The 288,358-nt window shown below is 38.0% G+C and overlaps 1 protein-coding gene across 1 annotated transcript; it reads right to left on the reverse strand.

The window, feature by feature from the left end:
• Window positions 1-91,306: 91,306 nt before the first annotated feature.
• On the reverse strand, window positions 91,307-223,858 carry KLHL4 (kelch like family member 4). The gene is made up of 11 exons (XM_049872709.1): window positions 223,283-223,858; window positions 126,037-126,204; window positions 125,453-125,589; window positions 113,868-114,064; window positions 109,691-109,903; window positions 106,609-106,795; window positions 101,282-101,506; window positions 99,556-99,718; window positions 96,169-96,381; window positions 93,973-94,144; window positions 91,307-92,474 (listed from the first exon to the last, which is right to left on the reverse strand). The coding sequence occupies exons 1-11, from the start codon at window positions 223,702-223,704 to the stop codon at window positions 92,415-92,417; spliced, it is 2,157 nt and encodes a 718-aa protein (XP_049728666.1). The 5' UTR covers window positions 223,705-223,858; the 3' UTR covers window positions 91,307-92,414.
• Window positions 223,859-288,358: the final 64,500 nt, after the last annotated feature.

Raw genomic sequence — 288,358 nt, forward strand, 5'->3', positions numbered from 1 at the left:
AACATGTCAAGTCTACTCTTGAGATGGTCTCTAAATTCAGGTGGGATATACTCACGATCGTACTTTGGCTCTCTTGAACTTGTTCTAATTTTCTTCAGTTTCAATTTGAACTTGTATATGAGTAATTGATGGTCTGATCTGCAGTTGGCCCCAAGCCTCGTTCTGACTGATGACATTGAGCTTTTCCATCCTCTTATTCCATAGATGTAGTCAATTTGATTCCTGTGTATTCCATCTGGTGAGGTCCATGTGTATAGTCACCATTTAAGTTGTTGAAAAAAGGTATTTGCAATGAAGAAGTTGTTGTTCTTGCAAAATTCAGTCATGCAATCTCTGGCATTGTTTCTATTACCAAGGCCATATTTTCCAACAACTGATCCTTCTTCTTTGTTTTGAACTTTCTCATTCCAATCACCTGTAATTATCAGTGCATCCTGATTGTATGTTCAGTCAATTTTAGACTGCAGAAGTTGGTAGAAATCTTCAATTTCTTCATCTTTGGCCTTAGAGTTTGGTGCATAAATTTGAAAAATAGTCATATTAATTGGCAACATTGTACTTCAGGATAGATTTTGAAAAGTTCTTTTTGACAATGAATGCAATGCCATTCCTCTTCAAGTTGTCATTCCCGGCATAGTAGACCATACTATTGTCCTTTTCAAAATAACCAATACCAGTCCATTTCAGCTCACTAATGCCTAGGATATTGATGTTAACGCAATCCATTCATTTCATTTTTGATGACTTCCAATTTTCCTGATTCATACTTCATACATTCCATGTTCAGATTATTAATGATGTTTGCAGCTATTTCTTCTCATTTTGAGTCATGCCACATCAGCAAATGAAGGTCCCGAAAGCTTGACTCCTTCCATAGCATTAAGTTCGACTCTACTTTGAGGAGGCAGCTCTTCCCCAGCTGTATTTTGAGTGCCTTCCAACCTGAGGGGTTTATCTTCCGGTACTATATCAGTAAAAAAAAAAAAAAAAAAAATTCTTTTTTTTTTTTTTTACTATATCAGACAATGCTCTGCTGCTATTCATAAGTTTTTCCCTGGCTAATTCTTTTCAGAAGTAGACTGCCGGGTCCTTCTTCCTAGTCTGTCTTAGTCTGGAAGCTTGGCTGAAACCTGTCCTTCATGCATGGCCCTGGTGATATTTGAGTACCAGTGGAGTAGCTCCCAGCATCACAGCAACAAACAAGCCCCCACAGTATGACAAACCAATAGATGCATCAGGGGCACATACTATTTAGTGGTATTGATTACATTCTTTGGGTTATGCAACCATTGTTACCCTCCTTTTCTGAGTTGTTCCTTCCCCATTAACATAAATTCCCTGCCCCTTAAGGTTCCTATCTAACATATTGAGTTGCTGTTATCAATTTGATGTCATATATATAACTCTTAAAAAAGCATAATGCTCAAGACAGACATTTTTGACTAGTTGAGCTAAACTATTGTTTAGTTTTAAGAAGACTTTGGGAGTTTTTTTGGTTTAAGGTTTAGATTATCTCAGGCAATAGTTTCAGAGGTTCATCCAACCTTCCTTGCTCAAGGAAGTCTGGATTCCAAGAAAATTTGAAATTCTATTTGCATTTTCTCCCTTTTGATCAGGATTCTCCTATAGGATCTTTGATTAAAATATTCAGTAATTGTAGCCAGGCATCATCCATTCTTTTGATCTCATGGCAAAGGAGGTGGTTGTTATGGAGACAATTAGCCGCACATTCCATATTCTCCTCTATTCCTGTCTCTACTTCTCCCTCTGTTACTCCAGGTGAATAGAGACCCATTGTTGTGCCTTGTATTGATTAAGGGTAGGTTTGCACTGCTGATTATTGTAGTTGCTGTCAGTAAGTCGTACACCTGTAAAAAGTTGAATTCGCAAAAATTGTGTGATAGATATATTTACAACTGTGACAAAGGAAACAAAAACAGTAGCTGCTGAGGTTGCTTATCTATAACCAAAAACCTCATGGTATTTGGTTTCTTTTTTGGAGGCTTAGGTCATGATAGGAGCCCTTGTAGTGCAACGGTTAAGAGTTATGGCTGCTTACCAAAAGGTGGGCAGCTCGAATCCACCAGCTGCTCAATGGAAGCACTATGGGGCAGTTCTACTCTGTCCTATAGGGTCGCTATGAGTTGGAATTGACTCAGCAACAACAGGTTTGGTGTTTTCTTTGTTGTTGCTGTTTATTTGTTTGTTTTAAGGTCATGGTTTCATGGGACATTCCAGTTAATTGACCTAATAACATATTTAGTGCTTCTGTTCTACCTCCTAGTTTGTTGCATAGTGCTTGGGGTCTTAAAATTGCATTTTTTTAATTGTTGTAAAAATGTAGATAACAGAATATTTGCCATTTCAACATGTAGCATATATATAGTTCAGAAAGACCAATTATATCAATCATGTTTTTCAACCATCACCAGTATCTATTGCCAAACCTTTCATCCCCATTAAAAATATATATGTATCTCAATGATACCTAAAAAATGACTTCCCCATCCCTCACACCCCTGGTAACCACCATTAAACTCTGATCTCTATACCCATTGCCATCAAGTCGATTCCAACTCATAACAACCCTATAGGACAAAGCAGAACTGCCCCATATGGTTTCCAAGGAGCAGCTTGTGTATTCAAACTGCCGACTTTTTGGTTAGCAGCCATAGCTCTTAACCACTGTGCCACCAGGGCTCCTTTGCCTGTTCTAGGTATTTCATGTCAGTGAGATCATACAATATTTGTTCTTTTGTGATTGATAAACAGTAATGTGTTTTTTCATTTTTAGTGACGTACATCCAACAAAACTTACAGTAATTCATCAATTTCTACATGTAAAATTCAGTGACATGATTACATTCTTCAGCTTCTACAACTATTCTTATCTTTTTTCAAATTTTCCTTTCAACATTTGCATATTATTAAATGCACTACAAGCAAATATTCCCTTTCCCCCTCCCTCCCACCCCTTATAACCACTAATTATTTTTGGTTTCTATATATTTGCTTATTTAATATAAGTGATATACAGTATTTGTCCTTTCGTGTCTGAATTATTTCACTCAGCATGTTTTCAAGGTTCATGCATGCTGTGACATGAATCAAGGCTTCATTTATCTTTACGGCTGAGTAATATTTCATTGTACGTATGAACCACATTTTGTTTATCCATTCATCAGCTGAAAGACATTTGGGTTGTTTCCACCTTTTGGCTATTGCGACTAGTACTGAAATGAACATTGGTGTACATATGTCTGTTCATGTTGTTGCTTTTAGACCTGTTGGGTGTATACCTAAGAGTGGAATTGCTAGGTCCCTGGGTAATGCAAACAGTTAGTGCATGACTAGTAACCAAAAGTTTGGCGGTTCAGAAGACAGACCTGGCAATCTGCTTCCAAAATGTCAAAGCCTTGAAAACCCTTTTAAGCACTTCTACTCTGCACACATGGGGCTGCCATTAGTTGGAATCAACTTGACAGCAAGTAACAACATCAGCAGTGGTAGTTATATGTTCAACTTTTTGAGGTCCTCCAAACCGTTTTACACAGTGGCTATACCAAACAGTTCCTGTTTCTCTACAGCCATAACTACACCTAATGTTTACTATATTTTTTTTTTATCCTTGTCATTCATTCTAATGGGAGTGAGTTGGTATCTCATTGTGGTTTTGATTTACACCTCCCTATAATGTCCACTATGGGTGACCCTGCTTCCAGACTATGACAGACTAGAAGAAGGACCTGGCAGTCTATTTCTGAAAAAAATTAGCCAGTAAAAACTTATGAATAGCAGTGGAACACTGTCTGATATACTGCCAGAATATGAGCTCCTCAGGTTGGAAGGCATTCAAAATAGACTGGGAAAGAGCTGCCTTCTCAAAGTAGAGTCGACCTTGATGACATGGATGCAGTCAGGCTTTCGGGACCTTCATTTGCTGACGTGGCACGACTCAAAATGAGAAGAAATAGTTGCAAATATTAATTGATAATAACCCATTAACCCATGGCTGTTGAGTCAATTCTGACTCATAGCTACCCTACAGGACAGAGTAGAACTGTCCCACAGAGTTTCCAAGGAATGCATGGTGCTTAGCTGCTGACCTTTTGGTTAGCAACCGTAGCACTTAACCACTACACCACCAAGGTTTCTTAACTGATAATAGGAACATGGGATGTACAAAATATGAATCTAGGCAAATTGGAAATTGTCAAAACTGAAAAAGAAGGCATAAAGATTGATATCCTAGGCATTACTGATCTGAAATGGACTGGTATTGGCCATTTTGAATTGGACAATCATATGGTCTATTATGCTGGGAATGACAAATTGAAGAGGAGTGGTGTTGCTTCTGTCATCAAAAAGAACATTTCAAGATCTGGCTTGAAGTACAATGCTATCAGTGATAGGATAATATCTATATGCCTACAAGGACGAAAAGTTAATAAGACTTATTCAAATTTACACACTAACCACTAAGGCCAAAGATAAAGGACTTGAAGATTTTACCAACTTCTACACTCTGAAATTGATCAAACACGGAGTCAAAATGCATTGATAACTACTGGCAATTGGAATGAGAAAGTTGGAAATGAAGAAGAAGGATTGGTAGGTGGAAAATATGACCTTGGTGATAGAACCTATGCCGGAGATCACATGTTAGAATTTTGCAAGACCAAGAACTTCTTTATTGCAAATACCTTTTTTCAACAACATGAACAGCAACTATACACTTGGACCTCACCAGACGGAATACACAGGAATCAAATAGACTACATTTGTGGAAAGAGACAATGGAAAAGATCGATATCATCAGTCTCAACATAGTCAGGAGCTGATTGCTCATACGGGAGTTCAAGTTGAAGCTGAAGAAAATTAGAATAAGTCACAAAAGCCAAAGTATGACCTTGAGTATATATATCCCACTTGAATTTAGAGACCATCTCAGTAATAGATTTGACATATTGAACACTAATGACCAAAGACCAGACAAGTTGGTTAATGACATCAAGGGTATCATACATGAAGAAAGCAAGAGGTCATTAAAAAGACAGGAAAGAAAGACAAGACCAAAATGGAAGTCAGAAGAGATTCTGAAACTTGCTCTTGAATGTTGAGTAGCTTAAAGCCAGTGAAAGAAATGATTAAGTAAAATAGCTGAACAGAAGATTTCAAAGAGCACCTTAATACGGCAAAGTATTATAATGGCACGTGCAAAGATCTGGAGTTAGAATTTCTAAAGCTGAAAAACTAAAGAAAAAGATTCAAGGATCGAGTTGCAATATTGAAGAATTCTATGGGAAAAATATTGACCAATGCAAGAAGCATCAAAAGCAGATGGAAGGAATACACAGAGCCACTGTACCAAAAATAATTGGTTGATGTTTAACCATTTCACAAGGTAGCACAGAAACAAGAACAGATGGCATTGAAAGAAGAAGTTGAAGGTGCACCGAAGGCATTGATGTAAAACAAGGCTCCAGGAATTGACAGAATACCAGTTGAGATGTTTCAACAAATGGATGCAGTGCTGGACGTGCTCGCTCATCTATGCCAAGAAATCTGGAAGAGAGCAACCTGGCCAACTAACTGGAAGAGATCCATATCTGCACCCATTCCAAAGAAAGTTGATGTCACAGAATGTGGGAATTACAGAACAATACCATTAATATCACACACAAATAAAATTTTGCAGAAGATCTTTTAAAAGCAGTTGCAGCAGTACATCGACAGGGAACACCAGAAATTCAAGCCAGATTCAGAAGAAGCCATGGAACCAGGGATATCATTGTTGATGTCACATGGATTCTGGCTGAAAGCAGAAAATACCAGAAAGATGTTTACCTGTGTTTTATTGACTATGCAAAGCATTCGACTGTGTGAATCATAATAAATCATGGATAACATTGTGGAGAATGGGAATTACAGGACACTTAATTGTGCTCATGTGGAATCTGTACATGGGTCAAAAGGCAGTAGTTCAAACAGAGCAAGGGGATACTGCATGGTGTAAAATCAAGAAAGGTGTGTGTCAGGGTTGTATCCTTTCACCATACTTATTCAATCTGTATGCTGAGCAAATAATCCGAGAAGCAGGACTATATGAAGAAGAATGCGGGATCAGGATTGGTGGAAGACTAATTAGCAACCTTCAATATGCATATGACACAACCTTAACTTGCTGAAAGTTAAGAGGACTTGAAGCACTTACTGATGAAGATCAAAGACTACAGCCTTCAGTACGGATTGCACCTCAACACAAAGAAAACAAAAATCCTCACAACTGGGCCAATAAGCAACATCATGACAAATAGAGAAAAGATTTATGTTGTCAAAGATTTCATTTTACTTGGGTCCACAATCAATGCCCATGGAAGCAGCAGTCAGGAAATCAAAGAACATATTGCATTGGGCAAATCTGGTGCAAAAGACTTCTTTAAAGTGTTAAAAAGCAAAGATGTCACTTTGAGGACTAAAGTGCACCTGACCCAAGCCATGATGTTTTCAATCACCTAATACGTATGAGAAAGCTGGACAATGAACAAGGAAGATGGAGGAATAACTGACACCTTTGAATTATGGTGTTGGCAAAGAATATTGATAATACCATGGACTGCCAGAAGAACGCACAAATCTGTCTTGGAAGAAGTACAGCCAGAATGCTCCTTGGAAGCAAGGATAGTGATACTTTATCTCATATTCTTTGGACATGTTATCAGGCTGGACCAGTCTCTGGAGAAGGATATCATGCTTGGTAGCTGTAGAGGGTCAGCGAAACAGATGAAGACCCTCAATGAGATGAATTGAAACAGTGGCTGCAACAATGGGCTCAACCATAACAATGATTGTGAGGATGGTGCAAGACTGGGCAGTGTTTCATTCTGTTGTACATAGGGTTGCTATGAGTTGAAACAGACTTGAAGGCACCTAGTACCAATGGCTACTTACTTTGAGCATCTTTTCATGGTCTTGTTGCCCATTTGAGTACTCTCTTGGGTGAAATGCATGTTCAAATCCTTTGCCCATTTTTTGATTGAGTTGTTTGTCTCTTTGCTGTTAAGTTGTAGAAGTATTTTATAAATCTTGGGTTTAAAAAAAAAAGTTGTTACTGAGTTGATTCTGACTCATAGCATATTAAACCCTTATGAGAAATATGGTTCCAAAAAGTTTCTCAAGCTCTGTAGGCTGTCTTTTCTCTTTTTTGATAAAGGTCTTTGATGCACAGAAGTATTTAATTTTTGTGAGGTCCCATTTGTCTGTTTTTTTCTTTTGTTGCTCATGTTTTTGTTGACTTACCTGATAGCCCATCACAGAAACCTAGGTCCCAAGGATTCTTCTCTACATTTTCCTTCTAAGAATTTTATTGTTTAATTTTTCACATTTAGGTTCCAGATCTTTTTATTTTTTTCTTCTTTTTTTTAATTGTGCTTTAAGTGAAAGTTTACAAATCAAATCAGTCTCTCATACAAAAACTTATAAAATACACCTTGCTATGCACTCGTAGCTGCTCTCCCCATAATGAGACAGCACACTCCTAGTCTCCACCCTGTATTCCCCAAGACCATTCAGCCAGCTACTCTCCCCCTCTGCCTTCTCCTTTCACCTCCTGACAGGAGCTGCCCACATAGTCTCATGTGTCTACTTGAGACAAGAAGCTCACTCCTCACCAGTATCATTTTCTGTCTTATAGTCCAGTCCAACTGCTATTTGAAGAGTTGGCTTCAGGAACGGTTTTACTTTTGGGCTAACAGAGAGTATGGGGGCCATGACCTCTGGGGTCCCTGTAGTCTCAGCCAGACCTTTAAGTCCAGTCTTTTTACAAGAATTTGAGGTCTGCATCCCACTGTTCTCCTCCTCCATCACGGATTCTCAGTTGTGTTCCCTATCAGGGCAGTCATTGGTGGTAGCCGGGTACCATGTAGTTCTTCTGGTCACAGTCTGATGTAGTCTCTGGTTTATGTGGCCTTTTCTGTCTCTTGGGCTCATATTTACCTTGTGTCTTTGGTGTTCTTTATTCTCCTTTGTTCCAGGTGTTTTGAGAACAATTGATGCATCTTAGATGGCTGCTTGCTAGCATTTAAGACCCATTTTGAACTGGTTTTTGTGTATGGCGTAAAAGTTGGATCCTGTTTCATTCTTCTGCATGTGGAAATTCAATTTTCCTTGCACCATTTATTGAAGAGACCCTTCCTTCACCATTGGATGGATTTAGCACTCTTGTCAAAAATCAGTTGACCATAGGTGTATGAATTTATTTCTGTGCTTTCAATTCTATTCCATTTGTCCATATATGTCTATTATCATACCAGCATCAGACTATTTTAATTACTGTACTTTATGGTATGTGTTTAAGTCAGAAAATCCAACTACTTTATTCTTCTTTTTTAAGATTGCTTTAAATATTCAGGGCCCCTCACCCTTTCATATAAATTTCAGGATTGGCTTTTCCATTTCTGTCAAGAAGGCTGTTGGAATTTTGATGGAGATTGCATTGAACTTATAAATTACTCTAGTATTGCCATCTTAATTTTATTAAGCAATTCAATACATGAACATGAAATGCCCTTCCGTTTATCTAGGCCTTCTTAGTTTTAGCAATGTTTTGTATTCTGTATATAGATCTTTCACCTTCTGATTAAATTTATTCCTGGGTATTTTATTATTTTAGATGTTATTGTAAATGATAATGTTTCCTTGATTTACTTTTCCTCTTGCACATTGCCAATGTAAAGAAACCCTACTGATTTTGGTGTGTTGACCTTGTACCCTGCCACTTTGTTGAATTAATTTATTATGTTTTTATCTTTTGTTCAATACATATGTTGCTCCATCATTTAACATTATTTTCCTCTCCTGTTTGCTTCAAGAAGAGTATGCCAGTAACTACAAGTTAGCAGAATAATCTGACAGGTGGAAATTTCCATGATGCCAGACTACTCAGAAAATTTTCCAAGAGCTAATGACACCATGCTTCTTCAAAAATGACTGTTCACTTACAAATGGTCACCATCCTTCCTGAGAGACTGAAGCAGTAGTTTGCTTCTCAGCATACTTGACCTTATCTAAGTGTAGTCTTCCCTTCCAAGTCATGCTGTAAAAACAACATGGGGTGAGAAATCAAAGGCCACTAAAAACGTGGAGTTTGTCCTTTCAGGCTTAATAATTTTATCATTAACCAAAGTGTGTGTATTTTTACTCTTAAACTAATTGTTCTTAATCTAAACTACCTTATTTTGTGCATCAAAGTAAAAGGAGAAAAAGAACTTTTATAATTTAAAAGAGCATCTGTGACTGGTCTCACTACTTGTTAATAAGTGAAAAACTTAACTCATTTTGTCTACATAATGACAATCTTTCCCTCATTCTTTGCATACTTGTCAACTACTCATCTTTCAGATCTCAGCTCATCATTGCTTTAAGGGAAGACTTCCCTTTAACCAGATCAGATCACACACTTTAGTTATACATTTTCATAACATTTAATTCCTTCATAGCATTTCTTTATATTTTACAATTATGCATATAATTATACATTTATTTCTGTGCTTTTTGATTAATGTACATCTCCTTCAGTAGGCCGTAAGGTTCATAACATATATGGGTTACTAAGATGTCCCAGCACATAGCACTGTGCTTGGGGCTTTGTAGACTCTAAATGATCTGGGGCCTCAGGAACTCTGACTTCATCTTGCACCACACTCATCCTTGCTTGCTATACTCTAGTCACACTGTCTTATTCTTCTGTTTCTTGGTTCCACTTATTGCCGCTGCTTGAAATGACTTTCCTGTAGATATTTTACATCATTTCAGGTCTCAGGTCAAATTCCACCTCCTTAAAGAGGCTTTCACTGACCACTCTATCCAAAGAAGCCTCCTTCCATTATAAGTCATATTATCCTGTTTTGTTTTGCTTTTCTTTGTAATTACAGGTTGTTGAAATTATTTTATTATTTTATTTAATTTTAGTTTTTCTTCTCCAGCTAGAATGCAAGTTCCATGGGTTCAAAGACCTTCCTTTGTCTTGTCACTGCTATATTCTCATTTCTAAGGACACTACCTAGCACATACTAGCTGGTAATGAGAACATTTTCCACCACTCATTCCATATTCCCATTATCCTCAACAAGCACCTCAGGTGATCATGGTACTTTGCCTGGTGGGGTAACCCAAATCTTCATTCCTGAAGGGTCTGGGCCATTAGCAGTCATGTCGGAATTGGGTTGTTGTAGTTTTCCATTGACTTTAATCAGAGGGCATAGTAGTACTAAGAGACACCCAAAGGAATACTCTTTTTTTTACCTCCATTTTGAAACATCAATACAATGTCTCCTTGGTATTCAGGGTCAATCTCACCAGCCAATATGGTAACTCCTTCTTTGCCTGTTGATCCAGAGGCATGAGGAGCCCAAGGTGGCTGGGTGACATTCTTAACTTCCAGATCAATGGAATCTGTGTTGTGTCTCATTGTGGGAGTATTCCTCCCTTTGGAACTAAAACATCTAGACCCTCAGAGAATAGGGTCACAGGGGCAGGAAGCAAAATTTTTTTGAGTGAGTCGCTAGAGGTAATAATGAGTGATGACACTCCCATCTCCAACCGTTGAATCCTGGAACCATGCATCCTGGCTACGTGAGAAACATCACCATATATTAGATGTTGGTTAAGAGCATATACAGCCTTCTGGAGAACATTGCAGCCTTGCAAAATGTTGCCACCTAGTGGGCGTGGTAATTGTGTCTTTAGGAGGCCATTCCATCATTCTGTCAAGCCAGCTGCTTCAGAGTGATGGGGAACATGGTAAGAACAGTGAATTCCATGAGCATGGGCCCATTCCTGCACTTCATTTACTGTGAAGTGAGTCCCTTGATCTGAGGTGCCTGCATATCACACAGAACCATCGGTAAACCAGGCACAAATTTTTCATTCTTTAGTCAATTGATTATAAGAAACTTCCCATGAGGTCATAGGTGAAGACTGGGAGATGGAAGGTAATGTGACAAGGGTGGAAACCATGGACATTTGGGTGAATTCCTCATGCAACTTACTTATGCCTTCAGGTCCTGCTCGGGCCTGATCTTGTATATACCACTTCCATTTAATGATGTAGTGCTGCTGTGTATGTTTGTCTTTATGGTTCCGTGGGTCAGACAACACTCAGTTCATGATTGGTATCTCAGGCCACATGGTGACATACCAGCCCATGGTTAAGTGTTTGGTCTCTACTAAGGCCCAGTAACAAGCCAAGAGCTGTATCTCAAAATGAGAGTAGTAATTTGCAGAGGACGACAGGGATCCGCTCCAAAATCCTAAGGGTCTGAGCTCTGATTCACTAATATGGGCCTGCCAAAGACTACAAACAGCATCTCTATCAGCCTCTGAGAATTCAAGCATCATTGCATCAGCCAGATCATATGGCCCAAGTGGCAGAGTGGATTGCATGGCAGCCTGAATCTGTTGTAGAGCCTTCTCTTATTCTGGCCCACACAAAAACTAGCAGCTTTTCAAGTCACTTGATAAATAGGCAAGAGTAGCACACCCCAATGAGGGTTATGTGGCCTTCAAAATCCAAAGCAGCTCTTCGCGGGTTGTCCCTTTTTTTTAGTTGCAGCAAGTGCCTGATGTAACAACTTATGTTTCATTTTAGAACAAATATCACAACATGCCATACACCACTGGACTCCTAGAAATTTTACTGAGGTTGAAGGTGCCTTAATTTTTGTGGGATTAATTTCCCACTCTCTAGCACACAGAAGCCTGGGTGCCATGGTGGTTAAGAGCTATAGCTACTAACCAAAAGGTCGAATTCACCAGTTGCTCCTTGGAAACCCTATGGGGCAGTTCTAGTCTGTCCTATAGGGTTGCTATGAGTTTGAATTGACTTGATGGTAAAGGGGTTTGGTTTTTTTTTTTCAGTTAGCACACGAATGTTTTAGCAATAAGCCGAGTCATTTAAACTTCTTCCTTACTAGGTCCAATTAGCAAAATGTCATCAATGTAATTGGCCAATGTGATGCCCTGTGGAAGAGAAAAATAATCAAGGTCCCTGGGGACTAAATTATGACATAGGGCTGGAGAGTTGATATTGCTCTGAGGTAGGACCTTGAAGGTGTATTCTGGCCTTGAGAGCTGAAGGCAAACCACTTCTGGTATTCCCTCGAAATGGAAATCAGTTAGGGTAGTTCCCACTGTCAAATATGACTTACATAAAATAGCAATCACTGAAGATTTCAAGGAAGCTGGGGGTCCCTTCATAAATTTGTTCCTCACTGTTTTGGTGAAAGTTGTGTCCTCTGGGCACTCCATGTGTGGGTCTGTAGGTCTAATCTGATAAATCCACTGTAACATGCCTATTTCCCTAAGCCTTTGGTTACCTTCTTCTACAGTATTCCAAGACAGGTCTTGAACTTTCACTTGATTTAGTGTAGGCCACTGAGTAATCCATGTTTCAGTGAACCAACTAAATAAACTATTAGATCCTTCCCTAACATCTTAAGATAAAACACTGAATGAAGAATCTGGGCTTAGTGGGCCCATATCAATTAACTAAGACGGATCCAACTTTATCTTCCTTACACCATTATCCCATACCCTTAATAGCAAGCCCTACACATATTCCCCAGGTTTCTGTTAGCACATATCAGAAAAGTCAAGCAGTTCTTTTGGAATGTAGCATACCTCCTTGTGGGTCACACTTTGCACTTCACCTTTTGAGTCTCACTGGGACTTAAATCTAGTTATAGGTCTAGAAGCAAAAATGGATGGTGGTAGCAAGTCCTGGGAACATTCAACAATGTCTTGTAAGGTATCTACCCCAGGCAACAGCAGGTACTGCCTCATGAAATATCTTAGACAAAGACTCTGCAGGCATAGCAGAGCTGGGGTAATTTCATCAGATGGAGGTGGAAGGGATAATGGTTTTACTGGAGAGAGTGGCTTAGCAGACAATGATGGAGTGATCTCTTCAGATAGAAGTCGAAGAGCTGGTTCTGTTGGCAGGAGTGATTCAATGGAATTTAGGGACTCAGTGTCCCCAGATTCTTGATTATATGCCCATATGTTCCCATCCCAAGTTTCAGGAGCCCATTTCTTTCCAATCAGTGCCTGAACTTTAACTTCAGACACCATTCAGGTTTAGTAGTTCAATTGGCATTGTTATTCAGTCACTTTTACAATAGGACCCTGTGTTTGGTTTTCAGCAATATCAGCTGTGTTACTACAAGAAAGAAGGCTTTCTTTAAGGGCAAAAGTGGCAACTCTGAGGTCTTTTATGTCACACTTGAGCTATGACTCTGAAGCCCTGAGCTCATCTCTCTTTCACCACTTTGTCTAGCGAAAGAAGGACCAACAAATCAGCTTCCCTGTACTTCTCATTATGACAAAATTGTAGAAAAGTATCAAACACGCGATCACCCAGAGCCTTTCTTCTCATCAATACTTGATCTCTTGGTGGTAATATTTTTTGTGTTAATATTGCCACCTGACACCATGGATTAGCAGCACGCTCTTTACTACTGGAGGCAGAGTAATCACTGCTTTTAAGATTAGCTAGACTTGAGAACCAATTTAGAAAACTCATCCTTACAATTCTGTTTCTCTAGAACTACTTGCAGTACCAGATGTCTTAGGCTGGGCTCTCGATAGAAGTAAAACCCGTGAAGCATGTATACACACACACACACACATATATATATTTCATAGCAGAGAGAGAGAGAGATTTATTTCAAGAAAACGTCTCATGCAGTTATAGAGCCTGGCAAGTCCCAAGTCTGTGGGTCAGGCGTTAGGTTGGAGGCTTCTCCTGACTGATGCAGCTGCAGGGGCTGACAAACTCAAGATCGACAGGAAAGGCAGCAGGCTTCTGGTTCACAGGTTGCAGGGTCTGATGAATCCCAAGAGCAGCAGGTAAGACAGCAGACTCCTTGCTCAAGGCCCAAGAACCAGAGGTCAGATGATAATAAGCCAGGTGCAGGGTCCAGAGCAAGCAAGCAAGCAAGCAAGCTTTGCCAGAAATTCTATACACATATTGGATGCAGGTCACACCCCTGAGGGAATGAATGCCCTTTACAACAGATTAGCTGATCACATCAGATCGCTTCATGGAGGATAACTAAATCATTATATAACTGCCAAATGACATCATTACATAACTGCCAAGCTACATCATTACATAACAGCCAAATCACTGAGAATTATGGCCCAGGCAAACCGACACATAACCTTAACTATCACAACCTACATCTAAGGATTGTTATGAAGTTGAAATGAAGTGATGTGTTGGTGTTGAGAGCATCTAGAAAAGCACTTAAACCATAACAGCCGTTATTTACTGGCTGTTTTCTGTATTTCCAGCACTATTCTGAGCTCTTTTCACAAATGAACTCATTTAATCCTCACAATAATCTTATGAGGGCTTTACTATTATTATTCCCATTTTTTCCAGGTGATGAAACTAAGGGTTGGAGAGGTTCACAAAGACTCAATTTCCCAAGCCAGTATTTGTTCCCGGACTGCCTGGTATCAGAACCCAAGCTCGTAAGTACTGTATCTTTCATCTGAACAAATGCAAGTTTCTGTATCAGGGGTGGGCATATCCATCCTGCCACTTGTTTTTTGAATTTTTAAATGGTTGAAAGACAACCAAAAGAAGAATAATATTTTGTGACACAGGAAAATTACTTAAAATTCTAATGTCAATTTCCATAAATAAAATTTCATTGGAGTTCAGCCACATGCATCCATTTGATATTATCTACGGCTGCCTTCATGCTACAACAGCAGAGGTGGATAGTAGAGACTGTATGGCTAGCAAAGTCTAAAATATTTACTACCTGGCCTGTTATAGAAAAAGTTTGCTGACCAATGATGTAGTTTAGTTGCCTATTTTCCTAACTTTGATTACATCTCTGTTTTATAGGTTTTATGTGTGTGTGTGAGAGAGTAAGAAAATGGCATGTGTGAGACTAAGAAAAGATAAATCTATTAAACATTGAAAATAGTGTGAAGAGATAGAATTTGCCACCTCTTTTGATGCTGATAGCAAACTGTTAATAAGGTGACGAAACAGAGAAAAATAATTAGATAGCACCATCTGCTGAGAAAATTTGAGATTACAAACTATGTATAAAAACGTTTTTCTCAACGTGTGTATCTAAATCACCTAGGGCCTTTGTTTGAAATGCAGATTTCTGGATCACACTCTTCACAGATTTTGATTCAGTAGAACTAGAGTGAGGCCCAGGAATACGTACTTTAAACAATTAGCCCTGGTGATTCTGATGCAGTGATCCTGATGCAGTGATCCTTGAACTCTCCTAGAGAAACATCAGTTTAAAACAAAGTTCATACTTAGGAGAACCAAAAAGAAAAAACATTATGCCCATTTATTATATTTTCTCACCTTAATGTATTTAACACACAAAGGTCAATATCATTGCCTCTTCAGCAATGGAATTGGTGGAGAAATAGTCGAGTGATGTGCAGTCTGAAATCACGGAAACCTCAGTCATCTTTACCCCAGTCACTTTGATCCCAGTAAAAGAGGTCATTGTGCAACAGTTACCTACAGTGCAAGATTTGATGACTACTACCCAAGCTTGCAAGTTAAAAGCCTGAAGCACGGGAGCTGTGTTAAATCAGGAACTAGAGGGCAGGGTCAAAGCATGACTCTGAGGAGAGGAAACAGGGTGAATTTCATTAATAATCAGTTGAATATCCCTGCTGTGATTTTGTCAGATTTTATTGGCTCGGGAATATAAAAGTTGTGATCTGAAGGCATGATCAATACTCCATGAAGTTCCTGATAAGAATCGTCCACTGCAACAACTTGTTCTTCAACTTCCAGGTTACTGTCAGGGAGTTATACAGCTGAGTGTACATACACATGCGTGTACCCGTGTGCACATGTATGTCTGTGCATTCCTCCCATGGCAATCCTGGGACAGGAAATAGGGGGAAAAAGCTATTTGCCACCCTCTTAGGAAAGGTAACAGAAGGTAGTAATAGCAAAACTATTTGGGCAATAGCAGCAGTGGAGCTGCTAACTTTTCTTCCCAATGATGATGACACTTTGAGGTGAACACTACTAAGTATTATTAATGACATACATTACTGGTGAAGAAACTGAAGACTGTTGTTGTTGCTGGATGCCATTGAGTCAGTTCTGACTCATAGCTACACTATGTACAACAGAACAAAATATTGCCCCTCCCTGCGCCATCCTCACAATTGTTTTTATGCTTGAGCCCATTATTGCAGCCACTGTGTCCATCTATCTCATTAAAGATCTTCCTCTTTTTTGCTGACGCTCTACTTTACCAAGCATGATGTCCTTCTCCAGGGACTGATCCCTCTTGATAACATGTCCAAAATATGTGAGATGATGACTCACCATCCTTGTGTTCAAGGAGCATTCTGGCTGTACTTCTTCCAAGACAGATTTGTTTTTTTTTTTTTTGGCAGACCATGGTGTATTCAATATTCTTTACTAATACTGTAATTCAAATGCATCAATTCTTCTTAGGTCTTCCTTATTCGTTGTCCAGCTTTCTCATGCATATGAGTCGATTGAAACTACCATGGCTTGGGTCAGACTCATCTTAGTCCTCAAAGCAACACCTTTGCTTTTTAACACCTTAAAGAGGTCTTTTGCAGTAGATATGCCCATATCATTTGATTTCTTGACCGCTGCTTCCATAGGCATTGATTGTGGACCCAAGTGAAAGGAAATCCTTGACAACTTCAATATTTTCTCCGTTTATCATGATGTTGCTTATTGGTCCAGTTGTGAGGATTTTCGTTATTTTTATGTTGAGGTGTAATCCATACTGGAGGCTCTAGTCTTTGATCTTCACCAGAAAGTGCTTCAAGTCCTCTTACGTTCAGAAAACAAGGCAGTGTCATTGCGTATCACAGGTTGTTCATGAGTCTTTCTCCGATACTGATGTCAAAGATGTTCTTCTTCTTATAGACCAGCTTCTTAGATTATTTGCTCAGCATACAGATTGAACAAACACGGTGAAAGGATAAAACACTGATGCACACCTTTCCTTATCTTAAACCATGCAATGTCTCCTTGTTGTGTTTGAATGACTGCATCTTGATCTATGTACAGGTTCTCCATGAGCACAATTAAGTGTTCTGGAATTCCCATTCTTCACAATGTTATCCATGATTTGTTATGGTCCACAGAGTTCAATGCCTTTGCATAGTCAACAAAACGCAGGTAAATATCTTCCTGGTGTTCTCTGCTTTCAGCCAAGATCCATCTGACATCAGCAATGATATCTCTCATTCCATGTCCTCTTTTGAATCTGGCTTGAATTTCTGGAAGTTCCCTGTCAAAGTACTGTTGCATCTCTTTTTGAATTATCTTCAGCAAAATTTTCCTTGTGTGTGGTATTAATGATAAAAAGCCATTCCTGTCAAGTTGATTCTGACTCGTATCAACCCTATAGGACAGAGTAGAACTGCCCCATAGGGTTTCCAAGGCTGTAAATCTTTATGTAGGAAGACTGCTACATCTTTTCTCCCACAGAGCAGCTGCTGGCTTCAAAGGGCCAACCTTTTGGTTAGTAGCCTAGCACTTAACCACTGAGCCACCAGGGCTCCTGATATTAATGATATCGTTAGAAAATTTCCTCATTCTGTTGGATCGCCTCTCTTTGGTATGGGCAGGAAACACATGAGATAAGTATTTTCCCCATTGTATTGATGCAGAAATAAATGACTTTCTCAAGTCCCTCAGCTAGTATGTGGCAGAGTCTATGCTTGAACTGAGGTCAGTTTGACTGTACATCTTTGCACTATATCGAGATATATTCATGAATTTCTATAGCCTCCCTACACCATAACCTTCCTTGTCAAGGCTTATCTAAAGTATAGGGCTGTTTTTCCTATGGAGAGTAATATCAGGAACTATAATTAGCATAAAATACCAGGCATTGTATATGTCTAACATAAAGTGCATGTAATAAGAATGAACACAGATAAATCCTGGGGTATTTTAATCTTTAAATTCCTGTTGATCTCACAATAATTGATACTATCTCCATTCTCCGGGTGCTCTTTACAACCTCAGAATCAGTTTACACTTCTTCCCAGGCCGTGTAGTCTTCCAGCTTCCACAGATCCCCACTCAAAGGATTGACTTCATTCTCCTCCACTGAAGGGCACATCTTAAATAAGGAACTATTGCTCCTTTTCCAAGCTAGTATTCACATCCTGAGCATGCAATGACTTTTAGATGCACAAGGGAAAAAAAAAAAAAAAAAGTCTTTTCGTCACTCTAAATAGCAAAGCTACTAGGTCTGTTGACCATGATCTGCTTTAGTTCCATTTTTCACCTTTCTGAATTCACAGGACAAACAGTAGTTTCTCTCTCCAAACCAAAAACCCATTGCCATCGAGTTGATTCTGACTCATAGTGATTCTGTAAGACAGACTAGAACTGCCCTACAGAGTTTCAAAGGCTGTAATCTTTACAGAAGCAGACTGCTACATCTTTCTCCCATGGAGCAGCTGGTGGGTTCTAACCACCAAGCACTTAACCACTGTGCCACCAGGGCTCCTTTTTCTCTCTCCACCCTACTCTTAACCTGCAACTCACTTTTACCCTCACCTCGGATGGGAGTATGGGAGACTTATAATTTAATTGGCAGTTATGTATTTTCTCTCTCATTCCTCTTAAATGTCCTGAAGCCCCTCTCTCTACTTTCAGATAGAAGCATCTATTCCAACCTCTGCGTACCTTTTATATCCAGCCAGTCTGCAAACTCCTTTTCCTATGGCACGTCCCAAGATGCATAGCTGTGGGGCTTTTCATCGCTAATTGTTATCATAATACAAATATATTGCTGAAGACAGTTGGGATGTTTTAAAGTTCAAAGTTATTAGGAGGTATCTTCAAGACCTTATCATAACTAAATATTTATAAACTAAAAAAACTAAATACACATATTAAAAAAACATATAATTCAATACTTTATTCTTATTTGAAGGACTAAGGACCCAAAACAGGATGTATATTTAAGACTCAGTGATGTGTATGGAGCCTAGAAAAAAGGAAGCTAACTAGTAAGAATTTGCCATTGTATAAGTGGAAGTTTCAGGAAAAATAGCCCAGTTATTTAAAATGTCCTTATTTATGGATCAATAATTATTAATCAGTCTAGTGCACAGCTGGAGTGGCCTATCCCTCACTGCTATAGATATTTTTTGCTCTGATAATTAATTTAGCTTCTCAAGTACCTTGGTTAAAGAATTGATGCCCGAGATAATTTTGACCACTGCAAATATGTATTCCATGTTGGTATTAAATCTAATGACGTTCTGACTTTTTTATGTTGTAAGAATGATATGTATGTTTCAGAAACCCTTAAATTGGTTCACACAAGCACCCTACAGAGTCAAGCCCCCAAGCCTGCAAATTAAGGACCAAATAATAGGCTGTGATGATTGTAAGCAATGGATGTATTTTGAAGGCCTGAGTAGTCAGAAGGCCTCTCTCTTTTTATATTTTCCTTTAACTTTGGGCGGCAAAGTGCCAATGAAGATCAAATCTGACTACAAACTTGTTTTGTTTTGTTTACAAACATTTTCTTTTGAATTGAATTTAAATAACTTCAGAAGAACTTAAATTCTCAGTCCTTATGTTTCCCTTTTGTGTTACACATGGCCCCATTCACAATTTATATTACCTGCTTGGCCCCTGAAAACTAAGTTTTCTGACTCCTAACCTACATAATCCCTTATTTTCTAATTGCTTAATGTTAGTTTGGACTGCTGAACAAAAGCACGACCGTTATAGGTTACTGCCTTCTGCATCTCAAGCTTGGTTTATTGATTTCATTTTGATACTCCTGAACATAGTAACAATGGCACCACAGGTTGTAGATGGTAAAGATAACACAATTATAGGCACTTAAGTACTCTAATTTTTTTATTTATTAAATAAGTGTGCCACTGGTCAACTGAGGGGAAAAAACTGAAATCACAAGCCTATGATTGTGGGTCAACAGTGCCATCTTTCTCATCAAGAAATATTAACTTTAAGGAATAAAACAATTTGACTTTTGTTTTTATTCTCTTCAAAACTTGAAGAAATGACTTCAATGTATGTACATGTATTATTTGACTAGGTTGTTCACTCTTCTCCCTCACCTTTGAACTCTAGGTCTATAAAGTATGTTTTATAAACAGCAGAAGAATGCTGTTTGTTTGTTTCTTTGTCCATAGACAATGGCTGTGCAGTGTACAAAGTGCCTAGGAAACTGGCTAGTACACATACTGTTTTTTTCTCCTTAATTTCCCAACCCTGTCTCCCAAAGCTTGGAGAGATAAAATGGAGACCCCAAAACAGTGACTTTACCCTCTTTCTTTTCCTTTGCACTGTTCCCGGCAACTAGAAAAAGAATGGAATTTTTTTTCCCTACTTTCCCTGAATTGTGTCCCGCTTCTCCCTTTGAACAGCAAGCCTCATGATTACACTGTCCTAGATGAAATTGTATCTTTTGCAGTGCAGGAAACCTTTAAGAGTGAATTCTTCCAGGATCATCCTATTATATGTTAATGGTGGATAGAGGGAACTAGAAAATATTTCTTTCAAGACAATAGACTTAGTGTCAATGAATTTTTTTTTGGTAAAGATCCAGACAGTAAATATTTTGGATTTTGTGAGCCACATGCAGTCTCTATCACAACTACTCGGTTCTACCTTTGAAGTACACAAATGAGTGAATGTGTCTGTTTCAATAAATCTTTATTTAGAAATACAGGCTATTGGAAGCTAAGTCCAAAAGACTGTTTCACTATATAACTTCGGACGGTCTCATTTAATGCACGTGACTTTGAAAGGGGTTCATTTCATTAAAATTTTTTGACCACAATTACAGAGGTTCACATATATATGCGTATATACATAATAAACTTGTGCTATTAAAATTTTTATTTAAATTCCTAGATACAAATTATGTGCCACAATCTGTTTTATTTTTTTAATTTGTGTCATCACTGAAGCTTCTGAAAATCTCTTAATTTAGAAGAATAGCTTTTTGCCCTGAGAGTACATTTTGATTCCTGTTATTATACAACTGTAACACAAAATCTTGTGTTTCATTAATCACTGGAGATGACGACCAATAAAATTTAATGAGACTCACATTGGAGTGACTCATCTGACCCAGAAATGACAAAAAAGAAAAAAGAGTGGAATTTTTTTAAAATTTGAAGAAAATTATTACTACTATACACAACTAAGTAGCAGTGGAGCCATTTAGTACATGTTTTTGTCAATGATTTCTGTATATCTTTGAATAGGAGAAATTCCTAAACACCAGTTGTTAATTTCTATAGTCAAGAAGTCCTGGAAGTTCAGGATTCTGGAAGTTATAAATCCTGAGGTCATTGAAGCCCATATGATTTTTCTTTCAAATCCTTTTAGATGTTGTTTTTGTTATTGTTAGGTCCCAACAAGTTGGTTCTAACACACAGTAACCCTATGAAGCACAGAGGAAACACTGCCCCATCCTGTACCATCTTCACAATTGATGCTATGTTTGAGCCCATTGTTGCAGCCACTGTGTCAATCGATCTTGTTAAGGGTCTTCCTCTTTTTCTTGATCCTTCACCTTACCAATCATGATGTCCTTTTCCAGGGACTGGTCCCTCCTGATAGCATATCCAAAATATGCTAGATGAAGTCTTGCCGTCCTAGCTTCTAAGGAGCTTTCTGACTGTACTTCTTCCAAGAAAGATTTGTTTCTCCTTCCATGATGCAAACAATATTCTTGCCAACACCATCATTCAAAGGCATCAATTCTTCTTCAGTCTTCCTTATTCATTCTCCAACTTTTGTGTACACGTGAGTCGATTGGAAATACCATGGCTTGTCCCCTAAAAAATAGAATATTTGGGAATAAATCTAACCAGGGATGTAAAAGGACCTGTACAAAGAAAACTACAAAAGACTATTGCAAGAAACCAAAAGAGATGTACATAAATGGAAAAACATACCATGCTCATGGATAGGTAGACTCACCATTGTGAAAATGACAATTCTACCCAAAGTTATTTACAAATACAATGCAAGCCCAATCCAAATACCAACAGCATTCTTTAAAGAGATGGAAAAACTTATCATTAACTTCATATGGAAAGGGAAGAAGCCCCAGATAAGTAAAGCACTATTGAAGAAGAAGAACAAATCAGAAGGACTCACACTGACCTCAGAAACTACTATACGGCTATGGTAGTCAAAACAGCCTGGTACTGGTACAATGACAGATACATCGCCCAATGGAACAGAATTGAGAACCCAGATATAAATCTATCCACCTATGGTCACCTGATCTTCAACAAAGGCCCAAAATCCATCAAATGGGGAAAAGACAGTCTTTTAATAAATGGTGCTGGCAAAACTGGATGTCCATCTGCAAAAAAAAAAAAAAAACAGAACCCATACCTCACATCATACACAAAAACTAACTCAAAATGCATCGAAGAACTAAATATAAAGCCAAAAACCACGAAGTTCATAGAAGAAAAATAGGATCAATGCTAGAGGCCCTAATACACAGCATTCACAGGATACAAACCACAACCAACAACACACAAGCTCCAGAGGATAAACTAGATAACTGGGATCTTCTAAAAATTAAACACTTATGCTCATCAAAAGATTTCACCAAAAGAGTAAAAAGAGAACCTACAGACTGGGAAAAAAAAATTGGCTATTACAAATCAGAGGTCTAATCTCAAAAATCTATAGGAAAATCCAACCCCTCTACAACAAAAAGGCAAATAAGCCAATTAAAAAATGGGCAAAAGAAATGAACAGATACTTCACCAAAGAAGACATTCAAGTGGTCAACAGACACATGAGAAAATACTCACCATCTCTAGCCATTAAAAAAAAAATTAGAGAAACGCAAATCAAAACCACAATGAGACACCATCTCATCCCAGCCTTACTGGCACGAATCAACAAAACAGGAAATAACGGATGTTCGAGAGGCTGCAGAGAGATCAGAACTCTTATGCTCTACTGGTGGCAGTGCAAAATGATACAACACTTTGGAAAACGATATGGCACTTCCTTAGAAAGCCAGAAATAGAAATACCATATGATCCAGCAATCCCACTGCTAGGAATATATCCTAGAGAAACAAGAGTCATCACACAGACAGACATAAGCACACCCATGTTCATTGCAGCATTGTTCACAATAGCAAAAAGATGGAAACAACCTAAATGCCCATCAACAGATGAATGGATAAACAAACTGTGGTACATACACACAATGTAGTATTAACCAATGATAAAGAACAGCAATGAACCTGTGAAACATCTCACAACATGGATGAATCTGGAGGTCATTATGCTGAGTGAAATAAGTCAATCACAATAGGACAAATATTGTATGAGACCACTACTGAAAAAACTCATGAAAAGGTTTACATACAAAAAGAAACAATCTTTGATGGTTACGAGGGAGGGGAGGGGTGGGGATGGAAAATCACTAAATAGACGATAGATAAGTGGAAACTTTGGTGAAGGATAAGACAGTACACAATACTGGGGGAGCCAGCATAACCTGTACAAGGCAAGGTCATGGTAGCTCCACAGACACATCCAAACTCCCGGAGGGGCCGAATTGCTGGGCTGAAGGCTGTGGGGGCCGTGATCTCAGGGAATATCTAGCTCAATTGGCATAACATAGTTTATAAAGAAAATGTTCTACATTCTACTTTGGTGAGTAGTGTCTGGGTTCTTAAAAGCCTGTGAGGGGACATCTAAGATACTCCACTGGTCTTGCCCCTTCGGGAGCAAGCAAAAATGAAGAAAACTAAAGATGCAAGAGAAAGATTAGTCCAAAAGACTAATGGACCATATCTACCATGGCCTCCACCAGACTGAGTCCAGAACAGCGAGATGGTGCCCGGCTACCACCACTGACTGCTCTGACAGGAATCACAGTAGAGGATCCTGGTCAGAGCTGAAGAAAAATGTAGAGCAAAATTCTAACTTAAAAAGAAAGACCAGACTTGCTGGCCTGACAGAGGCTGGAGAAACTTGGGAGTATAGCCCCCAGACACTCTTTCAGCTCAATAATGAAGTCACTCCTGAGGTTCACCCTTCAACCAAAGATTGAACAGGCCCAAGGAACAAAACAAGACTAAAGGGGCACACCAGCTCTGGGGCAGGGACTGGAAGGCAGGAGGGAACACAAAAGGTGGTAATAGGGAACCCAGGGTAGAGAAGGGAGAGTGTTGATATGTCGTACGGTTGTTAACCAATGTCATAGAACAATGTACTATTTGATGAGAACCTAGTTTGTTCTGTAAACCTTCATCTACAGTACAATTAAAAAAAGAAAATACCATGGCTTGAGTCAGGTGCACCTTAGTCCTCAAAGTGACATCTTTGCTTTTTAATACTTTAAAGAGGTAAAGACCTCTTTCAAGTGTCAAAAAAACCTCTTTAAAGTGTTAAAAAGTAAAGTTGTCACTTTAAGGACTAAGGTTCTGCTTCCACAGGCATTGATCGTGGGTCCAAGTAAAATGAAATCTTAACCTTAACAACTTCAATATTTTCTCCATGTATCATGATGTTACTTATTGGTCCAGTTGTGAGGATTTTGTTTTCTTTATGTTTAGTTGTAATCCATACTGAAGGCTCTAGTCTTTGATCTTCATCGGTAAGTGCTTCAAGTCCTCCTCACTTTCAGCAAGCAAGGTTGTGTCATCTGCATAATGCAAGTTGTTAATAAGTCTTCCTCCAATCCTGATGCCCCACTCTTCTTCATATAGTCCAGCTTCTTGGATTATTTGCTCAGCATACAGATTGAAAAAGTATGGTGAAATAATACAACTCTGACACTCACCTTTTCTAATTTTAAACCATGCAGTACCCCCTTGTCATGTTCAAATGACTGCCTCTTGGTCTATGTACAGGTTCCCCATGAGCACAATTAAGAGCTCTAGAATTCCCATTCTTCACAATGTTTTCCATAATTGGGTATGATCCACACAGTCAAATGCCTTTGTATAGTCAGTAAAAAAAAAAAAAAAAATCAGTAAAACACAGGTAAATATTCTTCCGATAAACTCTGCTTTCAGCCATGATCCATCTGACATCAGCAATGATATTCCTCATTCCATGTCCTCTTCTGAATCCATCTTGAATTTCTGGCATTTCCCTGTGGATGTATTGCTGCAACAATTTTTGAATTATCTTCAACAAAATTCTACTTGCTTGTGATATTAATGATATTGTTTGACAATTTCCACATTCTGTTGATCATCTTTCTTTGAAATCAGCATAAATATGGATCTCTTCCAGCCAGTTGTCCACTTAGCTGCCCTCCAAATTTCTGGCATAGATGAGTGAGCACTTCCAGTGCTGCATTCATTTATTGAAACATCTCAGTTGGTATTCTGTCAATTCCTGGAGCCTTGTTTTTCTCCAATGTCTTCAGTGCAGCTTCGACTTCTTCCTTCAATATCATCTGGATCATATGCTACCTCCTGAAATGGTTTGAACATTGACTAACTTTTTTTGGTACTGTGACTCTGCATTCCTTCCATCATCTTTTGATACTTCCTTCATCATTCAATATTTTGCCCATAGAATCCTTCAATAAAGATGAATAAATTGACGTTTTTACCAACTCTGCTGCCTGAAATAGATCAAATATGCAATCAAGATGCAGTGGTTGGAATTTGAAAGTTGGAAACAAAGAAGAAATATCAGTATTTGAAAAATATGGTTTTTGTGAAAGAAACGACAGTGGAGATCTCATGAAAGAATTTTGCAAGACCAGCAACCTATATATTGGAAATATGTTTTTTCAACAACATAAATGGCGACTATATATATTTGCTTTCCAAATTCCATATTCCTTCCATCTTCTTTTGATGCTTCCTGTGTCATTACATATTTTGCCCATAGAATCCTTCAATATTGCAACTCAAGGCTTGAATTTTATTTTCAGTTCTTTCTGTTTGAGAAATACTGAGCATGTTCTTCCCTTTTGATTTTCTAACTCCAAGTCTTTGCACCTGTCATTATAATACTTTGTCCTCTCGAGCTGCCCTTTGAAATCTTCTGTTCAGTTGTTTAACTTCATCATTTCTTCTGTTCACTTTAGCTACTCAACTTCAAGAGCAAGTTTCAGAGCCTCTTCTGACAAACATTTTGGTGTTTTCTTTCTTTCCTTTCTTTTTATTGACATTTTTTTTTCTTCATGTATGATGTCCTTGATGTCATTCCACAACTTGTCTGGTCTTCACTTATTAGTGTTCAATGCATCATATCTATTCTTGAGATGGTCTCTAAATTCAGGTGTGATATACTCTAGGTCACACTTTGGCTCTTGTGGACTTGTTCTAATTTTCTTCAGTTTCAATTGCAACTTGCATGTGAGCAGCTGAAGCTGAAGAAAAGTATAGCAAGCCCATGAGAACCAAGTACAACCTTGAGTATATTCCACCTGAATTTAGAGACCATCTCAAGAATAGGCTTGATGTTTTGAACACTTATGACTAGACAAGCTGTAGGATGACAGAATACACAAAGAAAGCAAAATGTCATTAAAAAGATGGGAAAGAAAAGAAAGATCATAATGAATGTCTGAAGAGACTCTGAAACTTCCTCATGAATGCAGGGTAGCTAAAGCAAATGGAAGAAATAATGAAGGAAAGAGCTGAACAAAAGATTTCAAACAGCAGCTCGAGAAGACAAGGTAAATTATAACAATTAAATGTGCAAAGACTTGGAGTTAGAAAACCAAAAGAGAAGAATATATTTGGCATTTCTCAAGCTGAAAGATCTGAAGAAAATTCCTTCTCAATAATCCCCCCAAAATGTTATTGACTCCAGTCCTGTCTTTTCCCTCTTTTCTTGAAATTTGGGATGTGTTTCATCAGTTGGCCTTGACTTCAGGCCTTTTCTTCTTGGTAAAAAAATGGTACTCCCCATAAATTCACATCAGATCTTAGAAAATAAAATTCTTCAAGTTAGGTAACTTTGTAAGTTTTTTTGGAATCTCTCCATAGACAATGGCTCTGAAGGGGACAAGGTGCCTAGGAGACTAGCAACGAGTTGTGTTTCTGTTTCGTGTTCTACCTTAGTCCTAAGATGTCAGGGGATGGGTGAAATGATAATGCCCTCTTTACGAACACTGGCTGGAAGCTTGTAAGGAAGGGACTGAAGAAGGATGGTTGTGAAGTTTTGTCTGTCTGTCCTTTGAGGCTATAGTTAGAACTGCCAGATTAAAAATCTAGTTAGGTTTTTAGTGTAATTATATCCCAAATACTGCTTGAGACATATTTATACTAAAACATGATTTGTTACTTATCTGAAATTCAAATTTAACTTGTTTTCCTGTGTCTTTCTTTGCTAAATCAGTTACCTCTAGCTAGATCGTGAACATCCCCAGTGGCATCTATACAGCAGTGGAAGGATTTCAGAACCTAAGAGATGAACAGATTTAAGCCAGGATCAGAGACATATTTGAGAGTCATGTAACTGGTGGATTTATGGTCATTTCTATGTGTATCTTGCTTCTCTTCTTTAGTGTTTGGTAAACTTTTGTGAAGTGTATGCCAGTGAGCAGGTTATTTCAGAAAGGATATAGATACAATGCTTAAAACAGCGCATTTAAGTGAAGCATGATCCTGCCCTTGGGGGCCAGACTCATGGTGAGAGAAGGCCAAAGGAAAGGCATAACCTGGGGAGAGGGTGACAGATTGGAGGTTGCTAGGTCATGCCTTTCCTTCTAACCTGAGAGTTCTGCTTCCAGAGGTAGTCGTGGCATGGTCTTTGTATTGCTGGGTTGAGAGAGGCTATTTTCTTCACAAGGCTGTGGGGACTGGCTGGGTAGCCTCAGTGTCTCATTCTGAGGATTCTATTGCTTCTTCACATACACCAGGAACGACAACGTTGGCTCCAAACATTAAGTGTAATAACAACATATAGACCCTTGTGTAGTCAAGGGTACATAGAGCTAGAGATCACAAAGCGTGGCACCTAGAGAGTGGGGTCTTCACCAGAGGGAGATCCAGGAGGTCTAATTGGTTTTAATTACTGTTATCAGTAAGTAGTTACAGGGCAAGGAGTTTCTCTTTCTATATGGCCTTTCTGGTCCTGGGTTTAGAGTTCTGCCAAGATGATTTGCTAGGTCACAATCTTGAAAAGGGATTGGACAGTTTACTATGTACATAAGGTACATAAAATCTTTTCAAGAATTGGCTAATTTATTATGTAAATAGGGTGCCTGTGGTTTACCAAGAGAACTGATCAGTTTGTGGTCTTGGTGGGAGGAGTAGGCTTGTAAAAGAGTCAATCTCACAGATATTCAGGGGGACCTCACTATCATCAAGAAGACCCTGGAGTGGAGCGTGTCTTCTGGACCTGGAGTCCAAGCACTAAGAACCTCCTAGACCTAGCAAACAGAGATAGCCATAACATTGGAGATGGTGCTGGATAATATGAGATAGTTCAAGGCACTATGAGTAGTGAGAACCAGGAGACTGGTGCAAAACAAGCTGGACTACAAAGCAAGGTGGCTGCAGTGGGCTTGCCAATCCATGGTGGGATAGCTGAGAGCCTTCAGGTAGAAGGCTTGCTGATAGAGTGGGGTACCACTGGATGCTTGACAGTAGAACCAAAAGAACTGCAACACTTGCCCAAGTGCGGGCCAGCAGCAGAGCCCAGACCTGAGGGAGGTCCAGCGGAGGAGGCACAAGAAGGAGCTGAGAGCTGTCTTGGTTGGAAACCGTCCTGATTGACAAATTGTATCCAGTCTCCTGAGTTGTTCCTGTTACTTCCAAGTTGATCCTTATCTTGAATTGTAACCTGTTACTTCCCCAAGAAACCACTTACCTGTAAGTATAATTAGTGAGTTTGTGACACATTGCAATGAATTATCAAATCCAGCAGAGAAGCAGAGAGTGCTGTGGGAGGGATGACTGATGTCATAATTGGTAAAAATATTGGAGAGTGAAAGTATATCTGACCTCCACTTCATAGGAATCAGCTTTGTGCTGATGGTGATTCCACTCCCCCTCTTGAAGTCAGAGGACCTCTGTCACTACTAGTACATTACAGTAGCCAATAGACAGCAGTCAGTATTAAGCTCACCTTTTCCTATCTAACAGATGGCAACATGGAAAGACAAGTACTGTGTCTAACTCTGCTCATTACAAAGTTTCCATCCTTTTCCTTAGCCAGGGGCTCCAGAAATATAAATCTGTCTCCACTTTGGTAGCGTCATAATGTTAAAATGGGCATGTACCGAGGCGGGGCCAAGATGGCCGAATAGACAGATGCTTCCAGCGAGCCCTCTGACAACAAAGACCATAAAAAAAAAACTGAAACAAGTATATTTATGACAAGCTGGGAGCCCTGAACATCAAAGGCAAGGTTAGAAAACAAACTGAGGGGCAGGAGGATGAGGAGACAGTTCAGAAGTGGACAAGAGTTAATGGACCTGAATCACCAGAAAGCCTCAGGCACCATTCCCGGGAGCAGCTGCAGCAGGCTGGTACTAGCATCCGGCTGCAGTTTCCTCACGGAGAAGCAGCCAGCCAAACAGCCTATTCACACCACTGGAACCAGAGAAGAATAGCGCTCTCAGCAAAAACTAAATACTTGTGCATGTATTACCACCCCCCCTTCCCGCTCCCCAGCCAGCTGCAGCAGCTGACTACCCTGGGCCTGGAATAGGCCCTGTTGAGTGCCTAGAGCCATCCTTCTGGCCTTGGAAAAGGAATAAATTTGCAACTGGGGGGGAAAGATAATTTACCAGCTCCACTAACCGGGAGAGCTCAGGATAGAAGCGGCTCCTGTCCAGGCATAAACAGTCTATGGACTCTGAGTACCTTTCCCTTCTTCATGGACCTGTGTAGGCCTATTTCAGGAGAATAGGCCCATGTTGCCAGACTACAATAGTTTCAGCTATGTGGCAGAGAGGTGGGTATTTGATGTTTGACATTGCTTTGCCTATTAAACAGGGTCCTCACCTGTCCACATCAGGGGCCTAAGGACTGGTAGCTCCACTCAGGTGTCCACGGATGACTGGTACCTCCAGTCCTTATAACAAAAACCATTGGGTGCCCATGGTCCATCTGCAGAACCCACCCACATGTACGCTCTAGGGAACAGGGACACATTTTCCTAAGAAACATTAGGGGGATGATTCTCAGCCTCCTGCCTTGTTCAGAGAGTGACACCATGCTGCAACCAGATACCAGTAACTACACCAATCACCCCAGCCACTCTAAGACTGTAGCACACAGCCTGTACCACACACATGATGATCAGCTACCTGGACTGCTCAGATGAATTCGTACAAGAAAAGTGAGTGAACTCCTAGGCTGATATACCTGATAACAGCTCTAGCCATCAGGGGAAATGATGTCAGAGCACCAAAGGCAAAAATAATCTAGCTAGCTCACTCAAGCAACCCATTTGGGCTTATCAAAACAAAACAAAGCAAGAAGCTACGATACAGTAAGCAAACATAAAATAAACTAATACAATAACTTATAGATGGCTTGAAGACAACAGTCAATATCAAGTCACATAAAGAAACAGATCATAATCACCCCAACAAGTTCTCAAAACAAAGAGTCAAGGGATCTTCTAGATGAAAGTGCCTTTCTGGAATTACCAGAGGCAGAATAGAAAAGATTAATATACAGAACCCTTCAAGACATCAGGAAGGAAATGAGGCAATACGCAGAACAAGCCAAGGAACACACAGATAAAGCAGTTGAAAAAATTAAAAAGATTATTCAGGGACATAATGAAAAATTTAATAAAAGTAAAAGTCCATACACAGACAGCAATCAGAAACTCAGAAGGTTAACAATAAAATTACAGAATTAGACAACTCAATAGAAAGTCAGAGAAGCAGAATTGAGGAACTATAAGGCAGAATTTCTGAAAGTGAAGGTAATGCATTTGGAACCAATATATTTGAAGAAAAATCAGATAAAAAAATTTTTTAAAAGGAAGAAACATTAAGAATCTTGTGGGACTCTATCAAGAGAAATAACCTACGAGTGACTGGAATACCAAAACAGGGAGGGATAACAGAAAATACAGAGACAATTGTTGAAGATTTGTTGGCAGAAAACTTCCCTGATATCGTGAAAGATGAGAAGATATCTATCCAAGATGCTCATGGAACTCCACATAAGGTAGATTTTAAAAGAAAGTCACCCAGACATATTATAATCAAACTTGCCAAAACCAAAGATAAAGAGAGAATTTTAAGAACACCTAAGGATAGACGAAAAGTCACCTAAAAAGGAGAGTCAATAAGAATAAGCTCGGACTACTCGGCAGAAACCATGCAGGCAAGAAGGCAATGGGATGACTTATATAAAAAATTGAAGGAAAAAAGATTGCCAACCAAGAATCATATATCCAGCAAAACTGTCTCTCAATTATGAAAGCGAAATTAGGATATTTCCAGATAAACAGAAGTTTAAGGAATTCGTAAAAACCAAACCAAAACTACAATACTAAATGGAGGTCTTTGGTTAGAAAATCAATAATATCAAGTATCAACCCAAAACAAGAACACTAGGCAGAGCAATCAGAAGTCAACCCAGAAAGCAAAAGCATAATAATAAATCAAGATAAAAAAACACTCAAAACATGGAAACAGCAGTGTTATTATTTAAAATAAGACGACATTATAACAATAAACAGGGACTAAGAACTGTAGTCATAGATCTTTCATATGGAGTGGAAGACAAGGTGATACAAAGTAATAAAAGTTAGGTTTCAATTTAGAAAGGAGACAAACTATCCTACACATCAAAATAAAATACATGAAAAAATACTCAGTAGAAACAAAATCAACAACAACGAATATGAGGAAAGGACAATATATAATCTACTCAGCACATACAATTAACTGGGAAAAAGAAACTGTCAACAATACACAAAAACAGACATGAAAATGATACCACTAAATTCATACCTCTCCATAATTACGCTAAATGTAAATGCACTAAATGCACTGATAAAGAGACAGAGAGTGGCAGAATGGATTAAAAAACATGACCCATCTATATGCTGCCTACAAGAGACACACCTTAGGCTTAGAGACACAAACAAACAAAAACTCAAACGATGAAAAAAATGTATCAAGCAAACAACAATCAAAAAACAGCAGGAGTGGCAATATTAATTTCTGACAAAATAGACTTTAAGTTAAATCCATTATAAAGGATAAGGAAGGACACTATAGAATGATTAAAGGGACAATATACCAAGAGAATACAACCATATTAAATATTTAAGCACCCAATGACAGGGCTGCAAGACACATAAAACAAACTCTATCAGCCCTGAAAAGTGAGACGGACAGCTTCGCAATAATAGTAAGAGAATTCAACACACTACTTTCGGTGAAGGACAGGACATTCAGAAAGAAGCTCAATGAAGGCTCGGAAGATCTAAATGTTACAATCAACCAACTTGATCTCATAAACATATACAGAACACTGCACCCAACACCAGCCAAGTATTCTTTCTTTTCTAACGCACATGGAACGTTCTCTAGAATAGATCACATATTAGGTCATAAAGAAAGCTTTAGCAGAATCCAAAACATTGAAATATTACAAAGCATCCTCTCTGACCATACAGCCATAAAAGTAGAAATCAATAACTGAAAAAGCAAGGAAAAGAAATCAAACACTTGGAAAGTGAAAAATACCCTGCTCAAAAAAGATTGGATTATACAAGACATTAAGGATGGAATAAGGAAATTCATAGAATCCAATGAGAATGAAAACACTTGCTATCACAACCTTTGGGAAACTGAGAAAGCAGTGCTCAGAGGCCAATTTATATCAATAAATGCACACATACAAAAAGAAGAAAGGGCCAAAATCAAAGAATTATCTCTACAACTTGAACAAATAGAAAGAGACCAACAAAAGAAACCCTCAGGCATAGAAAAAAGCAAATAATAAAAATTAGACCAAAACTAAATGAAATAGAAAACAGAAAAACAATTGAAAGAATTAACAAGACCAAAAGCTGGTTCTTTGAAAAAATTAACAAAATTGATAACCCATTGTCTAAACTGACAAAAGAAAAAGAGGAGAGGAAGCAAATAACCCAGAATAAGGAATGAGATGGGCAATATTACAACCGACCCAACTGAAATTAAAAAGATTTATATCAGATTACTATGAAAAAAATTGTACTCTAACAAATTTGAAAACCTAGAAAAAATGGATGAATTCCTAGAAACACACTACCTTTCTAAACGAACACAAACAGAGGTAGGATAATTAAATAGACCCACAGCAAAAAAAGAGATTGAAAAGGTAACCAAAAAACTCCCAACAAAAAAAGCCCTGGCCTGGATGGCTTCGCTGCAGAGTTCTACCAAACTGTCAGAGAAGAGTTAACACCACTACTACTACAGGTATTTCAGCGCATATAAAAGGACAGAATACTTCCAAACTCATTCTATAAAGCCACCATATCCCTGATACCCAAACCAGGTAAAGACACCACAAAAAAAGAAAATTACAAACCTATATCCCTCATGAACTTAGATGCTAACATCCTCAACAAAATTCTAGCCAATAGAATTCAACAACATATCAAAAAAAAAGTTCACCATGACCACATGGGATTCATACCAGGTATGCAAGGATGGTTCAACATTAGAAAAACAATTAATGCAATCCATCATAAAAATAAAACAAAAGACAAGAATCACATGATTTTATCAATAGATGCAGAAAAGGCATTTGACAAAGTCCAACACCCACTCATGATAAAAACTCTCAGCAAAATAGGAATAGAAGGAAAATTCCTCAGCATAACAAAGGGCATTTATACAAAGCCAACAGCCAACATCACCTTAAATGGAGAGAGCCTGAAAGCATTCCCCTTGAGATCGGGAACCAGACAAAGATTCCCTTTATCACCACTCTTATTCAACATTGTGCTGGAGGTCCTAGCCAGATAAAAAAATTAAGGGCATCCAGATTGGCAAGGAAGAAGTAAAAGTATCTCTATTTGCAGGTGACATGATCTTATACACAGAAAACCCTAAGGAATCCTTAAGAAAACTATGGAAACTAATAGAAGAGTTCAGCAGAGTATAGGGATACAAGATAAACGTACAAAAATCAGTGGGATTCCTCTACACCAACAAAAAGAACGTCAAAGAGGAAATCACCAAATCAATACCATTTACAGTAGCCCTCAAGAAGATAAAATACTTAAGAATAAGTCTTACCAGAGATGTAAAAGACTTATAGAAAGAAAACTACAAAACACTTCTGCAAGAAACCAAAAGAGACCTGCATAAGTCGAACAGCATACCTTGCTTATGGATAGGAAGATTTCACATTATAAAAACGTCTATTCTTTCAAAAGCAATCTATAGATTTAACACAATTCCAATCCAAATTCCAATGACATTTTTTAATGAGATGGAGAAACAAATCACCAACTTCATATGGAAGGGAAAGAGGCCCCGGATAAATAAACCATTACTGAAAAAGAAGAACAAAGTGGGAGGCCTCACTCTACCTGATTTAGAACCTATTATACCACCCACCGTAGTCAAAACAGCCTGGTACTGGTACAACAACAGGTACATAGACCAATGGAAAAAAATTGGGAATCCAGACATAAATCCATCCACATTTGAGTAGTTGGTATTTGACAAAGGCCCCAGAACCATTAAATGGGGGAAAAGGCAGTCTTTTTAACAAATGATGTTGGCATAAGTGGATATCCATCTGCAATAAAATGAAACAACACCCATACCTCACACCGTGCACAAAAACTAACTCAAAATGGATCAAAGACCTAAATATAAAATCTAAAATGATAAAGATCATGGAAGAAAAAATAGGGACAATGCTAGGAGCCCCAATACATGGCATAAACAGTATGCATAGTATTACTAACAAGGCAGAAGAGAAACCAGATAACTGGGAGCTCCTAAAAATTAAACACCTATGCTCCTCCAAAGCGTTCACCAAAAGAGTAAAAACATTACATACAGACTGGGAAAAAATTTTTAGCTATGACATTTCTGATCAGTGCCTGATCTCTGAAATCTACGTGATACTGCAAAAACTCAACTACAAAAAGACAAATAACTCTATTCAAAAATGGGCAAAAGATATGAACAGACACTTCACTAAAGAAGACATTCAGGTAGACAACAGATAATGAGGAAATGCTCAGGATCATTAGCCATTAGAGAAATGCAAATCAAAACTACAATGAGATTCCATCTCACTCCAACAAGGCTGGCATTAATCCAAAAAACACAAAATAATAAATGTTGGAGATGTTGTGGAGAGACTGGAACACTTATGCACTGCTGGAGGGAAAGTAAAATTGCACAACCACTTTGGAAATCAATTTGGGACTTCCTTAAAAAGCTAGAAATAGAACTACCATACGATCCAGCAATCCCACTCCTTGGAATATATCCTAGAGAAATAAGAGCCTTTACACGAACAGATATATGCACACCCGTGTTCACTGCAGCACTGTTTACAATAGCAAAAAAGATGGAAGCAACCAAGGTGCTCATCAATGGATAAATGGATAAATAAATTACGGTATATTCACACAGTGGAATACTACGCACTGATAAAGAACACTGATTAAGCTGTGAAACATTTCATAACATGGGGGAATCTGGAAGGCATCATGCTGAGTGAAATTAGTCAGTTGCAAAAGGACAAATATTGTATAAGACCACTATTATAAGAACTTGAGAAATAGTTTAAACAGAGAAGAAAATATTCTTTGATGATTAAGAGGGGGAGAGGGTGGTTAGGAGAGGAGAGGGGTATTCATTAATTAAATAGATAAGAACTACTTTAGGTGAAGGGAAAGACAACACACAATACAGGCAAGGTCAGCACAACTGAATTAAACCAAAAGCAACGAAGTGTCTTGAATAAACTGAATGCTTCAAAGACCAGCGTAACAGGGGTGGGGGTTTGGGGACCATAGTTTCAGGGGACCTCTAAGTCAATTGGCATAATAAAATCTATTAAGAAAACATTCTGCATCCCACTTTGGAGAGTTGTGTCTGGGGTCTTAAACGCTAGCAACCAGCCATCTAAGATGCATCAATGAGTCTCAACCCACCTGGACCAAAGGAGAATGAAGAACACCAAGGACACAAGGTAATTACGAGCCCAAGAGACAGAATGGGCTACATAAACCAGACACCATATCAGCCTGAGACCAGTAGAACTAGATGGTGCCTGGCTACAACTGATGACTGCCCTGACAGGGAACACAACAGCGAACCCCTGAGGGAGCAGGAGAGCAGTGGGATGCAGACCCCAAATTCTCATAAAAAGACCAGACTTAATGGTCTGACTGACTAGAAGGACCCCGGTGGTCATGGCCCCCAGCCCTTCTGTTGGCCCAGGACAGGAACCATTTCCAAAGCCAACTCTTCAGACAGGGATTGGACTGGACAATGTGTTGGAGAGGGATGCTGGTGAGGAGTGAGCTTCTTGGATCAGGTGGACACTTGACACTATGTTCGTATCTCCTGCCTGGAGGGGAGATGAGAGGGTAGAGTGGGTTAGAAGCTGGAGGAATGGACAGGAAAAGAGAGAGTAGAGGGAGGGAGTGGACTGTCTCATTAGGGGTAGAGCAATTGGGAGCATTTGCAAGGTATATATAAGTTTTTGTGTGAGAGACTGACTTGAATTGTAAACTTCACTTAATGCACAATAAAAATTTTAAAAAAAGAAGTACGTTGGACTTCTCTTCAGAAACTATACAAGCAAGAAGAGAGTTGAGCAAAATATTTAAACTGTTGAAAGAAAATAAAACAGCAACCTAGAACTCTTTATTCAGTAAATTTATCCCTCAAAAGTGAAAAAGATACACTTTTTCAGGGGAAAAAATGAGGGAATCTTTTGTCGCTAGACATGACTTGCTGTAAATGTTAAAAGATGCTCTTCAGAGAGAAGGAAAATGAAATAGGCCAGAAACTCAGAATTGCATAAAGAAAGGAAGGGAAGTCAAGAAGTAATAAAAGACAAAATACAATATTTTATTTTCCTTATTCTTAACAGATCTAACAAGTAGCAGGTTGTTTAAAAATAATAACAACATATTGAATGATCATAAACCAAAAAAACCAAACTCATTGCTGTTGAGTTGATGCCAAATCATAGCAAGCCTGTAGAACAGAGTAGAACTGTCCCCATAGGATTTCCAAGGAGCAGCTGGTAGATTTGAACTGCTGACCTCCTGGTTATCAGCCACTTAACCACTGTTCCACCAGGGCTCCTGAATGATTACAGCTTATGGGTAAGTGAAATATATGACATCGATGTTTTAAGGGGCAGGAGAGAGGAATCGGGAATACTCTGCTATAAGGCATCTGTACTACTGTGAAGCAATATAGGTATTTTGCAAACATTAGGGCAACCACTAAAAAGTTTTAAAAGGAAGTATAATTGATATGCTAAATGAGGAGGAGAGATAATTCAATCATACAAAATGGCCATTCAAACCAGAGAAGGCAAAAAAAAAAAAAAAAGTGGAAGACAAAAAAAGTTCAAGGGAAATAATAGAAAATAGTTATAGATGTAATAGCTATCAACCCAACTGTAACAATAGCCATATTAATATGAATGATATAAATATACCAATTAAAAGACAGATTTTTTTTAAAAGTTCCAACTATATTTGGTCTTCAAGAAACCCACTTTAAATATAAAAACACAGATAGATTAAAAGTAAAGGAATGAAGAAATACACATGCTAACATCAATAAACAAAGAAAGGCTAGAGTAGCTATGTTAATCTCAGACCAAGCATGTTGTAGGGTGAGAAAAACGATCAAGAATAAAGAGGGCTATTACATGATGATAAAGGGGTTAATTCTCCAAGAAGACATAATGATCCTAAATACGTATTTGCCTAACACCAGAGCATCAAAATATGTGAGGCAAAAACTGACAGAAGTACAGGAAGAAATAGAAAAATCCACTGCTATAGTTGATGACTTCAACAGTCCTCTCTCGGTAGTTGACAGATCCAGCATGCAGAAAATCATTAAAGGTATAGCTAAACTGAACAGCACCATCAATCAACTGGATCTAATTGACATTTACTGAATACTTCATCCAACAACAGCAGAATATACATTTTTTTCAAGCTCACATGAAACATTCACCAAGATCCACGTTTTAGGGCATAATACACACCTTAACAAATTTAAACAAATAGAAATCCTATAACATATGATCTCAGACCACAATGGTATTAAACTAAATATTGATAACAGAAGATACCAATAAGATCCACAAATATTTAGAGATAAAACAACACATTCCTAAATAACAGATGGATCAAAGAAGTCTCAAGATAAATTTTAAAATACTATGAACTGAATAAAAATGAAAATATAGCTTATTAAAATTTGTGTGATGCACTTGTCCAAGGCAAGGTCATGAAGCTCCATAAATGCATCCAAACTCTCTGAGGGGCCAAATTACTGGACTGAGGGCTGTGGGGAACATGATCTCAGGGAACATCTAGCTCAACTGGCATAACATAGTTTATAAAGAAAATGCTCTACATTTTACTTTGGTGAGTAGTATCTGGGGTCTTAAAAGCTTGTGAGTGGCCATATAAAATACTCCACTTGTCTCACCCCTTCTGGAGCAAAGAGGAATGAAGAAAACCAAAGACACAAGGGAAAGATTAGCCCAAAGGACTAATGGACCACAACTACTACAGCCTTCACCAGAGTGAGTCCAGCACAACTAGATGGTACCTGGCTATCACCTCCAACTGCTCTGGCAGGGATCCCAATAGAGGGTCACAGATATGGCAGGAGAAAAATGTACAACACAATTCAAATTTACACACACAAAAAAAACCAGACTTACTGGCCTGACAAAGACTGGAGAAACCCTGAGACTATGGCCCCCAGACCCCCTTATAGCTCAGTACTGAAGTCACTCCTGAGGTTCACCCTTCAGCCAAAGATTAGATAGGCCCATAAAAAAAAATAAGACTAAATGGGCACACCAGCTCAGGGGCAAGGACGAGAAGGCAGGAGGGGACAGGAAAGCTGGTAATGGGGAACCCAAGGTCGAGAAGGGGAGAGTGTTGACATGTCATGGGGTTGGCAATCAATGTCACAAAACAATATGTGTATTAATTGTTTAATGAGAAACTAGTTTGCTCTATAAACCTTCATCTAAAGTACAATAAAAAAAAATGTGTGATGCAATGAAAGGTTTATAGCATTGGTTGATTATATTAGGAAGGAAGAAAGACCCAAAATCAATAATTTAAGCTTCCATCATAAGAAACACGTACAAAAAAAAAAGAAAAGAAAATTAAACCCAAAGTAATCAGACAAAAAGAAATTTAAAAATTAGAGCAGAAAAAAAAATTTTTGAAAGAGAAAATCAACAAAACCAAAAGCTGCTTCTTTGGAAAGATCAATGAAATTGATAAACCTCTAGCCAGCGTAACCAAGAAAAAAAGACAGAAGACACAAATTGCTAATATTAAAAACAAAAAAAGAAGCAGAGCCAACATAGCACCATAGACACACCATGTTGTCCCTCTGCAGCAAAGACCCCCAAAAATTAAGTAAAATAAATACCAATGTCAATCCTAGAACCCTGAACATCAAATGAAGGGATAAAGAACTAGACCAAACAGCAAATGGAAGAAGAAACTGACAGCAGAGAATGAGAGATAGAGTAGACGTCCCCTGACAACTAACATGGCATAGAATCACCATCTTGGAACACAGCCAGCAACGACCCTGGACAGGGAGTATGGGAAGGCAACTTCAAGGAGCTCTCAACAGGAGACAGAGCACCTGGTAACCACAGAAACACACTCTACTACTCTTCAGCATTCTGCCCCATACACTACCTCCACCTCTTCCCAATGGTCCACGTCACACCACACGGCTAGAGAGCCACCGGACTGCTGCCACCCTGGATCTACCCCACCCCCACCCACCAGCTTTCGCTGTGCCATTTTTTCCCTTTCTTTGTTTTCTTTCTCCCTCTCACCTAGCTCCTTACTCCTCCCCCCTTCCTAATGGGCCACACCACGCCACCACGGCTACAGAGAGACTGGCCTGCTGCTACCCGTGTCCACCCCAACTGGCCTGCTGCTACCCGTGTCCACCCCAACTCCACTTGCCAGCTCCTGCAACTCCATTTTTTTTTTCCTTATTTTTCTTTCTCCCTTCCACCTAGCCCTGTATACTATCCCCACCCCTTCCTGCCAGGCCATGTCGTGCTTTCTCGGCTAGAAAGTCACTGGCCTGCTACCGCCCTAGGTGTGCCCTACCCAGCCTGCCCCCACACGGGCTCCTGCAGTGCCATTTTTCCCTCCTTCCTTCTCTTTCGCCCTTTCACCTAGCCCCTTAACCCACTCCACTCTTTCCCAGAGTGCCATCAGCCTGCCACCTCCCCAGATCTGCCCCACCCCCACCCGCTGCCTTCTGCCATGCCATCATTATTTTTTTGGTTTTTTTCTTCTTTCTTTTCTTTCTCCCTCCCATCTAACCCCATACATCATCTCCCCTCCCTTCCAACCAGCTGTTGGATCTGCCCAGCCCCCACTTGCCAGCTGCCATTGTGCCACTAGATTATTTATTTTTAATTTAATTTTATTTTTACTTCTTTTCTTTTTCTTTCTCCATCCCACCTACCCCATATTCCACCTCCCTCCTGACCACTGGACCCTGCTGTGCCACCATGTCTAGAGAGCCACTGGCCCACTGCTGCTCCATGACAGCCCCACACCCAAATGCCAGCTACCTCTGTGCCATCATTTTTTTTCCTTTCTTTTCTTCCTACTGTCCATTTAGCCCAGTACATCATCTCCCCTCCTATCCCACTGACCCCTGGGTCCACTAGCCAGCCCCCAGTGCACCAACATTTTTTTATTTTTCATTTCTCTTTCTTCCTTTACTTTGTCCCTCTCACCTAGCACCATACAATTACCCCTCCACCTTACCACCGGCCTCTGCTGTGCCATTGTGGCTAGAGAGCCACTGGCCCATGACTGCCCCAGGTACACCCCACCCCTACCTGCTGGCTCCCACCAAACTGCCATTTTTTTCTCTTTATTTTCTTCTTTTCTTTCCCCTTTCACTGGGTCTGCGCAGCCCCCACTTGCTAACACCCACTGTGTCATTTTTTCCTTTCTCACTTTTCTTTCTATCTGTAACCTAGCCCCATAGGCCACCTCCACCCTTTCCTTCAAGGCCCCACCATGCCACCACAGATAGTGTGCCACCAGCACACTGGCCCACTGCTGCCCTGGGCCTACCTCCTCCACGACTGGCCCATATTGCACTGCCATTTATTTTATTCTTTTTTCCTTTTATTTCTTTCTACCTCCCATCTATCCCAAACACAACCTCCCCCAACCTCCCACTGGCCCTCCGTTCTACCCTGCTGCCAACTGCTGGCTATTTTTTTTCTTCTCGCCTTTTCTCTTCTTTTTTCCCCCCACCTAGCCCCATACATCACCTCCCTATTCCCAATGGCCCTCACTGTGCTGCCACGGCTAGATCGTATTCGGTATTGAGGTTCGCTTCCACACTGGGCTTGCACCACTGTTCCTCTCCTGCCACTAGGCCAGCTGCTGAATGAAAGGAAGTGAACCCATACCACTTCCCATTTGGCAAGGGGCTGTGAATGCTCCCTCACCAGTAGAACAACATCAGGAGGCAGGCAGTGCCCACCCAGTCAGCCCTCAACTACCTTGCCAAACCAGTGTACAGTGAAGAAGGCTCACCCTGACTGTTGCTTCCTTGCCCACTCAGACAAGTTGGCGAGAGCTATTGCGCTCACAGATGAGCAAGTAGCAAAGAAAGCCAGGCCCACTCACCCTGACAAATCAAAACAAAACCAAGAAGCAGGACAAAACAAATGAACATAAAAAACCAAAATCCAAACCCAGTGCCATCGAGTTGATTCTGACTCATAGCGACCCTGTAGGACAGAGTAGAACTGCCCCAGAGTTTCTAAGGAGTGCCTGGTGGATTCAAACTGCCAACCCTTTGGTTAGCAGCCGTAGCACTTAACCACTACACCACCAAGGTTTCCGCAAATGAACATACAAGAATAAAAAATTTATTTTTATTTTTTACTATCAATAAATAAAGAAAATAATACCTTAATGTCTTGGAGACAGCAGACAATATCAAAAAAAAAAAAAAAAAAGTTGGACAAGATGGCTCCATAAAGTGACCAAACTAAAGAATCAGATGAGTTACTGGCAAAAGAAAAGGCAGTGGGACTACTGGATATAGAATTTAAAAGATTAATATTTAGGGCTCTTCAAGAGACTAGGAAAGAGATCAAGGGAAACACAGACAAAAATCATGGAAAACACAGACAAAACCACAATAAAAATATACCCAAAATTAAGGAAAACACAGACAAAGCAATAGAAGTATTCAGGTAAGTAATACAAGGACAAAACATCAAAATACATAATTAGAAATCATACTAGAAATCCAAAAGATAAACAACAAAATTTCAGAAATGCACAACTCAATAGAAGGTATTAGGAACAAATTTAAAATGATGAAAGACACAATCAGCAAGACTGAAGTCAAGTCCATGGACACCAATTTCTTTGAGGAAAAATCAGAGATAAGAATGGAGAAAAATGAGAACACCTAAGAATTTTGTGGGACACAATCTAGAGCAAAAATTTGCTTGGGATCAGAATTCCAGAAGAGGAGGAGATAATGGAAAACACAAATAAAATTGTTGAAGATATACCGACAGAAAACTTCCCAAGTATCATGGAAGACAAAAACTTGACCATCCAAGAAGTGCAATGAACCCCTTATAGGATAGACCCTAAAGAAAGTCACCAAGACATATCAAAATCACACTTGCCAAAACCAAAGAAAAAGAAAGAATCCTGAGAGCAGCTCAAGAAAAACAAAAAGTCACTTACAAATTCAAAACAATGAGATGAAGCTCTAATTACTTAGGAGAAACTACACAGGCGGGAAGACTATTCAAAAGCCTGAAAGAAAAACACTGCCAAATAAGAATAATATATCATGCAAAACTCTCTCTCCAATAGAATGGCGAAATTAGGATGTTTCCAGAAAAACAGAAATTAAGTGAATTTGTAAAAACCAAACCAAATTTACAAGAAATATTAAAGGGAGTCCTTTCATTAGAGAATCAACAACATCATACAACAACCAGAGTCTAGGACACAGGACAATATCAGCCAGGTACCAACCTAGGTGAAGTACCTTCAATAATAAACAAAGCTCAAACACATAAAACAGTGAAACAGAAACATCAACCTGTAAATGAGGCCAAAGCCAAAACAATAAAAAGGGAAATAAACGGTGTAGGTATAGAACTTTCAAATGAAGAGGAAGTCAAGGAGATACCAAGTAATAAAAGACTAGTTCAAGCTTAGGAAGATAAGGGTAAATTTAAAGGCAACTGTAAAGAAAGTTAACAAACCTACTCATCAGAATAAAAAAAGAAGGAAAACAAAACCTCAGTAAACACAAAATCTGTAATAACAAAAGAATTGAAAAGAAAATCCCTAAACAAAAATAACTCAACACAGGAGAGTAGGAGGAACAAACAAAATGTCAGCAAAACAACAACAAAAGCACAACAATATGACAGCAATAAACTCATAAAAAAATCATACCTATTGATAATCACACTGAATATAAGTGGCTTCAAAATATCTGTAAAGAGACAGAGTGGAAGAATGGATAAAACAGCACGACCCATCAATATGCTGTCTACAAGAGACACACCTTAGAAACAAAGACAAAAATATTAAAAATCAAATGATGGAAAAAAATATATCGAGCAAACCGTAACAAAAAAAAAGGCAGAAGTGTCAATATTAATCTCAGATAAAAAAGACTTTAAGGGTAAATCAACCATAAAGGACAAGGAAGGACATTACATAATGTTTACAGGGACAATCCACCAAAAAGACATAACCTTAATAAATTTTTACACACTCAATAACAGGGCTCCAAAATAAATAAGCCAAACTCTAACAGTACTGAAAAGAGAAATAGTTCCACAATAATAGAAGGAGACTTCAACACACCACTCTCAGTAAAGGACAGAACATCTAGAAAGAAAATAAACAAAGACAAAGAAGATTTAAAGGCCACAATTTACAAATTTGACCCCATAGACATATATAGAACACTCCAACAGCTGCAAAGTATACATTATTTTCCAAAGCACATGGAACATTCTCCAGAATAGACCACATTTTAAGCCACAAAGCAATCCTCAATGAAATCCAAGATACTGAAATAATACGAAGCATTCTTTCTGGTCACAACACCACAAAAGAAGAAATCAATAACAGGCAGAGCAAGAAAAAAAAAATCAAACACAAGAAACTGAATAACACCTTCCTTAAAAACAATTGGGTAATAGAAGAAATCAAAGAGGGAATAAAAAAAATTCTTAGAGTCAAATGAGAACAAAAACACATTGTAACAAAACCTTTGGAGCACAGTAAAAGCAATGCTCAGATGTAAATTTACAGCAATAAATGCACTAAAAAAAAGAATTGTCCAAAATCAAAATGTTAGCCCTACACCTCCAACAAATAGAAAGGCAATAGCAAAAGAAGGCATGAGAAGAAAGGAAATAATAAAGATTAGAGCAGAAAAAAAAGAAATAGAGAACAGAAAAACAGTAGAATCAACAAGATCAAAAGTTGATTTTTGAAAAGATAAACAAAATCAGCAAGCCATAGGCCAAACTGACAAAAGAAGGACAGGAGACAAAGCAAATAACTCAAATAAGAAATGAGATGGGGGACATTACAACTGACCCAACTAAAGTAAAAGGATCATAACAGAATACTAAGAAAAACTGTACTCCAACAAATTTGAGAACTTAGAGGAAATGGGCAAATTTCTAGAAACACACCACCTACCTAAACTAACACAAACTGAGATATAAGGTCTGAACAGACCCATAAGAAGAGATTGAAAGCATTAAAAAAAAAAAAAAACTCCCAACATAAAAAAAGACCTGGCCCAGATGACTTTTCTGGAGAATTCAACCAAACATTCAGAGAAGCGCTTACACCAGTACTACTCAAACTATTTCATAGCATAGAAAAGGAAGGAATACTCTGAATTCATTCCATGAAGCCAGCATAACCCTGATACCAAAGCCAGGCAAAGACACCACAAAAAAAGAAAATTACAGACAAATATCTCTCATGAATGTAGATGCAAAAATTCTCAACAAAATTCTAGCCCATATAATAGAGCATCATATAAAAAATTACACCACAACAAAATATGATTCATAAGCACATATGCAAGGATGGTTCAACATTAGAAAATCAGTCAAGGTAATCCACCACATAAATAGAACAGAAGAAAATCACATGATCATCTCAATCAACACAGAAAAGGCATTTGATAAAGTCGAACGGACCCACTCTTGATAATAACTCTCAATAAAACAGATATAGAAAGGAAATTCCTCAACATAATAAAGGGCATATATACAAAACCAACAGCCAGCATCATTCTTAACAGAGAAAGGCTGAAAGCATTCCTTCTGAGAACAAGAAACACACACACACACACAAAAAAGAAAAACACAAGGATGCCCTTTATCACCACTCTTATTTAACATTGCACTGGAAGTCCTAGCTAGAGCAATAAGACAAGAAAAATAAAGAAATGTCATTCAAATTGGAAAGGAAGAAGAAGAACTATCCCTATTCCCAGATGATATGATTCTATACATTAAAAAAAAAAAAAAAATTTTTTTTTTTTTTTTTACATAAAGAACCCCAAATATTCCACAAGAAAACTACTGGAACTAATAGATTCAGCAGAGAAGCAGGATACAAGATCAACATAAAAAATTACTTGGATTCCTATACACCAACAAAGGGAACTTTGAAAAAAGGAAATCAGGAAAACAATGCCATTTATATTAGCCCCTACAAAGACAAAATACTTAGGAATAAATCTAACCAGGGAAGTAAAAGACCTATACAAAGAAAATGATAAAACTCTATTGCAAGAAACTAAAAGTCGTTGTCCTTAGGTGCCGTTGAGTCGGTTCCAACTCATAGCGACCTTTTGTACAACAGAATGAAACACTGCTTGGTTCTGCATCATCCTCACAATTGTTGTTATGCTTGAGCCCATTGTTTCACCCACTGTGTCAATCCATTTCATTGAGGGTCTTCCTCTTTTTCCCTGACCCTCTACCTTACCAAGCGTGATGTCCTTCTACAGGGACTGGTCCCTCCTGATAACACTTGCAAAGTACATGAGAAGAAGTCTCCCCATCCTCCCTTCTAAGGAGCATCTGGCTGTACTTTCAAGACAGATTTGTTTGTTCTTCTGGCAAAAAAACAAAACAAAAAAAAACAAACCCAGTGCCATCGAGTCAACTCGGACTCATAGCGACCCTATAGGACAGAGTAGAACTGCCCCATAGAGTTTCCAAGGAGCGCCTGGCGGATTCGAACTGCCGACCCTTTGGTTAGCAGCCATAGCACTTAACCACTATACCACCAGGGTTTCCAGTCTACAGTATTCTTCACCAACACCATTTAAAGGCATCAATTCTTCTTCCCTCTTCCTTATTCACTGTCCAACTTTCACATGCATATAAAGTGATTGAAAACACCATGGCTTGGATAAGGCACATCTTAGTCCTTAAAGCGATGTCTTTGCTTTTTAACACTTTAAAGAGGTTTTTTGCAGCAGATTTGTCTAATGCAATACATCGTTTTGATTTCTTGACTGCTGTTTCCATGGGTGTTGATTGTGGATCTTTTCTGAGTTTATCATGTTGTTTATTGGTCCAGTTGTGAGGATTTTTGTTTTCTTTATGTTGAGGTGTAATCCATACTGAGGGCTGTAGTCTTTGATCTTCATCAGCAAGTGCTTCGAGTCCTCTTCACTTTCAGCAAACAAGGTTGTGTCATCTGCATAATGCAGGTTGTTAATGAGTCTTCCTCCAATCCTGATGCCACCTTCTTCTTCACATAGTTCAGCTTCTCAGATTATTTGCTCAGCACACAGATTGAATAAGTGTGGTGGAAGTATTCAACCCTGATACACACCTTTCTTAACTTTAAACCTTGTTTTCCCTTGTTCTGTTTGAACAACTGCCTTTTGGTCTGTGTACAGGTTCCTCAGGAGCACAACTAAGTGTTCTGGAATTCCCATTCTTCACAATGTTATCCATAATTTGTTACAATCCACACAGTCGGATGCCTTTGCATAGTCAATAAAATACTGGTAAACATATTTCTGGTATTCTCTGCTTTCAGCCATGATCTGTCTGACATTGGCAATAATATCCCTTGTTCCAAATCCTCCTCTGAATCTTGCTTGAGTTTCTGGCAGTTCCCTGTCAATATACTGATTTAACTGCTTTTGAATGATTTTCAGCAAAATTTCACTTGTGTGTGACATTAATGATATTGTTCGATAATTTCCGTATTCTGTTGTATTGCCTTTCTTTGGAATAGGCATAAATATGGATCTCTTTCAGTCTATTGGCCAGGTAGCTGTCTGCCAAATTTCTTGACACAGATAAGTGAGCTCTTCCAGTGCTTCATCCGTTTGTTGAAACATCTCAACTGGTACTCCATCAATTCCTGGAGTCTTTTTTTTTTTTTTTTTTGCCAATGCCTTCAGTGCAGCTTGGACATCTTCCTTCAGTACCATCGGTTCTTGATCTTATGCTACTTCCTGAAATGGTTGACCATCAACCAATATTTCTTCATCTTTGGCCTTAGTGGTTGGTGCATAAATTTGAATAATGGTCGTATTAACTGGTCTTTCTTATAGGCGTACGGATATTATCCTATCACTGACAGCTTTGTACTTCAGGATAGATCTTGAAATGTTCTTTTTGATGATGAATGCAACACCCTTCCTCTTCCAGTTGTCATTCCCGGTATAGTAGACTATAAGGTTGTCCAATTCAAAATGACTAATGTTAGTCCATTTCAGCTCAATAATGGTTAGGGTATCAATATTTATGTGTTCCATTTCATTTTTGATGATTTCCAATTTTTCTAGATTTATACTTCGTACATTCCAAGTTCCGATTATTAATGGATGTTTGCAGCTGTTTCTTCTCATTTTGAGTTGTGCCACATCAGCAGATGAAGGTCCCGAAAGCTTTACTCTGTCCACATCACTAAGGTTGACTTCACTTCGAGGAGGCAGCTCTTCCCCAGTCATCTTTTGAGTGCCTTCCAACCTGGGGGCTCATCTTCCGGCACTATATCAGACAGTGTTCCACTGCTATTCATAAGGTTTTCACTGGCTAATTCTTTTCAGAAGTAGACTGCCAGGTCCTTTTCCCTAGTCTGCCTTAGTCTGGAAGCTCAGCTGAAACCTGTCTTCCATGGGCGACCCTGCTGGTATTTGAATACCGGTGGCATAGCTTCCAGTATCACAGCAACATGCAAGCCCCCACAGTATGACAAAGTGACAGACATGTCATCATAGCAGGTATGAAAAAAATTTCACTGTGGTCTTGATTTGCATTTCCCTAATGACTGCTGGAAACCCCAGTAGCTTAGTGGTTAAGTGCTATGGCTGCTAACCAAAAGGTTGGCAGTTCAAATTCACCAGGTGCTCCTTGGAAACTCTATGGGACAGTTCTACTCTGTCCTACAGGGTCACCATGAGTCAGAATCAACTTGACGGCAATGGGTTTGGTTTGGTTTGGTTTAATGACTGATGATGTTGAGCATCTTTTCCTGTGGTTGTTGACAATTTGTATATTTTGCTTGGAGAAATGCCTGTTCAAGTCTTTTGCCCATTTATTATTTGGGTTGTTTGTCTTTTCATTATTGAATTTTAAGTGTTCTTTATATATTCTGGAGACTAGAACTTTACCAAATATATGATTTGCAAATATTTTCTTCCCTTCTGTATGCTGTACTTTCATTCTCTTGATAATGTGCTTTGATGCACAGAAGTTTTTAATTTTGATGAAAGCCTATAGCTTTTGCCAGCATAAAATAACTAAAATTTTGTGTTTTGAATTAGAAAACCACAAATAAGTAATTGTATATGTGTAGTAGTTGTAGCTCTTGTTGACCCTGCTCACGGCACCAGACTGTCAAACCAAGGTCCAGGGTCTCCAGTGAAAGCAAGACTTACACACAGGCAGTGGATGGGACAGTGCTTTACTCAGAGAAGAGACAGATCAAAATAAGCTTCAATAGTGGCACCAGTCCCCCAGGCCAGCAGGATACTTCCTGCAGCCTACTTATGGCTGGTGTTCTGCACATACCCCTGTCACGTCCCAGATGAGGGACCTCATTCGCTCTCTGCTAGGAACAGATATACAATTGGGGTTGGCCAGGTACCACATAATGAAAACACTTAGCTAAACAGTTCCTGCAAATGTTGACATGCACTCAGGATAAGAGAGGAGGGATGTGCTGATAGTCCACCAGCTACTATGGGATGTATTTTGGGTCAAGATGCCCTAGGAAAGGGAATCAGCCCATACTTTCATCTTGTCCAAGAAGCCAGGCCAAGACATCTGTCCCTCAGCACATGGTTCATTCATAGGCCACAGGGAAAAGTAGTAGACTGTGCTTGGACTGCCCTCTTCCACTGTATAGCCTCAGACTTTATATGGGGCTGCAAAAGACAGAGAAGCAAAGTGACTAAGATTTTTGGTATGTCCATTTTCTGTTTCAGAGAATAAGCTACATGTCTGTAGCATGGCTCATGACTCTGATAGATGTCACTTGTGTACACCATTCAGGGGCCTGAGTCCTCACTGACTCCCTTCAGAGACTATAGTGTATTGGCTGTGCACCCAGTCTAGTTGAGGAGAGCAGCTTTCCCACTGAAGCTTGCCAGGTAAAGCCTTTGTAATTACCTATAGTCAGACCTGAAAAATCACACACAGAATTTTAGCCAGGAGCTGGGCCCCTCAGCTCCATTCCTTGATTTTTTAGGATCCAAGTGAGAAACATAGGCTACCTCATCATGGAGCTGAATGGGTATGACTTTGGAGAGCCAATAGGTTCCTCTTTAAGTTTCTGTATGAATCTGTTTTCTTTATCTGACCTGAGACATCAATTCAGGCACAGCACAACTCTGACCAGTAAATTGAAGTTGACCTAAAAGTCTTCAGGGCAGAGGAAGTACAATCTCTAAGGTCACAGGTGTACCCTCTCCTCTCCCTCCCTCTCCCCCCAGAATGAAGAATTTACAACGTTTTGGCACCTCAAGCAGAACATATATTAATTAAGCAGTCAGGTTAATAAGGCCCTTAATGTATCTTTCCAATGTGAGGCTTCCGGCCTTGGGGTTCCCTGTCCAGTTCAAATAATTTAGTCCTTGCTTTCAGAGGGACTGCATGAGGCAGTCAGTTTCATTCACTTTTATTTTTCTGTCCATGATATCAGTTTATCAGTCTCGTAAGTGTGGACAATATATGGAGGTGCTCTGCATGGAAACTGCAGGAGCTGAGGTCAGCCTTTGTTGTCTCATAGACAGTGCTGTCAGGTGCTAAGGCTAGCTTAACAGTCAGTCTAAATCCAAGTACTCACAGTAGCTTGGAAAGGCAGCGCTGGGAGTGTTTCTTTAGGAGGAGGAGAAAGCTTTCAGGAATAATTCTGAAAAACAAAGATTATTAGTGTTCTCTTCCCCCCCCCCCCCGCACCCCATGCTTCCCCAGATGCCAGGCTTTTGGTTTAGTTTTCTTATTAGCCATGAGTCTCATTCAATAATCAAAATTTTACATCATTTTTTCCAATCATCTCTTATTCTCATCCAGATCTTTTATCTGGGATGGTTGGATGCAAAAGGGAAACAAGTATTTTTATAGAAAAAAAAATATTCTTATATAATAAACAGCCTGATCAAACATATGGCACAAATGAAAATTGTCATTTCAGGGAACTTATGCATTGAGACCCCAAACTGCTTGCCTTAGATTCGTGTAGTCCAAGCTGAGGTTATCTTGTCCTCTTCCACAGCCACTTAAGTCTATCCTTTAATTGTCCATTAAAGGGCTGAATCACCTCAACAACTTGGAGGTGATATGGAGCATAAAGATCACACCGGGATGCTAGTGCGAATTCAGAGGAAAGTGTTAACTGTAGTCAGGATTCAGTGGAAACCTCTGCATAAGATGAGAGGCCCAATGTGATTGACCTGCCAAGAATATCCTGGCCCATTGGCTCAGGAATCTGTCCTTCGGCAGTGTTTTTATCCTTGGATAAGTTCTGGTAGACATGACAGATTTCCATGCTGTTCATGCCTTCCAATGACAATGTCAGTCCATGCGTGTAGGCCCAGTCTAGGATGGTGTCTGAATTCCCATGGGTTGTCCTCTCCTGGACCCAGAAGGCGAGCTGTTGCAAATCTGCTTGCTTTGGGGCAGAGAATATTTTGGACTCTGCATTTAGTTGACAAGTATATCTGCTCATTGGTTATGTTCCCCCTTGTCAGCATAAGGGCCTATCTGCTAAACATCCCCATGGGTAGCAAAAGTTTATCTGACTCAGAACAGATTTTTATTCAAATATTTCATCCCCACAGGGAGGCATATGCCAGCCCAAGTCTTGTCAGTGGCCAGATCAAATGGCCAGGTTATTAACTATAGCTTATGAGTCAGGTAAGTTCATGGTTTTCATGCCCCACAAAAATAGCCCTAACTGCAGCAATTCATATCAGGGCATGGGGCAAAATGCTAGCAGAGATGTACATAGACATACATCAATATCAATAGTGCATTCAGTAGTGGGGCCATACAATGGAGATCTGTAGGGGCCCCAAAGAAACCCATTTATAGTCAGACTTGGGAAGGGTTCTGATAATGGTAGCCTCAGACCCAAAAGCCATAAAACATTTTCTGTTTTTTCTCATCTTGTTGCCAGGGGTTTCAGAGATCACATTCATCTATGCTCCAGTACCTAAAAACTAAGAAAGCAATTTTTCTCATTTCTCTATTGAATTTTACTTTTGGCATAGAGTCTTCAGTTCTCCCTGATGACAGATGGACATCAGCTTAACCCCTACCCATTGCCATTGAGTCAATTCTGACTTCTAGTGACCCTATGGGACAGAATAGAACTGCTCCATAAGTTTTCCGAGGCTGTAATCTTTACAGTAGACTGCCACATCTTTCTTCCATGGAGCAGCTGGTTCGTTGTAACTGCCTACCTTTTGGTTAGCAACTGAGCACTTAACCGCTGTACCACAACCACTCCTTATTGGCTTAACCCCTTAAAAAAAACTTTCAAGTCAATTTCGACTCATAGTATCCCTATAGGACAGAGTAGAACTGCCCCATAGAGTTTCCAAGTACTGCCTGGTGGTTTTGAACTGCTGACCTTTTGGTGAGCAGACATAGCACTTAACCATTATGCTACCAGGGTTTCCAGCTTACCTCCTAGTCCTGTTTATTTCTGAAAGCCAAGAGATCTGGGCAAAAGTTGACAGGAACTTTCATTTATCCCCAGGCTCATTGTGAGAGACTGAGGAAACAAAAACTATGCCAATCACAGGGGCCAACATTATGCATACTCCAGGAAAGGAGAGAAGTAGGGCCTGTATGATGCAACCTGGCTACAAGATTTCTAGGGTGGAGACAGGGGACAGAGAGCCATATAGGGAGACTGGTCGGTCCTGGACTCAGGTCACCTTAGAGAGAGCCGGTTTGCTGGTTTGAACAGAATCCAGGTGAAGGGGCCTGTGCCAAGAGGCTGCAAGTGCACCTGCAAACATCCCTCCCACCCTATGTTGCACCCAGCTTCAGCAGACTTGGGAAGAACAGAGCATCCCAGTGGCCACCACTATATCACTCCTCTTCTGGTCAATCTTTGAGACTGGAAGCCATCATCCCTTTGTGCATTCAGCCATTCACAGAGTCACGCCTCCTCTATGCCAAGTGCATGCAGCACTAGTTCCATTGGTTGCTGGGCAACAAAGAGCAAGCCCCATCTCCATTCTCTCCACCCTTCTCACTACTGGAGTCGCTGCTGTTGCTGCTGCTGGTGATGTTATATTGGCTGGGGCTGCTATCACAGCATTCCAGAGAGGACTTAATTAACTCTCTAAGTCCTCTTCAAGGCCACTAGGCCAAGTGGACTCAAATGACTTCATACTCTTTTTTTTTTTTTCCTTAAGTTTCAACTTGCTGCAGCACAGGGTGTTTACCAGTGCCAGGGAACTGCTCGAAGCTACTCAGCTCATTGGAGACCATCCAGCCATCTCTGGTTCCATTGTTAGAGGGTTCTGAGCAGTGGCTAGGGAGTTGCGCCCCTAGTCTCTGAATCCCCCATTTGCATTTCTAATCTGATTCAACTGGTGAGCTTAGCCAGGGAGTCAGGGGCTAAAGACCAGGACCAAAAAAAAAAAAACTTAACCAAACAATCTGCTAGCATTCTGCATGAATACACCATGACTTCTGCTAGCACTTCTCCAGGTCCACTGGTATGGCTGATGACATGCCCTGTGGGTTCTGTTAGCAGCCTTCAAGAATGCTACATAGTTTGGAGCTTGCAAGCAGTGACCTTTCCGCATGGAGCCCCAGATCCCGTTGGGGGCAGTCTGTACCCTTGGGACACTGTGGTGGTCTGTATCCCATATGTCCCCACCCAGCCAAAGGGAGGCTGGCATTTTAGTCCATTTCCTTATCCCCTGGAGTGGCACAATCTTGGGATGATTCGACTAACAAGCACCTGCTTCTCCACCACACTATAATGTACTTTGTTGGCTATTCTACCAACTATGCTAAACTGTCACTCCTATTCACTACATCAAACTGTCAACATTGCTCACTGTGCCAAACTGGCAACCCTGCTCTCTGTTCAAACTGTCAAGCCAAGTTCCAGGGTTGCTAACAAAAGCGTGACTCACTCATAGGTAGTAGATGGAAAAACACTTTACTAACATAGAAAAGAAACAGAGTAATGTCAGCTTCAATGGCAGAGCTGGTCTCCCATGAGCAGTGGGTCACTTTGTGCAGCCAACAGAGGGACAGTGTTCTGTGCACTCTCCTCTCTTCCAGGAACAGGTATAGAAAGGGAACTGGCCAGTTGCCATATAATGCACATGCTTAGCTAAGGAGATCCTGGGAATATTGATATGTGTTCAGGACAAGAGGGAAGAGGTATGCTGATAGTTCACCAGCTGCTATGGGAGGTGTTTTGGGTCAAGATGCCCTGGGAAAGTGAGTCAGATCACACACTCATTTCATTCAAGAAGCCAGACCAACACATCTGGTCCTAAGCACAAGGTTCATTCATGTGTCTTAAGGAAAGGGAGCAGGCTGTGCTCTAATTGCCCCCTTCCACAGATCTAATTCCAAAAAAATCAGATGTCATTTTTCTCTATTTTTAAATGACTGAATAAAATCTTACTCTGAGGTGGCAGATGTTTCTAGCCTCCCTATCTTCAACTCTCACCCATCCCTCTGAGGTGTTACCACCTCTGTCTTTTCTCCTCCATGGAACTAAATGCGACAGCACCCTCTCTGTCTCCTTTCCAGTTTGGGAAAATCTCTTTCTCTCTTCAACCTCTCAGCCACCTTCCTTCTATGAAACTCAGACCTTTGGAAAACAAAGGCCATGTGATTTTTATTCTCCAGTTGTCCCCCCATATATACTTCCAACCTCCACTCTATTCCCTGAGAGACTTACTAATAAGGATTTTATCAGTTTCCCTTGTTATCAGACTTCTGTTTGGGAAACTAGTCAACTAGAGGCATTGGAAGGAGATCAGAGGTTAAGAGAAGAGTGATAGGTTGGGCTATTTTTCCTCTGTCTCTCTTCCTCTAGGCCACAGTTTGGCAGTGACTGTTTTCAGATAGAAAGCCACCGCTTCTGTTAGGAATCCCTCTTTTATAACTACAAATCTCTCTGGGTTTTAGTAATTACTCCCTCCCCTTGCCCTTCAGACATGGTACTGGTTGTGGTTCCCCATTGTTGATAGTTCTGAGATCCTTCACTATCCATCACTCTCAGATATGATATCTGGCCTTAGTTGGTTCTGCCGTCTAGGAAAAGTAGGCATGGGCTTCAGGTCATCTTCACACACCCCTATGCTTTTGGGCCTCACAAACTTCCCTAATATCTGCTCTCATCTTTCCACCATGAAGAATAATTGTCCTATCTGATAGAATATTCTTTTCTTCTTTCTTCAATACACTTTCTCTGCCTGCAAATCCCCTTCCCCTAAGGATTTAAGATTTGAGGATCAAAAGATCAAAAAGAATCGCAAGGTATATGTTTTCCTATCTGCCACTTGTTTCCCCTAAGGCAGTGAAAGCGAACCTCTTATCACTTTGTTGGAAGCAGATGTTTGAACAGGTCAGGGTTGGGGCCCAGACCAAAAGCATTTTCAGTTCTTGAAATGCTGCTGCCACAGTCAGTGGTCTAGACAATTTTCTTCTATACTGAGATGTTAGCTAAATTATAGTATGCACATACTGTCTGTTAGATACTACAGTAAGGGATTTACTTATATTATCCCATTATATCCTCACAGTATCCCTAGTGATAATTGTGTTATTCCTATTTGACAGATAACTCAGATTCAGCGAGGTTAGTTGGCTTGTCCTAGGCTGCACGGATACAAAGGAGCTGGACCAGATCTGGTTGACTCCAAAGCACGTGCAAGCAGATACCACTTGCCTGAAAGAGATCATCTGCCAGTGATGGTGGAGAAGCAGTGAGCGAAGCACGTGTTTACTTAGCAAAGATCAGGATTGGTCGCATATCATTTATGACCCTGGAAGCTCTAATTTATTATCTAGATGCTCTGGACAAAAAGAGTGGTAAGAATTTGCAGAATTTGGCTTATCGGCCACAGGGGGATGAAATGTAATAATATTTATAATCATCAGGATAGGCTAAACTAGCTTGTACTAATAAAGAATCTCAAAATCTTGTTGGCTTTTGTTGTTGTTGTTGTTGTTAGGTGTCGTGGAGTCAGTTTCGACTCATGGTGACCCTAGGCACAATAGAACAAAACACTGCCTGGTCCTGAGCCATCCTCACAATTGTTGCTATGCCTGAGTCCATTGTTGCAGCCACTGTGTTAATCCATTTCATTGAGGGTCTTCCTCTTTTTCACTGACCCTCTATTTTACCAAGCATAATGTCCTTCTCCAGGGACTGACCCCTTCTGATAATATGTCCAAAGTATGTGAGACGTAGTCTCGCCATCCTTGCTTTTAAGGAGCATTCTGGCTGCACTTCTTCCGATACAGATTATTTCTTTTGGAAGTCCATGGTGTGTTCAATAGTCTTCACCGTTCTTCCTTATTCATTGTCCAGGTTTTGCATGCATCTTACTGACTTAGCATATCAGAATTTGATTTTTCACTTGTGCAAGGTCTGATACAGATTGTGTGGGGTGGGGTGGTAGCGGGGGTTGAGGGGGAGAGTGGGCTTTCCTTTTCTGGAGAAGCAGGGACTCCAGTTATCTCCATCTTATGGCACCAACATTTCAACCTGTGACCTCCAAGACCACCAAGACAAAAGACGAGAGAGTGAGAAGTAAGACACTGGCTTTTAAATTCCCCAGTCCTTAAGAAAAACACACTCACATCTCTTTAAATAGAACTGGCCACAGGGCACCCACTAACTGCAAAGAGGCTAGGAAGAATGGTCTTATTTGTCCATGAAGGAGAAGGGATCTGATACGGGTGAGTGTTTGCAATTTATACAGTTTTCCAATGGTCTGTATATCAACTGAAATTAAAGTATTATAATTAGTTTTCTTCTGTGAAGCCTTAATGATCCAGGCATAGCCAGGACCGTATTACAAAAATAAAGGAAAATTAAACAAGTAAAAGAGATTCCTTTACAATATCCTTGACCTGGTATAGACCCTCTTATCTAGAGTGGGTAGGCCTACGTATAGTGAGTCAAGTTGTGAGTAGGGACTCATAATGTACTCATGTTATTTCTATATCCCTATAAAGGAGAATGTCTATGCACCAACAATTTCATAAGTTTCTTGCTTGTCTTCTCTAGATAAGTCACCCCACTGGGAATACTTCCTGTTATTAACACTTGTCCTAAGTCACATAGATCTTATTTGTTAATGTATATAAATCTTAGTCAGCAAACTAACTCAGATTTTCAAGGATTGCCTTCTTCACTTGCTATAACTCAATGAATTTCTAACTCCAAATCTCCATTCTACCGGGCTGTCCAAAATCCAAAACAAAAATTTAACTCTTTTCTCTCCCTTCCTGCTGAAGAATCCACTGTGCCCACCTGCATGGTTTCTTCACTCTCAGGTCTTATGCTACCTCTGTTTCATACTCGATGCTCCAGAATCTTCACTAAAACTTCAAATTGCCCAGTTGTCCTAGATGCACCACTCAGCTATTCCTCTCTCAAATCTTAACATTGCCCTGGTGTCACTGCCAAGGGAACAGACCCCCTCTGCTTTTGGACCTTACACACTTCTCTAATAACTGCCCTGTTTTCCACCGTGGAGAATAATTTGTCCTATCTGATAGAACATTCTCTCTTCCTCTTTCTTCAATATACTCTTTCTCTGGCTGCAAATCCCCTTCCCCTAAGGATTTAAGATTTGAGAATCTAAAGATAAGAAATAATTGCAAGCTATATATTTTCCTACCTGTCTCTTGTTTCCCTTAAGGCAATGAAAGCAAAGCTTTTATGTATTAGGGGAAGAGAAAGAGGAAAATGGAGGGAAAAAAAAAACATAAGTTAATAACTCAAAATATTACCAAGACTCACTAATATCTGCTGTCATTTGGGACAGTAGAATCTATTTTGATTGTATCAGGGCATTTTTGAAGACTGGCCTGGACACAGGCAGAGTTCATTTAAAATAGATAACTAACCTAAATTCCACCAGTACATGAGGTACTCCACTGGTATGCAAAAGAAGTTTTGTAACTGGGAGTACAGAGAGATTTTTTTTGCTTGGAGGGTGTGGGCTAGGAAATAAAGAGGGGAATCAATAAGTCCAAAAGGTGAGTATTCCAAATACAGATATTTGGACTGAGTTTGAGACACCATGGTTAAAGGAATGAAGGCCAAAAACTGACAGAATTCAGAAGTGATTTTGGGAGACTCTGGAGAAAAGCAGAGCTGCCTGTGATCCAGAGATCGAGAACGATTGAGCTGCAGGGATGCAGAGAGAGGGAAGAAACTATTTTCCCTGACTTCACCCTAGCAGAAGAAACTAGGAGTTTTGAGATATCTATCCTTGGCCAACAATGATGAGAATTATCAGAAATGGCAGCAATGAAGTTCTAAAAAGGATTCAGAGACCAGCGGAAACTACAGAAGGAGAGGAGTTACAGGGTTAATGCCATGTGATTTCTGTAACTAAGAGATTTTTTTGAAGGCACACATGAGATCACTTTGAGGACTCAGAAATAAATTGATATAGGACAGTGAGATGGTGGGAGGTTAAGGTCCTGTTACCATGTGGGTGGGCCCTCAGCCATTGTAATGGGGGCATTAAAAGTTAATGTGATTAAAGTACTGACACTACTGACTTTAATACTTATTATAAAGGTACAGTGTGGTATTGTCCAAAGAACAGAAAAATAGACCAATGGGAATGGAATAGACAGCCCTGAAGCAGATCCACACACATATAGTCAACTGATCTTTGACAAAGAAGGAAGGCAATTCAATGGAAAAATTATAGTCCTTTTTAAAAAATAGCCTAGAACAAGTACATATCAACATGTTAAAAAAAGACAAAAAAAGAAAGAAACTAGACACAGACCTTACCCCTTTCACAAAAATTAACTCAAAATAGATCATACACCTCAATGTAAGATTCAAAATTATTATATAGGAGAAAATCTAGTGACCTTCAGTTCGGTGATAGCTTTCTAGATAAAATACCTGTTATATAAATGAGTCAAAAATGGCCTCTGTGTATTGACCCTAGGGTGTTTACTTTTTCATAGCAAGCTGATGTCTCTTGGCCCAAAAGAGCCCTCCAGTGACAAACTCAAGTTTGTACACAGCCAGTTGTTTAAAAAGTAGCCCAAATAAGCAGGTATTTTAGCCACTTGAATCCTAGCTGCTTTACATACTTAATGAAACTGCACTCAACATGTGCTAACCATGTTAGTTGCCATTGAGTCAGTTCCAATTCATAGCAATCGTATGTGCAACAGAACAAAATGTTGCCCAATCCTGCACTGACTTCATGATCGTTGGCATGCTGGAGTCCATTGTTGAGGCCACTGTGTTTTTTGAATACCATTCAACCTAGGGGCTCATCTTCCAGCACTGTATTGGACAATATTCTTCTGTGACCCAAAGGGTTTTCATTGGATAATTTTCAGAAGTAGATCACTTCCTAGATGGTTTTCGTCTGGAAGCTCCATTGAAACCTGCCCACCATGAGTGATCCTGCTGGTATTTGAAATACTGACTGCATAGCTTCCAGGATCATAGCAATACACAAGCCAACACAGTACAAACAACTGACAGATGGGTAGTGGCCTGCTAGTCATTTATAAGATAAAACCCTGTAGTTATAATGACCCTAGGATACTGCTGTCTTTTGGAGTTCTATGACCCAGAAACTCCCCACTTTGTTACAGAAGGACATTCCACAGAGCGTTCTCACCCACCAGACCCTCTTTTGCTCTTCTCTGGCAGTTTCCATGCCCTCTTTCTCTTCTGGTGGCTCTCTTCACCCCTTCCCTCTGGAAGACATACTTCCATGGGGGACTAACCCCAGCATAAGGCTATCAATGCATTGGCCCTAATAAATAGCTTGTTGTATAACCCTATCTCATGGTCATATCTTTTTCCTTCATAAGTCTAAACTCCCTCGGACTCACTTCAACACCAAAACCATAATCCATGAAAAACAAACTGATACATTGCAATTCACTAAAAATTAAAACTTCTGCTCTGAGAAAGATACTACTAAGAGAATAAAAAGTCAAGCTACGGACTGGGAAAATATTTGCAAACTGTATATCTGTTAAAGGAGTTGTGTCCAATGTATATAAAGAACTCTTAAAACTCATCATTAAGAAACCAACTCATTTACAAAATGGGCAAAACATCTGAGCAGATATCTCACCAAAGTTATACAGATGGCAAATAATCATTTGAAAAGATGTTCAACATATGTGAATAGTAAACTACAAATTAAAACAAGAATGAGATGCCACTATACATCTATTAAAGTGACTAAATCCAAAACACTGACAACACCAGATGCTGGCATGGATGTGGAGAAAGAGAAACTCTCATTCATTGCTGGCGGGAACGAAAAAATGGTACAGCCACTTTGAAGACAGTCTGGCAGTTTCTTACAAAGCTAAACTTAAGCTTAATATAAGATCCAGTAATCATGCTCTTAAGTATTTACCCAAATAAACTGAAACATTATTTCCACAAAAAAAAAAAACTTGTACACAAATGTTCATAACAGCTGTATTCATAGTTATCAAAAATTGGAAGCAATCAAGATGTACTTCAAAAGGTGAATGGATCAACAAACTGTGATACACCCATAACCCACCCAGTGCCATACAATGGAATATTATTCAGTGATTAAAAAAGAAATGAGCTATACAGCTATGAAAAGACATGGAGAAACCTTAAATGCATGCTGCTAAGTGAAAGAAGCCAATCTGAAAAGGCTACATACTATATGATTTCACCTATATGATATTCTGGAAAAAGAAAAACAATAGAGACAGTAAATAATCAGTGGTTGTTAGGGGTTCAGGGAGAGAGGGGAAGGATGAACATGTGGAATGAAGGGCATTTTTAGGTCAGTGAGTCTATTCTTAAACATATTCTCAAGGTGGCATCACGACAGTATGCATTTGTCAAAACTCGAAGGCCTGTAAAAGGCAAAGAGTGAACCTTAATGCAAACTATGGACTTTAGTTAATAATAATGTATCAGTATTGGTTTATCAATCGTAACAAATGCACCACACCAAAGCAAGATATTATTAACAGGGGAAACTAGAAGTAAGGGTCGGGGATGGGGAGGAGGCATATGGAGTCTGTCCTTTCTCCATATATATATACATTTTAACCTAAAACTTATCTATGAAATAATGCCTATTATTACCATGGGGGAAAAAAAGTTAATGTGAGCATTTTCCCTGGTGCTTCAGAAGATTTGTGATGGGCCAATCTGATTGCAATTGTAATTTTCTTGGCCTGGGTAGATGCACAGTCCTCTGTCTATCTGGATGCCCAAAGTCTTCTGGAATATCACCATATCAATACCAATAACTACGGGCAGTAAAACGTAATAGATTAGCATGTGGACCTTGGAACCAGAATGCCTGGGTTTGATTTCTGGTTCCAGCATCCAGGCTTCTATCTGTATGTAACTGTATGCTTCAGTTTCAACTGAAAATATGTCTGTGTGAGGCAAATCCCCGTATGCATATATAACAAAGTAAATGTATAAAAATCTGTCTTATGACTCTTGAACCTCCCCCTCCACCCTGAGAATATAAAAAGGGATTAGAGTGGAAGAAGATTGATGAAGAATTTCTTTGAAAAATAGGGGAAGCTTGACTATAGGACATCTTTGAAAGATACTTGCTGCAGCTGGTGGAATCGACTCCATGACAAGGTTTTTTTTTGTTGCTTTTTTTTAAGAGGGGAATACAGGGACTAGAGCCTGACTTACACCTGAGGAATATAAAGTGACCTGTGACAGCAAAATAAAAGTGATTACTTTGCTTTAGGCCTGCATTCTCAGGGTTTGTTGAGGCAAGAGACTCATGCTTTATGTAAGAGAGAAATCCTGCTTCTTTAAGTCCTTTCCAATAGGGTCAACTAAAGGGGCATAGAATACCCAGAAGCAAGAAACTGAAAGGTAAACATCAGAGGGCTGTGGGAGCACCAAAAGCAACTTTATCGATACAGGTTCATACACCTGGGTCAAAGAAGCTGAAACCGGAGGGGACAGAAAAGAAGTACCAAGGAACCCACAAAGTTGTCCCACATGACAGAGTGATCTCTATCTTCTAGACCTAGAGAGCACAAAGTCGACTTATGGTTCTACCAAGTCAAGTAATACCTTTCCTATCCCTGACCATTACTTGTTGTTAGGAGCCAACTCATAGTGACACAGAGCCCATTGTTGCAGCCACTGTGGCAATTCACCTTGTTGAGGATCTTCTTCTTTTTTGCTGACCCTCTACTTTACCAACCAAGATGTCTTTCTCCAGGGACAGGTCCCTCCTGATAACATGTCCAAAGTATGTGAGACGAAGTCTAGCCATCCTTGCTTCTAAGGAGCATTCCTTCCCACCAACTCTCTCTTCCATCTTTTGACTTGGAGGAGTCAGAAACAGGCTAGCAACTTCTAGTGGGAGAGTAAAAGAAAAGCAAGGCAGAAGAATCAAGAGAGCATCACCTGTGATTCCCCTTTCCACTGCAGGCTGCCAGTCTAAAACAGGCAAATTGAAGGAGCAGAGATTTATTGGTGAATCAGGTTTTCAATGTTCATTGAATCAATTTTTCTAACTTATGAATTGATATTATGTTTTGTGATTTCACATCACTGTGAGACTATCGTTGTCTTTGAATTAGCAAAAAGTTATAGGGACTGCTGAGTTTTAATCCAGTGGTAGAATGAAATCATTTGCCTCTAAGTTAAAAGGGATGGTGGAAAACAGAGGATGTAAATTTGCATTTTGATCACATCCCTCGAGAAATGCTATCAACATACAGGTTATAAATCTTTATTACAAAAGGACGTGCTTAGGTTAGCCAAAACTGATACTAGATGAATTTATGAATAAAGTAGTTTATTGCCTCTTTGAAATTTGCTTCTACCCACCTGCTCAACTCTAAAGTGTGCAAATGTATCCATACTAATATACTCCCATTGCCACCCGTATACCTTCTATCACATAGACCCTTTCCTGAAGTTGGCAATATTGTGTACCAGGCCTGAGACTCTTATCTGAGGACTTGGCTTAGGTCCACACTGAAGGAACTTTCTGTATAAAGAGCCTGATTCTTTAAAGCTACTAGGCCTCATCACTTCCATCCCTCATTGCTCCAAAGCTGTTAAGTCCCTCTGGTCATCTGTCTTTTCTCGTATTCTCATAGACCTCTAGAATAGAAGCAGCTCATTCTCTCCCACTCAACATGCCTCAGGATCATGAAACAATGTAGTGTTTCTCCTTGTTCCACCATGCTATTCCCAGACAATTGCTCTCCCACCTTTTGGTAAAATCCTTTTCTTCTTTAAGTTAGGTGAGCATATGATTTATTGTTTAATCATGATACTTCTGAGAATGAAAAGGAGAATATTAATAAGTATGAAAGGACAACAGATATAAATTGGGACTATCCTGGACAAACTGGGATGAATTATAATCGATTATGGATTGAATTGTGTCAATAAAATTGTGTGAAAAAATATGTTAAAGTCCTAACTCCTCCATCTGTGAATGTGACCTTGTTTGAGAAAATAGGTTTTTCTTTGAAGATATTACCTGTTAAGTCATACAGGAGTAGGGTGGGATCTAATCCTAATCCCTTCTGTGTGTTGTCTTATAAAAGGGAAGAAGCGACAGTCAAACACACAGGCAGAAGACAGCATGTGAGGCTCTGTCTAAAATCCAATGAGCACTAAGAAATGCCTGGAGCTAAATTAAAAAAAAGAAGCTGAAAAATATAAGGAAGGATCTTCTTCTAGAGTCTACAGAGAGAAAGCATGGCACTGTTGGTGCTCTGAATAAGGACAGGTAACCTCAAACTGTGAGAAAATAAATTTCTCTTCTTTAAAGTCACCCACATTGTGGTACAGTCATGAACTGTGTAACATTCGCTCGAGCAATGTCTGACCACATATATGGCCGTAGTCCCGTAAGGTTATAATAGAGTTCAGAAATCCTGACCGGAGAATGGGACATGTTGGATGTCACAGGACATAGGGAACACAACATGTATACAAAGCAATTGTGCTGTCAGGCGTATAAATGGTACAGTACATATATACTATACATCTTGATAGTCATAATAAAAACCTGTTACTGGCTTATATATGTACTGTACTGTATTGTCTATCATAATATTAAGGTGAACTTTCCTTACTTTACCATATAGCAGTGTCCGTTTCAATTTGTAAGCAGCATACAATCTTGTGTATCACATGTCTCTTGAGTGTTGTAGGGTTATCTGTGTGTTTACTTTTCTTTCGAAAATAATACTGTGAAGTGCATCATGGCTCCCAAATGCAACAAAATCAGTGCTAGTGATAGCAGCAGCAAGAGGCAAAGGAGAAGTATCGATTCGGAAGTGAAACAAAAGGTTGTTAAACAATGTGAAGGTGGAAAATCAGTGAATACTATTGCTCGTGATTTAGGCATGTTCGTACAACATCCAAATCATGTAACATCCTACTTCACAGAAAATGTCGTGGACTTTAAGCGACACACGACTGTACTTTGTTATGGCAGTCTTGTGAAACTAAGACATCATCCTGCCTTTGAGGTTCCTGAAAAAACTCTGTTGTTGTTAGTTGCTGTCAAGTCTCTCTGCCTCATGGTGGCCTTAAGTAAGAAATGTCCGTTTCTGTGCCATCTTCATGATCACTGGTATGTTCGAGTCTATTGTTGTGGCTATTGAGTATTTCTTTCATTTTCATTCACCCCCTACATTACAAACATGATGTCTTTTTCTAGAGATTGGTCCTATCTGATGACGTGTCCAAAATAAGCAAGACAATGTCTCTCCATCCTCCATTTTAAGGAGCATTTTGGTTGTATTTCTTCTAAGACTGATTTGTTCATTTTTCAGGCAGTCCATGGTATTTTCAATATTCCTCACCAACATGACAATTCAAATGCATAATTTCTTCTTCTGTATTCCTTTTTCATTATTCAGCTTTTGCATGCACATGAAGCAAGTGAAAAGGTCATGGCTTAGGTCAGGAGCAACGTAGTCATCGCTAAAAACCTCTACTACTCCCTAATTCTGTAATCTCCCAAATTGCTATGTACTTCACCAAATTTCCTGAAGACTTTGACACCTGGTTTACAATCTTTCTCATCATCTGAGTTTGGACAATATATTGAAGGCTTTAAGTACATGTGTGGATAACCTATCTAACACATTATCTTCCCAGGTCCATGACCTACTCAGTTCCAATTGACATCACCTTCTGTCCCCATATCACATGGTCACGTTCCGATGTTGTCCTCACTTCAACCTGTTTCTCCTCAGAAAATTTAAGGTCAAATATATGAATATCTGAGGGCATAAAGCAAATAGATTCTCTACTGGCTTGGAGATAATACATTCTACTTCAATCCTTTTAGTGGTTAATCTTAAATTTGTTACTTGGGTATTTATATAAAACATAAAGCTTTGATTATAACTTACATGCCATAAAATTCACCATGCTAAAGTGTACAGTTTTAGTATATGTAAGATTTTGTGCAACCATCACCACATTTTCACCACCCCCCAAAAAACCCCATGTTCATTAGCACTCACTCCGCCTTTCTCCCTCCATCACCCAAGCCCTGGAAACAACGACTCTACTTTCTGTCCCTAGTTTTTAGATACGATTGTTTTTTAATTTTTATTGTTCTTTAAGTGAAAATTTACAAATCAAGTCAGCCTCTCACACAAAAACTTATATACACCTTGCTACATACTCCCAATTATTCTCCCCCTAATGAGACAGCCCACTCCCTCCCTCCACTCTCTCTTTTCGTGTCCATTTCACCAGCTTCTAACCCCCTCCACCCTCTCATCTCCCCTCCAGGCAGGAGACAGCAACATAGTCTCAAGTGTCCACCTGATCCAAGAAGCTCACTCCTCACCAGCATCCCTCTCCAACCCATTCTCCAGTCCAATCCACGTCTGAAGAGTTGGCTTCAGGAATGGTTTCTGTCCTGGGCCAACAGAAGGTCTGGGGGCCATGACCACCGGGGTCCTTCTAGTCTCAGTCAGACCATTAAGTCTGGTCTTTTTATGAGAATTTAGGGTCCGCATCCCACTGTTCTGCTCCCTCAGGGGTTCTCTGTTGTGCTCCCTGTCAGAGCACTCATCAGTTGTAGCTGGGCACCATCTAGTTCTTTTGGTCTCAGGATGATGTAGTTTCTGGTTCATGTGGCCCTTTCTGTCTCTTGGGCTCATAATTACCTTGTGTCCTTGGTGTTCTTCATTCTCCTTTGATCCAGGTGAGTTGAGACCTATTGATGCATCTTAGATGGCTGCTTGCTAGCGCTTAAGACCCCAGATGCCACTCTTCAAAGTGGGATGCAGAATGTTTTCTTAATTGATTTTATTATGCCAATTGACTTAGATGTCCCCTGAACCCATAGTCCCCAAACCCCCTCCCCTGCTATATGGGCCTTCAAAGCATTCAGTTTATTCAGGAAACTTCTTTGCTTTTGGTTTAGTCCAGTTGTGCTAACCTCCCCTGTATTGTGTGCTGCCCTTCCCTTCACCTAAAGTAGTTCTTATCTACTATCTAATTAGTGAATACCCCTCTCCCACCCTCTCTCCCTCCCTCCTCTCATAACCACAAAAGAATGTTTTCTTCTCATTTTAAACTATTTCTCAAGTTCTTATAATAGAGCTCTTATACAATATTTGTCCTTTTGCAACTAATTTCACTCAGCATAATGCCTTCCAGGTTCCTCCATGTTATGAAATGTTTCACAGATTCGTCACTGTTCTTTATCGATGCGTAGTATTCCATTGTGTGAATATACCATAATTTATTTATCCATTCATCCGTTGATGGGCACCTTGGTTACTTCCTTCTTTTAGCTATTGTAAACGGTGCTGCAACGAACATGGGTGTGCATATATCTGTTTGTGTAAAGGATCTTATTTCTCCAGGATATATTCCAAGCAGTGGGATTGCTGGATCCTATGGTGTTCTATTTCTAGCTTTTTAAGGAAGTCCCAAATCGATTTCCAAAGTGGTTGTACCATTTTACATTCCCACCAGCAGTGTAGAAGTGTTCCAATCTCTCCACAGCCTTTCCAACATTTATTATTGGGTGTTTTTTGTATTAATGCTAACCTTGTTGGAGGGAGATGAAATCTCATTGTAGTTTTCATTTGCATTTTTTTTTAATGGCTAATGATCTTGAGCATTTCCTCATGTCTCTGTTAGCTACCTGAAGGTCTTCTTTAGTGAAGTGTCTGTTCATATCTTTTGTCCATTTTTTAATTGGGTTATTTGTCTTTTTGCAGTTGAGGTTTTGCAGTATCATGTAGATTTGGGGGATCAGGTGCTGATTAGAAATGTCATAGCTGAAAACTTTTTCCCAGTCTGTAGGTAATCTTTTTACTATTTTGGTGAAGCCTTTGGAAAAGCATAGGTGATTGATTTTTAGGAGCTCCCAGTTATCTAGTTCTTCATCTGCATTGTTAGTAATGTTTTGTATACTGTTTATGCCATGTATTAGGGCTCCTAATGTTGTCCCTATTTTTTCTTCCATGATCTTTATCATTTTAGATTTTATATTTACATCTTTGATCCATTTTGAGCTCATTTTTCTGCATGGAGTGAGGTATAGGTCTTGATTCATTTTTTTTGCAGATGGATATCCAGTTATGCCAGCACCATTTTTTAAAAAGACATTTTCCCCATTTAACTGATTTGGGGCCTTCATCAAATATCAACTGCTCATGTAGGGATGGATTTATGTCTGGATTCGCAATTCTGTTCCATTGGTCTATGTATCTATTGTTGTACTAGTACCAGGCTTTTTAGACTACTGTGGTGGTATAATAGGTTCTAAAATCAGGTAGAGTGAGGCCTCCCTCTTTGTTCTTCTCTTTCAGTAATGCTTTACTTATCCGGGGCCTCTTTCCCTTCCATATGAAATTGGTGATTTTTTTCTCCATCTCATTAAAGGATGTCGTGGGAATTTGGATGAGAATTGCATTAAATGTATAGATCTATTTTGGTAGAATAGACATTTTTATAATGTTAAGTCTTCCTATCCATGAGCAAGGTATGTTTTTCCATTTATGTAGGTCTTTTTTGGTTTCTTGCAGAAGCATATTGTAGTTTTCTTTGTATAAGTCTCTTACATCTCTGGTAAGATTTATTCCTAAGTATTTTATCTTCTTGGGGGCTACTGTAAACGGTATTGACTTGGTTATTTCTTCGTCGATGTTCTTTTTGTTGGTGTAGAGGAATCCAACGGATTTTTTTTTTAATTTTTATTAAGCTTCAAGTGAACATTTACCATTCCAATCAGTCTGTCACATGTAGGTTTACATACATCTTACTCCCTTCTCCCACTTGTTCTCCCCCTATTGAGTCAGCCCTTACAGTCTCTCATTTCGTGCCAATTTTGCCATCTTCCCTCTCTCTCTATCTTCCCATTCCCCCTCCAGTCAAGAGTTGCCAACACACTCTCTAGTGTCCACCTGAGTTAATTAGCTCACTCTTCATCAGCATCTCTCTCCCCCCAACTGACCAGTCCTTTTCATGCCTGATGATTTGTCTTCGGGGATGGTTCCTGTCCTGTGTCATCAGAAGTTCTGGGGAGCATTGTCTCTGGGATTCCTCTAGTCGCAATCATACCATTAGGTACGGTCTTTTCATGAGAATTTGGGGTCTGTATCCCATTGGTCTCCTGCTCCCTCAGGAGTTGTCTGTTGTGTTCCCTGACAGGGCAGACATCGATTGTGGCTGGGCACCAACTAGTTCTTCTGGTCTCAGGATAATGTAGGTCTCTGGTTCATGTGGCCCTTTCTGTCTCTTGGGTTCTTAGTTGTCGTGTGACCTTGGTGTTCTTCCTTTGCCTTTGCTCCAGGTGGGTTGAGACCAATTGATGTATCTTAGATGGCCGCTTGTTGGCATTTAGGACCCCAGGCGCCACAATTCAAAGTGGGATGCAGAATGTTTTCATAATAGAATTATTTTGCCCATTGACTTAGAAGTCCCCTCAAACCAAGTTCCTCAGACCCCAGCCCCTGCTCCGCTGACCTTTGAAGCTCTCATTTTATCCCGGAAACCTCTTTGCTTTTAATCCAGTCCAATTAGGCTGACCTTCCTTGTATTGAGTGTTGTCTTTCCCTTCACCCAAAGCAGTTCTTATCTACAGATTGATCAATAAAAAGCCCTCTCCCTCCCTCCCTCCCTCCCCCCTTTGTAACCACATAAGTATGTGTTGTTCTCCGTTTTCTCTATTTCTCAAGATCTTATAATAGTGGTCTTATACAATATTTGTCCTTTTGCAACTGACTCATTTCGCTCAGCATAATGCCTTCCAGATTCCTCCATGTTATGAAATGTTTCAGAGATTCGTCACTGTTCTTTATCGATGCGTAGTATTCCATTGTGTGAATATACCACAATTTATTTACCCATTCATCCGTTGACCGACATCTTGGTTGCTTCCAGCTTTTTGCTATTGTAAACAGAGCTGCAATAAACATGGGTGTGCATATATCTGTTTGTGTGAAGGCTCTTGTATCTTTAGGGTATATTCCGAGGAGTGGGATTTCTGGGTTGTATGGTAGTTCTATTTCTAACTGTTTAAGATAACGCCAGATGGATTTCCAAAGTGGTTGTACCATTTTACAATCCCACCAGCAGTGTATGAGAGTTCCAATCTCTCCGCAGCCTCTCCAACATTTATTATTTTGTATTTTTTGGATTAATGCCAGTCTAGTTGGTGTGAGATGGAATCTCATCGTAGTTTTAATTTGCATTTCTCTAATGGCTAATGATCGGGAGCATTTTCTCATGTATCTGTTGGCTGCCTGAATATCTTCTTCAGTGAAATGTGTGTTCATATCCTTTGCCCACTTCTTGATTGGGTTGTTTGTCTTTTTGTGGTTGAGTTTTGACAGAATCATGTAGATTTTAGAGATCAGGCGCTGGTCTGAGATGTCATAGCTGAATATTCTTTCCCAGTCCGTAGGTGGTCTTTTTACTCTTTTGGTGAAGTCTTTAGATGAGCATAGGTGTTTGATTTTTAGGAGCTCCCAGTTATCTGGTTTCTCTTCATCATTTTTGGTAATGTTTTTTATTCTGTTTATGCCCTGTATTAGGGCTCCTAGGGTAGATCCTATTTTTTCTTCCATGATTTTTATCGTTTTAGTCTTTATGTTTAGGTCTTTGATCCACTTGGAGTTAGTTTTTGTGCATGGTGTGAGGTATGGGTCCTGTTTCATTCTTTTGCAAATGGATATCCAGGTATGCCAGCACCATTTGTTAAAAAGACTATTATTTCCCCCAATTGACTGACACTGGTCCTTTGTCAAATATCAGCTGCTCATACGTGGATGGATTTATATCTGGGTTCTCAATTCTGTTCCATTGGTCTATGTGCCTGTTGTTGTACCAGTACCGGGCTATTTTGACTACTGTAGCTATATAATAGGTTCTGAAATCAGGTAGAGTGAGGCCTCCCACTTTCTTCTTCTTTTTCAGTAATGTTTTGCTTATCCGGGGGTTCTTTCCCTTCCATATGAAATTAGTGATTTGTTTCTCTATCCCCTTAAAGTATGACATTGGTATTTGGATTGGAAGTGCGTTATATGTATAAATGGCTTTTGGTAGAATAGACATTTTTACTATGTTAAGTCTTCCTATCCATGAGCAGGGTATGTTTTTCCACTTAAGTATGTCCTTTTGAATTTCTTGTAGCAGAGTTTTATAGTTTTCTTTGTATAGGTCTTTTACATCCTTGGTAAGATTTATTCCTAAGTATTTTATCTTCTTGGGGGCTACTGTGAACGGTATTGATTTGGTTATTTCCTCTTCGGTGTTCTTTTTGTTGATGTAGAGGAATCCAAGTGATTTTTGTATGTTTATTTTACAACCTGAGACTCTTCCAAAGTCTTCTATTAGTTTCAGTAGTTTTCTGGAGGATTCCTTAGGGTTTTCCATGTATACGATCATGTCATCTGCAAATAGTGACAGCTTTACTTCCTCCTTACCTATCTGGATACCCTTTATTTCTTTGTCTAGCCTAATTGCCCTGGCTAGAACTTCAAGTACGATGTTGAATAAGAGCGGTGATAAAGGGCATCCTTGTCTGGTTCCCGTTCTCAAGGGAAATGCTTTCAGGTTCTCTCCATTTAGAGTGATATTGGCTGTTGGCTTTGCATAGATGCCCTTTATTATGTTGAGGAATTTTCCTTCAATTCCTATTTTGGTAAGAGTTTTTATCATAAATGGGTGTTGAACTTTGTCAAATGCCTTTTCTGCATCTCTTGATAAGATCATGTGGTTTTTATCTTTTGTTTTATTTATGTGATGGATTACATTAATGGTTTTTCTGATATTAAACCAGGCTTGCATACCTGGTATAAATCCCACTTGATCAGGGTGAATTATTTTTTTGCTGTGTTGTTGGATTCTATTGGCTGGAATTTTAAGGATTTTTGCATCTATGTTCATGAGGGATATAGGTCTAAAATTTTCTTTTTCTGTAATGTCTTTACCTGGTTTTGGTATCAGGGAGATGGTAGCTTCATAGAATGAGTTGGGTAGTATTTCGTCATTTTCTATGCTTTGAAATACCTTCAATAGTAATGGTGTTAAGTCTTCTCTGAAGGTTTGGTAGAACTCTGCAGTAAAGCCGTCTGGGCCAGGACTTTTTTTTGTTGGAAGTTTTTTGATTACCATTTCAATCTCTTTTTTTGTTATGGGTCTATTTAGTTGTTCTACTTCTGAATGTGTTAGTTTAGGTAGTATTGTTCCAAGAATTTATCCATTTCTTCTAGGTTTTCAAATTTGTTAGAGTACAATTTTTTGTAGTAATCTGAAATGATTCTTTTAATTTCTTTTGGTTCTGTTGTGATGTGGTCCTTCTCGTTTCTTATTCGGGTTATTTGTTTCCTTTCCTGTTTTTCTTTAGTCAGTCTAGCCAATGCTTTATCAATTTTGTTAATTTTTTCAAAGAACCAGCTTTTGGCTTTGTTAATTCTTTCAATTGTTTTTCTGTTCTCTAATTCATTTAGTTCAGCTCTAATTTTTATTATTTGTTTTCTTCTGGTGCCTGATGAATTCTTTTGTTGCTCACTTTCTATTTGTTCAAGTTGTTGGGACAGTTCTCTGATTTTGGCTCTTTCTTCTTTTTGTATGTGTGCATTTATCGATATAAATTGGCCTCTGAGCACTGCTTTTGCTGTGTCCCAGAGGTTTTGATAGGAAGTATTTTCATTCTCGTTGCTTTCTAAGAATTTCCTTATTCCCTCCTTGATGTCTTCTATAACCCAGTCTTTTTTCAGGAGGGTATTGTTCATTTTCCAAGTATTTGATTTCTTTTCCCTAGTTTTTCTGTTATTGATTTCTAGCTTCATTGCCTTGTGGTCTGAGAAGATGCTTTGGAATATTTCGATGTTTTGGATTCTGCAAAGATTTGTTTTATGACCTAATATGTGGTCTATTCTAGAGAATGTTCCTTGTGCACTAGAAAAAAAAGTATATTTTGCAGCAGTTGGGTGGAGAGTTCTGTATAAGTCAATGAGGTCAAGTTGGTTGATTGTTGTAAGTAGGTCTTCCGTGTCTCTATTGAGCTTCTTACTGGATGTCCTGTCCTTCTCCGAAAGTGGTGTGTTGAAGTCTCCTACTATAATTGTGGAGGTGTCTATCTCACTTTTCAATTCTGTTAAAATTTGATTTATGTATCTTGCAGCCCTGTCATTGGGTGCATAAGTATTTAATATGGTTATGTCTTCCTGATCAATTGTCCCTTTTATCATTAAATAGTGTCCTTCTTTATCCTTTGTGGCAGATTTAAGTCTAAAGTCTATTTTGTCAGAAATTAATATTGCTACTCCTCTTCTTTTTTGCTTATTGTTTGCTTGATATATTTTTTTCCATCCTTTGAGTTTTAGTTTGTTTGTGTCTCTAAGTCTAAGGTGTGTCTCTTGTAGGCAGCATATAGACGGATCGTGTTTCTTTATCCAGTCTGAGACTCTTTGTCTCTTTATTGGTGCATTTAGTCCATTTACATTCAGCGTAATTATAGATAAATAAGTTTTTAGTGCTGTCATTTTGATGCCTTTTCATGTGTGTTGTTGGCCATTTCATTTTTCCACATGCTTTTTTGTGCTGAGACGTTTTTCTTAGTAGCTTGTGAGATCCTCATTTTCATAATGTTTAACTTTGTGTTTGTTGAGTCCTTACTTTTTTCTTGGCTTTTTCTTGAGTTATGGAATTGATATTCCTTTTTGTGGTTACCTTATTATTTACCCCTATTTTTCTAAGTAAAAACCTAACTTGTATCCTTCTATATCGCCTTGTATCACTCTCCATCTGGCAGTTCAATGCCTCCTATATTTAGTCCCTCTTTTTGATTATTGTGATCGTTTATCTATTGATTTCCATGATTTCCTGTTATGTGTATTATTTTGTTTATTTATTTATTTATTAGAATTAGTCTTAATTTGTTTGTTTTTGTGCTTTCCCTACTTGAGTTGCGTTGATATCAGGACGTTCTGTTTTGTGACCTTGTATTGTGCTGGTACCTGATATTATTGGTCATCCGGCCAAACAATCTCCTTTAGCATTTCTTGCAGTCTTGGTTTAGTTTTTGCAAATTCTCTAAACTTGTGTTTATCTGTAAATGTCTTAATTTCTCCTTCATATTTCAGAGAGAGTTTTGCTGGATATAGGATCCTTGGTTGGCAGTTTTTCCCGTTCAGTGCTCTGTATATGTCGTCCCATTCCCTTCTTGCCTGCATGGTTTCTGCTGAGTAGTCTGAACTTATTCTTATTGATTCTCCCTTGAAGGAAACCTTTCTTTTCTCCCTGGCTGCTTTTAAAATTTTCTGTTTATCTTTGGTTTTGGCAAGTTTGATGATAATATGTCTTGGTGTTTTTCTTTTTGGATCAATCTTAAATGGGGTTCGATGAGCATCTTGGATAGATATCCTTTCGTCTTTCATGATGTCAGGGAAGTTTTGTGTCAGGAGTTCTTCAACTATTTTCTCTGTGTTTTCTGTCCCCCCTACCTGTTCTGGGACTCCAATCACTCGCAAGTTATCCTTCTTGATAGAGTGCCACATGATTCTTAGGGTTTCTTCATTTTTTTTAATTCTTTTATCTGATTTTTTTCAGCTATGTTGGTGTTGATTCCCTGGTCCTCCAGAAGTCCCAGTCTACATTCTAATTGCTCGAGTCTGCTCCTCTGACTTTCTATTGCGTTGTCAAATTCTGTAATTTTATTGTTAATCTTTTGGATTTCTACATGCTGTCTCTCTATGGATTCTTGCAACTTATTAATTTTTCCACTATGTTCTTGAATAATCTTTTTGAGTTCTTCAACAGTTTTATCAGTGTGTTCCTTGGCTTTTTCTGCAGTTATCCTAATTTCATTTGTGATATCTTTAAGCATTCTGTAAATTAGTTTTTTATATTCTGTATCTGATAATTCCAGGATTGTATCTTCATTTGGGAAAGATTTTGATTCTTTTGTTTGGGGGGTTGGAGAAGCTGTCATGGTATGTTTCTTTATGTGGTTTGATATGGACTGCTGTCTCCGAGCCATCACTGGGAAACTAGATTTTCCAGGTAATCAGCTAAAAAAGATGCAGTCAGATTCCTATCTGAATTCTCCCTCTGGCTCTGGGTATTCGGATGTTAATGGAGCCGCCTGGGGAGGGTGGGGGAGGGATCAGAGAGCTAGGAGTGTAGCACCACAGAATATAGAGCTGAACACCGTGTTCACGCTCAGCCCCCGTCTTCCAAAATCCAGGGGGGACTGGTCCCTGGCTGGGACGCTGCTTTCCCTGCTCCGAGACCAGTCACTTCCTCCCGGGGACTTCTCCCTCCGGTGCGCGGCACTGCTCGCATGAACTGGGTGGGCGTTTCCCGCACGAATGGGTGGGCCCGCCCCCAGGGTCTATTCAGGAGAATATAATTGGGCCCCGCGTTCATGCCCCGCCCGCGCGCGTGCCCAAATCCGAGCGGGATGACTTCCTGGCTGAGGCGCTGCTTTCCCCGCTCCGGGACCAGTCACTTCCTCCCGGGGACTTCCCCTTCTGGAGCGCCGCACTGCACGCGCGAATTGGGAGGGCGTCACCCGCACGACCAGGTGGCCCCGCCCCCTGGGTCAATTCAGAGGAATATAATTGGACCGTGCACTCACGCCCCGCCCACGCACACGCCCAAATCCCAGCGGGACGGCTCCCCTGCTGGGGCGCTGCTTTCCGCGCTCCGAGACCAGTCACTTCCTCCCAGGGACTTCTCCTTCCGGTGCGCCACCCCTCTCGCGCGAACTGGGTGGGCGTCACCCGCACGACCAGGTGGGCCCACCCCCTGGGTCAATTCAGGGTAATAAAATTGTACCCCACGCTAACGCCCTGCCCGCCCGCGCGCGCGCCCAAATCCCAGCGGGATGGCACCCCAGCTGGGACGCTGCTTTCCGCGCTCCGAGACCAGTCACTTCCTCCCGGGGACTTCTCCCTCCGGTGCACTGTGCCACATGCGCGGACTGGGTATGTGTCCCCCCGCACGAACATGTGGGCCCCGCCCCAGGGTCACTTTAGGGAAATATAGCTGACCCCCCCCCCGCTCGCGCCCCGCCGGCTTCTCGCCAAACTCCCGGCGGGATGGCTTCCCGGCTGGGACGCTGTTCTCCCCACTCCCAGATCAGTCACTGCCTCCCGGGTGCTTCTCCCTCTGGCTGCGCCGCTACGCCGCCCGCGCCAACCAGCTAGACTTCCTCCCGGGATGGGTTCGGGGGGGAAGGGCTGGGCCCGCCTTCTGTGCCGTCTGCCCCCCTGGTCTCTGCCCCAGATCGGGCTCCGAAGGTCACCTGCCTGGTACGCTGGCTCCTAGTTCTGAAAACGGTCGCTGTCTGCCCGTATTTGTTCGTTTTCTGTCTCTAAGTCTGTGCTTGTTGTTCAGAGTTCGTAGATTGTTATGTATGTGATCGATTCCCTTGTTTTTCCGAGTCTTTGTTGCAAGAGGGATCCGCGGTAGCATCCACCTAGTCCGCCATCTTGGCCCCGCCTCCCTCCAATTGATTTTTGTATGTTTATCTTGTATCCTGATACTCTGCTGAACTCCTATTAGTTTCAGTAGTTTTCTTGAGGATTCCTTAGAGTTTTCTGTGTATAAGATCATGTCATCTGCTAACAGAGATACTTTTACTTCTTCCTTGCCCATCTGGATGCTTGTCATTTCTTGATTTAGCATAATTGCTCTGGCTAGGACCTCCAGCACAAGATTGAATAAGAGCAGGGATAAAGGGCAGCCTTGTCTGGTTCCCAGTCTCAAGGGGAATGCTTTCAGGCTCTCTCCATTTAGGGTGATGTTGGCTTTGTATAAATACCCTTTATTATGTTGAGGCATTTCTCTTTTATTCCTATTTTGCTGAGAGTTTTTAATCATCAATAGGTGTTGAACTTTGTCAAATGCCTTTTCTGAATCAGTTGATAAAATCATGTGATTCTTGTCTTTTGTATTATTTATGTGATGCATTATATTAATTGTTTTTGTAATGTTGAACCATCCCTGCGTACCTGGTATGAATCCCACTTGGTCATGGTGAATTTTTTTTTTTTTTGATATGTTGTTGAATTCTATTGGCTAGAATTTTGTTGAGGATGTTTGCGTCTAAGTTCATGAGGGATAGAGGTTTGCAATTTTTTTGTGGTGTCTACCTTGTTTTGGTATCAGGGATATGCTGGCTTCATAAAATGAGTTTGGTGGTATTCTGTCCTTTTCTATGCTCTGAAATACCTTTAGTAGTAGTGGTGTTAACTCTTCTCTGAACGTTTGGTAGAACTCTGCGGGCCACGGCTTTTTTTGTTGTTGTTGTTGGGGGATTTTGGATTACCGTTTCAATCTCTTCTTTTGTTATGGGTCTATTTAGCTGTTCTACCTCTGTTTGTGTTAGTTTAGGTAGATAATGTGTTTCTAGGAAGTCATCTGTTTCTTCTTGGTTTTCAAATTTGTTAGAGTACAATTTTTCATAGTAATCTGATGTAATTCTTTTAATTTCAGTGGGGTCTGTTATAATATTGCCCATCTCATTTCTTATTCGGGTTATTTGCTTCCTCTCCTGTTTTTCTTTTGTCAGTTTGGCCAATGGTTTATCAATTTTCTTGATTTTTTCAAAAAACCAGCTTTTGGTCTTGTTAATTCTTTCAATTGATTTTCTGTTTTCTATTTCATTTAATTCTGCTCTAATTTTTATATTTGCTTTCCTCTGGTGCCTTAGGGTTTCATTTCTTGCTCCCTTTCTATTTGTTCAAGTTGTAGAGATAATTCTTTGATTTTGGCCCTTTCTTTTTTTTGAATGTGTGCATTTTTTGATATAAATTGGCCTCTGGGCACGGCTTTCTCTGTGTCCCAAAGGTTCTGATAGGAAGTGTTTTCATTCTCACTGGGGTCTATGAATTTCTTTATTCCATCCTTAATGTCTTCTATAATCTAGCCTTTTTTGAGCAGGGTATTGTTCAGTTTCCAGGTGTTTGATTTCTTTTCCCTACTTTTTCTGTTATTGATTTCCACTTTTATGGGCTTATGGTCAGAGAAGATGCTTTGCAATATTTCAGTGTTTTGGATTCTGCTAAGGCTTGCTTTATGACCTAATATGTGGTCTATTCTAGAGAATGTTCCATGTGCACTAGAAAAGTAAGTATACTTGGTCGCTGTTGGGTGGAGTGTTCTGTATGTCTATGAGGTCAAGTTGGTTGATTGTGGCATTTAGATCTTCCGTGTCTTTATTGAGCTTCTTTCTGGATGTCCTGTCCTTCACTGAAAGTGGTGTGTTAAAGTCTCCTACTATCATTGTGGAGCTGTCTATCTCACTTTTCAGGGCTGATAGAGTTTGTTTTATGTATCCTGCAGCCCTGTCATTGGGTGTTTAAATATTTAATTTGGTTATATCTTCTTGGTATAACCCAACCCAGTTGGGTTTTATATTGTCCCTTTAATCATTATATAGTGTCCTTCCTTATCCTTTGTGATAGATTTAACTTTAAAGTCTATTTTCTCCGAAGTTAATATTGCCACTCCTGATCTTTTTTGATTGTTATTTGCTTGATAGATTTTTTCCAACCTTAGATTTTTAGTTTGTTTGTGTCTCTAAGTGTAAGGTGTGTCTCTTGCAGGCAGCATATAGATGGATCATGTTTTTTAATCCATTCTGCCACTCTCTGTCTCTTTATTGGTGCATATAGTCAGTCTATTAGTCCATTCTATTTCCTTGTATGAATTCAGCTCAGGTGTCGAGGTAGCTGATCATCATGTGTGTGGTACAGGCTCTGCCCTACAGTCTTAGAGGGGCAGGGGTGATGGGTGTATGTACCAGCATCTGATTGAAGCAGGCGGTCACACTCTGAACAGGGCAGGGGACTGAGAACCGACCCCCAAGTGTCTCTGGGGAAAGCACATCCCTATTCCCTAGAGCATGCAGGTAGGTAGGTTCTGCAGACGGACCATGGGTCCCAATATTTTTGGTTGTAAGGACTAGGAGGTATCAGTTATCCTTGGACCCCTGTTGTGGGTGGCTGGGTGAGCTGAGTGGAGCTACCAGTCCTTAGGCCCCTGATTTGGGTAGGCAAGGACCCTGTTTAATAGGCAAAACAATGTCAAACTTCAAACACCCACCTCTCCACCACACAGCTGAAATGGTTGGAGTCTGCCAGCAAGGGTCTATTCTCCTGAAATAGGCCCACACAGGTCCATGCAGAAGGGAAAGGTGCTTAAAGTCCACAGACCATTTATGCCTGGACAGTTGCCACCTCTGTTGTGAGCTCCCCCAGTTAGTGGAGCTGGCAAATTATCTTTTCCCCCAGTTGCAAGTTTTTTTCCTTCTCCAAGGCCAGGAGGATGGCTCTAGGTGCTCAACAGGGCCTATCTCAGGCCCAGGGAATTCTACCACTGAAACTGGCTTGGAGGTGGGGTGGTGCAGTAAAATATACGCAAGTACTTAGCTTTTGCCAAGAGCACTGTTCTTCTCTGGTTCCGGAGGTGTAAGTGGCTTTTGCCAAGAGCACTGTTCTTCTCTGGTTCCGGAGGTGTAAGTAGGCTGTGTGGCTGGCTGCTTCTCCCTGAGGAAACTGCGGTTGAATGCTAGCACCAGCCCACTGCCACCGCTCCAGGAATCGTGCCTGAGGGCTGCCCGCAATTCAGGTGCAGTAACTCCTCTCTGCTTCCGAACCGTCTCTTCCTCCCCCAACCCTCAGTTCATTTTCTAAGCTTACCTTTGATTCTCGGGGCTCCTAGCTTGTCATAAATACACTCATTTCACTTGTTTTTTCAGGTCTTTGTTGTAAAGAGGGCTTGTCAAAAGCATCTGTCTATTCCACCATCTTGGCTCCTCCTATCTACATATGAATTTTAAGATCGACATGTAAATTTATGCAAAGATGTCAGCTGGCGTTTTGACAGGGATTGTGTTAAATCTGGATATCAATTTCAGGAGTATTGCAATCTTAACATTAACTCTTCCAAACCATAAACATGGATATGTTCCCATTTATTTATGTCTTCTTTAATTTATTCCATTATTATTTGTAGTTTTCCTAGTTTGGCACTTATTTTGTTTAAACTATTCCTAAGTATTTTAAATGTTTTGATGCTATTGTAAATTGAATTGCATTCTTAATTGCATTTTTGTAATGCTCATTGCTGCTGTACAAAAATACAATTGCATTTTTGTATATTGATCTTGTATCGTACAACCTTGCCAAACTCCTTTATTATTTCTTATAGATTTTTAGTGGATTTCTTAGGATTTTCTGTATACAAGATCATGTCACCTACAAATGTAGTTTTATTTCTTTTCAATGTGGTTGCTCTTTTTGTAGTTGAGGAAGGGGAGAGTAATTTAATTGCCTTTTCAGATAATTGTGGATTTTTTTTTTATATTACACCAAACTTGTTAGGTAGTAGTTTCTTTTTTAAAAATAATATTTTATTGTGTTTTTGGTGAAAGCTTACACAGCAGTTTAGGTTACCATTCAATAATCTCTACACAGTTTGTTCAGGGACATTGGTTATATTCTTCACAATGCATTAACATTCTCATTTCCATTGTGGTTGTTCTGTTTCCATGAATCTAGTGTCTCTGCCCCCTTACATTCTCATCTTTGTTTTACAGCAGTTGTTGATCATTTGGCCTCTTATAGGTGATTTTTTAAAGGAACACAGTACATATGGGTGATATTTATTATTTTTTGAGCCATTTGTTATTTAGCTACAAGGTGACTTCAGGGATTGTTTTTGGTTTAAGGTTTGAAGAATATCTTAGGGCAATAGTCTGGAGGAATCCTCCAGTCTCAACCAGTCCAGTAGGCCTTTTTTTTTTTTTTTAAGGAATTTGAAGTTCTGTTTCTTGTTTTTCTCCCATTCTATCAGGGTCCTTCTACTGTGGCCCTGATTTTTGTCGGTAGTGATAGCCAGGCACTATCAAGTTCTAATGGTCTCAGGGTAGATGAGGCTGTGTTTGGTGCAGACTATTTGTCCTGTAGACTAGTTTCTTCTTTGAATCTTTGGTTTCCTTCTTTCTCTTTTGCTCTGGATGAATAGAGACTAATACTTGTATCTTAGCTGGCCACTCAAGAGATTTTAAGACCCCAGATACTACTCACTAAACTAAGATGTAGATCATAACTTTATGAATTATACCAATTGACCAAGATATCCCACGAGACTATAGTCTAAAGAATCTGGATGCCTTTTATTGCATTTTCTTTTCTAATTACCTTGGCTAGAACCTCCAGTACCATGTGGAACAGAAGTGGCAAGAGCCAATGAATATCTTTGTCTTATTCCTGATCTCAGGGAGAAATAATTCAATCTTTCATAATTATGATGTTAGCTGTGTGTTTTATGGATGCCTCTTATGAGGTTGGGAAACCGTGGTGGTGTAGTGGTTAAGTGCTACAGCTGCTAAGCAAAAGGTCGGCAGTTCAAATCCACCAGGCTCTCCTTGGAAACTCTATGGGGCAGTTCTACTCTGTCCTATGGGGTTGCTATGAGTTGTAATCGACTCGAAGGCACTGGTTTTTTTTTTGTTGTTGTTGTTTTTTTTTAGTTTAGGTTTGCCCCTATTTTTTCTTCAATGATCTTTATAGTTTTAGGTTTTACATTTAGGTGTTTGATCCATCTTGAGTTAGTTTTTGTGGATGATGTGAGATATGGATTCTGTTTCGTTTTTCTGCAAATGGATATCTAGTTTTGCCTGCATCACTTGTTAAAGGGACTCTTCCTCATTTAATATGGGTTTTGGTACTTTGTCGAATATCAGCTGTCCATAGGTGGATGTATTTACTTCTGGGTTCTCAATTCTGTTACATTGGTCTATGTGTCTGTCATTGTACCAGAACAAGGCTGTTTTGACTACAGTGGCTATATAGTAGGTTCTTCGATTGGGAAGTGTGAGGTCTCCTACTTTGTTCTTCTTATTCAGTAGTGCTTTGCTTATTAGGGGCCTCTTTCCTTTCCATATAAAGTTGCTGTAGTTTTTCCATCTTGTTAAAGAATGTTGATGGAATCTGAATCAGGATTGCATTATATCTGTACATTGCTTTGGAGAGCAGTGACATTTTCAGAATGTTAAGTCTTCCAATCCATGAGGATGGTATATTTTTCCGTTTATATATAGGTCTCTTTGTTTTGCAGTTTTCCTTGTATAAGCCTTTTACATTCTTAGTTAGATTTATTCCTAAGTTTTTTAACTTTTGTAGGGCTATTGTAAATGATATTATTTTCCTGGTTTCCTTTTCAGAGTTCTCTTTGTTAGTTTAGAGGAATTTGACTGAGTTTTGTATGTTGATCTTCACCCTGCCACTTTGCTGAATCCTCCTACTAGTTCCTATGTATAGGATATATCATCTGCATATAAGGAGTTTTACTTCTTCCTTACCAATTTGGATGCCTTTTATTTTCCTTTCTTACCTTATTGCTTTGGCTAGTACTTCCAGTACAATGCTGAATAGGAGTGGTGATAAAGGGCATCATTGTCTGGCTCCTGTTTTTAAGTGGAATGATTTCAGTTTCTCTTCATTGAGAATAATGTTGGCTGTTTGTTTTGTACAAACCCAAAAACCAAACCCAGTGCCGTGGAGTCGATTCTGACTCATAGCGACCCACAAAAACCCAGTGCCGTCGAGTCAATTCCGACTCATAGCCACCCTATAGGACAGAGTAGAACTGCCCCATAGAGTTTCCAAGGAGCGCCTGGCGGATTCGAACTGCCGACCCTTTGGTGACATACGCCCTTAATTATGTTGAGGAATTTCCCTTCTATTCCTATTTTGCTGAGAGTTTTTATCAGGAGCGGGTGTTGGATTTTATCAAATGCCTTTTCTGAACTAATTGACATGATCATGTGGTTCTTTTCCTTTGTTTTATTTATGTAGTGGATTACGTCAATTGATTTTCTAATGTGGAACCATCCTTGTTTACCTGGTATGAATCCTGCTTGGTCATGATGGATTATTTTTTTGATACGTTGTTTGATTCATTGGCTAGGATTTTGTCGAGAATTTTTTCATCTATATTCACGAGGGATATTGGTCTATAATTTTCTTTTTAGTGATGTGTTTACCTGGCTTTGGCATCAGCATTTTGCTTGCTCCATAGAATGAATTCAGTATTACATCCTAGTCTATGTTCTGTAATAGTTTGAGTAGGAAGTTTGGTAGAATTCTCCAGTAAAGCTTACTGGGCCAGGGCTTTTTGTTGCTGTTGGGAGTTTTTTTTAAATGACCACTTCAATTTTTTATTTTGTTATGAGTCTGTTCAAATTTTCTACCTCGGTTTGTGTTAGTTTAGGTAGATAGTGTGTTTTTAGAAATTTGTTCATTTCTTGTACGTTTTCAAATTTGAGTACTGTTCTTCAGGGTATTCTGTTATGATTCTTTTTATTTCAGTTGATTGGTTTAAACATCACTCATCTCATTTCTTTTTTGTGTAATTTGCATCTTCTCCTTTTCCTTTGTCAATTTGGCCAGTGGTTGGTCAATTTTACTAATCTTTTCAGATAACCAAATTCTAGTCTTGTTGATTCTTTCTATTGGTTTTCTGTTCTCTTATTTATTTCAGCTTTAATCTTTATTTCCTTTCTTCTGGTGACTGAGGGCTGTTTTTTGCTGCTTTTTTTCTGTTTGTTGGAGTTGCAGTGTTCAGGTGGTGATTTTGGTTCTTTATTCTTTTTTGATGTGTGTGTTTATTGCTATAAATTGATCTCTGAGACTGCTTTTGTTGTGTCCCATGTGTTTTGGTATGTTGTGTTTTCATTCTCTTTTGATTCTAGGAGTGTTTTACTTTTCTTTTTTCTTCTATTACCCAGTGGTTTTTAAGCAGGGTGTTATTCAGTTTCCATGCACTTGATTTTCTATCCTTGTTCTTCCTGTTATTGATCTCTAATTTTATAGTGTTGTGATCCAAGAAGATGCTTCGTATTATTTTTTTATTGAGGCTTGCTTTGTGGCCTAACATATGGTCTATTCTGGAGAACGATCCTTGTTCACTGGAAAAGGATGTGTACTATGGTGTCATTGGGTAGAGTGTTCTGTATATGTCTATGATCAAATTGGTTGATTGTGTTGTTTACGCCTTCTGTATCTTTTTTGAATTTTTTCTAGTTGTTTTGTCCTTCATCAAAAGTGGTGTTTTAAAGTCTCCTACTATTATTGTGGAGTTGCCTATTTCTTTTTTCAATTCTGGTGAAGTTTATTTTATGTACTTTGGAGCTCTTTCACTGAGTGCATAGATATTTATTATGGTTATGTCCTCTTGCTGGATCAACTCTTCAATCATTATATAATGCCCTTCCTTGTCACTCAGGCTGGTGTTTGCCTTAAAGTCTGTTTAATCAGAGATTAATATTGCCACTCCTGCTCTTTTTTGATCGCCATTTGCTTGATACATTTTTTTCAATCTTTTTATTTCTGGCTTATTTTTATCTTCGTGTCTAAGGTGTGTCTCCTGTAGGCAGCATATTGATGGGTCTGTATAGTATTTTTAAAACAGTCCTGGATTCACTTTGCTAATATTTTTTTGAGAATGTTTATGTCTATTCATGAAAGATACTGGTCTGCATTTTTCTTTTCTTGTGATATCTTTATCTGGTTTTAGTATCAGGGCAAAATAGGCTTCATGGAATGAGTTGTGAAGTGTCCTCTACTCTCGTAACTTTTATTTTTGAAACACTGGGTAGAACTCAGCAGTGCAGCCATCCAGTCCTGGGCTTTTCTTTGTGGAAAATGTTTGGATTATTAGTTCATTTTTTTTTTACTTGTTATAAGCCTATTCATATTTTCTGTTTTTTCTTGAATTAAGTTTGGTATTTTGTGTCTTTCCAAGAATTTATCCAATTCATCTGCTATTTAATTTGTTAGTATATAATCGTTCAATGTATTCCATTATAAGAAATTTTATTTCTGGAAGGTCAAAAATGCTGTACCCTCTTTCATTTGTGAATCCAGTAATTTGATTCCTCTCCATTTTTGGTCTGGCTGGCTCAAGTTTTTTTTTTTTTTAACTTAATTTTGTTTGTCTTTTTAAAGCATCAATTTTGGTTTTATTTTCTCTATTGTTCTTATATTCTCTATTTCATTAATTTCCACTCTAGTCATTATTTTCTTCCTTCTATTTGCTTTTTGTTTAGTTGACTTTTTTTTTTTAATTTTTTAACAGTGTCTTAAGGTTTAAGATCAAGTGGTAATTTAAGATTTTCTTTTCTTTCTTTTTTAACTGTAGGCATCTACAGCTATAAATTCCCTTTTAAGCATTTTAAGCATTGCTTTTGCTGCATCCCATAAGTTTTCATGCTACATCTTCTTTCACACATCTCAAAGAATTTTCCAATTTCCCTTGTGATTTATTCTTCGATCCATTGTTTATGTAGTAGTGTGTTGTTGAATTTCTACATATTTGAGGATTTCCCAAATTTCTTTCTGTTATTAATTTGCAATTTTTCTCCATTGTGAGTTGTATAATTTCAACCCTCAAATTTACTGAGGCCTATTTTAGGCCTAGCATATGATCTATCCTGGAGAATTTTTTTTTTTTGAATAATTTTTATTGTGCTTTAAGTGAAAGTTTACAAATCAAGTCCGTCTGTCACATATAAGCTTATATACTCCTTACTCCATACTCCCACTTACTCTCCCCTTAATGAGTCAGCCTGCTCCCTCCTTCCAGTCTCTCCTTTCGTGACGGTTTTGCCAGATTCTAGCCCTCTCTACCTCCCATCTCCCCTCCAGACAGGAGATGCCAACACAGTCTCAAGTGGCCACCTGATACAAATAGCTCACTGTTCATCAGCATCTCTCTCCAACCCATTGTCCAGTCCCTTCCATGTCTGATGAGTTGTCTTCGGGAATGGTTCCTGTCCTGGGCCAACAGAAGGTTTGGGGACCATGACCGCGGGATTCCTCTAGTCTCAGTCAGACCATTAAGTCTGGTCTTTTTATGAGAATTTGGGGTCTGCATCCTACTGTTCTCCGGCTCCCTCAGAGGTTCTCTGTTGTGCTCCCTGTCAGGGCAGTCATCAGTTGTGGCGGGGCACCATCTAGTTCTTCTGGTCTCAGGATGATGTAAGTCTCTAGTTCATGTGGCCCTTTCTGTCTCTTGGGCTCACAGTTATCGTGTGACCTCGGTGTTCTTCATTCTCCTTTGATCCAGGTGGGTTGAGACCAATTGATGCATCTTAGATGGCCGCTTGTTAGCATTTAAGACCCCAGACGCCACACTTCAAAGTGAGGTGCAGAATGTTTTCATAGTAGAATTATTTTGCCAATTGACTTAGAAGTCCCCTTAAGCCATAGTCCCCAAACACCCACCCTTGCTCTGCTGACCTTCGAAGCATTCAGTTTATCCCGGAAACTTCTTTGCTTTTGGTCCAGTCCAATTGAGCTGACCTTCCATGTATTGAGTATTGTCCTTCCCTTCACCTAAAGTAGTTCTTATCTACTAACTAATCAGTAAATAACCCTCTCCCACCCTCCATCCCTCCCCCCTCATAACCACAAGAGTATGTGTTCTTCTCAATTTATATTATTTCTCAAGATCTTATGCAATATTTGTCCTTTTGCAACTAATTTCACTCAGCATAATGCCTTCCAGGTTCCTTCATGTTATGAAATGTTTCACAGATTCGTCACTGTTCTTTATCGATGCGTAGTATTCCATTGTGTGAATATACCACAATTTATTTAACCATTCATCCGTTGATGGACGCCTTGGTTGCTTCCAGCTTTTTGCTATTGTAAACAGTGCTGCAATAAACATGGGTGTGCATATATCTGTTCGTGTAAAGGCTCTTATTTCTCTAGGGTATATTCCAAGGAGTGGGATTTCTGGGTTGTATGGTAGTTCTATTCTAACTTTTTAAGAAAACGCCAGATAGATTTCCAAAGTGGTTGTACCATTTGACATTCCCACCAGCAGTGTATTAAGAGTTCCAGTCTCTCCACAGCCTCTCCAACATTTATTCTTTTGTGTTTTTTGGATTAATGCCAGCCTTGTTGGAGTGAGATGGAATCTCATTGTAGTTTTAATTTGCATTTCTCTAATGGCTAATGATCGAGAGCATTTTCTCATGTATCTGTTAGCTGCCTGAATATCTTCTTTAGTGAAGTGCGTGTTCATATCCTTTGCCCACGTTTTGATTGGGTTGTTTGTCTTTTTGTGGTTGAGTTTTAATAGAATCAAATAGATTTTAGAGATCAGGCGCTGGTCAGAGATGTCATAGCTGAAAATTCTTTCCCAATCTGTAGGTGGTCTTTCTACTCTTTTGGTGAAGTCTTTAGGTGAGCATAGGTGTTTGATTTTTAGGAGCTCCCAGTTATCTGGTTTCTCTTCATCATTTTTGGTAATGTTTTGTATTCTGTTTATGCCTTGTATTAGGGCTCCTAACGTTGTCCCTATTTTTTCTTCCATGATCTTTATCATTTGTCTTTAAGTTTAGGTCTTTGATCCACTTGGAGTTAGTTTTTGTGCGTGGTGTGAGGTATCGGTCCTGTTTCATTTTTTTTGCAAATGGATATCCAGTTATGCCAGCACCATTTGTTAAAAAGACTATCTTTTCCCCAATTAACTGACACTGGGCCTTTGTCAAATATCAGCTGCTCGTATGTGGATGGATTTATATCTGGGTTCTCAATTCTGTCTGGAGAATGTTTTATGTGCCTTTGAGAAGGTGTAATCTGCTGTTGTTGGGTAGAATGTTCTACAGATGTCTGTTAGGTCTAGTTGGTTTATAGTGTTGTTCATGTTTTCTATTTCCTTGTTGAGCTCCCGCCCGTATATTCTAGCCATTATTTAAAGTCAAGTATTAAGGTCTCCAACTCTTATTGTTGATTTGTTAATTTTTCCTCTCAAATCTTCCTGCCACTTTGTCCCTCCTCTTCTGGTATTCCTTTTATCCATATGTTTGTGTACCTAATGGTGTTTCACAGGTCTTTGAGGCTCTGTTCATTTTTCTTTTATTTATTTTTAATCTCTCTTCCTCAGACTGTGTAATTTCAATTGACCTATTTTCAAGTTTACTGATTTTTCCTTTTATCTGCTCAAATTGGCTGTTGAGCCCTAGTAGTAGATTTTTCATTTTGGTTATTGTACTTTTAAACTTCAGTATTTCTATTTGGTTACTTCTTATAATTTCTATCTCTTTATTGATAATCGGTATTTGACAAGACATTGTTCTCTTACTTTCCTTTAATTCTTTAGACATGTTTTTTCTTCAGCTTTTTGGACATATTTTTAAAAAATGCTGAATTCAAATCTTTTTCTATTAATTCCAATGTCTGGGCTTCCCCAAGTTTTTTTTTTTTTTTTTTGCTTGTTTTTTCTTGTACATAAGTCATACTTTCTCTGCATATAATTTTTTTGTGGTTGAAAACTGAACATTTTAAATAATATATGTTTTAACTCAGGGAATCAGATTCTCTCTCCCTCCCTACCCAGCCCCTAGAGTTGGTTGTTGTTGATGCTTGTTGTAGTAGTTGTTTAGTGCCTTTTCTGAACTAATTCGGCAAAGTGATTATTCTTTTTCACATGTGGCCACTGAGGTCTCTGCTGTATTAGCTTAGTGGTCACTCTTGTACGGAGTTTTCCTTAAGCTCCTGGAACCAGTAAGTCTTCCAGTGTTTTCCAAGGGTTTCTGTGTGCATTTTGGTGCACACCTTCAACACTCAAGAAGTTTATAACTCTGCCTTATCCTTCTCTTCCTGCTTTCACAGAGCCTCGAGGTCAGCCACAGGTAGCAACTTAGGACCTCCTAAGCATAGCTGTATGAAAATGTGTAGCTTTCTAGATCCTCAGGAATATGTCAGAGTTTTTCAAAGCCCTATGAACATCTCATTTCTTAGCTTTTTTTTTGGTAAGCATTTTGGTTAGTCTATAATTTGCCTGGAATCCTACCAATTGTCTCAGGCAACTATGATGTTAAAACACTTGCCTGTAAATGTTTTTGACAAACCTCCCTGGGAGAGGCTTTCAGAGATGGGTGAACTCTGAACCAGAACAAATAAAGACAAGTTTTTCAAGTAAAGTTCTTCTGGGCAACCACCAGACAAGCTAAGTGATATAAACTATTTGGAATGAGGCTTTGAAAGAGCTCCAGATCCACTCTGCTCTCTCTGTACTGGGAATATGGACTGCTATTTTTCAAGGCTACAGCTGATTTGGAGAGTGAGAAATGAGTGAGAGATGGGACTACACTAAATATCACAAAGCTCACTGTTATTACTAGGTTTAACCTTTTATTTATGTTTTCTTAAATATATTTTTCCTGGGCTGCTGCAAGCCTTTGATTAACTTTCAAAACTCTGAAAAAGTTGATTCTGACAAAATTTGCCAGTTTTTCTCATTGCTTTTATAAAGGAAAATTTTTCTGGAGGTCTATACTTAGCAATTTTCACTGATGTCAATCAGTTTATAAATACTTCACTTAACAAAGTATAAACCTTTAATGTGCTATGTGAATATTGGACATGAAGAGTACAAAATTAGTATACGTACTCACATTCAAAATAATGCAATAAAATTAGAATAGTAAGTCCAATCTTCAGGTCTCATCTTCCACTACATTCTTTTTAGTTTCACTATATTCTTTTTTTTTTAATTTCTCTAAATTAGTCATGAATGATTGTTACGTTTTCACATATAGTTTAGATTTACCCACATTTACCAGTCACTTTGCTTACCATTCTTTCATGTATTCCTCTCTTTCTTCCCAGGTATAATTTCCTTCTTATTGAAGTAGATACTTCAGTATTTCTTTCAGAAACCATTGATGAGTGGTAAACTCAGTCCTTGTCTGAAAATGGCCTCATTCTTGAACATTAATTTAGCTAGGTATATAATTTTAGGTTGATGCTTAATTTTCCTCAGCCTTCTGAAGATATTATTTCATTTTATATAGTCCCTATTTTTGATTAGGTTTGTTTCCACTGTAACTGGTGTCCTTTACTCAGCTTTCTCTCTCTGCTTTAATACTTTTTTTTGTATTTTCTTTTGCCATTATGAGTGGTGTCTATATGTGGAATTTGTTTAGTGTTTGCCATTCAGTGTGATTCTTTAATATAAAGAATCCCATCTTTGTCAGTTTTGAAAAATTCTCTTTAAATACTGTCTTCCTCTAATTATCCCAAATAGCTCCTTCTAAAATTCCTGGTAGAGATAAGTGGAACTTTTTCCTTCTATCAGCTCCTGTGTGGTATAGAAGATATTTAGAAATCCCTGCAATCCCTGTTGAAATACAGGGAAGGTAGTTAATGTTTTAGTCTGGAGAGTTTACTGGGAGGGTCATTATGATGCAGGCTGAGGGCTTCAGGGTCAGAGATTCTGAGCAAGGTCACAGCAGATATAAATAAGCAACATTTTCTTTCCACATCTGAATATAGTGTCTAAATGTGCAAGCCTTTACACTTATTGAAAGAATATATAAATAACTCTCCCTTCTTATCCTTGTTTATTTAAATCAGCCCTGATTGGTCATCTCCACTGAACTAACTGTACCAAGGGGCATGACCATATCCCTCCTTTTCACAACTAGGGTTGACTGAGGCAGGCACTATTCTGTTACTGCCCTCAGCCTCTGTAGCTCATCATGCTGACTGCTCAGATCTGTTCGGATTTTGTCAGCCCAGTTAGGCCATAGATCCTCCGGCATGATTTCTCAAATGCAGCCGTGCAGTGGTAACCCTGGACAATATACATGTCCTTCCTACTAGTAAGAACTTGATCAAACTGGAGTAGGCCTTCTTGACCATCAAGGAGATGGTATTCGATATCCACCTGCTTGACCAGACAGGGAAACCCTGGTGCCACAGTGGTTCAGTGCTATGGCTGCTAACCAAAAGGTCAGCAGTTCAAATCTACCAGGCGCTCCTTGTAAACCCTATGGGGCAGTTCTGCTCTGTCTATAGGGTCGATATGAGTCGATATCAACAGCCATGGCAACAGGTGGACAACGCATGACTCAACAGTTTCCCCATTGGTGCCTTCTAGCTGTGATGGGAGCATTCACAAGCTGGGCTGTGACAGTCTTTTGATCTTTGCCTTGGCCACTGGCTCATACCTTTTTTGAACTTGACAGGCCAAGCTGTGGTCTGGGGAAAAAGGTTTAGGTAATTCTACTTCTACATTTATTTGGATAATGTATGAATTTAAAAGATCCAAACGGCTGTGTATGTTGTTTTACAGCCTCTCTATGTCTCCATTTTCACCTTTAGAACTGGAGAACTCTATAGCCCTCTATTTAGAAGTAGGGACAATGGCAGGGGTAAGAAGCAAAGCAGGGAACATTTTTCTTTCGTATTTAAATATTTTTGCTATTAGGGCAACATAATACAAAGAAGTCAATTCGGGTTTCACTTGACATATTCTAAAATCACATTTTTTATAACCAGAGGAAATATATTTTATTTGAGTTCAATTTGTCAAATTACAAATATCTTTGTACAACTTATTCTGCAGTTTTAAATGTAAAACACAATGCATTTTATAAGCATCTCTCTGAATTTTACAGGTTGATGTCATTCTACCTTACAAAGTTTAAAAGAACATATTGCAGAAATTTGAAAAATGTACATTTACTTGAAAAGTTACTTTCATAAAGAGTTTTTTTTTCAACATTTTGTTGTGAAGTGGAAGAAATGGAAGTAAGACTTTAAAGCTAAAATACAACCGAACTATGTGTTTCGTTATTTTTTTAACTTAAAAATTTTTGTAATGCCTATGTCCTTAACATGTTGTATTGGATAAATATAACATAGACAGAAAAGCACGTATTGGTACATAAAAAATAACTACAGAATTGACCATGTATAATGAACATTTTGGTGTTTCCATGTGTTTACATCGTGTAACATATTCTTCAATTTGGATACATTCAAAAAATTGTTTTGCATTTGTAAACTTAACTAATGGTAAGTAATTACAGAGTTCACACATATTTGAGAAGAATATTACTATACATTTGAGGCCCTGACACTCTAAGGCTGAGCTCACAGTTTGTATCAATGACATTCAATATTTTATGGTATAGCTGTGCATATTATATTGCAATAATATTTTACTGGTGAAAAACCTAACAAGACAACATGTTAAGGAATACCAAATTTATACATATGTTTTGGAAGATGGTTACTGTGAAAGAGGAAGTCTGTGAAAATTTGACATACTGTAGTCAGCATGGAAACCCTGGTGCCATAGTGGTTAAGAGCTATGGCTGCTAACCAAAAGGCTGGCAGTTTGAATCCACCAGGTGCTCCTTGGAAACTATGGGGCAATTCTAATCTGTCCTCTAGGGTCACCTGTGAGTCGGAATCAACTTGACGGCAATGGATTTTCTTTCTTTTTGTGATCAGCATAACAAATAATGCCAGTGAAGCAGCTTTTCAGCTTTGATGCAGTAAAAACTTTCCTTTTGGAAAATGTGAGGTACTATTTAGCTATCTAGGATGTTGTTTGAATTAAGAGAATGATGCCTTATTGAAAATTAGACTATAAATTAGGCTTTAGATGTTTTCTTTTACAGTAAGTTATTATAAGTTATATTCAGAGAACAAAGTACTTTTTATTGGAAATAAAAACACGTTTTTAACTTCTCAGATTCTTAACTTGAAAACTGCTAATGCTTTATAACCCTTCACACTTTGCGAATATCAATTTTCACCAAACATTTTGACATTTTAAGGTAATAAGGCTAAACCTAGACTACTGGATTGCTCTATATATTATCAGCTATGATAACACATACATTTGACACTTACATGTAATTCGTGTTTGGAAACTTGTTTTGGCTTCACAAACAAGAGAAATTACAACTACATATTAAAACAACAAAAAGATTTTTGTGTTTGATTATGAACTGCAAAAAATAACATGTTTCTTCTCCCTCCTTTCTCCTACTCCATTTCTTGAAATTATCCAGTGTTACTTGGTAAAAAATAGATTTATGGCAGTTTCATCGCAACAACACATGCACCAGCTCTTCCAATGTTAACAGGAACTTCCTACAACAAAAACAAAAATAAAAAAAGAAACAGTGTTTCAACTCTGCCTTTAGCATAATATAGATTCATAATATGGCTATTGTGCTCCACCTTTCACCTTGTATAAAGATAAGGGAAGCTGCAGCCCAAAAAAGAACACATTCTTTAGAATTAGGTAAACCTGAATTTGAGGACCAGGTGATCTTGGGGAAGTTTCACTTCTCTGATAATCACATTCCTCATTTGAAAAATTACAAATGATACTAATCATATGTCAAGTTTTTTATGAGGATTAAGCAAAATAATGAAAGAAAAGAATTGGCATACAGTATTTATAGTCCCATTACCTGTTATTTCTCTTTCTCTTTCCAAGGTTACACAATGAAACAGAGACAGCCAGGAATAGGATCCTGGTGTCCTGAAGCTCCTGGTCTACAATCTTCAGAAAAATAACTGACAATTTTATTCAAACACTTTGATTCTTGTTATTTGACCTAAACCCTTGTTTGCTAGAATTTATTTCTTCCATTTCTGTCTGGTTCTAAGCATTCATAAGTAGGGAGCTATCTACATGGCAGAATTTGAGGGTTTCTGAGAGTCCTAACGGATCTGATACATGGTAGAATTTGAGGGTTTCTGAGAGTCCTAATGGATCTGATTGTTAGAAAAGAGAAACACTCATTTTCAGATGTCATTACATTAACACCTATTGATTGAGAACAGCAGCCAACTGTAACCTGTAGAGTTCAGAGCTGTAGAAAGTCATTAAAAGGGAAGGTGAAGTTAGGCACCAAAACAAGAGGTTCTGCCTGTTTGCGGAGATGGTGAAGAGTTAATTAAACTTCATTTTTTAATCAACAAAATACCATTCAACATTTTGGACTAAAACTAGGGCCATCTCTGGTAAAACTGACAAAAGCATAAAGTTTGCTTTTAGCATGGCCAAGATGTCCTTTCAGTGCCCCTTCTGGTACCCTCTTCTTTTAGATGCCCAGCACTCTTGAGAGAGGCTAATTTTGGTCTCTTACTGTGCACTAAATTTCCTGAGTGACTGATGAAGTTAGTATTTGCAGTTTACACAGTCTCCTTATGGAGCGAATTGAATGAAGGCTTTTCTTCTAGGCATTGGCCAATAAGAAAGTGAGACATATTGCAGAAGAAGACATTGTTCTTTGGTTCTCAGGTTGTAATACATACATAGAATGTTGGGCAGGCTAAAGTTTTTAAATTACTGAACTTGAGTCCCTTCCTTTCTGTGAAGGGAAGCTTTCCATGAGGTGAAGAGAATGTTCTGTCTTCTTTCATGTAAGTGTTGATGGATCCTGGTAATGATCAACTAAGAATTCTCTATAACATCAATGAAACATGTTTTATATATATGTATATATATATAATATATATAAAACACATACATTTCCCTAGAAAAATCTGGCTAGGCCCTAGAAGAGAAAGAGAATGGAACTAATTCCAAAGATACATTTTAAAATCTTTACTAATTTGAATGCTTTTATAAGAGTACCTCTTTCCACTCATTTTTCTGTGCATCATATGACTCAACATTGTTCAAATAAGTACGTCCATTATATCCTCCAACTGCATACAGTCTGTCTCCAAGGGAGCAGACAGCAATAGCATCTCGAGGAATGCTCAGAGGCGCCACTGTGGACCATGAATCAGCTTTTGGATCATACCTTAAGAGATTTAGGAAGAAAATTGAGAGAGGTAAATACAATAGTGTTATAATTGAAAATAAAAGGCATTAATAAAATGTATATTTATTTCAAATAAGGAATTAAAACACATAAATATCAAGTGTAGGTTAGCTAATAAATGGTAAGGATATGTACACAGCAAAATTCTGTTCAGCCACCAGAGGTCACTCAAAGCATATCAAAAATGTATTTCCCGTCCAAAACATCTTGCTTTTCTTTAATCAGTACTCAGACTCTCTGAAGAAATTTCATATTGTCTGGTAGGATTCTAGCACCATGTGAAAAATGCCCCCTCTCTCAATTAGTAGGCTTGTTAGAGAGCTTTTGTTTTTGTCATATTCTTTGTTCATCAAAGTTATATATGAGAAGCTTGATCCTCATTACAGGAGGGCTGACATTTTAAGTAAACCTGAATATAATGGCCTTTTTATTTTTTGCTTTATTTTGGATAAAGAAGTGCCCTGTTTTTAACACAATTTGGAGTTTGAATGACCACAGTTTTATCCTGTCTTTTTCCCTTGTGAGAGTTCTCTTTATATTTATAGGGGCCTAGGATTTTTCCCCCCTTTTTAATCTTAACTCCTTATAGCCAAATCTTTTCAGTAAAAAAAAAAGCAGAATTAAAGAGAATTCAGTCACTAATATTCGTTAAAATCATCTCCAGAAATTGTTTCCTAAAGCTTGAAGCCTATTTTTAAACTAAGACATAATACTAAAATCTAAAAAGGGTGAGCAATAAAAGAAAATTCATATAATTAATTCATGTAATTATGCATTATATGCAGAAGCATTCCAGATATATATTGAGTAGCAAGTAGCTAATACTATTAAAATTAAAATATATATTACGAATCAGAATATCCCTTGTTAAAAACCAAGTATTAGCTTTAATTATCACTTATGACTCAGTGGTATGCTTCTCAGAAGAAAAATAATAACACTTATGTTCCTTCCTTTAGTCTCTTCTTCCTCTATTCTATCCTATATATCATCATAAGATACACTGCTTCTAAATTGCTTTTTTCATAATATTCTAATTCCCCCAAATTTATTTATCTCTGTACCTACAAGATAAAATATAAAATCTTCTACTTTTGCATTTCGGCTCATCAAACAATCTTGTTCTCATTTGTGTTTTCAACTGCCCTGCCAAACTACAATTCAACTGAAAGTCTCTGTTCTTATCTACAAATTTTTTTCCTTCTTTACCTTCATGATTTTGGTTGTGCTTTTTCCTAGGCCTGACATTTTCTCCTTTATATTTTATGCCTAAAAGTACAAATTCTACCTATTCCAAGAATTTCCCTTGAGAGTAGCAGTCATAATCATCTTTCTTTTCTGAATTCCCATAACCTTACTGACTGTAAATGTCACTTAGTCTTACACTGATATTTATTTCCTGTGAATACATATAAATTTTTTTTCTATCTTGAAATGGAATATGAAGGTTATAACTACATAAATACATGACAAACTTAACAACTGACTTCTTTTAACAAACATATCACAATTTATTCATCCAAAGGAATGTCTTCCATTCCAAGATGTTACCTTGGGAAACTAATACTTATTCCAATATAGACATTTGTTGAAACGTTATTAAAATCTCTTTGGACATTCTTTCTGTATATTTTGCAGTGCTAAGTCTTCATCTTTTTGAGGATTGATTTGACTTTAGAAACAGTAATGCTATTTTTGGTGAACAGGATGAGTGATATAGGTTGGAATAACATTTTCTTATTCTTATATCCCATTTCGTTTTACTATTTTATAGTGTGGCTATAAAGCATTAAGATATATTATTTTTATATATTTCTTGTGCTGGATCTGAAATACCTAAAGAGGATTTTTCCAAAATATACTGAACCAGGAGTAAGCATGCAATTTTATAAAGGATTAATCCTTCGAAAGGATTAACCCTTATATGGAAGACTACATTCCAGTAGTTTAAAAACTCTTTTCTGAAAAAATAAAACATACACACATAAATAGACATATTTTACCGTTCCACACAGTCAGAAAGCCTGGAGCAATGATTAGAAGCAGGGACATCATGACCCCCTACAACATATAAAAATCCATTGTACGCTGCAACCCCCACGCCTCCACGCCTTTTGGACATTGGGGCACACAGACTCCATTTATTAGTGTGAGGATCAAAGCACTCCATCGATTTGAGGCAGGAGCTTCCATCACGTCCACCAATAGCATATAACCTAGAGGACAGAAAAATATATATATATATATATATAGGATAAATAAATACATATATAGGAGTCCTGGTGGTGCAGTGGTTAGCTTGGCCGTTAACCAAGAGGTCAGCAGTTCAAATCTACCAGCTGCTCCTTTGAAACCCTATATAGGGAAGTTCTACTCTGTCCTACAAGGTCACAATGAGTGGGAATTGATTTGATGGCAAGAGGTCAATGGTATATATATATACACACACACATATACATATATACACACATATATATGCATCCATTAATAATTGGAACGTGGAACATATGAAGTATGAATCTAGGAAAATTGGAAGTTGTCAAAAATGAAAAAGAACGCTTGAGATTGATATCCTATTAGTGAGCTGAAATGGAGTGGTATTGGTCATTTTGAATCGAACAATCATATGGTCTACTATGCCAGGAATGACAAATTGAAAAGGAATGGCATCGCAGTAATTGTTGAAAACAACATGTCAAGATCTATCCTGAAGTACAACATGTTAGTGATAGGATAGTATCCATACGCCTAAAAGGAAGACCAGTTAATAAAAATATTTTTCAAATTTATGCACCAACCACTAATGCCAAAGATGAAGATACTGAAGATTTTTACCAACTTCTGCAGTCTGAAATTGATCAAACATGCAATCAAGATGTGTTGATAATTACTGGTGATTGGAATACAAAAGTTGGAAACAAAGAAGGATCCGTAGTCAGAAAATATGGCCTTGGTGATAGAAACAATGCTGGAGATTGAATAATAGAATTTTGCAAGACCAATGACTGATTCATTGGAAATACCTTTTTCCAACAACATAATGGTGACTATACACACAGACCTTGCCAGATGGAATACACAGGAATCAAATCAACTATATCAATCGACATATTACATTGGGCAAATCTCCTGCAAAGGAACTCTTTAAAGTGTTAGGAAGCAAAGATGTCACTTTAAGGACTAAAGTACAAAGCCATGGCATTTTCAACCGCCTTAATGCATGTGTGGAAACCCTGGTGGCGTAGTGGTTAAGAGCTATGGTTACTAACCAAAAGGTCAGCAATTCGAATCCACCAGGCACTCCTTGGAAACTCTATGGGGCAGTTCTACTCTGTCCTATACTGTCGCTATGTCGAGATTGACTCGATGGGTTTGGTTTTGGGATTTTTTCATATGCACGTGGAAGTTGGACAATGAATAAGGAAGAACAAAGAATAGATGCCTTTGAATTATGGACTGCCAGAAGAACGAATAAATCTGTCTTGGAAGAAGTACAGCCAGAATGCTCCTTTGAAGAGAGGATGGCGAGACTTTGGCTCATGTACTTTGGAACTATTATCAGGAGGGACCACTCCCTAGAGAAAGACATCATGCTTGCTAAAGTAGAGGGTCAGCGAAGAATGAGAATGGCACAGTGGCTGCAACAATGGGATCAAACATAGCAAGGACTGTGAGGATGGCCCAGGACTGGGCAGTGCTTCATTCTGTTGTACATAAGGTCGCTATGAGTTGGAATTGACTTGGTACCTAACAACAACATATATACACACACACAGTAAAAACATTTCCAATTTGTACACAGGATGAAAGTGAGAGAGCCATGCACAAATGACTCCAACTTTCTAACTATATATTCTATACACTCACTATTTTGTAGCAGTCAGACTGTTTGTGAATGGATAGTTACCTCAGGGCAACTGTTAAGGTCTCCCCTACTCCTCAAACTTCCCCTCATCATTTTTTGTCAAAGTAACTTTGATCCCATGAGAAATTAATTACAGGGAAAGGAGAAAGACATCAAAGGCGTTGGTAGGATGGTTCCAAAGACCAACTTTACCATTCTTACAATTTTAGCTAGGACCACTTGCCTAGTCTTAGGGTCCCTGTTGTTTTTATGAAATACTTTATTTAGCAAAAAATGTTTATCACTAAGAAGATATTAATATACTAATAAATAAATAGGAGAGAACCTAGAAAACAGATTTTTCCTAAGAAGAAATATTGGCTAAAGCACTTCTCCCATAAACTTTAAAATGCGTATTCTTTTGATGAGCAGAACTTTTAATTTAAATTTAATCCTGGATTAATAAATACTAAACTACATGTCTATAACTGGCCTTCACACTGAGTTGTGAACAAGAGCAACTCAGCAAAACAAATTTAAATGAGTCAAATTTGATGATTTCAACATGTTCAGTAAGGTACTGAACCACCTGACACCCTCAGGTCAGGCGAGTGATTGTCAGATTTAGAAGTACTTTAAGCTCTAAGACACTGTAAGACCAGGTCTTCTCTTAACATTTCCTATTTCTTCCTTGACAAGGTGCTAAAAACTGTGTTGACATCTGTACTGAGCCCATTTACATGATGAGGTATTGGCTTTATATATAATCAGGACAGACACATAAGTTTGTCTCCTGCCACTGACCCATGATGATCTCTGAAATTCTCATCACTGAAGCCCTCCTATATGCTGGTCATTGTCTCCAAAGGTCTCCTGTCCGAATGCACATAATTTTCTGTGAGAAGTAACAATTCAAGCTTGTGGCATACTCTAACATCATCGGGTTTTAGTATATTAGCTTGCTCTCATAGGCAAGTAATCAGGAAGGGGGAAAGATTCAGCAAGGGCAGGTCTAGTTAGGATTTTGTATTTGGGAACCTTGAACACCCAAGAGAGGGAGTACTGAAGAATAGAATGACTAGTCCTAATACAAACACGCAAAGACCAAAATTTTGATAAGTCAAGAATAAGTTATAACATAACAAAGTAGTAGCTTCTTGAGGGTAAGAATGGAAGTGGTTTGCTCACAGAAGTGCTCCCCGGCTTTAGTGTGTACACAAGTCACTTGAGGATCTGGTCAAAATGAAGATTCTAATTCAGGAGGAACAGGGTGCCATTACGATTCTGCCTTTCTACATAGCTCTCAGGTGATGTCAATGCTGCTGGTCCCAGAGCCACACTTTGAGTAGAAACAGCCTATAAAATGTTTTATCAAATGTTTATTTTAGACAAGCATATTCCATCATAATGAGGGGAGGTTCCATGAAAAGCCTTTTATTACTGATAATTACAATGTCCTGGCCTTTATTGATTGATAGATCACATCACTGAAGTGCTGTACTACATACCCTGGGAGCAAAGAACACACACGCTCCTGTTTACTCACTTGTTATTTAATGCAGCTACACCAACTGTGCTTCTAGGAGTTGACATACTGGCCACATAATTCCACTGACGTCCCTCAGGATCCCATCTTTCTACAGTATTTAGATAACTCCATCCATCGTGACCACCAACAGCATACATTGGTCCTTCAAGTGTGGCTACTCCTAAAAGATGAAAACAGTATGAGGGTTAAACTAGGTATGCCACACAAAATGGATACTGTTTCATTTTGTAAGCTATTGACTGCTTGGAATTTGTTTCATTTCTTAAACAGTTCTGTGTACATATGAATAATTTACTGATCCTGATTTAAAGCTAAAATGGTCTTCTAACACTAGGGAACTTTTAGGCATGAATATAGTATCATGAAAGAGTATCACTATTGCAACCCTGAAGACAAAGGAGGTAGTGAAATGTACCTTCTCTAGAAATGTAATAGAAAAGGGGAGGCGATTTTTTTTTCTGGATGATTTTGATGCCATTTTTGGAAAGTAAGAAGTAAATGATATAATACTGAATCTTAGATAAATCTTAGAATTATAGGCTAACTATGGTAGGTCTTTCTCATCCCTGTTTTTTTAATATCCCAACAAAAAATCCAGTGCTGTCGAGTCGATTCCATATTTTTTTAATATAGGGATAAAGAAAAAGATTTCCTAGAAATACCTAACCAGACTGGGCTTTTTGGAGATTTAGTTAGAAGTTTGCTCTGTTAGATATTATGAATAGCTCCTTTCTAACTGGTTTTCATCAGATCTGGGAATCTGCATAATTGTTTTTTTCCCCCACCTTCTTCACCACTTCAATCAGCATCTCAGAGGTATATCCCCTCATCACCCCTCCTACTTAGCCGTAACAATTAAAAACAAAAACAAAAAAGTGCTCTGGTTTCCCCCTAATACATGCTTTCTAAGCCATGTCTAGGATTCAGGCTGACACAACGGAGCTGAATAATTATATATTGTATCATCTGACATGGACAATGTATCAGGCTACTTAGAGGCAAACAATACCAGTCCTGGCTCTGCCTCTTTTTGGCTGTATAAAAGGAAATTCTTAAAAAAAAGTCAATTCTTCTGTTTTTAATGAACTCCATGAAACTGAAAACTTACGGGGTCTAGCACAAATAAGAATGTACCTGCAAATATTCAGGAATATCAAAGTCTCCTACTTCTCTAGGAGGCCTCATTTCATCTTTCTAAAACTTCTTGGGGAGCTCTGGCTTAATTATAACATAGCTGCTCTCAACCAAAGCAGTTTTCCTAAATATCTCTGCTTTGGACCTGCATCCAAAGGCTTTTGCTAAAATGTAGACTTACTTCTTGTGGGAAGGGATAAGAGTCATCTAACTAGACCACAGTGCCTCACTATCATCAAGTGCTCTCTTCTCTAAGGTGAGCTTTAAAGAAAACCCCCTGATTGCAGTTCTATGATCCTTAATAATGCATCTCTTCTTAAACTTGCTAAAAAAAAAAAAAAAAAAACGCTCCTAAAACAAAAACCCTTTAAAATACTGGTAGAAGGGAGGCAGGACTTAACAAGTTTGCTTTCTGCAACATGAAGAAAGTTTCACAGCCTTTCATCATTTGTTTAAGGTTTTTAAGCATTTTGAAGACATTTTAACAAGGGTTTGGCTAAATCCCAACAGTAAGGATGTGGACTTAATTTTTTACAAAAACTCTACTAACTACACATTCTTTAGAAGCTATAAAACATTAAGCTCTTACCTAAGCCGTGTCTATGTGTTGACATGGGTGGCATTACTGACCAGACTTTGCCAACTGGATTAAAACATTCTACAGAATTCAACGTTTTTAAACCATCTCTTCCTCCCACAACATAGAGCTTATTATCAATAACTGCAACACCAAACTGAAGTCTACGGCCATTCATGGTGCCAATATGTAGCCAGCTGTTGGTCCTGAGGTCATATTTTTCAATTGTAGTGGTACCTGTTAAAGGGACATTGAACAATGGTAAAACCTGCTTCCTATTAAAATTCTGAATTGGCATAATTTGCATATTTATGTACCCACAACTTACAGCACAGCATCAGTGAGTCCAACTTAAACTAAAGTAGCCTAGATGATTCTCCAACCCCTGAGACAAGGCAAAGGGTAATGTTTCACCACTCCTGGATCCACACAGAAGAGCCAGAATAAAATAATTTATTTAATATATATGGTTTATACCTGCATAAAGCCTTCTTTGGCTAGACTATGCTACTGGTAGTACTAACGCACATTTTAAACAGCATATTTTACAACAACACAATATATTGGGATCTATTAAGAGCTGAGGATGCTAACCAAAAGGTTGGCAGTTCGAATCCACCAGCTCTTTGGAAACCATATGGAGAAGGTCTACTCCATCTAACAGGGTTGCTATGAATTGGAATTCACTCAACAGCAACAGGTTTTTTTTTTTTTGCTTTTATTACTGAATGTTTATACATCTATTACAGTTTTGTCTATGATAATTCAATGTGTTAATTTATGTCCCTTTATATTTTCCATTTTATTCTATTTGTGTGTGTGTGTGTGTGTGTGTGTGTGTGTGTGATTAAAAGACATATAACTAAAGGGCCAGAAGTGAAAATTCCTTTTAAAGGGTCTTTGGTGTTGCTTCACACAATGTTCCATGATGGTAGCACAAAGGATTATAATCATGAGTCTAGAATTCTGAGGCATTTCATCCTGTATACGTTACCAAGTGTTCACTTACTGCTTATTTACTGAAATACCAAGTTTACTGCCATAGGATATTGTCAGTACCACCATATTAAATTGTAAATTTTGTAGGCAATGCTTCTTACTAGTCATTCAAAACAGCTGTTGCTATTTTTTAGTAAAAGCTGATTTTGCACAGCAGGGAGACTTCTGAGCAATAACCAAGGTGGGAAATGAAAGAATTATTATTGACACTTTTTTTTATAGTGTACCTAAGACAGCTTGTGACAGGTTTAGGGAATGTCATTCAAACTGTACAAAGTCAACCATAAGATTAAGCAAAAACAAATTTCAGTTTTTCTGATCCTGGGAGATTTGTGGGAAAAACATAATCCATTAATTATGATAAAAATCCAGATAACATCTGAAGTATATCCATTGACAGTTATAAGGCCATGGTATAAAAAAAACAAAAAAAAATGGTATAGGATCATATCAACTCAAAATTTAAACTGAATGTATATTATATATTACATCTATAGCTGCTTCTGAAAGCTGTTCTAAGCATATTGTTTTAGTGGAAACAGTGTTTCTTTTCTCTAATTTTAAATCTTTGGGTAAGTAACGCACTATAAGTATTTATGTCTCATGATTTTGAACTTTCATAATGAAAACTCGTGAATATAGAGGTACTCATTTACTCTCTTTTTAATCTCTGCATCTTTCACTCATAATTTGAGTTAACATTGAATTCAGATGATCAGTGATGGCCGAAGGACAAATAATAGCACTTAATAGGGTATTTTTTTTACCCTAGATGATCAATAAATTATCTTCAGATGATAGTGTTAAAACTGAAATATCCATAAACAAACTCACTTCTACTTTTACTCTGTTTTCAACCAGTAACTTCTTTCTGAATGTGTTTGTTGTTTTTCATTTCCTCATTTCAATCTTCCCAAATCTGTCTTCCTATCTGCTTCTTCCTATTTTCACTTTTTACTTCTCTTTTCATTAGTGGGGTCTATCAAAGAACCAATTAAAATAGAAAATGAAGACTAGGCTGCACTAATTATTAAGATTATGAAGATATTAATAGTGAGATATTTAGGAAACTGTACAAAGCTATGTTAATCAGCTGTATATAGAAGATCTGCACTGAAAAATGTAGACATCTGATTTCTTCCAGGTTAATTTTTTTTCAGGCATTAGATTAAATATAGGAGATAAAATTGCCCCACGCCTCTTTATTGCAGCCACAAACACTTATGACTAAATAGTTTTATGTCTTGGGCTCTGAAAATTTCTTCAGGCTCTCTGCCCACCACCACTGCTCCAACTAATCAAAATGTAAATCTGCTAGCTGACTTACTGTGGCAGCCCTATTTTTGATGGGGAAAGACATAATATCGATTTTTGGTAGTTCTCTCTCTTTAGGACTCACTTTAAATTTTTTCTGTGTAAATCAACATTCCACTCTTACGTTGCAAGTGCTGTTTTCCAATTTATTTCTAACCCTCACTTATGATCTATTCAGTAGTGAACAGAATCAACCAAACTTTGTAGTATTACTTGGGAACATTATGGCTCCTGCATTTGGAAATTTATATGATTTAGTGATTTCTCCCATCTATTTTTTAAAAAAGGTCTAAAAGTGACTATATTAGCCTTTACCTTATCCCCTGTAATATTATCCCTTAGAACTCACTGTTTTTAATAAAATTACTAAAGACCTTATATGTACAAGACATCCAAAGTTTATCATTTGACCATATTTTATTTTGACACTGTAATCATACTTACAATTTCCTGACGGTTCCTTCAATGTACATGGTAGGAGTTGTAGTTAACCCCAGCCGTCTGTGTGATATCTACATTTAACAACTAATTCCAAGTTACTCATATGAGTCAAGAGAGGAAATTAAAGACTGAGGAAGTACTGTGCTTCCTAGCCAACAAAAGGTGAAAGTTCAGAAATTATCGTTAAACAAAAAGATAAGTGAAATGATATTCTAAAAAAAAAAAAAAAAAAAAGGCAAGTGTGTAGGAATTTTTTTATAGTTTTGTGAAAGAATATAAATTGGTACTTTTTTAAAGTAATACTGATTTATAGATAAATGCTACACCTATGCCTTTAGTGTTTTTGCTGTAATGTTTAGTTTTTTTTTCCTTTTCCTTCTTTCCTTTATTTTTGTTGTTGTTCCTAAGATTTCTTCATTAGATTTTAAAATCCTCAAATAGAGGGAGAAGTTTTATTGTTGTTGCTGTTTCTTCTAAAACAGTGGAAGTGCAGCAAAAAGAACAGAGAATTTGAGTAAGAATTCCAGATTCAGTCTTTCTAGATTTTTGCCCTCGAGATGGTTTTCTAACCTTCAGAGCCTTCGTTTACTCATCTGGAAAGTGGAGGTAATAGCATCTTTTAGCATTACTGTGAAAATTAGAAAATATGTTTGCAAAATGCCTATCCAGGAGCGGGTACTCAAAATGCTAGTTTTTACTATTCTAATAGTCTACAATGTCTCACAGAAACTGTATAGCGTCTCTAACACTAGATGCTCAAAGGATCTCAAAATGACGGTCTCACCCCCTTCCTTACCAAAATGTGGTAACAGACTCTAGTAATTACAGGTTTATATTATACTCATTTTTATGAAACTAATAAAGAGTTGTATATACTGATAACCACTTTTTAGTAACACATTCCTTTCTGTAACTATAACTTAAGCAAGAGGAGTCGAAAAAAATAACAGAAAAAAAAAAAAACACAAAAGCAAATAACAAAATTTCCTGTTCCTCAATTTGCAGTTTAGGCTTTTTAAAAACTATTAATTCAGAAACTAAAAATAACTACATTTGGATTTTTTACGTGTGTGTTGTTGTGTTAGTAGGTGTCAAATCGATTCCGACTCATGGAAACCCATGTGTGTCAGAATAGAACTGAACTACACAAGGTTCTCAAGGCTGTGAGCTTTTGGAAGCAAATCACCACGCCTGTCTCCCAAGAAGTCTCTGAGTTGGTTCAAACTGCCAGCCTTCAGGCTAGTAGTCCAGAGCTTAACCACTTACACTACCCAGGAAGCCTATTTTGTATTTAGTACCCTTTTTTTTTTTACCCTTTTAATTTAAATACCAGGAGTCCCTGGGTGTCTCAAACAGTTAAGTGACTGACTATTAACTGAAAGGTTAGCAGTTCAAACCCATCCAGAGATGCCTTGGAAGAAAGGCCTGGCAATCTGCTTCCAAAAGGTCACAGCCATGAAAACCCTATGGAGTCCAGTTCTACTCTGCAACACCTGGGGTTGCCATGAGTTGGAATCAACTTGAGGGCAGCTTTTTTTTTTTTTTAATTTAAATACCAAAAAAGAAACTTCCTAAAATTCTATTAATATTCATTCTAGTCAACAAAATGTAATAAAACAGAAAGTTGATAGGCTTAAATTAATTATAGCATCCCATATTATTTTCTAAAAAATGCTAATTCTGTGAAGTAATCCTACAGGTTTGCAAATAACTACATTCCCAAACTCTTGTTCTGTAGGTATATGATTAGTTGGCCTATTTCCTATGTACCTGATTTCCAGTTATACATATCAAATGAAGAATAGATTTTCAGTAGCACAAAACTTTGACCTTTACATCATTTTCTACAAGGTGTTAAATGAAATATCTATATAAGATATGCCAAACTTTAAGTTGGTGGATTTTATTTCCTATATAGCCAACTCTTGATTAAAAAAGTATTTTCTCATTTTTTTTTAGCAACATGGGTCCACAGACTGAGAAATCAGTGATCGAGAGGCAGGGCTACAGAAAACTGGATTCAAAGAGAGATCCAGGCTAACGATGATGGCTCCAGAAACTTTTCCCTATTCTCTCTGATGACATTCTTATTTAAAGTCATTATTTTGTTCCAAGTTTGAATTATGGATCTCAAGATCAACCCTTTAAGATTCTTTGTAATTGGCCTTTGAGCATCTAAGGAAACTGACAGCAAGATGCTGCAGGACATTTTACTGTTCCTGTCAAAAAACAAATTTGGAGTAATCCGTTCCTTCCATTTATAATAAACCTTTAGTAAGTTTTCTCTGAAAATATTTAATACTGCAAATCTAATAGCCAAAATAAAAAACTGCTTCCATAAAATAAAAGTGCTTGTTAAGAGTTTAGGCAACAATAATGAAAGGGTTAAATTCCATAATGTAAGAAATGAGGTCACAAAATTACAGAGTACCCTATTTGTGAAAATTAGTTTTAGATGCACTTATTTAAACATGCCTTTATTACACCCTCATAATTTGGAGAATGTTGTTAATTTTTTTTTCTTAATATACTTCCTTTTTCTGAAAGAAGACACTTTCTAAAATTAATTAATTTGTTCCTATTACCTTTCATAGCATCCATTCCTCCCACAGCATAGAGCGCCCCCACAGTTGATTTTCTAGGTTTGGTCCGAGGGCTTTGCATCATAGGTCTTCTTTCAGGTAAGAGATGATACTTCATAGCTTCCATCAGAAGCTTTTGACATTCAAGATCACCAGCAAACATGGAGCTGTTTTCAAGATCGGCCAGTAACTGCAAAATAATGATGCATGTCTACCAGTCCACCATTAGAAAGAACCTACATTTGTTTATATAGCTTTTAAGAAAACTGGAACTAATTCAAATGCAGAAGTTTTATTATTTAATATTTTAAATTACTTAGTAAGAGACCTTTATTTTCACTTCACATTTTTAAAGGGCTAAAAGCCTCATAGTCATAGTTAATGATGTGTGCAGATCTATTTTACTGATATATAATTTGTCTTTTGAATATGTACACATACAATCTGAAAGAATGAGGATGAAAAAGAACTCATGAAAAGTGTTACTGAAAGCGGTCAAAGAGAATGGCTAAGTCTGCATAAAGCGAGAATCTCCCAGTCTACTGCATGTAGCTATCCACCTTCTTTGTGAATTTTTTTCTTTGCAGTGGTCCAAACATGCCCAGTTAAAATAATATCACCCATAGGACTGCATCTTTTATCATTAAATTACGCATGTAGGGTATCCTGAAAGCAAGTGGTTTTTAATTGGGTTAAGGTACATGCACAAGTAACTAGCTAACACATGTGCAAAAACAGATGATCAATCAACTCATAGCGACTCCATCATTACCTGGCAGACGATAAAACCTTAACTGAATAGGATAAAAAGCTAGGTAAGGTATTTTTTCCTGAGAGGATTTGGAAGGAAGTCAGCGTTTCTTTCAGAATGTTTTTAAGGGTCAGATTAGATTGGTTTCTTAGATTTTTAGGTCCTCTGTATCACAGGACACAGGGGAGGTATAGCAAGTAGGTCAGTGGCATGGAGATGCTAATCAATCTGTAAAACTTACCTAAAGTTTCTTGCTCTGCACTAGTTAACCCCAACTTTGTTATCACCCCACCTGTAATCTACGGTGGATCACTGCTTTGACTTAGCTGATGAGACCCTAGGAATATCCTGAATGTATGTGCTGCTGGAAAAAGGTTTGAGAACCGGGCTATGTAATGTCCTTCCCCTCCCCTCCCACCCCCCGCCCCGGCCCCAAACGTTTTCTTCAGAGATTCATAACTATCTTCTACATATAGTTTAATTATAAAATATACTTTTACGGTCACTTTTGTATTTTATCAGAAAGTCTATATATTCTACATGCTATTCCCCACCACTACCATCTCCACGAAAGGTTCACACAGTCCACATTCTGAGCATAAGGCATACTCAGTAGTGGGATGTGAAGGCATCACTGGCTCTGTTTCTGCGCTGGATAAAGTAAGAGGAATTCAAACTAAGCACTTTGCTGAAGGAATGTCATACAGACTTAAGGTACTGTAAATTTAAGGATCTCTGATCCCTTAGGCCAATGCATCTCAAACTTTAGCATATATAAGAAACATGTGGATAACTCGTTAAAACACAGATTCATTGACCTAAGAAATCACATTTGTAACAAGCTCCCAGGTGATGGCGATGTTGCTGGTCCAGGGATATTCTGAATAGCTCTGCCTTAGAGAATCTGATAAGTGAATGATACAGATCTTCTCTCCAGAAGAGCACACATAAATGTACATACATACAAACATACAATTTTCTACAGATTCTGAAGCTCATCCATCAATTCCAGGTTTAGAACTGCAGATATAAAGTTACACATTCATGTTAACATTTTTCTTTTTGGTGCTACTACTGCCTTGACCTTTGGATCAATTTACTATACTCAGGATGACACTCAATGTTCTTTTGTTGCATATAGATTATTAACAGCAAATATTTAACTCCATCTGATTTAATTAACAGCTAAAATGAAAAATATGGGAAAAACTGTTAGCACATTAACAATCTATTTTTTCAATGTTAATTTTTAATTAGTAATGCTGTTGAAAAATCATTAATTTTAATGTCTATGAAACTACTGATCCATTAAGGTCAGACATGGCCCTTCTGTCCTGATGTGACAATGTCTGATGACTTTAGCTACATCATCATCATCATCCCGTTGCCGCAGAGTTGATTCCGACTCATAGTGACCCTATAGGACAGAGTAGAACTTCCCTGTAGAGTTTCCGAGGAGCATGTGGTAGATTTGAACTGCCAGCCTTTTGGTTAGCAGACATAGCTCTTAACCACTACGCCATGAGGGTTTCCCCTTTAGTAGCCACAGGCTCAGTAAATATAAAATGCGTATGTGCAACATATTTATATAGTAGTGGGACTATACTCCAGCTTTACGAACCTACACATACTATAAAATTCAGTATAAACCTGTTGCTGTTGAGTCGATTCTGACTCACAGTGACCCTACAGAACAGTGCAGAAGTGCCCCACAGGGTTTCCAAGGAGTGACTGGTGGATTCGAACTGCCAACCTTTTGATTAGCAGCCGAGTTCTTAACCACTGTACCACCACGGCTTCAAAACTGAGTATGAGGAGGGTCAATCATGAATTTTGTACATGAGTGTCTGTATATAATCATCTTTACCGTAATCCTCAGCATGAGCAATGAAGATGTCATTATAGTGATGCACTAGTGTATGTGAAATGATTATAGTATGCTACTTAGTAGGTATTATCCTGGAACTGACTCCTTCCTAGGGTCTCCTCTAGGAGGCTTACTGATTATGAGAGCCCACCTAGAAGGTGGGAAGGGGAAGAAAAAGGGTTAGTCATTTTTTCTGCTTGTTATAAAATGCTATTTGGTGAGAAAGGAAACAAACTAACACTAATGAGTATTCTGAAGTTTAGCAATTATATGTATTATTTTTTTTTTAATCCGCGTTTCCTCTTTCTCTGTTAATTACCACTAATTGAAAGCTGGATATATCCTTCTGGGAAACAAACCCTGTTTACTCCAATTACAACTAATCCTCTGAATAAAATAAGGATTTAGATTAGTGCCTAGTGGTAGTTTAGAACTATGATTTACTTTACCTGAGTAAATTTCCATACCTGTGGTGAAAGTAATGGCAGCCTGATGTAAGAAAGCAGCATCGCCAGGTCTTTTTGCCTAGCCTGCACATCATGTCCCACCCACTGCATTAGAGCATCGAAAATGGTTTCTTCATTGGGTACATTAATGTCATCACTGCACAGAAGCTTTGAAATTTCATTAGCTGGAAGCAGAAGGAATTCTTGGTTCTTTATTACCTCGATGAAGTGTTCCTAGAAAAGAAAGGTCTTCTACTGAGACTTGGTACTTCAGAAATGTCTTAACAAAATAAACTCATCAAAGTATTTTACTAGATAAACTTCAGAAAAGGCCAGAGAGGCAGATATATCCATTTATTACAAATAGATGCTATTGCTACCCGTAACAGCAGGAGGTGAGGAGCCCTCTGAAACTAAGTCAAATGAGTCCACTGGGAATTATTTATTGAACACAAAGAAAGCCCCTAACTGCTTCACATGAGGGGAGAAGCTTCAGCTTATTATAGCAGTGTTTTCCCTCCCTGCCATTGAATGTGACAACAACAGCTCATGATTCCAGTGCTGGCTAATGTTAACTTGGTCTTCAGCCAAAAACCCTCAGAGCAAGACTGAAAGTTTTCAAGGTAGAGGCTATTTTGAAGGCCTGGGAGTGTTAGCTAGGGCTGTGCATTCAAGGCAACAGACAGAACCCCTTCGAGATGAGAGTGGTGCTCATCTGGTTCCCAGATACCTAAATATTGGAAGAGATTAATGAAAAAATATTTCCTTTTTTGGAAAAACATGATCTATTGAGTGAGGAGGGCAAAGTATCCTTTTACAATGGATAAAAATCTACAGATTCAGTATAATATAAAAAGGACTCCTATGAAGTTTGTCTTTTTTGTTTGTTTTTGGGAGAGTGAGAAGCTGTCTTTCAACTTTTATATAGTATACCTCATATTTGGTCAATTACGAAATTTTAAGGAGCTCTGTTTTTTCTTCAAAACACTACTGTATTTCTCCATTTTATACATAGTATATATTCTTTCTTTGACAACACAATTACCTTTTTCAACATTTTTCATAGTGAGGACCTACACAATAAAATATACTTCTGAAATGGAAATAAACATATCTACGTGGCAACTTATGTTTGCACAATAAACATATTCTAGAAGCAGCTTAAGACAGCCTCTGAATAAATTGGGGGAGGTCTAGAGAAATCACATAACTCCTCACCTCTACTTTGAGATTAGTCATTATAGAACTGAATAATCCTAAAATAAAAATAATTTATATGATAATCATCAAGGCTGATTGACCTACCAGATCATCAGGAAGCTGTGATGACATAAGTTCCAAACCAACTTGCCTATTTAGGCAAAGAACATTCTCGTGACTAAGACAAGCAATCGGGAGAGAAATGTTCTTAATGTAGCAGGTGCCCCTGGTTGAAAACCTTCTCACTTGTAGCAAAAAATGATGACAGTACTACTACTAATATATTACACTTGTACAGCACTTCACACATTACAGAATTCTGTCACAAGTATTAAGCCATCACCACCTTTACCTTGTGAGGAGGTGGAATTATTATGATTATAAAACAGGCTATATGAATTGTCTAGTCTATTAGGTAGTAAGTGGCAATGTGTGAACTCAAACCTAAGTCTTCTGACATAATGTCTACTGAGATTTGTGCAATACTGCAACTGCCTCTCACAAATGACATAATTTTTAATGAAATTTATAGTTACTATTACTTGTATTATATGTAAACTCTGAAGCTGTGGTAATATTATGAAAAGTCCCATATCCAGATCACACATACTGTCCTTTCTATCCACTCCTCAATGAAAGAACAGAAAACAAAAAATAAAGTGAGAGAGAGAGAGAAAAGAAAGAAGGAAGAAAGAAAGAGACTGACTCAGTGTACAATACTCAAAGGCTAATGTGGATCAGAACATAGTCCATGAAATTGATTATGCATTTGAAAGAGTTAAGAAATGACTAAAAATATTTGATATTGTGGTCATATCTAGATATACCCAGAATTTACAGTGCTGATTGAGTTTGTTATGGTTGCAGAGTTGCCACCTGATGAGACCCACCAAAAAAACCCAGTGCCGTCGCTACCTGATGAGACTATTGAAAATTACTGGACAATGCAGTACATTACTTTAAATAAAAAATAAATTTATTGGCTCAAAGTACATGTGGCACTGCAGTATCCAGTACTGTAGATAAATAACTAGTTATGCTTAAAACTAATTTTAAATTGTTTTACTTTGGAATTATTTTGTTCCTAATTTCAAGGTAAACACTTTGTATACTTACTTCCAAGAATCTTCTTTTGTGCCGTGGGCTTGCTAATCATTTTTTAATTGACATTTGTATTGCTATCAATCTAATTAAACGAATATAGGCTACTTACTGAATGCTTCATTGATTCAGAAGATTTAAATTTACATGATTATAATTTAATACCTAAACGTGTTTAACATTATTCTTAGACATTAAAATTACTTTCTAATACTGTAATCCAGTATTACGAAAGCATTATAATAACAAGAAATTTGCCTATTTTAACTGCATTCATAATAGATACTAACATGACTGAAGATGGAGGATTAAAGGAGACAGCAGTATCGTGTTTTTATGCACATCCTGCATTAACACTCAGTTTTGGTCACATAATAGGAAAAGGAAGACAAGTTCATTTTGAGCTACAAAAATAATTCAAGCTGTTTATCAGAATGTGTTTTGTCTGCAAGAGTAAGATACCAGTCAGGAAACTGTTAATACTTAGTTCAAGACTTTAAGTAATTTAACAGGAAGTGTTCATGCTTGGCTTTTGTGGTAGGATTAACCTTTGAACTATATAACTGCTGTTTCTTTAGATTATATGACATCTGTATTTAGGACACAGTGATATAAATAGCATAACAGAATGACATGATTTAAAATGCCAATCCATTATAATGTGATTCTCCACATAGTAGTATTGTTTCACCAATAGGTTTGGAATTTCAAATTTGAACAATGACTTCGGGTAGGAGGAGGGGGAAGTTTCACAAGAAACTTAGAAAATTCAAATTTTAGAGACTTGACAATGTTAAGTTCTGTATAAAGTTCTAGAAAAATACTCTTTACTTATATGCATCTCAGTTCCAAAACTGTAAGGCTGGTTTTGCTTACTATTTTTGGGTACAATTCTCTATTGTCACTTCTGTGCATTTGCTTTTTGTTTTTTAATCTTAAAAAATATGTGGAGCGATTTTATTAGTTTGAAATATTTGTTTTGATTCAGTTTCACGGAAAGATTGACCTCGTGTGCCTTCCCAAGCTTCAGAGGTTTAACAAATTTACTTTCTTCTTTGCATCAGGGAAACATTAGCACTTACAGTAGGGTTTATTTAATATTTCCGTGTCTAATTTTTCTTATCTCTCTAAAAAAAAAAGAGTCTATATTTCATTTGACTTTCAGACACTTGACTAAAGATGGTTTTATCCTATGCAACTTTTAAAGAATTACCACATACAAACATGCTCATTTATTATAATTTCTAATGGAATTGAGAGGGGTTTTGAGTTAGTATAAATTAAAGGACGGAACTGTCAATTGTTTTTAACTAAAGTACACTTTTTATTGAGACACAAGAAATCCGTTCAATAAAATTGTCTGATTTACTAATTTGGTAGTTCTTAAACTCTTCCAGTTAATATCAATCTACTAGTAATAGTATTGTTCCTTACTGAATAACATTTAACTTTCACTAGGAATCTTAATTTGTATAATTTTACAAATAGAAATTCTAACAACACAAAAAAACATCATGGAATTAATATTTTCTTGATTCTATTAATTTGACTTCAAATACTCATTTTCATAATTTATCTTATGGCAAAATTTTCATCCTCCCTAGCTATGAATACAAAATTTGAGACATAAAATTAATTAAAATTAAACCTCTGAGTTCCCAAAATGAGAAACTTGTTTGAGTACAGCTCAACCAGACAAATATTTGTATCCAATATATATTCTATGCAAGTCATTTGCTAGGTTGTATAAATTTATGTTGTTTATTAGTTTTATCTTGACATAATATAGTCTTACTTTGAAAAGTATATATATACACATATATGTTAAATAATCAGTAAGTTAGATATTGTGTTAATATCCTATTACTACAAGATAATTTGAATCAATTTATTTTACCATTGTGTATTTATGTGCCACCTTCAGGAGCTCCATGCAGCCCTGGGCATCTCCAAAGGATCGAATCCCTAAGCAGTTTGAAGGATGGAGCTGCTTTATGAGAAAATTGCTACAGACTTCAATGACTTGAGTCAGCTGCAGTAGACAAGCTGCAGCCAGCAAACTTTCAATAGTTTCTTCTTTCAATTGCAGGACACCTAGGTGGTTTGAAAAAGTAAAGAATGATTATATGTTCCGTAAAGTAATACACAAATGTGCTAGCTAGTTGTGGTTTTCAACTTTGCTCTCTACTAAGGCTATATTTTCTAATGCACCCTCTCTTGGTACACCTCTCGAGGCTGACTTACACAAGGGAGCCAGGGTATAAACACTAATCAGGTGGCTGAGGAGAGCTAGGCTAGATTACCAAAAAGAACTGCAGCAAATGAACAATGAACACTGCCATTGGAAACAAAAACAGCAGTTAAATCTTATATCAAAAACTGTTTACGTTATGACTCAAGGAGCACTATATTATACTGTATAAGGATCATAAAGGAAACTGTCATTTGTGCGGAGCTAAGCATCTTTTTTTTTTTTTTTTTAAACATCTTGGTGACTAAGAATAGCATTGAACTTATATGTCCATTTCTCCATCTACATTTATTAGCTGGTTAGGATGTCTTTGCCCAAATATTATGCCTGGAATTGACCCCGGCACCATAACAAAAGGAAGAAAACGTGTCCTGGAGTCCACAAAAGAAGAACTGCTTATATGATCATTTTCCTAGATATGAGAATCAGGCTCTGCTTAAAAAGTCTGCATTAAAAAAAAAAAGTCTAAAAAAAAAAAGATCGGAAGTAATTTAAGCTATTTTCTATTAATATATTTTATTATTTTTACAGCAAGTATTATTGATGAACTATTGTAAACAGAGTAAGTTACTTTTCTATATTTTTTATTATTTAGCAATGTTATATATAAAAGTTATAAAGAATGATGTTTCATATGGCTCATATAAACTATTCTTTTATATTCTTGACTTGTAAAATACCTTAATATGGATCCTATATGGTTGCATAACCATACAGAAAACAGTAATACATACTGTGATATTCTCTATACTTAGTTCAATCTGTAAAATTTGTTGTAAAGGGGTCCGATCTTTCCACCAGCAGACATTCCTGTGTTGTTTCTTGTCCTGGATTTTGAAGACAGAGTGCTGCCCATATCTCATGAGACCCAGAGAAGTATGAACTATTCTCACATTCGGATCTAAAGATTCAACCTACTATAGACATTGAAATTTGGCCTGGTTATTAAGAAGAATAGTCATTAATAGGAATACTTCAATCATAAAGGTTTAGGATACACTATAAAGGAATCCATATATTATAGTGTATTCAGTTATGAAAATGCTTAAGAAAGGCTGTTTCTAGCTGGGTGCAGGTTTTACCTCATTAAAGAGAAAAAGAAAAGACTAGCCAGCTGGCTGAATTATCTTGGTATACACATGATTAGAAGAAAAGGTTGATTGAGAACAAAAGATGTTTTATAGGAATAGGTTAAAATGCAGCATGTAGGAGAAATAAAATCCTTGAAAGCCTTGAAAAGATAACAGAAGTCTTTATGAAGATTAAAGAAAGTTCTATTCCACCCTATGATATAAGGAAGTCTGTAGAAATTTTAGAACATTAGGGAAATTTTTTGTTTGAAATTCTTGTCAGAACAGTGGGTACTGAAGGGAGGGGGTGAGAAAAAGTGAAATTTGTAAGTTATTTTGTTAGAACAGTGTTCTTCAAATAGGAGTATGCATACCACTAAACCAAAAAAAAGAAAAAACCAAACTCACTGTCATTGAGTCAGTTCCAACCACAGTGACCCTATAGGACAGAGTAGAACTGCCCCCATTGGATGTACTATGTACACTATGTACACCAGAAGTACATAAAACCTTTATAAGGCAAATATATATATATTTTTTTCGTAACATATTTTCAGAACTTCAAATTCCATATGTACACTTCCTTAAAAATGGTTTGCTCGAAAAACAGGTGTCATCACACAAGTTCTTCTTTCCCACAGTCCATTTCACAATCGCCTTTCTCTTATAAAATTAAGCCACACCCCTCATCTACACAAAATCTTACTATGCTGTATTATGGGGCTGGGGAGTAAGGGAAAGTGTGAAATAAAAATTTGTATGTATACTTCTATATCCATATATACTCAGCGACATCAATTCTTCTCCTCCCATTCCTCTTTCTCTCTTTTCAGAGATAATTCACATACAATAAAAATTTGCCCTTCTATTCAGTGTTTTTTAGCATATTCACAAAGTTGTACAAATATTACAACTATTTAATTCCAGAACATTTTCATTACCCCAAATAGAAATTCTGTGCCGTGGATGCAGGGCCAAGATGGTGGAATAATCAGATGCTTCCTGTCATCTCTCTTACAACAAAGACCTGAAAAAACAACTGAATCAAATGTATATGACAATCTAGAAACCCCAATCATAAAAGACAAAGCTGAAGAATCAGACTGAGCAGCAGGTAGGAAGGAGAGAAAATTCAAAAGCAGCAGAAATGGGGAACTACAGATAGTGGGATCACCAGTGTCCTGCTACCTGAGTCTGCACAGCACGCATGGGCTAAGGCAAGCAACAACATCCCAAGCCAAGGCATACTTCATCTGGCACAGCCAAGCGGCAGCAAAAATGCACGCACCTCCAGAACCAAACGGGAGTGACACCAGACCTGCAAAAGTTTAATGAAAGCTCCCAACTCACCACTCATGCTGACACCATAACTCCTCCCCCTACCAGAGCTCCACATCTGAGAAGCACTCCCTTCCCCTCACCCACCCCCCACCTCACTCCAACACCAGTCCAGCAGCATTCAGCAGTGTCATGCCCCCAACCTGGGAACACACAGCAGGTCTAGAAGCTCTGCCCCTTCACCCAGCCACTAGCATAGGGGGTCCACGGACTTGTAGTGCCCTTCATCCCCGCCCCAGTGCCTTATGGGCTGATATAATATTGCATGCCCTCATTAACATGAAACAGGCAGGGCATCTACCTGAAGCCCATTTTCACCTGCCACAGCCAAAGTGGAGCTACAGATTTGTGACATTCGATACTGCTTCATCCCCTAAAAAGGGGTCTCATCCACCTACACTAGGGGCCAGAGGGCTGGCAGTACCACCCACTCTATCTAGCTGCCCAAGACAGTGGCCTGAGAATTAGTGGTGACTCTCAATCCCTCTAGCCAACAGCACCAGGTACATAAGGCCTGGCTGTACTACCCTCTCTGCTATGTGTTCTAGCAGATAGGGACACGCCCTCCAACTAGGCATCTGGGAGCAGCCAACAGCACCCTGCCTGCAACCAGAGACCTGTGGCTGCTCCGAATACCCCCATGCAGCCCTGCATACCTAGGATTGTAGGCAAGAGTCTCCACACCACAAAATTGGTGATCAGTGACCAGAATATCTGCTCCCTGAACCACCACGCCCACACAAGAATGGTGAACAGACTACTGGGCTTACATACCTAGTAGCTGCTCTGACCACCTGGAGACAGGACTTGTGAGCTAAAATGACACTAACAACTAATCAGCACACATGCACAGCCTACTGGACATAACAAAACAAAATTAAACAAAAATACAGGATGCAGTAAATAAAAATAAATAAATACAATAACTTATTGATGCCTTGGAGACAACAGTCAACATCAAATCACATGAAGAATCATAACAAGATGGCTCCAGCAAGCAACCAAAATAAAGAACTGGAAAACCTTCCAGAGGAAAATAAGACAATGGGACTATCTGATAAAGAATTCCAAAGACTAATATACAGAGCTCTTCAAGAGATCAGGGAGGGGATCAGGCAAAACTAAGACCAAGCCAAGGAATACACAGACAAAGCAACAGAATAATTCAGGAAAATAATACAAGAACAAAATGACAGAATATTTTTTAGAAACCATTTTTTTTTTTAGAAACCATACAGAGACAGCAACTAGAAATCAAAAAAAACTAACAATAAAATTTCAGAATTAGACAATTCAATACAAGGTGATATGAGCAAAATAGAGACAAGTGAAGTCAGAATTAGTGAGATTGAAGATAAATTCCTTGACACCAACTTGTTTGAAGAAAAATCAGAAAAAAAGAATGAAAAAAAAATAATGAAGAAAGCCTAACAATTATGTAAGACACTATCAGGAGAAAAAACTTATGAGTGATCAGAGTACCAGAACAGGGGAGGATAACAGAAAACAGAGAAAACTGTTGATTTGCTGGCAGAAAATTTCCCTAATAACATGAAAGACAGGAAGATATCTACACAAGAATTTCGACAAACCCCATACATGACAGACCCCCAAAGAAATTCACCAAGACATATCAAAATCAGATTTGCAAAACCGAAGACAAAGAATCCTAAGAGAGTCAGAAATAAATGAAAAGTCACCTACAAAGGTGAACAAATAAGACTAAGCTCAGATTACTAAGCAGAAACCATGCAGGCAAGAAGACAATGGGATGACATGTAAATCCGTGAAGGGAAAAAAAAAATTGTCAGCCAAGAATTATATATCCAGCAAAACTGTCTCTCAAATATGATGGTGAAATTAGGTCATTTCCAGATAAACAGAAAATAAGGGAATTTATAAAAACCAGACCAAAACCATAAGAAATATTAAAGGGAGTCCTCTGGTTAAAGAACCAACAACATCAGACAACAATTCAAGACTAGGACACAGGACAGATCAAGCAGTTATCAATCTAGAGATGGAATTCATAAAAACAAATCAAAGCTAAAAGACTGAAAATAGGGAACCAGAGACATCAATATGTAAATGATGGCAACATCAAAACAAAAAAGAGGGAATAAGCAGTGTAGTCATAGAACTTCCATATGGAGAGGAAGTCAAGGCACTATCAAGAAATAAAAGACTGGCTTAAACTTGGAAAAATAAACGTAAATTCCAAAGTAACCACAAAGGAAGTTAACAAACCTACCCATCAAAATAAAAAAAGAAGAAAAACATAAACACTCTGTAAACATAAAATCAACAATAATAAAAGGGATGAAAAGAAAATACATAAAAAAGAACTCAGCATAGAAAATTAAGTGGAACAAAGAAAATGTCAACACCACACACTCACAGACACATAAGAAATACATCAAAATGACAGCAGTAAACTCATACCTATAAGTAATTACACAGTAAATAGCGTAAATGCACCAGTAAAGAGAGAAGTGGCACAACGGATTAAAAAAACATGATATATCTACTATATGCTGTCTACAAGAGACACACCTTAGACACAAAAACATAAAAAGATTAAAACTCGAAGGATGGAAAAAAATTATCAAGCAAACAACCAAAAAAAAAAAAAAAAAAAAAACCAGAAGTGGCAATATTAATCTCTGATAAAACAGACTTTAAAGCAAAGTCCACCATAAAAGATAAGGAAGAACACAATATAATGATTAAAGGGTCAATTATACCAAGAGAATGTAACTTTAATAAATATATACACATGCAATGACAGGGCTCCAAAATACATAAAACAAACTCTAACAGCATTGAAAAGAGAAATAGACAGTTCCACAATAATAGCAGGAGACTTCAATGCACCACTTTCGGTGAAGGACAGAACATCTAGAAACTCAATAAAATTGATACAGAAGATCTAAAGATCAGCCAACTCAAGCTCATAGACATATACAGAACACTTCACCCAACAGCCTCAAAGTATGCATTCTTTTCCAATGCATATAGAACATTCTTCAGAATAGACCACATTTTAGGCCACAAAGAAAGCTTTAACAAAATCCAAAACATTGAAATAATACTAAGTATTTTCTCTGATCATAATGCCGTAAGAGCAGAAATCAGTAACAGAAGGGGCAAGGAAAGAAAAATCAAATGCATGGAAACTGAACAACACCTTACTTAAAAACTACTGGGTAATGGAAGAAATCAAGGATGGAATAAAAAAAAAAATCATAGAATCAAATGAGAATGAAAACACATCTTACCAAAATGTTCAGGACACAGCAAAAGCAATGCTTAGAGGTCAATTTATAACAATAAACTCAAAAGTCAAAAAAGAAGAAAGGGACAAAAGTCAAAACATCAACCCTACACTCAACCAAATAGAAAGAGAGCAGCAAAAGAAGCCCCTAGGCACCAGAAGAAAGAAAATAATGAAGATTAGAGCAGAAATAACCGAAATAGAGAACAGAAAAACAATTGAAAGAGTCAACAACACCAAAAGCTGGATCTTTGAAAAGATCAGCAGAAACAACTAGCCACTGGCCAAAATGACAAAAGAAAAACAGGAGATGAAGCAAATAACCCAAATAAGAAATGAGCGGGTGATATCACAACAGACCCAACTGAAATAAAAAGGATCATAACAGAATACTATAAAAGATTGTACTCCAACAAATTCGGAAGTCTAGAGAAAATGGAAAAATTTCTAGAAACACACTACCTACCTAAACTAACACAAACTGAGGTAGAAAAACTAAACTAACACATAACAAAAGAAGAGACTGAAGAGGCAATAAAAAAACTCCCTCCCAATAAAAAGTTCTGGCCTGGATGGTTTCACTGGAGAATTCTACCAAACTCTCAGAGAAGAGTTAACACCAATACTATTAAAGCTGCTTGAGAGCAATAGAAAACGAAAGGATACTCCTGAACTCATTCTATGAAGCCAGCATAACCCTGATACCAAGCCAGGCAAAGACACCACAAAAAAAGAAAACTATGGACCAATATTCTTCATGAATAAAGACACAAAAATTATCAACAAAATTCTAGCCAATAGAGTTTACGAGCATATCAAAAAAATAATATATCATGACCAAGTGGGATTCACACCAGGTATGCAGGGATGGTTCAATATTAGAAGATCAATCAATGTGATCCACCATATAAATAAAACAAAAGGACCACACGATCTTATCAATGGATGCAGGAAAGGCATTTGACAAAAGTCCAGCACTCATTCATGATAAAAACTCTCAGCAAATTAGGAATAAAAAAAAAAAAAAACCCAGTGCCACTGCATCGATTCCGACTCATAGTGACCCTATAGGGCAGAACAGAACTGCCCCATAGAGTTTCCAAGGAGTGCCTGGCAGATTCGAGCTGCTGACCTCTTGGTTAGCAACCGCAGCTCTTAACCACTACGCCACCAGGGTTTCCAAATTAGGAATAGAGGGGAAATTCCTCAACTTAATAAAGAACATTTATACAGTGCAAACAGCCAAAGACATTCTAGATGAAGACAGACTGAAAACATTCCCCTTGAGAACAGGAACCAGACAAGCATGCCCTTTATCACCACTCTTATTCAGCATTGTGCTGCAAGTCCTAGCTAGAGTAATAAGGCAAGAAAAAGAAATAAAGGGCACCCAAATTGGTAAGGAAGAGGTAAAACTATCCCTATTTGCAGATGATAACATCTTATACACAGAAGAATCCACAAGAAAGCTACTGAAACAAATAGATTTCAGCAAAGTAGCAGGATACAAGATTAGCATACAAATATCAGTAGGTTTCCTCTACAGCAACAAAGACAACTTCAAAAAGGAAATCACCAAATGAATACCATTTACAATAGCCCCCAAGAAGATAAAGTACACAGGAATTAATCTAACAAGGAACATAAAAGATCTATACAAAGAAAACTACAAAACACTACTGTAAGAAACCAAAAGAGACCTACATAAGTGGAAAAACATACCATGTTCATGGACAGGAAGACTCAACATTGTGAAAATGTCAATCCTTCCCAAAGCGATCTACAGATACAATGCAATCCCAATCCAAATTCCAACAGCATTCTTTAATGATATGGAGAAACAAATCACCAACTTTATATGGAAAGGGGAGAGGCCCCAGATAAGAAAAGCATTACTGAAGAACAAAGTGGGAGGCCTCACATTACTTGATTTTAGAACCTATTATACAGCCATGGTAGTCAAAACACCCTGGTACTGATACAACAACAGACCCACAGACCAAGGGAACAGTACTGAGAACCTAGATGCAAATCCATCCTTGAACAGCTGATAGTTGACAAAGGCCCAAAGTCTGTTAAGTGGAGAAAAGACACCCTGTTTATCAAACAGTGGTGACATAACTGGATGTCCATCTGTAAAAAAGTGAAACAGGACCCATACCTCACACCATACACAAAAACTAACTCAAAATAAATCAAAGACCAAAATACAAAATCTAAAAGATAAAGATCATGGAGGAAAAAACAGGGGCAATGCTAGGGGCCCTAATAATAAAAAAAAAAAAATACATGACATAAATATGATACAAATCATAAGTAACAATGCACAAATACTAGATAACTGGGAAACTAGATAACTGGGAGCTCCTAAAAATCAAACACTTATGCTCATCGAAAGACTTCATCAAAAGAATAAAAACAGATCCCACAGACTGGGAAAAAAATTTGACTACAACATACCCAACAAGGGTTTAATCTCTAAAATCTACAAGACACTGCAACATCTCTACAACAAAAAGGACAAATAATCCAATTAAAAAATGGGCAAAAGATATGAACAGACACTTCACGAAAGAAGGCATTCAGGTGGCTAACAGACACATAAGGAAATGTTTGCAATCATTATCCACTAGACAAATGCGTATCAAAACTACATTGAGATACCATCTCACCCTGGCAATACTGGCATTATTCCAAAAACCAGAAAATAACAAATGTTGGAGAGGTTGTACCAAGACTGGAACTCTTATGAACTGCTATTGGGAATGTAAAATGGTACAGTCACTTTGGAAAACGGTACGGTGCTTCCTTAAAAAGCTTCAAACAGAAATACCATATGATCCAGAAATCCCATTCCTAGGAATATATCATAGAGAAGGGCCGTCAAACAAATAGACACATGCACCTCCATGTTCATTGCAGCACTAGTCACAATAGCAAAAAGATGGAAACAAACAAAATGCCCATCAACAGATGAACAAATAAACAAATTATGGTACATACACACAATGGAATACTGTGCAATGAAAAAGAACAATGATGAGTCCAAGAAACATTTCACAACATGGATGAATCTGGAGGGTATTATATTGCGTGAAATAAGTCAGTCACAAAAGGACAAATATTGTATGAGGCCACTATTACTGGAACTCAAGAAAATGTTTACACACAGGAAAAAAACATCCTTTGACGGTTACGAGGGTGGGGAGGGAAAGGGAGTGGAAATCACTAAATAGATTAGTAGACAAATATCAACTTCAGTGAAGGGAAGGACAACACACAACCCAGAGGAAGTCAGCACAACTGGACCAAAGCAAAAGCACAGAAGTTTCCTACACACATCCAAACACTTTGTCGGAATCAGTAGCTGAGGCTTGGGGACCATAATATCAGTGGACATCTAGGTCAATTGGTATAACATAGTTCATAAAGAAAATGTTCTACATCCCACTTTGGTGAGCAACATCTGGGGTCTTAAAAGCTTGTGAGTGACCATCTAAGATACATCTATTGGTCCCTTTCCAATCACAGGAAAGGAGAATTAAGAAAACCAATGACATGAGGAAAACAATAGTCCTAAGGACTAAAAGACCACATGAACCAGAATCCCCACCCGCCTGAGACCAGAAGAACTAGATGATGCCCAGCTACAATCAATGACCACTCTGACAGAGATCACAACAGAGTCCCAGACAAAGCAAGAGAAAAATGTAAAACAGAATTCAATTTCACAAAAAAAGACCAGACTTACTGGTCTGACAGAGACTAGAGGAACCCCCAAAACTATGGCCTCCAAACACTCTGCTAACCCAGAACTGAAACCCATTCCCAAACCCCACTTTTCAGACAAATTTTAGATAAACCTATAAAACAAAGAAATTAATACACACTGGGAATGTGCTTCTTAGTTCAATCAAATATATGAGACCAAATGGGCAGCTTCTTTCCAAAAGCAGGATGAAAAGGCAGCAAAGGGCAGGAACTCGACAAATGGACACAGGCAACCCGAGGGGGAAAGGAGGATCGTGTTGTTACATTGTGGGGATTACAACCAACCTCACAGAACAATATGTGTATAAATTTTTGAATGAGAAATTAACTTGAGCTGTAAACTTTCATGTTAAATAAAAAAGCACAATTAAAAAAATACTCTGTGCACATTAGCAATTCCTCTGCATTCCCCCTAACGACCCTACACCTACAAAACTACTAATCTACTTTCTGTCACTATTGATTTGCCTATTCTGAGCATTTCATATAAATGAAATCATATAAATTGTATTTTGTGACTCATTCCCTTCACTTAGCATAATTTTTTTAAGTTTCATTCATATTGTAATATGCATAAGTGCTTCATCTCTTTTTATGGTCAAATAATATCCCATTGGATCCCTAGTGGCACAGTGGTTAAGCGTTCAGCTGCTAGCCAAAAGGTCGGCAGTTAGAATCCAACAGTGTCCTATAGGGTCACTATGAGTTGGAATCGACTCAATGGCAACGGGTTTTCTTTTTTTTTAGCATTTCATTGTATGGCTTTATCACATTTTGTTAATCCGTTCATCAGTTGATGAATATTTGAATTGTCTCTACTTTTGGGGTATTATGAATAACGCTGCCATAAACATTCATTTACACATTTTTGCACGGACATGTGCTTTCAATTCTATTAAGTCTATGCCTAGTAGTGAATTGTTGGGATACATGGTAACTGTACAGTTTAACTGTCTGAGGAACTGTCATGTTCATATAGTTTTAAAATGGACTATAGCTAGTATCAAATTGTTACAATGCTTACATTTTGTTGGTTATATTTAAAATGGAAATGCAACAGTGCATTTCAAAAGATATCATTTACAAAATGCTGAAAATTATATCCTTTACAAGTATTTAAAATTATAATGAAAAAATTTTAGCTGCTAATAGAAAAATATAAGTGGAATACATAGTTTCATGAAATTAGATACAATGCAAACAAAAATATTTGAAGACCACTGCACTAGAGAGAAATATAAGAGGTAAGCTTTTACTCTTTAGAAGAGATTAAACATATATAAGCAAATAAGTATATTGGAATACTTCAAGACCATGGAGATGAAATATCGTTCCTGGGAAAAAATCAGAATATCGTTTTAGCTCCCAAACTCATCCTGTTACCTTTTATAGTTTGAGTAAATATGACTTAATTATTCCAAAAAAAGATACTGAAGAGACTAAGCCTCTAATGTAGAATTGGAAGATCTCACTTTCACTTTATTTTTTTCCAAACAAGAATGTGCTCACATTATTCCATAGAGACATGTTCTTATATCTTTGTGTTAAAATAGCTCTCTGTTCTCATGGTCAAAATCGTTTTGCATATTATTTTATCCATTGCTGTTTTATACTATTGGGTTTAAACCCTGATTCTGTATTTTACTACCTTTGGAAAGTTATTTAACTGGACTATACTTCAGGTTCTTCATTTGTAACGTGGAGATAATCGTAGTGTGGTTTATATAATCTAGGGTTATTTTGAGGATTGAATGAGTTAACGCATGTCAAACACATACCTGTGTAAGCATACTGCACCAACGAATTAAGTGCATTTGGATCCACTCCCTCCATCTTGACCTCTTCTTGTTTGGCTTCAAGCACATCGTTAGTAAACATTGCAGCAAAATAATCAGACACTGCACTGAGAACCAACCTGGAAACCAAAGTGTTTCAGAGGAACTTAGTTCATAATCTCATTGAAAAATATGAAATATATTCAGTAAATTTATAACAATGGTAAGTCAGTTTTCTGCATAAAAATTTTAGTTTAGTAAACGCGACTTTTAAAGTGTAGTGAAATTAGAATGATAAATTTAGTAAACTGATTTTCTTTTAGAGGGTTTTTCTGTGCTGGTTTTCTTTCATCGGACTCTCCAAAGTTTGAGTCTTCTAAATATTGAACACAAAATTAGATCGTATATGCTAATGCATTTTTAATTTAGGACAATAAAAATTTATTCCCCCCAATGTTCCCAATTGTAATCAATGCACTAATTACTGTTGTTGTTGTTGCTAATAAAAGAAGTAAATAGAATACCTTCTCTCTCTCATTCATACCTGTTATACCCAGCAAATATTATGATTGCAAAAGGACACTTACCGGTGGGCTGGTATTCGAAGGTCTCCAGCAATAAGTAGCACATCGCACAGTTGTTTCTCTTTCAAGTAATTCCCCATTTTATGGAGAGTTTTCTCTGCATGGTTTACAGCATGAAAATACTCCTCAGATCTGCCAACATTCATTTCTTCAGGATGGCATGTATCTAATCTGAAAGGGGGAAGAGTGAGAAAATGGTTTATCACATTTGTAAAAATTGGAATTTTTTTCCTAGTGAGTTTCCAAATGTCCTGTGGAAAATTAGGCACACCAACTTGTAAAATAAGTATGTTGAATTAAAGTAAATTTAAAATTTACCCTCCGATCTTAAATATTTCACTATGGTTGCTACCTAAACACTGGTTAAAGTGAAGAGTCATGGTTAGTATTTACAGCTGGAATGGAAACATATCTATTTATGGTTCATCTGCAGAGCTAGTGGCAAGTGGTATATGCACAAAGTTTAAAATATCATCCCCTTTCTTTCATTCTTATGAGTATCACAATTATGCCATTAGGCATGGAATCTTTAGACCTGATTCAAAACACTTGTCAAATTTGACTATGTCCTGAAGCTTACCCATGGGGCACTCATTTCACATCAGAAATATTTTTTGAAAAATCCAAGCCTGAGAGGTCCATAACAATTTTTTTCAATATGGAAATTCTATCAATAAACTATATACGCTTCTGTCTTTTATTTTTTTTAATATTGACGTAAATATAACTTACAATAATGAAAGCTGTCTATATATTATTTTCAGGATCACAAAATGCTAAAATTTAGATACCAACTCAAGTACATAGAGGCTTGCAATGAGTAGAAGATTAAAAATTTGATGATCTGATAATCATACTTAAATGCTTTACAGATCTTATCTAAGTCTCTCATGTTTCTTCCAGCATCATTTTTCAACAACCTGTTCGGATTAGTTTTTAAGTTCCCCCCTCCCCAACTAAGAGCCCTGGTGGTGCAGTGGTTAAGAACTAGGCTGCTAACCAAAGGGTCGGCAGTTCAAACCCACCAGCTGCTCCTTGGAAGCCCTACGGGGCAGTTCTACTCTGCTTGTAAGGCCACTATGAGTTGGAATCGACTCGACGGCAACCAATTTGGTTTGGTTTCGTATTCCCAACTCAGCCTGTGTTTCTTTGAAGACAGTTGATCCAGAAAGACATTAGTCTTTGTCTACTTCAAATAAATGATTCATCTCTGATTCTTCTAATTTTTTAAAAACTCTTTGGGATCTTCAGTCTCAATTTTGTATTGATGCTCAATGAAGAATGCTACCTCTCTTCAGATACACTCTTGTTTAGTGGAAAGGAACAATCCCTTGGCACCACAGACTATGAAGCATTTAGGTTTTACTTAGGTCACTTATCCTAACCTTTCCTCTGCTGAAGTGCAGACTGACTTCATGTTAATTGAGTCAATTGAACACTCAATGTCTAATAATTTAGGTATCTTCATGTCTACTCCACCATGCATTTGAGATGGGGTATTCTAAAGGAGGAGTGTGTTTTGGGAAATTGTGGCCAGGAAAGCTTTTATTCTGTGGATTTTCTTCAGCCTATCTTGGCTGAGGATAAGATTAAAAAAGAAGTGTCTTCAATTGCTAACTATTTTGGGATGTGTTTACAGGGACATAGTAAATTTATTATATATTTACAATATTTTTAAAATTTAAGTGCAGATTTAAGGTTTCTAATTTTAAAATCCTATAAATATGAATCACACAAATTTAAGATTTCAAAAGACAGATGGAATGCTAATGTCAAAATAAAGAAATAAGAAATTAGTACTTCAAGAAATATGGCTAGATCAAAATGAAGCATCCAAAATATAACAGACTTACGAATCTAAAGACATAAAAATAAAACAAAGAATATAATCTCTCTTGGTCATCATTTAGGTAAAAGATGAAAACACAAAACAAACAGGCAAACCACCACCACCAACAATACATGTAGTCAGTTCCAGCCCTTATTACTTACTAGATAAGTGATCTGATATCACTGCTGATGTCAGATAGATCCTGGCTGACAGCAGAGAACACCAGAAAGATGTTTACCTGTGCTTTACTGACTATGCTAAGGCATTTGACTGTGTGGATCATAACAAATTATGGGTAACATGTTGAAGAATGGGAATTTCAGAACACTTAATTGTGCTCCTGAGGAACCTATACATAGATCAAGAGGCAGTCGTAAGAACAGAACACGGGGATACTGTGTAGTTTAACGTCAGGAAAGGTGTCATCAGGGTTGGATCCTTTCACCATACTTATTCAATCTGTATGCTGAGCAAATAATCCAAGAAACTGGACTATATGAAGAAGAATGGAACATCAGGATTGCAGGAAGACTCATTAACAACCTGCATTATGCAGATGACACAACCTTGCTTGCTAAAAGTGAAGAGGACTTGAAGCACTTACTAATGAAGATCAAAGACCGCAGCCTGCAGTATGGATTACACCTCAACATAAAACAAAAATCCTCACAACTGGATCAATGAGCGACATCATGATGGATGGAGAAAAGACTGAAGTTGTCAAGGATTTCATTTTGCTTGGATCCACAGTCAACACCCAGGGAAGCAGAGTCAAGAAATCAAATGACACATTGCATCGGGTAAATCTGATGCAAAAGACCTCTTTCAAGTGTTAAAAAGCAAAGGTGTCACCTTGAAAACGAAGGTGTGCCTGACCTAAGCTATGGTGTTTTCAATCGCCTCATATGCATGGGAAAGCTGGACAATGAATAAGGAAGACTCAAGAAGAACTGACACCTTTGAATTACAGTGTTGGTGAAAGAATACTGAATATACTATGGACTGCCAAAAGAATGAACAAATCTGTGTCGGAAGAACTACAGCCAGAATGCTTCTAAGAAGCAAGGATGGTGAAACTACGTCTGACATACTTTGGACATGTTATCAGGAGGGATCAGTCCCTAGAGAAGGACATCATACTTAGAAAAGCAGAAGGTGAGCAAAAAAGAGGAAGACCCTCAACTACGTGGACTGACACAGTGGTTCCAACAATGAGCTCAAGCATAACAACGATTGTGACGATGGCGCAGGACTGGACAGTGTTTCGTTCTGTTGTACACAGGGTCGCTATGAGTTGCAACCAACTCGAAGGCACCTAACAACAACAAAAAAGTGATCCTGGGCAAGTCACTTTATTTTTCTAAAATTTTATTGTAAAATATAGGTAACGAAAAATTTTCCTTTTTAACCATTTTTAAATGTACAATTCAGTGACATTAATTACATTCACCATGTTGTTCAACCATCACTACTGTCTACTTCCAAAAAAGTTTTTGGGGACACTGAGCTTCTGTTTAGGTGATGGAAAACTTTGGAAATGGGTAATAGTGATGATTGAACAAGATGATAAATGTAATCAATGTCACTGAATTGTAGATATGAAAAATGTTGAAGTGACAAATATTTTGTTACGTATGTGTTTACCACAATAAAGTATTGGAGAAAAAGTTTTTCATTACCCCAAACAGAAACTCAACACTCCATAGGCAAAAAACCCCAACCCCCTACCCCCTTCTCCCCGTCCCTGGTAACCACTTTTGCGTATCTGTTTATCTGTTAATGGACACTTGGGGTTTTTTCCCACCTTTCAGATATTGTGAATAATGCTGTAGTGAACATTGTGTACAAATATCTATTTGAATGCATGCTTTTAAATTCTTTTGATTATATACTTTAGGAGTGGGATTACTGGGTTATACGGTAATTCTATGCTTAACTTTTTGAGGAACTGCCAGGCTATTTTGTATGGTAGCTGCACCATTTTACATTCCCATCAGCAATGCACGAGAGTTACAATTTTTCCACATCCTCACCAACACTTTTTATTGTGATTTTCCCTGTTTCTTATAATAGCCATCCTAGTGGGTGTGAAGTGGTGTGTCATTTTTTTTTAAGATATTCAGTTTAGTAACAAAGAAAACACACATAAAACTGTTGTACTTCATGTCAGAGAAGGGGAAATGGTTTTAAATAAATTGTATCACATATTAAATGAGAAAAACCACGCTTGAGGAGAACTAATTTGTTAGCACACCAATGGAAAGAAGGGAGTTTTTCATTTGTTGTAGTAATTGCACCATAGATACGGATTTAAATGTTATTCCCCACCTCCATTGATGGTGTGGGATGCAGCTATTCTCTAAGGATGGCCAAGTATGACAAGATGAGGAGAGCACTCTAGCTGCAATTTACCCCACCGCTGCCACTTTGGCAATTAAGAGTAATGACAGTTAATGTTCATTGGTGTTACTACTTTATGCAACTTTTTATTTTTATCATTCTTATTTTTTGGAATATTTCTTTTGTCCTCCATGACATAAGGCTTTCTTTTCTTTTGGTTTTTTAATGTGGCAAATACGTATGTAAAAAAAAAACCTGCCATTTAAACATTTTTCACATGAAAAATTCATTGACAATAATTGTTTATCATGCTGTGCAACTATCACCAGTATCCACTTCCAAATATTTCCATTACCTTTAACAGAAGCTCAATGTCCCCTAAGGAATAGGTCCCTCTCTTCCTCTCCCTCCCACATGCCCCTAGTAACCACTAATAAATTTTGGTATCCATATGCTTGCTATTCTAGATATTTCATATAAGTGGGATCATACAATATTTGTCCTTTTATGACAGACTTATTTCACTTAGCATGTTTTCAAGGCTCATCCATGTTGTAGCATGTATCAGGACTTCATTTTTCTTTATGGGTGAATAGTATTTCATTGTATATATATATAAAAAAAAAGATGTACCACATTTTATTTTTATCTTCTTGATGGACATTTAGGCTGTTATCACCTTTTGACTATTGGGGATAGTGCTGCAATGAACATTGGTGTACATGTATCTCTTTGTGTTCCTATTTTCAATATTTTGGGTATATACCAAGGAGAATTGTCAGATCATATGGGACCACCAAACTGTTTTTGAAAGTGGCTGTACTATTTTACAGTCCCACTATCAATGAATGAAGGTTCCAGCTTCTCCACATCCTTGCCAACACCTCGTTTTCCTCTCCTTAACATTATAGCCATCTTAGATGATGTGAAGTGATATCTCATTATGGTTTTGATTTGCATTTCCCTAAAGCCTAATGATGTTGAGCATCTTTTCATGTGCTTCTTGGCCATTTTTTTTGTGCTTTAAGTGAAAGTTTACAATTTAAGTCAGTTTCTCATACAAAAACTTAAACACACATTGTTATGTGACCCTAGTTGCTCTCCCTATAATATGACAGCACATGCCTCCTCTCCACCCTGTATTTTCTGTGTCCATTCAACCAGCTCCTGTCCCCCTCTGCCTTCTCACCTCGCCTCCAGACAGGAGCTGCCCACTTAGTCTCATGTGTCTTCTTGAGCTAAGAAGCACACTCTTCCTGAGCTAAGAAGCACACTCCTTATCAGTATCATTTTACATCTTATAGTCCTGTCTAATCTTTGTCTGAAGAGTTGGCTTCAGGAATGAATGGTTTTAGTTTTGGGCTAACAGAGAGTCCAGGGGCCATGTCTTCTGGGGTACCTCCAGTCTCAGTCAGACCAGTAAGTCTGGCCTTTTACTAGAATTTGAGTTCTGCACCCCACTTTTCTCTTATTCCATCAGGGACTCTCTGCTGTGTTCCCTGTCAGGGCAGTCACTGGTGGTAGCCGGGCACCATCTAGTTCTTCCATTCTCAGGCTAATGGAGTCTCTGGTTTATGTGCCCCTTTCTGTCTCCTCGGCTCATATTTTCCTTGTGTCTTTGGTGTTCTTCATTCTCCTTTGCTCCAAGTGGAATGGGACCAATTCATGCATCTTAGATGGCCACTTGCTAGCTTTTAAGACCCCAGATGCTACTCATCAAAATTGGATGCATAATAAATTTGGTTATGCCAGCTGACCCACATGTTCCCTGAAACCATGGTCTCCAGGGCCCTGCCCCTGCTACTCTGTCCCTTGAAGTGTTTGGTTGTATACAGGAACTTCTTAGCTTTTGGTTAATCCAGTGCTGCAATAAACATGGGTGTGTATATACCTATTTGTGTGAGGGCTCTTATTTCTCTAGGATATATTCCAAGGACTGGGATTGCTGGATCATATGGTAGTTCTATTTTTAACTTTTTAAGGATGTGCCAGATTGATTTCCAAAGTGGATGTACAATTTTACATTCACACCAGCAGTGTATAAGTGTTTTAGTCTCTCTACAACCTCTCCAACATTAATGTTTTGTGTTTTTTGAATTAATGCTAGCCTTGTTGGGGCAAGATGGTATCTCATTGAAGTTTTGACTTGCATTTCTTTAATGGCTAATGATTATGAGCATTTTCCATGTATCTGTTAGCCACCTGAATGTCTTTCTTGGTGAAGTGCCTGTTCACATCCTTTGCCCATTTTTTAATTGGGTTATTTGTCTTTTTGTGGCTGAAGTTTTACAGGATCTTGTAGATTTTACAGATTAGATGCTGATCGGATTTGTCATAGCCAATTTTTTTTTCCCAGTCTGTACGCTGTCTTTTTATTCTATTGGTGATGACTTTGGATGAGCATAAGTGTTTGATTTTTAGGAGCTCCCAGTTATCTAGTTTCTCTTCTGGTGTGTGTGCACTGTCAATTATGTTTTGCATTCCGTTTACGCCATGAATTAGGGCTCCTGGAGTTGTTCCTGTTTTTTCTTCCATGACCTTTATCATTTTAGATTTTATATTTAGGCCTTTGATCTATTTTGAGTTAGTTTTTGTGCATGGTGTTAGGCATGGGTCTTGTTTCATTTTTTTGCAGATGACTATCCAGTTATGCCAGCACCATTTGTTAAAGAGACTGTTTTTTCCCCCACTTAATGGACTTTGGGCCTTTGTGAAATAACAGCTGCTTATAAGTGGATTAATTCACGCCTGGATTCTCAATTCTGTTCCATTGGTCTATGTATCTGTTGTTGTACCAGCACCAGGCTGTTTTGACTACTGTGGCAGTATAATAGGTCCTAAAATCAGGTAGTGTGAGACCTCCCACTTTGTTCTTCTTCATCAGTAATGATTTAATTATCTGGGGCCTCTTCCCTTTCCATATGAAGTTGGTGATGTGCTTCTCCATCTCATTAAAAAATGCCATTAGAATTTGGGTTGGGATTGCATTGTATCTATAGATCGCTTTGGGTAGAATGGGCATTTTCACAATGTTGAGCCTTCCTATCCATGAGCTAGGTATGTTTTCCCACTTACAAAGGTCTCTTTTGGTTTCTTACCAGTGCCTTGTAGTTTTCTTTGCATAGGTCTTTTATGCTTTGGTTAGATTTATTCCTAAGTATTTTATCTTCTTGGGGGGTACTGTAAATGTATCGATTTGGTGATTTCCTCTTTGATGTTCTCTTTGTTGGTGTAGAGGAATCCAACTGATTTTTTTTTTTATGTTTATCTTGTCTCCTGATAATTTGTTTAACTATTATAACAGTTCCAGTAGTTTTATTGTGGACTCTTTAGGCTTTGTTTGTGTATAATATCATATCATCTGCAAATAGAGATACTTTTCCTTCTTCCTTACCGATTTGGATGTGCTTTATTTCTTTTTCTAGCCTAATTTCCCTGGCTAGGACCTCCAGCACAGTGTTGAATAAGAGTGGTGATAAAGGGCATTCTTGTCTGTTTCCTGTTCTCAGGGAAATCCTTTCAGATTCTGTCCATTTAAGATGTTGGCTGTTGGCTTTGCATAAAGGCCCTTTTCATGTTGAGCAATTTCCCTTCTACTCTCAGTTTTTCTGAGAGTTTCTATCATGAATGTGTTGGACTTTGTCAAATGCCTTTTCTGTATCAATTGATAATATTATGTGGTTCTTGCCTTTTTTTAATTTGTTATATATTACATTGATTGTTCTTCTAATGTTGAACCATCCCTGCATAACTGGTATGAATCCCACTTGGTCATGGTGGAATATTTTTTTGATATGTTGTTGAATTCTATTGGCTAGACTTTGTTGAGGATATTTGCACCTAAGTTCATGAGGGATATTGGTCTGTAATTTTCTTTTTTTGTGGTGTCTTTATCTGGTTTTGCTATCAGGGTTATGTTGGCTTCCTAGAATCAGTTTGGGAGTATTCCATCCTTTTCTATGCTCTCAAATACCTTTAGTAATAGTGGTGCTAACTCTTTTCTGAAAGTTTGGTAGAATTCTCCAGTGAAGCCGTCAGGGCCAGGGCTTTTATTTTATTTGGAGTTTTTAGCCACTTTTTCAATCTCTTCTTTTGTAGAGGTTTATTTAGTTGTCCCACCTCTGTTTGTGTTAGTTTAGGTAGGTAACGTGTTTCTGGAAATTTGTTCATTTTCTCTAGGTTTTCTAATTTGTTAGAGGACAATTTTTCATAGTATTCTGTTATGATTCTTTTAATTTCAGTTGGGTCTGTTGTACTATTGTCCATTTCATTTCTTATTTGGATTATTTGCTTCCTCTCCTGTTTTGCTGTTGTCAGTTTAGCCAATGGCTTATTGATTTTGTTAATCTTTTCAAAGAACCAGCTTTTGCTCTTGCTAATGCTTTCAACTGTTTTTCTATTCTCTATTTCATTTAAATCTAATTTTTAGTTTTTGCTTTTTTCTGATGTCAGAGGGTTTCTTTTACTTTTCTCTGAGTTGTAGGGTTAATTCTTTGATTTGGGCCCTTTCTTTTTGGAGGTGTGCATTTATTGCTATAAACTAATCTCTGAGCACTGCTTTTGCTGTGACTCAAAGGTTCTGATAGGATGTGTTTTCATTCTCATTTGACTCTGTGAATTTCTTTATTCTATCCTTAATTTCTTCTATAACCCAGTAGTTTTTGAGTGAGGTGTTGTTCAGTTTCTATATGTTTATTTTTTCTTTCCTTGCTTTTTCTGTTATTGATTTTTACGGCTTTAAGGTTAGAAAAGTTGCTTTGTAATATCTTGATGCTTTAGACTCTGTTAAGGGTTGCTTTACAGCCTAAGGAAAAAAAAAAAAAAAAACCTAATATACAGTCTATTCTGGAGAATGTTCCACATGTGTTGGAAAAGAAAGTATACTTGGCTGTTGCTGGTTGGAGTGTTCTGTATATGTCCATGAGGTCAAGTTGGTTGATTATGGCATTTAGATCTTCCGTGTGTTTACTGAGTTTCAATTGAGTTTCTTTTTGGATGTTCCATCCTTCACCAAAAGTGGTGTGTTGAAGTCTCCTACTATTATTGTGGAACTGTCTATTTCTCTTTTCAATGCAGTTAGAGTTTTTATTTATTTATTTTGGAGTCCTGTCACTGGGTATATAAATATTTATTATGGTTGTGTCCTCTTGGTGTACTGACCCTTTAATCATTACATAGTGTCCTTCCTTAACCTTTATGGTGGATTTTACTTTAAAGTCTATTTTGTCAGAAATTAATATTGCCACTCCTGGTCTTTTTTGATTGTTGTTTGCCTGATACATTTTTTTCCATCCTTTTAGTTTTAATTTGTGTGAAGTCTAAAGTGTGTCTCTTGTAGGCAGCATACTGACGGATTGTGTTCTTTTATCCATTCTTCCACTCTCTTTTTTGGTGCATTTAGTCCATTTACATTCAGCCTAATTATTGGTAGGTATAGTTTAGTGCGATCATTCTGATGTCTTTTTTTGTGTTGTTTACAGTTTCTTTGTTCCACTTAATTTTTTGTGCTGAGTCGTTTTCATTTATTTTCTTTTCATTGTTGTTGATTTTGTATTTGCTGAGACTACGTTTTTCCTTTTTTTTTTTTTACTTTGATGTGTAGTATTGTTAGTTTCCTTTGTGGTAACCTTAATATTTACCCCTATTTTTCTAACTTAAAACCGATCTTTTATTTCTTTATATCTCCTTGACTTCCTCTCCATTTGAAAGATCTATGACATTTTTTAGTCCCTCTTTTTTGTTTTAATGTTGTCATCTTTTACATAATGAAGTCTGTTTCCCTGTTTTATGCATTTTAGCTTCATTTTGTGGTTTCCCTATCTGGGTTGATATCTGGTTGCTCTGTCCTGTGTTTTAGTCTTGGGCTGTTGTCTGACATTATTGACTTCCCAACCAGGGAACTCCCTTTAATATTTCTTGTAATTTTGGTTTGGTGTTTGCAAATTCCCTAAACTTCTGTTTATATAGAAATGTCCTAATTTTGCCATCATATTTAAGAGACAATTTTGCTGGATATATAATTCTTGGCTGGCAATTTTTTTTTTCCTTCAAGGTTTTATATATGTCATCCCATTGCCTTCTTGTCTGCATGGTTTCTGCTGAGTAGTTCGAGCTTAGTCTATTGACTGTCCTTTGTAGGTGACTTTTTCTTTAGCTGCTCTCGAAATTCTGGCTTTGGTTTTGGCAAGGTTATGTCTTTGTGACTTTCTTTTGGGATCTACCTTGTATGAGGTTCGATGAGCATCTTGCAAAGATATCTCATCTTTCACGGTATCAGGGAAGTTTTCTGCCAGAAAATCTTCAAAAATTCTCTCTGTATTTTCTGTTATCCCCCTCTTCCTGGTACTCCAATCACTCGTAGGTTATTCCTCTTGATAGAGCCCCACATAATTCTTAGGGTTTCTTTTTTTTTAATTCTTTTTTCTAATTTTTCCTCAAATATGTTGGTGTCAAGTGCTTTATCTTCAATCTCACTAATTCTGACTTCCATTGCCTCAAATCTATTCCTATGACTATCTATTGAGTTGTCTATTTATTGTTAATATTCTGGATTTCTGTTTGCTGTCTATTGATTTTTCCATCCTATTAAATTTGTCATTATACTCTTCTCTAATCTTCTTAAGTCCTTCTATTGCTGTGTCTGTATGCTTCCTGGGTTTTGCCTGATCTCCTTCCTGATCTCTTGAAGTGTTACATGTATTAATATTTTGTATTCTACCTCTGGTAATTCCAGGAAATTCTCTTCATCTGGAAATTTCCTGGGGCGGGGGGAGCTTGCTGAAGACATCATGGTCTTTTTCTTTATATGATTTGATGTTGTCCATTGTCTCCAAGCCATCAGTAAGTTATTGTACTTATTTATTTTATGTTTGCTTACTGTGTCCTAGCTTCTTATTTTATTTTGTTTTGATATGCCCAAATAGGCTGCTTGTGTGAGCTAGCTTATTTGTGCCTTTCAAGGTCTAACATCCTGTCACCAAGTGGTTAGAGCTGTTAGTAGGTATGTGAGCCCAGGAGTCCATTCACTTTTCTTGTATGGATTCAGCTCTGGTACCCGGGTAGTTGGTCACCAAGCGTGTGGTGTAGGCTCTCGCCTACAGGCCGAGATGGGCAGGGGTGATTGGTGTAGGCACAGGTATTTGGCTACAGTAGGGAGTCATGTGCTGAGCAAGCCAGTGGGCTGACAGCTGCCCCTGAGTGTCTTTGAGGAAAGCTTGTTGCTGTTCCCTAGAGCATGTATGAGTGGGTTTTGCAGCTGGACTATGGGCACCCAAAGGATGCACTCTGCTCCCAGTGCTGCTTTCTTGGTGGTACAGGGTCCCTCTGTCTCTCTGCTAGCTTCTAGATTTCATATCTCAAGAGCTTGCCTCAAGACACAGGCCAATCCTGTAGGTTGAGTCTTGCCTCACTAACACCTGCCACTCATCCTCCCTCATTAACATCACAGAGGCAGGATTTACAACATATAAGAAAATCACACAATACCACCAGGAACCATGGCCCAGCCCAATTGATACACACATTTTTCAGGGGACATAATTCATGACAGATTCCTGTCATGAGTGGCTAGGTGGTGTGAGTACAGCACCAGCCCTCAGGCCCCTGATGTGGGTAGGTGAGGCCCCTGCTTAATGGGCACAGAGGTGTCAAATGTCACGAACCTGCCTCTCCACCATATAGCTGAAACAGTTGAAGTTAGACTTCAGGTATATACCCTATTGTACTCTTCTAATAAGGGCCTATGCTGTTGAAATGGGCCCACACAGGTCTATGTAGGGGTAAAAGACATTCCAAGTCTGTGGACCCCTAATGTCTGAGCCTAGGCAAAGGAGCTATTTCTGTCCTGAGTTACCAGCTTAGGGGAGCCGGCAGATTATTTTTTCCTTGTTTGTTAATTTCTTCCCTCTTCAAGTCCAGGAGAATGGCTCGGGGTGTGTGATGGGTCCTACTTCTAGCCTAGGGGACACAACACTCTCTGAAGCTGGCTTGGGCCCAGTGCAGAGCAGGAAGGGGGCAGGTAAATGAGCAAGAGATTTTTCCCAAAGGCTTGTTTTTTGATCTGCATGGTAGGTTAGATGCATGTACTTATCTTTTGCCGACTGAGCACCACTTTTCACTGATTCTGGAGGCATGACTAGATTATCTGCCACTTGGTCTCTCCCAATGTGGAAAATGCCTCCCAAACGCCACTGGTTGTCTCAGTGCTGACACCAACAGATCCCAGCCTGCATGGTATCAGTTCCCATTGGGTCAGGTGTGGCAACTCCTTGCTGCTCCTGAACCATCTCTTCCTCCCTGCCACTCAGTCCAATTCTTCAACTTTGCCTTTGATGTTCAGGGCTCCTAAATTGTCATACATAATCAATTCACTTGTTTTTTCAGGTCTTTGTTGTAAGAGGGATCACAGGAAGTACCTGACTACTCTGCCATCTTGGTCCTGCCTCATCTTTGGAAGAATATGTCAATATAAATCAAAATTTAAAGTACAAATGGATACTTGAAGAAGCCTCTAAATTTTGAAGTTGAAAATGTGTGTACAGTTATATTAAGGACTGTTTTTTTTCATAGTTCAAATATCATAAAGGCACAGAACCAGTGGATGCTAACACAAAGTACACAGTTTAATATTCAGACATTTCTCATTTCAAATAGCTTTACAGTGTTTTTTTTTTTTTTTTCTGGTTTTCTTTTGCCAGGTATTTGCTCCATTTTTCAAGGGAGCCATAGGGGTTAAGTGGAATCTCAGCTTTCTTTTAATGGTGCTGCCTAAGTTCCCAGAACTCATTACAGGAAAGGTTATTTTGTTACTGAGGCAATGTAAAGCTCAACAGAAAATTAATCTATATTTTTTTGTTCATGGAAGTGCTTGACTATATGAAAAATAGCTTTTATGAAAGTCCATGGGACAATCTTATTACTAAAATAGGCATTTTGGACTGATTCTCTTTTTGGGATCTATTTAAAGCCTGATCCATTTGCCTTTCCAGCTCTCACCATGGTACCTGGCACATGGAAGACCCTCCATAAATATCTGATGAATGTATTAATTCATGCACATATTGCTTACTGCATGAATTAATACTTTTGGAGCTTTGGAAATTGGTGACGTTATTCTTAAAAGCAAATCCCAAAGTCTGAACTTTCCTCTTGATAAGATAGCTATCATTTATAATGAGAAACCTCTGGTCATGGGGGCAATACTATGATTCTTGGTGGCATCAATTAAGCCAACATTTGAAACCTAGAGTAGGTAGAGATTTCCTCTGAAGAAACAACTCATCTTTTTGTGTAAAATATGTCTTTTAATATTTTGAAATTATATTTTAAGAGATTATGCTGTTGTAAATGACTGAAATTGTCATTCCATATGGATAATATAAAGCAATATCCTGCAATGTTCCATTAAGTCCAAAACACATGGGCAACTATGAATATATATCTGTTATCATGAATATTTGTGATTTTATCTTTTAAAAATTTGTTATCTAGTTATAATAAATGATGATGGCATCAAATGTAGATCACTGTCATCTAGAACTGTAAAATATATTTGACATTATTAAACATTTTATTGAGCACCATCTTAAATATGCTCAAAATGGCTAAACTGTGTACAAAGAAATAAAGAAAATCAGGAGAATGATGACTTACCCCCACCAAAACTAGCACCCACCACCACCACCACCATCATCATCATCATCACTATTTAGAGCTGGCATGATCAGTGAAGGAAACAGAAAGAATATAAGGTAACCTTAGAAGGATACAGAAAGAATACAGGTGAATTTAGCCTTGAAGAATAGATGTAGCTTGAATGAGTAGAAAAGAGGGAGAAAGGCATTCCAGGAATGGAAAGCAGGGTGAACAAAAGCTTGCAAGTATTGTAGCTGTTATTTGCCCCAGTTAGGTTTCTTTTAAATGTCAGAAACAATGTGGAAGTAGAAAAGTCAAAAGGAGACTGTGAACAGAGGTTAAACATCAGGAAGGACATTTACTAAACTTGATGTAGATAAGTGAAAGCTGAGCAAAGGGAAGGCTTTGACTCAGGAACTGAGTCAATAGGAAGGAGTTACTCAGCATGAGTTAGAGGAGCAATTCCATATTAGTGCAGATAGTGACTTGACAGAAAAGCAAGAAGAGTGAAAGTATGTAACATGTAGCTGTAGCGAGGTCCCTTTTGAAGGTCTTCCTTGAGTAAAAAATGACAATTCTGAGCCAGAATTTTGGTAGCAGAAAAGTGCACAGCATATTTAGCACCAGCATTTGACAAGTTTGATGGGAGTATTTAGATTATGTGTGAAACAAAAGTGAAAGCAACAAATTACAGCCGCGTCTTACACTTAATGAAATATACCAAAACTAGAATTAAAGTAATATAGGATTTTTTTTTTTTTTTTTAGGATTCTAAGTTTAAGCAGCAAGAGGGTCAAGTGAAGTTGGCGATCTTTTTTTGTTGTTCTTTTTGCTCTTTTATTTGGGTTTCAGTTATTTTAGTTTTGCAGGGAACCTCATGCTTGTTTTGTTACACCATGCTAGGCAAAAAGCGTTCTGAAAAGAGGTTAATAACTCCAAAACGATGAGACATCTACACACTTTACGCATAAATGACAACCTCTTAGATGTAAGATTGAATGTGTTATGATGGTTTAAGGCTGGCAGAAAGACTTTCACAGCAATTACTAAAGCTTTGGATTTTCCCAGAGGGAACAGTATGTGAGGTAAGGGGAGATAGGCAATCCTCTAGTCAACTTTTAATATGATACTAAAACATTCACTTATTTATTGTTTTAATGTAGTAATATTTTGAATACAGCACACTATTATTGGTTTTCTGAAGATTGTTGATAGTATTTTGCCACAATATTACTGTTTTTCATTTCTAAGATTCATGAAATTTCTAAGTGATTTTTGTTAAATACAGAGACCAACTTTCTGCATTAAAGATAGGATTCTTTTAATAATGTTTATTTTTAAAAGTGTTGAAAGCATATGCTATCATGACTGACTGTATATTAGAAAAATATCTTGATTTTGCTTATAGAAATTGTATTTGTAAATCTACCCAAGATTTCCATATAGTATGTGAATCTATTTTGATTCAAAAAAAACAACTTTAAGCTGCTAATGAAAAAGAATTTTGGAGTCCTGATTAATAAGTATTCCATATAATAATTTGCAAGTAATCAATGCAGACAAATCACTATCACTACATGCCAGTATAAGATTCATTTTGGATTAGTTCCCATAATTAAAGCATTTTTCAACATTTCCCATAATATATTGAATCTGTGATGTCTATCAAGCTATGGTGTTTTATTTAGCATAAACATAAAGGTTGTTGGAGCTGAAAATAAAACATATTGAAGTGTTTCAAATATAAAAAGCTGAACTTTTTAAAATATGTTTCTGAATATACCAGGAATCAGCAGTAACAGGTGTGTATTTTTTCCTTGTTGGTATCATCAAAAAAGGTTTTTTTTTTTTAACAAAAGTACTCGCTAGCACTTTTTCCAAGATTTCTTGATATAACCTTAATGTTACATTATACAAATCACATCAAGTTAAATGCTGAAAGGTTACAGATACACCTTTCACAGTTCTGCCATCTTAGGTGAACCAATGCTAATGAGTATTTTAAGAGTCTATTTTTTTTTTTTTATCTAGAGCAACTCCTAGATCTGCATTTAGATCTAGATCTAAAGAAAAAAAGGAAAATATATATTCTCATTTACACTGCAAATGATGATTAGATGGAGAATGTAATAAAGATATATTTGTGGAGTTAAAACTAAAGCTACACATATCATGGAAGACAAAAAATTTAAAGAGTTTTCTCAGGTGAACTCTGCAAACTGAAGAGCTGTCTACAAACCAAAAGTAAATTTTCAATTTTGCTTACACTATAATTATAATTTGCATTTGTTGTCTTTCTTAGTTTTGACATGAAATTTAAAGAGACATAATCCCAGATAAAGAAAGCTATTGTTAGTGAATTTTAATAATACATGCCAAAAAAAAATCTTAATTCTTAAATAATTGTTTTACAAGTTGTACTTTTCCTCTCCCTCTCTTCATTCTGGAATACAGATTAAAAACTCTCTATCCATTTCATATGCCTAGATGAACTATAATTAAATTAGTAATAGGGAAACGTAGGGTACCTTGCTAATACATTTATTGTAGTTAATGATCTTTCTTTCAAATATATGTTCTTTAAGCAAAATAAAAGCAATACTTGTATGATAACCAAGCGAAAAGTTCTATTTATACAAACTCTACATCAAAAACAGCTTTTGCAAAAGTAACAACATCAACAAACCCTCCTCACAATGCTGGGGTGAGGCTAACAGATTAGCATTTGTATTATTGGCTACTTATTAGAGACACAATGGTGATTCAGTGGTACAATTCTTGCTTTCCATGTGGGACACCCAGATTCAATTCCTGGCCAAAGCACCTCATGTGCAGCAACCATCAGGCTCTCAGTGAAGGCTCTCATATTATTATGATGCTTAACAGGTTTCAGCAGAACTTTCAGACTAAGATGGACTAGAAAGAAAGGCCTGGCAATCTACTTCTGAAAAGCAGCCAACCAAAACCCTATGGATCATAATGGTCCAATCCACCACCAATTATGGGGATGGCTCAGGACAAGGCAGTGTTTCATTCTACCGAGCATGGGGTGGCCATGAGTCAGGAACCAACTTGAGACAGGCAGCTAACAACATATCTGAATCTATTTTATAACAAACTGTATACTTTCTAATTTACTTTGACTATGGAACAAAATCTGTCCTTAAAGAAGTACAGCCAGAATGCTCCTTAGAAGCATGGATAGCAAGACTACATCTCACATACTTCAAACATGCTATCAGGAGAGATCAGTCCCTGGAGAAGGACACCATGCTTGGTAAAGTAGATGGTCAGCGAAAAAGTGGAAGACTCTCAATGAGATGGATTGACACAGATGTAACAATGGGCTCAAGCACAGCAATGATTGTGAGGATGGTACAGGACCCGGCAGTGTTTCATTCTGTTGTACATAGGGTCACTATGAGTTAGAACAGACTCGACAGCACCTAACAACAACATGGAAAAATACCCATGCAAATATAAAACAATCTGTATTTTTATCTACTCCTACCAAAAGGAAAACTTACAGCTTCTACTACCTTACCAATGTAATAATAATAGACAACTCAGTAGAGTACCTGGGTGGTGCAAACAGTTATGTGCTTGAATAATAGCCTAAAGATTCAGAACCTAACCAGTTCGAACCTACCCAGAGGTATCTGGGAAGACAGGCCTGGAGACCTGCTTCTGAAAGGTCACAGCCTTGAATACTCTATGGAACAGCTCTGCTCTGCTCACGTGAGGTCACATGGGGTTTCCATGAGTCGAAATTGACTCCACAGCAACTAACAACAACATTTATTGAGTGCCATTTATGAGCCAGAAACCCTGGTGGCATAGTGGTTAAGTGCTACAGTGGCTAACCAAAAGGTCAGCAGTTTGAATCCCCCAGGCACTCCTTGGAAACTCTATGGGGGCAGTTCTACTCTGTCCTATAGGGTTGCTATGAGTCAGAATCGACTCGATGGCAACAGGTTTGGTTTGGTTGTTTTTTTATTTATGAGCCAGGCAATATACAAAATGTTTTCTTATATATTAATCCATTTAATCCTCACAAGTCTGTGAATTAAGTTTTATTTCAGTATTTCAGATATGGAAACTTAAGATTAGAAAGATTAAAAAAAAACCTGCTCAATATTACATAGCTAGTAAATGAAAAGTTGGGTTTCAAACCAAAGTCTGTCTTATTTTAAAGGCTGTGTCTTCCATTATTCCACAATAACATTTAACTGCTTATATTACATACCAGATTTAATTTATAGGATGTTAGAATCTCTGTATTGTCTTCAAAACAGCTGTAATTTAGGATGGAGCTGATAAAGTATATGTTTATTCTAAATAAAATCTTAGAACAGAGAAATTCTGTTTGAGACAGCAGAAGGTTGACAATTATATTAACTTCTGAAAGGTTCCCAAATCTCTTATTATACTGATAAAATGTAAAGATTACAAACTGGTCACCTGATAATCACATTTTCAGCTCAAGGTACTATAAGGTAAAAAGGCAAGCTTTTGTGGATTGCTTGGCTTAGGAGTCATTTGAGAGATGCACTTGTTTCTCGGGCTGAGCTACTAATTTTAGTTTTATGTTTTACTTTCAGAACTTGTGTAAAGAAGAGAGGGCTCTTGAAGCCATGCCACTAACTAGTCTTAAAAAAGAAGGAGGGAGGAGGGAGGAGGGAGGGGAGAGAGAGAAAGAAAAGAACCTATCTAACCCGTCTATAAATATTAAAGAAAAACTTGTGCTCCTCCATATCAAATATTGGAGGAGACACATGAAAGGAAGAAATGGTGTTTCTGTTTGAAATAGTATCTCCAGGTTGATGATGAAGAATTTTCATTTTGATGTATATTTCTAGAACTCTGTACCAAGTATTTTATTTCTACTGTACATGGAAAACAGGAACTAAAAGGAGAAACAAAAGTAGGATAATGGGTTTCTTTTTTTTTTTTTTAATTTTTATTGTGCTTTAAGTGAAAGTTTACACATCAAGTCAGTCTCTCACACAAAAACTTATATACACCTGGCTATATACTCCCAATTGCTCTCCCCCAATGAGACAGTCCGCTCCTTCCCTCCATTCTCTCTTTTTGTGCCCATTTCGCCAGCTTCTCACCCCCTCTACCATCTCATCTCCCCTCCAGGGAGGTGATGCCAACATAGTCTCAAGTGTCCACCTGTTCCAAGATGCTCACTCCTCACCACCATCCCTCTCCAACCCATATCCAGTACAATCCCTGTCTGAAGAGTTGGCTTTAGGAATGGTTCCTGTCCTGGGCCACCAGAAGGTCTGGGGGCCATGACCACCGGGGTCCTTCTAGTCTCAGTCAGACCATTAAGTCTGGTCTTTTTACAAGAATTTGGGGTCTGCATCCCACTGCTCTCCTGCTCTCTCAGGGGTTCTCTGTTGTGTTCCCTGTCAGGGCAGTCATCGGTTGTAGCCAGGCACCATCTAGCTCTTCTGGTCTCAGGCTGATGTAGTCTCTGGTTTATGTGGCCCTTTCTGTCTCTTGGGCTCGTAATTATCTTGTGTCCTTGGTGTTCTTCATTCTCCTTTGATCCAGGTGGGTTGAGACCAATTGATGCACCTTAGATGGCTGCTTGCCAGCGTTTAAGACCCTATACACCTCTCTCCAAGGTGGGATGCAGAATGTTTTCTTAATAGATTTTATTATGCCAATTGACTTAGATATCCCCTGAAACCATGGTCCCCAAACCCCCGCGCCTGCTACACTGGCCTTCAAAGCATTCAGTTTATTCAGGAAACATCTTTGCTTTTGGTTTGGTCCAGTTGTGCTGACCTCGCCTGTATTGTGTGTTGTCTTTCAATGGGTTTCCTTTTAATCTAATAGAGTTGGACAGCTTAATTGCAATTTCCTTATATGGTGTATTTGAATAGTTTGGCCACGTACAATTTTCTTCATTCTTTTTTCAGAGTAGTATCTTGTCAAACTCAAAGTAGAGCTGTTGATGAGACAGTGACAGAGGTAGAAATGGTGAACTGAATACTCTCAGTGATCTAAGAATGCTCTATCAAAAGCAGCACAGATGGTATAAGCTCCAGCTCATCTTTGTCACTCTCTCAGAATCAAATCACTGTTTTGGTTGCTACTTTTATTTTTCAGATATTTAAAACATTCATAGGATCAAGTGAATTTGATTATGTATTTAGTTCACATGTTTAAAATATTCAGGGTCTGTGACTGTAGAAAAGGAACACAAGTGGTACTTTCCAGAAATGCTGTGGTCTGAAGAACAACTAAAAGATAAATGTAACTCAAGCATGGAACATAAGTTTTTGAAGGAAAAAAAAAAAAAGATTCTTTCAGTTCTCAAGTTCTCAAAGTTGGGTTAAATTTCACTCTAGAAAACAAAAATATATTTTCTAGGGTGAGTTGAATGCTTCTGGGAAATGTTTTTGCCCTGTTGTAGTGTTTATGAATTTAACATCTAGACATATAGGTAAGGCAATGTGTTAGAGTCCTGGCAGGCTGTAGGGACTCCAGGAGGCAAAATGAAATGAAAGTTTCAGAAGATGTGAGCCAGCAATCCATGCAGAGAGATGAGGAACTGGGTACAGATTTATGGAAAGAAAAAACATGTAGTCAAAAGGCTGAATATGTACTTAAGAGGAACCAATGGAAAAGAATATCACAATACGTATTATATTAATTTAGATAACACAGTAAGATTATGTCACCTAAAAACATACTGACTAAATGTGCTGAGTCTTATTTCCCATGATTTAGCAATAAGATGGTTATTTCTGGAGCCCACAAAATGTTTTAAAATATTCCACTGTACATGTATTTTCTTACAAGTTGTAGTTTTCCATTTGTCTCAATAGCATAAAATATTTCAGAACCAACTACTACGCAACAGGGAAGTACAAAAGATCTAGTGTCTTGCGAGTCTTCTGATGGAAAAAAAAATCAGAATCTATTATGTTAGGGTCATCATTTTTTTTAACATTCTCATAACAGTGGGAATTTTAATTCCCCCCCCCATTTTATTTAATTAAAATCTAAGCTGATATTTTCAATAAATCTCAAATAACATCTAATATTTTCTTACCAATACAATTAGTGATTTTATTCACTTTTTTCTATTCTCTAGATTGGCATGTTATTCCCTAATTATTTTGCACAAATTTAATAGAACAGATAATTTATTATCTTCTTTTCATTAAGTTGTTGGATTGCTTTACTTAACCTATTCATGGTGGCTCTAAATGGGGCCTATCACCATTTATTTTTATTAGAATGGAATGCCAAAGTATTAGCATATTGAATATTCACAGCAGTATTTATAAAATTCCTGTCAAACCTCACTAATTTGGACTTCACTAATTTAGAATTTGTAATACTTTAAATGCATTGGTGTTTAGTGATAGAATTCTCACCTTCCATTCAGTAGACCCGGCTTTGATTCCTGGCAAACAAACCTCATGCACAGCCACCACCTGTCTGTTAGTGGTTGCTTGCGTGTTGCCATGATACTGAACATGTTTCAGTGGAGTTTCCAGACTAAGACAGGCTAGGAAGAAAGGCCTGACTATCTACTACAAAAATCAGCCAATGAAAACCCTACGGATCACAATCGTCCACAATCCCCAACTGATCATAAGGATGGCGTAGGATCTGGCAGCATTTCATTCCATTATGCATGAGGCTGCTATGACTGGGAGGCCAACTCAACAGCAGCTAACAACAACAAAAATACTACAAACAGGTGGTACATGGATATTTATTTTTTAACAGGATTTACCAAGCAAATTAACCATGTGAAAGAGCAAAGGGAAATACCTGTCAAATAAAGAGAAGACACAGTTTTAAATAATATTAGAAACATTCATTTACATAGCAAAAATATAACTCTAGTATAAATAAAGCAGCCCTAGTGACACAATGGTTAAGTGATTGGCTGCTAAACGAGAGTTCAGTGGTTCAAATCCACCGGCAGCTCTGTGGGAAAAAAGACCTGGCGATCTGCTCCCATAAAGATTACAGCCTAGGAAACCCCCTGGGGAAGTTCTACTCAGTCTTACAAGGTCTCCATGAGTCAGAATCGACTAGATGTCACAAGAACAACAAAATAAAGAATAATTTGGGTTTTGACATGCTCATTAAAAAATAGTCCTTAAAAACCTTTTAATAACTGGTGGGATATAAGGTTACCCTCCAATATTTTCTGCCTCTTAGGTTCACTGGGAAGGTGCTTTCCTATTGATGGTGCATGCTGCCGCAAGGCCAGGACTTTATGATCATTTGAAACTGAAAAAACAGGTGTGTGCCATCAAACTACTATTTCTACAGGGTGTTGTATGAGGTGTGTGCATTCTTGGTAGGAAAAGTGGAAATTTTGAAAAAAATTTGGGGACACATATGTCCCAGTGAACTCAGGGGTGGCTGTGGGGGTAGAATTAGTGAGACAAAGTATGTCCCTCTGGACTCTAAGGGTAGGTTTGTGGGAGGAGGCAAGAAAAAAAAAATCCATACTACTAGTGCCACCTACCAAAAATTCAATAGCGCACAATGAGTCTGCATGCTTCCATTAATGAAAACACATGGTATCAACAAAAATTTCAAATCAGAAAATTATTGGGTCTTGAAAGGGTTTAAATAGACATTAAATTAAGATTCCTACTAGGCCTTTCACCATACCTATTCAATCTATGGAAACCCTGGTGGTGTAGTGGTTAAGAGCTATGGCTGCTAACCAAAAAGGTCAGCAGTTCGAATAAACCAGACGCTTCTTGGAAACCCTATGGGGCAGCTCTACTCTGTCCTGTACAGTCGCTATGAGTCAGAATTGACTTGACAGCAAAGGGTTTGGTATTTAACCTATATGCTGAGCAAATAATCTGAGAAGCTGGACTGTATGAAGAAGAATGGGGCATCATGATTGGAGGAACACTTATTAACAACCTGCATTATTCAGATGACACAACCTTGCTTGCTGAAAGTGAAAAGGGCTTGAAGCACTTACTGATGAAGATCGAAGACTACAGCCTTCATTATGGATTACACCTCAACATAAAGAAAACATAAATCCTTACAACTGGACCAATAAGCAGTATCATGATAAACAGAGAAAAGACTGAAGCTGTCATGGATTTCATTTTACTTGGATCCACAATCAACACCCATGGAAGCAGCAGTCAAGAAATCATAAGATGCACTGCATTGGGCAAATCTGATGCAAAAGACCTCTTTAATGTGTTGAAAAGCAAAGACGTCACCTTGAAGACTAAAGTGTAGCTGATCCAAGCCCTGGTGTTTTCAATCGCCTTATATGCATGGGAAAACTGTATGGTGAATAAGGAAGACCAAGAAAAAATGACACTTTTGAATTGTGGTGTTGGCAAAGAATACTGAATATACCATGGACTGCCGAAAGAATGAACACATCTGTCTTGGAGGAAGTACAACCAGAATGCTCCTTAGAAGCAAGGATGGCAAGACTACATCTCACATACTTTGGACATGTTATCAGAAAGGATCAGTCCCTGGAGAAGGACATAATGCTTGGTAGAGGATCAGTGCAAAAGAGGAATACCGTCAATGAAATGGACTGACACAGTGGCTGCAACAACGGGCTCAAGCATAACAAAAATTGTGAGGATAGCACAGGACTTGGCAGTGTTTCATTCTGTTGTATGTAGGGTAGCTGTGAGTAGGAACTGACTCAATGGCACCTAACAACTAGGCCTTACGCATTTGGTACAATTTTATTTCTTTTTGGAATAGTATATAAGTCAGAATTTCATTATTATAATATCCTATCATCTAAGACCAATTAGTAAAAATAAATCAAATCTGAGTAAATAGACTTTCTCTACACTGAAAATACATTATAAAGTTAATTTTCTGATCTATTGGATGACCTCTATGTACCAATATTCCAATGATGGGAACATGGCACTTTCTAAATACTCATGGAGAATAGTATATAAAATGCTGACTTATTCAATCCAGCAAATATTTATTGAGTCTGTTATGAACAAGGCACTATGCTGCTGTATAATGGATCATAACGCTTGTGAACAGCCCACCACTTTCTATAGGATCTTACAATCAGATTCTCAAGAAACAATGTTTATAGCCTAGCATTGTCCTCAGTTTCTACATATACTAAAACAAAGATGAACCAAGAAGGAATACTGTTGAGTTGGAGCAACGACCATCCTATCCCCTGTCCACATATATCTGTATATGTGGAGTTACATGGAGCCCTGGTAGCACAGTGATTAAGAGCTTGGCTGCTAACCAAAAGGTTGGTGGTTCAAATCCACTAGCCACTCCTTAGAAACCCTATGGGGCAGTTCTACTCTGTCCTTAGGGTCACTGTAAGTAGGAACCGACTTGACGGTAATGGGTTTTTGGTTTGGAAGAGTTATGGTACTTTCTATTCCTTACTTGCATTTCCATTAAAATAACATTTTGAACGTTAGGAACAAACTAAAGAGAAATAAGGCTATAGAAAGTCTAAGCCTGGAATTGTCATGGCACCTTTGAAAAGGTGTTGCACCAGAAAAGTCTGTCTTAACACCTGTGCCACCTTGAAACATAAGCAACGACTTAGATAACCCTTGGTTTTATTGTATTATTCTTCCTAATCGCAGAAGGGTAAGGAGCAGGTATGAGAATTTCAATTCCTATATTCAGGTAATTTTTTTTTTCTGGGATGAATTCTAGCTATAGTGTCAATAACAATAATAATTATAGCTGACACACTGAATGAGCACTTACTATGTGACAGGTACTTCTCAAAGTAGTCCATAAAAAAGTAACTTATTTAATCCTCTCAACAACCCTATTGTTACTGTACTAATTTCATTGGTGAGGTAAATGAGGCTGTGCAGAGTGATATTGTGAACTGCTTTAAGGTGATAAAGCTGCTAAACAGCATAATCAGTATCTGACTCAGGTAGAGAGCCAGAGTCTTAGGTACTAAATGAAACCACCTCTCTTTCTACACACCTTGTCTAATTTGTCTTTCTTGATTAATTTTGGAGATTAAATAGAGACTAATAATGATTAATTACATAATAAATTTTGTCAGTAGTTGGGTAATTTTAACAGCTGGCATATGCCACATCCCTTCAGCCACCCCAGAAGTTGGAAGGATGCCCAAGAGACAGTTTTGTAGTTCCAATTTTCTTACCCATAGATTGGAATTAATAGTTGCATTAATGTACAGAGAGAAGAAAACCTTCAAAATTCCTATTGGTTTCTGCCTTGCCTCTCCATAGCTCTGTTTTAGCTCATGGCTGTAAAAAGACTGTTATTGTATCCATGTTATATTTGAAGGTAGAGTACTCCCTCAACTCTTGTACAATTTAATTCTTAAACTCCTTTGAGACACACTAAGGTAATTTCTTTGCTGGAGACTATCTAGTCTCTTGATAAATGAATGATTTTTACAAAGAGAGTGCATGAATTCACTCATCTACTTAAAAATATAATTACTCAATGCCTACTCAAAAGGGAAGGGATACAAGGAGAGCCCATCCATGGCTTCATGAGATTAATTATTGTGCCCTTTGTAGCAAAAATGAGACAATAAAACAGAATACATTTTTAATAACCAGAAAACTTAGTTTCACGACATTATAATGGAGGTAGGAATATTCTGGAATAAAAACATTGAGTACATTAAAGTTTATATTTGGTATAACCAGTTTGCATTATTATAATTAATATTCCAAAGCAATCTACTTAGGTACTTTTTGCAAATTTTCTTCTAATTTTTAACACGGTAAAAATAGAAATGAGTAAGAACTGACAATGTAAGATCCAAATACAACTTTTTTATTATGAAATAATTACTCACATGGCCAAGACAGTCTGATCCATAGTAGGCCTCTGGCCTTGTTCTGATTGTTGATATTGAGCTTTTCCATTGTCTTTCTACATGTGTAGTTGATTTTATTCTTGTGCATTCTATCCAGAAAAGTCCACGTGTACAGTCAGGATTACGTTGTTGAAAAAACGTATTTGCAATGAAGAAGTCACCGATCTTGCAAAACTCTATCACGTAATCTCCAGCGTTTTTTCCATCACCAAGGGCATATTTTCCAACTACTGATCCTTCTTCGTTTCCAACTTTCACATTCCAATCTCTAGTAACTACCAATGCAATTTGATTGCATGTTTGATCAAGTTCGGATTGCAGAAGTTGGTAAAAATCTTCAATTTTTTCATCTTTCACTTTAGTGGTTGGTGAGTAAATTTGTATAATAGTTGGATTAACTTGTCATCCTTGTAGGTTTATGGATATTTTCCTATCACTGACAGTGTTGTACTTCAGGACAGATCTTGAAATTTTCTTTTTGACGATGAATGCGACACCATTTCTCTTCAATTTGTCATTGCCGGCAGAGCAGACCGTATGATTGCCTGATTCAAAATGGCCAATACCAGCCCATTTCAGTTCACTAATGCCTAGGGATCGATCTTTATGTGTTCCATTTTATTTCTGAAACTTCCAATTTTCCTAAATTCATACTTCATAAGTTCCATGTTCTGATTATTAATGGATTTTTTTCAGCTGTTTCTTCCCATTTTGTGTCTTGCCTGAAAGGCTCTGGTAAAAAACTGACCATGTCTGTCCTCCAGAAAAAGGAAATGGGGAATGCATAACTATGTATTCAGAGATATTAAGCTCATGCATCTCAGGTAGGAAAATGAATAAGCCTATGCAAGAATTAATAAAAAAAATTAATAGTAGCATATAATTTAAAATTTACTCTTCAACTAAGGGGATTTTTCAATAAGGGAGACTGAAACTATTTGAGGTGGGTTGGTTTGAATCCCAGTCTACAGATGTTGAAGATGGTGCACATAGACTATGCAGAGCTAGAATATAAAAGATATATAAGTAGAAATGCCTAAGTGAATTTCTCCTAATCAGCCCTTATGAAGAAGGCCTGAAACTCTTTTACTAAGTGAATGCCTTTACCACCAAATATCACCTAATGAGGGGCCCAGAGAGAGGAGGGAAAGAGGGAGAATGAGTGACAGCATTTTTTTAGCTCCTTGGAACAGAGCTAGTTCTAAAACCGTGACACTGTGGGGGGTAGTTCTCCTCTCTTCTGATTGAAGAAAAATATCTAGAAGCCTAAAACCTCATTTTAGTTTTAGTAGAAATTACAAATACAATATCCTTCAGGAGTGTCTACGGTTAGCATCAGCACTGATGGATTCTAGTGGGTCTCTATTGTAAGAGCTAAGGAAGACTTTTAAAAATAATTTGTATTTTCTAGGAAGAAAGAGTAGGGATGGAGATTACATAGACATGTATGCGACAGCACAAAGTAAAAGGGGCAAAACAAAAGGAAAGATCTGTTCCAGGTTGATGGTTTTGGAAGAGATTTGTCTAGTCTCCTGTGAGTAGTCACAGCAGGAAGAGGATGGAAAGAAGTATATGACCAAGACTGTACTGTCAGTGTCCACACTCTCCAATATAAAACATGGTAAGCTAGGCAGTGGATTGCTGCCAAAGAAATCCTGATTGTGCAGTTGCCTAAACTGGAGCATTACAAGGTATCTTGAGATTGTATATGACTTCGAATTTACGTTCAAGATTATCCTGCCCTGTGTCCTTTGAATGTCAGTATAATGTAGATAGGTTGTAATTAAACCTTTGATTATTTTTGCATTTGAAGGACGTCAGAGCTTCAAATGTGAAAATAATCAAGCCAGCTCATTCGAGCAACCCATTTGGGCACATCAAAACAAAACAAAGCAAGAAGCAACGATACGGTAAACAAACATAAAATAATAACTTATAGATGGCTCAGAGACAAAAGTCAATATCAAATCACATAAAGCAGCAGACCAGAATTGCTTCAACAAGCTCTCAAGACAAAGAATCAAGGGATCTTCTGGATGAAAGTGCCCTCCTGGAATTATCAGATGCAGAAAACAAAAGATTAATATACAGAACTCTGCAAGACATTAGGAACGAGATTAGGAAGGAGATCAGGCAATATGCAGAACAAGCTAAGGAACACACAGATAAAGCAGTCAAAAAAATTAAAAAGGTTATTCAACAACATAATGAAAAATTTAATAAGCTGCAAGAATCCATAGAGAAACATCAATCAGAAATTCAGAAGAATAACAATAAAATTACAGAATTACACAACTCAACAGAAAGTCAGAGAAGCAAAACTAAGTGGAAGGCAGAATTGGTGAGATTGAAGATAAAGCACTTGGCACCAATATATTTGAAGAAAGATCAGATAAAAGAATTTAAAAAATGAAGAAACCTTAAGAATCCTGTGGGACTCTATCAAGAGAAATAACCTACGAGTGATTGGAGTACAAGAAAAGAGAGGGACAATGGAAAATACAGAGGGAATTGCTGAAGGTTTGTTGGCAGAAAACTTCCCTGATATTGTGAAAGATAAGAAGATATCTATCCAAGATGCTCATCCAACTCCACATAAGGTAGATTTTAAAAAAGAAAAGTCACCAAGACATATTATAATCAAATTTGCCAAAACCAAAGATAAAGAGAGAATTTTAAGAGCAGCTAGGGAGAAACAAAAAGTCACCTACAAAGGGGAATTAATAAGAATAAGCTCAGACTACTCGGCAGAAACCATGCAGGCAAAATGGCAATGACATGACATAAAAAGCATAGAAGGAAAAAAACTGCCAGCCAAGAATCATGTATCTAGCAAAACTGTCTCCCAAATATGAAGGTGAAATTAGGACATTTCCATATAAACAGAAGTTTAGGTAATTCATAAAAACCAAACCAAAACTACAAGAAATACTAAAGGGAGTTCCTTGGTTAGAAAACCAATAATATGAGGTACCAACCCAAGACTGGAACACTAGACAGAGCAGAAATCAGATGTCAACGCAGATAGGGAAATCAAAAAAATAAATCAAGATAAAAAAACACTCAAAACAGGGCAGCAGCGATGTCATTATGTAAAAGAAGACAAAATTAAAACAATAAAGAGGAACAATGAAATGTCACAGATCTTTCAAATGGAGAGGAAGACAAGGCGATATAAAGAAATAAAAGTTAATTTTGAACTTAGAAAAATAGGGGTAAATATTAAGGTAACTACAAAGGAGATTAACAATCCTACTCAACAAAATAAAAGACATGAAAAAAAGACTCAGCAGAAACAAAATCAACAACAAATGAGAGGAAAAGACAATATATAAAGATGAAAGACTCAGCACAAAAAATTAAGTGGGAAAAAGAAACTATCAACAACACACAAAAAAAGACATCAAAATGACACCACTGAACTCACACCTATCCATAATTATGCTGAACATCAATGGACTAAATGCACCAATGAAGACATAGAGAGTGACAGAACGCATAAAAAACAATCTATCTATATGCTGCCTACAAGAGACACACCTTAGACTTACAGACACAAACTAAAACTCAAAGGATGGAAAAAATATATCAAGCAAACAACAATCAAAAAAAGCAGGAGAGGCAATATTCATTTCTGACAAAATAGACTTCAAAGTTAAATCTACCACAAAGGACAAGGAAGGACACTATATAATGATTAAAGGGACAAAAGACCAGAAGGGTATAACCATATTAAAAATTTATACACCCAAAGACAGGGCTGCAAGATACAAAAAACAAACTCTAACAGCATTAAAAAGTGAGATAGACAGCTCCACAATTATAGGAGGAGAAACACACCACTTTCAGTGAAGGACAGAACATCCGGAAAGAAGCTCAAAAAAGACATGGAAGATCTAAATACCTCAATCAACCAACTTGACCTCATAGACACATACAGAACACTCCACCCAACAGCAGACAAGTATGCTTTCTTTTCCAACACACATGGAACATTTTACACCATGTTTATTAGGTCATAAGGCAAGCCTTAGCAGACTCCAAAACATTGAAATATTACAGGCATCTTCTATGACCATAAGGCCAAAAAAGTAAAAATCGATAACAGAAAAAGAAAGGAAAAGAAATCAAACAATTGGGAACTAAATAATACCCTGCTCAAAAACCCTGGGTTATAGAAGACATTAAGGATGGAATAAAAAAATTCATAAAATCCAATGAGAATGAAAACACTTCCTATTCAGGGGACACAGAGAAAGCAGTGCTAAGAGGCCAATTTATATCAATAAATATATACATCCAAAAAGAAGAAAGGGCCAAAATCAAAGAATTATCCCTATAACCTGAACAAATAGAGAGTAACAACAACAACAAAAAACCCTCAGGCAGAAGAAAACAAACAATAAAAATTAAAGCAGAATTACATGAAATAGAACACAGAAAAACAAGTGAAAGAGTTCATAAGACCAAAAGCCAGTTCTTTGAAAAAATTAACAAAATTGATAAACCACTGGCCAAACTGACAAAAGAAAAACAGGAGAGGAAACAACCCGAATAAGAAATGAGACGGGCAATAATACAAAAGACCCGAATGAAATTTAAAAGAATCATATCAGATTACCACAAAAAAATTGTACTCTAACAAACTTGAAAACCTAAAAGAAATGGATGAATTACTAGAAACACACTGCCTACCTAAACTAACACAGAGGTAGAACAACTAAGTAAACCCAGAACAAAAGAAGAGATTGAAAACGTAATCAGAAAACTACCCCCTCTCCCCCCAAAAAAGCACTGGCCCAGAGGGCTTCACTGAAGACCTCTACCATATGTGCAGAGAGGAGGTCATACCACTACTACTAAAGGTATTTTAGAGCATAGAAAAGGACGGAATACTCCCAAACTCATTCTATGAAGCCAGCATATCCCTGATACCAAAACCAGCTACCCACCACAAAGAAAAAGAAAATTACAAACCTATAGCCCTCATGAACTTAGATGTAAAAATCCTCAACAAAATTCTAGCCAATAGAATTCAACAACATATCAAAGAAACAATTCACCATGAACAAGTAGAATGTATACAAGGTATGCAGGTATGGTTCAACACTAGAAAAACAATTAATATAATCCATCATATAAATAAAACAAAAGACAAGCACCACATGATCTCTTCAATAGATTCTGAGAAGGCATCTGACAAAGTTCAACACCCATTCATGACAAAAACTCTCAGCAAAATAGGAATAGAAGGGCAATTCCTCAGCACAAAAAAAGGGCATTTATACAAAGCCAACAGTCAACATCATCCTAAATGGAGAGGGTCTGAAAGCATTCTCCTTGAGATCAGGAACCATACAAGGACACCCTTTATCACCATTCTTATTCAACATTGTGCTGGAGGTCCTAGTCAGAGCAATTAGGCTAGATAAAGAAATTAATGGCATCCAGATTGGCAAGGAAGAAGTAAAAGTATCTCTATTTGCAGATGACATGATCTTATACACATAAAACCCTAAGGAATCCTCAAGAAAACTACTGAAACTAATAGACTTCAGCAGAGTATGAGGATACAAGATAAACATACAAAAATCAGTTGTATTCCTCTAAACCAACAAAAAGAACATCAAAGAGGAAACGACCAAATAAATACCACTTACATTAGCCCCCAAGAAAATAAAATACTTAGGAATAAATCTTACCAGAGATGTAAAAGGCTTATACAATGAAAACTAAAAGACACTACTACAAGAAACCAAAAGAGACCTATATAAGTTGAAAAACATACCTTGCTCATGGATGGGAAGACTCAACATTGTAAAAATGTCTACTCTACCAAAAGATACAATGCAATTCTGATCCAAATTCCAATGACATTTTTTCATGAGATGGAAAAACAAATCACCAACTTCATATGGAAGGGAAAGAGGCCCCAGGTAAGTAAAGTGTTACTAAAAAAGAAGAACAAAGTGTGAGGCCTCACTCTATCTGATTTTAGAACCTATTATACTGCAACAGTAGTCAAAACACCCTGTTACTGGTACAACAACAGACACATGGACCAATGGAACAGAATTGCGAATCCAGACATAAATCCATCCGCATATGAGCAGTTGATATTTGACAAAGGCCCCAAAACAGTTAAATAGGGAAAAGACAGTCTTTTTAACAAATAGTGCTGGCAAAACTGGATATCTATCTGCAAAAAAGTGAAACAAGACCCATACCTCACTCCATGCGCAAAAACGAACTCAAAATGGATCAAAGACTTAAATATAAAATCTAAAACGATAAAGATCATGGAAGAAAAAATAGGGAAAACATTAGGAGCCCTAATACATGGCATAAACAGTACACAAAACATTACTAACAATGCAGAAGAAAAACTAGATAACTGGGAGCTCCTAAAAATCAAACACCTAGGCTCATCCAACGACTTCACCAAAAGAGTAAAGACTACCTACAGACTGGGAAAAAGTTTTTAGCTATGACATTTCCGACCAGCACCTGATCTCTAAAATCTACATGATACTGTAAAACTCAACTACAAAAAGACAAATAACTCAATTAAAAAATGGGCAAAAGATATGAACAGGCACTTCACTGAAGAAGACATTCAGGTAGCTAACAGATACATGAGGAAATGCTCACGATCATTAGCCATTAGAGAAATGCAAATCAAAACTACAATGATTTTTCATCTCACTCCAAGAGGGCTGGCATTAATCCAAAAAACACAAAATTTTAAATGCTGGAGAGGTTGTGGAGAGACCGGAACACTTATACACTGCTGGTGGGAATGTAAAATGGTACAACCACTTTGGAAACTGATTTGGTGCTTTTTTTAATAAGCTAGAAATTGAACTACCATATGATCCAGCAATCCCACTCCTTGAAATATATCCTAGAGAAATAAGGGCCTTTACACAAACAGATATATGCATACCCATGTTCATCACAGCACTGTTTACAATAGCAAAAAGAGGAAGCAACCAAGGTGCTCATCAACGGATGAATGGATAAATTATAATATATTCACACAATGGAACACTACATATCCATAAAGAACAATGATGAATTTGTGAAACATTTCATAACATGGAGGAATCTGGAAGGCATTATGCTGAGTGAAATTAGTTATTTGCAAAAGGACAAATATTGTATGAGACCACTATTATGAGAACTCAAGAAATAGTTTAAACAGAGGAGAAAATATTATTTGATTGTTATGAGAGGGGGAGGGAGGGAGGGAGGGAGGCAGAGCGGTTTTCACTAATTAGATAGTAGATAAGAACTACTTGAGGTGAAGGGAAAGACAACACACCATAAAGGAGAGGTCAGCACAACTGGACTAAACCAAAAACAAAGAAGTTTCCTAAATAAAGTGAACGATTCGAAGGCCACTGTAGCAGGGGCGGGGGTTTGGGGACCATGGTTTCTGAGTACATCTAAGACAATTGGCACAATAAAATCTATTAAGAAAACGTTCTGCATCCCACTTTGGATAGTGGCGTCTGGGGTCTTAAACGCTAGCAAGCGGCCAACTAAGATGCATCGATTGGTCTCAACCCACCTGGAGCAAAAGAAAATGAAGAACAACAAAGACACAAGGTAATTATGAGCCTAAGAGACAGAAAGGGCCACATAAAACAGAGACTACATTAGGCTGAGACCAGAGGACCTAGATGGTGCCTGGCTACAACTGATGACTGCCCTGACAGGGACCACAATAGAGAACCCCTGAGGGAGCAGGAGAGCAGTGGGATGCAGACCCCAAATACTCATAAAAAGACCAGACTTCATGGTCCGACTGAGACTACAAGGACCTCGGAGGTCATGGTCCCCAGACCTTCTGTTAGCCCAAGACGGAAACCATTCCCAAAGCCAACTCTTCAGACAGGGATTGGACGAGACTGTAGGATAGAAAATGATACTGGTGAGGCATGAGCTTCTTGGCTCAAGTAGACACATGAGGATATGTGGGCATCTCCTGTCTGGAGAGGAGATGAGAGGGCAGAGGGGATCAGAAGCTGCCCAAATGGACACGAAAAGAGAGAGTGGAGGGAAGGAGTGTACTGTGTCTTTAGAGGGAGAGCAACTAGGAGTATACAGTAAGGTGTGTATAAATTTTTGTATTAGAGACTGACTTGATTTGTAAACTTTCACTTAAAAGCATGATAAAAATGTAAAAAAAAATATATAGCACAAAATTTGGCTTGGGTGGGGGAAGGTCAAGAAGATACACCAAATAAAGAACAACTCTTGCCAAGTACTCAAGGTGGGAAATAACAGCTAAACCATAATATGCATTTCTGTGTGTACTTCAATTTCCAAGAATAAATTTTAAAGTAAAGCTTTGCAAGTGCTCAGTAAACAAAATTGTATTTGAATTACCTCTTCTTCAATTTCATACCAGGCAGCTAGATCCTGCAAAAACCTTCACATACACACAGTGATAAAGTTCATAAATTATCTAATTTTCTGTCCCCTCTGCAGGCATAAATTGCAATCTGATCGTTAGTCTACACAGTCACTCATTTAACAAAATAAGTATTTCATGGCATGCTAATTGAAAGGTCAGCGGTTCGAACTGAGCAGTCTTTCTGAGGAAGAAAGACGTGGCAGTTTGCTTTTGTAAAGATTACACCCTTGGAAATCCTAGGAGGAAGTTCTACTCTGTCCTATAGGGTGTCTATGAGTTGGAATCCACTTTATGACAGTGGGTTTGGCTTTGTTTTTATGCTAAGTGGTGGCATATCAAAACGTAAAATACAGGGTTCTCTCTCAAATCCAGGATTGTTATATATACATATGTACACACACACATATGAAAAATATACATTTAATCTTTTTACATAAAAATTTTGTATTTATCATTTAATTCTACCCTTTTTTTTTTCAGAATGGATTTGTGGTGGCTGATGATATTAAAATATATACGAGAATCACTGCAATCAGACTCAAAATTTTAAAAGACATGTCTAAACAAGCATAGAAATATCTACAGTAAGAATGAGAATTACCAGGTTTTTTGGGGGGGGGAGGTAAACTAATTACTATAGCTGAACACTAAAACTTTCTCTGAACTCTGACAGCCACTGGGAGAGATAGGATTTTTCTTGGCATGAAGGTAAAGAGGAGCTTGTTTGCTGACTCCTTAAATAATGGACTTTATGTTAACCAAAGGACACTTTCTCTCACTATAATTTTATAAAGGACCTAGAAAGATTTTTTTGAAATAAATATTTCTCTTAATGTCTTTCTATAAAAGCTGTAAGCATGAAATTAAATTATAAATTCAGTAAAGGCATTTGTTTGAGCAACCCACGCCATAAAAAGTAGGACTGTTACTTTTTGATGAGCTAACATGATATAGACTTAGAAAGCCCAAATAATAGAAAATTATCTATTAAGATCAATGGTTCTCAAACACCAATCAGATCCATCCACTGGAGCTGTGCATCAGTATCACCTGGTGAACTCTAAAAAAAATAAAGGTCCTTGGACCACACACCAAGATTCTGATACAGAAGATGTAGTGCACAACTCAGGAATGCTCTCTCTTTTCTCTCTATTTTTAATGACCTCCAGGCAATTGTGATAAACCACCGTATACTGTCTCTCTCAAATATCACTGATTTCAATTGAACTTACAAGGTATTTGATGATAACTAATTCATGATTGAATTCTCTGATGAGCTGCAATTCAACAAGTATTTATTGGGCAACTTCTATGTGCCCGGCACTGGGATACAGAGGTGAACAAGACAGGTAAAGTATCCATTCTCATGGAGTCTATATTCTGGGTTGAGGAGGGACAGAAACATGAGTAAACAAGTAAATGAACAAGATACAGGAAAACTTCGTTTTACTGAGCTTGCTTTTATTGCACTTCACAGATACTACGATTTTTACAAATTGAATGTTTGTGGCAATCCTGTGTTGAGCAAGTCTACTGGCACCATTTTTCCAACAGCATGTGCTTACTTCCTGTCTCTTCTCTGTGTCACATTTCGGTAATTCTCACAGTACTTCAAACTTTTTCATTATCATCTGTTATGGTGATCTGTGATCAGAGATCTTTGATGTTACTATTGTAATTGCTTTGGGATGCCACAAACCACCGATTAGGAGTTACCTCTTAATGGATGAGCAAAGAAAGTGGTTTCTTGAGATGGAATCTACTCCTGGTGGAGATGCTGTAAACATTGTTGAAATGACAACAGAGGATTTAGAATATTACATAAATTTAGTTGATAAAGCCAGCGGCAGGGTTTCAGAGGACTGACTACATTTTTGAAAGAAGTTCTACTGTGGGTAAAATGCTATCAAACAGCATCATGTGCTACAAAAAAATCTTGTGAAAGGAGGAGTCAATTGATGTAGCAAACTTCATTGTTGTCTTATTTTAAGAAATTGCCACAGCCGCCCCAACCTTCAGCAACCACCACCCTGACGAGTCAGCAGCCGTCAACATTGAGACAAGACCCTCCACCAGCATAAAGATTACGACTCACTGAAGGCTCAGATGATGGCTGGCATTTTTCAGCAATAAAGTATTTTTAATTAAGGCATGTACGTTGTGTTTTTTAGACATAATGCTATTGCACACTTAATGGACTACAGTATAGCGTAAACATACTTGCATATTCACTGGCAAACCAAAACATATGTGTGACTGTCTTTACTCCAGTGGTCTGCAACCAAACTTGCAGTATTTCCAAGGTATGCCTGTAATTTCAATGACTAGTGTTATGGAGAAAATAATACAAGGTGATGCAGGGTATAGAATGACTAGACAAATTAGAGTTTATTAGATGGGAGTAGATAAGTACCTGAAGTACTAATCTATTGCATATGATGTCGATTAAATAATAAAGACCCAGTTGTTGCTGTTAATTACTTTTAAGCATGGCAGTTTGATTTTATTCTTGTTTGGAGTAACATCAATCATATTTCTGTGTAGAAATGAACTGAGAAAACACGTGCAGGTAGAGTCAAAGTGTAGGCTCAATAAAGAGTCTCCAATATGCCTAAGCATTTGGATATATACTTGGCTAAGATCCCAGAGTATTAAGCCATAAAGATATTTTTGGCCAAAAAGTTGTAAATGAAAGTCCTAAATCAGTCTCAATATGTCCTCTATACAATATCTCATTTTGAATTTGACTGCATCTCCATGGATATAACATGGTAATCTAACAATCCCAAGGGACTAAATGACACGAACAATTAAAAACCAAAATCAGTTGCCATGAAGTTGATTCCAACTCACGGCAACCTCATGTGTGTCAGAGTAGAACTGTGCTCCATAGGCTTTTCAGTGGCTGACTTTTTGGAAGTAGACTGGCACGACTTTCTTCCAAGGCATCTCTGGGTAGACTCCAACTGTCAACCTTTAGGTTACCACCCAAGAGCTTAACCGCATTTAGATGGGGTCATTTAATATTGTGCATTTAACTGATAAAGAATGCATGTTAAATGTAACAATATCATTAAGATATAATTCATGTAAACTGTCATTTTTGACAACAGACAGCTAACAGATTAACCTGATTCTTAATGTCAAGCCTAATTCACAATACGTCAACCTCATTATCAATATAGAGAAAAATGTTTAATTTCCTATTTGTAATAGCAGGTACATGAATGAATAAAATTTGAACTTTTAAAATATAATATAAAACTAATACCTTGCTATAGTCCTTCAAACAGAAATCTGATTAGTCCAAATAATAACCCAAATGATAATGATTCTGGAAGTATTAATTGTGTAAACTTTTAAGAACTACTAATGTGCATGAATATTAAAATTATATAATTGGCCCATGAGTAATTCTAGTCTTTAGAATCCAAGGCTTAAAAAAGTTAAAATCCATGCTTTTAAAATATCAAGTATTTTTAATCATTTTTCTAGGTGAAATAAAACAACTGCAATGACCGAACTAATAGTTGTTTTCCATCTACCTATTACCTTGAGAGACTCAGTTTGTCAAGAAGATGGCAATTATTTAATATCTGTATTGAGTTGTAATTCACATACTGTAAAATTCACCCATTTAAAATATGCAGCCCAGTATTTTTTGTATATTCATACGGTTGTGACACCATCGCTATTATTTAATTTGGGAACATTTATATCATCCCAAAAAGAAACCCTGTACACTTTAGCAGTCACTCTCTATTCCCATCCCCACCCCATCACCCACACCTTCTGGCAGCCAGTAACATACGCTGTCTTTATGGATTTGCCTATTCTGGAGATTTCACATAAACGGAATCATACAATATATGGCTTTTTGTGTCTGGCTTCTTTCACTTAGCATAATACGTTATAGGTTTAGCCATGACCTAGCATCTGTCAGTACTTCATTTGTTTTCAATGTTAAATAATAATAATACTGTTTACTATTCATCAATTGCTCGACATTAAGGATTGTTCCCATTTTATCGTCATTATGAATATTTGGCAATGGGGTTTTTTTTAAATAATTTTTATTGTACTTTAAGTGAAACTTTACAGATCAAGTCACTCCGTCACATATAAGCTTATATACATCTTACTCCATACTCCCACTTACTCTCGCCCTAATGAGTCAGCCCACTCCCCCTCCTTCCAGTCTCTCCTTTCACGCCGGTTTTGCCAGTTTCTAACCCTCTCTACCCTCCCATCTCCCCTCCAGACAGGAGATGCCAACACAGTCTCAAGTGTCCATATGATACAAGAAGCTCACTCTTCATCAGCATCTTTCTCCAGCCCATTGTCCAGTCCCTTCCATGTCTGATGAGTTGTCTTCGGGAATGGATCCTGTCCTGGGCCACCAGAAGGTTTGGGGACCATGACCACCAGGATTCTTCTAGTCTCAGACCATTAAGTCTGGTCTTTTTATGAGAATTTGGGGTCTGCATCCCACTGTTCTCCTGCTCCCTCAGGGGTTCTCTGTTGTGCTCCCTGTCAGGGCAGTCATCGGTTGTGGCTGGGCACCATCTAGTTCTTCTGGTCTCAGGATGATGTAAGTCTCTGGTTCATGTGGCCCTTTCTCTCTCTGGGCTCATACTTATCGTGCGACTTTGGTGTTTTTCATTCTGCTTTGATCCAGGTGGGTTGAGACCAATTGATACATCTTAGATGGCCGCTTGTTAGCACTTAAGACCCCAGACGCCACACTTCAAAGTGGGGTGCAGAATGTTTTCATAATAGAATTATTTTCCAAATTGACTTACAAGTCCCCTTAAGCCATAGTCCCCAAACCCCTGCCCTTGCGCCGCTGACCTTCGAAGTATTCAGTTTATCCCAGAAACTTCTTTGCTTTTGGTCCAGTCCAGTTGAGCTAACCATCCATGTATTCAGTACTGTCCTTCCCTTCACCTAAAGCTTTTTTTCACCTAAAGTAGTGCTTATCTACTAACTAATCAGTAAGTAACCCTCTCCCACCCTCCCTCCCTCCTGCCCTCATAACCACAAAGTATGTGTTCTTCCCAGTTTATACTATTTCTCAAGATCTTACAATAGTGGTCTTATACAATATTTGTCCTTTTGCATCTAATTTCACTCAGCATAATGCCTTCCAGGTTCCTCCATGTTATGAAATGTTTCACAGATTCGTCACTGTTCTTTATCGATGCATAGTATTCCATTGTGTGAATATACCACAATTTATTTAACGATTAATCCACTGATGGACACCTTCGTTGTTTCCAGCTTTTTGCTATTGTAAACAGTGCTGCAATAAACATGGGTGTGTATATATCTGTTCCTGTAAAGGCTCTTATTTCTCTAGGGTATATTCCGAGGAGTGGCATTTCAAGGTTGTATGGTAGTTCTATTTCTAATTTTTTAAGAAAACGCCAGATAGATTTCCAAAGTGGTTGTACCATTTTACATTCCCACCCGCAGTGTATAAGAGTTCCAATCTCTCCACAGCATCTCCAACATTTATTCTTTTGTGTTTTTTGGATTAATGCCAGCCTTGTTGGAGTGAGATGAAATCTCATCTTAGTTTTAATTTGCATTTCTCTAATGGCTAATGATCGAGAGCATTTTCTCATGTATCTGTTAGCTGCCTGAATATCTTCTTCAGTGAAGTGCGTGTTCATATCCTTTGCCCACTTTTTGATTGGGTTGTTTGTCTTTCTGTGGTCTAGTTTTAACAGAATCATATAGATTTTAGAGATCAGGAGCTGGTCGGAGATGTCATAGCTGAAAATTTTTTCCCAATCTGTAGGTGGTCTTTTTACTCTTTTGGTGAAGTCTTTAGGTGAGCATAGGTGTTCGATTTTTAGGAGCTCCCAGTTATCTGGTTTCTCTTCGTCATTTTTGGTAATGTTTTGTATTCTGTTTATGCCTTGTATTAGGGTTCCTAAGGTTGTCCCTACTTTTTCTTCCATGATCTTTATTGTTTTAGTCTTTATGTTTAGGTCTTTGATCCGCTTGGAGTTAGTTTTTGTGCACGGTGTGAGGTATGCGTCATGTTTCATTTTTTTACAAATGGATATCCAGTTACGCCAGCACCATTTGTTAAGAAGACTATCTTCTCCCCAATTAATTGACACTGGGCCCTTATCAAATATCAGCTGCTCATATGTGGATGGATTTATATCTGGGTTCTCAATTTGGTTCCATTGGTCGGTGTGCCTGTTGTACCAGTACCAGGCTGTTTTGACTACTGTGGCTGTACAATATGTTCTAAAATCAGGTAGAGTAAGGCCTCCCATTTTCCTCTTATTTTTCAGTAATGCTTTACTTATCTGGGGCTTCTTTCCCTTCCATATGAAGTTGGTGATTTGTTTCTCCATCACATTAAAAAATGTCATTGGAATTTGGATTGGAAGTGCATTGTATGTATAGACAGCTTTTGGTAGAATAGACATTTTTACTATGTTAAGTCTTCCTATCCATGAGCAAGGTATGTTTTTCCACTTATGTAGGTCCTTTTTAGTTTCTTGCAGTAGTACTTTGTAGTTTTCTTTGTATAGCTCTTTTACATCTTTGGTAAGATTTATTCCTAAGTATTTTATCTTCTTGGGGGCTACTGTGAATGGTATTGATTTGGTGATTTCCTCTTCGATGTTCTTTTTGTTGATGTAGAGGAATCCAAGTGATTTTTGTATCTTTATCTTATAACCTAAGACTCTGCCAAACTATTAGTTTCAGTAGTTTTCTGGAGGATTCCTTAGGGTTTTCTGTGTATAAGATCGTGTCATCTGCAAATAGAGATAATTTTACTTCTTCTTTGCCAATCCTGATGTCCTTTATTTCTTTGTCTAGCCTAATTCCTCTGGCTAGACCTCTAGCACAATGTTGAATAAGAGCGGTGATAAAGGGCAACCTTGTCTGGTTCCCGTTCTCAAGGGAAATGCTTTCAGGCTCTCTCCATTTAGAGTGATGTTGGCTTGTTGGCTTTGTATAAGATCGTGTCATCTGCAAATAGAAATAATTTTACTTCTTCCTTGCCAATCCTGATGCCCTTTATTTCTTTGTCTAGCCTAATTCCTCTGGCTAGACCTCTAGCACAATGTTGAATAAGAGCGGTGATAAAGGGCAACCTTGTCTGGTTCCCGTTCTCAAGGGAAATGCTTTCAGGCTCTCTCCATTTAGAGTGATGTTGGCTTGTTGGCTTTGTATAGACGCCCTTTATTATGTTGAGGAATTTTCCTTCAATTCCTATTTTGGTGAGAGTTTTTATCATAAATAGGTGTTGGACTTTGTCAAATGCCTTTTCTGCATCAAGTGATAAGATCATGTGGTTTTTGTCTTTTGTTTTATTTATATGGTGAATTACATTAATGGTTTGTTTAATATTAAACCAGCCTGGCATACTTGGTATAAATCCCACTTGGTCGTGGTGGATTATTTTTTTGATATGTTGTTGAATTCTATTGGCTAGAATTTTGTTGAGGATTTTTGCATCTATGTTCATGAGGGATATAGGTCTGTAATTTTCTTTTTTTGTGGTGTCTTTACCTGGTTTTGGTATCAGGGAAATGGTGGCTTCATAGGATGAGTCAGGTAGTATTCCATCATTTTCTATGCTTTGAAATACCTTTAGTAGTAGTGGTGTTAACTCTTCTCTGGAAGATTGGTAGAACTCTGCAGTGAAGCCGTCCGGGTCAGGGCTTTTTTTTGTTGGGAGTTTTTTGATTACCTTTTCAATTTCTTTTTTTGTTATTGGTCTATTTAGTTGTTCTACTTCTGATTGTGTTAGTTTAGGTAGGTAGTGTTTTTCCAGGAATTAATCCATTTCTTGTAGGTTTTCAAATTTGTTAGAGTACAATTTTTCATAATAATCTGATATGATTCTTTTAATTTCAGTTGGGTCTGTTGTGATATGGCCCATCTCATTTCTCATTCAGGTTATTTGTCTCCTTTCCTGTATTTCTTTAGTCAGTCTGGCCAATGGTTAATCAATTTCGTTAATTTTTTCAAAGAACCAGCTTTTGGCTTTGTTAATTCTTTCAATTGTTTTTCTGTTCTCTAATTCATTTAGTTCAGCTCTAATTTTTATTATTTGTTTTCTTCTGGTGCCTGATGGTTACTTTTGTTGCTCGCTTTCTATTTGTTCAAGTTGTAGGGACAGTTCTCTGATTTTGGCTCTTTCCTCTTTATGTATGTGTGCATTTATCAATATAAATTGACCTCTGAGCACTGCTTTTGCTGTGTCCCAGAGGTTTTGATAGGAAGTGTTTTCATTCTCGTTGCATTCTATGAATTACTTTATTCCCTCCTTAATGTCTTCTATAACCCAGTCTTTTTGAGCAGAGTATTATTCAGTTTCCAAGTATTTGATTTATTTTCCATAATTTTTCTATTATTGATTTCCACTTCTATGGCCTTGTGGTCTGAGAAGATGCTTTGTAATACTTCATTGTTTTGGATTCTCCAAAGGTTTGTCTTATGACCTAATATGTCGTCTATTCTCGAGAATGTTCCATGTGCGCTAGAAAAAAAAAGTATACTTTGCAGCTCTTGGGTGGAGTGTTCTCTATAAGTCAATGAGGTCAAGTTGGTTGATTGTAGCAATTAGGTCTTCGGTGTCTCTATTGAGCTTCTTACTGGAAGTCCTGTCCTTCTCCCAAAGTGGTGTGTTGAAGTCTCCTACTGTAATTGTGGAGGTGTCTATCTCACTTTTCAGTTCTGTTAAAGTTTGTTTTATGTATCTTGCAGCCTTGTCATTGGGTGCATAAATATTTAATATGGTTATATCTTCCTGGTGAATTGTCCCTTTAATCATTATGTAGTGTCTTTCTTTATTCTTTGTGGTGGATTTAACTTTAAAGTCTATTTTGTCAGAAATTAATATTGCTGCTCCTGCTCTTTTTTGCTTATTGTTTGCTTGATATATTTTTTTCCATCCTTTGAATTTTAGTTTGTTTGCATCTCTAAGTCTAAGGTGTGTCTCTTGTAGGCAGCACATAGACCGATCGTGTTTCCTTATCCAGTCTGAGACTCTCTGTCTCTTTATTGGTGCATTTAGTCCATTTACATTCAGCGTAATTATAGATAAGTATGCATTTAAAAAAAAAATTTTTTTATGTGTTTAGTGCTGTCATTTTGATGCCTTTTTGTGTGTGTTGTTAATTTCATTTTTCCACTTACTTTTTTGTGCTGAGACGTTTTTCTTTGTAAATCATGTGTTCCTCATTTTCATACTAGTTGAATTTATGTTTGCTGAGTCGTTATGTTTTTCTTGATTTTTATTTTGAGTTATGGAATTGTTATACCTCTTTGTGGTTACCTTAATATTTACCCCTATTTTTCTAAGTAAAAACCTAACTTGTATTGTCCTATATCGCCTTGTTTTCCTCTCCATATGGCAGTTCTATGCCTCCTGTATTTAATCCCTCTTTTTGTTTCTTGTGATCTCTTACATAATGACTGCAATGGTTCCCTGTTTTGAGCATTTTTTTTCTTTTTAAAAATTAATCTTATTTTGTTTTTGTGATTTCCATATTTTAGTTGATATCAGGATGCTCTGTTCTGTGACCTTGTGTTGTGCTGGTATCTGATATTATTGATTTTCTGACCAGACAATTTTCTTTAGTATTTCTTGTAGCTTTGGTTTGGTTTTTGCAAATTCTCTAAGCTTGTGTTTATCTGTAAATGTTTTAATTTCGCCTTCATATCTGAGCGAGAGTTTTGCTGGATATATGATCCTTGGTTGGCAGTTTTTCTCCTTCAGTGCTCTATATATGTCATCCCATTGCCTTCTTGCCTGCATGGTTTCTGCTGAGTAGTCTGAACTTATTCTTATTGATTCTCCTTTGTAAAAAGGAGACCTTTTATCCTTGGCTGCTTTTAAAATTTTCTCTTTATCTTTGGTTTTGGCATGTTTGATGATAATATGTCTTGGTGATTTTCTTTTTGGATCAATCTTAAATGGGTACAATGAGCATCTTGGATAGATATCCTTTCATCTTTCATGATGTCAGGGAAGTTTTCTGCCAACAGATCTTCAACTATTCTCTCTGTATTTTCTGTTATCCCTCCCTGTTCTGCAACTCCAATCACACGCATGTTATTCTTCTTGATAGAGTCCCACGTGGTTCTTAGGGTTTCTTCATGTTTTTAATTCTTTTATGTGATTTTTTTCAGCTATATTTTTGTCAATTCCCTTATCCTCCAGGTCCCCACTCTCCATTCCAATTGCTCTATTCTGCTCCTCTGACTTCCTATTGAGTTGTCTAATTCTATAATTTTACTGTTGATCTTTTGGATTTCTGAATGCTGTCTCTCTATGGATTCTTGCAGCTTATTAATTTTTCCACTATGTTCTTGAATAATCTTTTTGAGTTATTCCACTGCTTTATCAGTGTGTTCCTTGGCTTTTTCTGTAGATTGCCTTATTTCATTTTTGAGGTCATCCCTATTGTCTTGAAGCATTCTGTAAATTAGTTTTTTATATTCTGCATCTGGCAATTCCAGGATTGTGTCTTCATTTGGGAAAGATTTTGATTCTTTAATTTGGGGAGTTGTAGAAGCAATCATGGTCTGCTTCTTTATGTGGTTTGATATTGACTGCTGTCTCCGAGCCATCTCTAAGATAGTGTAGTGATTTATTTTATATTTGCTCACTGAGTCTTACCTTGTTTTGTTTTCTTTCAATATACATAGATGGGCTACTAGATTGCACTGTCTTGATTGTTGTAGCCCTTGAATCACTTATGTCCTATTACCAGCTGGTCTGTGCTGTTACCAGATATATAAGGCTAATAGCCCATTCAGTATTCTTGAGTAGAATCTGATTTTGGGTCACCAAGTGTGTGGTGTATATTGTCACCTATCCACCTAGAGGAGTAGTGGTGATAGTTGTGTACCAGATTCTAGTAGCAGCAGGGAGTCACACTCCGGGGGGGGGGGCAGGATGCTGACAAGCTTCCCCCAACTGCCAGTGAGGTAGGTGTGTCTCTATTCCTAAAGCATTTTGGTGGGTAGGCTCTGCAGCTGTACCTTAGGCACCCAATGCACGTACCTCTACAGATTGTTAGGTATCACCATCCTCAGACCCCTAAGGCAGGAAGCTAGATTGTCTGGGGGGCGCTTCAGCCCTCAGTTCCCCACTGTGGGTCAGTGAGGGCTCTGTTGAATACGCAGAGATATCAGACCTGGGAAAGTTGTTTTTCCAGTAATCCGCTAAAACAATTACAGTCAGATCCCTATCAGAATTGCCTTTGCATTATAATAGCCACCTTGTTCCCTGTAGGGATGAAAGCCCAAGACTGTGGATCTCATATGCTTGGCTGGAGCTGGTTTTGTATTTTTAGTCCAATTTCGGGAAGTCTGGGAAGGATTTTTGGTCCCTGGGTTTTTTGTAGGTGCTTCTCTCAGGCCAGGAGAATGGGTTAGAAAAAGACCAAAAAAAGAAAAAAAAAACATGGAGTACTTCACTCTCTGGCTCAGGAAATTCCAATGTTAATGAAGCCACCTGGGAAAGGGAGGGGAGGGATCAGATAGATAGGAGAGAGTAGCACCCCGGAGTATAGACAAAGTTACTTATCTTGTTTGGTGATGACTGTTTTATCTGAGATTCCCGAGGGGTGTGTAGCCTGTGCTTGTTGGCTGAGTCCAGAATGTCCCCGAGGGTCAGGCCTGCATCCTTTGCTCGTGCTGTCTCAGAAGCCGTGGTCAGTTCCTCCGCTCCCAGTCCAAAGCCCACCACCAAGGTTCCCCGGCTGGGACGCAACACTCCAGGCTCCAAAACCAGCCGCTGCCTCCTGGTGACTTCTCCTCCTGTAAGCCGCATCACTTCGCTGCCTGCGTGCACTGGCTGGGCTTCCCCCCAGGTCACTTCTGGGGGCTAGGGCTGTGTTCTGTGTTTGCGCTGTCACAGGATGCCATGCTCAGCTCCCCTGCGCCCAATCCAAAGCCCAGCGCCAAGGTTTTCTGACTGGGACACTGGCTCCAGGCTCCGAAAACAGTCTTTGCTTCCCCGTGGTTGCTCGTTCTCAGTCTCTGTCACTTAGGTCAACTCTTTAGATCTGTGTTTGACGGTCAGTGTTCGTAGATTGTCATATATGTGATCGACTCACTTGTTTTTCTGAGTCTTTGTTGCAAGAGGGATCCGAGGTAGCTTCTACCTAGTCAGCCATCTTGGCCCCGCCCTGGCAATGGGTTTTTATGAGCTATTCCACAAACCAATAAAGTTTTAACATGGAAAAACAGAATTTTTTTTTTTTTTTGGCTCCATGGCAGGCTACACTTCAGCTTCCTCCTATAGAAACTGTTACCTGGGAAGGATTACAGCCCTCCCACTCAGGACAGGAGCTGCACAGTTCTAGGAAGAAGAAATATCTTGTGGACTCTTTCAGTATTAGATTAGTTACCAAATATTTGCAAATAATTGGTTTAACCAGATGCAGTATAACATAATGATAAAAAGCTCAGGCTCTGGAGTCAGAGAAACCTGGGTTTGAATCACCATTCTACCACTTGTGAGCTGGTTTGCCTTTCTTAGCCTTATTTTTCCTGTACTATGCAATACGAGGATAATAATCTCTACGAAAGAGTATTACTGTGAGGAATAAATTGAGTATGTGTGTATATATGTGAATGTGAGTGACTATATGTAGCACATTTTACAGTACCAAGAGCATAGTAAATATTCAAAAATGTGTTATTATTTGTACATTAACTAGGAAAAACTGAGGCTATAAAATGCATATTAATCAAAGAGGTATGCTTAAAAAAATTTGTCAGCAATTATTTTGGCTTCTATGAAAATTCTGAAATCATATCATGGCCAAAAAAGTATACCCTAATTTATATAATCCTAACTTTGAAAAGGAACATTTTTCTTGGAAAAGAAATTGATTTTTAGTTTTAATAAGACTTCACTAGTTACATCTGAAGTAACCTTTTTGGTAAATTAGTTCAGCTTTTGGGTTTTGGGGAGTTGGGGACTAGCAAAGGGGTAGGATGGTAATGTGCAGATTCTGTCTTTATTGACCTACCAGACCAGTTGGCATCAAGTTAATTCCGACTCATGGTGGCTTCATGTGTGTCAGAGAAGAACTGTACTTCATAGAGTTTTCAATACCTAATTTTTCTGAAGCAGATCACGAGGTCTTTCTTCTGAGTTACTGACCTAAGGTATAGACAAACCAGTTCTCTCATTGTTCACTTATGGCTAGTTTGATTCTGCTCCCTCTTGTTGATCTTTCTGTTTTATCAAGAAATTGAAGACATACCTTTCAAATAACCTTAACCCTATTTTGGAATGAGGCAGTATATAAATACTTACACACATAAACAAATAAATAGATTCACATTTGTGGCAATCACTGAGATAGGATAAAGGTATGTGTTCACGTATGTGTGTGTATTGACTAAAATCAGCTAAACAGGGTGGGAGAATGCTGTATTTAAAGTAAGAACAAATTGAGTGAGAGAAAATCTGCCATTTATTAACTCGTGAATGTAAATGGGGTAATAATCACAACCTATCTCACAGTGTTGGGGATCAAAGGAAATAAGGTGTGTTATGCAAACTGTAAAGCACTGTCTGGCATCTAGAAGTAGTTATCATTAGAAATTATTTATAACCTAGAGTGTTAGGTCAGAACCAACATAATGTGATATATAGGAATTAATGTAACATCCTAGATTTAGATTCAAAATGGATGAAATGAGAACACTGGCTTGCCATCATCAGTTCAAATCTTAAAAGCCCTATACAATTAGTTGACTGCAATATCATTACAAACCAATATGTGTAATTTGGCTGATAAAATAGGGTAATAAAGTCTTCAAATACTTCACTAGAAGCTTCCTGATGCAGGGGTGGGATTGGGGTAGGGGTGATAACAGACACATTGGATTCTGTCAGTGGGATCACATTTGCAGTTTCTGTTCAAATTGTAGTAACCATCCTTAGAATGAGGTCTTTTGAAATTGAAGTATACACAGAATAGCATCTCTAAAATGGTCATGGATTTGGCAAAACAAGTAATATCAGGAGGGATCGTTGTAGAAAATGATGCATGTATAGTATATTTTATGATGTCACAGAAGGAAGAGATCATTATGGGCAGGAGTGTTCAGGGAAAGCTTTAGGAAAGAGGCACAATTTCTTCTGGGCATTGAGAATGGAATTTGAAAAAGAAGTGAATACCAGGAGATCTAAATATGCAAGTGAGAAAATCTTAGTATATAGTATTTTTTAAGGTCTAAAATAAGAAATCAGGTCTCTAGACAGCAGAATGAATTAGATTCAGAAAGAATGAAACTAAATTTCGTATGGCTGTTACCAGCAAATCCCAGAGTCTTTAAGCTGCAAAATTATGTGGGCATAGGTCGAGCATCTTAGAAGTCCTTACAGCGTTCGCCACGGACAGAAAGACACGCATGGAAGAATAAACTGGGACATCAGAAGGGGCAGAGCACTAGGCTGCCCACCAGTCACAAGAAAACTCTCATGCAACGGGAAGCACACTGTGAAACAAAACACTGACCAAACCCCACGGCAGATTCCCTGCTAGGAATTATTTGACTTGGGAAACCAAGATTCTTAACATCCTTGATAAATAAGCCTGGATTTCCCCCCTACTGGGATGTTGGTTTAGGGTTCAAGTTCAAAAACACTATAAGCTGAATATACTTGAAGTAATTTGAAATCTCAGTGATCACTTTGGGAAAATGAGTGCCCATTTGTGTTGTCCTTTTCAGAGAACTTTTGTTCTAGCTATTCTCAGATAACAGAGTCATGCCTTGCTACATTTGACAACTTGACCCTGGTGATGTAGTGGTTAAGTGCTACGGTCGGCAGTTCAAATCTGCCAGGCACTCCTTGGAAACTCTATTGGTTAGTTCTACTCTGTCCTATAGGGTCGCTATGGTGGAACTGACTCGACGGCAGTGGGTTTGGTTCGGTTTTTTGGTTGGCTGCTAACCAAAATATCGGCAGTTCGATCCACCAGCTGCTCCTTGAAAACCGTACAGGGAAGTTCTACTCTGTCCTATAGGGTTGTGATGAGTTGGAATCGACTTGATGGCAAAGAGTTTTTTCTTCATTCTAGCTTACATCTTTGTATTTCTTCTTTCCTGTACTTTTCTTCACGTAAATTAAGGCCCTCTTTTTTTTTTACATTAATACGACATTAATGATGGTGTAAGGTTTAAACAGGTCTCCAAACTTATCTTACTTTGATCATGCAATTATACAAAAAAGTCTGTTAGACAAATCCTACAAAAATATGCATATTTTTGTCTCCATACATTTGGTTGTCCATTCATTCTAACTAGATTATATTTTGATGAGATATCTATGCACAATACCTTTATTTCTATATCAGTGCCGTGTTAAGTGTTTAATAGTTTATTCATTTTCAAAATTGGTGGTGATTTCTGGAATTTATTCTTCTTGATAAAGCTTCCTTCCTGCCTTTTGTATTGTATCTCCAAATATATTCTTTTCTCAGTCAATGTGACAAAGTATCTTTCCCTCATTCGCTAAAGTGCATTTCTGTAATGGTAACTGCTACAAAATACAGACTGAATTATATTCATCCCAAAGATATGTTGCAGTCCTAACTCCTGCACTGATAAATGTCACCCTGTTTGGGGAAGTAGTGTTTTTGTCTATAGATGTTATCAGTTAAATTAATGAAGTCATACCAGAGCAGAGTGGGTCCTAATACTAACTCCTCCTGAGTAGTGTCTTAGAGAAGGATAGACAGGAAAATAAAATCACAGAACATGTGACTATGAAGGCAGATGCAAGTATAAGCAGCAACAGAATGCCAAGGATTGTCAGCAGCCAGAAATTAGGAGAGAGGCATGGAAAAGTTCCTCTCTCAAAGATCTCAGAAGGAATCAACACAGACAGTGCCCTAAATTCAGATTTCTAGCCTCCAGAACTATGAGAAAATAAATTTCTGTTCTTTAAAGCCACCCACTTTGGGATATTTTCTTATGGCAGCACTATGAGCTAAGAAAATGTTTAAAAGGTAACATATTCTGGTAAACTAAAACTGACTAGAATCTGAGAAATTTAAGAATCCATTTTGATGCTCACTGCCATATCTGTATTATGGCTAAATTAAACTAACATGGAAAATAGGATCAGAGTTCCACAAATGAATACTATTCCTTATTGAAAGCAGTAGCTGAGAGGTCAGAGATATTTATAGTTTAACAGAGGACAATGACTACAGCCATATTTTTATGAAAATAATGTTATACCTTCTGTATTTGTTGCGTGAGGCACCCTCACAAGTGCCACCACGCGAATTCTCTTCCACATGTTGCTGTAAAAAAATATTAACATAGTGCACTTACAAAAATACCTTGTGGGGGTGGATGTGGCTGGCAAACAAACCCAGAAGGTGTGGTCATTTAAGTAAAAATATGGTACCTTGAAAAACAGGAAGCAATCTCCAAAAAAAAAAAAAAAGTGGAAATTAGTGAGATGAATAAAGGATGGATATTTGGGCCATGAGGTTTTCTTCTGGTACCCCTTATGACTTAAGGGTCAAAAAAATTGAGGCATCTACAAGCAAGACTGTGGCATCATCTTCACTGGGCCCCTGGAGGAAAGTGGATGCTTTCCCAGCATGAGATTCGCTTCCCACCATCTCCATGAGTACTTAATTGTACTAAGGTATGCACCCCAGTGGTGGCTGTTTCTCCTGGTGACTTTTAACCCACTGTATCATTAATCACATGATTCAGGCTCATAAAGTTAATCTTGTAGCTAGATAGGAGGGAGTCTTCTTTCTGGTCATGGACCAATGGTAATAGGATAGCTATGCTATTTGAATTTGAACAAAGACATAGGATGGTAACACGATGATCGGGTCAGACGTAGCTGAACAAAGTCCCTTCCTCTTACCCCTTTTCTCTGTTTCCTTGTACTCTTAATGTATAAAACCCGTAGACCCCTTTATCACATTGTCTTTTGCCTACAACGCATCTTGAGGCTATAACGGTGTAGAGGAAATTTCCTGTGTCCACTCACCATGGCACGAGAGTCTGAGGGAAACTAATCCTATAATGAAGCTTGTCCAATTCATCTGCATCCTAACCTCTATGTAAGTAAATAGAAGCTTGTGATCTCATCACTGGGTAATGTCAATTAAGTACTGAAAGCTACAATCATATGGTGGTACAGTGGTTAAAGCTCTAGGAAGGTCGGTGATTTGAACCCACCAGTTGCTCCACAGGAGAAAGATGTGGCAGTCTGCCTCTGTAAAGATTACAACCTTGAAAACCCTGTTCTACTCTGTCCTATAGGGTCAGTATGAGTCAGAATCAATTCGACCACAACAGGTTTGGGATTTTTTTTTTCTGTTTTACAGCTCTATAAGAGCCCATTTTCATCTCAGTTCACCGCAGCCCTAGAAACAAATGCTGGTTGGCAACACTCCCTTTAAGTATTTGGGCTTTTCCTTAACATACACATTTTCCTCGTACAGGGCAACAGCTAGCTTTTTATGAAACTACTAAGCACTAAATTATTGTCCAAAGGAATAAGCATGCTGTAAACACAGTGTGAGGGTGGCGTCTGACCTCTTCCAACCACACAAGGGGGAAGGAGAACCAAGATCAACAGCCTAAGGGTGATTCCTATGAGGTGGAGGTCAGACATGCCTCCTCTCTCCGCCATCTTTACCAACTCTTAACACCAACCGTCCCTCACACAGCACACTCTATGCCTCTGCTGGGTTCAATAATTCATTGCAACAGCCACACAGAACTTAAAGACCATACTTATGATCATGGGATTTATTATAAGGAAGTAACAATTACAATTTAGGTTCAGGAACAATCCAGATGCCATTCTTCCATCAAAACAGTCTCTTCCCAACCATGCTCGCAAGCATGCCTCTCTCTGGTCATAGGCCTCTCCCCAAAGGCTCTCAGCCCACGGTGCTGTCTCCTGCTGCCACGTCTCTCCTGCCACCACTTCTCACTGTCTTCAGTGTTACACCTTGCTCTCTCTCTCAGTCTCCTGCTTCCAGGAGCTTCTCAGCACTGGGATCCTGGGTCCAAAGGACACACGCTCCACTCCTGGCTGTTCTTCCTTGGTGGTGGTAGGACCCTCCTCTCTGCTCTGGAGTTGGCTTTTAAGGCAAAACTGACCAATCCCCTTGGTAGGCCGAAATTACCCTATCACACAGTCCTTCCCGATCACCTGGGTAGGAGTTACAAGACCATGGTAAGAAAGGCCATACTAAGTAAATTCATCACACTGCACATGCCATACACACACTAGGCATCAATAGTAAACATCCTAGGACTAAGAGTACAGTAACCATTTTTTTTTCCAATCTACCTTAGTATTTTGTAAGTGATAATGTTCCCTCACAAAATACTAACATTATCACTTGCACAAATATCATGATATATAGGATATAATACTATTATAGCACTTATTACATTGTGCCTTGCATTATAGTTATCTGTATTCGTATTTTGTTTTCTACTAGACTGTAAGCAACTTAAAAGCATTCTTTTTGTACATTTTCCTGCATGTCAAAGTGCCTTATATTTATTAGCTTCTAAAATTGTACTGCATGTATGAATGAAGTAGTACCTTGGGGGATTTTTTCTTTTTATGTGATCTTTGTTTTCTAAACATGAGAAAAATGTACAGCAATACACTTTCCTGATGTTTGTTTACTGCACTGTATCAGTGTAAAACATTTGTAGTCAGAATTATTTTAGCTCCTTTAACAGTAGTGAGAGCATCTTGATGTATAAAACTGTATCTAAATAGAGTGTCAAATCAAAACACTTCTGAAAAATGAGCTAGGCTCAGCCAGCGGAAAAGTTCATGATTCAAAATATTTCAGCTTTGGCTGTCAATATGACAGGTTTTTCATGGTTCTGTGTTGTAGAAAACATTCCCTTCATGTCTGACAAGGTGCTTCTTGAACAGGGGTTGTCAAGTTATGGCATGTGGGCCAAATCTAGCCCATCATCTGTTTTGTATGGTTTATGAGCTGGGGAGAGAGTTCACATTTTAAAATGGTTGAAAAAAATAAAAAGAACACATGAAAATTATATGAAATAAAAAATTCAATGACCAGTTTTCTTGGAACACAGTCATATTTAATAATAGACATATTGTCCATGGCTGACTTCACACTAAAAAGTCAGAGGTGACTAGTTGCAACAGAGACTGTATGATCTGCAAAGCCAAAAATATTTACTCTCTGGCCCTTTACAGGAAAAAGTTTACCTATCCCTGTTCTAAATCATGCACTGAATTCATGCTTCACAAAGTGCTTCTGGAACATACAGCAAAGACTTAGAAGTTTTTATCATGCTACTTTCTGTATTTTGCTAATTTAATTTTGCCACAATATAAATAAGGCAATGATTACAATGGATTCTTAAATTCCTCATATTTCATCTACTGTTTAGATTAGGAGAGTATGTTACCTTCTAAACACTGTTGTTGTTATTAGTTAGTGTCATTGAGTTAGACCCCAACTCATGGCAACATCATGTACAACAGGATTGGACTATTGTGATCTATTGGGTTTTCATTGGCTGATTTTCAGAATTAGATCTCCAGGACTTTATTCCTCATCTGTCATAGTTTGGAAGCTCCACTGAAATCTGTCCAGCATCATAGCAACACACAGGTGTCCACTAATGTGCATTGCCTGGAATCAAACCTGGGTCTCCAGCATGGATGGCAAGAATTATACCACTGAACCACTACTGCCCGCCTTCTAAACATTTCTATTCCAGAAATCTACTTTAACAAATAAAGATATATGTGGCTGGATTATGGAGATAGGTAGAAAGTTCCTCGAATAGAATGTAAATGAATGAATTGATGAAATAACAAGGACTTATACCTCTTGTGGAAATCCTGGTGGTGCAGTGGTTAAGCACCACAGCTGGTAACCAAAAAGGTTGGCAGTTTGAATGCACCAGGCGCTCCTTGGAAACTCTATGGGCAGCTCTACTCTGTCCTATAGGGTCGCTATGAGTTGGAATCAACTAGACGGCAATGGGTTTTACACCTCTTATAAAAGAATTAATTGAATGAATATGCAAAGACTAAATATTCAGGAGGCAGTTAGATCATCCATAGACATCTCTAAGTGGCACAAACAGTTTGTACTCTACTACTAGCCTAAAGGTTTGTGGTGCAAATCCGCCCAAAGGTACTGTGGAAGAAAGGCCTGGCAATCTGCTTCTATAAAGATTACAGTCAAGAAAATCCAATGGAGAAACTCTACTCTGTAATACATGGGGTTTCCATGAGTCAGAATCAACTTGACAGCAAGGATTTGGGTTTTGGGTTTATATCACCTATAAGAGGCTATAGTATACTTTACAATGTACATTATCACATTAAGATCAAGTTGTATGAGACATGATGAGAAACTGAGGTACAAAAGGTTAAATTAAATAATTCACTGGACATCACAAGAGCAAATATGTTGCAGAACTAGTATTTTAACTCAGATACTCTGACTCCAGAGAGTACCCTATCCTTTCTTTTTCTATAGGAGGTGGTTATATAATGCCCCAGGACAAAAATACAGTTTACATGAGGCAGAGGTGGGGCATAAATAGCTTTTTTGCAGAAAGAAATGGGCATTTTGGTTAAATAGCATGACTTGAAGTTAAATTCCATTTTTCACATCAATTAATGAATTTGTTCCTTCAGCATAATGTCCATCTAGTCAGAATACTTTTTCACTCTCGTTAGTTTTATAACGCAAATGATGCCTGATATTTTAGCAAACGGAATACAGACTAACAGACTAGGGAAATGATGACTATTCTAAAGAAAATAAACTACAAAGTCACACTTTGTCTGCTATCCATAACAATTACCAATTATTCTCTACATTTGGAGCCCATTGCATAGGGCAAATGAAGAGATAGGAGGAAAACCGGTTTGCATTTGCAGCAGAATCAAGAAAGTATTGTTATATAAAAGTGCACAAGACTGACTTTTCAGTGATGTCTGCTTAAAATTCATAGATACCAATTCAAGAAAATAATCCTGGAAAATTTCCATTGCTGCTTTGGTTTTCAATCACAGTTCACTCCTGAAAATCAATCATATGTGTGTTGTGTGTGTGTGTGTGTGTGTGTGTGTGTATCTATCTATATAATGGCATATTATTTTAGGTGTTTTGCAGAACAATTTTATTTTACCATGTTTATTTCTACTTTGTCCCCATATTTAACCTCCACTGTCAAGGTCAAGGAGCCCTGGTGGCGCAGTAGTTAAGAGCTACAGCTGCTACAACTATGAGTGGGAATCAACTCAAAGACAGTGGGTTTAGTTTTTTGTTTTTTTTTTTTCTGGTTAAGGTCAAAGGGTTAGGAGATTTCCTGGGAAGTAATTAGTGACAGCAATGAATTGTCAGTTGTAATAAAAGTCTATCTGATTTTCCATTCCCTTCTTGGTACCTGGTTTCTATTACTGAGCCTCTTGTTTACTAAAATTTTCCTGCGTGATCAAATACAGCCACATTTATGAAGACGACTAACTAGGAAAAGTGATAACTTCCCCTGCCATATGAGACGATAAATAGTACTTTCTCAGGAGGGTTCTTAGGAAAATCTAACATGGCGCTACCCAGGTTTACAAAGCGCAGGTTGCCATTTTACACATGCCATTATTCCAGTGAGCTCACCATTAATTTTAAATAAAAGTCTAAAAAAAATACATATAAAAGATTATATATATGTGTGCCTTTATATACGAGAATTTCAGAACACTTAATTGTGTTCATGAGGAACCTGTATTAAGACCAAGAGGCAGTCATTTGAACAGAACAAGGGAATACTGCATGGTTTAAAGCCAGGAAAGGTGTGCGTCAGGGTAACACCCTTTCACCAACCATACTTATTTGATCTATATTCTGAGAAAATAATTCGAGAAGCTGGACTATATGAAGAAGAATGTGGCATCAGGATTGCAGGAAGACTCATTAACAACCTTCGTTATGCAGATGACACAACCTTGCTTGCTGAAAGTGAAGAGGACTTGAAGCACTTACTGATGAAGATCAAAGACTACAGCCTTCAGTGTGGGTTACACCGCAACATAAAGAAGACAAAAATCCTCACAACTGGACTTATAAACAACATCATGATAAATGGAGAAAAGATTGAAGTTGTCAAGAATTTCATTTTACTTAGATCCACAATCAACACCCATGGAAGCAGCAGTTAAGAAATCAAAAGACGTGTTGCATTGGCCAAATCTGCTGCAGAGGGCCTCTTTAAATTGTTGAAAAGCAAAAATGTCACTTTAAGGACTAAGGTGCGCCTGACCCAAGCCATGGTGTTTTCAATCACCTCATATGCATGTGAAAGCTAGACAATGAATAAGGAAGACTGAAGAAGAACTGATGCCTTTGAATTATGGTGCTGGTGAAGAATATTGAATATACCATGGACTACCAGAAGAATGAACAAATCTGTCTTGGAAGAAGTACAACCAGCATGCTGCTTAGAAGCAAGGATGGCAAGATTTCATCTCACCTACTTCGGACGTGTTATCAGGAGGGACCAGTCCCTGGAGAAGGACATCATTTTTGGTAAATTAGAGGGTCAGTGAAAAAGAGGAAGACCCTCAATGAGATGGACTGACACAGTGGCTGCAACAATGGGCTCAAGCATAACAATGATTTTGAGGATAGCACAGGACTTGGCAGTGTTTCATTCTGTTGTACACAGGGTCGCTATGAGTCGGAATTGACTCAACGGCACCTAACAACAACAACTATATATACATACAAATGTATACACACACACACACACACACACATATATATGTATATATACATATCTGGAGAAACTAGCATGGAATCAGTATAAACAAAAAATGATTTAAGGTCTTAAACTATTTCCAAGAATATTATGTGTATTTGTGGAAAATATCCACAAATTAGTGCATATGTATGTCCACTTAAGCACCAGGAAGACTTTGGTTGTGGCCACCAATAGGTAGGTAGATAGACAGACACATAGATTTACCAAGTATTTACTGAGCAGGTACTATGTGCCAGGTAAGCACTTCTCCAGGCACCAAGGGTACAATAGGGAGCAACTATGGCACAATAGGGGGGAAGTATAGATCATCATGACTGTGACAGAAACAGTTCATTACCGCTGCAGTGGCCACTGATAAGAAGAAAGGGGTACTAGAAGTAGGGTATTATTACCACTGGAATCACTTATATATAAAGATGTCCTGATACCTAGAATGCTAAAATCAGTTCTTAAAGTTGGAAATTGGGAATAGTCAGATGTGTTCAAATTGCAAAGCTGACTACCACTTTTCTCTGGGAATGGTATAACTCTTTAAGATAAACATGCAATTGACTTCCTTGTATAACATAAGGTTTCATTAGATAATTTATAACATTTGGGTTGAATTGAATCAGATAATGAGAATCATACTCTTATGTGTTTAACATCACTTGGTAAAATTCAAGAACGTGCATATACTTATTTCTGTGCTTTTTTTGTGTTTTAAATCTATTCTCAGCCACCTTAGAGAGGCACACACTATAGAAACCAAGACTTAATATCAAAAAATATGCAAATACCTCTTAATTGACAAAGATGGGGCTAGAAATGACTGAATAATTAATGTATTAGTGGAGAATTTCATTAAGTGATGGAATGCTGGATGTGAGGATGGTCATAACCAGTATCAACAACTGCTGAACATACTGTCACAATGTGAATTTCCAGTGTGGAAAAAAAGTGCATGTATATAATCTGAACCTTACAGAGATGGAAAATTCTGAAAAAAAATCTTAAAACAGGGTGTTTAGTGTAGCTGACGGTCAGAAAAAAGTTATTGAGTGTAAAAATCAGATTCATCAAGCAAAATGAAGACACATAAATTGCCAACAATATGTTTTAGCAGAAGAAATAAAGCTAATTCCAGACATGCAGGTGGCTTTAAAGAACTGGACACTGACAAAAGGTTGAAATGTATTTACATTTAAAAGAAAGTGATGATCAAAAATTGAAATTTAGAATAAAAGCAGTTTAGTATCCTTCATTATAACCTACATGAAATGCAGCAGACACTGGATAATGATGAGAAGCCCTCAGAAACAGAAGATTCTAGAGAAGCCAGCATGGAAACTGTCTAAACCAAAAATGACTCAAAGTCTTACTATTACCAAGAATATTTATATCTTATCTGTATAATCTTGATTTGCTTGGAATTTCCTAATCTCATGAAAACTACGAATTTTTCTATCTACTGTGCAAGTACTCTCTTCTCAAATGTTATGAATATTTTAACCATAATTATTCATAAAATAGAGAAAACAAAAGAAAAAATGCTTTGTTTTAGTACTTAGGGAGTCTATGCTTTTAAATGAAATCTGAGAAGAGTCAAAGGGTTTGTCACAAGGTGCAGCAAGAGAAGTAACTCAAATTAGGATACAGTGCAGCTTTGGAGTTTACAGTGTTGTTTCTCTCCTTTCCTGGTTTTCCCATGGTAAATCCTTGAAGTTTAAGAGGTGGAAGGCAAATGAATGGGGATGAAGAATAGAGAACTAGGGAAACTTATACTCAAAAGTGGATGGGTTATATATGATGGCAGAATTTGGGTGATCACTCTATATTGCATCACGGGACTCAAGACTCCAGCAAGCTACCACAAAATAAACCTTTTCCTTAAAATATATAATACTGAGTTCAGATTTTGATTTCCCAAAGAGATCTGTTTGAGTAGAATTTGCCAAAAGCAGCACACACTGGGTAATTTTAATTACATCTAAAAAACACATTCCATTTGATTACATGATTTAACTGTAGTAATTGTTCCTCTAAAAAAATTATTACTGCTGTTTTCACCACCAATTCTGTCACCTTAAATTATATTTTTGTTCTGCTAATAAAACTACCATAAAAAAATACATAGAAAAAATTCAACACTAATGCCAAAGAAAGAAACTGAAGATTTTTACCAACTTTTACAGTCTGAAATCGATCAAAAATGCAACTAAGATGCATTTATGATTACTAGTAATTGGAATATGAAAGTTGGAAAAGAAGAAGGATCAGTAGTTGGACAATATGGCCATGGTGAGAGAAACAACGCCAGAGTTAGCATGATAGAATTTTGCAAGACCAACAACTGATTCATTGGATATACCTTTTTGTAACAACATAAACAGCAACTATACACATGGACCTCACCAGATGGAATACACAGGAATCGAATCTGCTACATCTATGGAAAGAGATGATAGAGAAGCTCGCTATTACCACTCAGAACAAGGTCGGGGCCAACTGCAAAGTAGACCATCAATTGCTCATATACAAGTTCAAGTTGAAGCTGAAGAAAATTAAAACAAGTCTATAAGAATCAAAGTACAAACCTGAGTATGTCCTACCTGAATTTAGAGACCATCTTACGAACAGACTTGATGCATTGAACACTAATGACTGAAGACCAGATGAGTTGTGGAAGGACATCATACATGAAGAAAACAAATGGTCATTAAAAAGAAAGAAAAGACCAAAATAGATGTCAGAAGAGACTCTGAAACTTGCTCTTGAACACAGAGTAGCTAAAGCGAATGGAAGAAATGATGAAAAGATCTGACCAGAAGACTTCAAAGGGCAATTAGAGAAAACAAAGTATTGTAATGAAATGTGCGAAGGCCTGGAGTTAGAAAACCAAAATGGAAGAAAAACTCAGCATTTCTTCAAGCTGAAAGAACTGAAGAAAGAATTCGAGTCTTGAATTGCAATACTGAAGGATTCTACGGTCAAAATGTTGAATGACGCAGAAAGCATCAAAGGAAGATGGAAGGAATGCAGAGTCGGTACACCAAAAAATTTGTCACATTCAACCATTTCAGGAGGTAGCAACTGATCAAGAACTGATGGTACTAAAGGAAGAAGTCCAAGCTGCACTGAAGGCATTTACAAAAAAAAAGGCTCTCGGAATGGAAAGAATACCAACTGAGATGTTTCAAAACATGGATGCGATGCTGGAAGCACTCATCTATCCCAAGAAATCTGGAAGACAGCTATCTGACTAGAAGAGATCTATATTTGTGCCCATTCCAAAGAACAGAATGCAGGAATTATCAAACAATATCATTATATCACACTCGAGTAAAATTTGGCTGAAGATAATTCAAAAATGTTTTCAGCAATACAAACACAGTGAACTGCCAGAAATTCAAGCCAAATTTGGAAGAGGACATAAAACAAGGATATCACAGCTGATGTCAGACGGATCTTGGTTGAAAGCAAAGAATACTAGAAAGATGTTTACCTCTGTTTTATTGACTATGCAAACGCATTCTACTCTGTGGATTGTAACAAATTATGGATAACACTGCCAAGGATGAGAATTCTAGAACACTTAATTGTGCTGATGCAGAACCTGTACATAGACCAAGAGGAAGTCATTCAAACAGAACAAGGGGATACTGTGTGATTTAAAATCAGGAAACGTGTATGTCATGGTTGGACCTTTCATCATACTTATTCCATCTGTATGTTGAGCAAATAAGTCAAGAAGCTGGACTATATGAAGGAAGAATGTGGCATCAGCATTGGAGGAAGACTCATTAATAACTTTCAATATGCAGATGACACAACCTTGCTTGCTTAAAGTGAAGACAACTTGAAGCACCTACAGATAAAGAGTAATTACACCTCAACATAAAGAAAACAAAATTCCTTACTACTAGAACAATAAGCAACCTCATGATAAACTGAGAAAACACTGAAGTTGTCAAGGATTCCACTTTACCTGGATCCACAAGCAATGCCCACGGAAGCAGCAGTCAAGAAATCAAATGACATACTTCATCGGGCTAATCTGTTGGAAAAGATCTTTTTAAAGTGTTCAAAAGCAAAAATGTCACTTAGAGGACTAAGTTGTGCCTGACCCAAGCCATGGTGTTTTCAATGCCTCATATGCATGCATAAGGTGGACAATAAATAAGGAAGACTGAAGAAGAATTGATGTATTTGAATTGCGGTGCTGGCAAAGAATATTGAATATACCATAGACTTCCACAAGAACAAATCTGTCTTGAAAGAAGTATAACCTGAATGGTTCTTAGAAGAGAAGATGGTGAGACTTTGTCTCAGGTACTTTGGACATGTTATCAGGAGGGACCAATCACTGGACAAGGACATCATGCTTGGTAAAGTAGAGGGTCAGCAAAAAATGAGGAAGACCCTCAACGACGGATTGACACAGTGGATGCAGCAATAGGTTCAAACACAGCAACAATTTTGAGGACGGCACAGGAATCATTCTGTTGTACACACGGTCACTATGATTTGGAACCAACTTGATGGCACCTACAACAACCACAACCACATAAATCAACAGGGTAATTATAGTAGCTATCAGAAACAAGTACCAATAGTACTCATGGTTCATATCCAGCTATGTAGGTATAATCTTTATGATACAGTTAGTTTATAACCTAACCCTGACTTTCTGACATAGTCCACCCTAATGTGTATGGAGCTCAGATTAACTTTCCTCTTTAACTCAGTGTTGACTTCGGTAGTACCCTAGAGTCACTTTGAAGCTGAACTACAGGTTGGATTCCCCTCCCTATCAATTGTTATTTTTGTTCATCCTCTCTTAGAAAAGAGATTAAAATAGTGAAAAGACAGCTAGAAAAGGGAGAAAGAGAGAAAAAGCTTAGACATTGCAAAGTAACAGGAATTCAGGTGCTTATATCTAGCATAGAGTGGGGATCTGTAGTGAGGCTATCAACCTTTTGGATCCTTGTTATTAGGTGTTAAATACAGGACTGTTAACTTTCCAGCACACCAGACTCACCCACAGTCTGCACATCCCAAAATGCACATCCCAAAAAGCTTTTTTTTTTTTCACCTTGAGATACAGAGTTTTTCATTCTTGTGGCATCCAGATTTCTGGGTTCCATGGAGGTTGAGGTGACCCATCCAAGCTATTGCCCTGAGATGATCTTTGAACCTTGAGGCTTTAAAAACTTGTTTTCCAAAAGTCACTTTTAAGTAAAACAACACTCCAGCTTTGGGCCTTGTGCACTTTTGAAGAATTATCTGTATAATTTCAACAGAAACTCCAAACGTCAGACTAGAGCTCTGCCAATAAACATTTCTTAACTACCAAATGATTTGAATTTGTCTCCTATTCATTTTTTATAATACCTAAAGTTAATTACAAGAACAGAATCAAAATGAAATTTCTCCATGTCCCCTTTTTTTGGCCATGTATTCTTAGTTTGCATTAAGTGAGAAGGAGATTATAGATACTGATAAAATTAACTATATATGAAAAACATCTTAAAAACTTTATCAAGTAAATTTTATAGGACATATGTTGATATTTAAGCTAGTTAAATTTCATTTAAGTATTTCATTAGTAAAACACAAACCATGATTAGGTAATTACACCCTGAGAAAAGGGTACATTTTTTGGAAGCTTGACGTTTTCCAGGAAGTATCATTATATATCATATACACACAGATAGATAGAGACTGAGAGAGAGACTGCAGGTTGGATAGGTTTATGAGACCTTTGTGATGAAGTTAATTTTTTGTGTGTAATTTCCATTTGAAGCTGAAAAGCAAGAAAATCATATAAAATTCAAAAATTAACAAAAACAAAAACATTTGGAGAAAATATTCTTTAAAATTTAAATTGATATTATAAACAAAATACATCTTGTACTTTATTCTATCTTATTGATGCAGTCATATAGATTTTTTTTTTAAGGGACAACTTGCTCCAAGTCAATGATCTCTTAATTCCCATACATCAACTAATGCAAAAAAAGTCTGAGAATATATGGCGACATCTGTTGTTTACTTTTATCTATAAATTCACTTTATTATTCTCTAGCATTGTAGATGGGACCTTTGACCATAGGTTGCTCTCTTAGTGATGTGAGCAGTGTTCTCATAATTCCAGAGCCTTCCTTCTTTCAGGGATGATGGATATAGGGAGGAGAAGAGGACATATTATTCTATTAGAAATACTGAGTTCTTTTTGTTTTATTTCTTTTGGTCCCAGTCAAATATCAAAGTTTGCCTTCTGGGAAACAGCAATTTAACATAGTTCCAACGAAGATGAGTGATTAAAAAAGATGTTTTTCAAACCAAATAAACTGAATAACAGGATTAAGTTCAATACACAGTATTCTGATCTCAGAATGTATATCAAGGTCAAAACTGTTAACAAACTATTTCATCAATGCTGTGCTTTAGAGCCTGAAGTGTAATTCACTAATGGTTTTGCGTTCACCAAAAAGAAAGAAAAAAACCTTATAAATTCTAGTGATGCAAATCAATCATTAAAAATGCTTAAAGGTCCATTAGTTTACAAGTGCTTATTAGATACACTTTCAAAATTAAGCAATTGTCACTCAACAAGAGCAATTTTACTGTTTCTATTGCTTTGCTGTTGTTAAAAAAAAAAACCAAACCCAGTGCCATCAAGTCGACTCCGACTCATGGAGACCCTATAGACAGAGTAGAACTGCCCCACAATTTCCAAGGAGTGCCTGGCGAATTCAAACTGCCGACCCTTTGGTTAGCAGTCGTAGCACTTAACCACTACACCACCAGGGTTTCCACATAATTTAAAAGGGTTGTGCAAATTGTAAAGACCCTTCACCCTTTATGGTCGGCAGTTCGAATTCGCCAGGCACTCCTTGGAAACTCTATGGGGCAGGTCTACTCTGTCCTATAGGGTCACTATGAGTCGGAATCGACTCGACGCACTGGGTTTGTTGTTTTTCGTTTTTTTTTTTTAACAACAACAAAGCAATAGAAACATTAAAATTGCTCTTGTTTTGTTGAGTGACAATTGTATCTAATAAGCACTTCTAAACTAATGGACCATTAAGCATTTTTAATGACTGAATGATTTGCATCACTAGAATTTATAAGGATTTTTTCTTTCTTTTTGGTGAACACAAAACCATTAGTGAATTACACTTCAGGCTCCAAAGCACAGAATTGATGAAATAGATTGTTAAGAGTTTTGACCATGATATACATTCTGAGATCAGAACACTATGTATTGAACTTAATCCTGTTATTCAGTTTATTGTTGTTGTTAGGTGCCATGAAGTCGGCTCTTGCTCACAGAGACCCTATATACAACTGAACAAAACACTGCTGGTCCTGTGTCATCCTCGCAAGTGTTCCTATGCTTGAGCCCATCTTTGCAGCCACAGCGTCAATCCATTTTGTTGAGGGTCTTCCTCTCTCTCCCTGAGCCTCTACTTTACCAAGCATGACGTCCTTCTCCAGGGACTGGTCCCTCAGGATAACATGTCCAAAATATGTCAAATGACGTCTTGCCATCTTCACTTCTAAGGAGAATTCTGACTGTACTTCTTCCAAGATAGATTTGTTCATTTTATTAACCATAATATTTATTTAGTGTAAAAAGTAAAAAAATAAAGACACAGATGTTTAAAGTCTAATATTTTCCAATACTTATAAATTAAACTTTAAAGCTAAATGACTTAATTATCTATGCAGTTCTGTCTTAAAATAACCTCAGCAGGACTATTATTATATTTTGTCCATTCAAAATGAACAGACAATGAAACACTAAATAATAATTTTGCACAGTATGTATGTCTGTCACCTAGGACTTTTCCAATGATTTTCAAGATTCATGTTTTTGCTATTTAAATAATGGCCAGAATTCTCATACACCTTGTCATGGACTGAATTATGTCCCCCCAAAAATGTGTGTATCAATTGGGCTGCGCCATGATTCCCAATGGTATTATGTGATTTTCCTGTATGTTGTAAGTCCTGTCTCTATGATGTTAATGAGGGAGGACAGGCGGCAAGTTGTCAGCGAGGCAGGACTCAACCTACAGGATTGGATTGTGTCTCGAGGCAATCTCTTGAAATATAAAGATGTAAGCAAGTAGAGACAGGGGGACCTCATACCACCAAGAAAGCAGCACGAGGAGCAGAGCGCATCCTTTGGACCCAGGGTCCCTACACCTGAGAAGCTCCTCAACCAGGGGAAGACTGAGGACAAGGAACTTCCTCCAGAACTGACAGACAGAAAGCCTTCCCCTGGAGCTGACGTCCTGAATTTGGACATTTAGTCAACTTTACCGGGAGGAGATAAATTTCACTTTGTTAAAGCCATCCACCTGTGGTATTTCTGTTACAGCAGCACTTGATGACTAAGACACATCTGTACACTTCTATGTTAAGCTATAATGATAACAGGGAATCATTTTATGCTAGTGATAATGTCTTGAGTTGAAATCGACTCGACAGCAATGGGTAGAAACAGTATCAGATGTTTCACGAATTTGCACGGTTTTGTGAATATTTTCATCTTATTTTAATGACCTACAACTTTGAGTAGAATCAGCAATTTTTATTCATTTATTTTTGCAAGCCACTTTCAAAAAAAAAGTACAAATCTATGATAGTTTGACCCTTGCTAGTATATGGAATCCCTGGATGGTAACCCATTCCCCATTGCCGCTGAGTCGATTCCGACTCATAGCGACCCTATAGAACAGAGTAGGACTGCCCCATAGAGTTTCCATGGTATCAACCATTAAACATGCTCAACTGCTAATGGAAAAGTTGGAGGTTTAAGTCCACTCAGAGGCCCCTCAGAAGAAAGGCCTGGTGATGTACTTCTGAAAAATCAGCACTGAAAACCTACAAGAGCACAGTTCTACTCTGACACATAAGGGGTTACTTTGAGTCAGGAACCACAGGCAGTGGGTACTCGTGTATGACTGTCAACAGAAGACTAAATTATTTAGAGGGTAAGAAAGGGGGCCTTAGGAATCGTATGCCAATTCTGGTAATTTGTTGTGAAGATGAGAAAATTCTAGGATAACTTTAAAAAGTTGTCTAATAAACAAGTTCCGTCTATATGCTGCCTACAAGAGACACACATTAGACTTAGAGACACAAACAAACTAAAACTCAAAGGATGGAAAAAAATATACCAAGCAAACAATAAGCAAAAAAGAAGAGGAGTGGCAATATTAATTTCTGACAAAACAGACTTTAAACTTAAATCCACCACAAAGGATAAAGAAGGACACTACATAATGATAAAAGGGACAATTGATCAGGAAGATATAACCATATTAAATATTTATGCACCCAATGACAGGGCTGCAAGATACATAAATCAAATTTTAACAGAAATGAAAAGTGAGATAGACACCTCCACAATTACAGTAGGAGACTTCAACACACCACTTTCGGAAAAGGACAGGACAACCAGTAAGAAGCTCAATAGAGACACGGAACACCTAATTACAACAATCAACCAACTTGACCTCATTGACTTATACAGAACTCTCCACCCAACTGCTGCAAAGTATACTTTTTTTTCTAGCGTACATGGAACATCCTCTACAATAGACCACATATTAGATCATAAAACAAACCATTGTAGAATCCAAAACATCGAAAAATTACACAGCATCTTCTCAGACCACAAGGCCATAAAAGTAGAAATCAATAACAGAAAAATTAGGGAAAAGAAATCAAATACTTGGAAAATGAACAATACCTTCCTGAAAAAAGACTGGGTTATAGAAGACATTAAGGAGGAAATAAGGAAATTCATAGACTGCAACAAGAATGAAAATACTTCCTATCAAAACCTCTGGGACACAGCAAAAGCAGTGCTCAGAGGCCAATTTATATCGATAAATGCACACATACAAAAAGAAGAAAGAGCCAAAATCAGAGAACTGTCCCTACAACTTGAACAAATAGAAAGTGAGCAACAAAAGAATCCATCAGGTACCAGAAGAAAACAAATAATAAAAATTAGAGCTGAACTAAATGAATTAGAGAACAGAAAAACAATTGAAAGAATTAACAAAGCCAAAAGCTGGTTCTTTGAAAAAATTAACAAAATTGATTAACCATTGGCCAGATTGACTAAAGAAATACAGGAAAGGAAACAAATAACCAGAATAAGAAATGAGATGGGCCACATCACAACAGACCAAACTGAAATTAAAAGAATCATATCAAATTATTATGAAAAATTGTACTCTAACAAATTTGCAAACCTAAAAGAGATGGATGAATTCCTGGAAAAACACTACCTACCTAAACTAACACAATCAGAAGTAGAACAACTAAATAGATTCATAACAAAAAAAGAGATTGAAACGGTAATCAAAAAACTCCCAACAAAAAAAGCCCTGGCCCGGATGGCTTTACTGCAGAGTTCTACCAAACTTTCAGAGAACAGTTAACACCACTACTACTAAAGGTATTTCACAAGCGGCCAACTAAGATGCATCAATTGGTCTCAACCCACCTGGATCAAAGGAGAATGAAGAACACCAAGGTCACATGATAACTAAAAGCCCAAGAGACAGAAAGGGCCACATGAACCAGAGACCTACATCATCCTGAGACCAGAGGAACTAGTTGGTGCCCGGCCACAATCAATGACTGCCCTGACAGGGAGCACAACAGAGAACCCCTGAGGGAGCAGGAGATCAGTGGGATGCAGACCCCAAATTCTCATAAAAAGACCAGACTTAATGGTCTGACTGAGACTAGAGGAATCCCGGTGGTCATGGTCCCCAAACCTTCTGTTGGCCCAGGACAGGAACCATTACCAAAGACAACTTATCAGACATGAAAGGGACTGGACAGTGGGTAGGAGAGAGATGCTGATGAAGAGTGAGCTAATTATATCAGGTGGACACTTGAGACTGTGTTGGCATCTCCTGTCTGGACAGGGGATGGGAGGATAGAGAGAGTTGGAAGCTGGCAAAATTGTCACGAAACGAGAGACTGGAAAGGCTGACTCATTAGGGGAAGAGCAAGTGGGAGTACGGAGTAAGGTGTATATAAACTTATATGTGACAGTCTGACTTGATTTGTAAACGTTCACTTGAAGCTCAATAAAAGTTAATTAAAAAAAAAAGGTATTTCAAAGCATAGAAAATGACGGAATACTACCTAACTCATTCTAGGAAGCCACCATTTCCCTGATACCAAAACCAGGTAAAGACATCACAAAAAAAGAAAATTACAGACCTATATCCCTCAAGAACATAGATGCAAAAATCCTCAACAAAATTCTAGCCAATAGAATTCCACAACATATCAAAAAATTAATCCACCCTGACCAAGTGGGATTTATACCAGGTATGCAAGGCTGGTTTAATACTAGAAAAACCATTAATGTAATCCACCATATAAATAAAACAAAAGACAAAAACCAAATGATCTTATCAATTGATGCAGAAAAGGCATTCGACAAAGTCCAACACCTATTTATGATAAAAACTCTCACCAAAATAGGAATTGAAGGAAAATTCCTCAACATAATAAAGGGCATCTACACAAAGCCAACAGCCAACATCACTCTAAATGGAGAGAGCCTGAAAGCATTTCCCTTGAGAACAGGAACCAGACAAGGATGCCCTTTATCACCACTCTTATTCAACATTGTGCTAGAGGTCCTAGCCAGAGCAATTAGGCTAGACAAAGAAATAAAGAGCATCCGGATTGGCAAGAAAGAAGTAAAATTATCTCTATTTGCAGATGACATGATCTTATACGTAGAAAACCCTAAGGAATCCTCCAGAAAACTACTGAAACTAATAGAAGAGTTTGGCAGAGTCTCAGGTTATGATATAAACATACAAAAATCACTTGGATTCCTCTACATCAACAAAAAGAACATCGAAGAGGAAATAACCAAATCAATACCATTCACAGTAGACACCAAGAAGACAAAATACTTAGGAATAAATCTTACCAAAGATGTAAAAGACCTATACAAAGAAAACTACAAAGTACTACTACAAGAAACTAAAAAGGACCTACTTAAGTGGAAAAACATACCTTGCTCATGGATAGGAAGACTTAACATAGTAAAAATGTCTATTCTACCAAAAGCCATCTATACATACAATGCACTTCCAATCCAAATTCCAATGACATTTTTTAATGTGATGGAGAAACAAATCAGCAACTTCATATGGAAGGGAAAGAAGCCTCAGATAAGCAAAGCATTACTGAAAAAGAAGAACAAAGTGAGAGGCCTCACTCTACCTGATTTCAGAACCTATTATACAGCCACAGTAGTCAAAACAGCCTGGTACTGATACAACAACAGGCACATAGACCAATGGAACAGAATTGAGAACCCAGATATAAATCCATCCACATATGAGCAGCTGATATTTGACAAAGGCCCAGTGTCAGTTAACTGGGGAAATGATAGTCTTTTTAAAAAATGGTGCTGGCATAACTGGATATCCATTTGCAAAAAAATGAAACAGGACCCATACCTCACACCATGCACAAAAACTAACTCCAAGTGGATCAAAGACCTAAACATAAAGACTAAAACAATAAAGATCATGGAAGAAAAAATAGGGACAACCTTAGGAACCCTAATACAAGGCATAAACAGAATACAAAACATTACCAAAAATGACGAAGAGAAACCAGATAACTGGGAGCTCCTAAAAATCGAACACCTATGCTCACCTAAAGACTTCACCAAAAGAGTAAAAAGACCACCTACAGATTGGGAAAAAATTTTCAGCTATGACATCTCCGACCAGCTCCTGATCTCTAAAATCTATATGATTCTGTTAAAACTAGACCACAGAAAGACAAACAACCCAATCAAGAAGTGGGCAAAGGATATGAACACACACTTCACTAAAGAAGATATTCAGGCAGCTAACAGATACATGAGAAAATGCTCTCGATCATTAGCCATTAGAGAAATGCCAATTAAAACTAAGATGAGATTCCATCTCACTCCAACAAGGCTGGCATTAATCCAAAAAACACAAAAGAATAAATGTTGGAGAGGCTGCGGAGAGACTGGAACTCTTATACACTCCTGGTGGGAATGTCAAATGGTACAACCACTTTGGAAATCTAACTGGCGTTATCTTAAACAGTTAGAAATAGAATTACCATACAACGCAGAAATCCCACTCCTCCGAATATACCCTAGAGAAATAAGAGCCTTCACACAAACAGATATATGCATAAAAATGCATACCCATGTTTATTGCAGCTCTGTTCACAATAGCAAAAAGCTGGAAGCAACCAAGGTGTCCATCAACGGATGAATGGGTAAATAAATTGTGGTATATTCACACAATGGAATACTACGCATCGATAAAGAACAGTGACGAATCTGTGAAACATTGCATAACATGGAGGAACCCGGAAGGCATTATGCTGAGCGAAATTAGCCAGAGGCAAAAGGACAAATATTGTATAAGACCACTATTGTAAGATCTTGAGAAGTAGTATAAACTGAGAAGAACACATACTTTTGTGGTTACGAGGTGGGGAGAGAGGGAGGGTGGGAGAGGGATTTCTACTGATTCGTTAGTAGATAAGAACTGCTTTAGGTGAAGGGAAGGACAATAGTCAATACATGGAAGGTCAGCTCAACCGGACTGGACCAAAAGCAAAGAAGTTTCTGGGATAAAGTGAATGCTTCAAAGGTCAGCGGAGCAAGGGCCCGGGTTTCGGGACCATGGTTTAAGGGGACTTCTAAGTCAATTGGCATAATAAACTCTATTATGAAAACATTCTGCATCCCACTTTGAAATGTGGCGTCTGGGGTCTTAAATGCTAACAAGCGGCCATCTAAGATGCATCAATTGGTCTCAACCCACCTGGAGCAAAGGAGAATGAAGAACATCAAGGTCACACGATAACTAAAAGCCCAAGAGACAGAAAGGGCCACATGAACCAGAGACCTACATCATCCTGAGACCAGAAGAACTAGTTGGTGCCCGGCCACAACCGATGACTGCCCTGACAGGGAGCACAACAGAGAACCCCTGAGGGAGCAGGGGATCAGTGGGATGCAGACCCCAAATTCTCATAAAAAGACCATACTTAATGGTCTGACTGAGACTAGAGGAATCCTGGCAGTCATGGTCCCCAAACCTTCTGTTGGCCCAGGACAGGAACCATTACCAAAGACAACTCATCAGACATGAAAGGGACTGGACAGTGGGTAGGAGAGAGATGCTGATGAAGAGTGAGCTATTTGTATCAGGTAGACACTTGAGACTGTGTTGGCATCTCCCGTCTGGAGGGGGGATGGGAGGATAGAGAGAGTTGGAAGCTGGCAAAATTGTCACGAAAGGAGAGACTGGAAGGGCTGACTCATTAGGGGGGAGCAAGTGGGCGTACAGAGTAAGGCGTATATAAACTTATATGTGACAGTTTGACTTGATTTGTAAACGTTCATTTGAAGCTCAATAAAAGTTAATAAAAAAAAGTTGTCTAATGGTTTTACGTAGATATATTTATCATCAGAACAAGAGAACAGGGCCTAAATTGTTTCAGAGAAGTTGTTGGTTAGTTTCTGAGACCTTTCTGGCAGTATTTGAATTATTTCCTCGTTTTCTGAATAAGTTGCAAAATTGATCTACTTAAGGATATTAATAACAGCATCAATATGTACTCATTCAGTTCTGGGTCACACATACTGCTACTGTGGAGATGCCAAAAGAACAGATTAGATTATCCCCCAACCAGAGACCCTTCCAGCCTTGCTCCTGAACTCCTGAGAGTATAAAGAAGCCCCCATGTGGTGGCAGACAATTAAAAGAGTATAATGTTTGCGTCTGAATTGACTGGAATGTTTTAGATGTTTTCAGCAAGCAGTGAAATATGATTTAAGGATTTCTAGGATACAAAGATTCACGAAATGTCCTAATTTGGCAGTAATCTAAAATGTCACAATTATTTCAAATATTTAATTCCAAGGTATTCCGTGACCAGTCTAAGTACTTTCTAACATCAGCTATAATGCTGATTGAATGCACATAATTTTATCAGAAGGAAGGACTGGAATACTTTGTTGAGGGAGTAGTGTTGGAGAGTCCAGGAGTCAGGAATATTGATTTCTAGTCCCAGTTTGTCACTAATTAGCTGTAGTCATTCTATATTTTAGGCTTCATTTTCCTCACCTGTAGAGTTCTTTAAAAGTCCCTTCTAGCTCTACAATTCTAAAAAAAAAATAAAAATAAAAGCTCTGACAAATATGCAATTATTATAGATACCATTCAAAAGGAGGTAAAAAAGAAAAAAAAACAGAAGTTTCCTTAATCCTCAGAATGTACTAGTTATGGAAGTGATTACAGCATATGCACTTATCCTTATCATCTGTAGCAAGTTCAAGTATTACAGATAATATATATTTAATATATATATTTAATATAGGAATAAAAATCACCTTGATCAGTTGGAAGATATATGCTAAGTGCCATCAACTTGCAAGAGTTGACCAAGTGTTTTTTTTTTTTGTTTTGAATAGACTATTTTTTAAAACAGTTTTAGGTTTACAAATTTTCCAGCAAGTACAGAGTTTCCATAGGCCCCCCTCCCCTACACACAGTTTATCCTATCATTAATATCTCACCTTGTTGTTGTTAGATGCCGTTACATTTGTTACAATTGATGAATCAACACTGCCTGTTGCAATCCAGTCAATTCCAACTCACAGTGACTGTCTTAGTCATCTAGTGCTACTATAACAGAAATACCACAAGTGGGTGGTTTTAACAAAGAGAAATTTATTTCCTCACAGTAAAGTAGGCTAAAAGTCCAAATTCAGGGCGTCAGCTCCAGGGGAAGGCTTTCTCTCTCTGTTGGCCTTTTCATCAATCTTCCCCAGGACTAGGAGCTTCTCCATGCAGGGACCCCAGGTCCAAAGGACACGCTCTGCTCCTGGCACTGCTTTCTTGGTGGCTTGAGGTTTGAGGGTCCCCCTCTTTGCTCACTTCCCTTTCCTTTTTATCTCTTGAAAGATAAAGGTGGTGCAGGCCACACCCCAGGGAAATTCCCCTTATATTGAATCAAAGATGTGACCTAGGAAAGAGTGTTAAAATCCCACCCAAATCCTCTTTAACAGAAAATTACACAAAATAGAGGACAACCATACAATACTGGGAATCATGGCCTAACAAAGTTGACACATATTTTTGGTGGATGCAATTCAATCTAAGACAGTGACCCTACAGAAAGAGTAGAACTGCCCCATAGGGTTTTCAAGGAATGGCTGGTGGATTGGAACTGCTGACCTTTGGTTAGCAGTCAGGCTCTTAACCACTGCACCACCAGGGCTCTGAATCAATATTAACACATTATTATTAATTAAAGTCCATAGTTTACATCAGAGTTTCTTCTTTGTACTGTACAGTTCTATGGATTTTGAAAAATGCATGTCATGTATGCACCAATTACAATGGCATTCAGAATAGTTTCACTGCCCTTAAAATGCCCTGTGTTCCATCTATTCATTCCCCCTCCTCCTACCAAACTTCCACTGGTCTTTTTATTCTCTATAGTTTTGCATCTTCCAGAATGCCATATACCCAAAAGAACCCCGTTGCCATTGAGTCTATTCCGACTCATTGCGACTCTACAGGACAGAGTAGAACTGCCCCATAGGGTTTCCAAGGGGTGGCTGGTAGATTCAAATTGCCGACCTTTTGGTTAGCAGCCAAATGCTTAAGTACTGCGCCACCAGGCTTCAAATGTCATATAGTTGGAACTAAATATTGTGTAGCTTTTTCAGACTGGCCTTTTTCACTTACCAATATGCATTTAAGGTTCCTCAGTGTCTTTTTGTATCTTGATACTCATTTCCTTTTATCCAAAAATAATATTCCATTGCTTGAATGTACCACAGTTATTTACCCATTCACCCACTGAAGGACATTTTGGTTGTTTCTAATTTTTGGTAATTATGGATAAAGCTGCTATACACATTTATGTGTAGGATTTTGTGTGGATATAAGTTTTCAACTCATTTGAATAAATGTATAGTAACACGAATGCTGGATCCCATGGCAAATTTATGTTTAACTTTGTAAGAAACCACCAGGCTCTCAAAAGTAATCGTACCATTTTACATTCCCAAAAGCAATGAATGAGAAATTCCTGTTCTTCTATATCCTCATCAGCATTTGTTGTTGTCATTGTTTTGGATTTTAGCCATTCTATGTTGGAAACCCTGGTAGCATAGTGGTTAAGAGCTATCTATGCCTAACCAAAAGGGCGGCAGTTTGAACCCACCAGGCACTCCTTGGAAACCATATAGGGCAGTCTACTCTGTCCCGTAGAGTCGCTATGAGTTGGAACCAACTCGATGGTAACAGGTTTGTTTTTGTTTTGTTTTTTTTGGAATAGGTATATAGTGGTATTCCATTGTTGTTTTAATTTGTACTTCCCTGTTGACAAACATATTGAACATCTTTTCATATGCTTATTTGCCATCTGTGTATCTTCTCTGTTGAGGAATCTTTTCCCATTTTGTAACTGGGTTGTTTTCTTATTGCTGAGTTTTAAGAGTTTTTTTGAATATATTTTGAGTATATATATTAGATATACTTTTTGCAAGTATTTTCTCCTAGTCTATAGGCTGTCTTTATGTTATCTTAACAGTATCTTTCACAAACCATAAGTTTTTAAGTTTTAATGAAATCCAACATATCAATTTTTTCTTTCATGCATTGTGATTTTGGTGGTATATCTAAAAAGTTACTGCCAAACCCAACATCACCTAGATTTTTCTCCTATAACTTTGCATTTTACATTCAGGTCTATGATCCATTTTGAGTTAATTCAATTGTTTTCTGAAAGGTGTAAGGTATCTGTCTAGATTGATTTTTTTGCATGTGGATATCCAGTTCTTCCAGCACCATTTGTTGAAAAGACTATCTTTTCTCCACTGAATTACCTTTGCTCTTTGTCAAAGATCAGTTGACTATATTTACGTGGGTCTATTTCTGGGCTCTCTAATCTATTCCATTAATCTATTTGTTTATTATTTTGCTAACACCACACTGTCTTGATTACTGTAGCCTTACAGTAAGTGTTGAAGTCAAGTAATGTTAATCTTCCAACTTTGTTTTTCAGTATTGTGGTGACTATACTGAGTCCTTTGCCTTTCCACATACACTTCAGAATCAATTTCAATATCCACCAAATAACTTGCCAAGATTTTGATTCAGATTGTGTTGAATCTATAGATAAAATTAAGAGGAATTGATATCTTAATATTAAGTCTTCCTATTCATGTACATAGAATATACCTCTATTTACTTAGGTTTTCTTTAATTTCGTCCATCAGTGTTTTGTAGTTCTCCTTGTATACGCCTTGTACGTATTTTGTTAGATTTATTCCTAAGTATTTCATGTTTTGGGGTACTGGGGGTGCAGCGGTTAAACGTTTGGCTCCTTGGAAACCTTATGGAGCAGCTCTACTCTGTCCTACAAAGTCACTATGAGTCGGAACTGACTCGACGGCAGTGAGTTTGGGTTTAGGTTATTTCATTCTTTAGGTGCCAATGTAAATGGTGTTGTGTTTATTTCAAATTTCCATTCTTCATTTCTGGTATATATAAAAGTAGTTGACTTTTGTATATTAACCTCATATCCTGCAATACTGCTATAATCACTTATTATTTTCAGGATGTTTTGGGTCGATTCTTTTAGATTTTCTACATAGACAATTATATCATCTGTGAACAAAGAGTTTTATTTTTTCCTTATCTGTTTATCTTGTATTTTTCTTATCTTATTCCATTGGCTAGGATTTCCAGTGCAATATGGAATAGGAGTGGTAAGAGGGAACATCCTTGCCTTGTTCCTGATCTTAGGGGGAAAGCATCTAGTTTCTCACCATTATGAATAATGACAGCTGTAGGCTTTTTGCAGACGTTCTTTATCAAGTTGAGGAAGTTCTCTCCTCTCTTCCTAGTTTGCTGAGAGTTTTTATCATGACTGGGTATCAGACTTTGTCAAATGCTTTTTCTCATCTATTGACATAATATGATTTTGTTTTTCTCTTTAGCCTGCTGACATGATAAACTACATTAATTGATTTTTCAATGATGAACCATTAGATCTGAAATACATCACATGTGGTCATGGTGTATAAATCTTTTTATACACTGTTGGATTAGATCTGCTAATATTTTGTTGAAGATTTTGACATCTATTACCATGAAAAATATTGTTCCATGGATTTTCATTCATGTATTCTTTTCTGGTTTTGATACCAGGGAAATGTTGGCCTCATAGAAAGTTAGGAAGCGTTTCCTCTGCTTCTGTTTTCTGGAAGAGATTGTAGAGAACTGATATTATTTCTTATTTAAATGTTTCAAAGAATTCACCAGCAATACCATCTGGGCCTAGTGGTTTCTGTTTTGAAAGGTTTTTAATTGTTGATTAAATTAATAGTTATAAACCAAACCCAGTGCCGTCAATTCCAACTCATAGCGGCCCTACAGAACAGAGTAGAACTGCCCCATAGAGTTTCCAAGGAGCGCCTGGTGGACTTAAACTGCCAACCCTTTGGTTACCAGCCGCAGCACTTAACCACTATGCCACCAGGGATAGGCCCATTCAAATTATCTATTTCTCCTTGTGTTAGTTTTCATAGATTGTCTATCAAAGAAATGGCCTAGTTCATCTAATCTATCAAATTTGTGAGCATAGGGTTGCTCATAATATTTCCTTATTATCCTTTTAATGTCCACGGGATCAGTTGTGATGGCTCCTCTTTTATTTCTGCTATTAGTAATTGTGTCTGCTCTTTTTTTCTTGGTTAGCCTGCCAGAAGTTTATCAATTGTATTGATCTTATCAAAGTAACAACTTTGGTTTTCTTGATTTTCCTGTTTTCAATTTCATTGATTTTTGGTCTGCTTTTTATAATTGCTTTTCTTCTGCTTACTTTGGATTTAATTTGCTCTTCTGTTCCTAGTTTCTTAAGGTGGAAGCTTAGGTTACTGATTTAAGATTGTTCTCCTTTTCTAGTCCATGCATTCAATGCTATAAATTTCTCTGTAAGCACTGCTTTTGCTGTATCCCACAAGTTTTGATGTGTTTTACTTTCATTTTAACTTAGTTGAAAATATTTTTAAATTTCTCTTGAGACTTTTTTGACTTGTGTGATTTAGAAATGTGTTGCTCAATCTCAAAAATTTGGGATTTGCTAGCTATTTTTATGTTACTGATTTCTAGTTTAATTTCATTCTGATCTGAGAGAATACTCTCGAGTTCTGTTCTTCTAAATTTGTTAAGATGTATTTAATGACTCAGGGTGTGGTCTATCATGGAGATGGTTCTGTGTGAGCTGAAAAGAATGTGTATTCTGCTGATTAGCAAGTGTTTTGCAATGTTTAGTTCCTGAATCAGTATCATATGAGAAATTTGTTAAAAATTCAGAATTCTAAATCAGCTCTAACAGATCTAATAAACTATGTTCTGGTGGATTCTGAATATCTACATTTTTTAAAACATTCCCCAGATGATTCTGGGGAACAGTAAAGTCTAAGATCCTACTTAGCACTATAAGGAAAGAGAAGAAAGGCCCCAGGAGTAGCACTTTTTACTAGCCTCTTTGTGTATGATCTGCCTCCCTCACGCTATTTAGTTACAACCTTTATAATCTTAACAAATTAACTAACAGTGGTGCTTTCTTCTACTCTTGCTGAGTTTCTAAATTTGGCTTCACATTCTTGTTTTTTGTCACCTTTATCCAAGATTCAGACCTCCAGTTTTCTGGCTTTGACCAGATAAACTGACTCTTTAATTCCTAATTAAAGTTTCCTTGCTTAATGACCTAGTTTAATGTTCATAACCTTTGGACTATACTCTGATTTTGGTTAATTCATCTATTATAGCTCAATTAGAAGCTCCTGAGTTTCTTTCCCTCATGGAAAGCTCTTACTTGTTGCATTTTGAAGGTAAAAATAATAAAGGCCTGTTGTTAGCAATGGATAAAACTGAGTTAGCTTTAAGGCTAATGTCACTGCGTATCTGCTTTATCACACTGGGCTGGTGATTGTGATAACTCTTGCTTATACTTACTGAAATTTCTAATGCAGTACTCTGGGTACCTAATTAACTTGGAATAGGAAGTGCCTCAGGATTAGGGATTTTAAATTGTATTAACCTAGAGGTTTTATAGTTGGACTTTACTTCCCGAGAGAGAATGGTTCCCTTACTGTCTAACCAAGGTATTTTACCATTTTATACTTTTGTCTTTATTCAAAGAAAAGAGTCTAAAAGCTCATGATTTTATGTTTCTAAGTGTTCTCTGAGATTATCAGCTAAATGTAGTCTTTTTACATAGTACTGCTGGCTATCATGACAGTTCTAAAAAATTTTCTTTCTCAAACACAGGCAGTCTATATCATAGCCTTCATGCATACAGAATTTAATAATGCACACGTAAGATTAATTACATTATCATAAAGAACTGCAGCAAAATTTCCTTGATTGTTCTCACGACTAATTTTTCAGCTGGAAAAAGTACTTTCCTCTCTAGTATGTGGTAGTTAAGGTGTTCATACTCTTCAATACAGTATTAATTGAACTCAATAGGGGTATACTAAAACTTTCTTATCTTTTATTAATATGATTAACATGTCATTTAACGGAGTCTTAAAAACATGCAAATGACTTGCTAATGGATTATACAAATTTTATTACAGTAAAATATTGAAATGTAATAGATTACGAGACTTTTAACACATCACTTACTCAAGTATCTTAATGAACTTTCCAGAGTTTTGGAACTCCATCCAATCAGAACTTGATTGAAAAAAAAATACAAAATCATAAACGGACAGTCCACATGTCAAGCCTTGTATTTTCTGTATGTTTTAACTTACCACAGTTTTTTTGCTCACTTATTGTTATCTGTTAACATCCTTTCTGTACAACCATTCATTGTACCAGGCTCTGACCTAAAAGTATACTTTTAAGAAAATTTTCGAAAGGCTGGAATCTTTCTTATAGATTAGGCAACATGAGAAATGATGATATTAGTCAAAATGGGGCATTTCTGACTGCCTAGGAAACCCTATTTGCAAAAGCTTCACTAGCTAAAAATTGCAGATTATTTTCATTGTTGTCCAGGAAGTTCACTGATAAATTCTGCACTGTTTTGATTATTTAATTCCATAGTTAAGTAATTTTCAGCAATTCTTAATTGTCTATAATAGTATTTCTTATATCTTTATGTGAATCAGAACATTTTTAGAATCTGAAGAAAGCAAAGAGAACCTCTCTCTAAAAAATATTCACATACAAAAAATATTTCATAGATTACTTGGAGTTTAAAAAGACCTAACCTCTAAGATAAAGTCCAGACAGAGTACTTATCCTGGCTTTTAAGACCCTCCATAATCTAGCCCTGAACTCCCTCCTCAGTGTAATTTTGCACTATTTCCAATGTGCATCGTTCACTTCAACCACACTGGAACCTACCATTTGAACATACTTTAAATTTCCCGCTTTTTGTATAAAAACTTGCTTGCTTATTACATGAAAAGTTACTGTATGTTTTCTCCCTACTTAGAATCCATTCATTCTCAAATCTGTATCAAAAGATATCCATTCCTGAAAACTCATCTCAAATCATATCTACTCCATGAAGCCTTCCAAAGTTGTTATGGCAGAAGGATTCTTTCTTGCCTTTGAATGCCTATAGGGTTCAAAGACTAAACAACTTAAACTGTTCTTATAATGTATTTCTTTCTGTGCCTATTAAAACTGTCATATGAACACATTTTATCTCAACAACTATATTATAAATTCTTAGTGGGAGGTGACATGCATTATTCATCTTTTCATTCACTAGAGTGTCTAGGAAAGAATAATGCATGTAATGGTGGAATTGTTACTGCCACTCACTCAGCCCTTGACTCATGGAGACCCCATGAACTATAGGATCTGACAATTGAGATCCATAAGGTTTACACTGGCTGATTTTTGAAAGTAGATTACTAGGCCTTTCTTCCTAGTCTTAGTGTGGAAGCTCCACTGAAACATGTTCACCATCATAGCAATATGCAAGTCTCTGCTGACAGACAAGTGATGGCTGCACTTCAGGAGCACTGGCATGAAACTGAACCTAGATCTCCTGCATGGAAGGCAAGAATTCTACCACTGAACCACCCTTGCCCTCATGAATGTAGTAGGAGCTCAACAAATACTTGCTGAATGAATGGAAAAATAAGTAACCGGTTTGTCAAATACTGTGATAGACCTCAGATTAGATTTAATAGCTGTAGTACCCAAAGTTTTATGTGAAAAGCTGTTATGTCACCCATGCAATTGTTTATTAGTGTTGTTACAGGTGCTATGATCAAAATTAACCACACAAGGGCATCTAAATGTCACTGTACTGACAACAACTTGGTTTTACAGGAAAAAGGTGGACAAGAGATTTAACAGGTAGCTCCTCTTTAGTGAGCTCTCAGGGGCATGACCAAGAGCCAATTATTCACATTAAAGACTTGCTGAATAAAATTTGCAAGATGTTTAATATGGCTACTGAGAAAACAATAGATGCTTCACATGCAGGATATAACAATCAAGAATGGAGAGGTTGAAGACAGCAAAAAGTTCATTCTGAACAGTAACATTTTTTAAAAATTAAGGGGAAAAAATCACTGTGACTAATAGTGACAGGCTAAGAAAGGTTAACCAGGAGTAACAAAGGACTGTGAATTCACTTCTGATAAAAAAAGATAGCTTCAATAAATAGGATCATTGGTACAGAGATCTTCCACTGCAAATGATAATAACATATACCTATTATATCTATGTACTGATTTGGGAAATGTAGATTTTACAATGTTTTCCAGGGTAAAACTTCTTGTAATACTTTTTTTTTTTTAATTTCAGTAGTACCTGTTAACATCCTAAAAATGCCAGACAACAGAATTAGATTCAAATTAGATTTTCTTTTAGTCACCTTTTCTGAGGTATTCTTTTTAAGTCTATTTACAAAATCTTATTTTCAACCACTAGGACTACATAATAGTTTCCATTTTCTTTACTGAAATTTTAGTCTGAATGAAAAAGAATCACTATTAATAAAATACATTCAATGGCTATATATTTCATTTTAGCATGGGCAATAAAGATTTTTATATAAGGAAGCCTGTCTTATACCTTTTTTTTCCTCCTGATACTTCTATGATATGCAAATAAACATAAAAAAATACTAGTGAGGAGGTGGGGCCAAGATGGCAGAGCAGTCAGATGCTTCCGGTGATCCCTCTTATAACAAAGACCCAAAAAGACAAGTGAAATGATTATATATGACAACCTAGGACCCCTGAACATCAAAGGCAAAGTTAGGAATCAGACTGAACAGCAGGGGGAAGGAGAGATGGGTCAGAAGTGGTGAGGAGTTGCCAGACCTGACTCAGCAGGAACCAGCACCCCTCAGGCACCATCCCCTGGCAAGATGGTGGTGGGGCTGGCAGTAGCGCTCAGGACACGGATTCCTCAGAGAGACAGCAAGCCAAACAGAGTTTACTCACACCTCAGGAATCAGCAAAAAACAGTGATCTCGGCAACAGATAAGTGCTTACGTCTTATTAACTGCACCCCTAGCCTCCAACCCGGCTTTAGTGGCTGTCAATTCCCTGGGCCTGAGGTGGGTCCTGCTGCACACCCTCAAACATTCTCCTGGCCTTGGAGAAGGAACAAATTAACAAATGGGGAAAAAATAATCTGCTGGATCCCCTAAGCTGGGAACTCAGGGCTGAAGCGACTCCTGTCCAGGCACAAATGGTCCAAGAACTTTGACTGACTTTCACCCCTGCATGGACCTGTGTGGGCCCATTTCAGTAACTTCGGCCCTTGTTGGCAGGCTCCAACAGTGTATCTGCCTGAGACCTGACTTCAACTGTTTCAGCTGTTGGTACAGAGGCAAGTATTTGATGCCCGATACTGCTTTTTTTTTTTTCACCTACCCTTGACAACTCAATGGAAAGTCAGAGGAGCAGAACTAAGGAAAGAGAAGTCAGAATTAGTGAGACTGATGATAAAACAATTGGCAACCAATATATTCAAAGAAAAATCAGATAAAAACTTAAAAAAATGAAGAAACCCTAAGAATCGTGTGGGACTCTATCAAGAGAAACAACCTACGAGTGACTGGAGTACCAGAACAGGGAGGGACAACAGAAAATATGGAGAGAACTGTTGAAGATTAGTTGGCAGAAAACTTCTCTGATATTGTGAAAGATGAGAAGGTACCTATCCAAGATGCTCATCGAACCCCACACAAGACAGATACCAAAAAGAAAGCCACCAAGACATATTATAATCAAACTTGCCAAAACTAAAAATGAAGAAAGAACTTGAAGAGCAGCTAGGGATAAATGAAAAGTCACCTACATAGGACAGTCAACAAGAATAAACATGGACTATTCAGCTGAAGCCATGCACACAAGAAGGCAAAGGGGTGATGTATATAAAGCACTGAAGGAAAAAAAAATTGCCAGCCAAGAATCATATATCCAGCAAAACTGTCTCTCAAATATGACGGCGAAATTAGGACATTTCCAGTTAAACAGAAATTTTGGGAATTTGCAAAAACCAAACCAAAATTACAAGAAATCCTAAAGGGAATTCTCTGATTAGAAAATCAATAACATCAGATATCAACCCAAGACCAGAACACAGGACAGGGCAACCAGATATCAACTCAGATAGGGAAATCACAAAAATGAATCAGGATTAAAAAAAATGCTCAAAACACAGAAACGGCAATGTTATGTAAAAGATGACAACATTAAAACAATAAAGAGGGACTAAAAATGTAGTCATAGATCTTTCATATGGAGAGGAAGTCAAGGCTATATAAAGAGGTAAAAGCTTGGTTTAAACTTAGAAAAATAGGGGTAAATATTACGGTACCCACAAAGGAGACTAACCATCCTACACATCAAAATAAAACACAAGAAAAACAAAGTCTCAGCAAACACAAAATCAACAATAACAAGAGGAAAAGGCAATATATAAACTACTCAGCACAAAAAATTAAGAGGAAAAAAACTGTCAACAACACACAAAAATAGGCATCAAAATGCACCATTAAACTCATACCCATCCATAACTACGCTGAATGTAAATGCACTAAATGCACCAATAAAGAGACACAGAGTGGCAGAATGGATAAAAAAACACGACCCATCTATATGCTGCCTACAAGAGACACATCTTAGACTTAAAAGATGCAAACAAACTAAAACTGAAAAGATGGAAAAAATATACCAAGCAAATGACAATCAAAAAAGAGCAACAGTGACAATATTAATTTCTCACAAAATAGACTGTAAAGTTAAACCTATCACAGAGGATAAGGAACAACACTATATAATGATTAAAGGGACAATATACCAGGAGGATATAACCATATTAAATACTGACACACCCAAAGAAAGGGCTTCAAGATACTTAAAACAAACTCTAACAGCATTGAAAAGTTAGATAGACAGCTCCACAATTATACTAAGAGACTTCAACACACCGCCTTTGGTGAAGCACAAAACATTCAGAAAAAAGCTCAAGAAAGTCATGGAAGATCTAAAAGCCATAATCAACCAACTTTACCTCAGAGACATATACAGAACACTCCATCCAATAGCAGCCAAATATACTTTCTGCTCCAACACACACGGAACATTCTCTAGAACAGACCACATATTAGGTCATAAAGTAAGCCTTAACGGAATCCAAAACATCAAAATATTACAAAGCATCTTCTCTAACCATAAACCTATAAAAGTAGAAATAACAGAAAAAGCAAGGAAAAGAAATCGAACATTTGAAAACTGAACACCTTGCTCAAAATTTACTGGGTTATAGAAGAAATTAAGGATGGAACAAAGAAATTAATAGAATACAATGAGAATGAAAATACTTCCTCTCAGAACCTTTGGGGCACAGCTAAAGCCGTACTCAAAGGTCAATTTATACCAATATATGCACATATACAAAAAGAAAAAAGTGCCAAAATCAAAGAATCATCCCTACCATTTCAACAAATAGAAAGAGAGCAACAAAAGAAACCCTCAGGAACCAAAAAAAAAAAACCAAGCCCGTTGCCATCGAGTCGGGGTCTGATTCATAGCAACCCTATAGGACACAGTAGAGAAGCCCCATAGAGTTTGCAAGGAGCGCCTCGTGGATTTGAACTGCTGACCTTTTCGCCAGCAACCGTAGTGCTTAACCACTATGCCACCAGGGTTTCCCTCAGGCACCAGAAGAAAGCAAATAATAAAAATCAGAGGAGAATTAAATGAAACAGAGAACAGAAAAACCATTGAAAGAGCTAACAAACAAGACCAAAAGCTGGTTCTCTGAAAAAACTAACAAAATCGATAAAGCATTGTCCAAACTGACAAAAGAAAAACAGAAGAGGAATCAAAAACCTGAAAAAGAAATGAGATGGGCGATATTACGACAGACTCAAATGAAATTAAAAGAAAAATATCAGGTTACCATGAAAAATTGTACTCTAACAAATTTGAAAACCTAGAAAAAAATGCACAAATTTCTAGAAACACACTACCTACCTAAAGTAATGCAAACAGAGGTAGAACAACTAAATAAATCCATAAGGAAAGAAGAGATTGAAAAGATAACTAAAAAACTCCCAACAACAACAACCAAAAACCCTTTGCCCTGACAGCTTCACTGGAGAATTCTACAAAACTTTCAGAGAAAAGTTAACACCACTACTACTAAAGGTATTTCACAGCATAGAAAAGGATGGAATTCTCCCAAACCCATTCTATGAAGCCAGCAGAACCCTGATACCAAAACCAGGTTAATACACTACAAAAAAAGAATATTACAGACCTACATCCCTCATAAACTTAGATGCAAAAATCCTCAACAAAATTCTAACCAAAAGAATTTAAATACATATCAAAAAAATAACTCACCATGATCAAGGAGGATTCATACCAGGCATGCAGGGATGGTTCAACATTAGAAAAACAATTAATGTAATCCATCACATAAGTAAAACAAAAGACAAGAACCACATGATCTTATCAACTGATTCAAAAAAGACATTTGACAAAGTCCAACACCCATTCATTATAAAAACTCTCATAGGAATAGAAGGAAAATGCCTCAACATAATAAAGGGCATTATACAAAGCCAACAGCCAACATCACCCTAAATGGAGAGAGTCTGAAAGCATTCTCCTTAAGAACAGGAACCAGACAAGGATGCCTTTTATCACCACTCTTATTCAGGATTATGCTGGAGGCCCTAGCCAGAGTAATTAGGCTAGATAGAGAAATAAAGGGCATCCAGATTGGTAAGGAAGAAGTAAAAGTATCCCTATTTGCAGATGACACGATTTTAACACAGAAAACCCTAAAGAATCCACGAGAAAACTATTTAAACTAATAAAGAGCTCAGCAAAGTATCAGAAAACAAGATAAACATACAAAAATCAGCTGGATTCCTCTACACCAACAAAGAGAATGTCGAAGAGGGAATCACCAAATCAATAACATTTACAGTTGTCTGCAAGAAGATAAAATATTTAGAAATAAATCTAACCACAGATGTAAAAGGCCCACACAAAGAAAACTACAAGACACTACTGCAAGAAATCAAAAGAGATCTAAACCAAATAAAACCAAACCCATTGCCATCAAGTTGATTCCCACTCAAAGCCCCACAGAGCTTCCAAGGAGCGCCTAGTGGATTTGAACTGCAGGCCTTTTGGTTAGCAGCTGTAGCTCTTAACCAGTATGCCACCAAGGTTTGCAAAAGAGACCTACATAAGTGGAAGAAACATACCTTGTTCGTGGATAGGAAGACTCAACACTGTAAAAATGTCTATTCTACCCAAAGCAATCTAGAGACACAATGCAATCCCAATCCAAATTCCAATGACATCTTTTTAATAAGATGGAGAAACAAATCACCAACTTCATATGGAAAGAGGCCCCAGGTAAGTAAAGCGTTATAGAAAAAGATGAACAAAATGGGAGGCCTCACACTACCTGATTTTAGAACCTATTATACTGCTGGAAACCCTGGTGGCGTAGTGGTTAAGTTCGAATCCGCCAGGCGCTCCCTGGAAACTCTGTGGGGCAATTCTACTCTGTCCTGTAGGGTCACTATGAGTCGGAATCGACTTGACGGCACTGCGTGGGTTTGTTGGGTATTATACTGCTACAGTAGTTAAAACAGCCTGGTACTGGTACAACAACAGATACATAGACGAATGGAATAGAATTTGGAATCCAGAAATAAATCCATCCACACATAAGCAGCTGATATTTGACAAAGGCTCAAAGTCAATTAAACGGGGAAAAGACAGTCTCTTTAACAAATGGCGCCGGCATAACTGGATATCCATCTGTGAAAAAATGAAACAAAACTTATAGCCTCACATGATACACAAAAATTAACTCAAAAAGGATCAAAGACCTAAATATAAAATCTAAATGATAAAGATCATAGAAGAAAAATTAAGGACAACGCTAGGAGCCCTAATACATGGCATAAACAGTATACAAAACAATGCACAAACAGCTGAAGAGAGACTAGATAACTGGGAGCTCCTAAAAATCAAACACTTATGCTCATCTAAAGATTTCACCAAAAGAGTAAAAAGATTACCTACTGACTGAGAAAAAACTTTTGCCTATGACAAATCTAATTAGTGTCTGATCTCTAAAATCTACATGATACTGCAAAAACTCAACTACAAAAAGACAAATAACCCAATTAAAAATGGGCAAAGGATATGAACAGGCACTTCACCAAAGAAGACACTCAAGCGGCTAACAGATACATGAGGAAAAGATCATGATCATAGCCATTAGAGAAATGTAAATCAAAACTACAATGAGATACCATCTCACTCCAACAAGGCTGGCATTAACCCAAATAACACAAAATAATAAATGTTGGAGAGGTTATGGAGAGACCAGAACACTTATACACTGCTGGAGGGAATGTAAAATGGTAGAACCACTTTGGAAATAGATTTGGCGCTTCCTTAAAAAGCTAGAAATAGAACTACCATACCACTTAGCAATCCCACTCCTTGGAATATATTCCAGAGAAATAAGAGCCTTCACACGAACAGGTATATGCATGCCCATGTTCACTGTAGCACTGTTTACCATAGCAAAAAGATGGAAGCAACCAAGGTGCCCATCAATGGATGAATGGATAAATTATGGTATATGCATACAATGGAATACTATGCAAGGATAAAGAACAATGATGAATCCATGAAACATCTCATAAAATGGAAGAATCTGGAAGGCATTATGCTGAGTGAAATTAGTCAGTTGCAAAACGGCAAATATTCTATGAGACCACTATTATAAGAAATCAAGGAATAGTTTAAACACAGAAGAAAATATTCTTTGATGGTTATGAAGCCGGGGAGGGAGGGAGAGGGTAATTCACTAATTAGGCAGTAGACAAGAACTTTTTCAGGTGAAGGGAAAGACAACACACAATACAGGAGAGGTCAGCACAACTGGACTAACCAAAAGCAAAGAAGTTTCCTGAATACAAACAAATGCTTCAAAGGCCAGGGTAGCAGGGATGGGGGTCTGGGGACCATGGTTTCAGGGGACATCTAGGTCAATCAGCATAACAAAATGTATTAATAAAACCTTCTGCATCCCTCCATGGTGAATGGCGTCTGGGGTCTTAAACACTAGCAAGTGGCCATCTAAGACGCATCAATTGGTCTCAACCTACCTAGAGCAAAGGAGAATGGAGAACACCAAAGACACAAGGTAAATATCCACCCAAGTGACAGAAAGGGCCACATAACCTGAAACTACACCAGCCTGAGACGAAAAGAACTAGATGGTACATGGCTACAACGGATGACTGCCTTGACAGGGAACACAGCAGAGACTCCCTGATGGAGCAGAAGAACGGTGGGATGCAGACCTCAAATTCTTGCAAAAAGACCAGACTGAATGGTCTGACTGAGACTAGACGAACCCCGGAGATCATGATCCCTGGACCTTCTGTTATCCCAAGACTGGAACCATTCCCAAAGCCAACTCTTCAGACAGGGATTGGACTGGACTATAAGACAGAAAATGATACTGGTGAGGAGTGAGCTTCTTGGCTCAAGTAGACATATGAGACTATGTGGGAAGCTCCTGTCTGGAAGTGAGATGAGAAGGCAGAGGGGGACAGGAACTGGTTGAATGGACACGGGGAATACAGGGTGGAGAGGAGGACTGTGCTGTCTCATCGGGGGAGAGCAACTAGGAGTACACAGCAAGGTGTATATAAGTTTTTGTATGAGAGACTGACTTAGTTTGTGAACTTCCACTTAAGGCACAATAAATTAAAAAAGAAAACAACACTAGTGAGATGTCATGTTTTCATTTGAAAACACCAATAAATACATACTACTTCTCCTGTAGCGTCCTCACTGATTAAAAAATAATAATGGTTTTCTGTTATACCCAACTATGAAATTGTTATTTTTTTTTATGCCCTAAAACTTGTTATAAAATAAATGGCAGTCACAATCAATATATTCTGCATAAAGTTATGACTTTGAAATTGAATATAGTTTTTAGATGCTGGCAGAACGTTTGCTGACTTCACTAGGATTGCCTTTAGGATATTATCTTGCTGCCAACATATAGGACTTAGGCATGAAGAAGGTAAGGGCCATTTGATTTTGACTCAATGTCCTTTTAACCATTTGCCAAAAACCTAAATAAACAAAGCAAACAAACAACAAAAACGCAGTTCTCACATTTGGATGGCCCTCTAGTATTGATTTATGAAATCTATTTACTAAGTCTTGCTGGAATACTGTATTTTTTTTTTTTTAGCAGAAATGTTGCAGAGATAACACAGACAGTCCCCGTACATCTTGCACCCAGTTTTCCCCATTATTAATATCTTAATTTGTTATAATTAATGAACCAATATTGATACATTGTAATTACGTAAAGCTCACAGTTTATTCAGATTTCCTCAGTTTTTACCTAATGTTCTTTTTCTGTTCCAGGGTCCCATCTAGGATACCAAATCATTTTAACTATCATGTCTCCTCAGGCTCCTCTTGGCTGTGACAGTTTCTCAGACTTTCCTTGTTTTTGAAGACCTTTAAAGTTTTGAGCATTACTGGTAAAGCATTTTGTAGAATTCCCCTCTAGTGTGTACTGTCTGATGTTTTTCACATGATTAGACAGTGATTATGTGTTTTGGGGAGGAATACTACACAGGTAAAGTGTCATTCTCATCATATCAAATCAAGGGCACACACTGTGAACATGACTTAGGACTGTTGATGTTTTCTGACTTATGACCTTGATCACCTGGCTGAGGTATTGTTTGTCAGGTCTCTCCACTGTAAAGTTTTTCTTCCCTCATCCCTCCCATACTATAATGAAGAAAGTCACTATGCACAGCCCATGCTTAAGATACAACATTCTGCTCTACCTCCTTGAGACCAGAGTATCTACATAAATTATGTGGACTTGTTTTACAAAGATTTATCTCTTCTCCCTCATTTATTCAATTCTTTGTTCATATCACCGTGGAATCATGAATATTTATTTTATACTTTGGGTTATAATCCTAAATTTCTTCTGTTGCTCAAATTGTTGCAGCTTTAGCTACTGCAGTTGATGCTTGTGTCCCTTTGACATATTCCCATCATTGTGGGGTTTTTCTTTTCTATTTTTTTTTTGAGCACTTAACTTACTTTATGAAACTACAAGATACTCCAAGATACTCCAGGATCATCTTACAGAATATTATATTTTGGTTTAAATTTCTTTATTGAGAATTCACTGTTCCCTAGTCTTGCATCTTGATTTCAATTTCCACCAGACTGAGTCCAGCACTATTAGATGGTGCCTGGCTACCACCACTGACTGCTATAACAGGGATCACAATAAAGGGACCCAGACAGAGGTGGAGAAAAATGTAGAACAAAATTCTAACTCACAGCAGAGCCAAGATGGCGGAATAGACAAGACACTTCTGGTGAGCCCTCTTTACAACAAAGACCCCAAAAAACAAGTGAAACCAGTATATTTATGACAAGCTAGGAGCCCTGAGCATCAAAGGCAAGCTTAGAAAATGAACAGAGGGGCAGGCAGAGGAAGAGACGGTTCAGAAGCGGAGAGGAGTTACTGGACCTGAATCGCGAGGAGCCCTCAGGCACCATTCCCGGAGTGGCAAAGGCGGGCTGCTACTAGCGTTCGGCCGCAGTTTCCTCAGGAAGAAGCAGACAGCCACACAGCCTACTCGCACCTCTGAACCAGAGAAGAACGGGGCTATCTGCAAAAGCCAAGTATTTGCGTATATTTTACCGCACCCCCACCCCAAGCCGGCTTCAGCAGCTGACTTCTCTGGGCCTGAGATAGGCCCTGTTGAGTGCCTAGAGCCACCCTCCTGGCCTTGGAGAAGGAATGAATTTGCAATTGGGGAAAAAGATAATTTGCCAGCTCCACTAACCAGGGGAGCTCAGGACAGAAGTGGCTCCTGTCCAGGCATAAATGGTCTGAGGACTTTGAGTACCTTTCCCCTATGCTTGGACATGTGTGGGCCTATTTCGGGAGAATAGGCCCTTGCTGGCAGACTCCAGCTGTTTCAGCTGTGTGGTGGAGAGGTGGGTGTTTGATGTTTGATACCACTTTGCCTGTTAAACAGGGTCCTCACCTTCACCTACCCACATCAGGGGCCTAAGGACTGGTGGCTCCACTCAGGTCACCCAGCCACCCACGACAGGGGCCCAAGGATAACTGGTACCTCCCAGTCCTTACAACCAAAAACACTGGGTGCCCATGGTCTGTCTGCAGAACCCACCCACCTGTATGCTCTAGGGAACAGGGACACACTTTCCTCAGAGACATATGGGGGATGATTCTCAGCCCCCTGACTTCTTCAGAGTGACACCTTCTGCAACCAGATACCAGTACCTACACCAATCACCCCTGCCCCTCTAAGACTGTAGGACAGAGCCTGTACCACACACTTGATGATCAGCTACCTGGACACCTGAGCTGAATTCATACAAGAAAAGTGAATGGACTCCTAGACTGATATACATGTTAACAGCTCTAGCCATCTGGAGACAGGATGTCAGAGCTCCAAAGGTGAAAATAATCAAGCTAGCTCACTCAATTCTAACCCACAAAAAAAGACCAGACTTACTGGCCTGACAGAAACTGGAGAAACTCCAAGAGTATGGCCTCCAGACACCCTTTTAGCTCAGTAATGAAGTCATTCCTAAGGTTCACCCTTCAGCCAAAGATTAGACAGGCCCATAAAGAAAACAAGACTAAAGTGGCACACCAGCCCAGGGGCAAGGACTAGAAGGCAAGAGGCGACAGGAAAGCTGGTAATAGGGAACCCAAGGTCGAGAAGGGAGAGTGCTGACATGTTATGGGGTTGGTAACCAATGTCACAAAACAATATGTGTAGTAACTGTTTAATGAGAAGCTAGTTTGTTCTGTAAACCTTCATCTAAAGTACAATAATAAAAAAATAAGAATTTTTTACTGGTATGTGTATATATACACACACATACACACCCACACACATATATAACCTTGCAACTGTTTTCACTTTTAAAGTCACAGGAAATACAGCAACAAAATAAGCATTAAAGGACAAATGTCTCAAGTGTATCGGAAAGAAGACAGGCATATTAAAACCCAGTTTAAGACACACTTTAAATCGAAGTAACAAGTGACTGACAGGCAATTTACAACAGGTCAATATAATTAATGTGTTATTCTCGAAGTCACATACTAAATACTACCATACAATTTGAGTACTCTCTTACCATTTCCAGATGCAAGAATGAAATACCTCTCTTTCATGTATCAAGAATAATAATTGTAAGTGCTTATTCATGATATTTGGAAACCCTGGTGGTGTAGTGGTTAAGTGCTACAGCTGCTAACCAACAGTTTGGCAGTTCGAATCCACCAGGTGCTCCTTGGAAACTCGATGGGACAGTTCTACTCTGTCCTATAGGGTTGCTATGAGTTGGAATCGACTCAACAGCAGTGGGTTTTTGGGTTTGGTGGGTATTCATGATATTTGAAGGAACATGGCTCTAAAATCTCTCCAGTTCCCTGGACAGAATGGACTCTCAATTTTTTTTAACTATTAAATTTATTTTAATGACTAAATATATATGCCATAACACACTGTCAAAAATGAAACATGAGGACCACAGTTGCCTCACTCTCAGGAGTGAGACTGTTAGTAGCAGGATTTGAGGTTAGAGATAAATACATTAAGTTTAAATTATTTATTGACATGCTCCAAATTTAGTAAAGCAATTGAATAACTTAAGTAATTCTGCACAGTACACTTTAAACCACAGACAAAGGAATTCATACCTAATCTTTCTAAAAACAATAATAAAATTGTAGTTTGTTCCTTATTCTTCATCAGCAGCATTCGAAGTAAGAGTATCCACTGTAAAATTAAGTAAAACAGGCCTATCCTCTGAACCTTAGAAAACCACATTATTTTTGCTATGTACAAAGATAAACAACAACAACAAAAGACATCAAACAAAATAATGTGTATTAATTGTGGATATAAACACACACTGTATTCACAAAGATTTTCCTTGAGAGCATGGGAAAATATATGTAATGTTCTTATTGCTTGACAGATAAGAATTACTTAAAAAGCTAATTATTATGTTTACAGTGAATTTTTTTTATTATTATTGTTACCTCCCCAAAGTCATCTCCTACCACTCTCCCCCTTAAGGACTTTCCTACAGCTGCACTGGCCAACTTGTGTTTCTTTGAGCATGTCATGTACACTCCCATCTTAAGGCCTTAGGGATCGTTGTTCTCTCTGCCTGGAAATCTTTTCCTGCAAATACCCACATGGTTCGCTTCACACTTTATGAGAAGGAATATTACAAATAAGTTTTACTGTTTTAGATGCAGGATTTCCCTTATGCATAAATACTTCCTAGGCAGATTCCATGTCACAGACGGGTTTGTATTGAGGGTGGAGACCCACAGGACATTTGGCCCTAGGCAAATAGTTTCATTAAGAAAGTAAATAAACCATCATGTGTCTGTATTCACAAAAGGCACAGGCATCTGTACATGAGGCTTATGGTCAGCTGGCTGAATAGACATATAGCCAAATGACAAAATGCCAGCATGGTTACAGATGGCTGGAAAGTCACCTCTGTGGCCATGGGCCAGGCAGGCGTGTGATGCCACAATCACAATAATCAGCAATAGGTCAGGGTGTATTTCTGATTTCACCAGTTGAGTTAAAGGATGTTTTGGATGTTCTTCAATGGACGACACAATGTAGGAATGTGTACAGCTGATTTGCACAGAAAAAGGTGGGTGGTGGATTAAGAGCCCTGATGGCATAGTGTTTAAGAGCTCGGCAGCTAACCAAAAGGTCAGCAGTTCGAACTCACAAGCCGCTCCTTGGAAACCCTACGGGGCAGTTCTACTCTGTCCTATAAGGTCGCTATGAGTCAGAACAGACTCAACAGCAACTGGCTTGGTTTTTTTGGTTTGTGGCACAATAGCTGTAACCTTTCGTTTGCTTCAAATTCTAGAGTTAGAAATTCTCATGGCTTCCTCGTTGACTTCATCTATCTCTCTCCTCAAATCCCACTTCATCATAAAGGCCTTTCCTATCTAAAAGGGCACCCTCTCCTTCACTACCATCCCTTTTCTTCATATTACCTACCATCACTTAACTATTGTATTTTCTGTTTATTTTTATTGCCTTTCTCACCCTCTTTGAATGTATACTCTGTGAAAACAGGTTCTCTGTTTTGATCCTGTTTTATCCACCAAACCAAAACCAAGCCTGCTGCTGTCGAGTCAATTTTGACTCATAGTGACCCTACAGGACAGAGTAAAACTGCCCCCATAGCATTTCCAAGGAGCGCCTGGTGGCTTCCAACTGCCGACCTCTTCGTTAGCAACCATAGCTCTTAAGCACTATGCCACCAGGGTTTCCGTTTTATCCACAGCACCTAAAAAAGTACCTGACATACAATGAGAGCTCAATCTTTGTGGAATGATTCTGAGTTTTACTCATCCAATCACCCTTTCTTTGGTTTATCACAGTATACAATGACAGCTACTCTTTCTTCCAGACAAAGGTCACTTGAAAACTGGAAGGGCTCAAGTGGAAGGGAATTTGGAGTGTTGTCTAACAGTGCTACACTGGCAAAAACATAAAAAATCACGTTATCAGTACAGTTGGTAGGTTATGCAAAAAACCCAAAGTCTTAATGGGTAGGATGAGGGCATAATCCCTATTACTGCCATTTCCTTATAACTAAACAGCTCTGTGAACCTTTGATTTTGTACTGGGACATTCTCTGGACCCATACACAGGCTATCTACATTTTACTCGATATCCACAAACACAATGTGGAGAAAACTGTATTTCTTACAATAAATCCAGTTTAGCATAATGTTAACAGTTTGACATCCATCTATATACTTATAAATCATTTATTTATGAGTAAATGAAAATTTATATATATTAGTATATATACTTGGAGCCCTGGTGGCACAGTGGTTAAGAGCTATGGCTGCCAACCAAAAAGGTCAGCAGTTTGAATCTACCAGCTGCTCCTCAGAAACCCCATGGGGCAATTCTACTCTGTCCTACAGGATCGCTATGAGTGGGAATCGACTCAACGGCAACGGGTTTTTTTTTAGTATATATACTAATGTAAATATATTAGTTATTTCATAACATTTCTGTCATCTAAGAAGCATGATCATAAGACACTGATAAAATATTTGTTGGAATACTACGGTTGAAATAAAGGAGGAAAAAGGACACTGAGCAGAGCAGTCATAGGGAAACAAAGATACAGAGTTAGGAGACAATTAGGACAAAAAGAAAATGAGAATTGAGTCCAGGTCTCTGATGACAAGCATACCAGTATGTGCATACTCGTAGTATGGAATCATGATACAGCGTACTTTCTAAAAAAATACATAACATACTTATAATTCACTTACATAGGAATGTATTTGGGTTTTTTAACCCCCAAAGCAACATATTAATGTAAGTTTATACCTGGCTTTAATTTCCTTTTTAGGACTAGTTGTAATTGTTGCATGTTAGTAATTCAGTCCATTCTCTATTCATTTTCTGTAGTATTTGTACAAAGCAGGATGGCTTAAAGAACCTTACTTTGCCCTGGGTATCAAAGCTCATATTGTACTAGTGGGATAATTCTCCAAACTGATATTTTTTAAAAATCACATGGGTTATACTGAAGGAATGGCAAGCTGCTGCCCACTTGTCAGGATCACTTCCTCCTGCCTGCCAATCTTCTTGAAGAGAGGCATCAGAGAGGCAGGATATCAGAAAGCTCCTTCTGGGACTCTCCTGGTCCTAGACATGGAAGCTTTAGGATATTTAGAATTTAGTAATAAGAAAATAATAAACCATATTTTAATTAATAAGATCCTCAGTTCACCCCTTCTCTTCTAAGATATCCTTAGCACATCTATAAAACCACTTCCTATATTAACTTAAGAAAACATTAACTTCCCACTAAAACCACAGAACATTTAACAGGACATTTTGTTGGAACATGAAAACTGTCAGGAGTAAAATCAGAAGAGCAATGTATATATTTCAAAAATACCACCTGGTGACCCTTTACATTTTATCCAGCATTTTCTTCCAGCAATTAATTTATTGTAAATATTCCCATTCTATAAAATCAATTCCGGGATCATCAAATAATTTTGTCAGGAGGTAACAGTGGATAAATTTGATTTCTCTACAACCCGGTCAAATGTGTTTAAAAACCTCCAAATTCAGCAGTTCTTAAAATTGTTGCTCAGGATGAGGAGAGATAATTTGAAAACTTGCTGAATCTAAAAATATGGGCTCTATATTACTTGGAAATCCTATTAGCTGTATCAAATATAACTTGCAATCCCAACAATTATATAGCATTTATTTAGGAAGATTTACACATTTCTTTATCTCTTAAGAAATCTATTTCACAATCTAATATTATACTTAAAGTCATTTGGTCAAAGTCTTCTGAATGTTTACATTTCAATAAGAAGATTGAATTCCTATAAAGGCATCATTCTGCACAGTTGATTTGTCCTGTTCCATACTGTTGTTATGCTACTTTAGTTTCTATTGAGATTCTGTTTTGAATTTATAGAAACAAGGCACTGTCAGGAAGATTGATATATTGAGGAAACTTATAATAAGAAACAAATTTGCAGTCATTCTCTTCTATACTTATGTAGAGACATACAGTATACCAAATAACCAGTTTTTCAAACAAATTAGCATAGCTTCATATTGAACTGTTATATAATTAAAATATATCCAAATATTTCTTTTTCTTTAGCACTTCCACACTTTAATTACATTGCCAAGATCATCAATTGTGTCTAAAACATGTTGGGAAAATAAAAATGTCTGATAATGAAAAAGAAAAATAAAGATCCACTAGGTTAAGTTGTATTTGACGATATTATAGGACAGAATGTAATTTTCTTCTACACAAACTATACTGGTGGATATGAAAGTAAATATAAAATCAAATGTTTTATGAACCATATGCAAAGTATACTATATTATTACTTGTTCCATTTTAATAGCTGACATTCCATTTCCTACTTAAAGATCTCATTGCTGTAAGCAGCATTTTATTACCTGCTGTAGGCAGCATTTTATTACCTGCTGTAGGCAGGCTATTTTCATGATCGCAAATGAGCTATAAAAGTATTACAACTTGAAATAAATCTCAAAATGCTAAAGGAAACTATTCCATATTCTCACATAGATAACATATCTATCAAGCAGCAGTACAGCAACTATGTACTAAGGAATGGACAAAGATGTGCTGAGCTGTCAAAGCTTTTATTTTGTCGGAGTTCGTCTAACTCACAAAGTCAGAGTTCGATGTGATTCATCGCACTTGCACAAAGAATCACAACAGCTATCTGAACATCGAAGCCACAGAAGATATTTACTTAAAATTAGTAATTATAATAAGTATCTTTTAAAACTGAAATAAAATTCCTAATTTTACACAGAAGTAAACTCACAACCTTTAAAATGCATTCCCTATTAACTATCAAAACATGCATATTATTCCTAAGTTTCCTTTATAGACTTACAGGAAAGGGGATCTTGGAGACTGATTGACTGTGTACAAATTCAGAGATTATTACAGCATTTTCTATTTAAACACAAAATGAGAGTATTAGAAGATAAGTTAACCTAGGATATGGTTTTTAGTTATGGGACTGAAAACTCCTACCTCGCTGTAGAATCTTCTATATTGTTGTCAGTGATCATCTCCAAATCCTGTGAGCGTTTCTCACAAGCTTCTTTGAATAAATTTTCCTCTGTAACTGTTTTAGGAGTATCTTCATTTGCTCGAAGGTGTTCTACCAGGTTTTGCTGCTGCCAGTTCTGAAGAGCTCTTTGATGGGCAGGGGCTGGTCCTGGCACTGGTGCCAGTATGTTGTGGTGGCCAGGACTGTTGCTTTTCTTCAGTCCGCTTCTGTCCCGAGAGTGGCTCTTCAACCTGCCCTGAACCGGGGTCCCTCTATGCTCATATCCTTCCTGCTGAAGGCAGCTTCCAGTGTTGGGTGAACCTTGAGAAGGATGACTAAACCACCTCCAGCGTAGCCTTAGGATCTGTTTCACATCAAACTCTTTCTTGCCAGACACTGACATTGTTGCAGGGGGAAAGGCAAAAGCCTTCTCTCACAGAAAGGAAACGGAGCCTTTGTTATCTGTTTCTCTGCCTCTTCTGTAGAACTAACAAAAGCACAAGTGCTGAGAGCAGCCTTTCTTACTTTCTCTCCCCCCTCCCCTGCCTGTGGTACACTGTGAATACTTCTAGCCTTCTAACTGAAGCAAAAAGCTGCAGCTAACTGTGTAGGTGGGAACCCATACAGACAGGATGATGAGGTCAGACCTTAAACAAGTAAATCAGCTTAGCACAGGAAAGCAGCTACCACAACACGCTCCAGCTGCTAGATTTGCACGCTGCAGCCCTCCTGCATGGACCTGCAAATATCTAACCCAGCTTCTTCCGTACCCTGAGTAGAGTAGCTGTGGCTTAAACCCAGGCAAGTGAGGAAAAGCAAAGTCTTTAAACTCACTTTCTTCTAGATTCCCTACACTGATTCCTCCCCCTGCCTGCCCTGTCAGATTCATTTCCTGGGTAGCCCAGTTGTAAAAATGTGCCACTTAGTCCTAGGAGATTTTGTGACAGGAGAATTCATTATGATCTATTTTTGGGTTTTTCTGAAGGAAATTTTGAAAATGGTTCATTAAGGGAAAGCTTATTATCAATCTCCTTGTGGCGGTTTTTAGTTATTTTTACAAAACTCTTCTGAAAGTAGGAATGCCTCTATATAAACATTTGCTTCAAAACCTGAACAGCTTCAGAAACACAACAAAGTGTTGGCTACCCATGATTACAATTACACATGCACACACACATAACCTACAAGGAAATGTAGAATTGGTAGTTTACATCTACATCTGAAGCAAGAAAGTGGCACTTTTCTAAGCTGCTTAGGTTGGAGATCTTCTCCCAGCGACAAAAACTTGAAAATGAATAGGCCATTTTGGCACCATGCCTGTATAAACACCTCCTTATCATGTCCTCTACTTTCACAGGCAATGTTAAAGGTTTATTTTCTTTTTTCAAAGGTCCTTAGGAGAGGATGCAACAGGGAGTATTTTGAATCAACTCCAAATCATCACACAACTTAGTAATAGCTATGCATAAAGTACTTTGGGATCCGAATCAAAATCACTGTTCTGTACAGAGGAAAATATTCCTGAAAAAATAGTCATGTATCAGGAATGTATTTACCAATGTCATTTTGAAATTAAGTTTGACCTTTACCCAGCTCTCATGTCATGCGTACATAAGGAGGAAAGTTGTACCAGTGCGTCCTTAGAAAGAATAATGACAATGTAAGGTTTTGGTTTTAGTTCTAGCTCTATATTTAATGAGTTGTGTGACCTTGGAAGAGTTACTTTACCTCTCTGCATCTCAATTTCCTCATACATAATTTGGAGAGGTTGAACAGGTCTCCAACAACACCAACATGCAGTAGATTAAAAAAAAAAAAAACTTGCAAATAGAGAAATTAATCTTTTTCTAAATTTTGTTAAATATTCTACCTGCAGTTTTCTATGAATCCAATAATCTTTCCCATTTGTCTCTTCTGTTTGTAGGTTTTCTCCCCTTGGACTATGAAGTTCATAAATATGCACTGACCGATATATACAAGCATACCTTGGAGATATTGCAAATCTGATTCCAGACCACTGCAATAAAGTGCATATCCCAGTAAACTGAGTCACACGAATTTTTTGGTTTCCAGTGCATATAAAAGTTAATGTTCACATTATACTGTAGTCTATTAAGTGTGCAATGGCATTACGTCTAAAAAAAGTACACATCTTAATTAAAAATTATTTATTGCTAAAAATGCTAACCATCATCTGAGGCTTCAGCAAGTTGTAACCTTTTTGCTGGTGGAGGATCTTACCTCTATGTTGATGGCTGCTGACTGATCAGGGTGGTGAGTGATGAAGGTTTGGGTGGCTGCAGCAATTGCTTAAAATTAGACAACAGTGAAGTTTGCTACATTGATTGAATCTTTATCATGATGTTGCTTACTGGTCCAGTTGTAAGGATTTCTCAGAGGCTCCTCAAAAGAAATGTCTGGCGATCTGCTTCCAAAAGCTCACAGCCATGAAAATCCTATGGAGCACAGTTCTACTCTCACAGACAGGGGGTCTCCATGAGTTGGAATTGAATCAACCGCAAGTAGTTTGATTTTGGGTTAGATAATTCATGAAGAATTTTAATGAATTATTAATGTGGTCCTAAAGATAGATCTCGGTATTCCCCCCAAGTTATAAGCCACGACTTTATTTTCATTCTGCTGCTTTTTAACAAGATGCCTATAAAACATTTGGATACATTTACAGTTGTTTTACTTGTATAGGCAATTTTTTATTATAAATATAACTACCTTGTTGTTAGGTGCCCTTGAGATGGTTCTGACTCACGGCCACACTATGAACTACAGAATGAAACACTGCCTGGTCCTGTAACATCCTCACATTCTTTGCTATGTTGAGCCCATTGTTGTAGCTGCTGTATCAATCCATCTCCTTGACGGTGTCCCTGTTTTTCCTCTGACCCTCTACTTTACCAAGCATGATGTCCTTCTCCAGGGACTGGTCCCGCCTGATAACATGTCCAAAGTATGTGAGACAAAGTCTCCCAATCCTCGCTTCTAAGTAGCATCCTGACTTTACTTATTCCAAGACAGATTCGTTCATTCTTCTGGCAGTCCATGGTATATTCAGTATTCTTGGCCAACATCGTAATTCACAGGCATCAGTTCTTTGCTTTTCCTAATTCACTGTCCAGCTCTTGCATGCATATGAGGAGACTGAAAATACTATGGCTTGGGTAAGGCACACCGTCGTCCTCAAGGTGCCATCTTTGCTTTTTAAACACTTTAAAGAGGTCTTTTACAGCAGATTTACCCAATGTAATTTATGGTTTGATTTCTTGACTGCTGCTTCCATGGGTGTTGATTGTGGATCCAAGTAAAATGTAACCCTTGACAACGCCAATATTTTCTCTATCATGATGTTGCTTATTGGTCCAGTTGTGTGGATTTTTGTTTTCTTAATGTTGAGGTGTAATCCATACTGAAGGCCGTGGTCTTTGATCTTCATCAGTAAGTGCTTCAAGTCATCCTCACGTTCAGCAAGCAAGGCTGTGTCATCTGCATATCACAGGTTGTTAATGAATCTTCCTCCAATCCTGATGCCACCTGCTTCTTCATATAGTCCAGCTTCTCTGATTATTTGCTCAGCATACAGATTGAATTAGTGAAGGGATACGACCCTGACACACACCTTTTATGATTTTAAATCAGCAGTATCCTCTCATTCTGGCTGAAAGACTGCTTCTTGGTCTATGTACAGGCTCCACATGAGCACAATCAAGTGTTCTAGAATTCTCATTCTTGGCAATATTATCCATAGTTTGTTACAATCCACAGAGTAGAATTCCTTCACATAATCAATGGAACACAGGTGAACATCTTTCTGATATTGTCTGCTTTCACCAATATCCATCAGATATCAGCAATATCCCTCTTTCCACATCCTCTTCTGAATCTGGCTTTTATTTCTGGTAGCTCCCTGTCGATGTACTGTTGCAACCATTTTTGAAGTATCTTCAGCAACATTTTACTTGTATGTCATATTAATGATAAAAAAAATTAATGATACTGCTCAATAATTCCCACATTCCACTCGATCACCATTCTTTGGAATGGGCATGTACATGGATCTCTTCTAGTCAGTTGGCCAGGTTTCAGATTCCTCTGCATAGGTGATGAGTGCTTCCAGACTGTCATCCATTTGTTGAAACATCTCAATTGCTATTATGTCAATTTCTGGAACTTTCTTTTTTGCAATGCCTCCAGTGGAGCTTGGACTTCTTCCCTCAATACCCTATGCTCTTAATCATACGCTACCACTGAAATGGTTGAATGTCAACCAATTCTTTTTGGTACAGTGACTCTTTGTATTCCTTCCATCTTCTTTTGATGTTTCCTGCATCATTTAGTATTACGCCCATAGAATTCTTCAGTATCGCAACTTGAGGCTTGAATATTTTCTTCAATTCTTTCAGCTTGAGAAATGTTGAGCATGTTTTTCTGTTTTGGTTTTCTAACTCCAGGTCTTTGCACATTTCATTATAATACTTAACTTCGTTGTCTCAATCCACCCTTTGAAATCTTTTTGTTCAGCTCTTTTACATTACCATTTCTTCCCTTTCCTTTAACTACTATCCATTCAAGAGCAAGTTTCAGAGTCTCTTCTGACATCCATTTTGGTCTTTTCTTCCTTTCCTATCTTTTTAATTACCTTTTGCTTTCTTCATGTATGATATCCTTAATGTATGCCACAACTCATCTTGTCTTCAGTCATTAGTGTTCAATGTGTCAAATCCATTCTTGAGATGATCTCTAAATTCAGGTGGGACATATTCAGGTTCGTGCTTTGGCTCTCATGGACTTGTTGTAGCTTTCTTCAGCTTCAGCATGAACTTTTGCACATAAGGAAGTGGTGGTTTGATCCACAGTCAGCCCTTGGACTTGCTCTGACTGATGATATTGAGTTTCTCCATCGTCTCTTTAACGCTTAATGCAGATTCCATTTCCTCATTTTTTCTTGATCTTTCTACTGTATTCTCATAAAAGTTTTTCATAGCTGTATTATACTCATTTCTTTTTGCTTTTTATTGTAGTTATTTTTTATGAATGTTTTCACCTATTTGATCACAAACCTTTTGAAGAATGGAACTATAAATATTTTCCATTACTTAGCAATGCTTTGTTAATAGTAGTTGATAAACCTTTCCTGAATTGAGTTTTATGTATGCTAGACATTTGAACTTACTTCTCAAAATCTACTGAATGAAAATATCTATAGAAATAGTAAATGGATTTTCTCATTTACATTAATAAATTTTCTGAAGCTATTTATAGTTAACTTTTACACTTAATTCAACTGTTAAATCTAAGCTAGATAGATCATTATACTCAATATATATACATATAGAGAGAGTAGTTACTGTAAAAGACAGATAAACCATAATGAAGTGGCACATTAATGTAAATTTTTCTGTGTTTAATGACTATGGGAATGTATATATTATACATGCATATGTGTGTAAGTATTCTTCTGACTGAATTTCTTAATTAAAGTCAAAGTATGTTGCTAAACACATATGTGCAATTTTGTAGGCAGGACTTGTTAAGTTCATAAAACAGACTTTAGCGAAGACTTTTATTCTTAATTTCTCAAATTTACAACTCCCTGAATTCACTACACGTGTTTGTATGTGCATATATGTGCACGTATCAGAATTATTAATGTTCCTGTGTGCTCTGACAGAGTCTGTGTACTCGTGTACAATGATGGGAATGGAAAAAATATTCTTGACTATCTGACAGAGAATTTACTGCTTGAATTTGTTTCTCTACAGTACATGATTTGTTTCATTTTATATGTTTGTGTGTCTGTCTATCTGTGTGTCTGTCTGTGTCTCTACGAACATAATATCTGTATTGCAGGATTTATATTTATGAAATATACAATTTAATAATTTATTTTTTGTTGAGAATATACACAGCAACACATACACTAATTCTAGTTTCAACATGTACAATTCAGTGACATTGATTACATTCTTTAAGTTGTGCAGCCATTTCCACCCTCCTTTTCTGAGCTCTTCCTCCCCCATTAACATAAACTCACTGCCCCATAAAGTTCCTATATATAATCTTTCGAGTTGCTGTTTTCAATCCGATTCCATATAGATAAAATAGATCTTAAAAAAGCCTAATGCTCAAGGCAGACGTTCTTTATTAAATAAGCTAAACTATTGTTTCATTTTAAGAAGACTTTGGGGGATATTTTGGGCGTAGGGTTTTAAGGTTATATCAGGGCAACAGTTTCAGGGGTTTATCCAGCCTCCAAGGCTCCAGAAAATCTGGATTCAACGAGAATTTGGAATTCTGTTATGTACTTTCCCCGTTTTGATCAGGATTCTTCTAGATAATCTTTGATTGCAATGTTCGGTAATGGTAGCTGGGCACCATCCAGTTCTGGTTTCATGGCAAAGGAGGTAGTTGTTCATGGAAGCAGTTATTAGCCACACATCCAATTTCCACTTCCTATTCCTGACTCTCCTTCCTCTGTTGCTACAATGAGTAGAGACCAATTGCTGTGCCTTCAATGACCACTTACAAGCTTTTAAGAACCCAGGCACTACACTATGAACTAGGAGGTAGAACAGAAGCAATAAACACACTATTACGCCAGTTAACTGGGATGTCCCATGACACTAAACCTCCAAACTAAGGAACCAAATACCATGAGGTGTTTGGCTGTACATAAGCAGCCTCAGCATTTACTCTTTTTTTTTTTTTTTGGTCGCTGTTGTAAACATATCACACAGCTTTTGCCAATTCAACTTTTTACAGGTGTACAACTTACTGATAGCAATTACAATAACTGTTTGTGCAACCCTACCCCTACTCAATGCTATTTTTCCATCTGTTTTTTTGTTTTTTAACTCAGAGCTCCATAAGCAATAATCCCCCTCTTCCCCCCACCCCGATTCCCACTAATAAACTTTTGTTCTGTATACATGTGCCTGTTCTTATCTTTTTATATAAGTGACATCAAACAGTATTTGTCCTTTTGTGATTGATTTATTTCACTTAACATAATGTGTTCACATTCCATCTATATTGTAGCATGTATCAAGATTGCATTTCTCTTATTAGCTGAGTAGTATTCCATTGTATGTACCACATTTTGTTTATTTATTCATCTGTTGGTAAGCATTAAATTGTTTCCACCATTTCACTATTTTGAGTAGTGCTGAAGTGAACATTAATGTACAAGTATCTGTTTGAATCTCTGCTTTCAAGTCTTTTGGTGTATACCTAGGAGTGGAATTGTTGGGTCATATGGTAGTTCTATTTTTAGTTTTTTGAGGAACTGCCACACTGTTTTCCACAACGGCTGTACCATTCTGCATTCCCACTAGCAGTGGAAAAGGGTTCTAATTAATTTCCCCACATCCTCACCAACATTTGCTATTTTCTATTTTTTTTTTCCTGTATCTTAGCCATTATACCAAAACCAGTTGCTGTTGAGTCGATTCCGACCCATAGCAACCCTATAGGACAGGGCAGAACTGCCCCATATGGTTTCCAAGGAGTAGCTGGTAGATTCGAACCACAGATCTTTTGGTTAGCAGCCAAGCTCTTAACCACTGCACCACCAGGGCTCCAAGCCATTATAATAGGAGTGAAATGATATCTCATCGTGGTTTTGATTTGCATCTCTCTGATAGCTAATGACATTGAGCATCTTTTCCTGTGTTTGGTGGCCATATTGAGCATCCTCTTTAGTTAAATATCTATTCAAGTACTCTGCTCATTTTATGATTGGGTTGTCTTTTTGTGGGTAAGCTGTCCAAGCTTTATATATTTTGGTAATTAGATTCTTACTGGATGTAAGGTTTCTGAAGACATTCTGTGAGTAGGTAGCTTGTCTTTCCACTTCTTTGATAATGTCTAGCCTTCTTTATAGAAATGGAAAAAACAATTCTCAACTTTATATGGAATGGCAAGAAGCCCCAAAGAGCTAAATCAATGTTTAAAGAGAAGAAGAAAGTAGGACTCACACTTCCTGATTTTAAAACATATTATACAGCTACAGTAATCAAAACAGCCTAGTACTGGTTAACAGTAGACACACAGACCAATGGAACAGAATTAAGAGTTCAGAAATAAACCCATACATCTATGGTCAACTGATTTTTGACAAGAGTGCTAAGTCCATCCCATGGGGAAAGAGCAATCTTGTCAACAAATGATGTTAGGAAATTTGGATTTCCACATTCAGAAAAATGAAACAGGATCTATGTGTTACACCATACAGAAAATCAAATTCAAATTGGATTAAGGGCCTAAATATGAAAACCAAATTCTTAGAAGAAAATTCAGCGGCAAGGCTATCAGGCCTAGTTTTTAACAATGGCTTATTTAATATCATAACAAAAGCATGAAAAGCAGAAGACAAAATAGATAAATGGGACCTCATAAAAATTAAAAACTTTTGGTTATCAAAAGATATTACAAAAAAACTGAAGTACCATGCTTTTTTATACGAGATACTTGGAATTTTTGTTATATTGAAATTTTCAAATTCTCTTTCAAGTTTCTCCAAGCTTCTCTCTCATTTTCCAAAACAATCAGAAAATATAGTTAAAATTCTTGTTTACTTTAAATTTTGACTTTTTATCAATAAGTATGGATATACTAGTCAAAATTATTATGGGGAATTCCAATCCAGCCTTTGTCAGCTACAGTCAGTTCATATGTTGTTTCTTCAGTATATATGAAGTATTTGACGTTTAAAAGAAGTCTTCTAAGGAGGCCAAAAACACCCTCCAAAGGAAAGAAAGGACACTGTCAAAAATAACACACACACACACACAGATAAAACCACTGTCCTGAAATCTGAAATTGTATGTCACTCTCCTCTTTTTAAGTTTCCATTCTGAAACGAAGAAACAGGCCTCAGTTTAGAATAATAAAATCATCCTAATTTTGTTACTAATAATTAAACATAACATGTAAAACAAACTAGACGGTTTGCCAGTATTTTTTTTAAATAAATATAATCATGATAATAACCGATTTTAGATAATTTGGTTCTTTCCTCCATTGCATACTATGGGGTCTAATATTTATGTTCTCCATTTTCCATTTCATTTGGTACTATAACAGAATTTAAATAGTTGTAATATTATTTTTTGTCTCAGTATATTAATATTTTTATATTTCACTTGTGATTCCAGATAAAAATGAATAACAGTGATGAGAGTTGATTTTTTCTACTCAATAAAAAGTAGGCGTTTAGAAATAAAAGGTTATGTTTTATTCAACTATTAAGATAGATTATGACTACATCTAGGAAGATCTGTGATATTGAAAATATATTTATGGTAGTTTACATTAAAAGTTATCATAATTTCATTTAATTAAAAACCAATGCCCATGCCTATTTTCACAACCAAGTTCACCCTGCTGAGTGCCTAAATAATTTTAAAAAGTATATTTTTAAAGCAAAATACTGTCCAAAGACAGTAAAATTTTAATTCGAGGTCAATTTATGAAATATTCTTTTTTCTCTTATACACTGTTACCACAGTTTACAGATTACTTAAGAGTGGGCAGACATTTCTTTATATAAGTAAGATCTTGTATGCAGCTGCAGATTTGGAGAAGAGCATGGTACAGTCAGAAAAGTAGAGCAAGAACACCAAACCCGTTGCTGTCAAGTTGACTCTGACTCATAACGACCCTATATTATTATGAAAGGAGGAGAAGACTTCAAAAAAGATGGGTGGTCAAGAGTGCAAAAGGTGAGCTCTTGTGGGCAAGAACAATGTATTCATATTTGCATTCTCAGAGACTGACACAGACTAGGTACTCAGTAAATGTCTAATGTATGAGTGAATGAAGAAAGGAATGAATAAATAAAAACATGTCAAGGAATTAAGAAATGAGAATAGCTATATTTGATTAGGGACACATCGTTGGTTACTGTATTTTCACGCAAATAACGCATGCCTGTTCCATTTGTTTGCCAACTGCACCCCTCCCCCCATAAGGTACTTTCATAAGCGTGCTATACTATTTAGTTTTTTTACTGCCACATGCAAAAAAAAAATTGGCATAGTGACGCTTATGAAAATACCTCGCAGGGGAGGGCACAGTTGGCAAACAAATGTAGAAGGCACGCAGTATTTTCATTAAAATTTGGTACTGTTAAATATCATTTCTTAAATTACAGTTTGTGGGCCATCTGCAAAAGGAATCACATAGAGTGATGATTGAAAAGGCAGATTTCTGGTACCTACCACACAATTACTGAATCAGAATCCACAGTTTTAATAAGCAAAATGCATAAAGTCTTGGTTCACTAAAGTTTGAGAAATGCCTTAGAGAGGACAGTTTTCAATGTAGAGATGAAGACAGTACTCATACTTCAGAACTAAACAGGGAAGAAGAAGCCCTGGTGACATAGTGGTTACACACTCAGCTGCTTACCTATAGGTCAGCAGGTTCGAACCAACCAGCAGCTCCACAGGAGAAAAGACCTTATGATCTGATCCCATAAAGATCACAGCCTAGGAAAACCTATGGGGCAGCTCTACTCTGTCTTACAGGGTCTCTATGAGTTGGAATTGACTTGACAGTACACAACTGAAAAAACTGGAAAAAAAAATGGAGAGATTTGTAGAGAACTTGTTGTTGTTGTTAGGTGCCACGGAGTCAGTTCCAATTCACAGCAACCCTGTGTGCAACAGAATAAAACTTTTGCCCGGTCCTGTGCCATCCTCATGATCTTTGTTGTGCTTGAGCCCATTGTTACAGCCACTGTGTCAATCCATCTCATTGAGAGTCTTCCTCTTTTTCACTGACCCTCTACTTTACCAAGCATAAGATGTCCTTTTCCAGGGACTGATCCCTCCTGATAACATTTCCGAAGTATGTGAGACAAAGTCTCTCCATCCTTGCTTTTAGGAAACATTCTGGCTGTACTTATTTCAAGACAGATTTGTTCATTCTTTTGGCATTCCATGGTATATTCAATATTCTTCACCAACACCATAATTCAAAGACATCAATTCTTCTTTGGGCTTCCTTATTCATTGTCCAGCTTTCCCATACACATAAGGCAAACGAAAATACCATGGCTTGGGTCAGGTGCACCTTTAGTCTTCAAGGTGATATATTTGCTTTTGAACACTTTCAAGAGGTCTTTTGCAGCAGATTTGCCAAATGCAATGTATCTTTTGATTTCTTCACTGCCGCTTCCATGTGTATTGACTGTGGATCCAAGCCAAATAAAATCCTTGACCGTTTCAATCTTTTCTCCATCCACCATGATGTTGCTCATTGGTCCAGTTGTGAGGATTTTTGGGTTTTTTTATATATGTGGAAATGTAATCCATACTGAAGGCTGTAGTGTTTAATCTTCATCAGTAAGTGCTTCAAGTCCTCCTCACTTTCAGCAAGCAAGGTTGTGTCATCTACATAACGCAGGTTGTTAATGAATCTTTCTCCAATTCTGATGTCCCGTTCTTCTTCATATAGTCCAGCTTCTCGGATTATTTGTTCGGCATACAGATTGAATAGGTCTGGTGAAAGGATACGAGCCTGATGCACACCTTTCCTGACATTAAACCACACAGTATCCCCGAGTTCTGTTTGAAGGCTGCCTCTTGATCTATGTACAGTTTCCTCATGAGCACAATTAAGTGTTTTGGAATTCCCATTCTTCGCAATGTTAACTATAATTTGTTATGATCCACACAGTCAAATGCATTTGCATAGTCAATGAAACACAGGTACACATCTTTCTGGTATTCTCTGCTTTCAGCCAGGATCCATCTGACATCAGCAATGATAACCCTGGTTCCACGTCCTCTTCTCAATTCGGTTTGAATTTCTGGCAGTTCCCTGTCAATGTACTACTGCAGCCGTTTTTGAATGATCTTCAGCAAAATTTACTTGCATGTGACATTAATGATATTATTCAATAATTTCCACTTTCAGTTGGATCACCTTTCTGTGGAATAGACATAAATATGGATCTCTTCCAGTCTGTTGGCCAGGTAGCCGTCTTCCAAATTTCTTGTCACATATCAGTGAGCACTTCCAGTGCTGCACCTATCTGTTGAAACACCTCAGTTGGTATTCTGTCAATTCCTGGAGCCTTGTTTTTCACCAATGTTTTCAGTGCACCTTGGACTTCTTCCTTCAGTATTACCGGTGCTTGACCATATGCTACTTACTGAAATGACTGAATGTCGATCAACTCTTTTTGGTACAGTAACTCTGTGCATTCCTTCCATCTTCTTTTGATGCTTCCTGTGTTGTTCAGTATTTTGCCCACAGAATCCCTCAATATTGCACCTCTGGGCTTGAATTTTTTCTTCATTTCTTTCAGCTTTAGAAATACAGAGTGTGTTCTTCCCTTTTGGTTTTTTAACTCCAGGTCTTTGCACATGTCATTACAATACTTTAAGTTGGTCTTCTGGAACTGACTTTTGAAATCTTCTGTTCAGTTCTTTTACTTCATCATTTCTTTGGATCACTTTAGCTACTCGATGTTCAAAATCACGTTTCAGAGTCTCTTCTGACACCCATTTTGGTGTTTTCTTTCTTTCCTGTCTTTTTAATGACCTCTTGCTTTCTTCACATATGATATCTTTGATGTCCTTCCATAAGTCCTCTGGTCTTCAGTCATTAGTGTTCAATGCATCAAATCTATTCTTGAGGTGGTCTCCAAATGCAGGTAGGATATACTCAAGGTCGTACTTTGGCTCTTATAGACTTGTTCTGATTTTCTTCAGTTTCATCTTGAACTTCCATGTGAGCAGTTGATAGTCTGTTGCACAGTCGGCCCCTCTCCTTGTTCTGACTGATGATATTGAGCTTTTCCATCATCTCTTTGCACAGAGGTAGTCAATTTGACTCCCATGTATTCCATCTGGCAAGGTCCACATGTAAAGTCACTGCTTGCGTTGTTGAAAAAAGGTATTTGCGATGAAGAAGTCATTGGTCTTGCAAAATTCTATCATGTGATATTCAGCATCATTTCTGACACCAAGACCATATTTTCCAACTACCAATCTTTGTTTCCAACTTTTGCATTCCAATCACCAGTAACTACCAATGCAACCCGACTGCATGCAATCAATTTCAGACTACAAAAGTTGGTAAAAATCCTCATTTTTTTTCATCTTTAGCCTTAGTGGTCGGTGTGTAAATTTTTACAGTAATTGTATTAGCTGGTCTTCCTTTTAGGTTTAGTATAGAACAGCCCAAATAAATTTACCTATGAATGGAGCAAAAAGCGGATGAGAATCAAATGATGATCTTTCAGAACTGCACTAGGCTTACACAGATGTCTTCAAACTTTTGTGCTCCACATATCCTCTACAAAAAGTTTGAAAAAGGATGTACAGCTTGGCACATTACAGAACTCATATTTAAAATGTTTCATCATAAATTCAAACAGTTGCAAAGAATGCAATTTTCAGCATGCTGTAAATATTGATATTTCAAAACAAATCTTTTAAATCACTCAGATATATCCATTGAAATCTAAACAGTATGTTGATTTGATACCTCTATCATCCATTTACATGAGCCTTGGTGGCACAGTGCTTCAAGCACTTGGCTGCTAACCGAAAGGGTGGCGGTTCAAAACTACCAGCACCTCTGGGGGAGCAAACACCTGGCAATCTGCTCCCATAAAGATTACAACCTAGAAAAACCTATGGGGCCATTCTACTCTGTCATACATATATCAGGTCACTACGAGTAGGAATCAACTCAACAGCACACAACCACAACATCATCCGTTTAATAATACAGGAAATAACTTTCATAAACAGAAATTTAAACTGTACATTTTATCCTTGAACCCATATTTTCATTGCACTTTCCCAAGATAATTATTCCCTGATGTAATATTAATATATTTTTGCTTAAAAGTATTTTCTTGATTACCTTATTGTAATTTCTGCAACAAAAAATACATATATAAATTGAATTTTAATTTTTAATTGCCTGTGACTCTAAGTATTATTTGTTTGAGGATGCATTATGATTATCAGTACACAATTGAACAACAGATATATTTTATATTTTGTAAAAAATATTATACAAAGAGTAAAATTAAATAGGAAACACATCACTTATTGAGACAAATGGGGCTTCTTTTGTAATCAGTTCATGTATTGACAATGAGTATTACTTATTATTAGAATTAGACAGGATTAAGCATCGATTATTTTTATTTGTTTTTACATATGTGAGCACTGAGAAGATTGTTCACTTAAAAAAAATGGATATGACTAGAAAGAGTTTTATTACACCAATGTCTCTCAACTCTTTGATTTACTTTTGTTAGGGTGTCAGGATATTGACCGGGGCCCAGGAGTGAATGTTAATGTCTTTACATCTCTCAACACTTTGTAGTGATTTTGGATGTAGTAATTTAGACCAGAGTTGGCTTATAGTTGTGTTTAGCATACAAGCTTTCCAACTCAAGACACTGCTTTTCTCCTGACCATTTAAATGCCGTCAATGTGGTTCACCAGGCTTTTCTTCTGCAATGCTTCTTGGTGAGTTTCAACAGCCAACCTGTAGGACTGCAAACTGTTTTTGCAACCCAAGGACCCCTGGTTTCCTAGTGATCTGCTTCCTTAAGAATGACAGTCAAGAAGACCCTATGGAGCACAGGAGTCAGAACTGACTCGACAGCAGTGGGTTGAACAGTTGCACTTTAGAAGCATGATAGGTTTATTGATGTGCAGCTTTTAATACACAGAAGTCTGTGATTATGTTATTTCTCCTAAAGTTGTGTGATCAGATAATTATAGGAAAGAAAGAAAACCAACTCTTCCCAAATATATTTAAATACTCTTAAGTGCTACAGTGTCCTAGTAACTAACTAATTTACTGACCAGGTTTTTGCTCAGAATACATTAGGAAAGCACTTGGCTACTAAGTTGCTTTGAGAATTCAACTAGTTTGCAGGCTACTTCAGCCATCTATATAATCAATACTTCTTAAAAAGGGAATTTTAGCTCCATAGCTATTTTACACTAGCCTTTCATTTTTGAAGTGTTGGCATTCGTTGCAAAAGTAAATTCATGTGATAATAAATTCAAGTAAAAGTAGTCATTCATTCATTCTGTTGTTGTTGTTGTTGTTGGGAGCTATGACGTCGATTCTGATTCATAGTGACTCCATGTGACAGAGATAACTGCCCCATAGGGGTTTTTATGGCTGTAATCCTTAGGGAAACAGATTATCAGGTCTTTCTCGCGCAGAGCCACTGGGTGTGTTTGAACCTCCAACCTTTCAGTTAGCAGACTAGCACTTAACCGTTTGAGCCACCATTTGGTAATTCTTGTAATCTTTCAAACTTTTTCATCATTATTATATTTGTTATGGTGATCTCTAATCAGTGATCTTTGATATTACTATTGCAATTGTTTTGGGGCACCACAAATCACACCCCCATAAGGCAGAGAACTTAATCAATAAATATTGTGTGTATTCTGACTGCTCTACTGACTGGCCATTCCCCCATTTCCTCCCTATTCCCTGAGACATGACAATATTGAAATCAGACCAATTAATAAGCCTCCAGTGGCCTCTATGTGTTCAAGTAAAAGGAAGCGTTGTACGTCTCTCACTTTAAGTAAAAGCTAGAAATGACTAAACATAGTGAGGAAGGCCTGGGAAGGCCTGCTGAAAGCCAAGATAGGCTGACAGCTAGGCATCTTGTGTCAAACAGTCAAGTTGTGAATGCAAAGGAAAAGTTCTTGAAGGAAGTTAAAAGTGCTACTCCAGTGAACACACAAATGATAAGAAAGCGAAACAGCCTATTGCTGATATGGAGGAAGTTTTAGTGGTCTGGATAGAAGCTCAAACCAGCCACAACATTCCATTAAGCCAAACTCTAATCCAGAGCAAGGCCCTAACTCTCTGCAATTCTATGAAGAATGAGAGAGGTGAGGAACCTGCAGAACAAAAGTTTGAAACCAGCAGAGACTGGTTCATGAGGTTTAAGGAAAGAAGTCATCTCCATAACATGAAAGTGCAAGGTGAACCAGCAAGTGCTGATGCAGAAGCTACAACAAGTTATTCAAAAGATCTAGCTAAGACAGTTGATGAAAGTGGCTACCGCTAAACAACAGATTTTCAATGTAGACAAAAAAGCGTTATATTAGAAGAAAATGGCATTTAGGACTTTCACAGCTAGAGAGGAGAAGTCAGTGCCTGGCTTCAAAGCTTCAAATGACAGGCTAACTTTTGTGTTAGGTACTAATGCAGCTGGTGACTTTAAGTTGAATCCGATGCTCATTTAACATTCCCAAAATTCTAGGACCCTAAAGAATTATGCCAAATCTATTCTGCCTGTGGTCTAGAACCGGAACAATGAAACCTGGATGACAGCACATCTGTTTACAACATGATTTACTGAATATTTTAAGCTCACTGTTAAGACCTGTTATTGTAGTTGCTGTTAGGTGTCGTTGAGTCAGTTTCGACTATGCACAACAGAATGAAACACTGCCCGGTCCTGCGCCATCCTTATGCTTGAACTTACTATTGCAGCCACTGTGTCAATCCACCTCATTGAGGGTCTTCCTCTTTTCCGCTGACCCTGTACTCTGCCAAGCATTATGTCCTTCTCCAGAGACTGATCCCTCCTGACAACATGTCCAAAGTATGTAAGATGTGGTCTCGCCATACTTGCCTCTAAGGAACATTCTGGTTTTACTTCTTCCAAGACAGATTTATTCCTTCTTCTGGCAGTCCATGGTATATTCAATATTCTTCGCCAACACCACAATTCAAAGGCATCATCTTCGGTCTTCCTTATTCACTGTCCAGCTTTCAAATGTATATGAGGCGATTGAAAATACCACGGCTTGGGTCAGGCGCACCTTAGTCTTCAGGGTGACATCTTTGCTCTTCAACACTTTAAAGAGGCCCTTTGCAGCAGATTTACCCAATGCAATGTGTCTTTTGATTTCTTGACTGCTGCTTCCATGGCTGTTGATTGTGAATCCAAATAAAATGAAATCCTTGACAACTTCAATCTTTTCTCTGTTTATCATGATGTTGCTCATTGGTCCAGTTGTGAGGATTTTTGTTTTCTTCATGTTGAGGTGCAATCCATACTGAAGGCTGTGGTCTTTGATCTTCATTAGTAAGTGCTTCAAGTCCTCTTCACTTTCAGCAAGCAACGTTGTGTCATCTGCATAACACAGGTTGTTAATGAGTCTTCCTCCAATCCTGATGCCCCGTTCTTCTTCATATAGTCCAGCTTCTCAGATTATTTGCTCAGCACATAGATTGAATAGGTATGGTGAAAGAATACAACCCTGGCGCACACCTTTCCTGACTTTAAACCAATCAGTATCACCTTGTTCTGTCTGAACAACTGTCTCTTGATCTATGCACAGGTTCCCCATGAGCACAATCAAGTGTTCTGGAAGTCCCATTCTTCGTAATGTTATCCGTAATTTGTTATGCTCCACACAGTCAAATGCCTTTGCATAGTCAATAAAACACAGGCAAACATCCTTCTGCTATTCTCTGCTTTCAGCCAGGATCCATCTTACATCAGCAATTATAACCCTGGTTCTACGTCCTCTTCTCAAACCGGCCTGAATTTCTGGCAGTTCCCTGTTGATATACTGCTGCAGCCATTTTTGAATGATCTTCAGCAAAATTTTGCTTGCATGTGATATTAATGATATTGTTCTCTAATTTCCACATTCGGTTGGATCACCTTTCTTGGGAATAGGCATAAATATGGATCTCTTCCAGTCAGTTGCCCAGGAGGCTATCTTCCATATTTCTTGGCATAGATGAGTGAGCACTTCCAGCGCTGCATCCGCTTGTTGAAACAACACGATTGATATTCCATCAATTCCTGGAGCCTTGTTTTTCGCCAACGCCTTCAGAGCAGCTTGGACTTCTTCCTTCAGTACCATCGGTTCCTGATCATATGCTCCCTCTTGAAATGGTTGAACATCAACTAATTCTTTTTGGTATAATGACTCTGTGTATTCCTTCCATCTTCTTTTGATGCTTCCTCTGTCGTTTAATATTTTCCCCATGGAATCCTTCACTATTGCAACTCGAGGCTTGAATTTTTTGTTCAGTTCTTTCAGTTTGAGAAGTGCCAAGCGTGTTCTTCCCTTTTGGTTTTCCATCTCCAGCTCTTTGCACATGTCATTATAATACTTTACTTTGTCTTCTCGAGCCGCCCTTTGAAATCTTCTGTTTTGTTTTAGTTGAGACCTACTGCTCAGAAAAAAGTTTCCTTTCAAAATATTACTGCTCACTGACAATGCACCTGGGTCACTCATGAACTCTGATGGAGATGTACAAGGAAATTAATGTTTTCATGCCTGATAACACAACATCCATTCTGCATCCAATGGATCAAGGAGGAATTTTGACTTTCAAATCTTATTATTTAAGAAATAAATTTCATAAGGCTTTAGCTGCCATAGATAGAGATTCCTCTGCTGTATCTGGGCAAAGTCAATTGAAACCTTCTGGAAAGGATTTACATTCTAGACGCCATTAGGAATATTTGTAATTCACAGGAAGAGATCAAAATATCAACATTAACAGGAGTTTGGAAGAAGTTGATTCCAACTCTCATGGATGGCTTTGAGGGGTTCAGGACTTTAGTGGAGGAAGTAACTGCCTATGTAATGAAAACGGGAAGAGAACTAGAGTTAGAATTATAGCCTAAAGATATGACTGAATTGCTGCAATTTCATGATTAAACTTTAAAGGATAAGGAGTTACTTCTTATGGATGAGCAAAGAAAGCAGTTTCTTCAGATGGAATCTACTCCTGGTGAAGATGCTGTGAACACAGTTGAAATTACATCAAAGGATTCAGAATACTACATACACTTAGTTGATAAAGCAGCAGCAGGATTTGAGAGGACTGATTCCAATTTTGATAGAAGTTCTACTATGGGTAAAATGCTATCAAACAGATACATGAGGAAATGTTCACGATCATTAGCCATTAGTGAAATGCAAATCAAAACTACAATGAGATACCATCTCACTCCAACAAGGCTGGCATTAATCCAAAAAACACAAAATAATAAATGTTGGAGGGGTTGTGGAGAGACTGGAACACTTATACACTGCTGGTGGGAATGTAAAATGGTACAACCACTTTGGAAATCAATTTGGTGCTTCCTTAAAAAGCTAGAAATAGAACTACCATACCATCCAGCAATCCCACTCCTTGGAATATATCCTAGAGAAATAAGAGCCTTTACACAAACAGATATATGCACACCCATGTTCACTGCAGCACTGTTTACAATAGCGAAAAGATGGAAGCAACCAAGGTGCCCATCAACGGATGAACGGACAATTATGGTATATTCACACAGTGGAATACTACGCATCAATAAAGAACAACGATGTATCCGTGAAACATCTCATAACTTGGAGAAATCTGGAAGGCATTACACTGAGTGAAATTAAAAACCCACCCACTGCCGTCGAGTCGATTCCGACTCATAGTGACCCTATAAGACAGGGTAGAACTGCCCCATAGAGTTTTCAAGGAGTGCCTGGCAGATGTGAACTGCCGACCTCTTGGTTAGCAACCATAGCACTTAACCACTACACTACCAAGGTTTCCTGAGTGAAATTAGTCAGTTGCAACTGAGTGAAATTAGTCAGTTGCAAGATGACAAATATTGTATGAGACCACTATTTTAAGAACTCAAGAAATAGTTTAAACACAGAAGAAAATATTCTTTGATGGTTACAAGGGTGGAGAGGGAGGAAAGGAGAGGAGTATTCACTAATTAGATGGTAGACAAGAACTATTTTAGATGAAGGGAAAGATAACACACAATACAGGAGAGGTCAGCACAACTGTACTAAACCAAAAGCAAAGAAGTTTCATGGGGACCATGATTTCAGGGAACATCTAGGTCAGCTGGCATAATAAAATCTACTAAGAAAACCTTCCGCATTCCACTTTGGTGAGCGACGTCTGGGGTCTTAAACTCTAGCAAGCGGCCATCTAAGATGCATCAATTGGTCTCAATCCACCTGAATCAAAGGAAAATGAAGAACAACAAAGACACAAGGTAATTATGAGCCCAGGAGACAGAAAAGGCCGTGTAAATCAGAGACTATATCAGCCTGAAACCAGAAGAACTAGATGGTGCCCAGCTACAACCAATGACTGCACTGACAGGGAACACAAGAGAGAATCCTGATGGAGCAGGAGAGCAGTGGGATGCAGACCTCAAATTCTCACAAAAAGACCAGACTTAATGGTCTGACTGAGACTAGAAGGACCCTGGAGGTCACGGTCCCCAGGCCTTCTGGTAGCCTAAGACTGGAACCATTTCCAAAGTCAACTCTTCAGACTGGGATTGGACTGGACTATAAAACAGAAAATGATACTGGTGAGGCGTGAGCTTCTTGGCTCAAGTAGACACATGAGACTATGTGGGCAGCTCCTGTCTGGAGGAGCGATGAGAAGGCAGAGGGGACAGAAGCTGGCTGAATGGACACGGGGAATAGAGGGTGGAGAGAAGGAATGTGCTGTTTCATAAGGGGGAAAGGAACTACGAGTACATAGCAAGGTGTATATAAATTTTTGTATGAGAGACTGACTTGATTTGTAAACTTTCACTTAAAACATAATAAAAATAAAAATATTTTTAAAAATTGATGCTGAGAAAGATTAAACATCAGAGCAGCAGCAACATATTTCTAATTCTTAGTACACATTTGTAATAGCTATACTTTATTGCCAGTACTAGTAAACTAATCGGACAATAGAAATCATTAGAAGAGTGATTTATCTCTAAGATAAGAATGGCTTTAGACCAAAAGAGTTATTTACTTTTCATCAAATTTCTAAATTTTTACTGAGGAAAAGTATATTGGGTAAGAGAGAAAATTATTCTTAAAACATAATTGCTGAATCAACATCACAGAAACTGATTCTTGAAACAAACCAAAAGTCCCTGTTTGCTTAATGAGGAAGTAACTGATCACTGGCTTGTGTTTGCCTTGGTTTCAGATGTTTAGGTCTCCAAAAGATTTAATATGGAATGAGTAGAGTAAAAATAATTGCGTTTTCTACCAATTTAGAGATTGAATTACCCAGGAAAAGTGAACCCTCAATATAAAGTACATGTTTTTAAAGGCAAAAATAAGTTCTCTCCATCTTCTACTGCCTAAAACCAGTTGCCATCAAGTAGATTCTGACTCTTGGTGATCCCATGTGTGTCAGAGAAGAGCTCTGCTCCATACGGTTTTTAATGGCTGATTTCTTGGAAGCAGATCACCAGGACTTTCTTGCAAAGCACTTCTGGATTAACTCAAACCCCCAACCTTTCAGTTAGCAACTGAGTGTGTTAACCTTTTGCACTACCCAAGTACCCTCTCCTGGCTCACAACTACCTAATCTTCAGCTCTCTTTTTAATGTCACTTCCTCAGGGAATCCATTGAAAACACCCTAGACTAGGTGAGGTCTACTTATTATATGTGTTTCTTAAACTTAACTACTTTTCCTTCATAGCACATAGAAGTTATTATTAATTTTATAATTATTTACTTATGTTTGTATTATCCACTTTATGTGAAAAGGGACCTTGTTTATTTTGTTCATTACTGTATCTCTAAAACTCATCAAAATGCCTCATGAATAATAAGAAATCTACAACTATTTGCTATGAATGATTTAGCATTTTAATACTAGCTCTAATAGACTGTCATCAGTCATCCTGACCTAGTTTCTCACTTCCAAAAGGTCATTTTAAGAAGTTATGCTCAACTGGGTGTTATCTCCCCTCACCCTCCCAGGAAAACATTTAGCAATGTCTTGAGACACATTTGGTAGTCACAACTGGGAGGGGTGGTACTGGCATCTACTGGGTAGAGGCCAGGGATGCTGCTAAACACGCTACAATCCACAGGTCAGTCCCCCCAAAACAAAGAATTGTCCAATCCTCAATATCAATAGTGCTGTCCTTGAGAAAACCTGGATCAGATGAAGGGTTTTTTTTTTTTTTTTTTTTGAGTTCAGTTTCATTCTGAATATATCAGTAAGTTTAACTGAGGAATTATTAAACTCAATTCTTTCTTATAAAATATTTCCATAGATTATGGTATATAAATATATTTTGTAAAATGATTTTGGAATGAATAAAAGTAATACTGTATATCTTATATTTAATAAATAGCAGCTATGAAATATACTTTCAAAATTAATAAACTAGAATCAAAGGTCACAAGTACAACTCATAGCATCTTAGTTTTTAAAGAACTTATGTGGTAGAGATCTGTCTGCTATGCTGAAAGTAGAAATATTAAGGTTCATTTACATAAATAAAACTCATTATGTAACATTGCCTTTTAATCCACAATATTAAAGTCATCCATTTTTCAAAAAAAATTACCTTCAGTGGGTAATTTTTTTTTAATTTGTTAAGATGGTTCAATCATCTAGTCTAAGCCTAAACTGATGAAACAATATGATTATTTCCCTTTGTTCCTTGCACATATTAGGGGCATATGAGGCTATTGATTTAAAGTGGTTATTGGCCAAAAAAAATTGGCCAAACATATATATATACACACACACACACACACACATACATATGACTAGAATAGTCTATTGGTGTGATCCTGCAAAGGGTGGCTGTTTTGATGACAAAAATCACACGATATGTTTTCCATGTCTCAGATCTGCAGCATGGATTTCCTATATAAAGATTTGTGTCAAAAATCAGCCTTACCTGAGGAAGCAGGGCCAACATGGCACTACAGACAGAGGCACATGTTGTCCCTATACAGCAAAGATCCAAAAAACTAAGTAAAACAGAAACATCAATCCTGGAACCCTAAATGTCAAATGAAGGGATAAAGAGCTCGATCAAGCACCAAATGGAATAAGAAACTGACAGAGAACAGAGAACAAAGAGAGCTATAGAGTGGAGGTACCCTACCAGATAATGCGGCATGGATTTGCCATCTCGGACTACAGCGACCAAGAAATGCAGACAGGGAATACGGGAGGGCAACTTCACTGAGCTCCCAACAGAAGACAGAGCACCCATTAACCAGGGGTACACGCTTTTCCACCCCCCCAACTTCTTCCCTCTACGTGGCCTCCACTGCTTTCCAACAGGCCATGGTCTCACTGCTGCCTAGGTCCACCCTACCCACACTGGCCAGTTCCGTCAGCACCATTTTTTTATTTTTTTGGCTTTTTTTGTTTCTTCTCTCTCCCTTCTTCTTCCTTTTCTTTCTCCCTCTCAGCTAAACACATATGCCATCCCCTTCCCTTCTTGATAGGCTGTGCTCACCGGTTAGCTAGAAAGCCGCCAGCACACGGCCTCCCTGGATCCTCACCGCCCCAACTGGAGGGCTTCCTTAACACCATTTTTTTTGTTTCTTCTCTCTCCCTTCTTTCCTTTCCTTTCTCCCACCCACCCTACCCCATGAGCTGCCCCCACCCCTTCTCAACAGGCAGTGTTGCACCACTTGTCTAGATGGCATATGGCCTCCCCAGATCCATGCTGCCCCTAACAGCTGTCCCCTTCAGTGCCATATTTTTTTTTGTTTATTTTCTTTTGTTTTGTTGTTTCTTCTGTTTCTATCCCCTCCTTCCTTTCCTTTCTCCCATCCACCTAGGCCCGTGTGCCGTCCCCACCCCTTCTCAATGGAGCATGCTGCACGTCTTGGCTAGAAAGCCACCAGCGCACAGCATCCCTGGGTCCATGCCACCCCCACCAGCCAGCTCCCTCTGTGCTGTATCTTTGTTTTTTTGGTCTTTTTGTTTCTTCTCTCTCCCTTCCTTCCTTTCCTTTCTCCCATCCACCTAGGCCCGTGTGCCGTCCCCACCCCTTCTCAATGGAGCATGCTGCACGTCTTGGCTAGAAAGCCACCAGCGCACAGCATCCCTGGGTCCATGCCACCCCCACCAGCCAGCTCCCTCTGTGCTGTATCTTTGTTTTTTTGGTCTTTTTGTTTTTTCGGTCTTTTTGTTTTTTCTCTCTCCCTTCCTTCCTTTCCTTTCTCCCACACACCTAACCCTGGGAGCTGCCCCCACCCCTCCTCAACAGGCAGTGTTGCACCACTTGCTAGAGAGCCTCTGGCACACGGTCCTCCTGGGTCTATGCTGCCCTGTTCAGCACCATATATTTGTTTATTTGCTTCTTCTCTACATATCCCTTCCATCCTTTCCTATCTCCTGCCCACTTAGCCCTGTATGCTACCCCTGCCCTCTCTTGACAGGCTGTGCTGCACTGCTTGGCTAGAAAGCCACCCACACAGGGCCTCTGGGTTAGTGCTGCCCCTACCAGCTGGTTCCTTCAGTGCCAATTTTTGTTCGTTTTCTTTTTTGTTGTTGTTTCTTCTCTCTCTCTCTCCCTTCCTTCCTCCTTTCCTTTCTCTCACCAGCTAGCCACCCCCCCCCCCACTCCACAATGGGCTTGCTGTACCACTCAGCTAGAGAGCCTCCGACGCAATGGCCTCCTTGGCTCAGAGTCACTGCCACAGGCTCGCTCTCTCATCGCCATATCTTAAATTTTTCTTTATCTTGCCCTTCTCCCTTTTCCTTCTCCCTTCCACATAGGCCCTGTGCTGAGTCTACACCTTCCTGACAGTCCATGCCAGGCTGCCCAGTGAGAGTGACATCAGCTCGCCACCACTCCAATTCCACCCCATCCCCAGCAGCCAGTTCCCACACACTGTATTTTCTTGTTTCTTCTCTCTCTTTCCCTTCTTTCCTTTCTTTTGTCCCATCCACCTAGCTCTGTGTGCCATCATGCCCCTTCCCAAAAGGCCGAGCAGCACTACATGGCTAGAGAGCTGCTGGCACATAGCCTTGCAGGTCTGCCCTACACCCACCCAACAAATCCGACTGCACCATTTCATTTACTTCTTTTCTTTTTTCCTTTTGCTCATGTTTCTCTTTTCTTTCTCTTCTATCTCGCACCCACATAGCTCCTCAAATCACATCCTCTCCCTTCCCTCCTGCCTATTTGCACTGCGCACCAAGTGCCACACTCCAGAGCAACACAGGCACAGACCCCTGGGTTCCTGAACCCTGCCCTCCACTGCCCTCCTAGCTCCACCCAATCGGCCATAGTTTGTGTTGCAAGCAACCCGTTCCCACCCCTCCTCCCACTGAACATGCCCTGGCTGCACCATAGCTGAGCGACTGGCCCTGCCCACCTGGACAAGGTGGTGAGAAGCATCGTGTCCACAGAGAAGCAAGCAACAAAACAGGCACAGTCCTCCTGCCCAGACATAATTGAATACAACAAAAAGGTAGGATGAAACAAGACAGTACATAATACTGGGGAGGAAGCTTCATAGACACATCCAAATTCCTTGAGGGACCAAATCACTGGGCTGAGGGCTGGGGACCATGACCTCACAGGACATCAAACTCAATTAGCATAACATAGTTTATAAAGAGAATGTTCTACATTCTACTTTGGTAAGTAGTGAGTGTCTGAGGTCTCAAAAGCTTGTAAACGGCCATCTAAGACACTCCACTGGTCTCACCCTGTCTGGAGCAAGGGAGAATGAAGGAAACCAGAGACACAAGGGCAAGATTTGTCCAAAGGACAAATGGACCACAACTACCACAGCCTCCACCAGGCTGAGTCCAGCCCAACTAGATGGTGCCCAGCTACCACCACAGACTGCTCTGACAGGGATCACAATAGAGGGTCCCAGACAGAGCTGGAGAAAAATATAGAACAAAATTTTAACTCACACACACAAAAAAAGGCCAGACTTACTGGTCTGACAGAGACTGCAGAAATCCTGAGAGTATGGTCCCTGGACACCCTTTTAGCTCAGTCATGAAGTCACTCCTGAGGTTCACCCTTCAGCCAAAGATTAGACAGGCCCATAAAACAAGAGTAAATGGGCATACCGGCCCAAGGGCAAGGATGAGAAGGTTGGGAGGAGGACAAGAAAGCTGGTAATGGGGAACCCAAGGTAGAGAAAGGGGAGAGGGTTGACACGTCATAGAGCTGGCAACCAATGTCACAAAACAGTATGTGTATTAACTGTTTAATGAGAAACTAATTTGCTCTGTACACTTTCATCTAAAGTACAATAATAATAAGAAGAAAAGCCTTAGCTAACATCATAAGCCTCATCCAATTCAAGTATCCTTGGATGGGCAAAGTTTGGATTTTGTAAAATGTTTACTTTCTATACATTTGGTAAGATGTAACAAAATATTAAAAAGTATAAACTAGGGAAATTTGACTCTTTTCCCTATGGACTGAAAATATTTTCTAAGCATGTAAAATCAACCCTTGGCTTTCATTAGAATGGCTGTGACTGAATGTATTATGCTGTTTGTTTGCCTACTCCTTATTCTCTTCTTTTAGTCAAGGTAAAATTTCCAACCTCTCTTGACATTCAGTATTTTCTAATGCTGTATAAGAAGAGGCATAATATCCATTATACTCATAATAGTTTTCCTCACAAGGCATGAACTAGGGTGCAAAATACATATCAGTATTTTGAGGACCCAAGAATCCATGTGTACTTAAGTTTATATTTCCAAGAAGACATAAAAACACATGGCCTAGAACACTGTTTTCTGAGATACCATCATATATTATTTTTTTAGTGCCACTATAGAATTTAGGTATCCTTATTATTCCAACACTATTTATCTCCACACTGAGAGACTCTTCTGACCCTGGTGGGATTAGAATTGAATATAAATTTGAGATAACTCTTTATTGTTCTGTTTGACAAAGATGACAGGGAGAGAAGGAGAGAGACACATCTTTCTAAGTACATTTGGGCTAAGTAGTATTATTTATTCTAGCATTAGATTTCTTTGTAGAATATAATTTATATCTCAGTACTACTCTTACCCTCTCTCCATCAACACCACCATATTTTTTAAGAAAGTATACTCCACGATTTTCTACACTCCAACTTATTTTGGGGGGGGATATTTCTTTCTACGGCTTTCAAGAAAAGTTTCTTCTTGACAGTGTGTTTGATATCTGAAACATCTCCATCACTGGCAGTTTTTTTTTTTTTTTTTAATGTTCTCTAAAGAACCAGTCTCAAAAGAATAAAATTTTTAAGAGCTGGAGTCTCTAAAAATTATCATATTAGGGTAATAATAATACAAGTAAAAGGAAAAGGGAAACTAATACTTTCAGTAAGTAAGAGACATTTTAGAAAAAATAAGGTACAGGTAGATAAAAATACACATATCTTTTGGATAGCAGCATAAGAAAGAACTATTGCAATATCTTTCCAGAGGTAATTTCAGGGTTCATTACAGATAATTCTCTGCATATTCTAGTTCGTCTATTTGGTCTAGAAATATCCATAAGGAGAACACTATTTTGTTTGATACTCTTACACTAGGGAGTGTGCCACTTAAAAATGAGATACTGCTCTCACCATTGTTGCATTTATGTTTTATCTCTTAGGTAAACTGTTTGCCCCATCACAAGATATATCGCAATTTTCCCATAATTTTTTTAATTTTCTTTTTGACATTATAAAAATAAGATGTGCTTATGGTCCGTGTGTGTGCAAGTGTGCTCATTTTTAAGGCACCACCAAAGCCTGAACAAAGATCATTCACATACAGGCATGCCTCATTTTATTGAGCTTAGCAGATACTGCATTTTTTACAAATTGAAGGTTTGAGGCAACCTTGCATCGAGCAAGTCTATCTGTGCCATTTTTCCAACAGCATGTGCACTCTTCATGTCTCTGTGTCACATTTTGGTAATTCTCACAATATTTCAAACTTTTTCATTATTGTTATAGCTGTTATAGTAATGTGTGGTCAGTGATCTTTGATGTTACTGTTATAATTATTTTGGGTTGTCAAGAACGACACCCATATAAGACAGCAAACTTAATCGATAAATGTTGTGTGTGTTCTCACTGCTCCACTGTCCATCTCTCTCTCTCTCTCTCTCCTTGGGCCTCCCTATTCCCTAAGACATGACAATATTGAAACTAGGTCAATTAATAACCCTACGGTGGCCTCTAAGGAAGCATCGCACATCTCTCACTTTAAATCAAAACCTACAAATGATTAACCTTAGTGAGGAAGACATGTCAAAAACTGAAAGATGCTGAAAGCTAGCCCTCTTGCACCAGTTAGCCAAGTTGTGAATGCAAAGGAAAAGTTCTTGAAGGAAATTAAAAGTGCTACTCCAGTGAACACACGAATGATAAGAAGGTGAAACAGCCTCATTCCTGTTATAGAGAAAGTTTTAGTGGTCCAGATACTAGATCAAACCAGCCACAACATTCCCTTAAGCCAAAGCCTAATCAGAGCAAGGCCCTAACTCTTTGCAATTCTATGAAGAATGAGAGAGGTGAGGAACCTGCAGAACAAAAGTTTGAAGTTGCAGAGGTTGGTTAATGAGGTTTAAGGAAAGAAGTTATCTCCATAACATAAAAGTGCAAGGTGAACCAGCAAGTGCTGATGCAGAAGCTGCAGCAAGTTATCCAGAAGATCTAGCTAAAGATAGTTGATGGAGGTGGCTGTACTAAACAACAGATTTTCAATGTAGACGAAACAGCGTTATATTAGAAGATGCCATCCAGGACTTTTGTGGCTAGCGAGAAGTCAGTGTCTGGCTTCAAAAGACAGGCTGACTCTCTTATCAGGGGCTAATTCAGCTGGTGACTTTAAGTTGAATCCAATGCTCATTTATCATTCTGAAAATCCTAGGGCCCTTAAGAATTATGCTAAATCTATCCTGCCTGTGGAAACCCTGGTGGCGTAGTGGTTAAGTACTACACTGCTAACCAAGAGGTCGGCAGTTTGAATCCACCAGGCACTCCTTGGAAACTCTATCATGCAGTTCTACCCTGTCCTATAGGGTCGCTATGAGTCAGAATTGACTCAACGGCAGTGGGTTTGGTTTTTGGATCCTGCCTGTGCTCTATAAATGGGACAACAAAGCCTGGATGACAGTGTATCTGTTTACAACATGGTTTACTGAATATTTTAAGCCCACTGTTGAGACCTACTGCTCAGGAAAAAAGGTTCTCTTCAAAAATTACCAGTCACCCAAGAGCTCTGACAGATATGTACAAGGAGATTAATGTTGTTTTCATGCCTGCTAACACAGTATCTGAAGTCCTGGTGGCCAGGGGTTAAGAATTTGGCTGCTAACCATAAGGTCAGCAGTTCAGATTCACCATGTACTCCTTGGAAACCTTATGGAGAAGTTCTACTCTGCCACACATGGTCATTAAGAGTTGGAATTGACTCGACAGCAACGGGTAACACAACATCCATTCTGCAGTCCATGGATCAAGGAGTAATTCTGACTTACAAGTCTTATTATTTAAGAAATACATTTCATAAGGCTATAGCTGCCATAGTCATTCCTCTGATGGATCTGGGCAAAGTAAATTGAAAATCTTCTGGAAAGGATTCATGTTCTAGATGCCATTAAGAGTATTCACAGGAGGAGGTAAAAATATCAACACTAACAGGAGTTGGAAAAAGTTGATTCCAATCCCCACGGATGACTTTGAGGGGTTCAGACTTCAGTGGAGGAAGTAACTACAGATGTTGTGGAAATAGCAAGAGAACTAGAAATACAAGTGAAGCCTGAATATGTAACTGAGTTGCTGCAATTTCATGATAAATCTTTAAAGGATGAGAAGTTACTTCTTATGGATGAGCAATGAAAGTGGTTTCTTGAAATGGATCCCACTCCTGGTCAGGATGCTGTGAATACTGTCGAAATGACAACAAAGGATTTAGAATAGTACATTGACTTAGTTGATAAAGTAGTGGCAGGAATTGAGAAGACTGACTTCAACTTTGAAAGAAGTTCTACTATGGGTAAAATGTTATCAAACAGCTTCGCTTGCTACACAGAAAGCTTTTGTGAAAGGAAGAGTCAACTGATGTGGCAAACTTCACTGTTGTCTTATTTTAAGCAGTTGCCACAGCCACGCCAACCGTCATCAAGCACCACCCTGATCAGTCAGCAGCCATCAACATTTAGGCAAGGCCCTCCACCAGCAAAAATATTACGACTTGATAAAGGCTCAGATGATGGTTAGCAAGTTTTAGCAATAAACTATTTTTTTAATTAAGGTATATTTTTTTTATACACTGTTACTACACACTTAATAGACTACAGTATAGTGTAAACATAACTTTTATACACACTGGGAAACCAAAAAATTCATGTGACTTGCTTTATTGCAATACTCACTTTACTGCAGTGGTCTAGAACCAAACCTGCAATACCTCCAAGATATGCCTATATTACGGTGCACAGTTTATAGGAAGAATGTTGTGTAAATAAGAAAAACAATATTAAACTCCCTCATTTTGTCTAGGAAATGATTACATGACCTAATTTGCAATTTTTATCAAAAAGGTAAAGAAAATATTTGAAATCAACATTATATTAAAGACTGTATTTTTTACAAACCATTACTGATTGCCTATTATTTGCAAAGGTATAATTTCAGGCTGTACTCCATCTCCAAACACACACAATTTGATTTGTAACAATCCTATGTTTGTTCCTCATTTTTCTCAAGGAATACATTGATGTTCTCAAAATAAAACGAATTTGCATTTCCTTTCACCTAAAAATAACACATATATGGTATGGTACTTCTTAGGAGCAGGCAGAAAATACTGCTAAATCAAAAATAGGATGTGGAAACATTGATTTAATAGTAAATCACATTGAATGATAAGAAAATTCAGAAAAAAATGGTATTAACTAAAACAACTCTTTGACCATTTCAAGTATATAGAGATATAAGTGGTTCAGAGACTTGATGGTTAGTACCTAAGTCTTTTGATTTCTCTAGGTGACTGGTCCAAATCAGGTTCAAGGTGGCTATGATGAAAGTGTCTACTATCAGACAGCTGTTGATTACCTGATGTGAAATGAGATGGTAATCTCATTTTACTGTACAAGTCATCAACATATGAAGCAAAATAATGCATAATCAGTAACTTTTTTGGCAGCATGCCCAAATCAGATCAGGAATTCAAAAGGCCTAGAAAAATAAGTTCAGTCTGACTATCTAGCAGTCTGGCAGATGCTACAAATGGAATAAAGGGTAAGGATTAAGAAGATAAGGAAGTAGGAGAACAAGACAATACATCCAGGAAAATTGGCTATGGTTGGAAGGAACAACTTTCTATACCAACAAAACAGAAAAGGCATAGGAAGTAAGAGGCCTAGCAAAACAGAACTTTAAAGCATATTCTTCACAGAAATTTTTAGTAAAAGTTGAAAGACTTATGCAATATGAAGAGAAATTAGAGTATTATGTTGTCTTGCTCTTTAGCAACACTGTTGGCGCTACCATTTTGTGCTGTCTACTAAGTGGGTGCACTTTGGGTTCAACATGGATCGACTATGTTCAGAAGGAGGTCAGAGAACCAATAGGTGATTATTCATTCACTCACCATTATACCCTGGTTTTAGTGTGTACGATGGCATTTTTTTTTTTTTTATGTTACAGGCACTATGTCAGCCTTTGTAATCTTGCTCCTAATGCAGGTGGAACAAAGGTAGGAGGTTCTTGAGATTAAAAATATAGCATATTGCACTCTAGAGTTGGATCTTAACCAGGAATCTGTGAAGCTCTCTGGGGAGGATACATGGATAGATCTCACGGGACTCTATGAACTTCCTGAATTCTTTTTCAGATTCTCAAAAATATTCATAATCCAAGAAGGATTAAGTACTATTTCCCAAGTAATCTTATTAATTTATTAATTCACTTTACCAACATTTATTTTCAACTAATCTGTCCTCATTACCTAGGTCAGTGATTCTCAAAATGTGGTTTCTGGATCAGTAACATGAGCATCACCTGGGAACATGTTAGAGATGCAAATTATTGGGAACCTACTGAATCAGGAACTCTGAGGCTGGTATGCAGCAATCTGTAGTTGAACAAACCCCCCAGGTGGTTCTAATGCACTCTCAAGTTTGAGAACTACTATACAGGCTACGGAAGCCCTGGTGGTGTAGTGGCTAAGTGCTACAGCTACTAACCAAGAGGTCGGCAGTTCGAATCCGCCTAGGCGCTCCTCGGAAACTCTATGGGGCAGTTCTACTCAGTCCTATAGGGTCGCGATGAGTCAGAATCGACTCGACGGCAGTGGATTTGGTTTTGGTTTTATATAGGCTATGGAAACCCTGGTGGTGTAGTGGTTAAGTGCTACAGCTGCTAACGAAAAGGTCCGCAGTTTAAATCCACTAGGCACTCCTTGGAAACTCTATGGGGCAGTTCTACTCTGTCCTATAGGGTCGCTATGAGTTGGAATAGACTCAACAGCAGTGGTTTATATATATATATATATCTGTTGCATTATTATAGATATGCTTTCCTCTGATTTTTTTCATCTGACTCTTTGCTGGGGTATTATTTAAAAGACTATTTAGGTCTGGATCAACAAATGGGGTGTACAGGAATAGAAAGAAAAAGACAACTAACATTTCCTAAACTCCAAATATGTGCCAGGAGTTCTGTATATATGATCTAATTTTATCCTTCATAACAGTCCTATGAAGTGGTTATTATCTCCATTGAGATATGGCTAAACAGAGGATTATCAACAAAAAATAATTTATTCAAAGGAGGCACAGCAACAAAGGAAATTACATGATCCACTTTACACAATTTAAAACCATTTGAAGGCCTATTAAAGCCAAAAATATCAATTTTGAAAGTCAAGCCACCAAAAGTTACATGACTAAAAATATTTTCTCTTCTTCAGAGTTCATGGGTCTCTTTAATTTCATTAATGTGCATTCAGTCACCTTCCTGTCATTTTTGCAAACAGCACACCAGTATATGCATATGCCGAACAAGAAAGTTGGAAAGATTCTGAAGAGTATCTTTTCACTTTACACCTAGCCCAGCTGGCTCACTCGTCACCCTGGTTCCTTGAACAAACAGTTATATTAACCTCAGGCTCAAAGTAAAATTATTCTCTCTGCTCCACAGCACATGAACCATAGCCAGGTTAGTCCCTTGGTTTCTGCTCCAACACCACATTAATAAGTTTATTTTTCTCACCCTTTCTTCGGTTAAGTACAACTCCCCCATAATTCCCTGAAGAGCCATTTTCTTGCTCTTAATCTCTTTTCTAATTTCTGGTTAGCTGATATATTACCGAGGACTCCAAAAGAGATTAAATTGTTCTATTTTCTGCCCCAAACTGCTTTTGCAAACACATTCTACGTATCACAAGCATGCCGCTCTAAAAATATCTCATAGCCTATCAGTTAATTTTAACACATCATGAATTAATATTTCAAATATGAACTTCTACAATTATAAATGAATACAGAGAATCATGTCTCACAAAAACCCTGGTGGCATAGTGGTTAAGTGTTACGGCTGCTAACCAAAGGGTCGGCAGTTTGAATCTGCCAGGCGCTCCTTGGAAATTCTATGGGGCAGTCCTGCTCTGTCCTATAGGGTCGCTATGAGTTGAAATCGACTCGATGGCACTGGGTTTGTTTTTTTTTTTTTTTTTTTGGTTTATCTATATTGTTGTTGTTAGATGCTGTCAAGTCAGTTCTGACACATAGCAACTCTATGTACAACAGAACAAAACACTGCCTGGTCTTGCAGCATCCTCACAATCATTGTTATGCTTGAGCCCATAGTTGCCACCACTGTGTCAACCCATCTCCTTGAGAGGCTTCTCTTTTTCGCTGACCCTCTACTTTACCAAGCATGATGTCCTTCTCCAGGGACTGGTCCCTCCTGACAGCATGTCCAAAGTACATGAGATGAAGTCTTGCCATCCTTGCTTCTCAGGGGCATTCTGGCTATATTTCTTCCAAGACGGATTTGTTCATTCTTTTGGCAGTCCATGGTATATTCAATATTCTTCACCAACTCCATAATTCCAAGGCATCAATTCTTCTTTGGTCTTCCTTTTTCATTGTCCGCTTTCACATGCAAATGAGCGATTGAGAACACCATTGCTTGGGTCAGGCGCACCTTAGTCTTCAAGGTGGCATCCTTTTTTTTTTTTTTAACACTTTAAAGATGACTTTTGCAGCAGATTTGTCCAATGCAATGTGTCGTTTGATTTCTTGACTGTTTTTTCCATTGGTCAACGTTCAACCATTTCAGGAGTTAGCATATGATCAGAAACTGATGGCACTGAAGGAAGAGGTCCAAGCTGCACTGAAAGCATTGGCAAAAAACAAGGCTCCAGGAATTCATGGAATACGAATTAAGATGTTTCAACAAACAGATGCAGTGCTGAAGGGCCCACTTGTCTATGCCAAGAAATCTGGAAGACAGTTACCTGATCAACTAACTGAAAGAGATCCATATTTATGCCTATTCCAAAGAAAGGTGATCCCACCGAATGTGCAAATTATCAAACAAAATCATTAATATCACACATAAGTAAAGTTTTGCAGAAGATCATTCAAAAGCGGCTGTAGCAGTACATCAGCAGAGAACTGCCAGAAATTCAAGCCAGATTCAGAAGAGGATGTGGAACTGGGAATATCATTGCTGATGTCAGATGGATCCTGGATGAATGCAGAAAATACCAGAAAGATGTTTACCTGTGTTTTATTGACTATGCAAAGGCATTCGACTGTGTGGATCATAACAAATTATTGATAACATTACGAAGAATGGGAATCCCATAACACTTAATTGTGCTCATGGGGAACTTGTACCTGGATCAAGAGGCAGTTAGTTGTTCAAACAGAACAAGGGGTTAATGCATGGTTTAAAGTCAGGAAAGGTGTGTGTCAAGGTTGTATCTTTCACCGTACTTATTCAACATGTATGCTGAGCAAATAATCTGAGAAGCTGGACTATATGAAGAAGTATGGGACTTCAGGATTGTAGGAAGAGTCATTAACAACCTACATTATGCAGATGACACAACCTTGCTTGCTGAAAGTAAAGAGGATTTGAAGCACTTACTGATGAAGATAAAAGATCACAGCCTTCAGTATGGATTATACCTCGACATAAAGAAAACAAAAATCCTCACAACTGGACCAATAAACAACGTCATGATAAACAGAGAAAAGACTGAAGTTGTCAAGAATTTCATTTTTTTTATCTATACTAGCATTTGCTAAACTGTGTTCCATAAGCAGTCAACAGGTATTCTTGGTTGGTGTCATGACTGAATTGTGTCCTCCAAAAATGTGTGTCAACTTAGCTGGGCTATGATTCCCAGTATTGTGTGACTGTCTACCATTTTGTTGTCTGATGTGATTTTCCTGTGTGTTGTAAATGCTACCTCTGATGTTAAAGAGGTGGGATTAGCAGCAGTTATGTTAATGAGGCAGGACTCAATCGACAAGATTAAATTATGTCTTAAGTCAATCTCTTCTGAGATATAAAAGAGAAAAGCAAGCAGAGAGACAGGGGACCTCATATCACCAAGAAACAAGAGCCAGGAGAATTCGTGTCTTTTGAACCTGGGTCCCTGTGCTCAAACACTCCTAGACCAGAGGAAGACTGATGACAAGGACCTTCCTTCATAGCCAACAGAGAAAGAAAGCCTTCCCCTGGAGTTGATGCCCTGAATTTAGACTTGTAACCTACTAGGCTGTGAAAGAATAAACTTCTGTTTGTTGAAGCCATCCACTTGTGGTAATTCTGTGACAGCAGCACTAGATGACTAAGACAACTGGAGTGTTTTCTATGGTTAAATACTTTAGGAAATGCTGGCGTGATGGTTAAGATTGTGTGTCAACTTGGCTGGGCCATGATTCCCAGTGCTTTGGCAGTCATATGTTGTGATTACTTTCCTGTTGAGACTTGATATGTGATCACCCCCATGATGGGATCTGCTGTGAGTAGCTAATCAGTAGAAAGGGAGTTTCCTTGGGTATGTGGCTTGCATCAGATATAACCAGACATTGTGGCAAGGTTTGGGGGCTTTTTGCTCGTGCTGGATCCTGAAGCTGGGTCCTGTTCGCCTGACCTCCATTTCTTGGGACTTACCTGCAGTCTTGCCTGCCGATTTTGGGATTCATCGATCTTCACAGCCTGTGAGCAAGAGCGCTGCTCTCCAATCTGCCAATCTTGGGTTTGCCAGCTATTGTGGCTACACGAATCAGGAGAAGCCTCTATCCTGACCCAGGGACTTGCGACAATCCAGCTTCTACAACCATGTGAGCCATTTCCTTGATATCTCTCTCTCTGTATATATATTTATACACTGTACTAGTTTTGGTTCTCTAGAGGATCCAGCCTAAGACTGCTGGATAACATACAACTTAAGAGATTTCTTTATTACAGCACTTATCAGAGAATTTAATGGGCAAACTTACATTGCAAATCTCTAAGAAGGATTATATTAAGGAGAATTTGAACACAGACAAAATTTTCTCTGAAATTAAAATAAATACATTATCATTTTACAAAACATGGTTTGGGAAACGTCCATACCATTAAACTGAGATCATTTTCAGATGTATTTTTTATTATTTGTCTATTTTATATTTGTTGCATTTCTTGTTTCTCAAATAAGAATGTAAGGTATTTTGTAGGTAAAGAAATAAGACATAAACTTCCTTCTGTTTCCCCATTATTGCTTAGTAAATTGTTGCACAAGACTATGGCATTTAATGATTGAATGAATGAATGCTGAATGATTTTACAATCCTCTTCCAGTTAATTGTATTTTAGAAGTGCTTTATCTTGGCCTTTTTATGTTAGGCCAGAAATTGTCTAAGAACACCAGGGACTGAGGAGCTACTAGCATGACAGTACAAGGCTCTCCATGGATCCACTCCCCAGTAAAACTTGTGAAAATTATTAAAAATAAATAAAGTCACTGGAAATAGTCCCAAGAACACACAACAAATGAAAAAAAAAACTCAACCAAATCTATTAAAATTTGGTAAGAATAGCATGAACCTAGTATTTAAACAGAGACCCACTCCTCCCTCCCAACTCAGTGAGACATAAACTTCAATCCAGATTGATGCAGTTAAGAACACAGGGACTGCTATTCTTCCAGCTTCCAATCAAAGGAGTATCTCCCCAGGAGTAAAAGAATGTCAACATCTCTCATCCAGCACACAGCTACTTGTTGCTGAGGCCATGTTCTAGATGAGTAAAGATGAGAGGTGGAGGCTCCCTTCTTCCACCTAGCATTCACTGTCATTGAATGGAGGCTCTATCTTGGATGTGGTACCACAGAAAATACTGGGGCCCCAAAAGACACTGCCCTGGCTCATAAACTAGTAATTCCATACCAGGAGAGGCAATATAAGAAGAACAGAGGCCAGTGTACCTGCTTACCCCCACTGAACACTCAGTACCTAAAACAGGGGTGTCACCCAGAATAGAGCTTGCCATTGTCTCACCTCCAGCTCCAGAGCCATGGCTAAGAGATGTTTCTTGGTGCAGTTAGGGGGAGGAGAAGCAGGCCATTAAAAAAAAAAAAAAAAAAAAAAACTTTTAATCTCTTCAGAGTTATCAGAGAAGTTCAAACCTAAACAAACAAAACCAGTTGTCATCGAGTCAATCTCAACTCATGGCAACCACATATGTACAGAGTAGAACTGCACGCCTTAGGGTTTTCAAGTCTGTGACCTTTCAGAGGCAGATTGCCAGTCCTTTCTCCCATCAAGCCTGTGGGATAGTGGAAGTAAAGGTGAACAGCTAATGTGAGGAGATTAGTAGATTCATTGGAAATACAGGCTAACTTGTAGGCTGGCTAGTTTGCTTGAGAGAACTAAGGAAAGACAAGCTGGGAAGAGCTTGCCTGGGGTAAGAGCAAATCTCAAACACTGACCTCCAGAATGATCCCAGAACATTCTTGAAAAGAATGTATCAATCAGCCAGTAATTACTGAAGCTTAACAGCTGAGGGTTGTCAGGAAAAGACAGTAGAACTGGGGCACTGTCTAAGCCAATGTCATCTCAGGGTGACTGTGCTCCTCCCCAAGGCTGCACGCGGCCTCCAAAGCAACATCACTGTGGGAGGAGGTGTGCAACAGACTTAACTGAAATGATCCAGCAAGTCACTAAACAAGCAAAGTAACATTAACAAGCCCCAGAAGTGGGGGGATCAGTATCCACAGTGGCTAAAATACAAAATCTAAAAAAAATTATGAAGCATGCAAAGAAATAAGTAAGACCCACACATTAGAAAAAAAGCAGGCAACAGGAACTACCTGTGAGAGTGGCCAGATGTCGGATTTATAAAAAAAAATCTCCAAAGTAGCTCCTATAAATATTTTCAAAGAACTAAAGGTACCCACGTTTAAAAAGTAAAATACAGTATGATGACAATATTGGATCAATTATAAAATACCAATAAAGAGGAGAGGGAGCCAACACTGCACTAAAGACAGAAGTGCCACACCATCCGACCATAGCAAAGACCTGAAAAACTAAGTAAAACAGAGATAAACATCAATCCTGGAACCACAAGCATCAAATGAAGAGATAAAAAACTCAACCATGCACCGAATGGAATAAGAAATTGACAGAGAGTGAGGAGAGATAAGAGCAGAGGTCCTCTATCAGCTAACACAGCATGGATTCGCCATCTTGGACTCCTGTTGGAGATCGGCGGACAGGGAGTATGAGGAAGCAGCTTTGCAGAGCTCCCAGCAGGAGACAGAGCACCCAATAACCACGGATACATGTTTTCCTGCCTCCACCCTTCTTCCTCCTGCTCAGCCTCTGCCACTTCCCAGAGGGCCGACTGACTGTGGCCCAGGAAATGTCAGATCCGTGCCTCAAGGATTCACCCTGCCCACACCTGGCAGCTCTTTCACAATGCCATTTCTTTGTTGCTCGTGTTGCTTTTTTTTTTTTTACTTCTTCTGATTGGTTCTCTGCCTCTCACCTCCTCCCACTCCTTTCTTTCGAACACCTGGCTCTGTGTGCCATCTTTGCTTCTTCTTGGCAGGCTGTGAATCACCGCTCAGCTGGGGAACTCCTTCCCCAGTCCACACCACAATGCAGGTGGGAGGATCCCTGGAGACTTTTTTTTTTTTTTCCTTTTTTGATTTTCTTCATTTCTTGGTTCCTTGTCTCTCTCGACTTACTTCTTTTCCTATCTCCTGAATACTTGGCCCTGGGTGCCATCTCCACCCCTTCTAGCCAGGCTGTACTGCATGGTTTGGACACCACTACTCCAGTTTCTGCAGCTGCGTTGGTGGGATCCCTGGGGGAATTTATTTGTTATTATTATTATTTTACTTTTTCCTTTTTTGTTTTTCTTCATTTATCAGTTTCTTACCTCTCTATATTTATCTTCATTCCTGTCTCCTGAGTACCTGGCACTGTGTGCAATCTCCGCCCCGTCTAGCCAGGCTATACAGCACAGCTTGGGAGCCACTTCCTTGGTCTGCACAACCGCGTCACTGGGATCCCTGGGGGCTTTTTTCTTTTCATTCTCCAGTTTCTCATCTTTCCACTCCAACAATAGGCTTCTGCAGCACTTTTTTTTTGGCTCCCATTTCTTGTTCCTCTCTCTCTTCTTTCCCACACCCATCTTAGCTCCACACATTACAACCTCCCACTACCTCCTGCCTACATGCACAATGCACTGAACACTGGACCCCCGAGCAGCACAGGCATGGAATGTGCCCTGCACTGACCCCCAGCCCACCCTGCTGGCCCCAGTATGTGCCACCAACAACCCATCCCAGTCCCTCCCTTTCAGCTGGACCTGCCCTACTACACCATACCTGAGCAACTGACCCTGCCCATTGGACAAGGAGGTGAAAAGTATCGTATCCACAGGTTATCAAACAACAAAGAATGCACAGACCTCCTGCTCAGACATAACCAAATAAAACAAAAAAGCAGGATGAAACACACAAATCTACAATCAATAAATTAAAAGAAAAAACTACTGAATGTCCCAAAGACAGCAGAAAATATCAAAACATATTTAAAAAAAAAAAAAAGGACATAGTTCCAGTAGGCATCCAAAATAAAAAACCAGATGACTGTCCAGTAGAAGAAAAGGCACTGGAAATACCCAATAGGGAATTCAAATCTCTAATATTCAGAGATATCCAAGAGTTGAAGCAAAAAGCAGTCAAAAATGAGGAAAAATAGACAAACTCATGGAAAATACAGACAAAACAATGGAATAATTCAGGAAAATAATACAGGAAGAAAATTTCAAAATAAATTCACAACTAGAAATCATTCAAAGACAACAATCAGAAATCCAAAAGACAAAAAGATTTCAGAAAAGGACAGTGTCACAGAAGGTGTGAGGAGCAGGTTTGAAACAACGGAAGATGAGATCAGTGAAATTGAAGACAAATACTTGGATACTATTTGTTTGAGGAAATATCAGAAAAAAGAACAAAGAAAAATGAAGAAACCCTGAGAATGATGTGGGATACAATCAAAAGCAATATGCAAGTGACTGGAGTTCCAGAACAGGGGGAGGAAACAGAAAACACAGAGAGGATCATCGAAGAATTCCTGACAGAAAACTTCCCTAATATCATGAAAGATGAAAAGCTGACCATCCCAGAAGCTCAAGCTGTATGGACCCCATATAGGATAGACCCCAAAGGAAAATCACCAAGACATATCATAATCACACTTGCTAAAACCAAAAACAAAAAAGTCCTGAGAGCAGCTTGAGAAAAACATATGCATAGGGGAAACAATAAGACTAAGCTCTGATTACTTGGCAGGCACCATGCAGGCAAGAAGGCAATGGGATGATATACATAAAACCTTGAAAGAAAAAAAAATGCCAACCAAGAATAATATATTCTGCAAAACTCTTATTCGAATACGATGGTGAACTTAGGACATTTCCAGATAATCAGATATTAAGGGAATATGTAACTACCAAACCAAAACTTACAAGAATTATTAAAGGGAGTCCTTCAGTCTGAGAACAAACATCAGACAACAGCCTGAATCTAGGACACAAGATCACACCAGCCAGATACCAACCTAGGAAATGAACTCTCAAGGATTATCCAAAACCAAAAGATTTACAACAGGAAACCAGAGAGGTTAATCCGTAAATGACAAGAACATAAGAACTATAAAAAAAAAAGGGACTAAACGGTGCAGGTACAGAACTTTCTAATGGAGATAAAGGCAAGGTGATACCAAGAAATAATAAACTGATTCAAACCTAGGAAGATAAGGGTAAATTTCAAGGTAACCACAAAGGAAGTTAGCAAACCTACTCATTAAAATAAAGAAGAAAACATAAAGTCGCCGTAAAAACAAAAAAAACGAAAAAAAAAACACAAAAGGAATTCAGTACAGGAGAGTAAGAGGAAAGAAGAAAACATCAGCACCACAAAAAAAAAAAAAATCACTACAATATAATAGCAGTAAACTCACACCCATCAATAATTACACTGAACGTGTATGGCCTAAATGCACCTTTAAAAAGACAGAGAGTGACAGAATGGATGCAAAAACAGGATTCATCAATATGCTGTCTACAGGAGACACACCTTAGAAACAAAGACATAAACTTATTAAAAATCAAAGGATGGTAAAAAAGTACATCAAGCAAACAGCTACCAAAAAAGAGCAGGCGTGGCAATACTAACCTCAGATAGAACAGACTTTAAAACAAAATCTACCATAAAAGACAAAGAAGGGCACCATACAATGATTATAGGGACAATCTATCATGAACACATAACCATAATAAATGTCTACACATCCAACGACAGGGCTCCAAAATACATAAATAAAACTCTAACAGCACTGAAAAGAGAAATAGATAGTTCCACAATAATACTAGGAGACTTCAACACACCACTCTTGGCAAAGGACAGAACAACCAGAAAGAAGCTCAACAAAGATACAGAAGATCTAAAGGACAAAATCAGCCAACTTGAACTTACAGACATATATAGAACACTCCACTCAACAGCTACAAAGTACACATTCTTTTCCAAACCACATGGAATGTTCTCTAGGATAGAACACAAAGCAACCCTCAACAAAATTCAAAACACTGAGATAATACAAGGTATCTTCTCTGAACACAATGCCATCCAAGTAGAAATTAACAACAGGAAGAGAACAAGGAAAAAAAAATCAGTTACATGGAAACTGAACAATGCCCTGCTTAAAAACCACTGGGTAATAGAAGAAATCAAAGATGGAAATCAAAATATTCCTAGAATCAACCAAGAATGAAAACACATCACACCAAAACCTCTGGGACACAGTAAAGACAGTGCTCACAGGTCAATTTATAGCAATACATGCACACATCAAAAAAGAATAAAGGGACAAAATCAAAATATTAGCTACACAACTTGAACAAATACAAAGAGAACGGCAAAGGAAGCCCACAACCACCAGAAGGAAATAATAAAGATTAGAGCAGAAATAAATGAAATAGAGGATAGAAAAACAATAGAAAGAATCAACAAAACTAAAAGATGCTTCTTTGAAAGGATCCACAAAATCAACAACCACCAGCCAAATTGACCAAAAAAAAAAAAAAAAGAAAAAAAACCCAAATAAGAAACAAAATGGGGGATGTTACGATAGACCTAACTGAAACAAAAAGAATCATAACAGAGTATTATGAAAAAGCGTATTCCAAAAAATTTGAAAACCTAGAGGAAATGGACATACTTCTAGAAACACACTAACCCACCAACCCAGTGCCGTTGAGTCGATTCCGACTCATAGCGACCCTATAGTGATGCTAAAAATCTGAACAGACCTGTAACAGGAGAAGAGACAGAAAAAACAAAAAAAAAAAAAAGGAGAAGAGACAGAAAAAACAAACAAACAAAAAAACTCGAAACACAACAAAGCCTTGGCCCAGATGGCTTCACTGGAGAATTACACCAAACATTCAGAGAAGAGCTTACACCAATACTACTCAAACTATTTCAGAACAGAAATACTTCCGAATTCATTCTATGAAGCCAGCATAACCCTGATACCAAATCCAGGCAAAGACACCACAAAAAAAGAAAATTACAGACCAGTATCTCTCATGAATACAGATGCAAAAATTCTCAAAAAAATTGTAGCCAATAGAATTTAGCATCATATCAAAAAAATAATACACCACAACCAAGTAGGATTCATACCAGTGTATGCAAGGATGGTTCAAGATCAGAAAATCAACATAATCCACTACATAAATAAAAGGAAAAAAATCACATGATCATCTCAGTCAACACAGAAAGCCATTTGTCAAAGTCTAACACCCATTCCTGATAAAAACTCTCAATAAAATAGGTATAGAAGGGAAGTCCCTCAACATAACAAAGGGCATCTATACAAAACCAACAGCCAAAATCATTCGTAATGGAGAGAGGCTGAGAACACTTCCCTTAAGAACAGGAACAAGGCAAGGATGCCCTTTATCACCACTCCCATTTAACATTGTGCTAGAAATCCTAGATAGAGCAATAAGGTAAAAAAAAAAGAAAGAAAGAAAGGGCACCCAAATTGGTAATGAAGAAGTAAAACTATCCCTATTTGCAGATGATATGATACTATACGTAGAAAACCCAAAGGACTCTATGACAAAACTACTGAAACTAACAGAAAGATTCGTAGAGTGGTAGGACATAAGATAAACATACAAAATCACATGGATTCCTATATACCAATAAAGAGAACAACAAAAAGCAAATCAAGAAAACAATACCATTTAAAATAGCCCCTAAAAAAATAAAATACTTAGGAATAAATTTAACCAGGGATGTAAAAGACCTATACAAAAAAAGCTACAAAACACTACTGCAAGAAATCAAGACAGATCTACATAAATGGCAAACTTACCATGCTCGTGGAGAGGCAGACTCAACATTGTGAAAATGACAATTCTACCCAAAGAAATTTACAAATACAATGCAATCTCGATCCAAATACCAACAAATTTTTTAAAGAGATGGAAAAACTAATCATTAACTTTTTATGCAAAGGGAAGAGGCCCCAGAAAGTAAAGCACTACTGAAGAAGAGTAAAGTAGGAGGACTTGCACTACCTGACCTCAGAACCTACTATACAGCTACAGTAGTCAAAACAGCCTGGTATTAGTACAACAGATGCACTGACCAATGGAACAGAATTGAAAACCCAGATGTAAATCCATCCGCCTATGTCAACAAGGGTCCAAAGTCCATCAAATGGGGAAAAGACAGTTTTTTTTTTAAACAAATGGTGCTGGCAAAACTGGATGTCTATCTCCAAAAAAATGAATCAAGACCCATACCTCACACCATACACAAAAACTAATTCAAACTGGGTCAAAGGGGCGGGACCAAGATGGCTGACTAGGTAGAAGCTTCTCCTTATCCCTCTTGCAACAAAGACTCAAAAAAACAAGTGAACTGATTACATACATGACAATCTACGAACCCTGACCATCAAACACAGAACTAAGGAGTTGACCTGAGTGACGGGAGCGAAAAGCCACACGCTGGAGCAGCGACCGCTTCCGAAGCCAGTGTGCCACGCCGCAGCCTTGAGCCCTCATGGTTTCCTGGTGCCAGAGTGGTGGGGCTGATTGTGGGTTACTGAGATGGGACAAGCACGGATGCAGGCCTAACCCTCAGGAACAACCTTAGAGGGGATGCAGCCAGCATACCAAAGCAGCTGACAGGCAGACAAAAAACTACGGGGAAGCAGCGACTGGGTTTGGAGCCTGGAACGCAGCATCCCAGACAGGAAACCTTGGCGCTGGGCTTTGGACTAAGCATGGAGGAGCTGATTCCAGCTTCCTGAGACTGCGCAAGCACGGGACACAGCCCTAAACCTCTGGGGCAGTCTCAGTGGGGAACCAGCCAGCGCACACAAGCTACACACCCCTCTGGAATCTCAGAAAAAATTGTTTTATCCAAAAAGGATAAGTAACTTTGTCTATCTTGCCATGCTACTCTCTACTAACTATCTGATCACTCCCCTCCCTGCCCCAGCCGGCTTCATTAACATTGGAATTCCCTGGGCCACAGACTGAAGTACACTGCTGGTTTTTTTTTTCTTTCTTTCTTTTCTAACCCATCCTCCTAGCCTGAGAAAAGCAGCATTTAACAATCAAAGGAAAAACCCTTCCCTGACTTCCCTAAACTGGAATAACAATACAGAACCAGCTCCATCCAGGCATAAGAGACCCACAGTCTTTCGCTTTCATCCCTACAGGAAACCAGGTGGCTATTATAATGCAAAGGCAATTCTGATAGAGATCTGGCTGTAAGTGTCTTAGTAGAGCAGTGGAAAGGCAAGTTTTGGAGGTCAGATACCTCTCACCTATTCTAACAGAGCCTTCACTGATCCAAGCTGGGAACTGAGGGCTGAGGCTCCACCCACACCACCTACCCACCTGCTAAAAGGGACTGGGGATAGTGACGCCTACCAATCTATAGAGGTACAAACATTGGGTGCCTAAGGTACAGCTGCAGAGTCCACCCAACAGAGCTCTCTAGAGAATAGAGCCACTCCTACCTCAATGACACTTGGGGGAAGACTGTCAGCATCCTGCCCTCCTCAGAGTGTGACCCCCTACCGCTACTAGAAACTGGCACATGCAACCATCACCACTACTCCTCTAAGTTAATAGATGAGAGCCTATACCACACACTAGGTGACCAGCTATCAAGGCACCTGACCTGATTCTATTCGAAAATACTGAATGCACTCATAGGCTTATATACCTGGTAACAGCTCACACCAGCTACTAACAGGACACAAGTGATTCAAAAGCTATAGCAATCAAGTTAGCACAATCTAGTAGCCCATTTGGGTGTACTGTAACAAAACAAAACAAGAATATAAGACTCAGTGAGCAAATATAAAAGAAATCATTACAATATCTTATAGATGGCTCGGAGACAGCAGTCGATACCAAATCACATAACGAAGCAGACCACAATTGCTTCTACAAACCTCTATATCAAAGAATCAAAATCATTCCCAGATGTAGATACATTCCTGGAACTGCCAGATGTAGAATATAAAAAACTAATATACACAGTGCTTCAAGAAATCAGGGATGACCTCAAAAATGAAATAATGCAACCTACAGGAAAAGCCAAGAAACACACCAATAAAGCAGTTGAAGAAATCAAAAAGATTATTCAAGAACATAGTGAAAAAATTAATAAGCTGCAAGAAGCCATAGATAGACAGCATTCAGAAATCCAAAGATTAACAAAAAAAATTACAGAATTGGACAACTCAATAGGAAGTCACAGGAGCAGAATCAAGAAATTGCAATGCAGAGTGGGGGAGTTGGAGGATAAGGCAATTGACACCAATATAAAAAAATTTTTTTTTCTTGAAGAAAAATCAGATAAAATAATTTTAAAAAATGAACAAAACCTAAGAATCATGTGGCACTCTATCAAGAATAACTTACGAGTGATTGGAGTTTCAGAGCAGGGAGGGATAACAGAAAATACAGAGAGAATAGTTGAAGATCTGTTGGCAGAAAACTTCCCTGGCATCGTGAAAGATGAAAGGATATCTATCCAAGATGCTCATCGAACCCCATACAAGATAGATCCCAAAAGAAAATCACCAGGACATATTATCATCAAACTTGCCAAAACCAAAGATAAAGAGAAAATTTTAAAAGCAGCCAAGGATAAAAGGTCTCCTTTTTACAAAGGAGAATCAATAAGAATAAGTTCAGACTACTCAGCAGAAACCATGCAGGCAAGAAGGCAATGGGCTGACATATACAGAGCACTGAAAGAGAAAAACTGTCAGCCAAGAATCATATATCCAGCAAAACTCTCTCTTAAATATGAAGGTGAAATTAAGACATTTACAGATAAACACAAGCTTAGGGAATTTGTAAAAACCAAACCAAAACTCCAAAAATTAATAAAGGAAATTCTTTGGTCAGAAAATCAATAATATCAGATACCAGCACAACACAAGGTCACAGAACAAAACATCCTAATATCAACTCAGAGAGGGAAATCACAAAAACAAAATAAGATTAATTAAAAAAAACTGCTCAAAACAGGGAATCATTGATGTCATTATGTAAAAGATTACAATAGTCAAAAAAGAGGGACTAAATACAGGAGGCACAGATCTTATATATGGAGAGGAAACCAAGGCAATATAGGGTAATACAAGTTAGGTTGTTACTTAGTCAAATAGGGGTAAATATTAAGGTAACCAAAAAGAGGACTAACATTTCCATACTTCAAAATAAAAATCAAGATAAACATAACAACTCAGCAAAAATAAATTCAACTACTATGAAAAGGAGGAACACACATTTGACAAAGAAAAACTTCTCAGCACAAAAAACTAAGTGGAAAAATGAAGTTGTCAAACACACACACAAAAAGGCATCAAAATGACAGCACTAAACTCACACTTATCTATAATTACGTTGAATGTAAATGGACTAAACGCACCAATAAAGAGAGAGTTGCAGAGTGGATAAAAAAACACGATCCGTCTACATGTTGACGACAAGAGCCACACTTTAGACTTACAGACACGAACAAACTAAAACTCAAAGGATGGAAAAAAATATATCAAGCAAACAACAAGCAAAAAAGAGCAGGAGTGGCAATATTAATTTCTGACAAAATAGACTTTAAAGTTAAATCCACCACAAAGGACAAAAAAGGACACTACATAATGACTAAAGGGACAATTTACCAGGAAGATATAACCATATTAAATATTTATGCACCCAATGACAGGGCTGCAAGATACATAAAACAAACTTTAACAGAACTGAAAAGTGAGATAGACACCTCCACAATTACAGTAGGAGACTTCAACACACCACTATTGGTGAAGGATAGGACATCCAGTAAGAAGCTCAATAGAGACACAGGACATCTAATTGCTACAATCAACCAACTTGACCTCATAAAAAAAAAATAGACTTATACAAAACACTCCACCCAACAGCTGCAAACTATACTTTCTTTTCTAGTGCACATGCAACATTCTCTAGAATAGATCACATATTAGGTCATAAAACAAGCCTTTGTAGAATCCAAAACATCAAAATATTCCAAAGCATCTTCTCAGACCATAAGGCCATAAGAGAAGAAATCAATAACAGAGAAACCAGGGAAAAGAAACCAAATACTTGAAAACTGAACAATACCTTGCTCAAAAAAAGACTAGGTCACAGAAGACATTAAGAAGGGAATAAAGAAATTCATAGAATTCTGCAAGAATGAAAACACTTCCTATCAAAACCTTTGGGACACAGCGAAAGCAGTGCTCAGAGGTCAATTTATATCAATAAATGCACACATAAATAAAGAGTGAGTCAAAATCAAAGAACTGCCCCTACAGCTTGAACAAATAGAAAATCAGCAACAAAAACCGACAGGCACCAAAAGAAAGGAAATAATAAAAATTAGAGCAGAATTAAATGTATTAGACAAAAGAAAAACAACTGAAAGAGTTAACAAGGCCAAAAGCTGGTTCTTTGAAGAAATTAACAAAACTGACAAACCATTGGCCAGACTGACTAAAGAAATACAGGAAAAGAAAAATAATACAAATAAGAAATGAGATGGGCCATATCACAACAGACCCAACTGAAATTAAAAGAATCATATCAGATTATTACGAAAAACTGTACTCTAACAAATTTGAAAACCCAAAAGAAATGGATCAATTCCTAGAAACACGCTACCTACCTAAACTAACACAAACAGAAGTAGAACAACTAAATAGACCCATAACAAAAAAAAAGAGACTGAAAAGGTAATCAAAAAACTTCCAACAAAAAAAAAGCCCTGGCCTGGACGGCTTCACTGCAGAGTTCTACCAAACTTTCAGAGAAGAATTAACACCACTACCACTGAAGGTATTTCAAAGCATAGAAAAGGACGGAATACTACCTAACACATTCTATGAAGCCAACATAACCCTGATACCAAAACCAGCTAAAGACACCACAAAAAAGAAAATCATAGACCTATATGCCTCATGAACAAAGATGCAAAAATCCTCAACAAAATTCTAGCCAATAGAATTCAACAACATATAAAAAAAATCCACCATGACTAAGTGGGATTTATACCAGGTAAACAAGGATGGCTCAACATTAGAAAAACAATTAATGTAATCCACCACATAAATAAAACAAAAGGAACCACACTTTAATCAACTGATGCAGAAAAGGCATTTGACAAAGTCCAACACCCATTCATGATAAAAACTCTCAGCAAAATAGGAATAGAAGGAAAATTCCTCAACATAATAAAGGGCATTTATACAAAGCCAACAGCCAACATCATCCTAAATGGAGAGAGCCTGAAAGCATTTCCCTTGAGAACGGGAACCAGAAAAGGATGCCCTTCATCACTGCTCTTATTCAACATTGTGCTGGAAATCCTAGCCAGAGCAATTAGGGTACACAAAGAAATAAAGGGCATCCAGGTAGGCAAGGAAGAAGTAAAATTATTTCTATTCACAGACGACATGATCTTATACACAGAAAACCCTAAGGAATCCTCAAGAAAACTACTGAAACTAACAGAAGAGTTCAGCAGAGTACGAGGTTACAAGATAAACATACAAAAATTAGTTGTATACCTCTACATCAACAAAAAGAACATCAAAGAGGAAATCACCAAATCAATACCATTCACAGTAGCCACCAAGAAGATAAAATACTTAGGAATAAATCTTACCAAAGATGTAAAAGACCTGTACAAAGAAAACTACAAGGTACTACTGCAAGAAACCAAAAGGGAACTACATAAGCGGAAAAACATACCTTGCTCATGGACAGGAAGACTTAACATTGTAAAAATGTCTATTCTACCAAAAGCCATCAATATACACAATGCACTTCCAATCCAAATTCCAACGACATTTTTTAATGAGATGGAGAAACAAAACACCAAATTCATATGGAAGGGAAAGAAGCCCAGGATAAGTAAAGCATTACTAAAAAAGAAGAACAAAGTGGGAGGACTCACTCTATCTGATTTTAGAACCTATTATACCGCCACAGTAGTCAAAATAGCAGTGTACTGGTACAATAACAGACACATAGGCCAATGGAACGGAATTGAGAATCCAGACATAAATCCATCCACATATGAGCAGCTGATATTTGACAAAGGACCGGTGTTAGTTAATTGGGGAAAAGGTAGTCTTTTTAACAAATGGTGCTGGAATAACTGGATATCCATCTGCAAAAAAATGAAATAAGACCCATACCTCACACCATGCACAAAAACTAGCTCCAAATGGATCAAAGACCTAAACATAAAATCTAAAATTATAAAGATCAAGGAAGAAAACATAGGGACAACGTTAGGAGCCCTAATACATGGAATAAACAGAATAGAAAACTTTACTACAAATGCCGAAGAGAAACCAGATAACTGGGAGCTCCTAAGAATCTAATACCTATGCTCATCTAAAGACTTCAACAAAAGAGTAAAAAGACCACCTATAGACTGGGAAAAAATTTTCAGCTACGACATCTCCGACCAGCACCTGATCTCTAAAATCTACATGACTCTGCTAAAACTCAACCACAAGAAGACAAACAACCCAATTAAAAAATGGGCAAAGGCACTTCACTAAAGAAGACATTCAGGCAGCTAACAGATACGTGAGAAAATGCTCTCCATCACTGGCCGTTAGAGAAATGCAAATCAAAACTCCAATGAGATTCCATCTCACTCCAACGAGGCTGGCACTAATCCAAAAAAACACAAAATACTAAATGTTGGAGAGGCTGTGGAGAGATTGGAACACTTATACACTGCTGGTGGCAATGTAAAATGGTACAACCACTCTGGAAATCGATTTGGCGCTTCCTTAAAAAGCTAGAAATAGAACTACCATACGACCCAGCAATCCCACTCCTCAGAATATATCCTAGAGAAATAAGAGCCTTCACATGAACAGATACATGCACACCCACGTTTACTGCAGCACTGTTTACAATAGCAAAAAGATGGAACCAACCAAGGTGCCCATCAACAGATGAATGGATAAATAAATTACGGTATATGGACATAATGGAATGCTACGCATCGATAAAGAACAGTGATGGATCAGTGAAACATTTCATAACATGGAGAAACCTGGAAAGCATTATGCTGAGTGAAATTGTCGCTTGCAAAAGGACAAATATTGTATAAGACCACTATCATAAGATCTTGAGAAATAGTTTAAACTGAGAAGAACACACTCTTTTGTGGTTACAAGAAGGGGAGGGAGGGAAGAAGGGAGAAGGGTATTAACTAAATAGATAGTAGACAAGAACTACTTTGGGTGAAGGGAAGGACAACACTCAACACAGTGGAGGTTAGCACAACTGGACTAAACCAAAGCAAAGAAGTTTCCTGAATAAACTGAATGCTTCGAAGGTCAGCGAAGCAGGGGCAAGGATTTGGGAACCATGGTTTCAGGGGACATCTAAGTCAACTGGCATAATAAAATCTATTAAGAAAACATTCTGCATCCCACTTTGAACAGTGGCATCTGGGGTCTTAAATGCTAGCAAGTGGCCATCTAAGATGCATCAACGAGTCTCAACCCACCTGGATCAAAGGAGAATGAAGAACACCAAGAACACAAGATAATAAGGAGTCCAAGAGATAGGGCTACATGAACCAGAGACTACATCATCCTGAGACCAGAAGAACTAGATGGTGCCCGGCCACAACCGATGACTGCCCTGACAGGGAACACAACAGAGAACCCCTGAGGGAGCAGGAGAACAGTGGGATGCAGACCCCAAATTCTCATAAAAAGACCAGACTTAATGGTCTGACTGAGACTGGAAGGACCCCAGTGATCATGGCCCCCAGACCTTCTGTTGGCCCACTACAGGGACCGTCCCCAAAGCCAGCTCATCAGACATGGATTGGACTGGACAACGGTTGGAGAGGGATGCTGGTGAGGCATGAGCTACTTTGTTCGGATGGACACTTAAGACAATGTTGGCATCTCCTGCCTGGAGGGGAGATGCGAGGGTAGAGGGGCTTAGAAGCTGGCAAGATGGTCACGAAAAGAGAGAGTGGAAGGAGTGAGCAGGCTATCTCATGGGCGGGGAAAGTAATTGGGAGTATGTAGCAAGTTGTATAAGGGTTTTTGTGTGAGAGACTGACTTGATTTGTAAACTTTCACTTAAAGCACAATAAAAATTATTTTTAAAAAATGGGTCAAAGACCTAAATATAAAACCAAAAGCTATAAAGAGCATAGAAGAAAAAATAGGATTAAGTCTAGAGGCCCTAATACACAGCACTAACAGGACACAAACCTTAACTAACAACACACAAACTCCAGAAGATAGATTAGATAAGTAGGATCTTCTAAAAATTAAACACTTAGGCTCATCAAAAAACTTCACCTTAGGGTAAAGAGAGAACCTTCAGAATGGGAAAATTTTTTTAGCTATTACAAATCCAACAAAGTTCCAATGTCTAAAATCTACAGGGAAATCCAACACCTCTACAGCAAAAAAGACAATCCAATTAAAAACGGACAAAGGAAGTGGACACTTCATCAAAGAAGACATTCAAGTGACTAACAGACACAAATGCCTGCCATCACTAGCCATGAGAGAAATGCAAATCAAAACCACAATGAGATACCAACACACCCCAGCATCACTGGCATGAATCAACAAAACAGAAAATAACAAATGTTGGAGAGGCTGTGGGGAGATTGGAACTCTTATGCACTGCTGGTGGGAATGTAAAATGGTATAATCATTTTGGAAAATGATATTGTGCTTCCTTAGAAAGCTAGAAATAGAAATATGATGTGATCCAGCAATCCTACTCTTAGGAATATATCCTAGAGAAATAACAGTCACCACAAGAATAGATACATGCACACCCATGTTCATTTCAGCATTGTTCACAATAGCAAAAAGATGGAAACAACCTAGATGCCCATCAACAGATGAATGGATAAACTATGGTACATACACACAATGGAGTCCTATGCAGCTATAAAGAACAATGATGAATCTGCGATGCATCTCACAACATGGATGAATCTGGAGGGCATTAAGATGAGTGAAATAAGTCAATCACAAAAGGACAAATATCATATGAGACCACTTCTATAAAAACTCATGAAAAGGTTTATACACAAAAAGAAACAATCTTTGATGGTTACGAGGGAGGGGAGAGGTGGGAATGGATAAACACTAAATAGACAATAGATAAGTGGTAACTTTGGTGAATTGTAAGACAATACACAATACTGGGAAAGCCAGCACAACCTGTACAAGGCAAGGTCATGGAAGTGCCATAGACACAAGCAAATTCCCTGAGGGACCAAATTACATAGTCTCGAGGAACAACTAGCTCAATTGGCACAACACAGTTTATAAACAAAGTGTTCTATATTCTACTTTGGTTAGTAGCATCTGGGGTGTCAAAAGCCTGTGAGTGGCCATCTAAGATACTACACTGGTGTCACCCCTTCGAGAGCAAGGGAGAATGAAGAAAACTAAAAATACAAAGGAAAGATTAGTCCAAAGGACTAATGGATGACAACTACTATGGCCTCCACCAGACTGAGTCCAGTACAACTAAATGGTGCCCAGCTACCGCCACCGATTGCTCTGACAGGGATCACAATACATGGTCCCAGCCAGAGCTGGATAGAAATGTAGAACAAAATCCTAACTCACAAAAAACAAACAGGCTTACTGGCCTGACAGAGACTGGAGAAACCTCAAGAGTATGGCCTCTTGACACCCTTTTATCTCAGTAACAAAGTCACTCTTGAGGTTCACCCTTCAGCCAAAGATTAGGCAGGCTCATAAAACAAAATGAAACTAAAGGGGCACACCAGCCCAGAGGCAAGGACTAGAAGACAGGAAGTGACAGGAAAGCTGGTAATACAAAACCCAAGGTCAAGAAGAGAGCGTTGACATGTTGTATGGTTGTTATCCAATGTCATAAAACAATATGTGTACTGTTTAATGAGAAGCTAGTTTGTTCTGTCAAACTTTGCCTAAAGTACATATATATATATATATATCAATAATTAAAAAAAAAAGATAATAGAAGTTATAAAAAAGAACCAAATAGAAATTTGGTAGTTGAAAAATACAATGACTGAAATTAAAAATTCACTAGAGGGTAGATGGATTCAAGAGTACATATGAAATGACAGAAGAATTAGTGAATTTGAAGATAGAGCAGTAGAGATTATTCAAGCCAAAGAAGAAAGAGAAAAAAGAATGAAGAAAAATAAACACAGCCTCATAGAAATATGGGATACCAGTAAGCGTACCACATGTTTAACAAGAAAAGCAGAAGGAAAAGTAAAATAACAGAAAAATATTTCAAGAAGTAATGGCTGAAAACTTCCAAAATTTATTGTAAAACAATAATCTACATCCAGAAGCTCAATAAACTCAAAGTAGGATAAATGCAAAGAGATCCACAAACAGACACCTTAGAGTCAAATGATAAAAGATAGACAAGGAGAAAAATCTTAAAAGCAGCAAGAGAAAAATGACTCATCTCTTACAACGTAACCCCAATAGGATTAACAACAGACGTCTTACCAGAAACAATGGAGGCCAGATGGCAATCGAATAATATATTCAAGGTGATTAAAGAAAGAAAGACTGTTAACCAAGAATCCTATATCCAGCAAAGATATTTTTAAAAAATGAATGTGAAACAAAAATATTCACAAGTAAAACCTGGGAAACTGTGTTGCTATCAGATCTGACTTACAAGAAATATTAAAGGAAGTGCTTCAGGCTGAAAACAAGCAACATCAGATGTAGTTTGAATCCACGTGCAAAACAAAAGAACTGCTAAAAGTAAATATTTAATTATAAAGCACATTATAAATGCACAATTTTCTTTTCTCAAATGTTATAAAAGATCATATAAAACAATATGTATATAATGTATCATTGGGCTAACAACATACAGAAATATTTGCCAATATCAGCACAAAGGAGATGAGTGGAAGCAAAGCTGTATTCGGCTTAGGAAATTACTCCAGATGATAATTCAAATCCATAAGAACTAATGAAGAGAACCAAAAGTGATAAATAAGGTTAATAAGATAAAAAATTACATATATGTTGTATTTCTATCCCACTGTAATTAATACAAATATGAAGCTGATTCTGACAAATTAAGGTGTATATGGTAAGACCTAGAATAAATATTAAGGAAACAACTAAAAATATGGTTAAAAAAATCAATAAAGAAACTAAATTGCTACATTAGAAAATATTTATTTAACACAAAAGAAAAGCAGTAAAGGAGGAATAGAGGAACAAAAAATACATGACACACAGAAATAATATGTAAAATGGAAGATGCAAATCCAAATATATGAACTATAAAATTAAACGTGAATGGATTACACAACCCAATCAAACAGTAAAGCTTTTCAGACTGGATATAAAACAAGATACACTATATTCTGTCTACAGGACACATTTAAGGTTGAAAGATACAAATAAATTGAAAGCAAAAAGATACAAAAAGACATATAATACAAATAGCCACCAAAAGAAAACTGGAGTGGTTATACTAGTATCAAGCAAATAGACCTTAAAAAATATCACTAGATATAAAGAGGGCATTTTATAATGATAAAAGGGTATCTTCGACATCTAGTGCTGCTGTAACAGAAATACCACAAGTGGATGGCTTCAACAAACAGAAATTTATTTTCTCACAGTCCAGTAGGCTAGAAGTCCGAATTGAGGGCATCAGCTCAAGGGGAAGGCTCTCTCTCTCAGCCTTCTCATCAATCCTCCACCGGACCAGGAGCTTCTCTGCGCAGACACCCCTGGTCCAAAGGACGCACTCTGTTCCTGGCACTGTTTTCCCGGTGGTATGAAGTGTGTGTGTGTGCGTGCGTGCGTGCACGCGTGCGCGTATTATATATATATGTATGTATGTATATGTGTATATATATATATACATACTCACGTATGAATGAAGAGAGAGATTTATGAATGAAGAGAGATTTATATCAAAGAAATGGCTTGCACAGTTGTAGAGGCTGGAAAGTCCCAAGTTCATGGGTCAGGCTGGAGACTTCTGACTCACATAGCTGCAGGGGCTGACGAACCCAAGATCGGCAGGTAAGATGGCAGACCACTAGATCACAAGTTGCGGAGGCTGATGAATTCCAAGATCAGCAAGTAAGCTGCTAGCTCAAGTCCCAAGAACAGGAAGTCAGATAAACAGGGGCCAGATGAAGGATCCAGAGGAAGCAAAAGTCCACGAACTTTGCCAGAAAGTCTGCATATATTGGAGGCAGGCCACAGCCTCAAGGAAACTCCCTTTCAACTGGTTGGCTGCTCATAGCAGATCTCATCATGGAGGTAATTACATTATATCAGATCTCATTACAAGGGTTGTTACATCATTACACAGCTGCCAAACTACATCATAACTGCCAAAACTTTGAGAATCACGGCCCAGCCAAGTTGACACACAACCTTAACCATCACAGGAGGGAACAGTTCCCAACTCATTCTATGAAGTATTATACCAATACCAATATAAAACAAAGGCTTTTAAGAAAACTGTTGTTGTTTTTGTTAGGTGCCATTCAGTTGGTTCCCACTCACAGCCATCCTATATACAACAGAAGGAAACACTGCCCAGTCCTGCACCATCCTCACAATCATTGCTATGCTTAAGCCCATTGTTGCAGCCACTGTGTCAGTCCATCTCCTTGAGGGTTTTCCTGTTTATCACTGACCCTCTACTTTACCAAGCATGACATCCTTCTCTAGGGGCTAATCTTTCCTGATATCATATCCAAAGAATGCATGTGAGGCAAAGCCTTGCCATTCTCACTTCTAAGGAGCATTCTGGTTGTACTTCCCCCAAGACAGATTTGTTCGTCTTTCTGGCAGTCCATAAAACCCAGTGCCGTCGAGTCAAATATGACAGTCCATAGTGTATTCTATATTCTTCACCAGCAGCATAATTCAAATGCATCAATTTTTCTGTGATCTTCCTTATTCATTGTCCAGCTTTTGCATACATATAAGGCTTGGGTCAGGCACACCTAAGTCCTCAAGGTGACATCTTTGCTTTGGATACTTTAAAGAGGTCTTTTGCAACAGATTTGCCCAGGGCAAAGGTGAGGAAAAATGTAAGTTTAAGATTTTTAATTAACGTGTGAGATGAAGCCCAACCAGAGAACTATCTCTTGGGTAACTTGGCTGCTTCCAGCAGACACGATGGAGTCACAGAAGGAAAAAAAGATCTGATAAGGAAATGACCAGAATCTGGGGTGTCTATAGGATATTCAACTAGTGTTCAGTAGGCAGGAAAAGTTATATAATCTGTGATAGAGTTAGACACCTAGGAAAAGGAACGTTGCAATGTGGTCTTGATGCTGCATGAATGCTCTGAAAAGCCTGATATCTAGGGGAGAAAATCAAGAAGAGGGATATTGTTGCAAGAGAGCTGAAATGAGTCCAAAAACCAAATCATCTAAATCCTTACATCCCTTCATCCCCCTATGTTGTATGTGTGCAGAGGGGTGGTGGAGGAAGAGAATCTGTGAAGATGTTGAATCCACATGCACTTCATCTGACTGTAGCAAAAAACAAAATCAAAATGATTTCAGAGATTATCGATTGTATATCCCCCCACCTGCCCTCTCCATTAATGCACAAAGTTGTGATCTGTTTCTACCTTAATTATTTGATGTAGTATAACAGGTGTGACTATAATTTCCAGATATTATAGTGACTCAGCATATGTATTCCTGCCAGAGAACAAATCGTCCATTTGCACACGTCTTAAAAGGTGAATTCCCAGTATCAATGCAAATCACCGAAATCCGAAAGAGAAATCCTGATATGATTAAAATTGTGGGTAATTTCCTGTGCTTTCAAAAGAGCCAGTCTTGTGAATGTCAGGTCTGTTATCTCCTGTGACCTTTGCAGCACACTATGAAAAGAAGCACAATGCCTCGGATCCTACTGTTAAACGTCTAATCCTAAATTAAGATAAAAATGTAAGAAATAAATTTCTATTTCAATAAAAGTGGAAAGAGCACTCAGTTTGAATTGTTTTCTTCTAATTCCTGAAGTGTTGGGTTTATACCACTAGGCACACTTTTGAAGTGACCCTAATCAATGACAGGAGAAATAATGCTAGGAAAATTATTGGGGGAGTGCTTGAGCAGGCTCTATAGGGCTAGAGGTTAAACTTATTTTGGTCATTGTGATGGTTAATATTATATGTCAAATATATCAGTATGCTATGGTGTCCAGGCATTTTGTCAAACCCTAGGTTCAGATGCTGTTATGAAGAACAGGTAGTCGCTGACTCACAACGGGGTTCTGTTTCAACGATTTCATTGTAAGTCAGTTCTGAAGTAAGTCGAATGTCTGTTTTTTCTTTAATTTTCATTATTATTATATTTTATTATCATTATCTTTATAAATCCAATATTTGTGTTTGGGGGTTAGAAATTATATAAACATCAGCAAATTATGCACTCCAACATTTTAGTACGTATTACTAAGATGTAAAAAAAAAACACAGACGGTCTCAACTGCAGCTTATCATAAATCGAATATGTCATACGTTGGGGACTACCCGTAGTTGCTGGTCTTAAGTACAGCAGCTCACCCTCTGCAATACAGGTGGGCCTCATTCAATCAGCTGAAGGCCCTAAGAGCAAAAAGGGAGCATTCTCCGGGGCCTATTATCGTGTGTGTGTGTGTGTGTGTGTGTGTGTGTGTGTGTGTGTGTGTGTGTGTGTGTGTGTGTGTGTGTGTGTGTGTGTGTGTGTGTGTGTGTGTGTGTGTGTGTGTGTGTGTGTGTGTGTGTGTGTGTGTGTGTGTGTGTGTGTGTGTGTGTGTGTGTGTGTGTGTGTGTGTGTGTGTGTGTGTGTGTGTGTGTGTGTGTGTGTGTGTGTGTGTGTGTGTGTGTGTGTGTGTGTGTGTGTGTGTGTGTGTGTGTGTGTGTGTGTGTGTGTGTGTGTGTGTGTGTGTGTGTGTGTGTGTGTGTGTGTGTGTGTTGTCTCTCTCTGTCTGTACATATAGAAGTAGATACAGATATATATTTTCCTGGTTTAGCTTCTCTGGAGAACCCTAAGACAGTCATCTCACTCACTGGCATATAAGGCCACCCTAACCTTGGTTATCCACCTATATTGTTTAAAACTTTCCAAATGAGACTCTACTCCAGCCAAGTTGTTGAACAAAAGGTTTCTCATTATGACCTCTTTGCCTTTGTTCATATCAGTCTCTCTGCTGAGAACAATCACCTATCCCAGATTATTCAAATCTTACTCATCTTTCAAGGCTCAGCTCAGTTTAGTGTATCCTTCAGTGACCCCTTCTTCTTCTTACAGCAGCGTTTCTTAATCCCTACTGGGTTCATGAATGAGTTTCAGTAGGTTCCTGAATCCTCTAAAATATTGTCTGAACTCTTGTTAAGAGACAGTCCATAGCTTGAGCTATGAACAAGCTAAAATGGTCAAGAACAACTTTGTAAAGTTTCTGTTTGGCCCAGTTGTCATTTCTTCCATCGCTTTCTTTTTCAAGTATGTTCTTCCCACCATCTTAACAAGGTCATAAATGACTTATATGCCTTTGTGTTCCCCACATCACAAATTAAAGTTCATTACACATAATAGTATGTAACAGCTGACTGATCTTTGGGCTATGGTGCATTAAATGGTGGCACTGCCCCTATGTGTATGTCATCTTAAACATACACATGTACACTGCAGCCCACTGTAAAGGATAAGATCACTGGAACAACAACATTTTTTATCGCAGTGAAATGACCCAAAAATCAGCTTGATGTTAGCCTTGGAAATCTTCTCTATCAGCTCATTAGATTAAGTAACGCAATAATCATTCTATATAATAGTGTATCTCTTTAAAAAGTTTTATTTTTATGACTCAAATCTTTTATTAGCAGGTAATTGAAAATCTTTTATTAATAGATACTTTCTGCAATTGGCATCATTCAAAATATTTCTACCCAACACTTTTTTAACGAACTCTACAGACACATTCTACATATCTCAGTGGAATTACATGGCTCCAGCCATCAAATCAAAAATCATAACCACAAAATAATTTAGGAAACAATACAGAGAAGTAGATTACAACTCTTTTAAATTGATGTGGCCACTTGGCACACAGTTTTCTTGTAGATTCATATTAAGAGATTAATAAGAATGAGGTAAGGCAATTAAGTAGGGTCTTGTAGATGTGAATTAGGTGGAAGTTTCATCCAAATTTTGAGAAATATGTAGGACTGGAAGTATGAGACAGAATTTCATATACAAAGACACAGTCAGAAAAAATAATAATTTGTCCAGAGAAAGATGAGCAAAATAAGTTGTGGGATAAATAAGGGAATGCAGGAGAAAAGGTTAATAAATTTGAGGCCTGGTGTATAATTAGGAAAGGCCTTGGATAAGAAGTTTGGATTTTACACAGAATTGAAATGCAGTTGGAATAAAGGGAAAAATCTAAATACATGCTATCTGCAGTTTCAACTTTTTTTACTGGATGTAAAAGCATGGAGAAAGACATATCAGACAAACCTTAATCAAAATAAAGCTAGTATATCTCAGTTACAATGTTGGTTCAGTGGTAGAATTCTCACCTTTCCTGAGAGAGATCTGGGTTTGATTCTCGGCCAATGCACCTCAAGCACAGACACCACTCATCTGTCAGTAGAGGCTTCTATGACACTGAACAGGTTTCAGGGAAGCTTCCAGACTAAGACAGACTAGGAAGAAAGGCCTGGCAATCTACTTATGAAAAATTATCCTATGGATTAGCCTGGTCTGATCCATTGCACATGGGTTACCATGAGTTGGGGGCCAACTCAACAGCAGGTGATGACAATGTCGCAGTATCAGATAAAAAACAAACTTAAAGAAAAGACATCATTATTATGGCTGGAAAGAATTACTAAACAGTGAGAAAAGATTCATTAGCTACATATGCACCTAAAAAGTAGCCTTAAAATGATAAATTCACTATCAGGGTGAAAGGTTTCAAGTATTTTATTGATAATTGGTAGATTAAACAGATAAAAAATTAGCAATGATATAGAAGATCTGAGAAACACAAGCAACAAACTCATGGACAAACATATATAGAGTTCTACAACCAACAATCGGTGCATACACATTTTCTTTCAAATATCCATGGAATATTTAAAAAAATGTTGATGTACTAGACCATAAAGAAAACCTCAAGAAACTTCAAACTGTAGGTATTAATCTCTGGCCACAGCACAATTAAACTGGAAGTTTATGACAAAAATATAAGTTTAAAACTCTTCCACTATCTGATAATTAAAAAGAATATATGCTACTCATGAGATAAAGATGAAATTGTAGTGAAAAATTAAATACTTAGAAATAAATACTAATGAAAATACCATTTGTAAAAACTTGTGGGATGTAACAAAGTTGGTGCTATGAGAAAAATCCATAGCCTTAAATACTTATATCAGGAAAAAAAAAATTAAAGGTTGAAAACTAGTGTTCTAAGTGCTCATCTTAGGAGTTAGAAAGAAAGCAACATAGTAAAGTCAAAGGAACCAGACAGAAGGAGATAATGAAAATGGGAACAAATAGGGATTCACTACAGCTTTGTGATTTGAGTCGAACATAATTTAAAAAAAAAACAGTAAGCTTGAAAAGGTTATTTGTTGTTGTTAGTTGCTGTCAAATTGGCTCCAACCCATTGGTGACCTTATGTATAAAAGAACCAAACGCTGTCTGATCCTGTGCCATCTTCATGATCATTAATACGTTTGAGTCCACTGTTGTGGCTATTGTGTCAATCCATCTCATTGAGGGTTTCCCTCATTTTCTTGGCCCTCTACTTTACCAAACATGATGTACTTTTCTAGTAATTGGTCCTTCTGACAATGTGTCCAAAGTAAACGAGCTGAAGTCTCCCTATCCTCACTTCTAAAGAGCGTTCTGGTTGTATTTCTTCTAAAACTGATTTGTTCGGTGTTTTGGCAGTAAACAATATTCTTCGCCAATACCACAGTTCAAAGGCATCAATTCTTCTTTTGTCTTCCTTTTTCATTATCCAACTTCCACATGCATATTAGGCAATTGAAAAGACTAGGCATGGCTTGGGTCAGACGTATTATAGTCACTGAAGTGGCAACTTTGCTTTTTAAAACTTTAAAGATGTCTTTTCAAGAAAATTAACTAGGATGCTATGATTTAAAAAATAGGCATAAAATAACTCATACACTCATAAAATACAGCCCCTCCATCATCCACTTGAATGTTATTTATTTTATAAATTTTAGTTCAAGTATCACCTAAATTCCTTTAGAACAGAGACTAAGACTAGAACTTGGCACAGTTCCTGCTGGTCTTGCACTTAGTAATGTTTTTGAGAATAATGAATAAATGAATGAGTGACATGATGAGATCCTTGGCTTATTGTAATAAGATTTATTGAGTACTCGGTTTGGATGAGGCATTGTGCAAAGTGCGTTACATGAATTATCTAATCTTGTCTTCATAGTAACCCTGAAGTAGATACTATTATTATCTGTATTTTACAGATGTAGAAACTGAGGCATAGAGTTATTCAGAAATTTTTCCAAGATCACACAGAAAAGAAGTTAGAGATTTGGTGCTCATATCAAGATTGTCTGATGTCAGAATGATGATGTGAACCACTATCCTATACTACATTATGCTCCATAAAGTCTTCATGATTCCTTTAATATTCACTGAGTGCCTTGTGTGTGTGTGCATGTGTGTGTTTGGGGGGGGCAGTGTTTGACACTACGGGTAATATGAAAATGGGTCTTGTCTTGAAGGTATTCATAATCTAGCAGAGGAGAGAGCTTCAAAATCATCAAACTATATTATAGAATGGTAAGTCCTATTAAAGGAATGGACAAAGTATTATAGATTTAATAATACCTTACAGGTATAGAGATTTATACTTCAAAAATATTTTCATATTTATTTTTTTCAAATTGAGCATGGAAGGAACAAAATCCTAATGACTTTGAAGAAATAATTGTCAGAAATCTACCTGGTAATGACCATAGGAAACCCTGTAATGAGGAGAGTTAAAAATGACTTGAGATTTTGGAAGCTGAGAGACTGAAAAGATGTAATACAACTAGCTAGCAGTAACAGGAAACTTAAGCAGTAGTTACAGGAGAACAAAGATGATTTCAGTTTATTCTAAGTTAAACAATTCCAGTTCCTCCTAAATCTTATTTTCCAACTCATAAACCATTTGTGACTTTCTTCGCAAATCTAAAGTCCATCAAAGGTTTCCAAATTCTTGATTCATAAAAACCAGGGCTGAACATCAGACTACACTGTAACCTACACTAAGGTTATCTCATGATTCTACAGTGAGTAAAATCATAACATCTGTCATGTATTATGTTTACTAGTTGTCAGGTACTGTGTAAAAACTATTTACATACATTCTTTAATTTAGTTCTCATGAAAACCTTGTAATGTAGGCATTATAGTTTTCATTTTACAGATGAAGAAACTGAGTCTTAAGCAATTAGAAAATTTGCCCAAAGCTACAAAGAGGAGAGAAGTAGTTGAGCCAGGATTTATACCCAAATCCAAAACCCTGGCTCTCAATCACTACTGCTAGTGTGCTTGCCTTTGTAACATAAGTTATACTGCAATGTTTGTGTTTATTTTGATGTATAGTATCCATTAAAATTATTTTAAATACCATATTTTTTGCAAATAATGCACCCATACATATAATGCACAGTATAACTTGCTTATGGAAATAGTGAGGGGGAGTTGCGCCGTTGGCAAAAAAAAACATATAATGTACGCATTATTTGCATAAATAAATGGTACTTTGCATTTGTAAATACACCTTCCCATTATACTAATCCTTACTTAATTTCAATATATTGGTTTCTAAACATTTTCCAGGCATTCCCGGGTAATGCAAACAGTTAGGCGCTCGAGTACTAGTCGAAAGGTTGGCAGTTCAAACCCACCCAGAGGCATCTTGGCAGACAATTATGGCAGTCTGCTTCGGAAAGGCCATAGCCTTTGAAAACCCTAGGGAGCAGTTCTACTCTGCACACATGGGGCACACACGGGGTCTCCCTAAGTCAGAATTAACTGGACAACAACAACAGCACACACTTTCTAAATGCTATTTACCCATCTTTTTCCTTTGGACTTAACTACTTAAATTTTCATCCTACTCTGCCAGATGTTTCTTGGTATCCAGAAAGGTGATGAAAGTGTCAAATGACACCAGGCCAAGATCAATCCAACTATACACAGACTCCATGTTGTCTTCTGCTCAACCAACATCCAATGATGTACTGGAAAGTATCCATCACCGATTACAGAGGAAAAATGGAGGTACGAGAGAAATGTTTAATAAATATAAAAAAAAATGTAGATGAAAAACTCATTAGATGAAGGAAAAGAATGGGAGAAGAGACACTGGAGCAGAGACTAGATGAAAAATCACCTTCTTTGCCTTAGCTCCCTTTGTTGAAGATTATCATAAGGCAGGGGTTCAGGAACTTTAGTAACAAAGGAGAAGAAAACTTAAAAATCTGGAGTTACTGAGAGATATGGAGCTGAGCCATTGGCTTGAGAGGTACCTTTGACCCTGGAGAGCTGGATGGGTCAGCCAAGCTAAGGCCCAGGGGATAGAGAGCAGGGATTGAGAGACTTAAGGTTTGTTCTAAGCTTGGCAGATGATGCAAAATAAAAAGGTCCCTCAACTTTTTTTCTAGGACACCAAAAAGTATAAGATTCATCTGTTCACTCATTCATTCAACAAATGGCATATTTATTAAATGCTTACTGTATGGAAGGCATTTTGCTAGGGTACTAAAATGATAAAGATAACTAACTATACACACACATCAAGGATTCATATACAGAAGAAACAAGATTGCAACTGATTCCACACTGAGAGTAGTTAGATTTTAGTAAATTCCATAAAATTCTAACAGTACTTTTGACCTCATTAACAAACAATGATGGCAACAACCAAGAGAAGCAATTCTACATTTATAAAGATGGGTTCCATCTTTATAACAATGCTGAAACTTTTTTTTTTTTTTTTTTTATCCATTCTTATAATTTACCTTGTTTTCCTTCACCTTGGTACAATTCTCTTCTACAAATGCAAGTTATATCTATTGTT

The sequence above is a fragment of the Elephas maximus genome, chromosome X (assembly GCF_024166365.1).
Source record: "Elephas maximus indicus isolate mEleMax1 chromosome X, mEleMax1 primary haplotype, whole genome shotgun sequence".
NCBI classification, from domain to species: domain Eukaryota; kingdom Metazoa; phylum Chordata; class Mammalia; order Proboscidea; family Elephantidae; genus Elephas; species Elephas maximus.

Excerpts from the sequence above, each read along its gene's own strand:
- KLHL4 (XM_049872709.1), bottom strand. The coding sequence starts at position 223,704 with ATGTCAGTGTCTGGCAAGAAAGAGTTTGATGTGAAACAGATCCTAAGG. Across the intron at positions 109,904-113,867 it reads TGGCACATAAATACACAATG|GAACACTTCATCGAGGTAAT; the intron begins GTAAAATAAATT and ends TTTCTTTTCTAG. Across the intron at positions 101,507-106,608 it reads AGGAATGGATGCTATGAAAG|GTACCACTACAATTGAAAAA; the intron begins GTAATAGGAACA and ends TCCCTTTAACAG.